Source organism: Manis javanica, chromosome 13 (assembly GCF_040802235.1).
Source record: "Manis javanica isolate MJ-LG chromosome 13, MJ_LKY, whole genome shotgun sequence".
Lineage (NCBI taxonomy): Eukaryota > Metazoa > Chordata > Mammalia > Pholidota > Manidae > Manis > Manis javanica.
Genome location: NC_133168.1, coordinates 65,118,324 through 65,406,681, shown reverse-complemented (window position 1 = coordinate 65,406,681; position 288,358 = coordinate 65,118,324). Strand labels below are relative to the sequence as shown.

The 288,358-nt window shown below is 41.5% G+C and overlaps 1 protein-coding gene and 1 long non-coding RNA gene across 8 annotated transcripts; one reads left to right on the top strand and one right to left on the bottom strand.

Annotated features, from left to right (window-relative positions):
- Nucleotides 1–9,415: 9,415 nt before the first annotated feature.
- LOC140845831 (uncharacterized) lies at nucleotides 9,416–33,290 on the top strand. The gene is made up of 4 exons (XR_012124732.1): nucleotides 9,416–10,756; nucleotides 16,300–16,499; nucleotides 31,401–31,614; nucleotides 32,681–33,290. It is a non-coding gene; the product is annotated as an uncharacterized lncRNA (long non-coding RNA).
- A 17,849-nt stretch (nucleotides 33,291–51,139) lies between these two features.
- Nucleotides 51,140–287,020, bottom strand: SASH1 (SAM and SH3 domain containing 1). Of its 7 annotated transcripts, none has more exons than XM_073219726.1 (20): nucleotides 286,874–287,020; nucleotides 186,493–186,621; nucleotides 149,170–149,220; nucleotides 148,997–149,046; nucleotides 124,840–124,880; nucleotides 122,494–122,580; nucleotides 120,124–120,236; nucleotides 115,805–115,906; nucleotides 90,950–91,082; nucleotides 85,093–85,931; nucleotides 80,410–80,484; nucleotides 79,303–79,446; nucleotides 76,552–76,687; nucleotides 75,552–75,721; nucleotides 74,606–74,815; nucleotides 73,598–73,748; nucleotides 69,055–69,168; nucleotides 56,993–58,071; nucleotides 55,712–55,843; nucleotides 51,140–54,512 (listed from the first exon to the last, which is right to left on the bottom strand). In XM_073219726.1, the coding sequence occupies exons 1-20, from the start codon at nucleotides 286,892–286,894 to the stop codon at nucleotides 54,249–54,251; spliced, it is 4,041 nt and encodes a 1,346-aa protein (XP_073075827.1). In that variant the 5' UTR covers nucleotides 286,895–287,020; the 3' UTR covers nucleotides 51,140–54,248. The 7 variants fall into 7 exon arrangements, with proteins under 7 accessions (XP_073075827.1, XP_036877901.2, XP_036877902.2 ...); XM_037022006.2 differs by lacking the exon at nucleotides 286,874–287,020 and adding an exon at nucleotides 228,430–228,828; XM_037022007.2 differs by lacking the exon at nucleotides 286,874–287,020 and adding an exon at nucleotides 228,430–228,792 and having other exon boundaries at nucleotides 85,585–85,931.
- Between the last annotated feature and the right edge of the window lie 1,338 nt (nucleotides 287,021–288,358).

Genomic DNA, 288,358 nt, shown 5'->3' with positions numbered 1-288,358 from the left:
TTATCAGTATAGAGGAAAACATGGAGTAAGAAATATAAAGAGGAAATCAGATAACAAATGGAGATTCTGAACACATACTTCAGTAGAGATTCTATGTATATATTCTGATGTTATATACCTAATTCATGAGAATTAAAGGAGATGGTTTGTTTCTTGAATTCTTCATCTACATAATATTATTCAGCACCTCAGAGCCACTGAAAGATTAATTACAAAGATAGGGAGATCCCTGAGTAGCCAGATGCTTCATTTTCTTGTGAACAAGATTAAAAATACAACCAATTTATTATAAAGCTTATACTTTAACAAAATAAGCCAGGTCACTGATCTTTCGCCCCTTTCTCCTAATCCTTGTCATTGCTATATAAATATGCTCCAGGAAAATGAGACGTGTCACCTTGGCAATGATCCCCAGCTCCTTTCCCTAATGGTCCCTGGCAGCAGAAGGGGAAGAAACTCCACTTTGTGGAGGATCCCTGGAAACCCACAGGTCACGGGGCGATAGAACTGATATCATCCAAGGAACCAGCAATACGTGGAGAGAGAGCAGGCAAACAACTCTGATAGTTTTCTTGCCACTCTCTGGAACCCAGAAGGAGCTGAATGGACACTTGATGCCACTAACTATGCCCCAGAACAGCAGACGGCAGGGTAGTGGAATCTGTCCCAATGAAAAGCAAGTAGTTCTAGACTCTTCCCCAAAGAAAGGAAGTAGACCAGGAACAACCCAAAGAGGGATGCATCGGCTCTTCTGGATCCCAGGATACAGGAGGCAATAAAGCACAAATTTTGAGGCAAACAGACTCCACTTCTGAGTCACTACTTGCTCACTAGGTGACATGACCTTGTACGAGTGGCTTTTCCATATTAATTTTCAGAATTTTTAATAAAATGGAGTTATTTATACCTTCTTCACTGGGTTGTTGTGTGATTTAAGAAAGATAATATGTATGAAACATATGGCATGCCACACTCCTGCTTCTTACAACTATATGAACTAGGCAAGTTATTAAATGGAATCTTCATCTGCTCACTGACAACATGACAATAATCATAGTACCTGCCTCCTAAGGACCTGTGAGTATTAAATGAGATAATACATGAAAGCACTCAGAATCATTCTCAGTAAAAGATATTAACTATTTTTAGTAATAACAATAAATGTTAGCTATTAATATTAGAAGTGAGAAAGCTATAATCATTATCATTATCATCATTCAGAGACTGTGTAAGTGAATTAGAGACATACTCGTCATGGAATTTTCCAAACTCACCAGATCTGCCCATTGCAGAACATAACCTGATCTTCCTTCTTCTTAACCAACTACCTTTAGTCATAATGCCTTCAAAGTGTTTATAAATAGAAATCTCCAGGTCAGGGTATGGGGTACATTTGTAAGACTTCTTAGTAAACTTATGCCAAGAAATATAAAATAGCTCCCAGAAGCTACTTGGGCCTCTGTAGCAACAAGAAGTACTTGCGGAAAGATTACATTTATACAAATGTTGACACATACATAAGCACAGGCACTTTAATCAACTTGGTCAGAGGGTTCAAATTTCCATGGCCTTTGGCAGTTTGAAGTAGCTAGATCCCAATGAAGCTGTCTACTTAGCTATTGGATGCTTGTAATAACTTTTAAAGGTCAAAGAGTTATAGGATCTTAACGATAAACCAGATTTCTTGGTAGTCATCTAATTCAGCTTCCCACTCAGTGGAAGATTCTTCAGCAGCAAGAATTCCTGGTCAGTCTCTCCCTCTGGGGAAAGTTTTCTCAGTGACTGTTCTTGGTCAACTTAAGTCATTATGAAGTTTTTTTCACATATGGAACTAAAATTAGCTTCCCAGAATCTTCTACCCAGTGATCTTATTTCTGAATGTGAAATTCTGACTATAAGATGGAGTTTGTCACTTCTTCTCCATGAAGGCTCTTCACTCTTTAGAAGCTTTAAAACACGTTCTCATGCCTCCCTTAGTTTTCTCATCTAAAACTAGTTCTCTTTGAATCATTTTTCACCCAGCCTTATCCAGAATCTTTGCACATAATATCAGGGGAATATTACCTCCAGGGTGGATATCTGCTTTATTTGTGTATTCAGTATCCATTTCCCTCTGCTTCTATTCATAAGATTCCTCTTTCATCTGGGACCCTACCTCATGTGTTTTAGATAGAAATACTCTACCTTTGGCTACTAACCCTTCCAAGTGGAGAATGGGCACACGACCTCCATATGGCTACCCCACCCTGTCCACAGTGATTGGTTAGGGATGTGACCTAAGTCAGGTGGACAAGAGCCCACCTTACAGCTCCGCTGGAACCAGGGGGAAAGGGATTTGGGTTCAGCTCAATGGTACTAGAGTGTACGTCATAATATTACGGGTCATGCTTGCCACCATTTGATGACAACCTGTCTAGAAGGTAAAACTCAAGAGACTGAGAGGTGCAGATTTCTCCCTACAGTGGGCACTTGGCTCCAACTATCCGCAAGTAGGTTTATCTCTGAAATTTGTAAATATGACATCCAATGCATTTTTGTTGTTGTTTCTGAGATTTATTTATGTCACCTTCAACTTCAAACAAAATTGATTAACACACCTCCTTACCTATGCCACCATAAGAGGGCAGACCAGGGCACAGGGTCCAATCTGCTCCCCTTATCCACTCCCTCACAGCTGCACTGTCTGTCCCCTAAGGACAGGCCCGCTGGGAAGCTGACGTGATCAGTTGTTTGGGTTTGGGATCCCTTGGTTGCCGAGAAATTGACATAACCAGCACAAAGAATGTTTACTAGGATACAGCAGTGTGATCATAAATAAGGCTTCCTCCCTTTTAAGTTGGATCTGATTTATTTGGTGCAATGACCCAACATATTGAGATGACCATAAATCTTGATTCCATCGTCATTTGAATTAGTTGTTTTTGGCAAGTGTATATTTTTTGTGTATTTTTATGAGTATGCCTTCTACTACATTATTAAATCATTAATACAAAAGCTGAAGAAGACAAGTTTTCGGAGCCCTCTGGTCCACCACTATACAGGCTAACCCAACTAATCATTAATATCCTTTGGATCTAGTCAGGCAGCCAAAAAGTGTCAAACATTTCCCTAATCCAGCTCACATCTCACCCTTTTAACCAGAGAGAAGGAGATTTTGAAAACTACATTTTTTCTTAAAAAAAAAAAGTAATAATTCATTGCACCTGGCATCCACTACCCCCTCACTACTTTCTAGTGGCAACTTCTGCTAGAGAACTTGTCATTCTAAAGTGTCACTTTTGGCTTCCCAACAAGACAGACTATCAGTTCCTTGAGTGGCCAAGCTCAGTGTCTTGGCATTCCCTGAGCCATTAGTTGTCACACTCGATTTTAAACATTTTATTTTATCATGCATCTTGATGTTGGAGGGGGAAAAAGGAAAGAAAAAATTAGAAAAAAGAGAGACATTGTGGGTAAGGGTACAGGGAGAGATGGAGACTTCTACAATGATCTAGAAGAGATTATCTTGGCTCATTTAAAGAATTTATAAACTGATAAAACAGTTTCTGTTACAGCAATACTTAGTTTTCCCCCAAATTTCCTTAGAATTATTCTTATAAGCCATGATTAGGAAATTGGATGATAATAGATTAGGTAGAAAGAGAATGAGAGAGAGAGAAATAAAGGAGATAGGCTGAGATGGAATGAAATGAATCACAGAGCATCAAAAGACAGAAAAAGCTAGAAACAACACAAAACCTGCCCTATCCTCTGTAAGTGGATAAGCCACAGGCCCAGACACAGGAAAGATTGCTTTGGCTGCTGAAGCTCTGTCCTCAGGAGAGGGAGATGCTGAGCTGTTCACTAAACAAGAGATACCACTTGCAACAGACTGAATGCTTTTATCCCCCCAAATCCACATGTTGAAACCTAATCCCCAGTGTAATGGTACTTGGAGGTAGTGCTTTGGGGAGCTTCTTACATCATGATGGTAAAGCTCTCATGAATGGTATTTAGTGCCCTTATAAACAAGGGGCCCCAGAGAGACCCTCACCCCTTCCACCAAATGAAGACACAGTGAAAACACAGCTGACTGTGATCCAGGAAGCCGGGCTCCGCGGACCCTGAGTCCCTGGCACCTTTATCTCACAGCCTCCAGGACTGTGAGAAATACATTTCTGTTGTTTATAAGTTGGTGTTCTGGTACAGCAGCCAAACTGGAGTAAGACACTATTTGGATTTCATAATTTAGAGATTTGAATATGGTTCAGATGAACTGGAATATATAGCCATACATGTGGGAACACTTCTATCAGCAGAGTATTGAGTGTTTATAAAATATGTATTTTAATTTCCATAGTAACTCTAAGAAATTATACTATCACTTTTTTTTCCCATATACACTGAGGCTGGGAGATACTTAATAATAGCCTTAGGTCGATGCCTAATGTGTAATGTCGCCAGAAAGAGATTCCAAGCCATCCTTGCCAGGGCCCCTGTGATTACCCTGGGCTCTAAGGCTTCAGGACTTGATTTACAGCTCACCAGGGACAAACAGGTGACATTTGTTTATCATTACCTCTTTTGAAAAATGACCATATTTTTTTTTAACTGTGACATTGAGCTGTATTTTATCACTCACTGTTTTTTCAATAAGAGTTTTTAATAATTTTCAAGGTTTGAATTCTGATTTTAAAGCAAGAAATCCCTTTGTAACCAGGGGGTGATATCATTCTGATGTTGGCAGGCTGTTGGCTTGCTCACATGTTAAAAGGCAGTGTGGCTGCCTGGAAGGAATCCCTGATCACAGACACGGGGAGAGATGGTAGAGGCTCTGATCCAAACAATCGGAACACCTGGCCGAAGAACTGAGATTTCCTCCTTCAGCTTTAGCCTCTCGAGTGCCATTGCTTAGCCTCTGATGATCACTTAGGATCCTGGGAAGTAAAGCCAAGTAGTTGGTCCTGCTTGTCAGTATGTCTTCTGTACTATCATCTTCCATGTGAAAGCCATCATGAAGCAAACAAACAAACAAACAAACAAATAAATAGATACGAATAAAAAGACTACTTCCCTCAGGAAGTTTGAAATTCACAGTATTTATAAAGGCAATTCATGAACTCTGTAACTGGATGTGACTTCATTTCTTTAATAAATAATCAAGTATTTAAGGAACGCATTATTACAGATAATTATTTAATGAAACCATGTAGTTCCTAAAAGCAGAGTGTAAGCTACTCAAACTGTAGCTCAAAGAAACTAGTTTACAAACAAGGTAGTCGCTAAAATAAAAATGTCCCTTTCCCAGGAGAAAAACACCACATCTCCTGCCATTTTGCCAAGGGCCATTTTTCTCTTCTTCTTTTTTAGGGTCGTACTTCCTTTTCTTTGTTTCAGCACTTCTCAAACCACTGCTACAGAAGTTGATATGAAATTTGGAGCTGCATGACAGTTTCTGATTCTGATATCAGACCTGGCCCTGGATACTTGCCATCCTGGTTACTGGGAACGAGTTGGTGGGGAGAGGATTTAAGGTTTCCCTTCATCAGACCTCAAGGCAAACCAATAAGGGGGTCCCAAATCAATAAGTGAGTCCCAAATCAATCACTTTATTTTGCTTCAGTGTGGTCTGAGCCCTACGGAATCACTGTCATCGAAGAGCCCCCAAAGGACAGGCTCCTCCTCAGACGGCAGAGGCAAGGTTAGGACTGGAGGTTCCCCAAGCCTCAGGCGGGCTTATATTCATTTGCTTAAAAGCTTCGTTCTTTGCTAGTCCTTTTTATCCTGTTTGGTTCCATGGAGACTGTGGAGTATCAGGAGCTGTGTGGCATGTGAGAGCCTATGAAGTAGAGGAAAGGGACAAGGAGCTATGGGGGAAAGTGGTTAAAAATAAAACAGGTTAACACTTGATGGCAAAGGAATGGGTTCAGTAGGTATGAGAGAAAGAACGTTGAAACTGTGAAAACCTTGTGAGCAAGAAGAAAGCCCATGAATATAAGAAATAAGGCAAACTGTAGCTATATTTGACAAGGGCAAAGTGGTCCTCCCAGGAACCCCCAAGCGAAGAGTAGGTGTGACACCAGGCTTACCTCATCCACTGTATCAGCAGCCCTGCCAGAACCGTGGTGGGAAACCAAGAGTAGACCTTCCAATCAGAGCTCACTGAACCACCAGGAAATAGAAATCCACTGAAGCTAGCAAGTGTGAAGGAGACATAGAGGGACACTGAGAAGTGTCAGAGAATTTAAGGTTGATAGACAAAATATAACCCTGCCTTCCAGGGTCTAGAAAGCCCCGAGGACTAGAATGTCTGCTGTGGTGGAATGATCCTTCCTCTCCCGGTCTCTGTGTGCCTCGTCCATCCACCTTCCTCTTCAGCTTTGCTTCCTTAGCTCACTCATTAGCTTTCACATGAACTTGAAAGTTCCACATTTTTAATACCTTCCTGTTTCAAAGTTTTCTTGACTGATAGAAGTCTCTATGCAAAATGGCTAAATTTTGAGAAAAATACCTGATTGGGATAGCTGACTGGTCCTACCCAGACAATATAGGCTGGCTGTCTGCTCAGACAATATAGGCTGCCTTTGGAGTTTATTCCTGGTTCAATTAGTGCGGTCCTGTGTGGTCTAGGGCTACTCCTAGAAGTTATGAGTGAGACAGGCCTCATGGAACAAAGCTATTACAGGGTAAAGCTAGGTGACAGTGAAATAAATGGTAGCATATAAACATGATGAAGAGATGAGATTAAAAGAAGAACAATCCTTCAATGAACATGGGCTGAGAACTTTATGTACAAGACCAGTGCTTTGTGCTTGGAATATACTGTGCAAAGAGCTTATCATCTAACTGAAGCAATAAACTTTAATATAATAGGATAATATAATATATTATCTATATTATAATGGATAAACACTCTAATAGAGGTTTGAATTGACTGCTGTGAAAATGGAGGAGAGAGAATGAATTCTTCCTGGGAGATGGGAAAATCTTCAATGGGGCTGATATTACTGGCAGGCCTGGAAAAGCCTGAAGGACTTTTAGGATAAATAAGTATGGAGAAGCATTTTTTCAAAGCATTATGTTATTTGATTCTCCTAACTGTGCTGTGAAGTATATTGAGCAGGTTATTTCTATTATATAAATGAGAAAACAAGTTAATTTAGAAAAGTTAAATTAACTGACCAAGGCCATATAGCCAGTGTGGGATTAATTCTAGTCTAGACCCTAAGTCCTCTAACTCCCAGTCCACTGCTTTTTCTATTTGTTTGTGCCTGCTCATGGTCATCAATAGCTCTAGAACCAGGAATAATATTACTATGATTTTAACTTGCCTCTAAACTCAATCTATATCACTTCCTTTGTAAAAACTCTTGTATTTAGAACATATATCTTTCCAAGTCTTGGGAAACCAATGCACACTCAAACAACTTGATTTGGGAAGAGTTTAATAAAGGGACAACTTACAGAAGTGTGGGCAGGGTATAAAGGGACCAGCAGAGGACAGTTAGAATCCCAGAGTGACAACAGCAAAAGTCCATGATCACCATTACCACCTGTAGGTCTAAAGGGCCAAATGGGAGTGGAGTCATCAGAACCCAGACAGGGAAGCATGGAGAAGCCCCCCTGGCAGAAAATGTGGTTTTAACAGGAGGACCATCAGCCTCTGCCAGCTATAACTTCACTCTCTTCTAGCTTCCAGAAGTCCCACCAGTGCCTTCCACTGGCCAAACCCACTGGGAGTCAGAAGGCATGGGGACCCCTTGATGAGATGCATACAATGTGAGTTTTCCAGGGCAAGATCCCATTAGAGAGGGTGGAAAGTGAATATAGAGAGACAAACAAGAAGCCTCCGACACAAGGAATAAAGGGGGATATTCAATGTGGGAGAGGAGATGTGGGTTCTAATCTGTTTTGTGTCACTCTCCTTTCCCACTCACACACACACACACACACCCTCCCCCTTGCTATTTATTTTTGTATTTGGACATTTGATGACTCAAGTCAGTGCCCCGTGTTTTCAGCCAGGAACCCACTCCAGTGGATTCTGATGGAGCCAAATCTACTTCATTTCAGTCTCCTGGTCATTCAAAGTCCTGAACTGAACCTGAGGATACATGCCTGTCAAGGTGAGGGATGAATTGCAAGGGAAGCACTTATATAATTCTGAAGCATGCCAAACCTGTCCTCCTCAGGACCTTCTCGGTACAGTCAGAGCGGCTGCTATGGAGTCATTTTGAGGAAAAAATCTTGGAGATCCAGGCCAAAGTTTTCCATACGCTCTGGGTGAATGCGCCAGTGACTCTGTTGTACCAGCTGTAATCAATCTGCTCTCCTCCGTACTAGGTAGAGAGAGCGGACGGGACCAACCTGGATATGACAGATGACTGCATCATGGTAGCCAAGATGCTCTGAGAGAAGCCTCACTGGAAAAATACTTTCTTATTTTATTTCATCTTTTGGCTCTTAATGTAAGCAGGGCATCTAAAAGTTTAGTTCTATGGAGAAACAATTTCTTGGTTTGTTTTGTTATTGAATGAAATTTGCCTTGATTTCCATTTTTGAAAAACAATATTATAGATACATGAATTATATTCTTACTATAATCTTATTCAGTGATATTCATCCTGTCAGAGCCTTGATTGGAAAGCCAATTTTATTATAAGGTAGACAAGTGACCGCTTAAAAGCAGTGGGGGGTGGGGGGGAGAATTTATGTTATATGATGAAGATTAATTTCACAAAATCTGATGTTTTAACTAGTAACTATGTGCCCATCACAGTAAAACAAAATCTCATATAGATGATATTGAAACTGTTTTTTCAATCAGAGGTCTCAGCTCAACAGTGAGAAGGGAGAGTGTTTCTAGAGAATCATGTGCTGTGGCTTATTGTTGGGGGTCTCCGTCCCCTCCCTCATGTGGTGGTCGGAGCCCTACCTACTGCATCCAGCCAGCCATTCCTCCAGGGTGGGGATGACCCACCCGCACTAGTCCCCATCACAAACTTTGCTTAGTCACTTCCAAATACTTTTTTTGAGTTCCCCTGCCACAGGCAACAAGGACTTCAGCTGCCCTGGGATTCTTCTATCCTGAAGATATGACAGAGGCGGGCAGGGAGGACTCCCAGGGAGTGTTAAGGTAGAAGTACAAAGGCATCCACAGTAGGGCCACATTTGCAGGAAAGGGGGATTCCAAATGAAAAAAGGAAGCTAGATTTTTGGAAACAGAATGGCTCTTTTTGTTTTTATCCTCCCCTCTGCCTTGCCTTTTAACTTGTTTTGACTTGGCTGAACTTTTAGAAAGTTTGGAGGAAGTTTTGAGTAAGGTTCTAATGTGTCAATTGGCAAAGCTGAAGGGCTTCACGAAATAGTGGCTAGGCATTAGTCCAGTGACATCTGGTGTGTGAAGGTACAATACAGGTCAGATATAGGCAAAGTCATGAAGTAAGAACTTACTTCCTCTTCCATATTCTTCTTTTTGCCCTCATTACTGTGGCTATGTCCTCAAGACACATCCTTGTAACTGTTTTTTCCAGGAACCGGTATCTCCAGGTCACAGCTTTTGCATTTTTGAAGCCATCAAAACAGCCAACCCCTTTGACTTCAATTCCTTCAGTACCTAACCTGAGGAAGCAAGCCAGTCCTTACAGATGGGAGCAGAGAACTAAGGAGTCAACAGGCAACTAATTCCAGGTTATGTATTCATTTGTATTTAAACTGGGACTTCTTGGAGACATTGTCCAAATATATAGAAATTACTCTAATGGTAAGGATTTGGAAAACTTTAGCACATGACTAGGCAATTGTATTTTGGGTGGGCAAGAGCCTTCGGAAGCTTTCAATTCTCGCCATTTTGACTCTAGTCATGCCTCCTTGGCATAGAGGTGGCCCTTACAGTTTTACTGCAGGACTGTTGGGAGCCGGGGTCAGAACCGCCAGACTTCAGTGCAAATATGGGAGAAGCTTATAGTTCCCCAGCTTTGTTTGTTTGGTCTTTCAAACACCCAAGCCAGATGGCACTCCGTAAGCTCTAAGATTAGTGGCACTGCTGCTTGGTGACTAATGCAATTAAATAAGTCTTGGTGCTGGCCCAGCCCCACAATAACAAATCCCATAGTGTCAGATGCTTTTGCCAGATGGATTGCTCAAACCTTTGGAAGCATTCTCAAGTACACATCCTTAATCACTGCAGGCCGAGTTCATGGAAAAATGACATGGTACTCATGTGGGAGGAAGGTTCCTGTCACTTCCTTTGGGCAATCAATCCCATTGTCAGCTTCTACAGCCAATATTGTCCTGATTTCCTCTCTCATGGGCTGGTAGTATTGAAGCCTTAGAAATATGACGAATATAGGAGATTTGATGATTTTTTTCCCAAATATCTTAGATTTTTCTCGAATAGGCCTAGTCTCAAATATCTTGCCCCATTGCCTTTTAAAGTACATTCTGTTCTGTTTTGTTTTTTACTTTACCAATTTTTACTTTAAAGTAGGTTACAGCATTGCCTCTATTCATTAAATTTAAGTTTATTAAAGAATGCAACTTACCTGACCAAGAGGGATGTACATACTGAAAAGTAAGATAAGCCTTGTCAAAGCCTAATCAAATCTAGTGTTTGATTCACTTATCCCCAGTAAACCAACATGGCATTCAATTTTTTTTTTCAGTCAATATTTCCCACATGCAAGGAACCTGAGACAGAGATTTGGCACGATGTGATGTCTCTCCTCATGAGTTTATAGGTCAGTTGAAGAGGCAAAACTGACACTCTTGAATGATGGTGAGCAAGAAGTATGGATAAATAAGTGATAACTGCATAGCACAGACTGTCAATATTATAGAAGTTCAGGAAGAGGGAAAGTAGAGGAAGGAACAGTCAGACAAGTCTTAGAAAGGGGGTGGCTTATGACTAGACCTCTAAGGTCTGCTTTGACTTGGGTATGTCCATGAAAGGAAAATGTGCCAGCAAAGAGACTGTTGTGGACCTATATACCAAGACTAGGCTAAAGGAGTAGGGAATGACTAGTGAGAAATGAGACACAAAATAAAAATATGTAGAGTTAGAATATGGAAAGCCTTAATGAGACAGGCAGAAGCATTCAGACTTAATGGTGTAGTCTATAGGCAAAGTTTTCAAGAAAAGCTTAATTTAGGGACCCCTAGGCTGGATTTCCATTATGATTTCAGTGGTAGTGAGGAGGCCTTAGACTAACTTGGTTTAAGGGACATGGAAAAGGAAGAAGAGAAGCAAATGATATGGAGTAAGAGCTATCAAGACTAGCTACAAGGAGTGAAGGAGACTGGGCCGCAGGTTATTTCAAACCCAGTGACTGTGACCACGGGAGTCAGTTAATAAATGTAGTTACACTGAATTGAGAGGATACTGATGCCCCTAACAGGTGGGAGGCATTAGAAGATCCTCTATTTGGGACAGGAGATGAATTGGGTTTTGAATTCATGGATGGTGAGATGATGAAGGGAAATTCAAATGAAAATCTTCTTAGGTAATCAAAGAGGTACATGGATATCAGGTGAGAGGCCATACAAATAATCACCTGCAGGAATGTGATCCTGGAGGAATATACCGGCTGACCCATTCATAGGAGGAGAGCCCGTGGCAAGCAAAGAGCTGAGGCCTAGGGCAAAGCTTTCTGCTATTCTCCCTTAAACCTGAGGAACACTTATATTCCATATGGACGGTCTGCCCTTGACCAAGAAGTCTTAGAATAACATAGCTGTGTACGTAATCCTACCGTACTTGATCAAGTGGCATTTTATTATTGAACCTCTGAGGGAAAGTCCTTTTTAAAATGTATTGACTTGGGCTAAATTAAAAAATAAGTTCTCAGAACTAATGAGATGTGTTTCAACCTCCCCGAAGCACTACATGAGCCGATGAAAAATTATGGCATAATTTTTATCTTTCATCATCTCTGTTTCTAATCTGACATAGATCATCATCAACTGCCTTTCTAACTTGCAGAGTTGTTATTATTCAAATGTGTGCTTTTTCTGCTACGTGATGAGAAGTCATGTTCAGTAGCAGTGCAGAAAAACCTCTTCCAAAAAGCTAAATGAACAAATTCCTGCAATGCTAGATCTCACGAAGAATCTTCAAAGGAAACAGACTGCTAATTCCACTCCGTTTCCTATATCCTACAGTGCATTCTCACATGCACATGCTAACACACCTTCTAGACCTCCTCCTGAAAGCCTTTTCGAGGTTAGGAATTGAATTGTAGTCCATCGCAGTTACCTAGGTGTGGGGCATATGGGCAGTAATTATGCTGCTCCAAATTCATACTTAATAAATATTAAGTGCTTCTCTACTTACAAACATTTAACTCACACCATCCGTACAGTTGAAAAAGTCTCTTTCAGAGCAAAAGCCCCCCTGTCCCTGCACTTCACCGACAGATGGCACCATGGTTGTGCATGGGTATTTCAGTCTCAACTAGAGTTTGTGAGTCTGCAGCCAAAATCAATTCAGGCAGGTAAAGTAAATGCGGGAAGTGAGGCCAGTGCAAGACAAAAGTAAGGCTCGTGACACACGGAGTAGTGTATGCCCTGAGCATATTCAGCATATACTAGGCTGCCAAATCTTAGCCTAGCTGGTTATCACTGTGAGGGATTGGGGACCCACGATTGCGAGGTATTCTGATTTTTCAAGACAGTGTTCAAATCCTGATTTTTACATGAAACTTCCTGGTTTTAAATTTTGCAGCTAATTCACATTTTATAAAGCATTGTGCAGACTAAACACCCCCACATCTGCAGGCCAGATTGTCCATGTGCTTTCTGGAATTACTTTATTAACATTATTAACTCCGTCATGTCTAAAAAGTGCAAAGCTTTGGAAGAGCGATGAAAGTGATAAGAGAGCCAAGAAAGCCCCCAAATCATGAACTCATGCCACCAGTATGCACAGTGCTCTGGGGGAAAACTAACTTTATGTGACTGGATACACAAGCTGATTCAGAAGTGATGCTCTGGACTCATGAACAAATGGACTTACAAACAGCTTTTAAGAACCTTATGTGTTCTCAGGATAGAAGCATCAATGAACATTTATATTATGACCCTGTTTATAAAGGGATTTTCCTAACATGTTTATAAAAAGAATACTGCTCGGCAACTTCAGGGAAGTTGAAAGAGATTTAAAAAAAAACAAATTACATCAAACAACAGTTTTGAAGGCAAGACTAATTGAGAAAAAACAGGTTGACAGCTAAGTAAGAGGGACTGCAGGAAAGACTTTGTGGTATGGTGAAAAAGTGATGTGAGCTTTGGAATCAGAAGACCTGGCCTTTGGTCTTAGCTCTGTTATTATTATTCGTTTTTTACTATTACTAATATTTTGAAATATTTATTACATATATTTTTTTTGCAAATTCCAAATCACAAGTATGTATGTAGTTTTGAGTCTGTTCTTTTCACATAACATTTTATAAAGTGACACAATGAGATTTTATAAGATTTCAGTAACAGCATTGTATTTCTTTCTGTTCACATGCCATTAGCTCTGTTATTAATATGTGCCTGACCTTGGGCAAGTATTACATTTGTGTAGTTCCATTTCATTTTCTACAGAGTAGGAGTTAATAATTGCTTTCATCACAAAATTGTGTTAATTATAATAATGTAATATAGTTTACAAATTGTAAAGCTTAAATACTTTTTTTTAATGTTACTATAAAATAATAATGATAATGAAGAAGTAGATGATGTGGGGAGTGGAGAGTAAACATACCAGATAAAACTTTGCATGAAGCAACAATTATTTGTACTCTGTGAAGAAAAAAAAAATTTCTCCTGGCTCTTTTTAGATTGAAAGAAAATGCAGACTTATTAGGGACCTTGCTCTAAAGGACTCTAATTACATAATAATGTGACAATGAGAGGACAGGTACACCAAGGCAGTTCAGGCAAAGCAATTTTCAAAGCAAGGACATTATAAATTTATAAGAGTTTACCCTTTGATAGTGAAATCATTTGACTTGCATTGAAATTGCAATCAAAAAGTTGCATTGGAAAAGGTTGACCAGAGAGTGGCTGTATTTAGGTGCACACATGTGCACCAGGACTTGCAATAAAGAAAGGCGCAAGAGATAAGAAGAGGCCAAGTCCCATGACCGTGAGAGAGAGTCCCGTGCTAGGATGTGGGTAGTAAGCCCGGGAGTGATAGTGAAGTGGATACTATACTGCCAAACTTCTAACATTTTACACTAAATTGACACTTGATCAACTTACATCACTTTATTACAAGCATTTGACAGTATATATGTCAAGATTTCTTGAGCCTGCTTATTAATTTTAAAAGATATTGAGGTATACTTCCATTTGTGCTATGACTGAATAACTGGGATTAGACTTACCCTCTCACTATAAACAACAAAAAATCTGTACAAAACATATTTGGGATATTAGACAACAAGCAACACAGGACTGGACCTCTCAGAGAATGGGAACATGTGAGGTGACACCCGTGGTCACCCTGGCTATCTGTTTGGAGGCTTTTCTGGACCATGAATCATAGAGCAGGAGATGCCAAGTAGAGCATAGCGATCTTATTTATTTGAGGCAAGAGACTGAAGTTGGGGAAGGTTGAAATGGCTGGAACTTGAGTGGCAGAGTACCACTCAGGGTGGGGGATAGAACATGGAGAAAGAGTTCCAGAAAACTCCATGAGGATCAATACTCAGGCTAAATGTAAATTATCTATACATGCCAATTAAATGTTAGAGATTGTCCAATTGGATAAAAAATAAAGACCCAACTATATGCTGCCTATAAGAAATTCACCTTATGTATAAAAACACAAATAGGTTAGAAGTAAAAAGGTAGAGCAAGATATATCACACTATTACTACAAAAAATTAAATAAATAAACTGAAGCTAGACTTTCTTTATGAATGTCAGGCACAATAGATTTTACCTCAAAGAATATTTCCAGAGATGAAAAGGTTATTTCATACTGATAAAGGTTAATTAATCAAGAGAACATAACAATCCTAAATGTTTATGCAACTAATAATACCTCTTCAAAATACATGGAACAAAACTGATAGAACTGTCAGGAGAAATCAACAATCTGCAATTATAATTAAAGTACCCAGCACCCCTTTCTTAACAACTGATCAAACAAGTTGACATAAATTCGGTGAGGATACAGAAACTTTAAACAACTCTCTCAGCCAAACTGACCGAATTGACATTTATGGGACACGCCACTGCAGAACAGCAGAATGGCACCCTTTCTTCTCAAGTGCACACAGATAACTTACCAAGATAGATCATATCCTGGGTGCAGAAAAGAAGTCTCAAAAACTAGAACAGAATTCAAGTCATACAAAGCATGTTCTCTGACCAAAATTAAATTAAAAGTCCGCTACAAAAAGTTATCTGGAAAAAAACTTCCAAATATTTGGAAACCAAGTCACATTCTTTTAAGTAACCCCTGGGTCAAAGAAGAAATAAAAACATAAATTAGAGAGTGTTTTGAGCTGAGTGAAAATGAAAACACAACAGTTGCCATGTGTGGTGCAACGAAAAAGGCCTACTAAGAGAAATGAAGGTACATATTCCAGAAAGACATATGCAACTATTTATAGCTGTTTTCTTCATAGTTTCTAAAACCAGAAGTTACTCAAATGTTAATCAACAGATAAATGGATAAACAAATCGTGGTATCCTCATGCAGTGACATGCTGCTTAGCAATACAAGGAAACAAATTACTGATATACACAACATGGATGAATCTCAAATATATATGGCTGAGTGAAAGAAGCCCATCTGAAAAGGCTACATACTGTATGCTTACAATTATGTGGCATTTTGGTAAAGGAAAATCGGATCAATAGTTTCAGTAGCTGAAGGTGGAGAAAGAGATGGACAGAGGAAACAAAGAAACTTTGGGGGTAACAGGAATAACCTCTACTTTCATTGTGGTGGTGGTTATAGGACCATGTAAAATTTGTCAGAACTTATTGAACTGTAGTACTGCTAAAAAGGGTCGATGTTGCCATTTGTAAATTATATCAAAATAACCTGACTTAAAAAAAGAAGACTATAGAAGGAGAATGATCAGTACATGGAGTGACGGGTGCGGTATAGGGAGCTTTGCAGGCTCATAAAGATGCATAGGATCTTGATCATGGAAACTGTTTTGGTTACCTGTCGCCTTTTATTTTGAACAAGTCTGGAAGCTATTATTAACTAAGGTCCCCATTTAAACTCAACTACAATAACTTAAATCCCACACTTGGAAATAATACCCTGAAATGTATTGTCTGCTGATACCTAGCCTTTCTCATTCATTCCAGGAAATGAAAGAGCTGCAATTCTCTGTTAAAGGGAAAACATAGAACAGAAGCGTGTTCTGTGAACATGAAACAAAACAAAACCACACTAAAGAGACACCTCTTAGGCACCTGATAGATGAGTTAAAATTTAAAAGACAAGATTCACTGGAACTAATGTGAAATGACTAATACTCATCCATTGCTGGTGAGGATGTCAAATGGTAAGAGTGGTACTGCATGGTTCGGTTCCATTTACATGGAGTTCTTTCATACGAAAATCTATTCTACAGCACAGAAAACAGTGGTCTAGGACTAGGTGTGTGGAGGGATGTCTGTCCAAAATGAGGCCCAAGGGAACTTTTTGGGGTGCTGAAGTGATCTTGAGTTTAGTGCTGGTCACATGAATATATTTGTCAAAACTCATTAAACTCTACACTTAAATGGATGTATTTTATTATATACAAATCATGTCACCTAAATGTAGTGCTTTTTTTTAAAAAAAAAAAAAGGTTTTTAGAGGCTTCTATCCCCTGCATTACAATGGACTAGATACACTTTTAAGCCCCACCAATTCAAGCAAATAAAAATATGTGTTAGTATTTAATGCTTACATTGATTATGAAATTGATGCTTACAGCTATGTCTAATTGTAGATGACCGTTGTTTTTTCTCTTCAATGCATTCAAAAATTGCTTTCCTCTACCTCTTTTGGCTCGATTTTGTGGAAATAAATGAAGACGAGCCTAAGGAGAATAAGCAAAGGCTATTTATTCAGAGCTCACAATAGCAAGAGTTAGCCACCATCACTTGCATTTTGGCAGAAACTCAAAGATAAGCACAGGAGCGGGAAAGCTTCCTGGTGGAAAAAGGGATGGCTCCAGGTGTGCCGTGATGGAGCTGCTGGCCTAGGGAAGCTGTAGGCCAGCTAACTAGAAGCTGGGGAACTATGTGATTGGCTGTGGGATCCATGTTTGGCTTTCTCTGTTTGGTCTTACATTGGAAGCAGGAACAAAAATTAAGAAGGCTGTTGTTATTAATGAAGTCCTGGCTGTTCAGGGCTGATTGTTATGTAATTATTGTTTGACTTCCTGGGCCATTGCTAAAGATAGTGATCTGACTTCCTACAAGTCTCACTTATAGATAGCAGGCTGGCTTCCTGGCCTGGTTACTGTTGTTAGCGGTGGGTTTCCTGGTTTGGTTGCTGCAGACTATGGGCCAGAGTTCTAGTTTTATAAGTGGTCTGGCCATTGCCCATTCGTATACTCAATTTTTCAGGTTCCTTACCTTACCCTTAATTTAAGCCCTAAATCATCATCAAATAGCTCAATCTCTTCTTAGGGATTCTATCGTTTTATCTTTATAATGAAAACTACTGCAAATCTTTAAGCCTGTTTGTTTGCTTACTTTTAATCAGATATAATTGTCATAGGACATTATAGAAGCTTAAGGTGTACACATGTTGTTTTGATCCATTTATACATTGCAATATGATTACCATCTTAGTGTTAGCAAAAAATCTCTGCCACATCACGTAATTATCATTTCTTTTTTGTGGTGAGAACAATTAAGATCTAGTCTATTAGCCACTTTGAAGTTTATAATACAGTATAGTTGACTATATTATATTGTTGACTATAATCACTATACTATGGATTAGATCTCCAAGACTTATTTATCTATTAGTTGCAATACCTCCCAACTCCATCATGCACTAGTGCCTGGTAACTAGCATTCTACTCTATGTTTTTACTAGTTTGGTTCTTTTATATTCCACATCGAAGTGAGATCATATGGTATGTATAGTCTAAACTTGCCGTTTAAACTTGGGCACACCTGTGATCTTGGAATTAACATTGCTTGTTCTCCTAGAAATTCCTCTTCCCTCTTTCCTGGATTACATCTCTGTGCCTACATTCTGTGCTCTCCTCTCTTTATCTCTCTCTTGGCTCATTCCCCTATTTTAGAGGCACACATTAACTTCTTGAGAAAAATTTCACACTGGTAAAATTTGGGGGACTTAGATCCAAAATTCTCTTTAGCCTTACTTCAGATGCAAATGATAGCTTGCAAAGGTATAATCTTTATTGGAAAATATTTTTCTTCAAAAAATATTCCTTCAGAATTTTCAGGAATTTCTCCACTGTCTTTTCACCTTCAAATGTTGCCATCATTCTGATTCCTCGGGCTTAAATGCAACCTATTTTGTTCCTATCTGGAAACTTATAGGATCTCTTTTAGCCCCTAATATTCTAAGAATTAACAATTACACATCTTAGTATGGAAACCTTTTGACTGATGGTGTTGGGCACACAGGGGGCCCTTTTAATCTGGAAGCTACTGGCAAATTATCTTGAATTATTTGGTTATTTAATTCCTCCCCTCTCTATTCTTGGTCCTATTTTTAGAACTTCCTGTTTTCTTTTTTCTTCCTTCTTAATTTTTTTCTTCTAATTTTTTCTTAATAACTGATTTCAGGGATTAGTTCTTTAATTTTCTTATATTTTCCTTTCCCCTTTTTTCATATCTTCTTGGTTTTTTGTTCTGTTTTCCACTAGATTTCCTCAGATCTATCTTCTGATCATTTAATTGAGTCTTTCATTTCTGCCACTCAAGCAATCACCCTGTTTTTAGCCCGATCTTCGCATCCAGATATTCCTGATATCCACACCTTGGAAACACTTTGGGGGGTTTTGCAACATAAATTGGTTTGTTTCTTGTTTTTTTCATATAGCCAGTTGAGGGATTAACCATCTCAGTCTACCAGGAGTTTGTTTCTGCTTTTAACCTGCTTTCCAGTTTCCAAAAGTTTATTACTATTGTTTTAAGCCTTAACAAAAATATTTTTGCTAGCATTTTATCAGGTTTTGGGGAGAGAATGAAAGTAAACTTATGTGTTTATTCTTCCTTCTCTTCCAAGAGGTCCTGACCAAGACAACCTTAACATTTCCCTAAAGTTGACTAAACTTTACATAGGCTTCTTCCTGACTCTAGGTCACCGACCTCCCTTTATTTAGAGCATTTACTTTAGAAAACTTGCCACCATAAATTATTTCCCTTTCCCTTAGAGATGTAAATCTTTTCTAGCCTTTGCCACATTCAGGAATGTCTTTCTCAAGGACCTGGGAGCCATTCCTCTGAAACGTAATCATCAAGAAGACAGTACCCCTGTTTCTTAGTCTTTGTGGAAACTAGGGACCTAACAGCAAACCCAGATGGCCCACTCACATTGACCTACATCTCCACCACCGTCCCCCAGTACTTGTTCACTAGCTCACCCCAGCATTTGAAAATGATCCCATTTGGTTTCAGCAGAGTTGAGCTCTCTCGCTCTCTCTCCTCTATTGCAGTAGTCTTGAACAAAGTCTCCCTTGACTGCTTAACTCTGTTTGGAACAATGTTTCTTTAACAGTGCATGTGCATTGTTATTTTTGAAAATTATTTGGATCAGTAACTGATAAAAGCAAATATTGTACCTTGAAATACATTATATTTTTGATACATTGTCCAACTCAGTAAACATTTCTTGAGCACTTTTAATTGTGCTTATATTTGTCCAGGCATTGGCATACCCCCAAAAGGCAATATATTCAGTAAAAGGCAACCATATCTAAAAACATCTATTACAGTCATTGAGTCTGATTTGTTTACTTATAATTAAGACAAAGACTAGCTTTGTGATCTCAGGCAAATTCACTCTTTTCTCTGTACCTGTCTTATTCTGGAAATAATGGTATTGGACTACATGGTTTCTGAATTTCCTATTTGGATCTTAGTTTCTGAGAAGAGTTTTAAGTAATTCAACAATTTGGCAGTAGAATTACCAAAATGATTAAAATTTTTTTACTTTAGTCAGCATTTATTTAAATATGTTAATAACTTATTTAAAAGAGTGGTAGAATTGAATAGGATTAATACAGGATTCAAGTACACATAGCTGAGTTCTCTGAGAGATACTTACACATGAAGATTTGAGCATTATTCAAAATCCTAGCAATTTTTTTCTCTTTACAGGACATAGTTTCAAGGTCCAGAAAGTACCTCTGGAGAGTATTACATTTTGGAGCTTGCTAAAAGTTCTTCTATAAATACTCCAGCAAAGGAAAGAAAACAAGCCATCAGCAATCATTTTGACAGGGCTTTATCGAGCAGCCCAGACTACTGGACTATGGTCCCAACTGCTGTCAGGGTTATAAAGCCTGCAGAGTCATCATTCAAATGGATTTAAGAGCCCATTGTGCGTAAAAGATCTTCCTCACCCCTCAGAGAAAACAAGTTAAGATGGATAACACTCAGTCTTTTAGTTTTAGAGGTGCTTGGCACAGCAAAATTCAGACACAGTAAAGATAACTTCACTCCAATTCTTGGTGGAGTTTAGCTCAATAGTAGTGGTGAGGCTGTGAAGGACCAGAAGTATCTGCAGTGGTATAGAGTTGAATTAGATTCTTGGTCCGTTCCCAGTTACTAGGTGTGGCACTCTGGGTACCAGGTTTACTTAGCCTCTTTGAGCCTCATAGAATCATAGGAAGAATTAAATGAAACAGTTTATGTGACATGCTCAGCACAGTGCCTGGCACATAAAATGTGCTTAATAAATATTAGATGAAATTATTAACAGTAAAAGCTAATATTACAGATAGCAATGGTAGTCTACCTTGTATGCATTGCAGGAGAAAAGAATGTGCCTCCCCAGAATACACCACTTCAACATAAGGATTATTTTGAGCAGAAGATACTGGAAGATATAGATGTAGGAAGGGCCCTCTGATCTCCCCCTTTCTACCTGAAAGAAGGAAATAAAATTTCCCATGAGAAATGTGCCCTCGCAGTACCAGCAAGGGCAGAATGACTTTTTATCACCAGAATCTTATCAGCCCAGAGACAGAATCTACATAACACACCTTCCTAAAACAACCCTTATATACCCTCCCTCAGTTTGCCACTTCTAAAAGCCTAAATGCTTTTTTATTTGTCTTATCACTTCTATGGATTTATTATTCTTTGTTAAAATGCTATATAAAGCCACAGATTGTAACCACCCCTTTAAGTTACTTATCACTGAGTTTCTTTCATGGGCATTGCACCGAACAAGTTAATAAAGCCTGATTTTTCTCTTGTTAATCTGACTTTTGTCGGTTTAATTTCCAGAGCCCCAGTCACAGAACCTAAGAGGGTGGGTTTTCTCCCCTACAGTATGTATATATGCATGTGTTAGGCAGAAAGACAGACATGAGCACCGTGGAGAGAGAATGAAGCCAGTAAAGCCCACCGAAAGGGACTCAAAGAGTTAACAAAATAAAACCAGAAAGCCAGAAAGTCCTCACAGAGTTCATTAGTTAATTAGTTCAAGGTTCAAAATCCAGGAATGCCTTGGAATGTCGGGATAGTGTCCAGATGAAAAACAGTTCCCCAGATAAAGAAAAGTATCAGAGCACAGCCCATGTCTTCACTGTACCAATTAGATCATGCCATCGAAAAATCAACAGCCTTCAAAAGAGGCCCAGCTTATTCTTTAACTTAATTTATATTCTGTTCTTCCTCTTCTGCCAACCCCTTAGTCAATTAAGTAACCTCGTAACCAGGACAGAAGATAGACCTCCAGAGTATAAATGAACCTATGTGGATAACGAATGCTGAGATCCAGACTCACAGTCATCTAAATAACCCTATTCTTAAGACAAAACTTCAGAAGAAGTATGAATCACCTGTATACACCATGCCTTATGCGGACTCGTAGCCTAAAAGCTCCATAAATCCCAAACCCTAAACCCTTAAGGGCGCTTCCTCTCCGAGGTTGCCCATACTCCCCTTTCTTCGAGTGTGCACCTTTTTGTCTTAAATAAAGACTTATTGCCAAACTTACTACATTTTGTCTCTTCCAGTGGGTAGTGTCTTTGTTATTTTGCTATTTCATTCTATTCTACAGACTTGAGTATAAGCCTTCACTCTGTCTCTGTCCTACTTCAGAGAAGTAGGGAGGGGCTGCTGAGAGCTCTGATTTGGGTGTGCAAATTCCCATCACCTGGGTAACTTGGACAGGACTGCAACTGTACAGTCATGCTCTTTTTTAATTTTTTTTATTTTGGTATCATTAACCTATAATTACATGAAGGACATTATGTTTACTAGGCTCCCCCCTTCACCAAGTCCCCCCCACATCCCTGTTCACAGTCACTGTCCATCAACATAGTAAGATGCTCTAAAATCACTACTTGTCTTCTCTGTGTTGCACAGCCCTCCCCATGCCCCCGCCACACTATACATGCTAATCGTTATGCCCCCTTTCTTTTTTTCTCACCTTTATCCCTCCCTTCCCACCTGTCCTCTCAAGTCCCTTTCCCTTTGGTAACTATTAGTCCATTCTTGGGTTCTGTGCTTCTGCTGCTGTTTTGTTCCTTCAGTTTTCTTTTGTTCTTATACTCCACATATGAGTGAAATCATTTGGTACTTGTCTTTCTCCGCCTGGCTTATTTCACTGAGCATAATAGCCTCCAGCTCCATCCATGTTGTTGTGAATGGTAGGATTTGTTTTTTTCTTATGGCTGAGTAATATTCAATTGTGTATATGTACCAATCTTCTTTATCCATTCATCTACTGATGGACATTTAGGTTGCTTCCATATCTTGGCTATTGTAAATAGTGTAGCAATAAAATAGGGGTGCATCTGTCTTTTTCAAACTGGAGTGCTGCATTCTTAGGGTAAATTCCTAGGAGTGGAATTCCTGGGTCAAATGGTATTTCTATTTTGAGCATTTTGAGGAACCTCCATACTGCTTTCCACAATGGTTGAACTAATTTACATTCCCACCAGCAGTGTAGGAGGGTTCCCCTTTCTCCACAACCTCGCCAACATTTGTTGTTGTTTGTCTTTTGGATGGTAGCCATCCTTACTGGTGTGAGATGATATCTCACTGTGGTTTTAATTTACATTTCTCTGATGACAAGCGATGTGGAGCATCTTTTCATGTGTCTGTTGGCCATCCAAATTTCTTCTTTAGAGAACTGTCTATTCAGTTCCTATGCCATTTTTTAATTGGATTATTTGCTATTTGTTTGTTGAGGTGTGTGAGCTCTTTATGTATTTTGGATGTCAACCCTTTATCGGATCTGTCATTTATGAATATATTCTCCCATACTGTAGGGTACCTTTTTGTTCTATTGATGGTGTCCTTTGCTGTACAGAAGCTTTTCAGCTTGATATAGTCCCATTTGTTCATTTTTGCATTTGTTTCCCTTGCCCAGGGAGATATGTTCAAGAAGAGGTCACTCATGTTTATGTCTAAGAGATTTTTGCCTATGATTTTTTCTAAGGGTTTTATGGTTTCATGACTTACATTCCAGTCTTTGATCCATTTCTAATTTACTTTTGTGTATGGGCTTAGACAGTGATCCAGTTTCATCCTCTTACATGTAGCTGTCCAGTTTTGCCAGCACCATCTGTTGAAGAGACTGTTATTTCCTCATTGTATGTCCATGGCCCCTTTATCGAATATTAGTTGACCATATATGTTTGGGTTAATGTTTGGAGTCTCTATTCTGTTCCATTGGTCTGTGGCTCTGTTCTTGTGCCAGTACCAAATTGTCTTGATTACTGTGGCTTTGTAGTAGAGCTTGAAGTTGGGGAGTGAGATCCCCCCCACCTTATTCGTCCTTCTCAGGATTGCTTTAGCTATTTGGGGTCTTTGGTGTTTCCATATGAATTTTTGAACTATTTGTTCCAGTTCATTGAAGAATGCTGTTGGTAGTTTGATAGGGATTGCATTGAATCTGTATATTGCTTTGGGCAGGATGGCCATTTTGATGATATTAATTCTTCCTAGCCAAGAGCATGGGATGAGGTTCCTTTTGTTAGTAACCTCTTTAATTTCTCTTAAGAGTGTCTTATAGTTTTCAAGGTATAGGTCTTCACTTCTTTGGTTAGGTTTATTCCTAGGTACTTTATTCTTTTTGATGCTATTGTGAATGGAATTGTCTTCCTGATTTCTCTTTCTATTAGTTTTTGTTAGTGCATAGGAAAGCCACAGATTTCTGTGTGTTAATTTTGTATCCTGCAACTTTGCTGAATTCCAATATTAGCTCTAGTAGTTTCGGACTGGAGTCTTTAGGGTTTTTTATGTACAATATCATGTGATCTACAAATAGTGATGTTTAACTTCTTCTTTACCAATCTGGATTCCTTGTATTTCTTTGTTTTGTCTAATTGCCGTGGCTAGGACCTCCAGTACTATGTTGAATAACAGTGGGGAGAGTGGGCATCCCTGTCTTGTTCCCCATCTCAGAGGAAAAGCTTTCAGCTTCTCACTGTTCAGTATGATGTTGGCTGTGGGTTTATAATATATGGCCTTTATTATGTTGAGGTACTTGCCCTCTATATCCATTTTGTTGAGAGTTTTTATCATGAATGGATGTTGAATTTTATCGAATGCTTTTTCAGCATCTATGGAGATGATCATGTGGTTTTTGTCTTTCTTTATGTTGATGTGGTAGATGATGTTGATGGATTTTTGAATGTTGTACCATCCTTGCATCCCTGGGATAAATCCCACTTGGTCATGGTGTGTGATCCTTTTGATATACTGTTGAATTCGGTTTGCTAATATTTTGTTGAGTATTTTTGCATCTATGTTCATCAGGGATATTGGTCTGTAGTTTTCTTTTTTGGTGGGGTCTTTGCCTGGTTTTGGTATTAGGGTGATCTTGGCTTCATAGAATGAGTTTGAGAGTATTCCCTCCTCTTCTATTTTTTGGAAAACTTTAAGGAGAATGGGTATTATGTCTTCTCTGTATGTCTGATAAAATTCCGAGGTAAATCCATCTGGCCTGGGGTTTTGTTCTTTGGTAGTTTTTTGATTACTGCTTCAATTTCATTGCTGGTAATTGGTCTCTTTAGATTTTCTGTTTCTTTCTCGGTCAGTCTTGGAAGGTTGTATTTTTCTAGGAAGTTGTCCATTTCTCCTAGGTTTCCCAGCTTGTTAGCGTATAGGTTTTCATAGTACTCATTAATAATTCTTTGTATTTCTGTGGAGTGCGTCATGATTTTTCCTTTCTCATTTCTGATTCTGTTGATGTGTGTTGACTCTCTTTTCCTCTTAATAAGTCTGGCTAGAAGCTTATCTATTTTGTTTATTTTCTCAAAGAACCAGCTCTTGGTTTCATAGATTTTTGCTATTGTTTTATTCTTCTCAATTTTATTTATTTCTTCTCTGATCTTTATTATGTCCCTCTGTCTGCTGACCTTAGGCCTCATTTGTTCTTCTTTTTCCAATTTCGACAATTGTGACATTAGACCATTCATTTGGCATTGTTCTTCCTTCTTTAAATATGCCTGGATTGCTATATACTTTCCTCTTAAGACTGCTTTTGCTGTGTCCCACAGTAGTTGGGGCTTAGTGTTGTTCTTGTCGTTTGTTTCCATATATTGCTGGATCTCCATTTTGATTTGGTCATTGATCCATTGATTATTTAGGAGCGTGTTGTTAAGCCTCCATGTGTTTGTGAGCCTTTTTGCTTTCTTTGTACAGTTTATTTCTAGTTTTATGCCTTTGTGGTCTGAAAAGTTGGTTGGTAGGATTTCTATCTTCTGGAATTTACTGAGGCTCTTTTTGTGGCCTAGTATGTGATCTATTCTGGAGAATGTTCCATGTGCACTTGAGAAGAATGTGTATCCTGTTGCTTTTGGATGTAGAGTTCTGTTGATGTCTATTAGGTCCATCTGTTCTCATGTGTTGTTCAGTGCCTCTGTGTCCTTACTTATTTTCTGTCTGGTGGATCTGTCCTTTGGAGTGAGTGGTGTGTTGAAGTCTCCTAGAATGAATGCATTGCATTCTATTTCCTCCTTTAGTTCTGTTAGTATTTGTTTCAGGTATGTTGGTGCTCCTGTATTGGGTGCATATATATTTATAATGGTTATATCCTCTTGTTGGACTGAGCCCTTTATCATTATGTAATGTCCTTCTTTGTCTCTTGTTACTTTCTTTATTTTGAAGCCTGTTTTGTCTGATACCAGAATTGCAACACCTGCTTTCTTCTCTCTGTTGTTTGCATGAAATATCTTTTTCCATCCCTTGACTTTAAGTCTGTGCATGTCTTTGGGTTTGAGGTGAGTCTCTTGTAAGCAGCATATGGATGGATCTTGCTTTTTTATCCATTCTATTACTCTGTGTGTTTTGATTGATGCATTCAGTCCATTTACATTTAGGGTGATTATTGAAACGTATGTACTTATTACCATTGCAGGCTTTAAGTTTGTGGTTACCAAAGGTTCAAGGTTAGCTTCTTTACTATCTTACTGTCTAACTTAACCCACTTATTGAGCTATTATAAACATGGTCTGATGATTCTTTATTTCTCTCCCTTCTTATTTCTCCTCCTCCCTTCTTCATATGTTGGGTGTTTTGTTCTGTGCTCTTTTTAGAAGTGCTCCCATCTAGAGCAGTCCCTGTAGGATGCCCTGTAGAGGTGGTTTGTGGGAGGCAAATTCCCTCAACTTTTGTTTGTCTGGGAATTGTTCAATCTCTCCTTCATATTTAAATGATAATCATGCTGGATACAGTATTCTTGGTTCAAGGCCCTTCTGTTTCATTGCATTAAGTATATCATGCCATTCTCTTCTGGCCTGTAGGGTTTCTGTTGAGAAGTCTGATGACAGCCTGATGGGTTTTCCTTTGTAGGTGACCTTTTTTTTTTCTCTCTGGCTGCCTTTAATACTTTGTCCTTGTCTTTGATCTTTGCCATTTTAATTATTATGTGTCTTGGTTTTGCCCTCCTTGGATCCCTTGTCATGGGAGTTCTGTGTACCTCTGTGGTCTGAGAGGCCATTTCCTCCCCTAGTTTGGGGAAGTTTTCAGCAATTATTTCTTCAAAGACACTTTCTATCCCTTTTTCTCTCTCTTCTTCTTCTGGTACCCCTATAATGTGGATAGTGTTCCATTTCAATTGGTCACACAGTTCTCTTAAAATTCTTTCATTCCTGGAGATCCTTTTATCTCTCTCTGCATCAGCTTCTCTGTGTTCCTGTTCTGTATTTTCTAGTCCATTAATGGTCTCTTGCATCTCTCCCATTCTGTTTTGAAGTCCTTCCAGAGATTGTTTTATTTCTGTATTCTCCCTCCTTAGTTCTTGCATATTTCTCTGCAAGTCCATCAGCATGGTTATGACTTTTGTTTTGAATTCTTTTTCAGGAAGACTGGTTAAATCTATCTCCCAGGTTCCTTCTCAGGGGAAGATGTAGAAGATGTTGAAGCTGTCTGGGTTAGTCTTGTCTGGATCAAATTTTTTTGCCTTTTTATGTTGACAGGTGCAATGGTGAGCTATTGACTCGTCTGTCAGCTGGGAGAGCCAAGACTTTCCACTTCCTCCTGGCCTTTCTTTACTGGTACAACTGCGACCCCTAGTGGCTTGTGTTGGGCAATTGTGTGTAGACTGGGTCTCTGTATCTTGCCCAGCAGGTATGGAGGAAGCTCCCTTGCTGTGGGTGTGCCCAGCCTCAGGCTACTGCTCTGCTATCACGGGGCCCCAGAGGGGTAATGGATGGGGGGCTGTTTGGCTGTTTACCTCCATGAGGGGTCTCAGAGCTGTTGCACAGGGAGTTAGTGCACCTGGAGTTCCCTGAAATTTTCAGCTGCTGGACTGTGACCCAGGATGCTTCCATCCAGCTGTGGGGTCCCTGTCCCTTTAAGAGTTTCAAAAAGCACTCACTTTTCTTTGTCACAGGGGTGCTGGCTTTGGGACCTGCTCAAAGGTCTTACTGTCTTGTTTCCCAAGTGTCCAGGACTACACGCATACACTGTGTGTGCGCTCTGGTGCGGATGGCTGGGGCTGGGTGTTCAGCAGTCCTGGGCTCCCTGTCCCTCCCCGCTTCTACTCCTCTCTTCCCGCCAGGAGCTGGGGTGAGGAGCCTTGGGTCTCGCTGGGCTGCGGCTTGTATCTTACCCCTTTCACCAGACGCTGGGTTCTCACAGGTGTGGATGCAGTCTGGCTGTTGTCCTGTGTCTTCTGGTCTCTCTTTTAGGATTAGTTGTATTTGTTGTATTTTCAAAAAAATATATATGTTTTTGGGAGGAGATTCCCACTGTCCTACTCACGCTGCCATCTTGGCTCCACCTCCAGTCATGCTCTTTAGAAGCCTAAACCTCCTTTCTTTGCCTTTGGGAAGTCCCTAAAACACAATCTCACTCCATCCAGCTCTGTGACTCCCCCAGATCCTGGGGTTGTAGAGATTGTGTTCCTGTGCTGTGCAGATTCAAGTGGACACCAGGCGGCAGGTGACCCTGGCCTTAAGAGTTGGCTGGGGATCTGCCCTGTGGCAAGCAGGAATTCAGTGAGCCTCCCTTTCCTCCCTCTGTTCTTCCTTGCTCTCTGCTCCCTGCAAGGTGGCTGCCATTCCCTGCTATTCTCCCGTTAGTGAATTCCTTCCACTCTGACTTCCCCATGTCCCTGAGCCAAATTCTTTCCCAGCAAATGTATGTATGTGATAATGTATCTATCCAGAGGACACTGATCTCATTTGTTAATAGAGGAAGAGTTTTATGAGGAAGGTAAACAGTCACAGGATTGATAGCTTATTAGAAAGGAAGGAACTGAGAAATTTGAGGGAATCCTTAAGCAAAGAAGGGTGACCATCCCCAGCTCTGTCTGACTTTGTTTTTTCTTAAACTTAAAGGACTTTTAATCAAGAAAATAGATACAGAAAGACATCTGTGGAAAAACAATAGAATGATCCCAATTCATATATAGACTCTTATCTAGAGACTACATGAAGATTTTTTTGTTTTGTTTTTTATTATTATTGTTTTTTAAAGGTATCATTGATATACAATCACATGAGCAACATTGTGGTTACTAGATTTCCCCTCATTATCAAGTCCCCACTACATACACCAATACAGTCACTGTCCATCAGCATAGTAAGATGCTATAGTCACTACTTGTCTTTTCTGTGCTATACTTCCTGACCCGTGTCCCCCACTTCATTATGTGTGCTAATCATATTGCCCCTTGATCCTCATATCTCTCCCTTCCCACCCACCCTCCCCAGTCCCTTTCCCTTTGGTAACTGTTAGTCCATTCTTGGGTTCTGTGAGTCTGCTGCTGTTTGGTTCCTTCAGTTTTTGCCTTATTGTTATACTCCATAGATGAGTGATATTATCTGATACTTGTCTTACTCTGCCTGGCTTATTTCACTGAACATAATACCCTCTAGCTCCATCCATGTTGTTGCAAATGGTAGGATTTGTTTTCTTCTTATGGCTGAATAATATTCCATTATGTATATGTACCACATCTGCTTTATCTATTCATCTACTGATGGACACTTAGGTTGCTTCCATTTCTTGGCTGTTGTAAAAAGTGCTGCAATAAACATAGGGGTGCATGTGTCTTTTTTGAATCTGGGATCTTGTATTCTTAGGGTAAATTCCTAGGAGTGGAATTCCTGGGTCAAATGGTATTTCTATTTTTAGTTTTTTGAGGAACCTCCATAATGCTTTCCACAATGTTTGAACTAGTTTACATTCCCACCAGCAGTGTAGGAGGGTTCCCCCTTCTCCGCATCCTTGCTAGCATTGTTGTTGTTTGTCTTTTGGATGTTGGCCATCTTAACTGGTGTGAGGTGATATCTCATTGTGGTTTTAATTTGCATTTCCCTGATAATTAGTGATGTGAAGCATCTTTTCATGTGCCTGTTGGCCATCTGAATTTCTTCTTTGGAGAAGTGTCTGTTCAGATCCTCTGCCCATTTTATATTCTGGTTATTTCTTTTTTTGTTGAGGCACTTGAGCTCTTTATATATCCTGGATGTCAACCCTTTATCAGATACGTCATTTATGAATATATTCTCCCATACTATAGGATGCCTTTTTGTTCTAGTGATGGTGTCCTTTGCTGTACAGAAGCTTTTTAATTTGATATAGTCCCACTTGTTCATGTTTGCTTTTGTTTCCCTTGCTGGAGAAATATGTTCATGAAAAAGTTGTTCATATTTATATTCAAGAGATTTTTGCCTATATTTTCTTCTAAGAGTTTTATGGTTTCATGACTTACTTTCAGGTCTTTGATCCATTTCGGATTTACTTTTGTGTATGGAGTTAGACAGTAATCCAGTTTCATTCAATTACATATAGCTGTCCAGTTTTGCCAACATCAGTTGTTGAAGAGGCTGCCATTTCCCCATTGTATATCCATGCCTCCTTTATCATATATTAATTGACTATATATGCTTGGGTTAATATCTGGACTCTCTAGTCTGTTCCACTGGTCTGTGGGTCTATTCTTGTGCCAGTACCAAATTGTCTTGATTACTGTGGCTTTGTAGTAGAGCTTGAAATTGGGGAGCGAGATCACCCCTGCTTTATTCTTCCTTCTTAGGATTGCTTTGGCTATTTGGGGTCTTTTGTGGTTCCACATGAATTTTAGAACTATTTGTTCCAGTTCATTGAAGAATGCTGTCAATATTTTGATAGGGATTGCATTGAATCTGTAGATTGCTTTAGGCAGGAAGCCATGTGTGTCTGACTTTCGCAAGTGGTATTTCTTATGTGAATCACTGAACACAGAAAATGACCTGAGTGCCTATTTCTCAAGTCTTTCAAGGATGTCACATACTATCATCCTAGAGCCTTAAGAAGGAATTTAACCCATCACATACAATGGATGCTTTAGGGAGACAGGGGGGCTTAATCCAGGTCTTGGACTTGATGCAGTAGTATGGAAAGTACTTCAATGACCTTTAGGCTCCAATTTAAAAAAAAGAAGCATACTGTAAAATTCTATGCAGCTATTAAAGAAGAGGAAGTAGGTTTGTATATATATATATATATATATATATATATATATGTGTGTGTGTGTGTGTGTGTGTGAAAAATATATATGATTTACTGATCAATGCAAAAGGACCATCTTGAATTATAAGCATAGAATGTCTTACTTTTATTTCCAATTTTCCCAAGCAGTCATCACTATCAATATTCCCAACTTGCAGATAAGAAAAACTAAGGCACAGAAACATTAAATAATTTGCCCCCTGCTGGTAGAGGAGGGATATAACCCTATAAAATGCTACATGCAAAATAATTTTACAGGGAGATAGGCAAATTTCCAACCTGTGCTCTCTTCAAACTCTTCCCAGGTCACAAAGAAGGAAAAAGAACGCCAGAGGTTTTATGGGCCAGAGCTGGATGTGCCAGCTTTACTTCCTCTCACATTCTGCTGGCTAAAGCCCAGACACATGACCACTAGCAACTGCAAGGGAGGCTGGGAAACACAATGTAGCTGTATGTACACGAGGAAGAAGAAAAAGACGAGTGAGCATCTAGGAAGCCCATCTACTGTAGAGAAAGACAGTAAGTGATCCAAAACATACTCAACTTCCTTGGAGAAAAAAAGCCAATTTCTGTGTTTATTTGTTTTTGAATTACACATCCAGGAGGGCTAAATGACAGTAGTTGGTGAATTTCTTCACCAAATGGCATTTTCTGAGTGGCCACGTGCCCCAGGACAGAATTCACAGAACTTACTGCCTGTGCCTGTACCACGGGTAGGTAACGTGTGAAAGCAATCAGCGTCTCCTTCCCTTCTCTCCGGGCCTGCCCTGTGTGGGACCCTGCTCCTGCCCTCTTAGCCACATTTCCTTGCCCTGCCCCCTTGCCTTTTCATTCCTGTTTTATTCCACTCTGACCCGGTTCACGTGTGACGCTGGGCAGGGTCACCGCGGGCGTAGCTGGCTCCTTGGGTGGCTCTCAAAAGAAGAAAGCTGTTTGCTGCAACTGAGAGAGAGTTTCAGAGGGTGTGGGGGGACCAGGGCCTGCGTCTCTCTACCAACACCTCCCAGTTCCTCTGACTGCGGACAGCTTTGCTGCTCTGAACCTGTTTCCCTGCTGACTATGGTGGGGTTTACACACCGAGTCTGAGAGGAGAGTCCCTGGCTTAGTCAAAGGACCATATATGGGTTGACATCGGGTATTACAGAGGACCAGGGGGCGGGAGGTGAAAGTCGGGGATACTTGGGGATAGGAGTCCACTCAGGACTGTGGCAAAAGACAGTGACAAGGATGAACAGTCATGGGGAAGAAGTGGCTGACCCTCACCACCACCCCCACACAGCCCGGTCTGAGAAGGGAGTGTCCTTCAGGGAAACCTAAGGCAAGTTGCATCTGGGGACTGTAGGGAGACCAGGCAAGTCCCTAAAGAGGCCAGGCTGGCCAGTGGGGTCTGGGCTGAACTGAGGAGCCCCAGCCCAGCCCAGCCCCACGGCTGCCCTGTAGAATTTGGGGCCATTGCTGCAAGTAATAGCTGTTTTTTAAGACATGAAAGATTGGGACTCTGTGACTCTTTTCATTCTAAATTATTGACATCTCTTTTAAACCACTGAAGAAACAGTACAAGGTAAACAAAACATGTCCTGTACAGGCCAGACTGACCTCCGGCGGACAGCCTGTGACTCGGGATGAAGTCCACAGGAGCAGCCACCTGCGAGAACTGCCTGTCAAAGCGGAGCCGCTCCGGACGCCTCCCCACGTGTTGGCCAATGTCCTCTACTTGCGGCCGGGAAGAGCGATGCCCTAGGGCTCAGTAAACGTGAGCCGACGGAGACGAAGATGAGGCGGGATGGCTTCGGGGTCGTTTCCATCTGGAGAGGGGTCCCCACTCTTCCCGAAGACTGCAGAGCGCGTGGCGGCGGCCTCGCGTCGCGAGAAGGCAGCGCTGCCTCCCCGGCCGCAGCGCCCCGGACTTGCCCCCGGAGCTGCGCGGGGCGTCCCCGGTGTCCCCGAAGCGCGGCAGCGCCCCTGTGCGGCCGGGCTGGGTCAGCTCCGCAGCAGTCCGCGGGGTCCGCGAGGCCGGGGCTTATGACGATTGGTTTGAATTAAAAGTACACTCAGAATGCTTGCTGTTTATACATATGCTGTGGGGAAACATTCTGTAAGTCAAAAATCATCTGGGAAAATGGATAAGCCTTGCCCCACTTCAATTTCCCCTCCTAATTTCCCCTATACGCTCAGAATGTGACAATCAGGGCACAGAAACCTCAAACCGGACCGTGTGGGTGAGGGGTCCCTGGTGATTCATGGATCCTACTTCAGGAGTAGGAATCCCCCTCACTGATAACCCCGTGATCATCGGGGTGGAGGGATCAGGGAGGGGTGGGGGTCCCATATGCAAGTAAAAAGAATGAGCTTTTCTAAGAAAAAAATAATTTTACTTTTAAAAGTCTTCATTATTTCAAATATTATTTAATTACTTCAAATTAAATTGTGTATAATTATTAGAATATAAATAGCCATTATATTTTCATTTATATTTAAATTTATAGTAACAAGATAAACTATCATTAAATAGATATCGTTTTACAATTATTCAAATTGTTTTTTATTTAAAACAATTAACACTAGAAAACAAACTTTATAAATATGCTAAGCAATAGATTTCAGAAATAATAATATGGGTTTGTATGGAGGAAGAATTGGAAGTGAGATGGGAAGGAAAGACAAGGCATTGTGGGGAAAAGTTAAAATATTGTTGACAGTTGGAAAACTACTCTTCCAAGCTGTTGAGACCCCTGACTAGCTCTGGAATTCTCAGCTAGCCATTAAACCTCTCCTAGTCCCAGCTTCAAACTTACAAAAATGAGAATTATACTACTGATCCCATCTTATATCTACCTTATGTGCTGCTTAAAGGCTAAAGAGGATTTTTTTGCGAAAGCATTGGAAAAATTATAAACTACATAAGACAGTAAGATAGTTATGATAATATAATTTTAATAATAGAAATGAAAAAAGCACAGAAGAGGACACAAGCAGATTGGGGAGGGGTCCCAAAGAGTGGGGGAGGTGGAGCAGTGGACTGGCCCAGGGGGTTCTGCCTGCTGCCATGTGGCCATCAGGACAAATATTCTCCTTCTTTCTCTGCCTTCTGAAACGCAAGATTTGGGGGTGGGGGGATCTCTTAATTAGCCTTTTTTCACTTCAAAGTTTACATTTTAAGTAGATGCTTGCTCTCACATGGATTTTGGAAAGTACTGAATCTGTGAAGAAATGCCAGGATTTAAATTGGCCTGACCTGTGAATTTCTGTGATATTGAAAATTCCTTATCCTCAATTTTTTATCAGAGATTGTTTTCCTCCCATCAAAAGTGTCTCAATATTATATTTGGGACCAGCATTTGTTTAATTATTGTTAAGTCATTGATTTTGCAGCCTGAGTGTAGATGGTGGTTCCCAGGAAGGACGGGGTGCTGCTCTGAGCTGACCTTCAGCAGAGACATGGTCTCCTTCGCTCTGAGCTTCTCAGATTTCTTTTTGGCACTTCTTATGATTCTCCAGTAACTTAATGAAGTCCAACCTCCTAATTGTGGCAAACCAGCCCTTGACAATCTCGTTGTAATCCCTTTTCCATCTAGTTCCCTAATAAGCCTAGGATAACACAGGATGATCTGGGGTGACAGGCTTAGAAAGCAAACAGTCCAGATTGGATGTGGAGGATGAAGGGTGCTGGGGGGGGGATTTCCAGGAAAAAAATAATAATAGAGTTATATATCATCATCTGATGTGTTTGACCATAAACCATAAAAAAAAGTGGTGGATCTATAAATAACCTAATGGAGAGAAACATGAAGTCTCAGTATATAGAAAGCAAAACAATTTGCAAAATTGAATGCACAATATAGTGGATTACTTAGGTTTGGAATGAATATTATTTACAAGACCATACTAATGGCAATATCTTAAGTGACCTAGCTAACAATGGGATATAATTAGCGGGAGGATGGCAAGAAAGGAAGTGGGAGTAGGAAATACAGGTGCACGAAATCTTCATCTAACATAACAGAAAACCAATAAATGATGCCCAAGTTTAAAAAACAAAACATTCCGTGAGCATACTATTTAGAACTACAGAAATAAATATTCCCTTCAGCATACCAATTATAGAGGTCTGTCTTCGTATTCTAGAATCTCAGTTTGAACATGTCTTGTTCTTCCAGGAAACATTTATAGCTGATAGTATCTCAAGACACAATATACATTTAGGTTAAGGTTCATTATTAAATAATAGATGTGAATCCCTTTTTTGAGTCTTTCCTTGAAATTTTTGAATTTTTTTATCAACTTCTAACAAGGTAAAATTAAATGACCATTGTTTTTTTACTTTATCATTAGAGGGTCTAAAAAGAAATCATTCTGAGAGCACATGTCCACTCTGCCACATTCTGGTTGTTGTGCTTACATTATTTAATGCTCACTTGTCTCTTTCTGTGAGGGCCATTCCAGTTAAACTCAATGATGTATCTTGAAAACTACATTAACGGTCACATAGAAACAGCAATACCTGGAAATTCTTCAGAGAACAAATGACTGAGGGCCATAGTCACACCCACCCTGAAATCACTGGGTTATGGAACTCTTTCCTCAAGGCTCCAAGTGATACAAGGCATGTGACAAAGGGACCTAATGATGATGTCAATGAGGAGTCATATATAATAGCTAATTCATTTTAATATAAAAATTAAATACAAATAGTTCTAATGTGTTTACTCTTTATGTTAATGAGTTGTCTTTGACACCCCCCTCAGGGGTCCCAGGGTATATCTTTTTAAGAGCTCCCTTCCATTCAGTCATTTCTCAGCCTCTCCAGAAAGATCCATGAGGCAGAAGGGAGAGAGTAGGGGCCATCAGCGGGCCTGTAAGGGAAGGGGAAGTTTGGCCAGTGCAGTATGCAGGGTATTTCCTTGAATCCTTTTGTTCTTTCTTAATATTTTATGTACATTTTGTCTTCCATTTAAGAACAGTATACCTCTGCATGTTTTAATCAAATGTATATGCATCAAAGTCAGGTGACTAATCTGACTTAAAGTGATAGTCCAGACAGAGGGCCACGTCTGGCTTTGTTGTTCAAGTTACATCACTTTTTAAGCATGTTAGTGGGCTACAGGAGTAACGCTGACCTGAATTTATCACTGAAGAAAGCCAGCTTTTGACCCACGTGTTCATTCACATGTTCCATAGGAGCCTCTAGCTTCCCAGAAATATTAATAAGAACTCTAATTCTTCCAGGGAATACCTTTTAACAGTCACCTTTTCATTACACAATGGCCACAAGCAGCCTCAAGCTTAGATAAGGATGGTTGGCTGCTTATAATAACTCAGCAGTTTAAAAAATGAGTGTAAAATATACAGTGAAAGGGAAGCACAGGGCATGCATGGTTCTAGGTGTTAGTCTTTGGAGGAGCAGCAAAGACCCAGCTGGGAGAAGTTTTCAGTTCGATTTTGCACTGAATTAATATTACCTTGTTGCAGAAGCCCCTTATTTTAGAAGTATATTCATAGGATAAAGGTGCTAATTGGAAATCAGATCTTTTCTTCAAGACATGGACATAAATAATGCAAAGCAGAAACTTAAAAGGTCATAAATGAAGTGTGGCTCCAATACTACAGGACTTGAGCAAACAAAAAGATTTCTTCTAACTTGGAGAGAGGAGAGGAGTTATGCAAAGGTCTTGAAAGCTTGAGGGAAAGTCCTGGACCTTGGCCTAAGAAATCCAGAAATGGGCAGAAATCAAAGAAATCATGCACATAAAGTGCTAAAGCAATAGTTTCGGAAAGGGCTGAATGTATTTATTTTCAATGGATAATTTAAATACTTATTTATTTGTATATCTCTAACCTTTTTTAGCTCCCATAACTGACTACATGTGGTATGATAAAAACATTTTTATGTTCATCACAGTGGCAGTTTACTCTACAAATATATTTGCAGCTATAAATGTAATATTAAAGCATGATACAGAAAGCTAGTTCATAGGACTTCTACTTTATACATATTGTTTGAATTAGACTTCTTTTTTTATAGGAGCAAAGAAATTGAATAGTACTAAATGGTTTATAACAAAAAACAGTTGTCTCTGCTTGACCCCTCCACCTCCTCCACCCCTGGTTCTGATGCCCAGAGGAGGTCATTTAAAATTCTTTAACTCTTTTGTTTGATATTTATTTCTAGATATCTAAATAGTATGCTTATGTAAATTTTTAAAAACTTGGAAATTATCTATTGGTTTTCTGTTACGCTAGATGAAGATCTAATGCACCTACTCCCCACCCCTGCCTCTTCTCTTACCATCTTCCCACATATCCCATTTTTTAGCTAGGTCAATAAAGGTATTGACATTAGGATATTTGTATAAATCATATTCACTGTAAAACCTAAGGAGTCTACTATTATTATGTTTTCTTTCTTGCAAAATGTTTCATTTTCCTGGACTTATAACTGCCTTGTCAATTTTCCTTTTATGGTTTTCTGTATGTGGAAGGCTTAGTTTTCCCCTCTAAAAATGTTTATATGTCAGCCAACTTTTTTTAAGCACTTAAGCATATCAGATGGTCTATTTATTACTTTTGCTTTTTGCTGGAAACCCCTCTCCCAGCTTCCTCCATGCCCCTCATCCAATCTGATCTGGTTGCGTGCCCCCCAATGTGGTTCCTTTTTGAGACTCCTACGCAGTCGTCCTGGGGCTTCTCTGTTACTTTGCTAAGCTGGAGTCTGTTTTCTGGCTGTTGTATTTTCTTTTTCCCCAGCCTATTCCTTCATTTTCCTGTCATGTTCTGTGGTTGCCAGCCTCAGATCTACACTTCCTGAGTTTTTCACCCTTATGCAGTCCCCTCCTATGCTGAATCAAGGCTGACCTGTGCAGCAAATGGAATATAATGAAGGGATGGTGTGCGACTTCTGAGACGAAGTCACCAAGGGCACCTCGGCTCCTGCAGCTCCTGCCTTGCCGTCTCGGATCACTCGCTTGCTCTGTGAGAAGTCAGCTCTGTGTCAAACAGAATACCCTGCCAAGGGGGGTCAGAACGGGGGCACAGGTTCATTTGTTCCTAGTGTCAGCTATAGGGGAGCAGGAAAGACACCAGTAAGGGAATTTTTCATTTCAATTTTGCACTGTTAATATCCTTAGATTTGTTGAACATTAAACACATGAATGCACCCTCAATTTACAGGTATTTATTCATTTCCAGGCAAGTCTAAGGAGATAGGGCACCATAATGGTGCCATTAGACACCATTTGGCCTCGCTGAGCCACCGCTGGTTATTATAATTTTTAGCTCACCCAGTGACACACTTCTTCCATTTGCATCTTTTGGGAGGGAGTGACTTCAGCTGCTAATGCCATTAAAACCAGGCTTACAAATGAACCTCCAAACCACTGTCTCACGAAATGTAAATCAAGATTTTTAGAAATGATATATATGTATATATATATATATATATATATATAATCAGAGTGCTCTCAGAAAATGGCATTTCTGATTGGTGATAGATCAGCTGCTTGTGGCACCTCTAATAAATAAAGTAAAACAATTTATTCTGTCTTCTCACACTTTTATTTATTTATTTTGTTGGAATATAGTTGATATACAACATCTCATACTTTAAAATCTGGTTTATGTTTCATAATGGGTAGAGTATATTGGTATAGTAATAAAATTCCATAATTTGTTAATATATAAATATACCTATATTTGTGTTGTCCATTCAAAACTTTGTAACTAACAGTTCAGTATAGAGAACAATGATCTATTAACAGGGGGTTAGCTACAAAGGGGGAAAAAATATCTCTAAAGAGAGCCCAAGGCTGAGAGACAGAGTGCTGAAGGAAGGAGCAGAGTTAAGAGGAGGTGTTATGGGTTAACTTGTGTCCCCCAAAATCCATAGGTTGAAATCCTAATTCTCAATACCTCAAAATATGACCTTATTTTGGAATAGGGTCATTGCATATGTAAGCAGTTGTTAGGCTAAGGCTACAGTGGAGTAGAGTGGGCCCCTAGTCAGAACGACTGGTGTCATATATGAAAAGAGGACATTTGGACACGGACACACACAGGGAGAGCCACATGAAGGTGAAGGCAGAGACCCAGGTGACGTGGCAGAAGCCAAGGAATGCCAGAGAATGCCAGTGAACCACAAGCTAGGGCAGAGCCTGGAGCTGAGCCTCTCTCCCAGCCCTTAGAGGGAACCAAACTTGTCAACACCTTCACCTTGGACTTCCAGACCCCAGAACTGTGAGACAATAAATTTCCTTTGTTCAATCCACCAGTTCATGGTACTTCATTATGGCACCCTACTAGAATTCAGGCCTCACTGGGGAAGGTGTGGCTGTAGCCCTGTGGATGATAGACTAGTTGGCTGGATTGTCCCATGTCCAGAACTGGTCCAAGACACAGGGCTGAGGCTGCCTGGAAACAGAGCCCTTCTCTTTCAAGCTGGCAGCTGAAGGCCTCCTGCAGGAGCTAGTGGACAGGAAAGGGCAATATGGAGCTCACTAAGAATTTCGGGGTGCCACTGAAGCTTGATGGGGGTGAGCACCAGTGGATGCCTGCTCCTACCCTCCACATCACTGGTAGCCATGCATAAGAGCAACAAGAAAAAACGGAACATGCTGGCTACTAGGAAGAGAAGCCCCTTCCTCCAGCAATGGACCCTCCAGCAATGGATTCCCAAGCCTCTGGGAGTCAGTCTAGTGAGGGACTCAGGCAAGCAGGCAAACAATCACAGTGCAGCATGAAAACGACAGAGGCCCCGAAGTCGGCCCTGGTGCTGTGGGAACAGGGAGGCTGGGGGCCCATTCATCCCATTAAAAAAAGTGACAGGAGTTGAAAGTTGCTAAGAGAATAGATCTTAAAAAGTTCTTGCCAGAAAAAAAATATTTGTAACTATGTGAGATGATGGATGCTAACTAAGCTCATTGTGGTGACCATTTCACCACAGATACAGATTTCAAATCACCATGTTGCACACCTAAAGCAGAGATAACATTATATGTCAATATGTCTCAATAAAACTAGAGAAAATGAATGTGTGTAAGGCAGATATATTCAAAGTAAATGCTTTCACCCACCAAAAAAAAAAAGAAAAAGAAAAAAAATGGCAAGCAAAATGCTTTACTTTAAACTATGAAAATGAAACCTTCCAAACTTCAGGTCACCTTCCATTTTTAGGGGTTTTACCTAATATTTTACCTTATAGTGTTTTATCTTCTGTTTTACAGAAATATGAGCAACACATATCAAGTCAAGAGAAGAGAATAAGGGTCAGGTTTCTTGTCATCACCCTTGAGAAGGAGCATGATTTCCACCATGTCCCACTCCAGCACACTTCTCCCCCAGGCCCACTCCCTGCCAAAGTCATAAAAATGCCAAGTAGTGAAAAAAACGAGAATACAACAGTTTATAAAATTCCATAAGGCGACTACATTTGAAAGCTAATTCTGGTTGCCAAGCCTCTGAGAGGAGTGAGCTGGGAACTCCCTGGGGGATGAATGAGGGGAAACTGTGACAGAAACGCAGTCCTATGAGGTATGAGGCACCGTCTGCCAGCACCACAGCCCAAGGGAGTCAGCAGATGCCGAGGACAATGCCAGCACTGGTGGGGTTCAGCGCTCCGCTCCTGAGGAATCTGGCAGGAGGAAATACAGGGGGAGGCCTCTGGGTGAAATGCGGGGCTGTCTCCAGCCATGCTGATGGAGAGAGAGGCGCTGAGAGCTGCCCCGAATGAGAACCCACGGCCTTCCAGGGCAGACAATGGGAGAGGGAAGCTGGGGCTGATGGCCTGGGTAGCCCTCGTGGCCCTCAAGTAATTAATACGCTTCTGGGACGGCCTGTGGTAAGGTAATGGGCACTGGCAAGTCCTCCTTTCCTTCCCCTGCCAAAAATAAAAGAGTAAATTGTCCAATGCGTACATTTTGAGAGTGTTAGGAGCAAAACCAGGATTCCCATATCAGGCACACAGTTGGCCCCACCAGGCTGTCCTAACCATGATCCTGAAGAAAAGATCTGCTTTCTTGACTTGGGGATATCATTCTTTCACTCCCCCTTTGAATAGATTCCCCAAAATGGACACTGTACATTTTCTCTAATTCTGGGGAGGAAATAATCTGCAAGGAACATGTGAGTATTTGTAACATTCTTCGTGATCCAACCAACGTGAACCCCTCATCAAACATTGTTTTGTGGGCAACCCCCTTCAACCTCAAAGCCACCGGGGGAGCAGGAATGGGAGGGCCTGGAATGGTTTGGGCACGACAGTCTCCGTCTGTCTTGACAGCGCAGGGAGGTACTCCGGTGTGCCGCCCAACAACGCCCTATTCCATACATTCCGAGCCTGGGACCAAACAGGAAGCGCCCAGGTGCCAAAGTAAATGAAACTCCTCCCCGGAGTGGTGCCAAGGCCCTGAACTGAGGCCAAAACTGGAAAACCTTTGGAACCTCCCGTAGGAAAATGGAAGAAATTCACACACTGTCCCTGTGTCCAGCAGGACGGCACTGAAACTGCTCTGCACGCAGCGGCGGGCTCTGCAGGGAGCTGCAGCTCGCGGATGTGGGGCCCTAATCTGTCCCAAGGGGGCCCCTGACAGACACTCTGGCTGCTTTGGAGGCAGTGAGCAGTTCCGAGGCAACAAACCCAGACCGGGAGAAAGGGGGCTTCTCCGAGAGGCTCAGGCCCCAGGTCTAGGGCAGCTTCTCATCTGTTCCCCCTTCTTTTCCTTCCCTTCCGCCTCACCATTACAAACTGCTCCAGACACACCCCTTTGAAATATATTTTCAACTTGGCACCAGCGATGGAAGCCGAAGAGAGGCTTCTTGGAGCTCAGCGAGAGCTGGTGTCAGCCGAAGGGACTAAAACTAACCTCAGAAGAGCCATATGAAGAGTACAAGTGGGTGGCGGGGTTCGACCTTCCAACAGGCCGTGATGGCCCGGGCGTTGCATCTACAGGCCGGTGCCTCCCAGCCATCAGTGTGGGAGAGGGGTGTGTGTGAGCAGCCTGCCTCCCAGCCATCAGTGTGGCAGAGGGGTGTGTGTGAGCAGCCTGCCTCCCGTGGCTTTCTTGGGTCCAGCCCCAGCCCCACCTGGCCTTCTGAGTCCCTGCAAGTCCCTGGATCTCAGTTTCCCTACATCGGTTGTTATCTTCGGGAGGAATGTAGGTAAATTTGAACAGGGACCCAGTTGCCACCTGAGAAAGAAAGAGGTAGCGTCTTCTAAGTCCTTCCCCTTCAAGAATGGAATGTGACCGAACGTCTTAGACTGAAGTGGGTGAGATGGGAGAGGACACCAAGGACCCCCAGCAGGAAGCCGGTTCCAGAGAAGAGTGTCTGGAAGATAACTTGGGCCCAGTCGCCCCACCAGAAGGCCTGTTTGGGAGCTGCTTTTGGCGGATTGTTGGACTAGGGCTCAAAGTGCTCCACCCAGACAAAGAGAGCCTCCTGTGGGGCTCAGGTAAACCTTCTCTGGGGCTTTCAGCCCCAAACAGACATAACTCTGGAGAGACTGGGATTGTCTTTTGTTCTCCTGCAAAATAAAACACCATTATGGCTTTTGAGTTCACTTGGAGGGGTAAAAGCAAAGACACGTTGCACAATAGGGCAACAGTTTTCAACAGTGACCCTGTAACAAGAAATGATGATGGCAGAAAGTTGGAACTTGTCCAGAATTGACTTTTCTGGCACTAATGTTGGCCTATTGTTTGGAAGCAAGAGAGGCCTCTTCGAGTGGAGGAAATCCTGAGGCACTTGGGCAGTTTCTTCAGGCACGTCTTAGGGAGAGGTACAGGATGCCTTGTAATTGGGGTAGGTGGGAACTGAAGCAATTAAAGTTAACAGAAAAAGACTATCCCAACATGGTGAAAGAGATCAGACTGGTTAGTTATTTTCAGAGACGGAACACGCTTAAAGTTGTTAGCAGTATTCTCTCTTATTTCTATGACTGGCCCTTTAGATGAATGACATATTTAAGGAAACTGAGAAGTATGTGTGAGAGACAGCAAACTGTCCTTGATCAGACCCTCCGGCAATGTGTGGCATTTTCAAAAATGGTTTTGAATTAATTTGTGAAGAATTGATTTATTAAGAGGAAATAAGGAGAGCAATGAGCCCCATTTGATCCAGCAATTCTATGTCCAGGTATGTATCAGAAGGAAACAAAATCACTTTCCTAAAGAAATATCTATACTCCTGTGTTCATTGCAGCATTATTTTCAATAGCCAAGACATGAGAGCAACTTAAGCATCCATAAACAGATGAACGAATAAAGAAAACATGGTACAAATACACACTGGAGTACCATTCATACACACTGGAATACCATTCAGCCATAAAAAGGAAATTCTGCTATTTGTGACAACATGGTTGGACCTTGTGGGCCTTATGCTAAATGAAATGAGCCAGACAGAAAAAGACAATTCCTCACATGTGGAATTTAAAAAAACTCATAGAAATAGAGATCAGATTGGTAATTCCTAGAGGCAGGGGATGCAGTGGGCAAAATGGGTGAAGGTGGTCTGAAGGTGCAAACTTTCCATATAAGACAAATAAGTTCTAGGGATGCAATATACATCATGCTGACTATAGTGAACAATAGTATTTTGTATATTTGAAAGTTGTCAAGAGTAGGTCTTAAAAATTATCACAAGGAAAAACATTTTGTAATTATGTGAAGTGATATATGTTAACTAGACTTTTTGTGCTGATCACTTTGCAATAAATAGAATATGGCAAATCATTATGTTCTATATATTAAATAAGTACGTTGTATGTCGATTGTATCTCAGTAACACTGGAAAAAATAAAAAGAAATGAGATGCATTGCAGTTTTGAGTTGGTGTTTGGACGCTGCCCTAAAGGTGTTCCTATAATTCTGAGCCCAAATGCTTTAACCAAGGACACCGTGAGAAGGGCTCTGGGTTGTCAGGAAGTGGGAAGTGGGTAGTATAGACTAGAGTTACTCGTGTCTTGTTGGAGGAGGTTGAACTTCAGATGATGGGATTCAGACAGAGAAGGACGAGGAGAGGATTCTACGTTGGGAAAGAAATTCAATCTGTGATGAACAGGAGTTATCACCATGGAACATTCCAGAGACATTGAAGAGACATGGCACATCTGACTGGGGTAGGGAATGGCTGTATTGTGGAGGACCTTAAATGCTATTTTCAGGATCGATTGTTATTTTCGGGAAGAGCCTGTACTGAAAAGAGGTTTCCAGGCACCTAGAATGAGATGGAGGACATGCTCAGGTGGCTCACTGAGTTGAGAATTGTCTGTCTCCAAATCCTACTGTCAGCCTGACAAATACCAAATCTCTGGGATGAGACAGCTGCAGAATCATTGTCTTTCCCTCCGTTGACTACTGCTAATCAGGGCAGGTGTCCTCAGCAAATATTTTATAATCACAGGTAGGAAATGGTACCCTGGCTCCAGAAGTCTAGCCTTCTAAATTTCCTCTTTGCACGTGGGCTTGTGTTCCTCGACTTGGGTCACATGGGGCTGCCATCATACTGGGCTCTCGTCCTCTCACTGCTGCATGTGGCACAGAGGGAGGGGTTTCTGTTTGTGAGAGAAGCATTACCCCAAAGGCCCTTGTCAACTTTGCTGGTGTCTCATGGGCCAGAAGTGAGTCCTCTGCCCCCTGCTGGCTGTAAAGGGAGTTGTCGAAGGAAGGGACCCAAGGAAGAGGGCTGACACTGTCAGGACTGGTTTGGGCCAATCACAGTTCATCCCGAGACTGGGAAGAAGGAAGCCAAACAAAACTGAGATTCTGACATGGCTGACGTTCTGGGATCGCTGCTGGGTAAAGGTCAGTGGGGTAAATGGAACCTTTCTCCCTATTCTTCTCCTTTCCCACATGGTGACATTGAGGCTGGGTGGAGGGGGGACCTGGCCAGGATCACAGAGCAAGCACAGAGCCAGCACATGCTCTCTGTAGGATGGGCATTGATGTGACCCCAACATGGTAAACCAAGTCCTGGTGGCTCAATCCAAACTCCAATGGCCCTTCGCTCGCTGACAGTACTCATATTTCTCAACCCTCACTATGCATCAGAATATCCTGGGGAGCTTTATAGAAAAGAAAAAGAAAGAAAATGGATGTCCATGTCTCCGCCATGAGATTCAGATTCAACTGGTTTTGGGTGGGGGCCAAGAAACCAGCTTTTCAAAATCTTTCAAGGCACAGTGGTGATTTAATGTGTCATCTTGGCTAGGCTACTATTACAGACTAAACGTTTGGGTTCCCTCTGAATTTGTATTGTGAAAATCTACTCCACATTGTGATGGTATTGGGAGGTGGGACCTTTGGGAGGTTATTAGTTTTAGAAGTGGTCATGAGTGTAGAGCGCTAATGAATGAAATGAGTGCCCTTATAAGATGTGGGAGAGCTTGCTTCTTCTCACTCTTTCCGTGAGAATACAATAAGTCAGAAGTCAGCCGTCTGCAGCCTGAAGAGGCTCTCACCAGAACATGACAATGCTGGCACTCTGATCTCAGACTCCCAGCCTCCAGAACTGTGAGAAATTTCTGTTGTTTAGCCACTCAGTTGATGGTATTCTGTTGCAGCAGCCTGAACGAAGACAGCTACGGTCCCCAAGTATTTAAGCAAACAATAACTTAGGTGTTGTGGTAAGGTATTTTGTAGCTGTGATTAAAGTTCATAATCAGTTGTCTTTAAGTAAGGGAAACTAAATCTGGGTGCACTTGATTCAATCCATTGAAAGGCCTTAGGGGCAGGACTTCGTTTCCTGATGATGAAGAAACGGTGCCTGTGGACAGCAGCTTTAGCACGCCCGAGAGTTACGGCCTGCCGTTGCTGACAGCCTGCCCTGTAGATTTCAGACTTGCCGAGATCTGTGCCATAAGCCTCTTAATACATAGCTCTACTGGCTGCACTGCTCTGGTTGAACCCAGAATGACTCACCAGGTGATTTCAATAGGCCACTCAGGCTGAGGCCAGGGAATCAGTCAGCAGTGGAGAAGCCACAGAGTATTAGGCTAAAATGGCCTAAGGCTAGATCTCACGTCTTCTCCTTGCCCTTCTGTGACTGCAGGTCCCTCAGCTGTAAAGTGAGGTTCACAGTATCCACTGCATGGGCACAGAGCATGTCCACTGCATGGGCACAGAGCATGTAGAAGTTCAGGGAGCATCTGCACTGAATGGTGGCTGCTGCTCTTACAATGTCAGACCATTCTAGGCTGTGAGCAATGTCATTCAAACACAAAAGGAATCTGGTTTCCCATTTCAGTGTTGACATCTAGTTTAGGACTTTGTCACCTAACCACTTCCTTATCCTAACTTGCTCGTGTGATGTCAGGGGGCAGCTGACACCCAACCCCAGAGACGCAGCAATCATCCTGCTCTGGGAATTAAGAGTAATGAGTAGAGAGTGAAGGCTCCACAATATTTATCAAGTTTTACCAGTTCACCCAGCAACGTTCTACAACGGTGTTTTAGTAGGTGGTTTGGTTATGAGGCTCAAGGGCTCTCAGGAAACTTGAATAATCGCGGAGATCCTGCTCTCTCTCCCACCACTGCATTTCGTTTGGAGGCTGGCAGCTCTGAGGATGGTCTCTTTCCTCCCTGGGAAGTTCCTCCGCCTTCTGCCCTCTGCCTGGCTGCGTTCGGCCTTCATTCTGTCGCATCAGTGCCCTCTAGTGGTCGCACGCTGCAGAAGCTGCTCCCTCTGCAACGGCTTGTTGGCCAGAAGTATTTCCAGCATCTTCTGGTTTGCTCTGATTTCTTTTTATTACCACAGATGTTCACATGCTCCAGTGAAGCCTTTGATAGTGTTGGGAAGAGTTTCCCTCTACCCTTCAAGCCTCCTCTGGCTGGCTTAAAAATTAAATTGGCATGAGACAGATTAACAGGGAAAATCTAATTTAATTATGGACATATGAGGAATCCACATACACGTGAGAGATTCCAAAGACAGGAGCAATCAGGTATATGTGTCATTCTGAACTAAGGACAAGGGAGTAGGGGTCTTGAACTTCCGAGAGACGGAAAGCAATTCACAGGAAGATGAAAAAGAGTAAATATTTGATAAACACATGTTCCCTGGGCCATATAGAATAGAAATAAAATAGTACACATTTTAACAAAGTTTGATAGTTCCTCCCAGTGTACTGCCTCAATTTCATATTACACTGTAGTTATCTGTGGTGACAGCTCCTTCCTGGAGCAGATCCTCCATCCAAATTCTTTCAGGCACTTTGGAAGGGTTCTTGAGTCTTTTGGGTCTTGATCGCTTTCGGCTCAGAATAATCCAAACGGCCCATCTTGGGGTGACAGATTTTGCTTCCCTATGCTAGGGAGAGAGGATTTGCCTCTTTATTGATTTGGTCTGTCATCAGCCATCTGTATGTGGCTTCAGACACCCCTGTAACTTCTCTGGGGCTCTGTTTCCTCACCTATCACCTGAGAATAAAATACATCATCTCCAGTTTTAACACTTAGGATCCAGGGCATGTGATTCAGGAACAGTCATTCCTTCAACGAATACTGTGTCAAGTGTAGAGGTTCAGGATCATCAGAGAGCAGATCTGTGCATCCCTGGACCTTCATTTGTAGCAGGAGACAGGTAATAACAATAACAAAGAAAGTTAAACGTAATAAAGAAGAAACTAAACATATGGTAGAAGCTGATCGATGCTAGAGACAAAAATGGAGCAGGTACAGCCATCAGTAGTGGTGGCAAAGATGAAGGCTAACGAGGGTGCAGTCATAGGTGACGGAGTCAGGACAGGCCCTGAGAGGCCACCTTTGAGCAGAGTCCTGTAGAGAGAGGACGGGAGGGAGTTAGTCTTACACATTTTCTGGGGAGTGACTACCAATCATTCCAGAAACAGCCTCCCCCAGCCTTACAAAGGCCAGAAGTGAGAGCCCGACGGATGGGTCTCAGGACCAGTAGAAGAGCTGTAAGGCTGAATTAGAGGTGGAAGGCAGTAACGTAGAAGGGAGACCAGATAGGAAATGGGGGACGATCACATACAACCTTGCAGGCCATTGCAAAGGAGCCGCTGGAGGGTTTTGAGCAGAGGAGTGGCATGATCTGCCTTGTTTTAACAATGTCTTTATGAATCTGCTCTGGCTGCCAAAATAAAACACTGTAGATTGAGGGGCTTAAATAACAGAAATTTAATTTCTCACAGTTCTGGAGGCTTGAAGGTCTGGCAGGACTCAGTTTCTGGTGAGAACCCCCCCTCATCCTGGCTGGTAGAGCACAGCCTTCTCACTGCATCCTCACGGGGCAGCAACAGATGACACCCTGGCAGCTCTTCTTCTTAGGACACGAAGCTCATCCTGGGGGCTCCATCCACAGAATCTCGTCTAATCCCAAGGCCCCACCTCCTACTACTACTGCAATGTGGGGAAGGGCTCAACAGATGAACTGGGGGGACACAAACAGTCCACAAGAGTCACTCAGGCTGTGTGAGCTGGATGGCAAGGGGAGGGCAAGGATGGGAGGAGGAAAGGCGGCCACAGAACAATCCAGGCAGAACTGGCATGGCTGTGGCTTGGACAGCACAGTAGCAGTGGAGACGGCGAGACGGTTGCTAACCTTCACAGGCTCTGTCAGCACCACCAACAGACAGTTCAGTTCCAGTCTCTTACGTGCCTGCCTTTCAGCTCCAGAGCCCCAATTCTGGGGAAATGGAGTCTGAATGGCTTGGCATAAGCTCTCACTGCTCAGAGGTGCAAGGGGGACACAAGTTCCACCAGGATCCCTTGAAGTGTGTGTGTGTGTGTGTGTGTGTGTACAATTCTTCAAAAGAAATGCAATGGGATTATCCAAAAAAAGGAGGATTTGGAAAGCACAACTGCCTGCTGCAGCCACATTCAAGAGAAGTGAGGGAATACATGACGGCTGGGGACCCCAGGACAGGATCCACAGCACAGGTAGAAAGATCAGACCAACAGAGGGACACCTCTTTTGTCATGGCCAGGGCAGGGAGGAAGACTAGGTGAGGATGTGGGGTGGTTTGCAAGTGGGCTGAAGGTCCAGAGATGAGGCCCAGTTGTTGGCATCCAACTGTTCTGCTAAGTGGGAGAAGAGATAGTCCTCAGGATGAGAGGCAGGTGGACCAGCAGTCTGGGGACGCCAGAAATACTCTCAATTATTTATTTTTTTCAAGACTGTGCCAAGTGTAATGCTGTTAGCACGTGGGCACAGTTACAGCCCACATGACTGCCTCTGGCATTTCCTCCCCCTGGGACGAGTCAGTTTTCCCCCTGGTTCCCACAGCCTTTCTGTACCTTTCTTACAGCAATGACCATATTCATTACCCAAGTGCTTAGGATGGATTGGGGATGCTGCTAAGTTCCATTCAGGTGAGCCTGAACTACTGTGGCTTCCACACATGCATGCTGGAGCCCTCCCATATTGGACCTAAATACGGATTGATGAGGACCTTTCCGGTGTTTTGGTCAAGAGTACGAGGGTGACTGTTAATTCCCTTTGCAGAGAATTCTTCTCTATACAGTGTTGGAGGGCCACTGGATGAGAAAGGGGATACTTCGAAGTAATGCTACATGTGGTCCCCTGCTGAGGCGTCCAGACCCACCCAAGTGAGCGTTCCCCTCTCCCCTCCCACTCACATACTTACACACGCTCCCGGGAGTACTGTGGACACAGTCTGTCCTGAGTGGGCCTCATAGCTAGGAGTAAATAAAATCATCATTCTCAGGCCTCCAAGATGAGTTGTGTGGTTAAATGATAACCAGACGTCTCTTTACTCCTCTCCCTCATCACATTTATGCTCTTTATCATGCTAAGTGAATGCAAGATCAATACCCATATATGAAGTGAGGTCAGAACAAACACCAAGAGTAAGAGTCTGTTCAAGATTTTTTAGGATCACAAGAAGTATCTTCTTTGAGTTGAATGACTGAATCTTGGGAGTCAGCTTGACAGAAATAAGATTTGAAGTTTATGGTTACATAGATATGTTATTATTCCTGTATGGAAAAATAAATATGCAGTTATATTTGTAAAGACATAGAGCATGTCTGAAATGACATGCATACACTGGTTATACTATTTACCGGCAGTGAGAGAGACAGCTGGCTGGGAGGAAAAGAGAGGGTGTTTTTTTGGCTTGTCTTAGTGCCTGTATTACCTACTCAAATTTTTATTTCAAACACATTTCCTCCTAATAAAAACATGGTTTTAACTAAACTATGTTTTCTACCTTTATCTTGCATCTACCTACCACTTCAGCATTTTATTAAAAATAATAATAATAATAAAGGGAGAAATGTGGGATTCACATATAAATCAAGTATAAAAATCAAACGAATATTCATATTTGACCTGATTGTTTATAGTTCATGAGTGATGAAAACCGAAAGTTTCTGTAATGAATGCCCTTGCACTGTTCACCATGTAAGAACTTATTCACTATGTAAGAATTTGTTCACCATGTAAGAACTTGTTCGTTATGCTTCAGAAGATTGGAGACTGATGAGAATTAGGCTGGGGGTGGATTAATGATTGTACATTGAACATTGACTCCCCTATACAGAATTTTATTGTTGTTAACAACCATTTGATCAATAAATGAGACGCCCTCTCAAAAAAAAAACAAAAAAAACAACAACATGGTTTTACATCGATTGTGGTAGACCAATGTTGAAAAAGCACTTTTGTCAAGTCAATTAATTTCTAGAATATCCCAACCTAGACTTTCGGTCTCGGTGGAGCACGTGGGTTCTGTTGCCATTTAAGTATGTATCAGGCAAATCAGCCACCCATGTGGACTGGGACTCTTCATCCAAAAATGATGGGCTGAGATGACTTCCAAAAAAATTTCTTTCTGGCCAAAGATGCTGCACTTATGGCTTGATTATACAATATCTGAAAAAAAAAACCCAACAAATTGGCAAAGAGAATTTGAGTACTTATCATATAATGAGTTTTGGTGAAGTGTCAAATAACTGCATCCAACTACAATTTTTACAATGTATTTCATTCTGTAATCACATTTAATGAATTTCCTTTCATTTCTACTTTATCTTATTTTTGAAAATACCCAAGGAACAACAAAGGAGGCATATTCAACTGAAGAAATTTATTTATTTTTTCTAGGTACATAGATGACGTAATTATAGACAAGTTTTGATACATAGGAAGACCCTTCCGTCCACCTTTCTCTTTGCTAAATGAATCATCACAATAATTTTTACAATTTTTAAAACGATACACAGCTTTCTTGGGCTGAAGCAATCGCAAGACCATATCGGTACTGGTATATTACAGCTACTTACAATGTTTAAGAACAGCAATGGAGAAAAATAAGTTATTTAAATATTGATTTCATATACAGAAAGTGCAATGTTGTTAGCTGTTATATAACTTGCTTGACAATTTGTTTTCTCTATCAATTTAAAAATCAATATAACTTGGATTCTGATGACTATATATTTTTTTTCTGAGAATAATACAGTACACACATGCAGCGCTGACTTGGTGAACTGACCTCTTTAGCTGCAGTTATGAAAGCAAATGTTGCTATGTCTGGAACTGATTTCCAATAGGCTAGGAAATTTCCAATTTCACTGGCACCAGGGTTCAGGACAGAGAAAAGGGCCACTAGGAGAAGGCCATGAAAATCAAGCTACTTCTTGGTTATCTGGGAATGTAAATAGCGGTTAGGGCTGGCTGCATTTGCTTGTAGACAGGTCCAAAGTAAAAATCACACATACTGGGTGTGTAGCTACCTGAGCTGAACTGACTTTCCAGGTTGTATTTGTGCTTTCCAAAGACAACAATTTCACCATTCCTCCACATTCTGTACCTGGATTTGGCTGATGTCTACCACCTGTCTTCTCATGTCCCCAGGTGGCCCCCAAACCACCTCAGTCAAATGTCACACACAAACATTCTGGCTTTTCTAGGATCAAATTAAAAGCTTCAAGCAAAAGAAGACCAAACAAATAACTAAAAAAGAAAAAAAAAAGGATTAAGAAAAGCACAATAAAATAAAATCCACCTCAGACCCCTACAATTAGGAAGACCTTCCCACCAAAAATTATTCATGGTCCCTGAACTTGGTTTTTCTAGGCAAAGGCAAGGATTTCCAAAGAAGAGTGATAAAAATATGGTGTGGCTTTCTCAAAAACTCATATTCAGAAAGCTCCCATTTCCAGTGCCACTTTTATGCAAATGAAATCCTACACAGAAAATGAACAGGCACTGAGAAATTCACTTCAGATCTCCTCTTCTCCTTTGTTACTGCATAATGTTTGCGTGGTCTTTTTGCTCAGCTTAAACTATGAGCAGAATCTCTTAGAATATCATATTGAGGTTATTGCAAAATCAGGACGAGGTGTGCGTTTTACAGCCCCCACCTCCACCATAGCACTTGAAATACGTTTAGTGACAGTTTAAAAGGGCTGTGCCCCATTACATTCCACATTGGGCTATGCGCACAGGAATGTCACAACCTGAGATGACAAAAATGGGCTGTTTTTTAAAGAGTTCAATACAAATTTGGCAGCTTTTGGCTTTTATTCCACATTTCCACAACTTGTTCACATGGCATCTTGAAGAAATTGAGTGTTACTAAAGAAAGATACATTACTTAAGAAATGCATACTGAAGCATGAAATAAGATTATCACCTGAGAATGTCCTTTTCCTCAGAAACTGGATCCAGGAATATAAAACAAATACTAAAGATGGCTTTGTAATTAATGAAATCATTTTTTTTTCCCTGAGGGAAATCACTTTAAAGTTTTAAGGAGCAGATGAAATACTAAAGAGCTTTTGATTGAAGCTTTGTGTTCCAAGTGTCTCCATTGGAAATGATCATATTCATGTGTCAAAACAGTGCTCGTGATAAAATGTGAAGAAAAACTATTTGGTAAGCAGTAGAAATCTTAATAGTTTAGTTGTCTAAATTTGTTTGCTAGAAAATCAGACACTAGTTTAAAAGAGGATGGCATATGCTCAAATCAGTTGGCAAACAACTGAAAATATGCACATACTTAATACATGGCTAATGTAATTTGGCTCCAAAATTAACCTTTATTTGAATTAAAAGAATTATCTAAAGAAGAAAAGGAAAACAGTATCTTAATTCTAAAACTGAGAAAAACTTTTAAAACATCTTATAACTATTTCCCTTTCGAAAAACACCTTTCTGAGATACTCAATCTTACAATGACTTTTTGCAAAGGTGATTTGTTAGCTGGTGACAGAACTTTGGAATGGATGCAGTAAGCAGTCCAAGTTAATACCACAGCACAATGACCAACATGGTAACAATAGTAATTAATTAAAATGAAGGTAGTTACTACACACATACATACACATACGCATGCATGCACACTCACACATACACACAATCTCTGAATTTCAGATAGTTTTTTTACTGGACTTGTAGTTAGTTTAAAAAACTGAAAACCAACATAAAATTTCTGCTTGATAAACACTCCTACACAATAAGCCATGTTAGAATGACAATTAGAAGAGCCCATTTTTGCCGAACACATCTCATATATGTCAGATGGCAGTCTAAGCTGAGGTCTGGAACTATGGTTATAGGGTGGTGAACACTAGTTAGGTAACTGCTTAAAAGCTTACATTAAGGCAAATAAAAGCTGATTGCTAGAAAGCAATTATTAAAATGTCTCTTGCTTATCTAAAGGAGAATAGGATTTTTTCTTCTAGTGCAACCAGATTTTCTTACTTTTGCACACATGAGCATGCTCAATAGTATGCACTAGCTCCCCAGTCTGTTACTTTGGCCTAGCAAAAGCCTGACTGGTCCCGGGGTATCCTGTAGGGTGACAGGCACACAGCAAGGGCACCATCAGAAATGGAAAGGCTGGCCCCCTTCTGCTCCCAGCCCTCGCCCAGCACACCAAGACAGACCAGAGGCACAGCTTGTGACAGGTTGGCATCGGTTCTTCTGAGTTCTAAAAATAAAAATAAGTGCTTGTCTTTTCTTTGGGGGCCAAAGAGAACCACACCAATTTCCTCAGGGAGGCTTGTTTGGAGAAGAGAGGGTCATCAGTCCTGTGCCAAGGTTTCTCACTGTTGGGCCACACACTGGGCTTTTCTTCTGGATCTGTCCTCATGTCCAGAGGTTGAGGAATTGCATCAGCATCACAAGCACAGTGAAGGGGGGCTGTTGTCCAGGGAGGTCCATTACGGGCCTGGCTACACGGCCTCAGGGCCTGGCGGTAGTTTGAAGAGTCTGGCTGCAGACACGAGCTTGCTTATGTGTCTCTCCTCTGTGATGCCGGCCTCCTGAAGGCAAGTGTGGGACAGAGAAGGCACTTGACCCAGGGTGCTGAACCCGGCTTCAGTGAGGGTGCTGGCATACATGGGCAGACCGATGGAAACCAGCCAATCGGACACGGATGAAATGCAACCAGGGGAGAGGGGCTTTCTACAGATTTCTGTGAGTCCACCGCTGGGGATCTGGATAAATAAAGAAAGCGATTTTATGAAGACCCAACATGTTCCATGAGAGGGCTCCTTCTCATAGGCCTAAAGGGGACATTACTGAAACACTATAGTATTGGACTACAGAAATGATCATTCTAAGGGACGTCAAAGACCAAGAGCAGCACCAAAAACTCTTTCTCCACTTCTGAAAGGTGAGACAAATGTTCAAGGAAGTTTTTGTGGTTCTAGAAGCTACTTGGAATTAGACCTAACCCTAAGCACATGTCCAGTTCTCCAGACTGTAAGCATTTAAATAGCCTGCTATTCTGCCTCCCGGTGAATTATGCTCTTCAGGGAGACATCCCTAAGGTGACTGACTTGGCAAACCTGTGTGATGGTGTGAAAAGTAAGACATTCGATGGGTAGTTTTCATAAAATAGATTTCCCACTGTATTTTCAGTCTACACTAACAACCAGAAAATTAAACATTTCATCAATATAGTTATGAAGAACTTAAAATACAATAGTATCAGGTGTTGACTAGGGCAGGGAAATGGACATTTATACTGGAGTTCTGGGAAAACCAATTGCTACAACTTTCAGGAAGATAATTTACTAACAGATGTGCAAATCCTTGCTTGAGATTTTGTTCAGTCTTGATGACTCGAACCCACTTGAAGGAACAGATCCTTGGAAATTAACTTTGGGGGTCTACAAAGATTTATTATCAAGACGTAATTATTACATTATTTAAAATAAAAAGTTGGAAAAAAACCCTAAATGTTTCAACAGTATGGGATTGGCCAAATTAGGACAAATTCACCTATTAGAACATGTTGAAATACTGATAATACAAAAGAATTTTTAGGGACAGATAGATTTGTGGTCTGGTAACTGAAAACAATCAGACTGTAAAACTACATGTACTACTGTATATGTGCAGATGTGACTAGATGGATTTTTAAGAACTTTTTCATAGCGCTGGGAGTAAGTGTAATTTTCCTTTTTTTCTTCCAAAACTGAATTTTCAAAACTTTCAGAATTTCAAAATCTGAATTTCAAAAATTTCAGTGTAGGCTGAAAATGTCCTTCTTTCCCCCCAGGTGCCTCCCTTCCATAGCTGTGATGGACCCTGGGCTACTTAGCGGTTGCCAGCATGCTTTTCGTCAGGCACTGTGACTGAAAGGCCCTCAGAAAGTGAGCAAGGGAGCCCCGAGGGGCCAGCTGCTCACCGCCATGCGGTGCTGCTTCCGCAGCAGCTTCACGCGGATCTGGTCCATGTTGGTGGCAACGTCCCTCTCAGGCTGACCCAGATCCTCCGCGTATCTCTGCACCAGGGCTTCAGGAATCCCACAGCGGCCGTGCTGCGTGGAGAACAGAAACGTGGCATGAGGGGCTGCAAGGATTTTTTTTTTCTCCAAGAACAGCAAACATGAGGTAGCATAAGATATCTCACTACTGGAATTTATCATCAAACGTTTTAATTTGAAGTATCTATCCTTTGTCATCAAGATGGATATTCTAGCGAGAATACTTTTTAATTTTTTTGATGACTTTAGGAAAGTTCTGGAACATAATTACAGCAGAACATAACCACCCTACATTTTTCAAGCCAATGTCCTCACCTCACGCTAGCTGGTTGTTTTGCACAGCGCTTTGTTACAGATAGCCTCCTAAACTCAGGACTGAAGGGCAAACTTGAGCTCTATAGAGCCTACTGTTTGCGCTTCATCTATTTCCTACTGCCACATCACTAGGCCAGCATTTACTGTAGAGTAGGATTCTCACAAAGGGGTTTATTCACTAAATATTATGGAAGACTACAAGGTGGAGGATTTTAATGAAAGATATTTGTGGTTTTAAGATTTTTATAACAAGGTGTCCTAGGAATGCCTTATAACCAGCACTTCCAGGGGTAATGTGCAGCTATGTCTATTATCATTTATTTGTCTTCAAAGTCATTTTTGGTATTGGTAGTTTCATTTTTTTTTCCAAATAAGAAATGAGTTTTCATTATAGATCTTAATATTTTTGACACAGTGGGATATGTTATATACTTTTCACTCTTACTCATATACGTAACTATACAACATGATTACTACATCTGAAGAGGGTTCTATAATCTTCAAGGTTTTTTTTCACATTTATTTGATTTGTTCCTAATAACACTTGTAAGAGGCTGTGATACAGCTTATTATTACTCCCATTTTATATAAAAGGAAAGGAAATGAAACCTAAAAACACGTGTTGAAGACGACGTGGGAACTCGAACTCAGGAATGTCCTGTGTGCTAAACCCTCCCCTTCAAAAACCAGTTCTAGTGCTAATAGCTCTCCCTGCAACGTAAAGCTGCCCAAATGTACAACTAAACAAGCAAAAGGGTAAAGAAACAAGCAAAAGAGTAAAGAAACAAGCCAAGGCTGGGCCGTATCTGCATGTGTGTTGAACCGGGCAACGTGCGCTCTCCCAGATGCCAGGGGCCGAGGCCTACTGCGGGCTGGACACTCGGATACCTTATCAGAATAGGGCTCCTCGGTGAGGTCGATGGCTTCGGCTCGCAGCTTGCTCTCCGTGAGCATTTCCAGGTCCACCCCGCGCACGCAGGAGCTCTTCCTTGCCAGGGCCGAGCCTGGGCGGCTGCCACGCTCCAGAGGCCCCGAGAGCCAGGGCGGCGGCCTTGCACACGGGGGGCTGCCGGGCTCCGGCCCCACGAGGGCCCGGGGGGCCTGCGGCGCTGGGCACTCGCCAGGGCTGCCCTTCTTGATGGGCAGGCGCGGCGCATCGGGCCCTACAGGGCCGTTGGCCAGGCGCTCGCGGCTCCTCTTGGCGGGAACAGGCGGAGGCTGCACTGGAGTCTTAACCTGCGTTCTTGCCTCGGGACCCCTGTGCTCGGCATCCACGCCTTCGTTGGTGCCGGCGGGATGATATGTTCCCTCACAGTCGAGTCCTTTTCTGTGACCCTCCAGGGGAGTCCTTGCTAAACTGGGTCTACCTCCGGGGGGCGGCGCGTCACAGGTTTTGGGCAAACATGGAGGGGGTGACGTGGACCGGGCAGCGGCTGGGAGTGGGCCATCCAGGTTCTTGGTCGTTTTCGGTGGCTCAGAGCATCTCTTGCTTTGGGTCAGTAGCAATGCATTGTCAACAGCAGAATCTTGTCCAGGGCTTCGAACCTTTGTGACCGAGGGGGTTGTCTTTTGTGGCACTTCTGGTACAATCTGAGGGGAGAGGCCTGTCACCTCGCCTGGCACGTCCTTCTCAGCAGCAGACTCTCCTTGAAGGTCATCCAGGGAGTGGGGGCGGGGCCAAGGCTCCACAGCCTGGGGGCCCCCCAGGGTCTCACAGCTCCGACAGATGGAAATGGGGAGGCTTCTTCGGTTTTGGGTCAAGCCAGTCCCAGACGGCTGGTCAGAGCGCTTGGCAGCGTGAGGGGCAAGACCACTACACAGCCTGCTCTCTTCTGCCTGCTTGCGACCATCCACGGACTTCGTCAAAGGCAAGGTTGGGTAGTTGCCCAGCTGATTCCTGGTGAAAGACTTCAAGCTGGACTCAGCTGATGACTTGACCGAGAGAAGGCCCGTTTTCCTAGTCTTACCTGCAAGACAAGAAAATATTTTACAATTGCATTTTTAAGAAGTGAATCAATCAAATTGATCTATGAAGGTGTGCTGACAAAAATCATAATCTCCCAACTCCTATATCCCATGTTGAATTACACTAAGAGCATAAAATCACCATTTACAACAAGTGATATAGGGTTATTATGGTCCCGTTTTTATTTTTAGAAGAATTCTTGGTCTTTATTAAAGGACTCATGGAGACTGAAATTAACTGAGTTATATGGAAAAGAAATAAGCTGTCAGGCAGTAAAATAAATCTAGGCCTAATGTCTGTGCCTAGATGCAGTCAGTATGGAGGAAAGGTTGACTATCCATACCTCATTTAGAAACCACACTGATGGCATTTCTGTTTAGTGAGTACAATTTCCTAAGGTCATGGCTGTAGAGCAGAGGTGGAACTGAATTCTGAGACAGGCTCTACACATGGTGCTGCCTAAGGTTCACTAGTGACCAGGGAATCCTCAAATTATACTTTCCAAGCCCTCCCTTCCTGGTGGTTGGTGTGTGTGAAATAAATGCATCCTAGAAACAGTCAACCAACCTTGGTACAAGTAAGAAAACAACCATGAGTATTTTTGCTTGAGACAATCTATAAAATGCTGACATAGTTCTAATTCCCAGTGAAGCAACAGCCCTGATTAAAACAAACTGTTAGACAGATAACTGAGCTATCAACCAGATACAATCTACTTATCTGAATACTGTTGATTGACATTAACTGCTACTGTGGCTTGATAAGCCTTACTGCGAATTCAGTATCAGTACGTCAGGCACTCTGCTAAATGCTTGGTTTACATCAATGCTTTTAACACACACATATTCACTATAATGAACTGTCCTTTGTTGCATTTGATTAATAGCATGTTTGGGATGTGCTCTGACACTGGGCTGAGATGCCTGAGGGGAATAACCCAGATGATAAAGACATGAGACAAGTGATTCTAGTATCTAGGCCTGTAGAAAAAAGTAAAAAATCTTAAGCCCACATCAGGTTTAGAAGGGGCAAAGAAATGGCTGGCTACTATTTCTGAAAAGCCACCATCTTGTAACTGAAGGTGCTCTTCCTGGTCTACTGTTTCAATAAGCATTTCTAATTAAATATCTTAATTAAGAATTCTGACACCTCCCCAGTAAGCAATCTCACCTTTCAATAGAAAAGCAGCAAGGAGAAGTGAGGTGGTGGACAACGGTCTGGGAGGGGAGGAGGGGATGTGGAGGGTGCCCACTCTAACAAGGAAATAGAAGACTTCCTCTGACAACATCTCTATGGGTATGTGTGTGTGTAAATGAAGGAAAAGGCACAGTTAGAAAAAGCCTGGGAGGATATACATTCTTCTCAAGTGCACATGGAACATTCTCCAGAATAGACCACATACTAGCTCACAAAAAGAGCCTCAATAAACTCCAAAATATTGAAATTCTACCAACCAACTTTTCAGACCACAAAGGTATAAAAATAGAAATAAATTCTACAAAGAAAACAAAAAGGCTCACAAACACATGAAGGTTTAACAACATGCTCCTATATAATCAATGGATCAACGAACAAATTAAAATAGAGATCAAAGAATATATGGAAACAAATGACAACAACAACACAAACCCCCAGCTTCTGTGGGATGCAGCGAAAGCAGTCTTAAGAGGAAAGTATATAGCGATCCAGGCACACTTGAAGAAGGAAGAACAATCCCAAATGAATAGTCTAACATCACAATTATCAAAACTGGAAAAAGAAGAACAAATGAGGCCTAAAGTCAGCAGAAGGAGAGACATAATAAAGATCAGAGAAGAAATAAATAAAATTGAGAAGAATAAAACAATAGCAAAAATCAATGAAACCAAGAGCTGGTTCTTCGAGAAAATAAACAAAATAGATAAGCCTCTGGCCAAACTTATTAAGAGAAAAAGAGAATCAACACAAATCAACAGAATCAGAAATGAGAATGGAAAAATCACGACAGACTCCACAGAAATACAAAGAATTATTAAAGACTACTATGAAAACCTATATGCTAACAAGCTGGAAAACCTAGAAGAAATGGACAACTTCCTAGAAAAATACAACCTTCCAAGACTGACCAAGGAGGAAACACAAAAGTTAAACAAACCAATTATGAGCAAAGAAATTGAAACGGTAATCAAAAAACAACCCAAGAACAAAACCCCCGGGCCAGACGGATTTACCTCGGAATTTTATCAGACACACAGAGAAGACATAATACCCATTCTCCTTAAAAGTTTACCAAAAAATAGAAGAGGAAGGAATACTACAAAACTCATTCTATGAAGCCAACATCACCCTAATACCAAAACCAGGCAAAGACCCCACCAAAAAAGAAAATAACAGACCAATATCCCTGATGAATGTAGATGCAAAAATATTCAATAAAATATTAGCAAACAGAATTCAACAGTACATCAAAAGGATCATACACCATGACCAAGTGGGATTCATCCCAGGGCTGCAAGGATGGTACAACATTCAAAAATCCATCAACATCATCCACCACATCAACAAAAAGAAAGACAAAAACCACATGATCATCTCCATAGATGCTGAAAAAGCATTTGACAAAATTCAACATCCATTCATGATAAAAACTCTCAGCAAAATGGGTATAGAGGGCAAGTACCTCAACATAATAAAGGCCATATATGATAAACCCACAGCCAACATCATACTGAACAGCAAGAAGCTGAAAGCTTTTCCTCTGAGATCAGGAACAAGACAGGGATGCCCACTCTCCCCACTGTTATTTAACATAGCACTAGAGGTCCTAGCCTCAGCAATAAGACAAAACAAAGAAATACAAGGAATCCAGATTGGTAAAGAAGAAGTTAAACTGTCACTATTTGCAGATGACATGATATTGTACATAAAAAACCCTAAAGACTCCACCCCATAACCGCTAGAACTGATATCGGAATACAGCAAAGTTGCAGGATACAAAATTAACACACAGAAATCTGTGGCTTTCCTATACACCAACAATGAACCAATAGAAAGAGAAATCAGGAAAACAACTCCATTCACAATTGCATCAAAAAGAATAAAATACCTAGGAATAAGCCTAACCAAAGAAGTGAAAGACCTATACCCCGAAAACTACAAGTCACTCTTCAGAGAAATGAAAGGGGACACTAACAAATGGAAACTCATCCCATGCTCATGGCTAGGAAGAATTAATATCATCAAAATGGCCATCCTGCCCAAAGCAATATACAGATTTGATGCAATCCCTATCAAACTACCAACAGCATTCTTCAATGAACTGGAACAAATAGTTCAAAAATTCATATGGAAACACCAAAGACCCTGAATAGCCAAAGCAATCCTGAGAAAGAATAAAGTAGGGGGGATCTCACTCCCCAACTTCAAGCTCTACTACAAAGCCATAGTAATCAAGACAATTTGGTACTGGCACAAGAACAGAGCCACAGACCAGTGGAACAGATTAGAGACTCCAGACATTAACCCAAACATACATGGTCAATTAATATTCGATAAAGGAGCCATGGACATACAATGGTGAAATGACAGTCTCTTCAACAGATGGTGCTGGCAAAACTGGACAGCTACATGTAGCAGAATGAAATTGGACCATTGTCTAACCCCATACACAGAAGTAAATTCAAAATGGATCAAAGACCTGAATGTAAGTCATGAAACCATAAAACCCTTAGAAAAAAACATAGGCAAAAATCTCTTAGACATAAACATGAGTGACCTCTTCTTGAACATATCTCCCCGGGCAAGGAAAACAATAGCAAAAATGAACAAGTGGGACTATATTAAGCTGAAAAGCTTCTGTACAGCAAAAAATACCATCAATAGAACAAAAAGGTACCCTACAGTATGGGAGAATATATTTGTAAATGACAGATCCGATAAAGGCTTGACGTCCAAAATATACAAAGAGCTCACTCACCTCAAGAAACAAAAACAAATAATCCAATTAAAAAATGGGCAGAGGAACTGAACAGACAGTTCTCCAAAAAAGAAATACAGATGGCCAAGAGAAACATGAAAAGATGCTCCACATCGCTTGTCATCAGAGAAATGCAAATTAAAATCACAATGAGGTATCACCTCACACCAGTAAGGATGGCTACCATCCAAAAGACAAACAACAAATGTTGGCGAGGTTGTGGAGAAAGGGAAACCCTCCTACACTGTTGGTGGGAATGTAAATTAGTTCAACCATTGTGGAAAGCAGTATGGAGGTTCCTCAAAATGCTCAAAATAGACTTACCATTTGACCCAGGAATTCCACTCCTAGGAATTTACCCTAAGAATGCAGCACTAAAGTTTGAAAAAAGACAGATGCCCCCCTATGTTTATCGCGGCACTATTTACAATAGCCAAGAATTGGAAGCAACCTAAGTGTCCATCAGTAGATGAATGGATAAAGAAGATGTGGTACATATACACAATGGAATATTATTCAGCCATAAGAAGAAAACAAATCCTACCATTTGCAACAACATGGATGGAGCTAGAGGGTATTATGCTCAGTGAAATAAGCCAAGCAGAGAAAGAGAAATATCAAATGATTTCACTCATCTGTGGAGTATAAGAACAAAGGAAAAACTGAAGGAACAAAACAGCAGCAGAATCACAGAACCCAAGAATGTACTAACAGGTACCAAAGGGAAAGGGACTGGGCAGGATGGGTGGATAGGGAGGGATAAGCGGGGGGGGGGGGGGAGAAGAAAGGGGGTATTATGATTAGCATGCATAATGGGGGGCTGGGAGAAAGGGGAGGGCTGTACAAGACAGAGAAGACAAGTAGTGATTCTACAACATTTTGCTATGCTGATGGACAGTGACTGTAAAGGGGTTTGTGGGGGGAACCTGGTATAGGGGAGAGCCTAGTAAACATAATATTCTTCATGTAACTGTAGATTAATGATAACAAAAAAAAAAAGAAAGAAAGAAAAGGGGGATTACTCCCTGACAGGATGAAACTAACTGCAAATCACCAATTAATTCATGCTTTAAATATCCTTAATTTTCATCATTTAAAGGGTGTCAGATGATCAGCTATGGAAGTACATTTTTCTGATAATATTCCTTTCTCTTAAAAAAAAAAGCAGTTCCTGTGTGATCTCCAATAAGTTCTTCACAATGGTATAAAGGGCATAACGAATTAAGATACGATATGAAGAAGAACTTCCAACATCAACATTCTCTGGAAGAGTCATTCCAGAAGATGATCATCAAAAAACAAAGATCCTGGCGCTGTTGCAGTTGTAGCTGCGTCATCCCACCGGTTCCTGGAATTGCCATTGGAATGAAGAAGGAGATATCTAAGCTGGCCTGTGCATACAGTAAAACAACAAATTTGACTGGATCTATACTGTCGGAACTTAACCAAGACTTAGGAGAAGTGTAAGTTGCAGCACTCCAAAACCCTGCGACTATAGACTATCTACTATTAAAAGAACATATGGGATGTGAACAGTTCCCAAGAATGTGTTGTTTTAATATGTCTGATTTTCCTCAAACTATTCAAATTCAGTTAGACAATATCCATCATATCATTGATAAGTTTTCACAAATGCTTAGGGTGCCTAACTGATTTTCTTGGTTTCACTGGATATGGCTGGTAATTGTAGGTCTGCTTTGGTTATGTAGCTTTATTCCTATTATGTTAATGCGTGCATGCAATTTAATTAGTAGTTTAAAACCTATACATGCTTATGTTACACTACAAGAAGATATGTAGTGTAGAAATAATCAATCTTCCCATGTTTTCTTCTGTCTGCTACTTCTTTAGCTTTTCTTCTTCCTTCCTAATTACAACCCTTAAGTAGAATTCATGCCTCATATCGAAATTACCGAGTATCATAATTCTTCCAAGTGGTAAGGATACCTCAAGATAAATGCTGGGCATAGAAGCCACAGGGCATAAATCTGCAAAGAAGTAAAAAGCTAACCTTTTCAAACAATATTGCTTCTCCCTCACTTACCAACTTTACATTTCCCTGTATGGCCCCGGAAGATGACTGGTTAGCCAGAGACGGGTAAGATTCCTCAAGGGAGGAACAACCTAAGACAGGCACAGTTGCAGGGGGGCCATCAGGTGAGAAATTGGGGATCAACAGAGGTGAGGCTTAGAACCTCAGCCCCCCTGTTTTGAGAGAAATCTTCTGCATCCGTGGATGTTTTGTTGCCCTTGTCTAGCTTGGATTAATACTTAGTCTATAGGCACAGACCTGATCATCTACATTTGCTCTCTTACAGCACTAAACTATGTTTTCTACCTTTATCTTGCATCTACCTACCACTTCAGCATTTTATTAAAAATAGTAATAATAATAATAATAATAGTAATAATAAGGAAGAAATGTGGGATTCACATATAAATCAAGTATAAAAATCAAACGAATAATCATATTTGACCTGATTATTTATAGTTCATGATGCGTGATCAAAACCGAAAGTTTCTTGCACTGTTCACCATGTAAGAACTTGTTCGTTATGCTTCAGAAGATTGGAGACTGTTGAGAATTAGGCTTGGGGTTGATTAATGATTGTGCATTGAGTCTCCTATACAGAATTTTATTGCTGTTAACAACCATATGATCAATAAATATGAGAGATGCCCTCTCAAAAAAAAAAAAGAAAGAAAAAAGAAAAAGCCTGGGGCATTGTGTCATTACAAGTGGTTTGGCCATTATCAGCAGAGAAAACCAGACTCCTTCCATGAAGCTTTCTGCCAAAGTCACTCTAATTTCAAACTCATCATATTAAATATATTATGTCAAGCAAAATTCCAGACAATAAGACTGGACTTCAAAAGAGTAGCCTGCTCAATCAGACTTTTTATTAATGGTCCCATTCATTTTGATAAGACATAAATTGACACATGAAGAATTTTATATTTAGCAAAGCAGTGACATGGTCAGACAAGTTTTGTCCTCCCTTGTGTATAATACTGTGAGGCCTCAGACCTCATTCACTCGTGTTAGCAACATGCTAAGATTTTGCTGTTACCTGGAGATTGTTAGCTCAGTGACTATTGAATATACTGACTGTGGTCCCATTTTTATTAATAGAAAAGACTTCACAGAAAAAATGCAAAATGGAAATACCTCTTCAGAAAGTGTGTAACAATAAACCTAACATGTGAAAGTCAGTTAAAATAGAAAATTCATGTCACCCTTTTCATATATGGTTGTCCATCCCTTTAATTCTCAATATAAACTGTATATACAGATTCCACTTTCACATTCTGCCTATGTTGGAAAGATCCCTGAATTCACTGGAGGAGAAAGTACAGTAAGCCGGCCTCTTTCATCTGGCTCTTTAGCAAGTGCCCTGGGACTCTTTGGAGTACATAAAAGTCAGACAGTTGTATCTGCAAACCCTTTACCAATTCAGAAAAGTTTGGAGGAGAATCAAGTTCCTGACAATGTTGGGATGTGGAAAGGTTATTCACAGAGGACCTACAAGAGGACTTCAATATTTCTGGAACAGAGGAGTCACCAACCCCGAGGAGGATCTGAATCTCATCTTGACTGAGGCTGTTGTAACATGGGGTTTTGGGGAGAACAACGATCTTCTCAAACTGATAAAACATCTCAGTGGCAGGGCTCTTGGGCTGAATTTAGCAGTCCCCAACATGATCATCAGAACTGTGATTCGGGTGAGCTGGGAAGGCACCTTGGAGCACCCTTGGCAGTGAATGCTTTGAGTCAGGCAGTACAGGCTGGTGCCTGGACCTGACACTGAGCGCCTCCTTCAAGTCTGCACCCCACCCATGTGCTTGCCTCACTAATCCTGGATTTGGTGCCCACAGTGGCTCTCAAACTATTTTTCAAAATCACGATCTGTAGTGACAAACACATCTTACACTTATCATCCAGTATGTACAGACACACACACAACTGAAACAAAGGTTACAAGTAACCTTACCTTTGGAATGCACCCTAATCTTGTCTGTCTTACAAAACTGCTTTTCGTGACCCTCTCAACTGATTTCAGTCTACAAATGTATTGCAACCTAAAGTTTAAAACGCTTTGCCTTGGTAGCTACCCAATAAATATTTTAACACACGGGCCACTGGATGGGATTCCAATGGCAGCTAAAAACTATCAATGCATTTTTCACGATGGCCTGTATGTGTTCAACGGGAAGAGAGGAGAACCCTTCACTGCTCTCTCTCGTCTTGTTGTAATGGGAGTTTTGGGGTCACAACAGGAAATAGAGCCACACTTGGTAACACTGAGTACACCTGATCCCTCTTCTGTCCGAGACAAGGAAGCTTTCTGAAATTTCCTATTGACTGCTTCCTGCCGGCTACGGCAGGGAAGCAACAGACAAGACAGGTGGTCTTCAAACTGCCCTCTCCCTCAGTAATTGCTCTTCACTCAGGCTGTGGAGGGGAAGCATTTAAGATACTGCTGTTCTTGTGACCCTGATGGATGGTCTACCTGGTAAACTGCTTTCTTTATGGACTTAATAGTTCCCAACAGATTGTTGTTTTTTATTGCAAAAAGAGAGACATAGGAGGCATGCAATTTGGGTTTTACAGCTTCAGGTATTTGAGATGGAATTTATTTACCTCACATAGCAGTCCCGAGGAACAGTGGAAGCTAACTACAGATAAGGGTGGTGAAGAGGTCAGAAAGGAAAAGATTATCGCTGAGCTCACAATGGTAATAGAATCAGTCTTTTCCAGAAAATTGTACTTTGGAAATCAGGACTTTTCAAAGCAGAAATATCCTTTCGAATGAAGCTTCATTTATAAAAACAGATCAAAGCTGAGGTGTGGGGGTGGCTCAAGGCAAAGCCCAGGCCCCACAGCACTAAGGCCCCCCAAGGGCTTCTGCGGCATGCAGGACTCTACCATTCTGGTTAAAATCCAGGGCTTCAGGCAGCAGGAGGCAAGGGCTGCATAAGAAGCACTGGCTCCTTTAAACACACGGTGCGTTTGTTTCTACATTCCTAGAGACAATGCTTTCCTAGAGAGAGCCAGAACAGAAATCACGTAGCTTGGCTTAATATTTGAATAAAGCCAAGGTGTTCTTAACTGCTGAGTGGACAAAGCAGAGAAGATGAAGGGGAAGAAAAGCCAAATCTATTTTGAAAACGTGTTACTTTTGAAGTTCTTTTAGTTTGAATTGTGGAGTTCAGCCATTTCATATCTTTGCTGTGTGCTTTTATGCTGCTTTTCAAAGTGAAATTTATGGTTGATCCCATTATTTCAAGATCTGTTTACTGAATATCTTCTATGTGCATATATAACATATGTTATATGCAGAAGATACATTACGAATAATAAGCCACTGATTCTAATTGAATTCATCATTTGTAGTAGGTATGGAACTCAATACTCCAAACTAAGGGTGAAAATGTATTCTATTCGCAAACAACTTCCAGTAACCAGACAACAGGCAGGGCTGGCCCAGTGACGTGATGTTTGGGGGCCCTAACACTGAGGCCCCAGTCAAGCTCGCTCTGGGAGAAGGAAGTACCGTATTAGATGTAGTTGTGTTCTGTCTACTGGTCTGAAGTTTTGAGATTTTTTGAAAAAATAAAAATGTAACATTTTATTCATGTACCCTTCTTTATTCAGAGATCTAGTTTCCACAAAAATGAAGCTTCCATAAAAATAAAGCCATTCTTTTCACTTTATTTTAATATGAAACTAGGTATTTTCATACCGGAATCTTTGACATCCTACTGCCAGAATCTATCTCTCCCGCTTCACTGGGCAGTGTCTGAATGTTGAGGGCTGCCCCTGTTAAGGCATGTATGTAAGAAGAAAAATTGAGGTGAGGGATGATGCTGGTTCTGAAGGAACCCAGCCTTCAAGTCCTGGCTTTGCATCATGTTCTCAAGAGGGAGCCCTCGGGTCCTCAAATTGAAATAAGACTCTCATGTATGACAGTCCCAAAACCTGGGATATTCTTGCTCCTAAGAATAAATGAGCAGATAAATAGACTAAGAGGCCTTCCATGGCATGCATTCCCTTTTTCCTTATTTAAAAACAGGACCACCTATTTTAATCTAATCCATGGTTTCTGAAGGAATTTATTCTAACAAATACCAACTAAATCCTTTCTGGCTTAAAGCTCAATGAAGCCCAGATATCACTGGCTGATGTGTGATGACACTAAGTAGTTAAAGAGTATGGACTTGAAAATATGTATGGTTTTGGAAAATAAGGTCTAAAATATTTGTCTCCCATCGACTGTAAGTCTATTATGAAGTAGAAAAGTGCCAGGTGAGAAACAGTCTCTAAAGGAAAAGAGCAAGGACTTCAGTCATTATTTAATCTCTCTGAGCTTTCAAGTCTTCATCTGTACAATACGCACCACAGGGCTTGAAGGATAAGAGGTAACTGCATATGTAAGCATGTAGCCCACTGCCCAATTCACAATGTTTAATAAATGCTGGGTATAAGTAACATATAATTATTTTGTTTAATTCTTAGAACAACCTATGAAAGATAAACTCATCTTAACAATTTCAGTGGTAAAGGGGCTCACAGGCATGAAGTAATTTATGAGCTGAACATAAATGCACTCTTCAGGGTTCAAGTTCCAGATCTCGTCACTCTGAAGCCGTGACTCTTTGCATGATCCACACAAGGGAGCTAAGACTCTAAGAGCTCCAGGACAATGGAAAGTTCAGAGTCCCTTTCTCTGACACACGTTAAGTCGTAAACTCTCTATGTGCTAAAGGGGATGGGAGAATAATAGATGAAAGGACCACTGTATTCACTTCTCAAATATATCAGCTGCCTAGGTTCTTAAGAGATGTTCACCCTACCTAAGGGTCTTAATTAAGCACCAATAACCCTGGAGTAATTCCTCCCCCCTGCCAGGATTCCCCAAAGCACGGCTCAGGCTGAGGAAGACAGACAGTTATGAGCCGAAGCAGAGATGTCAAGAAAGGACCCAAGTGACGCTAAGAGGCACTCGTGATGACCTGTGATGACCTTACCATTTTCCAGGTTCTCGCTGCTTTCGTAGCATCCTGAGTCCCGTGGAGAGCATCCACTCAGGCCCTGGCTGTCCACAAGCAGCTTCTCCTGGGATCCTGACTGGTCGCTGTTACCTGGAGAGGGTGAACACACAAGCATGCAATCGTAAGGGGAATGAAAAGCAGGGGTTGCAAAATCAACCAAATCCAGACTTTATCTTCAGTTACTGCCGTATGTTTTTAAGCCTTGGACTTTTGGAAGAGAATTATTTTAAAGTAAATGAGATAAAGATGAATGAGTGAGATCAGAATGTTTTTCTCACATAAAGTAATTCAGAGAGAGCATGGAGGTGACCTACATCAACACCTTTGAAGTTACTGGAAGATAACTCTGGCCTCAGGCTTACCAAGGAGAGAAGAAATTCAGAGCCCTGTGCCTACAGTGGGGGAAGAGCAATCACAGCCTGAGGGGTGATACTTCGAAGTAGACAGAAAGAGTGGACAAGCCCCTTTCAAAAGGAGGTGTTAGGTCATATGCTTTTTAGAGATCTGTGAAGATTTGTGTTTCAAGTTATTTGTTACCAGCTTTCCAAATTTGGAAGCTAATGTTAAAAGCAATTGTCAAATGAAATACTGAATTCTGTTACCATTCAGGAGCATTCTTAGGCTTTTATGACATGTGTGGGCTCTTGTATTACTTTGGGCCAGCATTTCTCCTCCTTGTACGCCAGTGGTAGGACAGGGTGAGCTCAGCAAGGCCTCTGACTTGGACACTAAGTAACGAATACTCCAGAGGTGGGTGACTGAACGGAATGTTCTCATTCTATGGGACCCTTCTAAAGAGAAGCATCAGCTGTTCCTGTGGAGGGCAAGTCTGCCCAGCATACATCTCCTGGGATTGAAATCCCATGGGCCTCCACCACCCCAGTGGTGCCACTGCACATTCTATGAAGAGGGGACATGTGGCCAGTCACAGGATCGAGGCGACACATTTCTGTATTACTGTGTAAAGTGCTCGGTCACATAAAACAGAAACCAAGAAAACATTTTCTGTACCAAATAACTAGCTGCGAGATGAATGGCTTTAATTTATTTTCCTTTCTCTTCACTTTCCCTGCCCCTATGACATACACACAGAAAAAGAAATCAGTAAGCCAGAAATTTTATACCTTTTCTCAATGCATTAAAAAAATGAAATTGTGGGCAGGCAGAGGGCTGCCACTCCACATCTGGGCCAGTTGTCCTGTTGTCCACTCACTACTTCCTGTCTCTGTTTCCCACATGGAAGGCATTTTATAACACACATCATGGCTAATCATGCCAGAGTGAGCCCTTAAAAAAGAACCTCAAACTAAGTGCTATTTTTAAAATGATTATGAAAAAGTAACTACTTGGAAACAAAAGAGCAAATCCTTTCCCTTCCCCTGCACAAAAACTGGAACATTCTAGAGTGACGTCCTCATCACTAAGGATGTGGAAGAGTCTGTGGATTTGGAGTGGCCTCTGTCCTAGCCTAGAATGTTGTTTTGGAAAATGGTACTTATAAAACGTGGGCTTTGAGCTAAGAGGTACAAGCCGGGAAGAGGAATCGATGCAGTCTGTCCTCGGTGAGACAGTTCAGCGACCACTTCACCAGAACAGACGCCAAAGTGCTGCCCAGTGGGAACGAAGCAGAAAACTAGTCCCCTGCTACTGCGTGAAAACACAGACTGTCTGCGTCCTTGGGGCTGTCAGCCTCACCGGACATGGCAGGGTACCTGAACTGATTATGGGGAGTGAGGGATCCCTCACATTGCCTGGAAACCAGTTCAACTTATAAAATCACCAGGTATTGTTAAGGGGCTACAGTCACTGTCTTCCTAAAAGGTCCAGTCAGCACTTATGTAGCAGGGAACCAACTATCAAGCTTAACAAAATTTCCTAACACTGACAGCCTGTGTTTCCCAAGTGACACACTGTCCTTCGTTAGGGGGAATGAAAAGGTAGGCTGCCTATTAGAGGTACTGTGGATTCAAGGCCATATCCTTTCCCTGCATTAATGCCCCAGGTAACAAAGGACAAGAAAGAAGGTGGGTGACGAGAAAGAAGGTGAGTTAGAACCATGCAAATTCTCACAAATAAGAGCAGAGGACTGGGTTGTGGGGCTGAAACCCCATTTAGGCCAAAACTCAAATGGGGATTGGGCTTGACGGGCACCTGCTTTGGCTAAAGTTCTCCCCTCCTCCTGTTCTACACGCGTACACACACAGAGGAGGAATATGCTCCTATCATGGATGAGATAGCCAGACTTCACAAGGTGCCTGTACACGAGGACACAGGCCCTCTTCTGGAGAGCAGCTGCCAGGAAGGAAGACAGAAAGGGAACGGGATGCTCGGAGAGCAGACCTATCAATGGGCTTGTCACACTCTTTTCTTTACAAAAAAAGGAGTGAGGCTAATCTAGCAAAATGTTAACTTCAGCTGGATTTAGGAAGTAGATATGTGGATTTGCTTTATTTTTCTCTATATTTTTCTGCCTATCTTAAATAGGTGCTAAATAAAATTTTTGTAAAAAATTTCTTAAAAGAGAGCTTTCATTTGGCCAAGGACAGTGGATTTGAGATGAGTGTGAGGAACTGCTATCAGCCACTGAGTCTTTCCCAGATGGAGCCTTGCATGAAGGCTGGCCTTTCCCACGCATGGATGCAATGAGAGGGGTGACTGCCATCGAGCAATGCTCGAGATGTGCTTCTTGCTCCTGCAGGAGGCTGAGCTAGAAAACTTGCAGTATCTCTAAGTTCTCAAAAGATCTCTGAATCTGTCTGGTGTATAGAAATTTAGTTTGACAAGTCTATTGTGTTCTTCTCAGTTATCATTTAATCAGAAAGATAACTTCTTAAACACAATGAATGAGTGGCAAGGAATGTAAAATCTGATAATCCTAGGATAATCTGGGCCCAGATCCTCTGCACTCATCAGTACCCCAGAGCACTTGAAGCTTTTGTTTTAGAACCAATATAAGGCAGTGCTGCTTGTGTATCAGGAATGTGCTAAACAGGGCACAACACAGATCCCAGATGAGACTTACCAAGAGGCAAAGAGCCCTCCTTAGCCTTCTGAGTGTGCATTACGATGGGCAAATATTCCCTCCTACAAAACATCCCTTGGTGCAAATCTCAGACTGTGACCGCAGGAGGGACACCAAGTCTGAGCCAATGTGGCACAACAGACACTAAGCAACAGCCTCAGGACTCAACCCCTCCTACATTCTGGTGCTAAAGGAAACATAATGAATAGGATTTATGACCCAGTTGTTCTCAGTGGCTGGGGAAGAGCACGTGAGCTATTTGATAAAGCAGATGTAGTCCAGGAACTCAGTGATTTACTACTAATGGGAATTAATAGAGCTGGTTGGCCACGCCAGGTGCTGGGCCATGCTCTTTATACACAGCCTGACCACAGACCCCCAAGAGACACCTCCAGCACAAACAAGACCTGTTTTAAAGTGACGCTAACCAAGAAACCCAATTCCCTCTACATCTCTCCCTGAAGGCACTGTGTTGACGTAAGGTTCAGACGTCTACTTGATGGTGTGTGGTCCTCTATGTTATCAGTTAATTTAGAGGCAGGACCTATTAAGCAGACGTGAATCTGACTATATGACACACTGACTGCCATGTCTCTTGGACGGGTACATTTAGTGATGCACAGTTTTTTTCCCACCATTACCCATGGCCTTGGTATGACTTTTAGTAATAGAAATGCTATTAGCTACTGAAGCAGAGCACTTGAGAGAAAATGCATTTGAATTCAATAAATGGAAGGGTACTCCCTTCGTGATGAGTAATTTCAGGAATATTTTTGATGTCAGACTGAAGAATAAAGACCAAGATAAGACTGGGTTAATGGAGCAAATACAGTGTATTCAAGTAGACTATATAAAAGCCCTGAGCTTACTGAATTCTATTCACGGGATATAAAGATGAGCTAACATTTTGGCTGAGAATCTGCAATATGGAGTTCTCTGCTCTACACAGTCACTTCAGACATTTTGCCCTTAAATGGAAGCTGGTGAATTTCACTTATTCATTAATCAATCTATTCAAAAGAAAAAAAAAAAAAACACAAAACCCCTCCTCATGTGATTTGAAAAGAAATTAACCCTTGGCTGAGCAAGACGCATCCCGTTTGTCAGCCAGCTTTGTGCTCAGGTGTCCCAGTGACCTGCTGAAAACAACATGTCCCGACAGCACTGAAGGTGCGGCATCTGCTACTTCCTAAGAAAACTACACTTCAATTCTTAGTCACTTAGACCAGCAATTGCCTCACCTGTTACCTAGAAACACACCAGGAAAGGCCCCAGGAGTGGGTTTCTTTTGTTCCCACATTAATAGGAAGGTCTATGCTGGCAATGAGTGTCTTTGTGCTCTCTGACATGATACAAAGTTGACGCTGGCCGTGGAAAGAGCAGGACCAAAGCAGTGACGCCAGGGACCCACGTCTACGCCAGCAGCTTCCGGGAGGCCTCTGGTGACCGAGGCATACGGCCTAATGGGAGGGACTAACTGTGCGGGGAGGGACTTACTGTCGTATTCCTGTAACAGCTCCACTGCTGTCAGGAGCACAGCTCTGTGTTCTGGGTCCCTGATGTTCAACTCATCCAAGTCTTCCTCCTCTAGGAGCTTGAAGGTGTCCAAATCTTCATACCCATTGAACAGGAAAGTGGGCATGTGTTCCTGTGGGGGAGAAGACAGAACTGAGTTAGCAGGCCCAGACATGACACATGACCGACAACCAGCCTCAAACCCCGGAATTCTTTCCATATTCATTTTTATGCTAATTGAAAGATTTGTAAGATTATTTGCAATCTAGTCTATACCTTCCATCCTACAGCTTAGTAGGCAGGCAGGGCATTTCATTAATCATGGGTTAAGATGATGCACACTGTAGGCTGAGATGGACTCCCCTGGCTTGTACTTTAATTGTATGCTTGCTGTGAGCTGATGTCTTTAATGCCACACAGCTTACAGTGGAGGAGACTGTTCTTTCATTTACAGAGCTGCTGATGGACTCAGAAAGCCCTGTGACTTCTTCGGGAGCACAAGGATTTTGCAAGGAGGAAACAATCTCCACAGCAGCCACCCCCCACCTGATGCTGGAACTCATGGTGGGAGGGCCGGGGGAGAGGCAAATCCTCAGGGACTCTACAGCGCTGAGCGACTGCGGCCCCAGGGGTTTGTGCTTATAGCCCATCCTGGTAGCAGCTTGCAGCTCACAGATTTTTTTTTTTTTTTTTTGGTATCATTAATGTACAATTACATGAGCAACATTATGGTTCAGCTCACAGCTTTTTGAAAGTTGCTCTTGGAGCCAGCAGCAAATTTTGATCTGGACTTGGGCTCCCACACAGAGGTCAATGGCAGCGTCCGAATACTTACTGTAACTCTTTCTAAACGATAGTGGATACTCATCAGAGCAGGGGGCCACCCTTGCTGAATGACGCAGATCACCCCCAGCCTTCCCTGAAAGGGCCCTGAGGCTTAGTTTAGGAGAAAGAGCAGGCAATGTGGGACCAGAACAGGAAGGAACTGACTTTCAGGTTGATCCTGTCAAGGAGATCCTCCACGGATTTGGGCTGGGGTGGTCTTCCTTTTCTCCTCCTCCTGGTGGGCCGCCTGGGCTTCTCCTCCTCCTCATTTAGCACATCCACGTAGATGAATTTGAATGTGCCAACCTTGTTGTTCAACAGGCCCATCCAGGTGCCCATGGGTGGTTTGCTGATTATATCGATGATATCTCCTTTCTGTGGCCCAGGAAAGAAGAACTTACTGTCATGTTCCTAAGCATGAACTGTGAATCACTCAGATGTATTGATCATGCAGGTGTGAAAAGACCGTGAGGTCAAGAGCCAGGGTTCCACAGTCATCTCACAGGACTGGCAGGTTGGCAGAGGGCCAGGTGGAGCCCTCCCGACTAGGCCGGATTTCATGCAGGCCCAGGTCTCCCATCCTCTTCCCTTGTGCTATGGGAAGAAGAGGGCCTGGCCTGCAGGGTCTCCCGGTGCTTGTGGCTGGGTGGGCGCCTGGCTCTGAATGCCCTGCCACCATTCAGAGCTCCCACTTCTCACAGACAGCACCTCCCACTAAATGCCAGCAGCAGTCCCTGTCCTAAAACCGCTTCCTTCATTTTGTGGGACTCCGCCCATCCTGTATAAAGATTACTGATCACACAGAGAAGACAGTCAGGTTTCTTCAGCTGGAGAAAGAACAGCAGGAGGGTGGAGGGCAACAGGAATTCTAGGGGGAAGCTGAGGTAGGAGGTCAGCATCGGGGTTGAAGTGGTGATGACAGAGACCTAACTCACCTGTCCCAAATGCTAGCTGGCTCTCATTTTATTTTTTGCCACAGAGGAGATCAGTTTACCAAGCAAGGCTGCCGAGACGTCGGCCCAAACGTAAGACAGCCCAGCATTCAACAGCAAGAAGAGCGAACACCTCTTAAAGTAATGAAGAGCCCGGGTCTGAGGCCAGGCAGACATACCTTGAGCTTGAGCGAGTCTGTGTCGTAGGGACTGGGCGTGAAGTCGGTGTGCACCCTGGCACGCCCACAGAAGGGGCCTCGGTAGGGGGGCTCCTCATCGTCCCCATCTTCCGACTTGACACTCTCCCTGTTGCTGGTCGAGGAATCAGTGGTACTTACTGTTTGACCACCTATACAGGAAAACAGGGAGAACAGGGTAAATGCAGATTTCCCACACAGCAAAGTTGGGAGGCACTAAACTTACTGCAGATTAGGAAACTAAGGACCAGGGGAGGGACGTCATGAGTCAACCCTCTTTCAGGACCAGAGCAGGGATGGGTTATGAGGCCAGGTGAGGGTCTCAGTTTTCTGACTGTCATTGCTACGCAGGCCCCTAACTGGACAGGGCACTCCAGCAACTGACAGGACTCAGGAATCCAGGTAATACAAAGAACCCTCCCTCCGCCCCACAGTGGAGGACACATGAGCCCACAGCCCTCATGACCTCTCATCTGTTAGGCATACTATTTCTACCCCATTTCACAGATGAGGACACTCAGTGAAGCCAGGCAACCTGCCCAAGGCCAACTGCTTTGGCAGGTGGTGGGTTTGAACTTGGTCTCCTCCGCACACCACTGGACCAACACTACCATTGGCCCTGCTGTGGCTGAACAGCATCTGTTATCAGGACGTTTGTAATTCTTCTCTCTTCCCCAAACTCTTATTGTCTTGGTCATCTTAATAAGCCTTTCCCCTTGATTTATTCCCCACCAGGCCCCCTTCAGAGGGGCTTTCCCTATCTTCTCCAATCACAATTCATCAGCCCGTCTTGTGCCACGACTGCACATTTACTACTAAATAAAAACGACTCTAGGTCCAGATATTTTGCAGGTCTGTCCTTCTAATAGCACCCTAAGGGTAGGAACTGGGTTTTATTTATCTTTAAATCCCCTGAACTTGATGCTCAGTAAGTCTGATCTTGACTCCAAAGGCAATTCATCTAAGTACAAATGCGACATACTCATGGAGCTCTGCCCACTCAGGGAGCTCCGCAGACTCTCTACAGAACCTCCGGCTTTGAGCTTGGGCTTGTCCGTGTGCTCGCTGTCAGGCTGTGAAGGTGGAGGGGGGCCAGGCATTCCATCAAGGCCCGAGTCCTGAAATGGGTTTCAAAGACATTCAGTTTCATGAGAGTGCACAGGTATCGTTTTACTATTCACAAATGTACTATTCACTAATACTATTCACTATTTACTATTACAAGTCAGCCCTCAACTAAGTCAATCAAATGCATCTTTACACCCCAATTTGATTCTATATCCATATTTTCCTCTTTTTAATCTATATCCTTGCTTCATTTTCAAGTTGTGGCTCATGAAACTGTTAATTAAGCTCTCAAAAATAATTTCTGCATGTGCAAATAGATGTTAGTGAAATCTCTTGAGCAAAGTTTATCTACCTCTTAGACAAAATATTTCATTGAAGGCTTAATTTCAGCACATTCCACAGTCCAGAAATAAAGATGGATTTCAAATGCAGGTCAAGTATAACACACTAGCAAAGTAACATGTGGAAGTCCTATCAGAGAATATTTAATCTATTTGAAGGGAAACATTTATACTTAAAAAATAAGTATAAAAACAACGGCCAGACTCTTATGTTTCTATCTACACAAATTATTGAAATTGGCTAGTGAAATACCAACTTTGGACCCAGATAATATGGCAAAATATTGTTTTTCTGTCTCTAATAAAATTTCCATGTCATGCTATGGTTTTAGCTTCTTTTACTTCTTTGATGTGTTGTTAGTTGAAAGCTATGAAGTCCCTTTCATACCTGAAGTCTGATATTAATGTCTCCACAGGCCTTTTTACATTCAGGGTTGCTATATATCATTAATTTGGCAGCCCCTCATTTGCACACGTAAGTATAGCACACTCATTTGATTAGTGGTGCTATATGGATAGACAATATCACACTTCAGTAAGTATGAGGTCAGAATAGTTTACTTGCCCAAATAGGACCCTCTCTGGCATGTTACACAGCCATGTGCGCATAGAACCATCTAAACAAAACCTGTTATTTGCATCATGCCAAATCATCAGAAGGGCTTTGACACAATTCTGCAGAACCTGCAAACATTTAAGGGCACCAGTAATAGCAGCTTCTGATCCCAAGTACATTTATGCTTTACCTTTAAGGAAAGTGAGCAAACAACCTCAAACCATCTATAAGCAGAGGTGCCACTATTGGGAAAGTCAGTGACACTGCAAAGTATGAATTCCTGAATATTTTCATCCCTCCTTTCTGAATCAAAAATAAGTCATCTTTCCAATTAAAATATTTGTAATGCTTCTGGAAACACACATTTTGAAAAACAATGACATGAAATAATAAAACTCTGATATCCTATGTTCTCAAATGCTTTTACAGATTATTCAGTCATCACCTATTTACTGATTGCCTAGAAGAACAGGTACTATTCTGGGTGCTGGGCATACAGCAGGAACGGAGTAGACAAAAATCCTGACCATGTTAGTCTGGTGTTATTTACTAAAAGGTTAAAGAAACCTGAAAACCTTGAAACATTACTTTTCTCTCTCTAAAAAGCATTATAATGATCAATTATTCTTTCTTTTTATTTATGTGAAATGACTGCTTAAAAAAACAGAATAATACAAGATTGCTATATATATATATTATGGAAAAAGGTTCACAGTTCTAATCATGACCCATTAAACAGTTGTGACTACCAGAAACGTCCCCGGTCATCGCCCTGGGGCAGGAGGTAGGGGGGCAGCCATGAGAACCACGGTAACACACTGATGGTGCTGTGCAGGCTCTGTGCGACTCGCTGTGCAGGCCGCGGGCTAGCTGGGGTCAAGTGACTGAGATAGGGATGGCTTGGTTTTTAGTCCACTATGTCCACTAGAGGGCAGCAGCTGAGCAAAAATGCCTGCTTTCCCAGTTCTCATTTAATAGCTAAAGTGGCGTTACCTCTGTATTTCAAGTAGACAAATAGCTACACGCAAGTACTTCAACAGACTACAAAATTAATACAGGTGCCAGAGGAGAGGGTTTTGAAAATATAATGGCTAAAAACCACCTGAAGGCCCAGCTCTCAAAACGTATTTTATTTCCTCCACCTTATACAATTAAGACAGAAACTGGTCGTGTTTCTACGATGAAACTACGTAACTAGAAGGGACTTACTCTGTGATCTCCTGATGGCTACACATAAGGCCAGTTAGTGAAAACACTCCCTTGCAGCAACATTAGATTGCATCAGAGTTCTATAGCCAGGAAGTACTTTCTGAGTTTTCTTCTCTCAGAGTTGCTATATGCTTATAGAACAGCTTAGGCTACATTTGAAAAGTCTGCTAAGAAATTTTGAGCATCTTTTTTTTTTAGGTTTGATTCTGGTGACATCCAGTTTGTAGCAAGTGGATACTTTAGAAAATAAAATGCTTCGTGTTGAAATGCTTAGTGTTTATTGCACCAAAGAGTAATCACTTCTTCACATGTCTTTTTTCTCACCCTTACCTACAAGGCAGGGCCTCTGTTTTGTATTCCCAGCACCAAGCATGGTGCTAGAACCACCCAAAGTGCTTGGTAATTGTCTGCTGAATCGAATGTTTGTCGACATAAACTAAGCATGGTCCTGGAGCCTGGTTAATGCCAATGAATGTATTTAGCACCATATGCAATCTCAGACTGACCATCCTTGGCTTTCCTGCTTGTCAGGAAGAACCAAGGCTCAGCAGTTCCATACCTGCTCAGACACAGAGCTACTGTATTTTTTAGACATTCTCTTCCTCATTGTCTCTTTCACTGACTTAACCTTTTTGCCAAGAGAGATGCGAGAGGCAGTAGGTGATTTGATTACTTCTTTGTACACAAAATCTCCTTCTTTACCCTGCAAAACAAAATGTTACGAGTACCTTTATTCACGGGAAACAAAGCCCAGGAACAGGTTTTATTATTCAAACCATTCATGTTCTACTTCTCAGAAAAATACTGGCATCAGTGTTGTGTTACTTATCTTTTTCGATTAAAAACTAGAAGCTACTCATGAAGTGACTTTTGTTTATTTTTGTTTCAAAGGGAATGTGAGTAACTTTTTATTTTACTTAATCTTGGTACATTCTTCTCCTAGTATACTTCCCCCACCATTTTAGAAACCCGAAGTAACTGCATTTGATCACTAAAGAGTGATTTAGATGAACCAATGTTCACATAATCCCAGCAGTGGGGAAGAAGAGGACAATACTTTGGAATCACACTAGGAAAGTGGTGAGAACAAAATGCAAACCTCAGTCATTATCTCCATCCAACATCTGAGGAATCTGGTTTGCTATGAACCCAAGGAGACTGGGTTCATTCCAGGGCACCCCAGATTAGAAAGACCTCGCCTTAGTATATAGGGTTATGTACTTGGCCTATGGTAAGACTGGTTTTTCAGAAATACTGCCATATACTCTTGGAACCCTAATCACAGGGCTCCACCCTGTTGCACTATCTGTGAGTAGCAGGCGAGTGAATTCACAACTAGTGGGAACAAGCACATGCATGCAAACGGCTAAGACCGTGGGAGCCAAGCTCGCCTGGGTTTTGACTAGAAGGAAACTGGACACAAAGGCACTACAGGAATGGCACAACTTCAAGGAGAAAGACGGAGGCCAGAGGGCAACGTTCAGTTCACGTGGAGCAGTGGAGGCTCTAAGATGGGTGAAATTGGGCTTTCTTCCAAATGTTTAGGATCTCTGAGGAAAAATTTACCTACTATCAATTCTCAAAGACACTAAAGGTGAAAGAAACTCTGTGTCAACCACATCACTCGAATCCGAAACTTTCTGCTGTCCTTCTGAGGTATACTCACCATTGGGTCAGAATTATTGCTGCCAATGTGCAGAGAACGATTTGTCAGGTCAAAGCCTCCGAAGCTGCAGGTTCTCTGTGGAAAGGAGAGGGCAGGGCAGGAAGAATCCTGTTACACTCAAGTCAGCCAGCGGCGCACCAACCCAACACACATGCCGTTTGCAGGACAGCAGTGAGTCACGACTATGTCACAGGATGGAAGTTGGAAGTAAGAAATGATGAGGAAAAAAAACACATGATTCATGTTATCAAGAAACTCCACTCATGTTGCCCTTTCACAGGCCACTGGAACTATGCCTACCTCAGAGGTCCAGAATGCCCTTAATATGCAAAAAGCAACAGGTTAAAAAGCGCAACAAACCCATCCATGTATTAAGGGCTCTGAGATTCCATGTCTCTTAGCAACAGAGCTTCTCCTTCCAGGCCCCTTAATATTGGCTGTATCCATAGTGATAATGAGGGAATATGAATTAGGGTATCCATGTGCTCAGAGTAGTCTCAGAAACCCAGGTCTGAAATCCTACAGGCTCTGCCACCGACAGACAGCAGGCTTTTCCAACAGGCTCGTTTTGTTTCATTTTAAATTGCTGAGAAGGGGGAAAAAGGTTATGTTTATAGTAGTCCAATCAGGCCAAGGGGATTACTCACTCATTGCCGCCCCGACCTAGCCAAAAATGCTGATAACTTTCCCAGCTAACTGCCTGACTTAATTAATTATGACCCCTTTTTGCAGAGTGTATGAAGACACCACATTTGCCCAGAAAGAAAAAGATTGATTCAGTCACTGTCTCTGACCACACCCCTTAACTTCAAGAGGAAAAACACTGACATAAAGAATGAAAACGTTGTCCTTTTAGCAGGTTTCAAACTTTATGGAACTGCTTATATTTCAGAACTTGCTTGGAATTCTCTGTTGTTTTTCCAGCAAAAGCTACTCAATAACCACCACCCAACCAAAAAAATCTCTTATGAAAGAGACTCAAAACACACTAATTCTTGTTACACTGATTATTTTTTTTAAGCAATCAATAAAAATTTAATAGCAGGTTTGGGCTGCAGTATTTCATATTACCTATTGCTGAGAGAACTCTAGTCAACAGTGAGTAAGTGGAAGAAATGAACAGAGAAGCACAATGTATACTATTAACATTGCTTATTTAAAATAAATATACTTCAAATATATATTAACTGAACTGAGAAGCAGAAACATCCAGGAAAATGCCTTCATTTCTGGAATCATGCAGAATATCCTGGTTCTGCCACTTGCTTGCTGTGTGACCTCAGGCAAAGTACTTAAACTTACAGAGCTTCGCTTTCCTCATCAGTAAAATGCTGTTTCTGTCATACAGTTGAGGACTTCTAGCGGGTTTTCTGGCACAAAGCCAATGCTTATAAGTGTTGGGCTTTTCCTTTTTAGGTGGGCCACCCTGAGAATCTTAACTTATCCTGACAATTGTTATACTGAAGTTCAGGCTTAGTCAAGAGTCTCAATATGCAAGTGAAAGACTGGAGCTTCACTCTGGGCCTTACATTCTGGGCTCTTCAACCATAAAACCAGAGAGTTCCAGGAATGGACCACAAGGTGAGAGACGGCAGGTGTGGCAGAACGGAGGGCAGGGAGATGCAGAAAAGCCTCTGCAAGAACACTAACCAAATCTCCCAACCTGGCAAGAAATATTATGACCACTTCCCAAGTCTAATTGTTAACATTAACTTTCCCTTCCCAGCTTATAATGCAAAATAGCTTTTTTCATTTTTGCAAAGGCAGTGATTTTATTCTAGTTCCTTTCGTGTGACTCAGGGCTTCGCAGACACAGTATGGGGCCCAGATGCCTCATCATTTTATGGCTTCTGCATTTCCCTGCTTTAAATTCCAGCACCAAATGCAGCACTGGAGCCCAGCACGTTATTTCTGATGCATATGAAATAACTAGCAAAGAATTTATGTGGAAACTCTAACTGTAATAAATTAGAGGCTTGCTGATGTCTTCATATGCCTGCTGTATACATTTAATGCTAGAATAAAAAGCTTAAAGAGTGGACTGGTTTTCTTAACTACCAACTAAATCCTCTCCCAGTGAAATGCTAATGTATCTGGAACTGATTCTTCTTTACTAACAGAGGATGGAGAAAGAACCTAATGATTCTTTTTTTAATTTATTGCTTGAACTTCGACTTTTTCAATATTATCACACAGTTCTCAATATAACACTCCTTCCACAGAGAAAACAGATTGTGAATAATAAAAGAAAGTAACCAATCTTTTGATTCTGATGGTCTAAATAAATGAAGCCTAAATGAGGTTTTTTTTAAGATCTTACATCTCCTATAGAAATAATTACAAGAACATTTTAGATAGATGCTTGTGGATGAGGAGAGCCAATCAATGGAATGGTCATGCAATTGAAAAAATGTTTTGGGGAGGGCTGAATTTTAAAAATGGACAAAATTCCAAAATGTCATGCATGCCTGTTCCTCCAAACAAAAACTGAATGACCAAATAAAAAGTAAGACAGGTGACCATTTCCAGTGAATACAAAGCATTGTCATTTCCCTGAGGTTTCATCAAGCACATATGGCATTTTTGAAAGACAAAAAGATTAAAGTTGTAAAGAGGAAAGAAAATTACACTTTTGGATTAAATGAAGGTGATATGAGAAGAATGGAAAAAACTTTTTAAGTCAACCAAGCAAGGAAATTATCTTAATCCCCTCCCAAAAAAAAAGGTTTTCTGTTGTAAAAACACTTATTTTCCCTTAATTTTCTGAATACTTGGATTATCGTATTGTTTTCCTGATTGTACTATTATATTGACAAGAGAAGATATGTGCAAATATCTAATTAGCATCGAACACATATTTTAGCATATACTAAAACTGTCCAGTGCTGCCTCAAGCTTATGGTAACTTAAAAATATCCAGCCTCAGGCTGATACTTGGGATGGAAATTACACAGTGACTCCTTTGCAGGGGGAGAAAAAAATTGGTGTTTGAAAACACGCTTGCGCCAGGTCCATACTCAATGTCAATGAGGAATTATCACTGGCCCACAAAATTAATTAGCATAAATCTTAGAAATCTAACTTTCAAACAGAAAGGACTTGATGAAGTTGTATTATTAGCCTGGCAATAAATAATACGAGGGACAGAAGAATAATTCAAGGTACTCAATATGGAAAACTTCTCAGTATTCTACGATTTAAAGTCACAGGGGTGAGTCATCCATTAACAGAAGAGGTGAACCTGTTCTATCAAGGTCACACTGCAAAGTACAAAAGCAGATGAACTGGGCAGAACACTTCGGAGGTTAAAAAATAAATGATACCAAGACTGGTTAGCCATTAATATTTTACAAAAGATCTGCGGGTCACAACTGAAAGAGAAAGAGAATTCTATTATTTTACAACAAAAACACAATCTGCCAAAATGTGTCGCCACATGTAGGAAGAACCAGAGGGAAAGTTGCTACTTGAAGTATTAACAGTGCCTCAGGACTTACATGAATGTGCAAAGATGGAAAGTAAGATCTAGCAAGGAAGTCAACAGGTGGGAAGATCTCGAAAACTTAGAGATTTAGATAGACCCAACGGCCCTTCTGGAATAGAGAGGGTCATTGTAAGGATGGCATTGACCAACCGGTCTCTAGCTCCACAAAAAGCAGAACTTGATGGAAGTAATGTAAATCACAGTAAGAACATCTTACTCAGGAATGTGAAGGAACGTTGGGAAAAGCCCCCACAGAGGTTGCAGTACAGTCTATTCCTTCAGACCGTGCAAAGGGGAGCCAGCCAGCAGTCCCAAGAGGATTAAGCCGGATGCCAGGAGGCTATCACTCTTTCTCACTCTGTGCCATTTCACATGGGCAATCCGGCAAGCAAGGAGTTGGGTGGGAATCGCAGAAGAAAAATGCCTGTCTCCTCAAGTTTAACATAAGCCGTGCCCTGAAGTAAATTTTACTAGGTCTCTAATAATTCAATCATAAAACTGAAAACCATTTTTTGAAAGTAAGTACTTTATGCCTTGCTGTATATGGATGAATCTATGGGGCAGTGGCAGACATTTCTTCATGTTGATCCTATCTGTTTAAAAAGGTAAGAACATCAAATGGATTTAAGAAAATAAAAGAGATTTAATTTTTTTTTCCTTTAGACTTAAGAACTTGCTATTTGCCTCTACTAATAAAAGAACTGTATTTTACAAAGTTTTCAAATCACCAAATTGGTGATCGTGACAATGGCAATCTTTCCGTGAGCTGGTTTCTATTGTTTTAATTAACTGAAAGAATAAGCATCTCTTTTAAGGGCAAAATGTCCTTCTGTTTTAAATCAGCTTCTTTGAGGTCAAGTGACATGATGGCTGAGAATCAAGACAGCCACCCCTAGAAGCAGGCCAAACCCCACCCCTGGCCTCGGAAAGTCATGCTCTGGATCAGCTTCCACGCTTAGTTTTAACTAACAAAATTGAACAGTTTCAACTGGCAAGAGGACCCCCAGAAAAAGAGGTGAAGCCTTTCCTGCACGGAGGTAGGGCTGGCTGCTCAGTGGTGGTGATGGAATGGACCCTGGAGTGATCAAGTTATGAGCAGGAAAGTGGGGAGACCCAGCTCCCCACGAGGAAGGCCATAATGCTTGACTGCACATCACAGAAATGACAAGGCCATCCTCGGGCCCATCCTTGTGACTCACAGACTTCTGGTGGATTCTCAAGAGAACCCTTTTAGTACAGCGGTCGACTGTGGCGGCCCACTTCCTCCTGGCCTCCTCACCCTCCTCCAGCAAGCACCGCCTCAGGTCCTGCTTCTCGGCCTTGCTCAGGGTCCTGTCTGAGGCAGGCCGCACTAGCTGGGTCAGGTTCAGGTGGCTGTACAGGCTCCGCTCCACCACGTACGTGATATTGAGCTCGCTGACCGAGGGGCGCGCGCGCGCCCTCCTGCCGGGGCCGCCGCAGCAGCTCCCGCCCCCTCTGGGCTTCTGCCGGGGCAGCTGCAGGTCCCAGGGCGTGCTGTTAGCTCCTTTTCTGGGGGGGCGCTGGCAGAGAAAAGCTCTGGAACATGAATAATTAGTATCCATTTTCTTCAAGCGGATTTGCTTCCGAACACTCTGAACCTCCTCCAGGGACACTAGAAGGTGGTGCCTGCGACGGTGATTGTCATAGAAGCAAACGCCATCCGTACTTACCCCGTGGCTCAGGGACCCGAGGCCCTTCTTCATCTCCCCCTCTGTCAGGGAGCGGGAAACCTTCTGGGCCTTCTCTTCCTCTGGGTAGGAGAAAAACGTCCCCATCTTCTTGGGGGGCTTAATCAGGCCCCGACTCTCTCCTTTGCTGAAGGATTTGACCAACTTGCGGCCAGCTCCCCAGGTGTCCAGGCTGCTAGACGATGGAGAAGTGGTGAGAGAGTCTGAATCCTCTTCCGGGGTTTTTTCTGGGGAACCATCAAAGAAAAGGGGCTTCTTGTGCACTCCAGAGTAAAGGGCAGACCGTTCATCCAGAACTGGGCAGTTCTCAAACACATGCTCCTCCCCACCTGGAGGGGAATCAACACAGGGATGTTCATGGTCTCCCTCAACCTACCCTTGTATTCTCTCACTTATTTCTTTGCATCCCAACCCTGCAAAAAACAAGCTAATACATACAGAAAATATGGTGGTCCCCCATCCTACCCCATTATCACCCTCTTCATAAACCCAGTTCCCAGTTCAATAAATGCATATGAAAAAGGAAATAAACTGTACAAATGCATGGTTTCACACACTTAATGTTAAAAGGTTTCAAACATGTTTTCTTCTCCTCCTTTATATATCTCTATAGACAAAATACCTTAACCAGGCCTGTTAAAAATGTCATTTGGAGAAACCTAAGCCAGTCATTATCAATGATATTCCTTAGTATTTAAAGATAATTACACTTTCCTTCCCCCCCACCCCAACCCCCAAACCCAAGTTTACCTTCCCCAGTTTTTAAGTACAATACTCAGAAGCTAAGAATGAGAATCTGTCCCCCTTCTGAAAAGCTCTCCTGTTGAGTCTAGTGGGCTTCTTAGAGCTGGAGTGTGATGAATGCCATGTGGCTGACAGCGATTTTTTTTTTATTGGTACATATTGCACTTAAGTAATTAAATCACCAAGGGAGTTTGGGTGTGGAGTAGCTTGCAAATGCAAATGACAAATGGTCCCCAGTTGACAAGCCAAACTCAAAAAGTTAGGGAACTCGATGATCCCAGCCAGACATTCCCTTCGACTCAGGCCCTGAGAGGAAGCAGCGAAGGCACTTAACGGCCTGGACATGCAAGCGGCCCCGTCGAGTGTTCCGCTCTGTCTCAAGCATTCCAGCTCCCGAAGCCTTCACCGCTTTGTCTCAAGGATTCCAGCTCCCCAGGTCTCCACTGGAGCCAGGTATCGAGCCAAGCCCTCTGGAGTCCAGTGGAAAGGTTTGGACTTGCTGGCAGAAAAAGTGAGTTCTTTTCTCAGTGTGTTATGTGAACAGATGTGAGAAGTAAGTAGGTCAAACTGTGGGTGTAGTGCTCCTAACTGGCTGTGTCCCTTTAATTATAAGGAAACTTCTGAGCACTGCATCTTTCCACCAGCTGAACTGTGAAAAGGAAAAAATAAAAAGTTCCTTGGAACAGAGGGATGGCATTAAATAGACCAGCTGGGATGAGGGCACCAATGTGTGGTTAAATGTCAGAGAGAAGGGGAAAGCACTGCTCACTTCAGACACAGGAAAGACACAAGCGCTGGTAGCAGGCCTTTAAAATTCTTAAAGTTTCTTACTTTTCCAACTGATGGGAATTATAGGTACAAAAAATTAAAAAGAACTGCTATTAAATACAACCCAAGATCAGTCAGATGTCAAGGAGATGGTGGTGGGGAGGGAGATTCAAAACTATGTCCAGTCCAAAATTCTCCATAATCCACAGCACAAATACATTCACTTAAGAATTATTCTCAGAGTTTTCAGAGAGTTTAAAAGCAACGTCTAGACAAGTAATGACTTTATAGGATCTTACTCTGCTGATAGACAGTGACTGTAATAGAGGGGTGGGGACTTGATAATACGGGTGAATGTTGAAACCATGGTGTTGATTGTACATCAATGATACTTTTTAAAAAGAAAAAATAAGCAGGATCTAGGGCTCTGACAGGAATTTGCCAGATCAGAGGCAGTATGGAATAATCATGAAAGCTTCCCGTTCCTTCCTCAGGACACCTGACTAGTAAGGTATGGAGACCAAGGGTCCTTATGTTGTTAAAAGTAAAAATGGCAACCTCCTCTGGATACAGTCTACCCTCCACTTTCAGGAAGACCCAGACAAGAGGCACAGCTTGGTGGCAGAGACAGCCCAGCAGAGGACATCTCTGTAAAAGAGGGCAGGTCACAGATCATAGCTTTACAGTTAGCCCAGGTGCCTACGGAAGTGTACAAAGGCCCTTATCTACCTACAGTCCAAAGGGGTTCCAGGGAAGTCAGGTGGGTCTACCAGATATCTTAGGACCTATCACTCAACAGTGGTCTGAACATTTCCTGTACTCTCTTTAGGGTTGTCATCAGAGATTCCAATACTTCTGTGTCACATCTTGAGTTAGGAACTAGATGGTGCACACATGTCCATGACATATGCAGCTTTACTTCCTTGTTTTGGAAAGTTAGCATTTGGTAAGGAGTTTGGAGGAAAATATGGTAAATGCTTCCAAAGAGGCCGCATTAACCTGTGCAGAGGCAGGCCTGAAGTAGCTTAGGCTCCTGTGCGCACCTGACCCGAGGCCTAAAATCCCGCCCTTGACTTGGTTCTTTGGGTTTATGACATTACTTCTTCCTCTCTCCTCTGACCTGAAAGTACAACTGTTCAATTGGGAGAATGACAGTCAAGGTGGACTTAGTATTATCTACTACAAACATATTAAGGGGACAAAATTAAAGGAGAAGAGATATGTGAAGGTACTTTATAAGCTGCAAAGCACTGTACAAAAGCTAATGATCCATTATCAGGTTACCAATGAGGTGGAGCAATGGGGAGAGGGGAGGTGGTGTCAGCTCTGGGGAACAGACAGAAATGGGCAGAAGGGTACGGACCTGGCCTACTATTTAATGCTGTCTGGGGCCGCCCACGCCCTGGATAGGACTTGGAACAAGTCACCAGGGTGAGACTGGGGGAAGCACTCTGCCTCTCCTGACTCCCTCAGGCCTCCAGAGCTGAGGGCCAAGGGAAGGGGTGGGAGCAGAGTACACACTCAGGTGCCCCGCCTTAACTGGGGGTCTTCTGGACAGCCAGCTAGGTGACCTTGAATGAATCACATTCTCTTGGTGTCTTAGTGTCCTCATTTGTGAAATGAGGATGGTATTAGCACGTGCCTCTGGTGGTCATTCTGAGGACGGCATATTAAAAAGAACATAAAACCTAAAAATTTGGGAAAGTGGCTGGCACACATAATGCTCTCAGTAAATATTAACTATTATTAAGACAACTTAGTATCAACACAGATATGCAGGGAGTCAAAGGATCAACTCTTTGAAAGTCTGTGGGGTGGAGGGGGCGGTTATTGGGAGGCAAGGGCCAGGAACCAGTTCTTTTGCTAAAAAGGAGCCTCAGGGAATTCTATAAAGCAGGGCTTGGAGAGAGATCTGGTGAGCAGGTGCTGGGGGGCACCCCAAACTGAACACCCTGCTCTGCGCACACACCTGGGACCTCTCCTGGTAATACCAACAAGCCCAGTCAATGGCGCCCAGCAACCCCACTCATCAGACCCCAGAGATATAACTTGGGATTCAAAATCACTGATCCATCTTCCATCTGTGATGCATAATACATACCCACTGAATTAAAGTTCTGACCCAGAAGTCCATTCAATTATTACCCTAAAACTACCTCTTTTGGTATATTTTTACTTTCTTTCAACTATGTCTTTCAGAGATAGCTGAACTGATTTACTCTGATGTAAATAAGCAAATTGGACATTTTTGTGTTGCGACAGTGTTATTCTAGTGGGAGGCCTTCTCCAACACACATGACTTTCATGAAGGGCCCCTGGGTGGTAGGTTCAGTACCAGGCATTTCACTCATTTTTATCTCACATATGGATAAGACCATCCATCTATTCATTATATTTGAGATTTTGGCAAGTGGGCGTGAGGTGTTTTAAAATGTGGTGCCTCCAAGGTCAAATGATGGCAATTCCACATGGTTCTATTTAATATTACCAACTGACAGTGTGTGTACGATTGCAGCAGGAGCTGCCAGAGGCAGGAAATCCAACTGCATTCTATACTGTGAAAACCATGACTGACAGGCAGGTATTAAAATATGCAAATGTAAAGTCAGCACCGCACCCAAACGTAAACAGAATCGCCATGCAAAAAACACCCAAGTGAAATCCTGGAAATAAACACAATTAAGTTTATGTAATTGGCCATAAAGGGAACCATTCTCTCTCTCTCTCACTCTTCCCTTTTCTTTTCCCCTTCCCTTTTAACCTCTACGCTCTCTCACTCTTCCCTTTTCTTTTCCCCTTCCCTTTTAACCTCTACACTCCCATACTCAGCCCTTCACCTTCAATATCCCTTATGGGGTCAAAGAATGATAAAAAACAAAAATTTTAAAACAACAATAAAAACAACAGGAAACCCTCATCTATGTAAATAAGGGGAAATTCCATTCCCTCCACAGCTTGGTTTTATCTATGTACAATAAATAAGGCCTCGCAATGATCACTTTTGAATTTACCTGTTAAAATTTTGAAATCCTTCTCTATGTAGGTGTGACATTTTAACAAGGAATGTGCTTTTTAAAAATAGGACATATTCTTTCCAGTATTTTTTTCCAGTTCATTGAACATTTTCCAAACAGGAGATCTTATTCTTTGGTTTTATCTTTTTGGGAGAATTTTACAAGATGCTGCAAATGCACATTAACTAACAGTAGGAGAAATGGATATGGCTGAGATTTAGACTGTCATAATTATACTTTAAAGGTTAACGATTCATTATAATAAATCCAAGGTCATACCCCTTTTGACATTACTGCTTCATCTGACAAGTGGCTTAGCCAGCAATATAGCTCTTCAGAAGCACTTAAAATGGAAGGTCCTTAGGCCCCATTTAAACTGAGTCTTGAGACTATTTACAGGAAAAACAAATCATCTCTCAGAAGCCCGAAAGGATAGTAAGTGCCTCAATAGTTAAGTGTTTGAGACAGATGTATTTCAATTTGGACTGAATTCACTGAGCAAGAACCATCACCTTTTGGGAGGCAGAGGCTACTACTAAGAAGCTATTATAAAATAAAGTTTACATAAAATGGGTAAGCTCAAAATTAAAGCTGCACCACACCTTGAGAAGACTTATCTGTCATATACTAGCCATTTCCCATCTTTGTAATATTTAAATTATTAAGCCCCAGAAATGCTAGATGCCAGGATACATAACGTGCTGAACCCAAATCCTTCTCTGCCAGCCTCAGCCAGAATGCAATCCATTTCCAATTGAAATCATATTCTTTTTCTACTGAAAAACGGACCCCAAATGATTTAATTTGGAATAGTCAGGTACCTTCAGTGCTGGGCTTTTTCATTTCTTCTACCCTGATTAGTTTCTTTCTCACTCTGCGAGTGGAGTTTACCAGCTTGTGTAACCTCTTAAACTTCACCGACTCCTCGGTCTCATCATCCGATTGTTCTCTTGACTGGCAAAGAAACAAAGGAAACATTAATCAGATAATTGCTCCAGAGCCCTACCCTCGCAGCCGGGTGCAGCCCAGCATCAGAGCTAGTCTGAACATCGGCAGTTCTGCAGCTCAACTTTGGGCACCGGCGGATTTGCCTGACAGATTCAACGAAGCTCCACATACCATCTTAAGGTCTAATTCAGTGGAGAATTAGGTCCTAGGTACCACAACACACACATATACCATTGCCCTTGGCCCGCATGCGGTGCATCTGTCTGAATTAATTCCCAGTCTTCTTTTAGGAGAACTCTGGCAGGACTCTCTCCACAGGGCTGGCCCAGTAATTCCAGTTACACTGCTGTGGTTTGGGCCAGACTCTCATCTGTCTGGCCCATCAGTACTTGCTGTTTAACGTGGTCACCAACTACTTCTCCAAACCAAAATACTGTTGACTCGATCCAGTCCTCCCCCCAAATTAAAACCATCAGGGCAGGAAAGAGAAGAGATGCAAAAAGCCGCCTTACATCACATTTGTTAGGACCACTGGCCTCATCTCAGCCATCCCTTCCGCCTCTCCCAGCCCCTTCCAAGAGCTCACAGGCACACATGAGGACAGACCCTGCCACTCCTCCATGAGGGACAAGGGAAAGAGCTGACCTTTTCAGCCATACAGTACAGTCCATATTCCCCAGCATCCCATTTCGTTTTGCAGTGATTCAAGTATGCTCAGTCCAGCTGTTTTCCCTCAAGTATCAAACATTACAGAGAGAAAAAAAATCTCTCCGCAGCAGTGACCCAAGCGAAAAACAATCCTTTCCTTGTGAACAAAATGAGGGTTTCGTTTCCAAGTCAGCTCCAGCATTCCATATGCAGCTTCCTCTGTTTTATCTGTTCAAAATGTGGAAAAGCAAAGACGGCTGCAGCTAACTGGGCAGGCTGCACGCCAATGGCCAGGCGTTCCTGGAGCGCAGAGCCCAGCCTAGGCAGCCTCTGAGCTGCTCCACCTAATCCTACATGCGCGTCCTGGCAGCCACCTTCTCTCCATTTCCTCAAACCCAGTTCACAGAAATAGTGGGGAGGGGAACAAAACAAAACAAATCAAAAACAAACTACATCTCTGAACACGAGTCTGAGATGGTGACTTTCCCCTCAAGACATGATCTCAATAAATCCAACTTCTTAGGCAGTAAATAGGCAAGCAAGAGTTAGCAGTGAACAGTTCAAGGGGAAACAAGGTAGAGATTATATTAATTAATCAGGCATAAAAATGGTACATGCCGTGAGACCATTAGTATTTCTGTAGCACTAAGGCACTATGCGAGGAATAAACACACCCCATTTCCTGGCCTCTGTCCTCACCCCAGAGTTCCCAGCATGGAACCATTGTACTTTCGCCCAGCATGACAATAAGCAAACCATTCACCCACTAAAGAATAATTATTATAACCCATAAATGGCAAGTCATAAGGACGGTAGTATTTCTCAGCCCTGTCTTCTATGAAGTGCATTAATATTTATGCTGTTTCTCTAAATTCCTAGATAAAATGTTATGTACACATTTCAGAATTCCTACTGATTACCTGATAATGAAGAACAGAAACTGGACTCCAGGTAATGGGGGAAGAACGGGTACATTGCATGCTTGCAATCAGGCTTAATGTGTTTGTTTGGTTTAAAAATTAAAATGTATAAAGTTAAAATGAAACATATAATAAATATAGCTTCTCCTACACAATGGTATTGTCTGGTTTGAATTTCATTTTTACTTGGCTGGATTGCTGATGTGTAATGAAATGGGTTGGAGTGGTCAACCAGAGGAATGAGGACTTGGTTAACCCTCATTCTGGGTAATCAGCACCTGTACAAAACCACAGTGCATGGAATTACACTTAAACATATAAAAACATTCTGCCTTCTTGGTGTATCTCCAAAGCTAAGCAATTCTAATAGAATGACCAACATTAGATTACAGAAAGTCTCTGTACAAACCATTGGGACAAACCTAGAATGTCTATAACCTTCACACTAAAAAATTCTGAAGTCAAGTGAAAATGAAAAAAGCACAGATTGTTTCTAATCAAAATAGCTACGTTACAGAATGAAAACCACTGAAATATGTATACCTCATATCTAGCTTGGGAAGAGGTGGTGGTGGTGGTGGTGGTGGTGTTTGCGCACACGCGCATGTGTTTGTGTGTGTGTGTGTGTGTGAGATGGGGGGATGGGAGGAGGAGTCAAAAGACAAATGGGACACAGAAGGAAGTACTTCAGTCCACAAAGACAAATCTTATGCTGGACACATGCCATTCAAGGAAACTTTTCAGGCAGAAACCAGAATAGTCAAACCAGGTCAACTACTTAAAGGTAATCACCACCCCCTCCCCCAAGTCCTATTTTGTTCTGCCCAGATTCACTGTGTTGAAAAATAACATATTCCAGGTACTTATTTAATTGCTTTCACATGTTCTGTGTGTTTTTGAGAAACAGGAACTCTTCAGAACTTTGAACTAATGCTATTTTTATTTTTCTATTAAAGAAAAATCAGGATTTTGGAGGTGTTTGCCACTGAAAAGTTACAAATCACAGCAACCAATAACTGCATTATCATAGTCTGGACACTAGACAAATAGATACAGCACAATTTATATGAAGAAAATGTAAGATAAAACCAAAGTCAATCAAGATCTATATCTGTATCTATATGTGTATCTACATATTTTTTAATAGAAACTCTCCTCTTAAGTCAGCCTAGAAGTTACTGGAGTTGGCCAGTGTGTCCCAAGGATGCTTTTTATTGATGGAGAGGTGCTGACTTTTCACTTCCTTCTGGGTCCAGAGGAAAAAGAGTTGTGAAATATTTGCCTTTTAAAAATTCTCTCCAGCTGTTTTAACATAAAGACCCTGTAAGAAGCATGCGTTTCTTTTAAACTGAGGAATGAAACTGAAATTCTCATTTCATGTTCTCCTTTTAAATAAGCATGTGCCACTTCCCAAATGCTGAAAATAACATACGGTGTTTATTCGGGAAAAGCACCCTCACAGATAGGGGTGTGTGTGTACAGAATTTTTTTAAATTAAGAAATATATGTGTATTTATATTTAAAAGAAATCTTCCACTAGGAGGAACTTTGTAGAAGATGAGAGAAATCTGCATTGAATACAAAATGAATGAGTGACTCCATGAAACAGAACTACCATCAAATACGTTTTAAATAAACTAAAGTGAAAAACAGCAGTATATGTGTATACACTTTCAAACATAAGATGCTGTCTCCTTCCCTACCTGGCCTGCCCCAGGTCTGAGCACATAATAAACTGAATTTGATTACCTTCTAAATAAGAAGGTGATTGCATCTCGGGATTACCACCCTTCACCCCCAAACCTTTGGTAGAAAAAGGCAATTAATTTGTCACACCAAAGAATGTGGAAAAGTGGATTTACAATTTTGTAATAGAAAACATTTGATTTCCAGCCTCTCTACTGCAGATTTTTCCACCAGAAAGCCCATATGGCTCAACTTTTAATTACTTTGGCTAATGCTATATAGTAGTGATTCTGTGGTGAATGCTTAAGTGTTTCATTTCTGGTTTCCATGGTAACATTACATCAGATTGCAGACAGCTGGCTCCACAGTTTTAAACCATAACAAATTGACCAAGCCAAGGCACAGAACTATAGCTGCTTTAAAGAGACAGCACACCATTCGCCTGCCAGGGTGCTGGATGAGAACCTATGGGGCCTGTCTGGCACACGAAGGAGGGTGGAGCCTCTTCTCTGCTTCTTTTGGAACGTGTGTGTCCTTGACGCATCTGCAATGTTCTAATAGGAAAGACATGGAGCCAGCATGGAGGACTTTTTATAACACAGCTACATTAAGGATGATCAGAAAAAGGGAACACAATGAATAGCATCTGTAGATAACAAAAATTTGTGTGTGTAGCAAACTGTTCGACTTAAGCCTGCCACCTCAGGTGGGTAACAGATTCTTCTATGATGAGTAAAACAAATGCGTTCCAAAAGCCGCGTGGCATGGCACGCACGCACTGCCGGAGTAATGTGCTGTGATAAAGGTTAAAATGAACTTGCACAGAGAGACTAAAACCCTTTGGGGAACCGAGGGAGACCGTGCTGAGCACAGGACTCCAAATGTGCCTTTGCAGAAGCACACTCATTCAGCTTGCTCCCCCAGCTCCAACTGATGCTGTCCCAGGTAACAGCTGGATGATTCCTCTCTCCCAGAGCCACACAGAGCACAATGAGTTACTTACGCATTTCTGAAAAGTAGTCTGAAATTGGAAATGTGTTCGCTTTTGTAAATTAACACAATGGTTCCTGGTTAACCCAAAGGCATAATCAGACATACACTCTTCAGCTTTCTAGGTCTGCTTTGTCAATGGCTTTGAAGGTGAGAGAAGGGAGCCAACCAGGCAGGGGTTAAGGAAAAGCTCTGTGCAAGGCTGAAGTCAAGCCCTTCCACGGCAAGCCTCCCCATTGACAGCTGAGCTCCAGCCCACGAACATGCCACCTCCCGTATTCTTGCTTTATTCTCAGAATCATCTCTACCATTCTCCTCCACCAGCTGTGCCTTAACTGGGTGAACGTGCTAGGAAAGAATGCTTAGGGTTAGGTGGTAGGAAGCAAACAGGCCAGAAGGACAAACAAATCTCAAGGAAAGTGAATAGGAAAGAGGGAAGCATCATAGCCAGAAGCAATGAAAAAGCGTTTCCTTGAAGTGACAGAAAGCACGTTTTCCCTTTCACATTAAACATACCCAGCGAACTTACCGGCTTCGGCATTTAGCAGGCCTAGGGGAAGACTGAGCGAATCCGTCCGGGAACCCCCGCCCCCTGCCCACTCTGAGAGCGTCTTCACTCCCGTTCAGTCCGCTCTGCAGTCTCAGAGTGAGGACCCGGCACTCCTCAAACCTGCTCCTTCGGAGTTACATGATCAGGCAGGCTCCACCAGTGCAGCTCAGTATCCGAGGGGGAGAAACGTGAAGACACTGGATTCAATTAGCTGCTTTCTGCTTGCTGCCTGATTCCCCAGTTACTTGGGGAACTGCATAACTTGTAAGAGAGGCATAAGTCATCAGCTCTAAGCAAATCTCCTATTCACCACAAGGAAAAAAGGGAGTGTTGTACGTGGCAAACAATCCCTGTTTTCACTGACGAAGGCTCCCTGACCTCCCGCTGGCCTCCAGTTCCTTAATTACTGTCTATGGAATTCCAAAGAAAGAAAGAAAGAACGCGAGAGGCTGAGCAAATCCGGGACAAGGACTGAAACCCTTACAAGTGATGAACTTAAAAAAGATCTCTTGCAGATATTCTTCTAAACACCCCCTGAAGGGAGTAGCTGCGATTGAAAATAGACACCTTCCAATGGCTATTTCTGAAATTACTGAATTAAAACATGATTTTGGTTTTCTCCTAGAGCTGTCACTTTCTGTCTCTCTCTCCACTCCTTTTTCTATTTTAACCACTAGAGTAAATGTAGGATATTTCCCCTTCATTGACGCTTCTAAAAACGTCCTACCAAATTGTTTCAATGACCGTTTCCGAGCAGCAGAGTTCTCTTGTATTCTAGAAATGTGAGCTTGGGGGCTGTGTCACAAGATGATCATTTAATATTCTCAGGGGTGTCTGGAGAACAGCAGGCACATGCTGTTACTTAAACACATCATCTAAACAAAACAGGACTGAAACCTGTATGAGCCTCTAAGGCACAGGCTGCAAGTCAGGTCTGTACTTCCAGGGCATGCATTTCCCCCGTGTGGCGCGAGGCACTGGTGCCTAGGTGTCCCTCTCATTGTGTGGGTCTTTATCTATGGACTGTGCAAGGGGGCACCTCTCGAGAGGATGTCACACAGTACCATACACTGTTTTACCACACGGATCTCCCAGGCTGCGCCACAGATACCCAGAGCCCCATCCCCTTTTCTGGGCAGCCACCTGCCCTGCTCTTGTTGATGCACTGCTTTAGCATTTCTCACTCTTCAGCAAGAACTGCATAAATGCCACTCTCCCCAGTTTTCTGCCCCAAAGTGTTTCCTCCTGCCCCTAACAGAATTTCCTATTTTCCCCCTTTCCCCCACCAAGGTCCACCACACCTTCTGCACTTCACCAACACCTTCATTTTAACCCACACTCCCTTCCCCATTGCTACTTGAAGGCCCACATGAGCCACAAACAGGCAGGTGCTTTTCCAACGTACTTCCAACAGCCACATCTATCAAATGCTCCTAATTCCCAGGCACTGTGAGAAGTGTTTACACATACAGTCTCTTTGCACAGATAGTAAACGGCAGAGGCAGAGGCTGACACTTCACGGCTTTCCTCCTGCATCGCCTCTACCTATGCATATTTCCTCACCCAAGACACAGAACCACACTGCACGCAACAGAAGGCTCAGTCTTCCTAAAAACTGTCAGCAGAAGTCCTTGGTTCAATTTCCTTGTTACTTGATAAAAACCAAGAAAATGTATACGCCCCAGTGAGGGGAGTAAGGGGAAGAGCAAAGCCTAAGCCTTTGGAGCTAGAACAACCTGAGTCTCATTTCCAAGACCTTTAGACAATCACTTTACTTCTATGGGTCTTTGTATTCCTCCCGGGTAATTTGGTCTACTAACATTTATCTTAAAGCGTTGCTTTAAAAATTGTGCATGTACAATCAATACTTCCAGAACAGCAACTGCTTATGGCATCTGAGTTTTTTTGTTACTGACTGGAATTCAAACAAGACCTACTTTAATTCTTACAAATTGCTGTTTTAGGTGCTGTGTAAACAGCAAAGGCAAAGGAAGAAAAGCTAGTGATATGGCCAGCATGTGCGGTTGGGGTCTGAATGGGTGGGCTGAATGCAGAGGCGTCTAAGCAGAATTTGGTGCCGAATCTGGAATCAGCAGAGGTAGGCTCAGGTCCCCTTTGTGCCACTTGCCAACAGCATGCCACCCTGAGCATATTTCTTACTTCTCTTGTTTATAAAACAGGCACTAAGGAGCCTCCTAGGGCTCTAGAGCGGGTGAAAGCAGACCTTCAAAGTGAGGTGTAGCGCCTGGCAGGTGGCAAAGCCTCTATTGGTGTGAGATCCATGAGCCACTGGGCACTCACTGTGCCAGGCCCTGGGAGAAGGGTGGAGGAAAGGACACATCTCCTACTTGTATTTCTGGTGGCCTATTCCAGATGTACAGGAGGTACATTTTTCCTGTCACTGCCCCCTATCGTAGAGGACAGTTCATTACAGAGAGACCCAAGGCTGGTCACTGCGCAGGCACCTGATGCAGGCTCATCTTTCAGTAGCGTGAAGGTCCACAGGGACAGCGACCATGTCTGCCCCCCCTCTTTGTATTCCCAGTGCCCAGCACAGGGCCTGCCCACAGTGTATGATCAGGAAATGTGTGATCAGTGTAGAATGAAGACGTTTAGACTCTCCAGCACCGTTGCTCCTGGCCCTTGCTGTGCATCATGGTAAACCAAAGATATTTGAAAGCCTAGGATGGGCCAGGCCACTCTGTAAGCTTTCTTGGTGGAGAAAAGGTGGGAACAGGGGATAGACTTCATGGGGGTAAGGCGTTGCTGGTCTTGTTCATTGGGCAGTGCACTTGAACTTACCCAGCACATAGTAGGCATGTAAATTTGCTAAGGGTGGATTCAACATTTGACTCGCAGTCTAAGGAATTGTTCATTAGGTCCTTGGAGCAAAGTCCAAAGGCCTTACTGTGGAAAGTGTGACTTGGCATGGTTAGAGCCCTACTCTTATGTCCAGTTTGGGTATGCTATGCTCCACTATTCAGATACTGTGTGGAAGTACCTGGCTACCATCCTCCCACTTCCCCATAGCATCTCAAATACTCCATCTCTCATGTGCTCACACACCTTTGTACTTATGGATTCCCTTCTGGGAATACCTCTGCCCACCCCATCTATTTCCTCAGCTCCCAGTCATACTTCAAAATTCAGTTCACACGTCACCTCCTCTAGAAAGCCTTCCTGGCCTTCATCCTCATCTTCCTTAGGGTGTAGTTGCAGAGCAACATAACCAGACTTTATAACAGGCCTTAGCCCAATATATTGTTGTGGGGAAAATAGAACTTTCTGATCAGGATTCCCATCTGGCCTTAACAGTGCCCATTGTGTATATAATAAGAGCTATTTGCACATTTATGGGATGTTTACCAGTGACAGAGCCACTAGTACCATGGGAGTACCTGCTCAGGAGAGGGGTAGAGAGGAAACACCCATTCTCTCCTCTGCCTGTATTCCTGGCATGTAGTTGGTCAGGTGTCCACCTGCCACAAGGGACCAGCCCACAGTTGCTCCTGGAGTGTGGGAGCAGGGAGCTGGGCCACCAGGAGAGTGGAGAGGGAGCCCTGGAGCCCCGGTGCTCCTGGGGAATTGAGCTCATGTTTGGGAGCAGAACCTGCAGCCAGCCTGGGAAGCGCATTCGAACCAGCCATGTGTACCGAGCTGCCTGTAACTGCGTGAGAATAAACGTGGTAACCCCTTTTTACCCCCAACCTTTTTCCCTTGCCTTTATTTGTTCTCACAGAATTCATAGCAAACTTGCCCTGGGTGGGGAACCCCTTCCTCCTGGAGCTATAACTGCAGTCACTGTATTACTCAGCCCTTCACTAAACTTCATGAGGACAATGAGCATGGTCATATTCATTTCTGTATCTCTATTTTAGTAACATTTATTGTTCATTTCTGATTCTACATGACATATATATATATATATTTTACATGATATATTTTTAATTAGAAATTTTGGAAAATGCAGACACAAAAAAAAAAAAAAAGAGCGAAATCACCTATATCCCCAGGTGAGATAGAAAAGTTAGCAATATTGTGGCTTACATGCTCCCGCTCTCCCCCTCCACACACACACCCTTAATGTTGCTATATTCTTTTGTTTTTACAAAAAAGGATGACCTCGTGATCTTTAGCTGCTCCATCTCCCACAGTTGCTATCAGGCTCCCCAAAGCCTTCCTTACATGAACACACAGTGTAAGTAGGAATGAGTGCCTGCTTATATTATGACTCTTTGAGCCACACAGCTGCCTCCAAAGGTTTCCTTTAGTGAAACCCTTGAGTCCTCAATGGATACTGGTCTTGAATCCTCAGTGGATGCTGGTCAAACTGTTTCATAACTTGCTTTGTAAAATTCATATGTTCTGCACATTTCCCCACATCAACAAACATTCAACAAATAAAATACAACAGTGTATTAATCATTCACTATTACTCAGTCATAGAAGCATACCATAATTTCCTTAAGTAATACCCCCAATAATTGGACATCTTGTTTCCAGTTTTTCAATAAACAATACTCTGATGAACACTGTCATACAATTTCCAACACATCTAACATCCTTTTTTTTATAATAAATGATTAGTTTGTAGAATTGTTGGGTCAGAGAATGGGCTTATCTTTAAGGCTTTTGATACATATCAACAATTTGTCAGAAGAAACACTGCATTGTTTTGATATTTCAAAAGTAGTACAAAAAAAAAGTGCCTACTTCCTCACACAACTGCCAACACTGAACATGACAATGCTCTTTTCCACTTACACAATTAAAAATAGTATCTATGTTTGTGATAAATATATATTTCCTGATTGAATTCAGTGGGTGAATGCACAGATTGAAGGCATTAGGAAGAGCAATGAATCAAAATGTCAATCAGCTGGCTTTACCTGGACTTAGAAAGGTTGTAATCTAGAAGGTCTGGGGATATAGGGGGCCCCAGGAGAGGTTCAGAAATATGATTAATGTAAGTCAGCTGTAAAAAAGGCATGGGAGGAACAAACAGATACAGGGATTCCCTAGTGAGAGAAGTCACCTTTGGCTACAAAATTGCAACATGCTTCCATGAGGGACAAGTACTTGCCACGGCTTTGGGGGCACTTCCATGTTCCTGTATGAGCCCACAAGGCCAGTACTTAGATTGCCCTGAGGCTCACTCCTTTCTCTCCGCTGACCTTAGATGCCTGCCTATCTGGAGAGTCAAAGAAGAGTTCGGCTGATTCGGTTGCCTTTCTAAACAGCATGTGACAACAATCAACAACAGCTTTCCAGCCCTCTGCCTCTCCAAGCCTGATTTCATCATCTCTCCAATACGCCTGACCTCTCCTCACTGGTCCAAGGAGAGATGCATTCAAGGTCACTCCCTACCTTGGGGGCAGAGGACTGGCTCTGGCTGGGTATGTTCAAGATCAGTACGACTACCCATCGTCAGTGTCTGGCCACTGCAGGGACTGTCCAGTCATGGCCATCAGGTTAAGGCGTTTTTCTTTGTGTTTATAAAAAATTAGTCCCACTCTTTAAAGAAGCCAGAATTACTTTGTAAAGTGTTTATGAGTTGTCACAGTAACTATATAAAATACGAAACACATTGTGGGCTTTTTTTCTTTCACAAAGGAGTCAGTGAAGGACTCATCTGGTTAGTACGAAATATTTTGCTTATTAGCTGGTGACATCATTGCCCTCTGAAATTAGGAGATTTTTGTCAGCATATGGAAAAAAAGATGAGATTCCATTCTTCTCCCAGAGGTACAGTAAACACTGAAATAATGTCTCTGGCAGTTCCAAAATTAACTAGTTGTCACCAGATTTTGAAGGAGGAGGAGGAGGAGGAAGGGAAGATAATTACATGACACTTTTCTTTGTATAAAGTATGTGAGAATTTGAGGTAACAGTACTATCCTCTAGAGGCAAAGCTTGTCAGCACTTAATTCACTTAAGAAACTGTTTAAAACCTAACTATAAAAACAAAGAAGCAGCAAATGTATGCGACATTCCACAATAAACCCTACTCTTTTTCTTAAACTCATGAACTTTGAATTGCTTTTGATCACCCACATATCATGTTGCTACTTTCCCCATACAAGAGGAGGCAGAAAATATCAGGTCTCAAGAGTCCCACAGCCAAGTCTAGGCAGACGTGCATCACAAGGAAGCCCACCCATCTCAATTCTGCGAGCTGCCTTGGAGCAAAGAAAATGCCTTTCCTTTTCTGGAGAAGAGGGAGGAAGGGGGAAGGAGGGTAAGTAAAGGAAGAAGAACCAACTTCCCCTTTACTCTGTAAATCTTAGCAAGACTTTTCTGCTGGGGATCCCCACACCCTGCCCGGTCAGAGAACCCTGCTTTTCATTTAAACTGGGTTAAGGTAACAAAGAAGTGACAGGAAGGCAGTTAACAGCTGTACAGGTCCCTCTATGAAGAGTAGGGTTGTGTCACCAAAGAAAATGGATGGGGGTCAGGCCCACTGAGGACTGAAGCAAAACACCAAACCCACTCATTCCCAAGTGCATTTGATTCTCACATAGCCTGTGCCATGGAAAAAGGATGAGTCAGAACAGGACTGCCAAGTAGGGCAATTACAAATGTGTTTGGGGCTCTAGTTCTGGAGCTGATGGAAGTTTTCATCCCGAAGCGGTAAGTCTCCTAAGGGACTGGGTGGTGTTTGCAAAGTCACATTACTTTTATGGCATCTCAGACTGACTGATTCATGAATCAGGCACGATGACTTCTTGGACAGAGCTGCCGAACAACCTTGTCAAGGCACATGATGGTGCAGAAATACAGAGAACTGATGGAGCCTACACGGCAATAGGGGGAAGGCGCAGGCACCAAGTTCTTCCCTCCAGTTCACAGCCTGAAGGTCAGCACAGTCATCTGTTGAAGGTGGAGGCAGGTGGGCCAGTGTCGCCTCCTAGAGTTATGATCTGTAACTTTAGCTCATAATTCTCCTTATGTTTGTAGAAGAAATAAAAAACAAATTTACTTTCAAACTGAAGAAATCTAGGCTGAATCCGCAGAAGAGGAAACAGAGCTAGAAAGTTGTTTGTGGTCATCCAGTTGGCAAAACTAACAGGTTCTTCAAGACTTCTGAACACTGAACCACAAAATATCCTTTCCACAACAACAAAATAAACAAGTTTCTCCAAAAACAAAATTACTAAAAATTAGCAAAAATATTCCAAGAGCTACCAAACAAGAGAAGGTACAGAATCTAATTATTAAACTTTGAAATTCCATGATCAAGGTAAGAAACAAATTTCCAAAGACCACAGGAAAAGGCCCTCGCTTCTCTAAAAGCCAGAATGGTGGGAACCTTTGCGAATTGTTTTATATAGGTTCAAGTCTGGAGGGAAGTAACCTGAATGGTCTTCTTTCTCTTTTTCTGATTGAGGAGCACTAGAAATTGCTTCAGGAGATTAATGAAGGTAAAGATGGAAAGTCCACAGTAAGGCTGGATACTAACAGAAATAAAGCCTCTAGAAATTCACCAGGAATTAGAAAAATGAATTAAAGGCAGGCTGGCTAACCAAGCAGCGTGAACCACATGAGGCAGCTTTTAACACAATGCTGAGAGAAAAGGCAGAGCCCAGGTGTGCACTGAAGTTCTCCCACCTCAGTTAGGCTTCCCCTTTCCTTGGCTATTCGGTTAGGTTAGAGCAACAGCAGACACGAATGGGTCACAAGATGAAGCCCTCAGCTGTGGCTTGGAAGGACAGAAAATAATCTTTCGTCAGACAGCACGGCAAACAGGTCAGAAAAGTAATTCTCATTATATAACCGTAAATAGAAAAATCGGACCTGAGCTACCCAAGCATGAGACAAGGTGAAAAGAAATCCATGGCAACTACTCAGACAAACGACAGTGAGGAGAGAGCGAGCAACAGAGAGAGAGAGAGAGAGAGAGCGAGCAACAGAGAGAGAGAGAGAGAGAGAGGGAGCGAACAGAGAGGCAGCAGAAGACGCAGAGATCCCCTCCTTGGAGCCCTTTTCTGTCATAAGAAAACGTTACTCAAGGGCATGAAGAAATTCCTAACAGTTTCTTCACATTACAAAATAATTAACTAAGAACATAAATTCAATTTTAAATGAGCCCTCCAAGACAAGATGAAAAACACTGATATAAATTTTTTAATTATAATCGTAAGTAAACAGAGGACCAGAACAGCCTATCAGAGGACTGATGTGTAACTAAGAATGATGGAAGAACAGAATCTACACCCTAGAAGTCAAAATATTGGTTAAGAGAGAAAAGTTATGTAATTTAAATCCATTTTCTCTCTGACCCAAGTTTTAAGACTTACCCAGCTCTTCACTTAAGCCTTTGATCTTGCTCTCCCTATACCTGACACATTTTTCTTCCTTCTTCTGGTGAACCCTTTCTCAGTTTCAGCCACCTTCTCTTCAGCCACCCTCACCTCACTGAGGCTTAATGGACTTTCTTTATGTACCTAACACACTAGGTAGAGATATTTCAATTATGTCCCCAACCATGCTATCCACTTGTCTGTCTGTTCCCAAATACAAGCTGCTGTGTACAGGGACTGGCATGCAGTAGGTCCTCAATTATGTTTGCACAACGAATGAGTAAAAGAATGTTCAAGATGGCATTTTTTCACCTATACTCTGGGTCAAAAATGCAGGGCAAGATATGTCCTTTTAGGAACTAAATTATGCAATGCTATTAGCATGATACTAGTAATAGTACAATCAACAAGGGATGACAAAGAGGGGAAGGAACAGGGACAGAGCAAAGAATAAAGGGGTATTTCTACAGAAATTATCCAGTGAATAATTAAAATTTGAATTAGAAAAGAGTTGTGTTACAATATTGCTTTCCAAATGAGTATCATTGTCTGATGAGTGACTACAGTTCTAAGAGTTTTGACACAATGAGTGACTGTTGTGACTTGAAATTCAAATGGACCCTACACAAGAGATGGGCAGCCTATGACTTCAGTAAGTCAGCTTAGACTGGAGGTGGCCCCTCAGTCGGAATTCTATTCATGAACCACAATACCTGGGTATCTCTCTGATCCATCTCACCAACCCATCTATTATATTAGATTTGGCACATGGGAATGATTTAATGGAGAATGAACATGTGATTAATAGATATCATTAAACAAGTGATGGAAATCCTCTATAATCCCAACCTCCCCAAGGTTACCCCACAAAAGCAAAATAAAAAAATTGGCATTGCAAATCTAAATGCCAATCCTTAACCCAAATTATATGACAAATATCTGCACTTAGATCTAATCAGTTAGCAGGGGAAATGTGGTATATCTTGTTTGGAAATCATGTACTAGGCTGGACAAATAAAACTGCCATTTTTATAGGTCAAAAGCTAGTACCTCCAGTTTCACATGAGTCAACCTAACGTAAGAAGTAATAGACCAGAATATATCCAAAAGCTATCCTAAATTTTAAAAATAGGTACTCTCAGATTCTGTAGTACCTGGATATCCTGTCGGTATTTATCTTTGTTCATGTGGCCCTTCGTATGTTGAGGAAGGTCTGCAGGCAGCACGCTCAGTTTCTTGCAACTGTACAAACCGGTCAGTACCTGGAGATGTACCTGGGTAGTTTGCCAGGTGCAAAGAGCTGTATTTCCAGTTACTTCTGGGCCTACCATGAGAGCGCCCTACACAGTAGCAGGTGGGGAAGCACACACCCACTTGCTCAGTGAAACCTCCTCAATGCTATGGTCCTCAATAATTTCAGTGCAGTTAATTCCTATTCTCCCCAAACTATAATCCTAAATCCAAACCTGTTGACTGAAATCATACTAGACCCATCCCTAAACCCACTTACATAACACCTTCTGAAACAGAAAAAACAAAATACTTTCCGAAACAGAAAATAACTGATTATGTGGTTGGCAAAAAGCATAACCAAGTAAACACGCACCATTTACACGAAGCTTGTTCTGGATTCTAGCCCACCTGCTCTAACACATCAGCACAAGCACTGCCACCACGTTTATGGAAGGACAAAAACAGCACTTTTACAGGAACTCAAGTATTTTCAGAGTAACAGTTACTGGAAAGGTAGAATATCTTTACATAAAGTAAAAGAAGCTGGCATTTGCTGGGTATTTACTGTGTGCCTGTGTCATTTAATCCTTGCCACACCCATATGGGATAGACATGCTTGTCCCCATTTTCCAGATGAGAAACTGAGGTACAGAGAGAAGAAACAGCCTGCCCACAGGTGCAGAGCTGGTGGGTGGCAGATCTGCGATCTGAACCCAGCATTGGAATTAAGCTATGAGCTTAAGCTGCCCCTCACCTACCTGCTGGGCAACTGCTGGTTTTGGCTTTCCCAAGGCCAGACCCTCCTTCCTGTCAAACTCTGTGCAAAGATGATGATCTTAAGGGGCTCACAGCAAATACACGCCTCAAACTTTGGCCCCTGTCCCAGGGAGAAGGCTGGTGTGGAAGAGATGACAAGTCATCCAAGCGATGGTTCTGGGTCAGTTTATATCCAGTAAGAAAAAAGTTATTCTTTCTCAAGGAGACTTAGCTATGCTCACTGTCCCACTGGACTGATTTTGTCTCTTAGTCTCACCATAAGCTTCAGGTCAAAAGAATCATTGTTTTTACATAGAGAATTTTAGTATGTCCCTAGTTTATTATCATTTTAGTTTCAAGATCAGCTTTATTAAAATTGAGTAATACTTCTTTCTGCACAATCCAGCCAAAGAAAAAAAGAAACTTGCAAAAAGTATCCATAAAAGTCTGATTAGTCATCAATAGGCTTTAAGAACACATTAAATGACCAAAATCAACAAAAGTTATTTTTAACATGGCTACATTTAGGAATATTTAGGCAAGTGTTAACTATTCTGGCACAATGTAACACAGCACAGTACATAAAGAACTGCTGGTGTCTGTCTGGAGGATAGAAGGTATAAATGTCCTTTGATAAATTATTGGTAGGCTGTAGTTCTCCTTCTTTCTCCTGGTCTTATGACAAGTTAGATGAGCAAAGCTCTTTCTTTCAAGAAATAAAGAGCTAAAGCACACATCTAACCATTCTGTGTTCAAGCCTAACTAATACAGCCGTCTAAAGCTTCAGCAAGCAGAACCATTTTCGAGCCACAATCAAAACTTACCCTGCCAATCAGAATCCTTTTAAGCTGAAGCCCATATATTAAGAGTTATGAAAAAAGAATTCTCCAGTAAGAGAGACACAAAGAAAAAAAGTTAAATACTACTAAACACAATCAGTTTCTTCCAAATGTAACTCATTTTTATGCTTGACCCTCTCTTAAATTTCCTTACAAAACACAGTAAGAGAAGAAACAGTACAAAGGTCAACCATTTTCATAGACATGACTTCACTGTATACAGAATGCCAACTCTAGTCATGTGGTATATGGTAGATTATCATAGGACTAACACATCCAATAAATATTTGCTCAAAGTCAACAAAAATGTGAAAATAATACATTTTTTAAGTTGCTGGGAATATCTGGAGGTGGGAGAAAATTTTATAAGTTCATCATGTGTTATCATTAAAAAAAGTCTTCTTTTGAGGTTAGATTTCCCCAAATGAAGGGGCCTAATGGCACTGATTTATATTTTCTGTCAATACCTTTTTAAGTATTAAAAAAAAAATGATGAATTTTAACTTACTGGATGTTCACCCTAATAAGAGAAACATATTCAAAGTAAATACATTACGAGTAGCAAATTTTAAAAAAATCTGGTTCAACCTGTAATACCAGACTCTAAAAAAAGCACCGTGGATATAATGACGTCCCATCAGACAAGCAGACGGGCCTGCCACTCGGCTTCTGAAGGGAATGCCCCATGAGTTCTGTTCTCCCAACACACTCTGTATTAATTAATTAAATTGTTAGCCTTTTCTTTAGCTGTAATAGATATTAAGTCATTCACCACAAAACCACTAAAAAAGTAACTTTGTGGAAGGCTCTGCTGGCTTTCAGCCCATTATTGTCTAGAAAGTTCTAGTTTAGACTAAGGCTGTGGCATCCTCTCCTCTCAGAACACCAGACCTGAATACTCTGTGTTGAAGACAACAGCTGTAATTAGACTAGGTGACACGATTCTGAAAAGCCTAAGTAAAACCCGTCTGCTCGCAAGGGACAAATTTATTGTTTACGATTTTAGGAAGCCTCCATAAGATTTAACATTTCTGGCATCATGCTACCCAAGACATTTCGTAATATGGGGATATTTTGGCTGAGACCTTGACAGTCCTCAATCAAGCAAACACTTGAAATAGTATTTTTTAAAAAGCAGAAGTGACACTTGATATCAGGTCTCTATTACCCCAAATTCTGGACACAGTTCAGCCACACGGCTCCCCTACACTTCAAACCAGGTTTGTGTCAAAAATATTCAGAGTTAGCCTGAACGGCTATGAAGAGATGCATACATGCAAGGTACTATTATAACACTGTGGTTATAAACATTATAGCATTCTTTGCACAAATATTTCCCAAATCTAAATTTCCTCAAATGTAAAAGTGATGAATTATGAAATGATGAGTTGTTTTATGAAATACCTCATTCCACAAACCATTTCCCCATACTGCTTCACCCTAGTAAGGCAACTCCAAGTAAGGCAAACATTAATTCCCAACTTTTTCTGGACCACATTTTGTATGAAGTGAAACAAGTAAATGGGACCAAAACAGATATTTGTAATGGACTCCAAGAGCTCTGGTGCCTTACTGTCTGTCCTTGCTGTCGCTTCAATTTTTCTTTACACATTATAGATTTCAAAACATAAATAAGCATCATAATCAAATAACTTAGTTTTTCGAAAAATGTTTCACTGCAAGCATTTTCTTTAATATTTAATTAAACACCAAGTACAGACCACTAACCCTTACTACCGATTTTGTAAAAACATAAAAACTATGATTCACTGACATTTATGCCTCGAGTAAAAAAACTAAAAATCCCCAAAAGATAAAAAGCATAATTTATTTAAACATTTTCTTAACCAAAAGGTAAACTAAACAGCTAGGCACAAAGTTGAAAGCTTAAAATGAGAACTCTTGCAACCTTCCCCCTGCAGAAGGCCAAAGAAAACAAAATTTAGTAAAATAAAATGAAAAGCGTTAAAACAAATGGTCAGTTACTTCACAGGATTCAAGTGAAATAACCAGAAATTCTTCTTAGAAACTGTAACACTCACAACAGAAGTTTGTTATTAATGAAAAACAGCAGAGAACAGATTTTCCTCTGGCAAAGAGAAAGCTATTTTTCACTTCCCCTGGTAACTATCTTTAGTACTTTCATTCTTGGAAACCAGGAATGTGAATATGGATTTACTGTGGAGCAACACGCAATCATCTAATGTCAGTTATGGGGGTGGGAACCCTGTGAAATCAGTGCAAATGAAATCCTAAAGCATGACATGCATCAATGTAAGCATTGAGGTCTGGTGACAAAGGCCTTATGATCCCTAGAACTTTCACGGCCTGGGCATTCCTGACTGCAGCCAGCGGACTATTTACATCCCAGGATAGAAAAGATGTAATAAAAAAGTGAAAGGCCCTGGCCCTCACACAAAAGATATCACAGTGCCTGACCCATGGCGGCTGCGGTAGGCCACAGTGGGAATGATCAAAAATGAATTACTCTGCTATCAGGCAAATTAGCATAACTGAAAAGGAATATGTTAGATGGAGGTTCTTGCTGAGTCCTCACAAAACAGACTAAAATCAGGGAAAGAGGAGAGAATGCCACGTACACTGGGATAACAATCAAGTTGAAGCAAACTTGAGCGCCAGCGGCAATTGGCTGTCGTAATGAACAGCGTGACTGGAAGTGGGCATGGGTGGCTTGCACAGTCAGCTAGCAAAATACACAGGATGAATCATAGTGCCTCAGAACCTCTCTCCCTTGCTGAATATGAAAAGTCTGTCCTCATTTATCTCAGTGAAAAGAGAAGTCATTCTACAGCTTCTGGAAGCTTTGGAGGTGGAGGGAGCCTATGGACTCTGGCCTTTCATCCATCCAGTCAGCTCAGGCTGAATTTATTTTGACCTACCTATGAAGAAACAATTTGCTAAGAAGCTAACAACGTGTGTATATATGGCATCTCGGGGCTGCGTGAGCATGTATGGGGGCGATTTTCACCTCTGCACTGCAGGGTAAACTCTTTCAGGGCAGGGTCTGGCTCTCTGTCACCTTCAGAACCCAAATTATCTAGCACAAAACCTGGTACACAGAAAGTACTCCATACATGTCTCCTCTGTGAACCAAGAAATGCTAAAGAGAATGAAGGTCCAACTTTTAAGAAGCACCCACTTCATTCTGTCTGTTTATACTGAGGGATGGTTCTGATTTACCCTCTGAAGGGAGTCCAACAAACCAATCCTTAATAATGCTTTCTTAGAAGTGCATTCAAAATGCCTATAGTGCTCAATTTGTATTAACTTTTTCCTAAGTGAGACAAGCCTCTCTCCCTGCCACCTAAGTGTGTGAGGCTTAATACAGACCTGTTTCCCCAAATGGATAGAGTCTTATAACCTCTCTTTTGACTCAGATGCTATTAATCAGGACAGTATACAGTGAATGTGATACTAATGGGCCCATTATGGACAACTAGGTCTTTGTGCTCTCCCTCGAGTTGGGTTTGAATCACATCAGTCCTGATTTACTGTACTTAGGCTTCATGAATCTTTAGGTTCATGATTTACATCAGTCTTTAGGACTAGGGGATAAGAGACCTAAAAACGCAGTGAAAACCATGGACATGATTCTTTTGATTTCCTCATGGCCCCAGGACATGATGCTGTCTAGCATATGACACATTTATTGTTGTAAATTGTAATATCTCAGTCTCTGTCACACAAAAGCAAACCAGGTAGGGCTTTCAAATTAAAAATCCTTTGGGTTTTTTTTTTAAGCTGCAATGTAAATCTGGTGCTTGATTCAGGAAATCAGGGACATGAAGGTATGGGAAGGTTATATTTACTTCTGAAGAGCCATCATTTGTTGCTTAAATGAAAACAAAAGTGTAGAGACTGAGTCTGGAGTTGCAAGACATAAAACATGCTCCTACAGCAGCCAGGAAGGATGACCATTCAGATAAAGTTGGATCATTAAGTATTTCTCAAACATGCTATATGACTGGACATGGAGGCAGGCTGGAGACACAGGATGACACAAGCATGCCTTTCTTGCTCAAGAAGTTCATGATTTCCAAGGGGACTGAAATACGTGCAATTAATCCTGATAATCTAGAATGACTGTTAGCTTTCATGTAAAAAAGCTAATTTAACAAAGCATAGAATAGGAAGCAATAAAATACCCTTGTGGAGGCTCAAGAAAGTTTCATTGAAGGATCCATAGATTATTGCCTGGAAAAATTTGCAAAAAGACACTTTAGGTAGAGGACATTGCCTAAATGAACTAAAGCAGAGAGTGTGTGGTGTGTGTTCAGGAATGCATGCAAGGTCCAATGTGGATGGAATGGAGGCTGTACAGAGAACAGTGAAGAAACTGATTAAAAACAGATCACATAGGGTCTTGAGCTGCTCCAGAGAGTTTGGAATTTATATTATAGAACTGGAAAACCAACAGGCTTTTTTGAAACACAGGATTGCATTCAGTTCCATTTTTATATACTAGGAATAAATAACTCGAAAAGAAAATTAAGAAAACAACTTCATTTATAATAGCATTCAAAAAAATACTTAGAAATGAACTTAATCCAGGAGGCCGAAGTGTGGAGGCACACCTCATTTCACTGTGCTTCGCTTTACTGCACCTTTGCAGATAGAGCGTTTTTTTTTTGTGACAACCCCTGCGCTGAGCAGCCTATAGGTACCATTTTTCCAACAGCATTTGCTCACTTTGTGTCTCTGTGTCACATATTGGTAATTCTCGTAATATTTCAAACTTTTTCATTATTATACTATTTGCTATGGTGATCTGGGATCAGTCATCTTTGACATCATGATTGTAACTGTTTTTGCGTGCAACACACCATACCCATATTAGATGGGGAGACTGATCGATAAATGTGTGTGTTCTGACTGTTCTACTAGCCAGCCACTTCCCCATGTCTCTCTCCCTCGCCTAGCATCTCTCTATTCTCTCAGATACAACATTGAAGTTAGGCCAATTCCTAACTCTATAATGGTCTCTAAGTGTTCAAGTGAAAGTATGAATCACAGTCTCTCACTAGAAATGATAAAGCTTAGTGAGGAAGGCATGTTGAAGGCTGAGATAGGCTGAAAGCTAGGCCTGTTGCACTGAACAATTAGACAAGTTGTTAACCAAAGGAAAAGCCCCTGAAGGAAATTAAAAGTGCTACACCAGGGAACACACAGATGATAAGAAAGCAAAAAAACCTTATTGCTGATATGGAGAAAGTTCTAGTGGCCTAGATAAAAGATCAAAGCAGCCACAACATTTTAGGCTTTAACCAAAGCCTAATCCACAATAAGACCCTAAAAAACTCTCTTTAACTCTATGAGGGATGAGAGAGGTGAGGAGGCTGCACAAGAGAAGTTGGAAGCTAACAGCAATTGGCTCATGAGGTTCCAGGAAAGAAGCCATCTCCACAACACAACAGTGCAAAGTGCTGATGGAGAAGCTGCATCATGTTATCCAGACAATCTAGCTAAGATCATTCACGAAGGTGGCTGCACTAAACAACAGATTTTCAATGCAGATGAATCAGCCCTCTACTGGAAGAAGTTGCCATCTAGGACTCATGGCTAGAGAGAGGTCAATGCCTGGCTTCAAAGCTTCAAAGGACAGGCTGACTCTCCTGTTAAGGGCTAATGCAGCTGGTGACTTGAGGTGGAAGCCAGTGCTCACTGACCATTCTGAAAACCCTAGGGCCCTTAAGAATTATGCTAAATCTACTCTGTGTTCTAAAAATGGAAGAACAAAACCTGGGTGACAGCACATCAGTTTATAACATGGTTTCTTACTTTAGACTTACCTGCTCAGAAAAAAAGATTCCTTTCAAAATATTACTGCTCATGGACAATGTACCTGGTCACCTAAGAGCTCTGATGGAGATGTACAATGAGATGAAGGTTTTTATGCCTGCTAACACAACATCCATTCTGCAGCCCATGCACCAAGGACTAATTTCAACTTGCAAGTGTTGATATTTAAGAAATACATCTTGTAAGGCTACAGCTGCCATAGAGAGATTCCTCTGATGGACGTGGGCAAAGTAAATTGAAAATGGTCTGGAAAGGATCCCCATTGTAGATGCCATTTAGAACGTTCATAATTCAGGGGAAGATGTCATATCCACATTAACAGTTGTTTGTTAGAAGTTGATTCCAACCCTCATGGATGACTTTGAGGGGCTCAGGAAGTAGCTGCAGATGTGGTGGAAAGAGCAAGAAAACTAGAATTAGAAGTGGAGCCTGAAGACTGTGACTGAATTGCTACATCTCATAATCAAAATTGAAAGATGGGGAATTACTTATTATGGATGAACAAAGAAGTGGTTTCTTGAGATGGAAACTACTTGTGGTGAAGATGCTGTGAAGACTGTTCGCAATGACAAGGAAGGATTTTGAATATGACATAAACTTAGTTGATAGAGCAGGGGCGGGTTCTGAGAGGACTGACTCCAATTTGAAAGAAGTTCACTTGTGGGTATAATGCTATCAAACAGCACTGCATGCTACGGGGAAACTGTGAAGGGCAGAGTCCATTGATGGAGCAAACTCCACTGTCTTATTTTAAGAAATTGCCACAGCCACCCCGACCTTGAGCAACCTTCACCCTGTCAGTCAGCAGCCATCAACATGAAGGCAAGACCCTCTGCCAGTGAAAAGATTATGACTCATTGAAAGCTCAGATAATGGCTACCATTTTTTGGCAATAAAGTATTTTAATTAAGGTATATATTATTTTTTATACATAATGTTACTGCACACTTAATAGACTATACTATGGTGTTAACATAAATTTTATATGGACTTGGAAATGAAAAGATTCATCTGACTCGTTTTATTGTTATACTCACTTTATTGAAGTGGCCTGGAACCAAATCCACAATATATCCAAGGCATGCTATACATTGAAAACTACAAAACATGGCTGAAAGAACTAAAGAAGACATAAATAAATGGAAAGATATCCTGTGATCATAGATTGGAAGACTACTTATTGTTAAGATGACAATACTAGCCAAATTATCTACAGATCCAATGTAATCCTTATCAAAATCTCACAGCACTTTTTGCAGAAATAGAAAAGCCCATCCTAAAAGCATATGGAATCTCCAAGGATCTGAATAGCTAAACCAATCTGAAAAAGAAGAATCAAATTGGAGGGCTCACACTTCCCCTGTTCCAAAACTTACTTGCCAAGCTATATTAATCAAAACAGTATGATACCCACAAAGGACAGACATATAAACCAATGGAATAAAAGAAAAGAACCAAGAAATAAGTCCTCACATGTATTATTAGTTAACTTTCAAAAAGGGTGCCAGGACCATTCAATGAGCAAAGGACTGTCTTTTCAACAAATGATTCTATGAAAACTGGGTATCCACTTGAAAAAAAATGAAGTTGGACCCACATGCTATGTCATATGCAAACCTTAACTTAAAATGGTTCAAAGACCTAAACTTAATAGCTAAACCTATAAAACTCTTAAAAGAAAACATAGGAGAAAATCTTCATACTGTATTTGGCAATGATTTCTTGGCTATGACACCAAAAGCAGAGGCAATAAAAGCAAATGTAAAAATTAAAAACAAAAAACAAAAAACTTTTATGCATCAAAGGACAAAGAATGAAAAGGCAACCCACAGAATGGGAGAAAATATTTACCAACCATGTATTTGATAAGGTACTAATACCCAAAATATATAAAGAATTCCTACAACTAAACAATCAACAGCAAAACAAGCCAATTTAAAAGTAGGCAAAGAATTTGGATAGATATTTCTCTACGGAATATATACAAACAGCTAGGTATATAAAATATGCTTAACATCATTACTCATCAGAGAAATGCAAACCAAACCAAAAAGAGATACCACTTTATACACATTAGGATGGCTATTAATCAAAAAGGGGGAAAATTACAACTGTTGGTTAAGGACATAAGAGAAACTGGGCCCTTTATGCACTGCCATCAGGAATGTAAGATGGTGTAGCCACTGTGGAAAACAGTACAGCAACCTCTCAAAAAGTTAAACAGAGAATTACCATAATATCCACAAATTCTACTCTTAGGTATGTACCCCAAAGAACTGACAGCAGGGAGTTCAACAGACATTGTTTACCAATGTTCATAGCAGCATTGTTCATAGTAGCCAAAAGGTAGAAAAACCCAAGTATCTATCAATAGTTGAATGGGCAAACAAAACATGGCATATACATAGAGTAAAATATTATTCATCCATAAAAAGGAATGGATTTCTAACGTATGCTGCTATGTGGATGAACCTTGAAATTACTGTGTTAAGTAAAATAAACCAGACACAGAAGGACAAATATTGTATGATTCCACTTACATAAAAATAGCCAAATTCATAGAGACAGAAAGTAGTAGTGGTGTGGTGGCTGCCAGGAATTGGGGAAAGGGAGAATGGTGAGTTACTGCTTAATGGTTAGGAAACTTCTGGTTTGGATGAGAATGTTCTGGAAGTGGATTGTGGTGATGGTTGCACAGCAATGTGAATATCTTAATGTCATTGAATTGAATAGTTAAAAATATTTATAATGGTAAATTTTAAGTTATGTATATTTTACCACAGTTTAAATATAGCATGAACAGTACAATTCTAACTACAGATGAGTCAGTCTATCAGGTAAAGAAAACTGACTAACATGTTAGAAGAGACACCTCTTTTCAGATCCAGGTGGGAGCTGGAAGTTGTGAAAGTCCAAAGGCTGAAATTGCACAAGCTGTCCCTTTTTATTAGAAGTGATCAAAATGCTAAAGAGACCGAAAACTTACATTGCAGTTTGATGAGCCATCAAATGTTGGGTAAGAGCCATCTGGCCAGTCAGCAGGGTCCAAGGCAGCAGACTGCCGGTGCTGGGCCTCGTACTCCTTGAGCTGCAATAAGAGAAAATGGGAGGCTGAAATGGAAAGGGCGGCCACCGCTGTCCACAAGCAGCAGAGATGATGCTTCGGACACATTCTCCGCTGCTGTTGGGGATTAAGTGCCAGCCAAAGACTAGGTTCCTAAAACTAAAAGGAAGATGTGTGCCTTGCCCTACAGGTTTTCACCCAAATCAAATCCATAGACACAACGGACTCTGTGTAATCTGTGTTCCAGAGAACCTTGAGTTTTCCCTCCAACATTCTCCAACATCAAAACTCATCTTTCTCAGTTCCACTGTATGTTCAAAGACACAAAGTGTAGTTTGGCCTCTGAATTACTTCCTTTTGTAGAAGATACAACAGGGTGGACTATGGACATTTTAGTACAGCAGAGGTGGATGCCTGAAACTGATTTTTAAAAATCGCTTGCCCTTTTTTGTTCTCGACTGCTTCAAGTTATCAGTTCAATGTTAACACCTAACAAATGTTATGGGATTTATTGGGGACCCCTATGGGTGAGAGGTAAGCAACAAGGTATCTAGGATATAGGATATAGGAACATAGGATATGTTCAGAGACATTTAAAGTTCGGGTTTAGAAACTGGCTTTGCACTTTTTAAAAAACAAGAAAGACAGTGGAAAATTATAGAACATTAACAAATTCAACCTAGCAGAATTCGATGAGGTATTTCAGAATGGTGAATGTGAGAAGTCCAAGAGTTTTTTTCATAAAACACATAGAAATTTAACTCTGCTACATAATACAGTTAAATTATCAATACAGGAAAATTCTATTATAGTTTTTAGATATGAATTTTAAGACATTCATCATTCTATGAATCAAGCCACCAAAAATCTGAAATGATTTAACCTGACAGGACAGGAAATGGTGTCAGGACAGTCCTCAAACATGGAAGCTGTTTGGATGAGGCAAAGCCACCACACTGACAATATCCCTCTAGGAAAAAACAACTTTCTAAAACGTGAAATACTTTTCTGTGCAAAAGTGTGATAGGAGATGGACCATGGAGAGGCAGACAGTACTGATTAATGAGTAAGAGCTTGGCTGTAGAACCAATTATCATCTGGGAACCCTGGGGCAAATTACTTAACCCCTCTGTGCCCTAGTTCCTCCACCTGGAAAACAGGAGTGACAATAAAAGTTAGGTATTGGGATGCTCTTTCCTTCCATATATTTTGGTTTAGGAAATGCCTCATTTTCCTTGATTGGAATAGCTGCCAGCTGAAAAATGGGGTCATCATTTGTTTTCTCCAGGTCTCCACATTACTGTCATACTTTAGTCCCAACTCCTCGGAGCCATTAAACCTTCATCTTTAATAAAATCAAAATAAAACCAGTCCCTAACTAGTTAATCATAAACAGATGTAATATTTTTCTCTGCTACTTGTCAATATCCATTGTTTTCTTTGGGGCTAAGAGTACAAGTGCTGCTTCTGACATAGATTCACATTTGTGCTTTATCCAAATTTACCTTGTTTTTTAATTTTCTAATTTCAAAATGTTATGCTTTAAAGTTACAAAACAGGATTCCTAAAGCATTTTTAAAGTGCATTTTACAGGGAAGGAAAAAAAAACCAACCTAGTTATTATGCATAAAATTATATTTTTATATTCCACTCTGCTCCCAAAAAGTTCTGACTTATGTATAATTTCATGAAAGACAACTAATACTCATGATTTTATTTGTGAACATGAGATATTTTAAAGCAAATTCATAGAGTTCCGATTTAATTCCAGAGGTTTAAAAATGATGATATTTAATGTGTGTGTGTGTGTCTGTCTGTCTCAGGAGGAAATACTCAGTTCACATCCTGTTTTCCCTAGCCTTAGTTTTCTCACACTTGAAGTCTATAATACGATTCTTAAAGGGATGGCCATCTTTGGTAGGTTAATGCTTATTCTATTTTGAAGACCTTTAAGGAGAGCAATTCTAAAATGTTCCCACTTCTACTACTGCAAATTTACATTGAATCTAATCTAAATCCCCTCCAGCTGCAATATTAAGTCACTTCCTTTTATTCTGTCCTCAGTAGATTAAAACAAAACACTCCTCAGTACATCCTGAAGATGTACTGTTTAATAATCCTTCATATACTTGAAGACAGTGATTAAGTTCTCTGCTTCTTCTCTGAGATAAATCCTTTCCAATTTTAACCCATGGGACCTATTACAAAAACTCTCAATCACTCTGTTGCTCTCCTGTGGACTCTTTCCATGAGACTCTCTAGTTGTCCAAATCTCTGTGATTGATGTACAACGGCTGCTACAAGGAAATAATTCAGTCATATATTTCCCAGTTCATAATCTTGTGCTCTGGTATACCAGATGCCCAGACTCCCTTTATAAAACTGTTCACCAGTTCTTCAGTTATTGTAGATACAGGCCCACCCCTGCACCCTGCTCTGGGGAACTATCATGACTAACATGTGAGTTGTCTCACCAGAGATATTACAAGACTGCTCCCTGCTCCCAATCAGCTCAGATTCTTTTTTCTCTGCGAGGACAAACACCTGCCAGAGCTCTTCACTCCCTATCGTATCAGGCTGAGGATGAGGCTGGACTTCTGAAATCACACCACCATCCAGCTTCTTCCTCTGACCTTCCTGCTTCTCTCCCTCACTTTGAGGTTTTTCCAGAAAGCTTTTCTTCAATAAATTGTGTGCACAATAATCCCCTTTACAGGCTCTGCTTACAGGGAACCTGATGGCAAGACGACTGGCGTAAGACAAGTTCACAATGTTAAAACATCAGTTAAGTCAGTGACAAACATCAAGTACTTTTTTTTAATCCCTGAAGGACTTTATTTTGAACTTTCACACAGATACGACTTTGTGGAACCAGACATATACTCATCAGATGGATAAACACATATTATTTAGTGACTAGATCAAGTTACATGCGCAGTCTACAGTATTGATAATTACATTACTTTTTAGAAAATATGATTATTAAATCATTAACAGATCTCTCTCAATTTCCTACAGACAGTGCTGGCTTCCAATTAAAAAGTCAAAGGACATATTTTTCTACTACTTTTTTTTTTTTAACTATTGAGGTTTACCGTTGGTGCTAAACTAAATTGACGATGTCTGTCACTGTTTCAAGGTTTCAGATCGTCAAGATTCTACTTAATGGTGAAGTCATAACTCATTCAATGGTTCCTTCATAACTTGAAAGTTTTCATTAGTTTTTAAACCTGCCCATTTATGATTTATCTGTACCAAACCAACTGTTAAAAGAGAAAAATCAGTTTGCTGGGCAATAACAAAGCAGGAAACCTTAATAATTGCAATCTCACTATCATAAGTGCAACTCCAGTGTCCTAAAAGTTAATTAGGCTTCTTTTAGTGTCTAATTTAACTAGGTACAAATGGCCTAACACAATACACTGTGATCAATATCTGCTTAGACATGAAAGTAAGCAAAATTTTAAGGTATACTTAACTTTTAGATTATTCAGAGTTTAGTTTTATAACAGCTGTAATATACTTGTTCTTTGGTTTTTATTGAATGATTTATTATTGATACATTCTTACACAACCTTTTTACAAGTCTTGTGAATTTTGCAGTGGTGTTCAAAGAGCCATTGTCCTTATGAAAGCAGTCCATAGCTAAAAAATATTTGCTGTTTATCTATCTGTATATTCACTGAATATGGAAATTTCACCCCACAATACAGAATGTTTATATTAAATAAACATAACGGGATCAATGATTTACTTGATAACATGGGTACGTGATGACCACTTAATTCTCATCAAAATACCACTTTAAATAACATATTCCTTTATGCTTTGCCCCTCTCTACTCTGTTTGAGCTGCTGTAACAGATTACCATAGACGGGATGGCTAATAAACAACAGAAATTTCTCACAGTTCTGGGGGCTGGGAAGTCCAATGTCTAAGTGCTGGCAGATTGTAGTGTCTGGTGAGGACTGCTTCCTGGTGCACAGACATCTGTCTTTCTGCTGTGTATTCTCTCACATGTGGAAGGGCTGAGGGAGCTCTCTGGGGCCTCTCCACCCTCATGACCTCATGACCTAATCACCTCCCCAAGGCCCCACCTCCAAATAACATCACATCAAGCATTAGGATTTCATCCATGGACCTGGGGGGACACAAACATTCAGTCTATGGCAACCCCCAAACATTTTTAATGTGAGGAGGTCAATAGCCCCAGATGCAAACAAAACATCTGCACCCCTACCCTGGCAAGGGCTTCCTCAATGGTGATCATCTTTTCCTTGACCATCATCATCAGCTGAATCCGTTCCTCATCGCTCATTGTGATCTCACTTGCCACGTAACCCACGTCTTCTCCTAGAGATTGAAGACAAAGAACAACGCCAGTGAAAACAAGGAAGATGGCACAGATGCGAACCTTGACAACTCACTGCCTGGGGCAGAAGGCGTTACCCCAGGGGCGCCATCTCGCATGGCACGGTACTGATGGGGCAGCAGAGCAGCCACAGAAGCCAATGAGCCCGTCTCCTTGGGAAACAGGCTCTGAGAACATAAAGAATAAAACAAATCCTTCAAAATGACCAGAGCTTTTGTGACGGGAGGGCCCAGTGGAGGGGTTCTGGATGAAAGCTGCCAGAGAATTTGGAGGGACGGGTGGGCAGAGACCTAAAGACCCAGCTGGAGCAGACAGGCACTCCAAGCTCCTTCGGCTGAGGGTTTTCTGTGTCCTTCCATTTAAAACGGGGACAAGAAGAAAATATTTTCACAGAGCAGAGAGGGAACCCTCTTATCTGACAGAGAACTTCAAGGGCACAGAGCGGCAGAACAAAACCGCAGCCTGGCGGAACTCAAGATTCCTACTAAGCTATTTGCCTGTTCTTCTCAGAGGATAAGCACAAATAAATAAAATCACAGTGTGGAACATTCTGACTTCATGGGAAGGAAGGTACTACAGAAGGATGTATCTGAAAGGGTCCTTGTCGAAAATATGTTTCCCAACTGTGAGGGGTGTTCAACTTCTAACTCAAAACTGAAGGCAGCCAGAACTGCGAAGGAAAAGGATTCCTTGGAAGTGTTTTCCTGCAGAACAAACAGACTGCCTCTGACATCCACGAACCCTGTTACCTGTGTGCCTTGGGTCAGCATGTGGCGAAGGGATGTCAGTGAACATGTCTGCGACGCACTGACTGCAAATAAGCCCACATTCAAGTCTCTTGTCTTTCTCCTTTTGAGCTTTCTCTTACATACTTCACGAGCTTCCGTGTCATTAGGATGCTCGGCTATGGCTAAATTCGCCCTTGCTGGAGACGGACCGGGCCAAAGAGTCTGGCTGTGCACTTGCAGGAACCCATTCAGCCAGTGCCTCTCTTGGTGTTTATGTTTCCATGTTTTCCTATCTCATTTCCATTCTGTAATCAATCAGTCCAGAAATACCACTCACATTCCCTTCACCACTCATCTACTTGTCCTGGAAGAATAATAGTGTGTTCAGGGTAGGGAGAAAAGCCTGCTGGTTTCATTCATTTTACTATCTGTGTCACCTCCATTAGTGGACGGAGGGATGGGAATTGGCTGGGTTTTTAAAAAAATCATGTCAGCCAGTAAACTGTTGGCTTCTTCCCTCCACCCCTGCCTGTCTCTCTCTCTCTCTTCTTCTTCTTCTTTCTTTCTAAATGAGACCTTGAGAGATTCCAAGGTTTACTTTGAATCCCAAGTACCTCTGGGTGTGTACCAAAAGGAAAAACTGGGAATGTTTAAGAATAACTCCTTTCCAGCAGCATAACTTATATAACCTCACTGAATGTTGCCAAGGAGCCCAGGTGTGCTACTGGCACACATGCTACGTGTGTCCACTCTTCTCGTTTCCATGTGTATGACTAACTGGAGAAGCATTCTGAATAGGGTAGGACAGTACGATTTTCTAAAAGAAATCCAGTGGTATTACTGGTGAGCAGTAATGATAACCTTATTTGTTTGGACTGGAATCTGGAAATAGCTTTGTTCCCGTTCCCTCTCTGAATGCTGGGGAAACATAAATTATGTAACTGGGCCTCAAAGGGATGGCATATTTACTTACTACATAAACAACAACAAAGACACAGCCAAGAGGAGGGCAGGACTCCCTGAATAAAACAGCCAGGGCCAATTGCCATGGTGTCAGGCATTAGACAGAGTATCCAGGGACAAGCACCCCGTAACTGTCTCTGCCACAAAACAGCATTCAAGGTCAGGAGATCACAACAGCCCAAGTGGCAGGGCTGGGGGAGAATTCAAAACTAGCAAACCTATCACCCTCCACCTACTTTTCAGTTAGATCGTGGCGAGCAAAGACCTTCCCAAGGTTGGTTTGACTGAGAAAACGGAAGGTGTGCTCTTTGCTGGAAGATCTATGAAAAGAAAGGCATGCCAACTCTTCCTGTTTAGTATTCTTTGATTTAAAAAACAAACAAAACACTGGGATGAAGTTTACAGTAATGTCAGGAAAGTCAGAGAAGCTGAACTTTTCTCGGGCACATGCATGAGCTCTTACAGGATCCACGCAGATCAGCCACAAGGCTGCTCAACACATTCGGGAGCTAAAAGGACCTACTGTCCGCCAGCTGCATCACGGTACCTTTTGAAGTCTGTCTCATTATTCCTTTCTGGTTCTTTCGGAAGTTCTGCCAGAAATACTTATTTTTCTTCTTCCAATCTCCTTTTCCTTTACAAAAGAAAAAAAAAAAGATGAAAAGGCACAAGCAATAAATTCATTAATAACAAAAGTAGCCTCTTCCTTCTCATTCAAAGCATGCAAGAATACTTTGATTTCACAAAGAGACAGTTTTTCTCTGTCAGTTTGTGAAAGACTTAGAGATGCCTATAAAGTTGTTTAAAAGAAATGCAAATTTCCTAGTAGCGAGAAATGGTGCAGTGGGGTTAAGATGAGAAATAAAGAAACATCAAAAAGGCAAGGGAAACATTCATTCTACACTCACTTTGATGTTTGTCTAACTAGTATGTCTAATTCTGCCTTGTCTTGTCTTGTGGTATATTTTCTCCCTTTGGTCTCAGCCACAATTATTTCAAGTAAACCACAAATAGGATACTTTAAGAAGTTAACTTTGTTTTACTGTTATCCCTGTTGTTGATCTACCCTTGATTTATTTCTGTTATCCCAGATTTAATGAAGAGAACAGACTGGCTGGCATGCCCTGGGCATACCAGTCCACAGGGAGGGCCCCAAGGCCTGTGGGGCTCACCCACCACTGCTTCTCTACGGTCTGTGGTTTGCCTGGCACGGGGGAGCATGAGCCCATCTCCCTCTACCCGGTGAGCTACCTGCAGCCTACGTAGGGCATGACAAGAAAGGCGGACAGCTCTCCTGCTGCGACATCTCCCACCTGTTCCTCCTCCTACCTCTCATTCTTCCCAGACTATTCCGGGAACAGTTTCACTGGTTTTCAAGAGAAAACAAATTCACTGCATAGCTAGACATTTGTAATATTTGATAGGATCAAATATTTGTACTATGATTGATGATAACTGATTAATACTATGCAGCAAGTTAGCAAAGGGCAAGGGAAAGAGTAAGTAAAATGGAAAAAGAGAGTAGCCTTTTATTCTTTAAAAATGACATGAAGCAGCAGCTTCATCACTGTCACCATTTAGTGTCTGCTCTGCGTCCACCGGAAACGGGGACCAGCTGGGTGATGCGCTGTTTGTTTCCAGTCTAGACTGGTGGTGCCAGGCAATGCTGCATGAAACAGACATGTATGTGGAAACCCCAGCCACAGTGCTTCCAGGCTAGCAAAGGCATCATTTGTCAAAACGGGATGCCCTCATTTAAGTCTGACAACCTCCAGAGCTACAGGGTTGAAACCAGAACCAGCTAGCCCGAGCCTTCCTGTGTACACAGAGTGGTGCAGGCAAGCTGGGTGGTGCCTGCTGCCTTTGGGCTAAAACTGTAGCCAGTATCAACCAGGAAAGGTCAAAGCAGAAGTAGCATTATTACTAATTCAACCTTTCTATCGAACAACTGGGGATTATACTGTATTTCTTTTACTGGAAGTTATACACCTCCTTCTTCTATTTTAATGTTTCTGACATGGAGGTGGAGCTTAAAAAAATAAGTAATAGCTAACATTTATTGAGCTTGTACCATATCTGGGTACTTTTCATTCTAATGGTTTAACTCACTTAATATTCATAATGAACATATGATATAATGTTGTTCCCATTCACTGGATGAAGAAACTGAGGCTTAGAGAGGGCAAAGGATTTGCCCAAGGTCATAACTACTAAGTTGATAAAGTCATGACTCAAATCCAAAGGGGGCACCCACCCAAAAAAAAAAAAACGAATTAAAGCCTGATTTGTGCACTTACATCATGATTACCTTGCCAGGCTCCTCGTGACCCAAACAGAAAAGATGTTACTAAACCAAAAGTGGATTTTATTATAATCAAGGAAATATAAAATAAATTTAATACCTTAATTGTGCATAATCTTTCATTCAAAAGTTCCAAATCAAAGGATTTTATCTAAGGACATGATCAGGAATAGGCTCAAAGATTTAGCCATACATGAGAGTTGCACATCTCTGTGATAGAGGAAAAATTGGAAAACAAATGTTCATCAAAGAAGAGACTAGTTGATCAAATTATGGCCAACCTGTTATGATGAAATATTATACAGATTTAAAATTTTTCCTGTAAAGAATATTCAATCATGTGGGCAAATGCTCAGGATATATTCAACTGAAAATAATTATAAAAAAATATAAAGTATGATCCCAATTATGTTAAAACACACACACAAAAATCAAAAGAAAGAAAGTTGAATATAACAATCTTAACAGAGTTTCTTTCTGGGTGGACGATTCTTTGACAGGTTTTGTGTTTTCACATATTTATGTGTTCTCTTAGTCATTAAAAGAAAATAATTCATTTTAAGTTGTTAAACCAAGAAAAGTCATACTGACCTATAGAGCCGTCTTCTGAGTGTGACTTATGAAGAGGATTCCTAGAAAAGAAAAACAAGTCTTATGACCAGGGAGACCTGCCTTTGAGTAAAAGCTGAAAACCCTCCTACCTAGTCCAACTTAGCAGATTGACACCACTTAGCAGAGCCAGGACAATGTTCACAGGATATTTACCACTGGCCTTATCTAGACAGCTGCTGCCTTTCTAGAAACACACTCATGAGCCACCTGCCAACATTTATTAAAGCCTCAGTCCAGGGTAAGACTTGTATTAAATGAAGGGAATGGACTTCACTAGGTGGCCATTGAACTGCCTTCCTTTTTTGTGGACTATTAGCTCCACGTTAAGTTACCGCCATTGAGAGTCTCTTCTGTAAGCGGGAAAGAGAAAGTAACAATGAAAACACAGTCCCTGCACCACAGATGTCACTTGGGCCAGCAGAGGAGTAAAGTGGTCAGCTGTAGGAGAACTTGGAGGGGGCTCGGGGGATCGGGGGGAGTGGGAACAAGCAGCAGGTGATGGGATGCGCCAAAGAGACGGATCCAGTATGCAGCTCCTCTATTTGGTTGGTGGCTGCCAACTGGCAAGGGCAATATCCATCTTGCTAGATCCTCCAATATGCAGAGGTGCCAGAAATCTGCTTTACTTCGTAAACGAGAGCTCCACATTAAGTGATGGCAAATTATTCAAAGTTTTTAAAAATGTGTCCAAGTCGATCAGTACGTGTCTGGGCACCAGGTTTGGCCCCACCCTACCCTGCCCTGCCCTGGCTGCCCGTTTGTGACTGCTGGTACAGAATAGCCTAACACATGAACACAGCCCAAAATGAGTTCATTAAGCATTTTGCCAGAAAATACATAGACAGATATCAACTTAAAGTAAGAAGGCAGGGAAACCAAAGAACTGTAAAATGGACCCTTTCAAAAAGGAAAAAGTGGAGGTGGAGCATAACTTTTCATTACGTGAGTCCAAAGCCCAGGGGCAAGTTCAGTGTCCATGAGAGGCTGCCCAGGACAGCTAGGAAGCAGCCACGTGCATCAGAACAGAAATACAGAGACTCAGGGGCTTTGCACATGAAGCTTCACCACCGGCATATCTGCCACAGGAGGCTGCAGGAGGCGTCTGGCAAGTTACATTGAGAAAATCAGAGGAGAAAGCAGAACATCCACTCACCTACCATGTCTGCTACCTTGCAAGTAAAAGGGACCTCTAAAAAGGAGCAGAGAAAGTGGGAGGGGGCTCTCTCACGCAGAGCCACCTCTCTTTAGTACACTGGCACTGACGATACCTTGCTGCTGGCTGCCATCTGAACACAGAAGGCCCAGGCCCTGCCAAGTACCTTCAGACCCCTAATCGGGGAGAAAAGATCTATTTTGAAGAAGCACACAAACCTCACAGATCTCTACTCTAAATGAGGGAAGAGTAGGAGCTAAGAATAGAGACATCGCAGTTGCCAAGGACAAGAGAGATTTGAAGTCCAGTTATTCCCCTTACTGCAATGCTGTGAACACATCAAATGCAAGGGTAATTTACCAGGCCATCAAATTTTGCAAAAGACTGAGCTCCAAAGATCTATTCACTTCCCTCCCGTCCACACAAAATGCCTAAGCACATACTCATTGAAAGTCTTCTAAGAAATAGCCATTTCAAAGTTTCATTCATTCTGCAACAATGTTGTTAATGCGGTTATGGGTAAGGTACCCCGAAGGTCACCAAGAAATGGGACTCACAATGCAGGGAGGGGAACAAACATGAACAAAGTGTGGAGGAGGAGGAGCAACTGCAGGAGGGAGAAGCAGGAGGGGGCGAAGGGGGAGGAGAAAGAGCAGCGGCCGCAGGAGCAAAGGGCTCAGGGCAGCAGAAGTAGGGCAACGCACGAAACCCTTCGGAAGGGAAGACTATTTAAGCTAAGGTTTTGGTTCTTAACTGTTGTTTTTAATTTTACTCTGTTGCGCTTTGAGCTGAAAGTCATATGCATCAGTCCGACCCTCTTCAACGGGCCACGATCCACCAGCAGGATCACCACGCCTTCATTTACTGCTTACAGCAAATGAAGAGCAGTGTTTGTTTATTTTTAAACTCACTCTAAGGACGAGGAAAGTCTTGACTAATTAGCTAGGGACCATATGCAGCAAATATGCCTAGCTCTTGATAAACTGCTTAACCAGGTGATAGCTAAAACTAGGTATGTGAACTTTAACTTTTTCTAAAAGAAGAATTTTCATGGAAAAAATGGTTTAGAGAAACATTCCTTTTCTTTAGTCCTTTGCTCATTTAGAGCAATACACCTAATCAAGGTGTAGGGAATTTTACCCATCAGTTAATCCAACCTCAATTTTACAAGTTACACAAGTGGCTCAAGGTCTCCCCGGCTGCTCAGAAGCCAACGAGGGGCAAAGCCCAAGTACAGCTAGGCCAGCCTTCTTTCTGATAGACACCTGACTCTCCCTACAGGGACAAAATGTGTATGAAATTGTCTCAGTCTTATTCCTGAAGGCTAACTTCTAGTTTTCCAACCCATTTTTCATTCTTGCTGCCAAATGAGAACATCTAAAACCATAAAAATACTCCAGAACTCACCCAGCAGATAAAGCAAAGTTACTCACTATTACATAGTTATCACAAAATATAAATGTATCTTCCTCTACAGATTGCTGACTTAAAATTTTTTTCATTGTTTTTATTTGGTTTCTTCAAGTTGTCATACATTTTCAATAATTTATCCTCAGGATTGCACTCTTGATCTTGTTATGTAAGAGGGGCTTCCACTAGTCATCGTTTGTATTTTCCTAGGAGGCCAGCAGATGGCACTGTGGCTCCTTCATTCATCTTGCTGTGGCAAGTGGGTACTTTACGTTTAAAATTTCCCAAGTTCACAATGCAGATACTGGCCAAAACAGCAAGCCAGTGTGTGATAAGCATGAGGCTTCCCAACTCATTAAATTGGCAAAGGGGGAAAATGACACCATATGAAGTTTAATTTGGACCTAGCAAATTCTCCCTGCAAACAGGCTGGCAGGGCAGCAATGTGAAATGCCATCTCCTTTCTCCTTGAGACTGATTGTAAAATTCATCCAGCAGGAGCAAAAAAAACCAATGATGTAACCAAATTTGGATGGCAGCAGGTGGAAGGGGTCATTTACTCATCTCCTGGTGGAAGAAATTAATGCTCAGAAGTCAGTTCCAAAGAGGCCTCCTCAGAATACATCCTTTCTTCCAGCCAGAAGCTGCAGGCCTGTAAAAGGGCAGCAATAGAAGCAGGCAGTCAGCCCCTTTCTATCCATCACTTTCACTGTCAACTGGGTAAAGAGGATGGGGACTGGAGTCCAGGTCGCCGTGACCAGGAAGCAGTAAGTAGCACTGGGTTGCACTCTGAAACATCTAAGCATTTAATCATCATCAGTTTTACATTTAAAGTCTCTGAACTCAATCTCAGAAGTACCTTTGCATCAAAACTACTATCAGACCCCAAAACTGCTCAAGTAGGAACACTTTCTCTCAAGATCCCTAAACTACTTTACTCTCCCTGAACACCAAAGTCACTGAAGAAAGTTCATACGGAATTTATATGAATGAGATCAAAGGACCGACTGAAGGGGACAAGATCCCAGAACTTAACCGAATCCTTTCACCCTACCTCAGTCTTTAGCAAATTCTTTGTTAAACTGCCTTGTTCCTTTATTTTTGCTCATTCATTCTTTCTTTCATTCAATAACTATTTAATTCAGTTCCCAGTATGAGTCTAACATCCTTTAAGACACAGAGAACATAGCAGTAGACCTGAGAGCTAAGATCCCTGCTCTCTCGGAGCTAAGGACAGGGGAGAGAAGCAGGAGGGTGGGGGTGGGGTCAGATCAGGTGAGGACAATTTTAGACGGATGCACAGAGAAGGCCTCCCTGAAGAGATGACAGTGGGCAGCCCGAAGGGCTGAGCTGGCATGGCAGGCACTCCCCCAAACAGGGAAGGCCAGGGAGGAAAGAACAGAGGAGGAAAACAAGCGGCCTCCTCTGGACGCAGAGAGTTGGAAATGCTCACTGAACATCCCCGGGGGATACTGAGGAAGCTGCTGGGTGTGCCCACCTAGAGTTCTGAGGAATTGCTGGGGGCTGCAGAGAACTTGGAAGCCCATGCATACTTAAAGCTAGGAAACTGTGCACAATGAGGAGAAAGGATATAAAGACCAGGTTCAAGGGCATTGCCATTTTGAGGGTCAGGAAAAGAAGGTGAGGCAGGCAATGGGCCTTGGGAGGGGTGATGGGAGGGGAGAAGGAAAACCAGGCGGGGATGCTTTTACCTTTCTGACTAAAATCATATTAAAATTGATTTTATGCAAATTACACTACTGCCTTAAACACTACACAGGGTAAATTACTGGAATGACATTCAGAAGAACTTGTGAAGATGGAGCGTGTTTGCAACACCAAATCTGAACATGGCCTTTAGTTTTATTAGTTGATTAAAACTAAGTAGTTCAAGAATATTTTTCAAGATTTTGTTGAGTTGCTCCTGTGTGATCCTCCTGCCTGCCCATTGAAGAAATGGAGGCCAAATAATTTGGCTCAAATTCCTTTTCCTTCTTATGTCTATTTATATACAAATAGTCAAAGGTGCCTCCAGGCAAAGATAACTCTATCTCATTGCTACACACTTAGTCTGGAACACCAGAAAGTCTAACAAAAGCCCGAGCATAAAGGGATTCCTAAAATAGACCTCATGTTTTTGTTTTGATGCACTGTCCAGAAACTTCGTTATAACCAAACAAAAAAAAAAAGAGAGAGAGAGAGAAAGAAAAACTATTATAACCTAACTTCTAAGAAAAGAACATGTGTTATATGTTACTGGTAAATCTATACTTAAGAGATTTTTAAGGTTCCTTTATCTTGCATCTCCAGAAATGAACTTCTCCATTAGTTTCTTTCCTGCTGAATTCTGAATTGGGGCTTTGCCGTGTGTGAGTCCTTCCCTGCATCACCGCAGACCTGCCGTGGCAGTGCCAAAGCCAGGAGCATTTCCTCAGGCTGCAGGAAAAGGATAGAGACATCTGGGCACTGGACTGGGTGTGTACAGGGGAGGGAGAAACAGGTGAAAGGGCCAAGGGGCTTTTTAGTAGGTATTACGCTCTTTTTTGTTATACCTTCCTTAAATATGACTACTTAACATTCATACTTTGCTTATTTACTGACAAGTCACTTTCTATAAAATAGGTAATTCCTTAATTTGGTACTTCTTACATTTTTCATCATAGGAACATAACTCCTCTATTTAATAAAAATAAATATGAAACAAAATTCCACATATACTATCTACTGTCTGCTGTAAAAATTCAAGGGTCACCCCTTCCCCAGCCACGGAGCCAGGACTAGATGAGGCAAGAGACACGGGGGGTCCACGGTGCTGCATGGATCCACGCTCAGGGCTGGGCAGGCGCAGGCACGGCCTTAAACCCTGAGCCTATGTGCTTCTCCAGCTGTCACCAGAGCTGGCCCTGCGCAGGCACTGGATGCTGCATTCCATGCACGAGAGGATTTTCCCTGGCGGAAACACTCCCTATATGGCACTTTTCTTTCATTTCACTGTCTATCCCCAGCCTATACTTTCTGGCTTTTTGTTACAAGCTCACCTTCATAAATGATCAAGGCCGGTGTCTCAAGTACCAACTCCAGGCCAAGGCCGGTGTCTCAAGTACCAACTCCAGGCCCGTGCGTTGCGGGACACAGTACAGGCGAAGTGCTCACACTCACAAGTCCGGCACCCCTGTGACAGCATGCTGCAAATCTAAGCCAGGCTTTCATTTCTTTGGTGAAATAGCAATGATAAAAACAGTACCTACCTTAACGGGTTGTTGGGAGAACTGTGTAGAATGACAACTGTACAGAGCTTAGCACAGTGCCTGGCACTTGGTCACCATACCCAATAAATACAACCTCTTAGGACATCCACAGGGGCAGCACCACAGGGACAGAGAGCCTTGGCTTCTGCACGCTGACCCCGCCGTCCTTGCTCCCCAAGCATTGCCCCTGTGTGCCCCCTAGACCCCAGCAGTTTTTAAATCTCAGGGTTCCTCCTTTTTTTTAACGTTAACTTCCCCCAAATAATTTGAGTGAACCTATTAATTCCTTTTCCTCTTCTCAATCACAGTTCATATAAGCAATTCCTCTTTCTCTCAGAATTAAAAAAAAATACACACACAACGGTGATTGAACATGATGTCAACAGCTCTTTATCAATTTTTTTAGTGTAACACTATTCCTGTTTACTTATGTCCTATTGTCTTCCTTAAAGAGTAAGAAAACTGCACCAGTTCAGCTTACTGCATAGAGCCCAGTGTACACTAAATAATTTTTTGTTGACGTAAGCAGCTTTGCGATGTGGGTACACTCTTGGGAAGTGCTTTGGGCCCACCAATCATGTAATATTCTCTCTCCAAATGGAAGGGCAGGCAGGGTTATGAAGAGTGGCTATGGTCTCAGAACAAGAATATCATCTAATCATTAATTCTGACTTGAAGACAACTTGATTATTTGCAATCAAATTCTCACCCACAGAAAGTACTTTAAGGACATTTTAAAAGTTCTAAATTTCTCTCCGTAAGTTTTGACACTTTCAACTCCTGCCCCTCTTTATAGTATCTCTGGTTTCAAATTGCTATCAGAAATACTGTGGGTAATTCTGAGCCTATTCCTTCTATATAAGATGTTGTGAAAGGAGTATCTTATTCAGAAAAATACAGACAAAAAGACAGCCAATCCAGGCATGCGACTTTACTTCCAGTGACAATCAGTTTTTTTATCCTTCCATCTGCTAATTATATTAGGTATATGGAAGTTCTAAATATCTCTAAACATGATCATTTCTGCTGCAAATCAAGCCTAAATCCTTTTTTTCTTTTTAAGAAAAACATTAACTCCCCTCAAATCTCCAGGATGGAGATAGTGACCCCCATTTCACTTCTCAAGTGTACTTTATAAAAGCAATCCATGTTGCCCTTAGAATTAAAGAAACACACTCTGGTGACTGGACATGATGCCAATGTAGAATAGTATGGGCAGCTGACTGGAGTCTGGGAATGATGTTATCCTAAGGCCCACTACCCAGGAAGCCACCCAGCACAGTGGCTCACAATGTTGGTTCTGGAGTCCAACCACCAGTGTTCAAAATCCAGTTCTACCATTTACCAACTAGGAAGTCTGGACAAATTACTTGGCCGCCATGAATCCCAGTTTCCTATTATACAAGATGGAGACACTATTACCTATCACATAGGTTTTCTGGAGGTTTCAGTGATCTATGGCTCTTGTATAGTAGTTAGAACATCCTGTATACACTAAGCACCACCAGGAAAAAGTGAGTGATTCCAAATGCTAGCCTGTTCTCTCAGCCAGCTCTCCGTATAGAGTCAATTCTCAGTCCTCAGAACAAACTTCAGTTTCTCAACATTAAAGGGGTTGGTTCCCTGGCACCCTGAGGGTGGCCAACATGTTCTCCAGGACAAGAACAGGCTCCACCCCTATTGAATCTGAAAAATCCTTCACAAAGGTACATTGAAGGAGATGTGTGTCCTTTCATTCACCAACTGGTCATTTGTACTGAAAGTTAATGATGCAGGACACTGGCAGAAGTTTAAGAGTTTCATGCCTGAAAAGCAGCCAAAGGCCATCTCTCCACAATGGAGGCCCAGGGCCTAGCTGTGCTGGGCTCAGACCATACAAAGTACAGAAGTACAGAGCTGGACATGTCCACAGATGTGGGCTCAGGACAGGGGGAATCAAATCTGGGACAGAAAGCTGCTATTCCCCAGGACTTCCCAAAACCTCTCCATAGGTCTTCCCTTCCCCATCTGGGAAGTATTCTCTTCATTTGTGGCCTTGTGAGTCTGACCTAAGAAGTTGATCAAAACTTAAAGCATGGATGCACCTTTGATGTTGCGGCACTTAATGCAAGTCACAGCACCTATCTTGGCACTGAGAAGCCATAAATGCCTTCCCGATTCTTCTAAACTTAGTAGCTAACCTTCAGAACATCCCCATGACATACTAGAAGGCATGTAATATTTATTTAAGTACATAGAAAAAGGTATCAGAAACCGATCATTTTCAAGTAAGAGCAACCAAGGGTAAATTTCTTACTTGGTTATTGTTTGGTATAGAAAATGAGGCCCTGTGCAGCTTGATGGGGGAATTGTATACAGCACAGTCCATGTCTTCCAGGAGATTACAGTATAATTAGGTAAATTATATGGATATGTTGCAAGAGTGAATGGTTGAGTGAGTGTTACAGGAGGTGAAGCCAGTTGCCTCCATTTCAAAATCCACTCTTTCGGTCTTTCTAAAAAACCCTGATTTTGCTTGCGTGGCAATGTACCCCATTAAAATACTTCCTCACACTGTCTTGCAGCCAGGTGTTAGCATCTGGCTGAGAAGCCCTAACTGCAACTTGATAATGGGTGTTTGTTTCTGTGAAAGTTAGTGTTTTCCTAATGAAAAGGACTGACTCAGTTTTCATGCATTCCCTGCCCTTTGTTTTGCCCTTCCCCTCGGTCCTGCCTGAAACACGGCACACGGCCTGGTCATCATTTTATCATAAGGCAGTCAGTCATATATGGATGTGGAGGAAAGGAGATAATGCCCTGAGCAGCTGTACCAACCTCGAAATACCTACCACCAGACTCCTTGTTCTGTGAAAATATTACGCCCCCATTTGCCTCAGCACCAAAGTCAGGTTTCAGTTTCATGCAACTGAATATAATCCTAACAGATTCAGTGGTTAAGAAGTAGTGGATAAAAACTGAAACATTTTCAGAATATCTCGCCTGGCTTTAGTATATCTGCATATCAATAGGCGTTCAGAGGTGAAAAGAAGTATGGCTTTAGTGCATTTGCTTCTTTCCTCAGAGGTGGAGAAGTTCATCTCCATATCAATGGGTAATTACCTGGGCAACTGAGGGCTTATCTGCACCTGAGAGGTGAGGGGGAGGTCCGGTGTGTGGCTGCTGGAGCAGAGAAGAAAGATGGCCTGGGACTGCAGTTTGTGAGCAATAAACGGGTTTTAAACTTTATTTCTCCCTTTGACTGACTTTAGTTTTTAGAGGTATTTTGCCCCGGGATTTCCTTTACCCGGACTCACAGAAGTCAAAACGACCAACTTCTACAGAGCATTGGTCTGGGATTATCAAGCATGTTCATATATATCTCATCCTATTTCAGACTCACACAGACCCTAATAAGAACTAATTATACAGATGAAGAGACTGAGGCCCACAGTATTTATGGAAGTGATGTGTCTGATTGTGAGCCTCAGAGCTGAGGCTTAAAGTCAGTTCTTCTGGCTGCAATTCAATGATTCCCAGGGCCAAGTACAGCACTGTGAGCCTGAAGCCAGAACAGTGTGCACTTTCTCTAGTTACCATCCTGGGAAGTGCAATTTTACATTGTGACTTAGCCACTGGAGTCTGCAGCCCCAGGTCAAGCTCTGACTTACCATGTTTCCTCAGAAGGCATACAAATTAAAGTGTTAAAAAAAGAGAAAGGTCTTGAACTTCCTCCTTCTGTTCATTCCAGTTTTAGCATAACCAGTAAAAGCGAATGCCTTTTATGGCCCTCAATGTGAATTTTAAATTTTATTTAGGCCTTTATATCCTAAGAATTACTAATCAGTGTCAAAAGCAAAATAAAACAAAAGAGGATTTTAGCATATTGTTTTTACCCCAAAACTTGAAGATGAGAAGACCATTGTAAGTAGCCTTGCTTACACTTTTTAATGATGGCTACTTATTCTGACAATGAAGCAGAATTATCCCCCATCTCTTTCCCCTTTAAAATTTACTGAGAATGTGTAACATGTGATCCAAGAAAGGCTTTTCTGCAAGGATGTGTAGTGAAATCTGAGGCCACCCGGGTCAACAGGGAAGCACCTGTGTGTTCCTACGGAAGGCCGTGTGCTTAACAGGATGCGTGATGCAGGCCCCAGTCTAAGAACGGGCATGAACGTGTACTGCTGCTGACTGGCCCAGAGTGCATACGGGGTAATTTACCCCCAGTGGGGGTGGCAGAGTAAAGAGCGGCATTAGCAGATTGGCATGAACCTATAGGGAAACCAGCCTGCGAAGTGCTGGGCCCTACCAGCCTCGGCCTCGTGGTGTAAAGAGTGGGGAGAAGGGAGGAAAAGAGGCTCCATTCAACTGTCTCCAGGGTCTGTTTCCATGGCAATGGCTCCGGAAGCGGGTCAGAACATTCTCGGTGGAAACAGTGGCTCCCATTCACCATCACCCAAGCCACACTGGCCACGCTGGCCGCTATGCCGTCTGGACAGTGGATCCCGGGGAGGGACGTGGGGGTTGGGGCTGCCAGCCTTTCTTCTGTCAGCTGCTCCGAGGGGAGCAAGGGAGTCAGTGGAGCCGCCTCTGAAGGCCAAAGGCAGAGGAGCTGCGGGCATGGAGGGCCCTTCCTCACCCCGCTGGTCACTCGCTGGAGGCCCAGGGGCCGGCTACCCTCCGGGACATGACTGTGGGAGCCGCCTGCCTGCCTCACCTCTCCTGGCAAGCAGCACCGAGGACTGGGGCCTTTCCACAGCGACCTCTGCCATAACTAGGCTTGCCTTTCTATCTTTTTAATTTTTTCCATACTTTTAATTCCTTTTGACACAGCTGATGGAAAATTTTTGTATTGTAAATACTATGAAAATGACAATGGGAACTCAAGCTTCCCTGTCTTCTTGGATCTTTTTTATTGAAGTGTGATTGAAATATTGTATTAGTTTGAGATGTACAACACAACGATTCAACATTTGTATATGTTGTGAAATGATCAACACAATAAGTCTAGTTAGCATCCGTCACCATTCAGATCTCATTTTTAAATTTCCACACATTTCCTTTGCCACCTTCACACGCCCTCCACATGGCAAGGGCCTCCCCGAGCATCCGCGGGTGGATCTCACTTCGCTCCCAGCTTGCGTCACATCCTCCCCATTCTGGCCCTGAAGCGACGCACCGGCACCTGCTGGAGATGATTCGGACACCGGGATCCGACGGACAAGAAACAGGTCTTGGCAATGATTCATAAACCCAAGCTGCTCCTTAAGCACCTCCTGGAAAACCTGTTAAAGGCTCCAGAGTTCCACATCTGGAGATTTCAGTTCATTGGGCCTGGGTGCTGCCTGAGGGTCTGTCTTTTCAGCAAGCTCTCTGGCTGACTGATGAATAGATGTGCTTGGGACCACTGGCCTCGGCCCAGTAGGACTGGGAAAATCATCCCACCTGCTCCTTCCTTCTCCATCCCCTCCTTGTATCCTTCTACTCCAACACCTCCAAAATCTAATAAGCAGGATTTTGTGCAAATAGTGCAATTTTCAGAAGAGAATTCAGACTACAAGAATACAGTCTGATGAAACAAGCAACCAGTATTCTGCACATGTTTTCATGACTGCAAGGTTTTATTTGGTCAAAGCAGTTAGACAAGAGGTTGGGGACCAGGCTTAGTCTTGACGATCATGTATCCATCCCCCGTGCCTGACCCACAGTAAAACACTCCTAAGAATCAGATGAAGGAGTTTAGCCAGTGGATGAGAGGATTTTAAAATGGAAGCACAATTAAGGAAGGTTCTGGGAAGTCTCAAACCTTCATGATCTCTCCCCTCTACCACAGTCTCCCTGCCTCCAGGAAACACCCAGTCCCACCTCCTCACTCTGACAATGGTCCTTCTAACACACTAAACCCACCACTGTACAGCTCCTGAGCTGCCCTGAAGACCCCCCAGGAGCTGGCCCTCAGGCTGCATGGACAGCAAACCACTTGCCCACCCCTAAAGGTGCTGTGCTCCATTTGGCCTAAGAACCCCCGCCATCCCTCCAGCGTGCCTCCTTTACAACCTGGGTGGATTTGTACTTGGTCGATTTGGCTCAGAATTCCCTTCCCTGCACAGTTCCGGGTCAACATGGGTCACAGGAGATTTTCCATGTGAGATGCAGAAAGCAGAAGTAGAAGCTGGCTATTTTCTTTCTATGCTTCAAGGTCAGTGCAGGGCATGAGGCCCTGTCTTAGCTGACACATGTCATCGTGTGTCCCCTGGGTGACTGGGTGGCCTGGGGCAGCAGCTGGGCCTGCAGGGCTGGAATTCCTGCCCAGTCTGGGCCCAAGGCTTGTTTAGCTGCTGAGGAAGGAGGCCAGCTCCTCCTGCGGACTCCCTGAACTGCCCAGGTTGGAGGCTTGCTTGGAAGTGGCAAGAGATGATGTGGGTTTCTGCCCATCTTTGTGGGTGGCAGTTTATCACCTCTCCCCACTTTACCTGTACCTTTTTGGCCCCTGTTGCCTTAGGCCACAACATCAGACACAGGGAACGGCCTCAGCTGTACTGTGAAGCCAGCCCCACAAACATGCAAGGTCCAGACCCTATAACAACAGTATCTTCACATCTGCTTCTCCAACAGAACCCTGCCTGACCCTGAATTTATGTGGTCCACGGCCTGCACTGGTCTCCCAGGGACTGGCTGTCCCTCCTCCCACAGCTCCTCTGCATTGTACTCATAGCATTAAGACCATTTTGTCATGTCTTCTTCAAGTTGTAAGAGGACAGCTACCACCCTATTCTATTCATCTTTCCAGTGCCTAGCATATTCACCTATTGGGCAGAAATTTGAAAAAACCTCTACTCAGTTAAACTTCATTAGCTGCCTAGCCCCTCACCAGCCTTTCCTAAGTGCATCAGTCCCTGCAGGTCCTTGCACGGGAGTCTGTGATGAGGGGCCTGTCCTTCATCCGACAGACAATTGGATCTGGATGGAACTCCACCTCTACCTCGCCCAAGTTTTGTGATGGGGACCTTGGTAAGTCATTCAGCCTTTAAAGCTCAGTTTCCTTAGCTGTTGACTACCATCCATATTATAGGAGTGTTAGGAGGATTTATACGCAGAAGGTTTAGGTATGGGTCTTCCCTTATTCTTGCCAGGAATGGACTGTTACTTGTTTACAGATCGCCACCCTCTCTCCGGCCCAACGCTCTGTTCACCAATCCTGCAGAAGACAGAGCCCAGCCGGCTGTGCATACTGAATTCTCCTGGCAGTAGGGCCTGTCTCCAGGCTCCGCACCCACCATGCCTCTGCGAGGGCTGCCGCAGGGGCACGTGAGCTCAAGCTGGGGCTGGGTCAGCTGGAGGCTGGCTCACAGAGTTAGGGAAACAGAGTTTTCAGTGGGGAACAGCTGAGGTAGAGAATTCTGGCACAGCTGCTCCTTTCCCGGGCTGCTTCTGGAATGTTGAGCCCCTCAAACATGTTGTGGCTGGAGCACACGTGTGCAGACACAGATCCACCCGCACGAACACATATTTCAGCGCATTTGCAACTGCACGGGCTTTATGAAAATAGTGGCTCCCAGACTCCACTGTTTGGGGATCGGAAGGAAAGCTCACGTGGCAACGACATTTTAAGTGCCTGTGGCCCTCAATGGGCTCTGTATATGCACCTTCTAATGAGATTGAGGAGGAACACTGCAGACATGCCACCATGCTCATGGGCAGCACCACCGGCTACCGAAGGGGAGAGACCAAGTGGAGCGTGAGCCCGTCGTGCCAGCCATCCCTCGAAAAAGCTTTTACTGTGCACATTTATTGATTAGGAGCCTGAGGCTGAGAAAATTCACGTAAATTCTTCCTAACCCCGCAACTGGCAGAGCTGAAGTTGAGGCTCAGGTTCTGTCTGACTCCACAACCAACACCCGTGAGAGCCTATGTGGACAGTCCACACAAAACTGGTCGGCAGGGGATGTGCTTTGGACTGGGTTAGACAATGAAAGGTGGCCAGGGCGAGAAGGAACCCAGGAGACCACCTGACTCAAACTCACCAGTGTGTAAGTGAACTGGAGCCCTGAGGGTAACGTGGTAAGTACGGTCCACCCAGGCAGGGAGCACACTGTGAGCTCCAGCCCCCAGGACAGCGACCTCACCTTCACTCCCACAGCCTTGGAGGATGGCTATCGGCAAACTGATTAAAGTAATTCATAACACAGATATGAATGTCTGGCTCTTGGTGCAGCCCATTTATTTTCTGAAACCTAGGCCTGCTGTCCTGCATACACTTCCCACCAAAGTGAGCCCAGACAATGGTGGTCTCGGTCGCCTCTGGTTCACCCTGTAGTATTGCTCTAACATGCCATGAGCACCCACCTCCCCTGCCGAGGAGGACAGGCCTCCACATGGCTTCCTCACCCCTGTGCACATGTGCGTGGTCCCCGTGGGAAAAAATCTGGTGTTCCCCTCCCTACCCCACAGCCCTGCCACAAACAGGATGTGGAAACAGGATGCATTCATCTCAGCTCCAGGGCACATGGCTTGACCTGGATTTCCTAGCAAACTCACAGACCTCACCAGCAATTCTCACTGATCTGGTCTGATGTGAAGGAGAATTAATCCCACTGCTTGCTGGTTTCTAGTGCTCATGTCTACCAACGAGAACGAGCAGAGAGAGCCCAGCCTTGGCACGTGGGAGGGGAGACCGCAGGACCACAGGCCGCAGATCCTGCCCTCAGGATGCCCCTCCTCAAGCCCAGACCCCAGGAACGAGCTTGTTGAGGAAGAGAGAGGAGGTCCCAGGGAGGAAACAACTTACTAAGAGGACACGAATGTCTTACACATTCTGAGGTGGCTGGATACAAAAAGTTCTGCACCTAATATAGCTAAAACAAACTAATTTTCTTCCAAAAATGCACTTTCCCTCTATTCATATGAAATGTCCAGAATAGGCAAATCTACAAAGACAGAGAGAGGATTAGTGATTGCTTAGGGAAGGGGGGTCATCAGGGATGGAGGAATCTGTTCATAGGGTTTCTTTTTAAGGCGATGAAAATGTTCTAAAATTTCCTCTGGTGATGTTGGCACGACTCTGTGACTGACTGAACGCCTTTGGGCTGCTCACCATCGGTGACTGACTTGTATAGCAGGCACCCTGTTATTTCAAAGCTGACTTTAACAACTGACAGAAATACTCTAAAATTGATTGTGGAGACAAGTGCAAAACTGTGAATATATTAAAAACCCCTGAGTTGTGTACTTTTAATAGGTAAGTGAATTACATCTCAACAAAGCTGTTACCAAAAATAAATGAACCCTCCCAACAAAATGGCAGGTTTTAAAAGCTTAAGGCTTTTTAAAATAACTATGTATTTTGTGTGTGTTTCTCAATATTGTACTTTTACCTGGAGATATTTTGTGTTCTGTTATTTCTATTTAACAGAGGAGGAAAAATCTGAGGAGACGCGAACAAGAACGGGCTGGAACTGGGTGGGGAGCGAGAGGCAGCCCTCAGAAAATGTTTTAACAGGTGTCTGTTTAATGCTAATACTCACAAGCAGAAAGCACTTACTTCTTATTACACTGCAATTGTCATAAGGGGATGCTGGCACATGCTGGATAACAGGTGAGACCAAGGGAGGCCTCCTCTAATTCCAGTCCTCGGGACAATCCAGTTTTAGCCCTATTTCAAAGAACTGGGGGCATTTAATGAATTCAGTACAAGTATGATGAGCACTTGCTTTGTGCAAGCTACTGTTCTGTTCTGGACACTGAAGAAAATCCAAAGAGGGAGAGAGTGAGCTCTGAGCCTCAGGACCGTGCTGGGCCAGGTAGGATTAGAAAAATACACAAGTGGCTAGAGCCACAGGGTAGGGCGTGAACTCGGGCCAGCCAAGACAGATAAAGACGACAGGATTATTGAGAACTTCTGTGGTATTACATAGCTTATTTAGTGAGATAAGTACTGAAATGATCACTCTCATTTTATCGTAGTGGAAGACTGTAGACACAGGGTTAAGTAGCTCACCACAAGTGGCAGAGCTGAGAAAGAGCCTGGATTTGAACCCAGAGAGTGTGGTATCAGATAGGGCATCTTAACTCCAAGGCTACAACGGCACCCAGACTGAATTAGGGGTTCTGTCTCCAGCTCTGGGACTTCAGGCAAACTAATTACTCTTAAAAATACCACATACCTCAGTGAGTTCACAAAAAACTAAACGATGAAATTCAGAAAAAGTTATTAGCACTGTGTCCAATACAGAGAAATAACCTGAATAAGTGATGTTACAGTGATGACACCTGTTACAGTACATTAAGAGACATCAGATCCGTAAAAATGCTACCGGATTTCAAAAGATGGGGAAAATATAGCCAGAAAGCACCCAAGGAGAGGTAGTCCTTGAAACAGAACTTCAAGAAAAGAAATGCTTTCAAGGCAAGAACTCTAGACAGCCAGGGAGGGATTTGGGAATAAGGCCCTGGTGGGTGTGTGGGGTGGGGAGGCTGGGCTGGGGCTGGATTGGGGGGATGATTGCCACACTGCAAAGAGTAGAGGTCCTGATTTCTAGATGCCACTGAGGGATCTCGGCATCCCCTCGAGGTGGTGTGGCCTAATTCTACTTTAGCGAGACAAATCTGGGAGTACTCTCCTTAATGCTTTTTTCTGGTTCATGAAAAGAGCATTAAAGATACTGCTTGGAGTCATAAAGATAAAAAAGAGGGAAACAAAGGAAAAGTTACAGAAGCAGCAGCAACAGAATTGGCATCCATGGTTCTGGAATCACAGAAGAAAAGCAGGAGATAATGACCAAAGGCTGGGTGAAGGGCAGGAAAGCGGCCCCTGGGATGGAGAGGAGGACGTAGTAAGGGTGCTGTGTCAGGGCGGGAAGGAAGAGGATGAAGGGGGGCTGAGGCGCTCGCTGTGACTGTGTGGCTGGGGTGGCGGTGGTGGTCATGAGCAGGCAGCAGGCAAGAGGCTGCAGCACGCGGGTCCCCGGACTGGGAAAGGGGGCCAAGGAAGCAACGCTGATGGGAGGCGGCAGCCTAAGACGTGGGTACTTATGCTGGGAGCGTTTGTAGGATGAGGCTGGATTAATAAAACAACCCGTGGGGAAAAGCTAACAGTACGGTGTAGGCAGAAAAAAGGGAACTGCACAGACCGGGCACAAAGTGGGGAGAAGAACCCAGAGGCAGAGAGGACAGAGAGGGAAGCGTGACTGAAGGGCAGTTGGCAATGCCAAGTGCGACGAGGACCTGCAAGGGGGAAAGGCCTCCAGGCTGGTGGCTGTTGAGCCTCTGACCTCGAAAAGGGCATTTCAGCAGGGAAGGGAGAGGGGCTGGGCTTTAGGGGGAAGTTCAGTAAGTAGGTGGGGAGAGAAACAGAAGTACGAAGTCAGAAAAGATTTTCATGGGGTGGAAAAAACTCATGGGGTTTGTGTACACTCTACTCATTCATTTATCGAACATCATTTGAGGTCCTCTATGCCAAGATCTAGGGTTCAGAGTGGGAGGTGACCACACACACACACACACACACACACACACGCAGGTCCCTAACTGCAGTCCTCTGCCTCAGCAGCAGGAGAGCGGGGGTGGGGGTGGGGTGGGGGGCTACAGAGCCCAGCAGCAGGACGCTTCACCGCAAGTCCATGGACCAGGGAAGACTTCTGGGAGGAGCCAAGACCAGAGCTGAATTCTTAAGATTGAAGGGAACTTGCCCTGATCAGAGGGGTGGGGAGAACGGTGAGGGAGTGGGGAGCAGGGCACCCCGCCAGGAGGAGCAGCAATTGCCAAGGTCAGCATGCCTAAAGGAGCAGGGCCTGTGTGGGACGCTGCCTCTTCACCCCACCTGAAGGCAGGTCCAAGGATGAGGAAGGCGGACAGAGGGCAGAGCAGGGGTACAGCAGGAAGAGAAAGGCGCCAGCAGAGATGGGAGCGCCCCAGAGCAGCCAAGCGATGAGGCAGGAAAACCAGAACACGAGCAAGAGCTTCTTCCCTGCAGGCAAAGAGGAAGGACAGGAGACAAGAGATTCTTGAGGGGAGAAAAGGAAAGTTGCCACCGTCAAGAGTGATGAGCTTGCCAGATGAAGACTTGCCCTCTAAGACTGACAATGTCCAAATGGACTAACTGCTCACAGAGGACACTTAGAAACTACATACATGCCACCTGGGAAATTTGGCCACAGAACACTGCTCTATTGGCTTTCCCCCCTTTTATTTACCTTTCTCTTCCATCACGCTATGTATTTTTGGACTTTTTCACCATGAAATAGTTCAAGTGTAGTCATGGTTATTGAAAGTAAGTGAAACTAAATCAGGGAATTTTCAACTCTGGTGAAAGACTTACTAGAAAGAGCTTATAAATATTGGCTAAGGTGAAGTTTTGAGATTTATTTGGGACCTTTGTGTTTGTAAGTAAACAACTGAGACCCAGCCTGAATCAGAATGGGAATAAAACACTCCTACTTCCCAGAGAACCAGTGGAGTGTAGGATTTAACTGATGCTGTTTTTACAACATTAAGGAGCTCAATCTGCATCTCACCTCTCTATCTACATAAGCAATGCACACCCAAGTATTTTGGAATTACACCTTAGTGGTTAGGAGCATTGGTTCTCAACTGGGATAAAATCTGGGCCCTGCCACTAATTAGCTGTGTAGCCTTGGGCAACTTACTAACCTCTCTGTGCCTCTATAAATGGGAATATTATCCTACCGACCTGCATCGAGCTATTAGATGAGTCAATGTTAAGGGTTTAAACCAGTTCCTGCCCGTAATAAACACTCAATAAACATAACCTGTTTCCTGCTTTCTCCTTTCCTGTTTTCTGTCCACAGGAAACCAACCCCATAAAGACTACTTCCACCTAGATACCCACCTAGAAATAACCAAATGGGTTCCCCTACAGTGGCTTCTTTGGAAGTGATGAATATAAATAATCCTGACACATAACTTATTTGTTATATACCCAGCTAATTTCAGGTTACACTGTTTTGTATGTATAGACATGCAAATGAAAGATGAACTTATTGTGGGAAATGCTTCTAGGTTCCTACCAGTGTCTCCTTTCTCTCCTTAAGAAAAGCCCATTCTGTGGAGTAACAGTTACCAAAGGGAAAGGGACTGGGGAGGATGGGTGGAGGGGAGGAATAAGGGCAGGGAAAAAGAAAGAGGGCATTACGATTAGCATGTATAGTGCGTGGGGGCACGGGGAGGGCTGTGCAACACAGAGAAGACAAGTAGTGATTTTACAGCATCTTACTACACAGATGGACAGTGACTGTGAAGGGTTATGTGGGGGCACTTGGTGAAGGGGGGAGCCTAGTAAACATAATGTTCTTCATGTAATTGTAGATTAATGATAACAAAATAAAAAAAAAGAAAAGCCCATTCTGTTCCGGACAGCAATGTGCTTACCTAAAAATATTCACTTCTCCAAACTCAATACCTATAGTGGCCAAGTGCCCCAATTCTGGGACTCCTTTCTTTGCTGTATTTTTCTCCATGACACCATTTATAATTCTTTTGTTACCCCTCCCTCCATGCAGCTCGTGTCAATTGATCATCACAACATTCTAGCCAACAGAACAATGCCCTGCATGCAGTGCCAGTGATGATAAGCAGTGGTGCATGAAGAAATGAGTGGGATGAGGGGGAATGTGCTGGATGAGGTTCCTAGGAACACCTTCTGAAGGATGTGCCTGTGGCCTTTTGCTCTTCTACCTTCTTCCCTTCACCTTGTTTTCCCTTCCCACCTGGAAGATGCAGCAGTCACTTTAAAACCAGGACAAGCAAAAAGCAAAAACAAAACAAAACACCAAATGTAGCCTGGGTTTCTGAAGTCTTACCTGAGCCTCCCCATGGAACAAGGGTATATCTGATGACCCCTATACTTGTTTATGCCACTCCTTATTGCATTTTCTGTTACTTGCAGCTAAATTCATTCCTAATAGATACAGTTGTAGAGATATTTCCCAGCAAAAAAAAAAAAACTGGCTTTCTAGATATTCCTGAGACAACCAATGAGTAACAAGAAATTTAACTAATGATCACCTTTTCAGCCAGCTGACACAAATCCCAGGTGGGTGTAAAAAAGTAGACAGCCTCCTCAGTAGGCAAGACAAATAGATAAAAATAGAAGATGCTCAAATGAAAGCTGACTTGGCCTTGTTTATTACATTCCAGTGAAAGTATCTAGAGGGACCAGTCAGATCGTAAGAAAATAAGGATGAACGGGCCCTTTGTCAAAGGCACAGGGGCGGGTCTGTTCTGTCTCTGTCTGTCTGTCTGTCTGTCTATCCATCTGTCTTGCCAATGGGTTTCAGCCCAGACAAGTTCACTATGGATTCAATGTGACCAAAGAAATGATAGTAGGACATTCTTGGGGTGGAAGGGTTATACCCAACTTTATTTCCACAGTGGCAGGTCAATCATTAGAATCCTGTCCACTCAGAGCGAGTCTGCATGCAGCAGGCCAGTCTCTGCCTCTGGGCCTCTCCACCCCCGCAGCCACCTCAGTCCCTGTCCTTGGCGCTGCCACCACTCCAGTCTTGTCCCTGCTCTCCTGCAGCCTTGCAGCCATACCACTGTGCTGCCCAGAGCATTGGGCAGAGCTCCTTATATAGAGTCAATAACAACGTATTGCCCACACATGTGTAGTGAGCTAGGTGACCAGGGCCAGGTGAGAATCCTGGCGATAGGAACCTTCACTTTATCCACACCATCTATCCTGCAGGTTATTTCTACAGGCCAAGCAGAGCCCCAGCACCCCACATGGCAGAGCATCCAGGGCAGCGATGGCAAGCATACTAGACTTTTCCTGCTGTCTATCCTGGAAGATCAGGATTGTAAACTTTGCTAAATGCTGAATACCACTGGAAAAGGTGATGTATATTTTAGGAATCAGACATTTGCATAATTAGTGCCTGATACCTTCCTTAGAATGGATTTTAACAACAGAATAAGGGAGGGAGGAAGATGTCCTAGGGTCCCCAAATCAACTGGGCAGGAATGGGGGGACTGTGGACGGAGAAGGCAGCTCCTACACAACTGATCACCATCTGTGCCTCTCCTTCCAAGGGCAGGCGGCTGGAGGACTTGTCCATTTTTGTTCACTCTGTTCTCTTGCCTTCTGAAGGAGACTCCTGCCCGGAACACAACACTGCTGACTCAGAATGATATTCTGATTCGTAGATACTTTGCAGGCAGACACTAACCAGATACAAGCAGCTGCTTTGCCAGGTCATCTTCCAGGGCTTGCAAAGCTACCAGCACCTATTTTGATCTGAATAACGGCAGGATTTCACATTTCAAAGTACTTGCATTTTCAAGTACTAAAATACAAATGTTATGATATAAACACTGCATCAAACCTACTCAGAATATAATCTGATCTAGAGCATCCAAATGATACCTCACTCATTTATTTTAAAAATCCTTTCTGGAGATTTAATCCAATGTCATTATCAATTAGTAATAAGTATCAACCACTTTGGAACCCTCACAGGGAAAAATTGATTGTGGAAAGAATCCTTAAAGAGATCTAAAACAACCAGTAAAAGTTTGATGATGAACAAGATATATACACAGTCTTGGATTATCTCCCCACAGAATATTTATTAAATGCAAAGGGAACATTGTAACTTCTCAGAAGAAACCTGGCAGATATCACCTTAATCAAATGAGCAAATTAACATCACCAATGTTAATGAGACAAACTGACATCAAGATGTAACGTATGGAGGAGAACGTAATGTCAAAACGCAACGTCAAAACGCATCACCTAGATCTTAAAAGAAACCTACACTCATGACTATTTCACAAGACAACTAGCTTATGCTTTTAGACAAAGAAAGGCCAAGAAATCTTTTGGAATTAAATATGACAAGAGGCATGAAATGTAAATGCTCTGATTTTTTTTTTTTAATTTCAAAGACAGCACTTTAATAAAATACGTCAAAAGATGTTGACAAGAAACTTGCCAAAGAGTAAGGACAACAATTTAAAAATAATGACATCCACTGGAATTTTTAAACTGAAAAAGGAGTTGGAGACTCTGAAACTTTCTGTATTGTAGACCTCATCACATTGCAAAGATACTCAATTTTTATATATCATCTCACCATCTGGTCTGGAAAATCTTTGGAAATTATTCACATTTAGCAACAGAAACACTTCGAAGAGAACATTTTAAGGACTATTTTGGAAAGCTAGTGCATACAGTACTTTTAGCAATTCTGAATGAAGCATGATTAATATATCCTAGTTAATTTAAATAAATCTATCTGAGAAGGAAAGCCGAGCACTAGAATAATGTATGCTGTCTATAGTCATTAAATTCGAACTTTTGGCATCACAGAAAATAAAACAATAATGCTTAGTAATGCTCTGATTTTTTTAAGTGTGGGATTAAAAGAAAATACTATAGGAAACATTATTGGTCCAGTTAGAGAAACCTGAATATGAACTGTAGATCATGAAAATCACTTACTCTCAAATAGTTTAGCAATAACAAGAACAATTAGTGATATTATGTAAGTGTGTGTGTGTGTGTGTGTGTGTGTGTGTGTGTGTAAAAGAGAGAAAGCAGTAACAAGCAAATTGGTGAGTCTAAGTTATATGGGAAGGCACTGTATAAGTCTTGCAACTTTACTGTAAGTTTAAAGTTTTTCAAGTATTTTTTTTAAATAAGAGGGTAAACAAAAAAAAGAGTGCCATAGGTTTTGAAAAACATGAATAGGGAAATGAAGGACTAAATGAATTAAAACTTTCAAATTATTTAGTCACTCCTTAATTTAAGTAAACCATTTACAAAATAGAGGCAAAATGGCAGTATTACAGATGAAAGGTTTGGGCTTGTCAACAGCAGTGTGAGTGCATGTGTTCAAAATTTTTCATTAACCTCAGAGGAGGCTGCCAGTCTCTCTTGGCCACAACAGTAATGCCACATTATATACTAAGTGAAGGATATAAACATGGAAGGAATGACTACCTTCAATTGAGGGGAAGAAGAGATACCCAGCCTAAGATTAGTATCAACTTGGTGAGTTACTTCCTTCAGGAGGACAGGCAAACATTTCTTGTTCCCTGAAGGATTCAGAAACTCTGAGAACACCTGAGTTCCCAGGCTGAATCATGCCAGAGGTAGCAAACTAGGTCAGAAGAACCTACAGCCCATTCACTCAATGGTCCTGCCCCCACTTGGCTCGACGTGACCATGGTACCTCCAATTTCAAAGTCAATGTCAACTCAAATCCGTTATGTATTTCAGCCTCCACACTACTAAGCTGCTGAGACAAAGAAGATTCATGTTCATGGCACATCTACCCTCTAACCTTGAGTGGGCAATGACCTTGATTTTCTTTTGCTCATCACCCCCTGGTGTTCCTCATTCCTGAACCCAATCTGCTTAGCCACTTAAATTAAGAACCAAAGCTTTGGCAGCCTTCCCTCCCTGAAGCTGTGTCTGGGCCAGCAGCACACACACGTGGACGGATTAGGCAGAGCTGTGCTGTGAAGTACACACACACTCTCCCAACGTGTGCTTTTCATTCCAGAAATACTTTATTCCTCAGCCACTTCAGTGCCTCTCCTGGCATGAAACAGTGTAAGTGGCACTGTGCCAAAGGAAGTGTCTGTTTAAAGATGTGGACTTGCTTAAAATTTCTTGACCTCAAACAATCATAAATAGAAGTGTCTAGTGTAATTATGATGGACAAAGTTAAAAAAGGGAAAGGGTATGGGAAAAACAACATTTGTTTCATTTTTTAAAGTTGCCTAAAAGAAATACTGGAAATACACGATAAAACATAGAATTATCTTCCGTGAGAGTAAAATTACAGGGTCCAAGTTAGGAGGACAAGTAAACAAAAATATTACCTTTGACAGAAAAGGTTCTAAGCATTTGCCATCTTCTGACACAAGCATTTATTCTTATTTTAAGGTCACCCACCAAAGCAAGAGGCAGAGGAACGTTTCTAATGATTGCTTTACTTTGGAATGCATTTTTTTAACTTTGCTTTTTTATATCTTTCATCCCTTATCAAAAACTGATGTGAAAGAAGAAAACCTATTCTGGTTGACTTAACTGTCCTTTCCCTTTCTCTGTGGCTCACTTCCAAATATTTATTTAGGGTTCACTCAAACAAGCAATATTCAATAAGTCACTTTTGCTGAATCCTTACAAATCAACAACTGAATTACAAAACATACTCTTGTCCACCTCCATATATATGCACACGCACACAACATGTAAGGAATATGACATCAAGCTCCATAGGACATATGCAACACCATCACCCACTTGACTTCCATCAGCATGGACCTAAAAGACACCTTCACAGAAATTCTGACCCTGGGCAGAGGGAGGAACACTTACTTTCTTTCCACTTCTGGTGTTGAAACAGCACTACAGAAGCCAAGTGACTCCTAGAAGAGAAGATTCAGAGCGTCAGTGCAGGCAGAGCAGCAGGCTTCATCTGATTTGTACAGAATATCACTTTTTTAAAAATGGCAGAAGCAAAAATAGAAGATTAAAGTCATTGTGCTTACTTCGAGCTGGGACCGCAGCTGAAGTGACGTGGAGCTGGCATCGGGTTTCTCCTAAAACAGAACAGATGCTGGTTTAATGAGACTTCCAAATGTGGCATACACCAGAAAGATAAATAGATATGTAAGAAGAGATGGAGGATTTGGGAAACGCTAGGGTACTGTGGGAGGAGATGGCAGGGATAAACAGATATTCAGGAAAAACTAAAGTTTTTTTAAAAATTAAGAGCTCTAGCTTCTTAAAATTGAGTTGTTTTCCAAACTTCATTCCTTGACATTGCTGACAATTTATTGCAGAAGAAAGAAACACAGTCCAACTGAAGGGTACTGACAGTCAATGGTGAAATGATTCTCTGAATGTGATGAAGCCATTACTGGGACACAGTACTTACTGAGACCTATTTGCATTCAGGTTTTCAGTAACAGCAGAGTTCCAGTCTGATTTAAAAGTTCCAAGTGTATTCAGACTAGTTAGTAATGTAGGGCTAGTTGTGTCTTTAGGAAGGTAGAAATCTAACTTGGTATTATCTCACAGCCCTAAAAATCACCAAGCTCCTATAATAGAAATGAACTGGCCTCGCTGAAAATTTTAAAGCAAGATTCCTCAGCATCTAATTAATCGATGAAACATGCATCATACTATGAAAACACTGAAAATTCATCAGATCATCAAGCAGCAAACAAATCAAATAATTTTAGCCGTAAGACTGCATCGTATGACACTTCATTTTACAATTAAGAAAACCATAGCCCCTTTGAAAGAAAAAAGTGAGAGATAAGCCAGTTACTCAGGTTGAAAATAATACAACGAAACCAGCTTTGGGAGCAAGATAGGAAAATTATGGGAAAACAAGAGTTACACGGGTGATCAGAGCACAGAGCAAGACACTGATCCTCTTTGTAAGCTGAGAATAATTCTAAGCCTAAATAGGTGCTGATGTGGAGGTCCTCATCAAAGCGTGATCCACAGTCCAGAGTGGACCCCAGCTGATCATCGAATCACAAGCAGGATGATGAGCGGTTTTAGTATTGCTAACATGTAAGTTTTATATATCATACTCATTATGAGTCTTCCAATAATCCTACTGTGTTCTCTGTAATTGTTATATTCTTCAGAACTGCACATGCACTATGAGAAGACTGATGAGTCTCAGCTAACATTCAGGAAATGGGAACAGGTAATCTCAAATTACTAATTTTCACTTGCATTTAATTGTTCAATTTATTAAAGTAGCTTATTTCATCACTAGCATGATTATAAAACTAGACCAGTATTTAAAAAATTTAGAATGAAATACTAAAAAATAAGTATGACTCAGTAAATTCATACATGTAAACAGGTAACAGGAATTCAGTAGAAATAATAGACTTATAAAATGAACATGCTAGGGTGAGTTAATCTGGAAACAACATGCTTTTGGACAAGCAGATGGAAAGAGAAGTGTTTTCATGGACTGGCAACCCACTCACCCCTGGGATGAGTGGGTTTGTCATGAAAAGACACCAGAGTGGCATGAAGCCCCACAGAACTTCTCCCTGGTTAACACTGTCCTGGTTTTTACTGCCCTCTTTGTTCATAACAGACAAACGTGCATTTCTGTCCCAAACTTGATACACCATTTTTACAAAACAATGTATGGAAATGTTTGAGTTACATTTCAAATCCAAATGGTATGACATCAGACTTGGGTGTAATCCACAAGGGGCTATGAATTCAGAGGTTCTCGGTGCTTAGAGGAACCAATGTCCTGACACCTAACCTCTTGGCATCACGTAGAGAAATTTACAGACTTAACTGCAGGAGGTAAGCAATGGTTTGGTTCCAATTTTTTTCATGCTAAATCCTCCTGTTCAGGTGTCAATATGGAAGCCTCAGAATGATGATAAAATTTTTAGCTCCACTGAAATTTTCTCTGATAACTGCCCTTTTAACACCCAGCCCATGTCATTCCATAACCATCAAGAAAAAATAACTGATTCACCTCCTTCCCTTCTTCCCTTCCTCCCTTTTCTTCAAACCTTAAGTCTCTGCCTCACTAGGTAAGCATCCATGATAGGAAATTACCTGCTTTTATTGCATAGTTTTATCTGCATTTTCCTAACAAATTTTATTTATCGAGTGCATCATCTATCACTCTGTACCATAAACATTAACATTTATAGTCTATTATGCAAAATGAACCTGCTCCTGCATACAAAGCAGGTGCTTGTTAACAATGATACTAACTGTTTGGTGAGCAGGAAGTAACATTCTCAATTCATCTTCACATGTTAGGTTGTTACTTATAAGACATTTGACTGTGTTTTAGCAAATTTTTGGGAAACTGGTTGCGGTTACAGTTTGATGTCTAATGTATTAAAACTGTTCCTTTAAAATAATGGACCCAGTTAGTATTTTCATACAGAACATCCTTTCAGCAGAAAAAGATGTTAAACAGGAGATCCTATACAGTGATGTTAGTGGTTTTTTCCTTCAAACATGCCATAAAAATGTTTTTCAGAGTAAATCTTACTAATTTCAACTCTCAAGGAAAGACTACCATCATCATTAAGAGGCATTTCTTAGAGCAAAAATATCCTAAACTAGAAATATTACACAATTGAGGAGAAACTTGTAAAGTTATTTATTGAGTTAAAGACTTATATGATGCTTAGAGAGAAAATGAAATGGACTACTGGTAAGATTCCATTATCATGACACTGATGGATGTCATGTGGTTTCAGTGACAAAAGTGAAGAGGAGTAATTATTAATTACTATCATGTATGTGTGATTATAAAATATTTAAGACATACAAAAGTATATAATAAAAATATATAGCAAGCCCACCATCTAGCCGGAGAAATGCAACATTACAAATACAGTCAAGCTATCAAGTGGCTGATAAACATGTGGGCAAAACACCTGTACCCAGAGTATGAAACTAGTCTTGATAGATTGGTATCAGACACCTAAAGGAAGAAGATGTGCCGGACAACTCTTAATTCTACATACATATTACTGAAAAATAATTTTTTTGTTCACAGCACAATGTGAAGCGAAAAGTGTGACGGAATCAGACAGAAGGTCCACCAGCTGTATGTACAGCAATAAAGGACGTTCCTTATAAAATAAAGCAGCAGGGATTCAGGACAGAATGGGAGGAGAAAGGTATTTCCTTTCCTGTCCAGTCTACAGATTAGGACACCCCTTTTCTGGTCCCATTCAATTAGTGTATTGGAGGGGAGTGGGGATAGGAAGCAATGGTTCTGGAGTTCCAGCAGGGAAGGATGGTCTTAATGAAGGCAGAAGGTGGACTAAGCAAAATTAAAGAGATTATCTGATTGCCCATCTACAAACTATTTAACTCAGGGAAGAAATGATGGTTCCACAGAACTCCTGACTTGGAAGTCATCAGGTTGATGGAAACAGTACAAATTCTAATACCATCAAAACACAGTCAGTCACTGAGTATATATATATCTCTTTTGGGCATGTTAAGGAAACAGATTATCACTGAAAAGTAAGATTCTTTTCTCAATCAATGACATAGGCTGACTGTTCAAGTTACTACTGCTGTTTAACAAATCATCCTAAACTTAAGTCACATAAACCAAGGAGCATTTTATTACACTCACAGATCCTGTGGATAAGAATCAGAAAGGGGACAGAAAGAAGAGCTTATCTCTGCTCCATGATGCCTGGGGCTTCAACTGGTACAGTTAAAATGGTGGGAGTGATTTGATGTTTGGAGCTACAATTATTAGCAAGCTTGCATGCTCACATGTCTGGAGGCTGATGCTGGCTAATGGCTGGGACCTGCACAGCCAAACACCTATACCTGGGTGTTCCATGCATTTCCTTGTCTTACTCACACAGGATGTTGGGTTTCAAGAGAAAGCATACCAAGAGACCCAGGCAGAAGCTGTTCTACCTTTTGTAAGACAGCCTCATCTGCTGGAGTCACAAGCTCTCCCAGATGGTTCTCAGCAAGAGGAGAGGAATGTCAAAGTCACATGGTAGAAAGGGCACTGGGATGGAAGATACATTATGACCCACTTTGGAAACTACAGTGGGCCACACAGACTGCCAAAGACATGGGAGCTCACATAGATATTCAAAGGAGGAGTCGGATGAGACTATTCATGACAACACTCATCCATAGGATTCTTTGGTGATTTCTGTAGAGTTTATTCAAGTAGCTTATCTTGGCAACACATTTTACCCTGAACCTATCACATAAAGATTGAAATAATCATGTTTTAGGCTACAATTATCACCTTTCTTTTCTTTCAAACTTATTACTATAGAAAATCTCAAACACATCAAATTAAAGCATATGATGAGCTCACAAATTCCTGTTACCCAGCTTCAACAACTATCCACTCAAGGGCAAGTTTGTTTTACCTAAACCTTCACATGTGCTTTAGCTCCACCCCATTTTAATTTGACAAAAATCCCAGATATCATGAAATATCACAATTTTTAATGTTAAGGTTTAGCTATTGGGATTCCTTAAGCCCTAACTGCAGCTCAATCATGAGTAAATGGCTCAATCACCAAGAATTTGACTGTTGCAAAAGAATATGAAGAAATGCATTCAAAATTGAATTTAACCAAAGAGTTCACTAGAAAAGTACTACTGTTTCCCAAGTATAAATGTATCATCCTAACACATTTTGAGTACAATATGCTCATTGACTTTGCATGTGACAGTATTCTAAGCAGTATTTGAGTAATGACTCCGTAATTCAGTCCTTGTTACATATGGGTATCCAGAGAGCCACACAACACTGGTGGCTGAACCTGAACCTAAAATGCTACGGTAAGGTATTGTAATTTAGTTAACATTTAAAATTAAATTAAACAACAAAGTGAATGCATGGAATTTGATCTATGGATTAAACAGTTCATCATTAAGCCTCCTATGAATATCTTTGTTAAGAATGACAAATATCATTAATATTACAACTCTTAGTGAGTTTGTAAATTACAAATGCCTAAGAAAACCTCCCTAACTTAATGAAGTAAAACAGTACAAGCTAAATCAACATGCAAATATAGCCCAACATATGTACATGTAAGTATGTGTGCATGCATACTGAAGAATCTGAGAGGATATAGATATCAAATGGTAAATTTCCTAATGCTTACATTCTCTTTGCACTTCTTTACAAATATGTAGTCTTGCATTATACCTTTGTAATTTTTTCTAATGTAAGATCAGCTTAAAAATACAATCTCCAGATCCCATTTACTTTTAAATTATCCACATGTATGTTTGTAAACGTGTGAGAAAATATCTGAAAGGATTCTTACTCACCAATGATTACTTTGCAAAGTCCACTAGATATCTCAGTTTTGACACATTTTTTCAAGCCTGTACTACTTCTGTGTTTTTTGAAAAACATAATGAAGTTCCAAAAATTAATTCTGATAAATGCTAGTTTTATCCCAACAATTAATTTTAAAAACTTTAAAAAATTTTAAGACTTAATTTCTCATATTAGATCATGCTCTAAATTAAACTACTTTCTTAAGGTATTAAAATTTTTAGTAACCAGTGTCAAAGAAAGCTATGCATACATTTCATGATTAATAGTGAAGGTCCAAGATGATTTTAGAGATGACCTCATATTCATATTTTGACTGAATGAAACTATGGTACTGCATAGTTTTTTAGAAAAGGAATCAGAAAACAAAAAAATTACCTGGGAAGTGGGAGTGGCTCAAATCCATAGTTTGTCAACTTGGACAATATCTGGAAACAATAATTGCCTAAATGTTTATTATGTGAAACATAGAAGGGAAAAGAGGAAGACATTTTCCAGAAGAAATCAGTGGTTTGCCAAAATCAAAACTAAAACCAAAATGTGTGGACACATGTGCTTCCAACTGCTTGTGCATGTGCAACTGTGCCTACAGACACACTAACAGGGCATAGGCCAATTATAAAACCAAGACTCTGACCCTGACTGACTCCATTTTCACTCTGAAGTGTTCCAACTCTCCGAGCAATACACCAGAGTCAAAAACTCAGGGCAGAAGGTCCTGGAAAACAATTATCATGCCTTTATCCCCACTCTGACTGTTCCCACTTTCTTGTGGAAATCCACGTCTCCCTCCTTTAATGCTGCCAGTGCTCAAAGCCAAATGAACTTTACAGCTGGAAAAGCAGGAAGGATAAACCCCTCTCTTTTTCCAAAAGCAAAGAGGAAAAACACCAGGCACCTATCAACTCAGCCAAGCGCCAAGTCCTCCTCCTCCTCCTCCTCAGGGGTACAGGAAGGAGGAGGTGGACCAGCCAAGAGGACTGCATGCTTAGCAGTATCAGCCTGCAAGCACAGTGCCACATGCTACCACTGGTGTGCCTCGGTAACGGCAGGGACCATGCTCTGAACTGTCACTGCCGGTGGCCCATTTTACAACTCACATGGCATCGAGCACACTGTCCAAGAAGACTGGGAAGTTGTGGTTATCTCACAGTTGGCAATTACACTCTCCACTTGTCTGACTTCTCCATGCTCAGCCAAGCAATGGGGCATGTGTTCACTTTACCAGGATTTAAACCTCAACATTTTCTCGGGAGTTTTCTCACTTCCCATCAAATCAGCGACCAAGAGCTGTTGCTTCTGCCTTCGGAGGGTTTCTTGCATCCAACCAGCCCATCCCATTCCCACAGCCATCGGCTTCTTTGCCCTCCTCTGCCTCTCAGGCACCTGGACACATGCAGAGTGCAGAGGGGAGCCATTCCAGTGCTGCTCCCACTAGTGAGACCTTTGGACTTTGGTTTGGTTTTATTTTGTTTGGTCTTCCAATGGCAAAAGAAACAGACCATTTGATTATCTTTAGGTTCCCTTTTGACTCTAACACCCTATGGTGAAGCAATGTCAGCCCATCCAGTTCCTACCGTCAAATAAATCTTCTTGAAAGAGCACTCTACGTCCTTGCTATGTCAAGTGTCATCCATGTATGCTGAGTATTACAATCACCTGCAGGCTTGTTAGAAAGGCACTCTTGGGCCCCACTCCCAAACCCCTTGAACTGCAACCTGCAGTTTGCCAGCATCCCCAAGTCATCTGTGTGCTCATTTCTTCTGAGCTGCACACTGCTTGCTTTGCACTTTGTATCCTTTCTGTTACAAAATCTTTCTAAACTGTGGAAACACAATATTGACAGGAGAAAATTCACATTTCTGAAGGAGAGGCCCTTCCACTACTGACTTGATCTAAACCCTCTCCTTAGAGAACCACCCACTGCCCCCAGAGAACATGCTGCCCTGCTGTTTGTTTTACTTTTGCTTATACTCCCAGGAATGTCCTTCTTCCTGTCCCTCTAGCCCTAGTCACCCTTTACATCGAACTCCAAAACTACCTCCTATTAAACCTTTCCTGCCCAACTGTGATTTAAAAGACACACCAAGTTCATTTACAACAATAACTAACTACACCACCTATTAAATGTCCCTGTGTGCAACCACTCTTCCACTCACTTATTCGTATCTTATTCCTTCAACTAGACTAGAAATGCCCTCTTAAAAGGGATTCATTGTATCCTCTTAACACACACACACACACACACACACACAGACACACACACATGTTCTCTGCACAAGAGAAGTACTTGCTGGAGATCTACTGGTTTGATTTGTTTAAATTGGATTATTTTGCCAGTAACTCTGACTCTTCTATTAATTTTGTTTGCAATTTCACTGACTGGACACGTATTTTCATGCTTTTAAGACTTACTTTTGGGTTACAGAGTTACACTGGTAAGTAATTCAGCAAACATTGAATAAGATCTACAACTTAGATTTAGAAGAACTTAAGAAGAAAATGCTGTAGTGTTGAAATCACATTTAGGGTAAAATCTGCAGTGGCTTGTGTGTCTAACTCCAACCCTCCACCTTTCACCTTTTCATGTCCTACTTCACCCAAACTGTCACAGGTGAGACAGGAGATGGGAGTCATTTTCAGGCTCCTCTAAGCTCATGGCCTGGCATATGAAGTATTTTTCTAACAAGCAAAAGTAAATGGAAAACCACTCTCATTCCCACGTCAAAGAAGAAAGGTTTCAAAGGGAAAAGTTATGTTCACAGTTGAATGCTATTCTACTAGCTGCAACCTTAAAACCTATCATAATTAATAGATGGGTGAATTTCTAGAAACCATGGTAAGAAAAAAAACCAAAAAACGAAAGTGGCAACTCCCAACTGGCCATTAATACTTTGTAGTAAAATAATTAAGTTTTCTTGCACATTACTCTATATTCTGCACATATTCTTGACATATTTATTTAGACCTCATCATGTTCCAAAAAATGATTTAAGATGGCATACAAAACTTCAGTTCAAGGCTACAAGAAAAAGCCTGATGTAAGTGATACAAAGGGGGGAAATCAAGACTGTATGGTAAACTTGGCCTAGGAGTTAGGTGCAAAGAAGGAAAAGCAATCAGTTGCAAGATTAACGGTATACATGCTTTTATATTTCAAGGTATTTACAACATACGCTGCTCTGGCAAGTGAGACCTTCTCCTCTGGCTTCTGGCAGGAAGGACACTACATTACAGTGACCAGCAGCACGGGCATGTCCCTGTAGAACTTACTTTGCCCTGTAAGTGCTTTAACCTTGCAACGCTGGAGGCAGGCCTGAGATCCTGTAGGGAAAACCAAGGGGGCTTTCCAGGGGACACCCCTCAAGTGCACACCCACCTACCTATCAGAAGTTGTCATGGGGATACCCAGGGCAGAGGCTGACCTCTGACGTTGTGAAGCGTGGCTGTGATAAAACACACAGGAATCAGTAAAAGGTAGGTGAACTGGTTAAATTCAGGGATAATTTGAATCTAAGAGTGTCAGGCTTGATGCTCTCATGTCTCATGTCTTTACAACAAGGTGGTATGGGTCTTTAATTTCTACACTGTCTTAGGAAATAACATACTACATTTTTAGCCTACAATTTTAATAATGTTGGATGCATATCACTTACCAAGCATCTTGCACAGAGGTAAGAGTAAGATCCAGACCATGATGTGACAGCAGATCATTTTGATATGACAAGTCATTTAGAAGAAGGTACCTTTTACTAAGAACCAAACTAACACGAGTATCATGTCATAGAAATATAAATATTAAAAAGCACAGTGTCAGTGAAGATATTTCAAACAAGCTGTATAACTCGATCTTTCATTTTACTAGTAGGACTTGGCTCACTGACACCGACATACAAATGGCCCCTGCATTTCCTAGTGGCAGGCATCATGTCACCTGGCCACTCTAGATGGTGTCACCATCCATCAAGTCCATCCATCACACTGTTGTAAGGACAGCATGGAGTGATCCACACCCACGAGACGATGTTCTGAGTACATATGGTTGCTGATTGGAGCTGACTAACCCAGAACGAAAGGGACCACAAGCAAGTCACTGGGCCCAGTTACTTTGACTTTGTTTCTCCCCATCTCCTCTTTGATCGAATCATTCCTTAATTTTAAACCTCTTCACTGAGCACATGCCATATGCTAAGCACTGCTCTAGTCAAGAAGGATAGAACAAGGAAAAAGGTAGTCATTACTTCACAGAGATTACAGTCTCGTGATTTCTAAAGTCCCGCATTTGCACTCAGTGTCTAAACCACAGGCCCAGTAATGCTCCTCCTGTTCTGGCACCAGGTAGGTGTGATGTCTGGGTAGCCGTGCTCAGCTCCAGATGCCACATTTTCCAGAGGATAATGAAAGCCAGGAGAACCTTCACAGGCATGGTGTCTGGAAAGGGGATGACATCAACAAGGTCAACTGGAGAAACTGAGGCTGTTTACTCAGAGGAAGAAAGGAAAATACAAGCATGTGAAGGGCTTCCAGACACTGAGGGCAGAGAGCTGCCTGGCACAGTTTCCCAAGGTGGCACACGGACAATGGTAGCACCCTGCACCTTGGGGGATGCTGGGGAGGATGTGAGGTGGAAAACATTTATTACATTTTTAAATAATATATAAGGATTATAAAGAAAATTCAGAGTATTACTGAAAGTAATTAAATACTGTGTTGCTATAAAACTTTCAAATAAAATCTTCTTAATTTTAAAAAACAGAACCTTGAGCTTACTTACTTGAAATTAACTTTTTACAAAATTAGGTTATATGTTTGAAATGACTATAAACTACTCTAGGTCAAAACTTTTAATGATGAGCTCTTAATGTTCTCGCTGGTCACTACTGACAAGGAATTTTACTCACATAACTAAGTGATAAAAATCATCTTAGCCATTTTTATAACCACTGAAATAGGCAATTTACATTCAAGGATCTAACAGTACCTTATTTGATTAATGTCAAAGTGAAATTTCTTATGAAATGTAACATTTCAAATCCAATTGAAATTTTTCTTATTAGGTATTATAAAATACTGACAAGGTTCTAATGTGCAGCCTTGTACATCCAAAGTCCATGCTGAAGTTATCTTGGCCACACCAAACCAGAGAGTCTCTGTGCCCCATCACACATCTGACCACTGCACCTTGGACTACATACCTGAACCTTGAACCAAACTCTTCCAAAAGCTCCTGGGTCCCTTGACCATGATACACAGTGGTAGAGAGCTGGGCAGGTAGCTGCTGAAGTGCACACCCCACTGCGCTTGCTGTCCAGAATAATCACATATTAAGATCCCAGCCCGGGACCCTGCTTCGATAAGCCCTAGAAATGTGGTTCTACACTGAGTACCTTGCAATCACTTGGAGGGCTTGTCCTATACAAACAAACTGCTGGATCCCTCCCCATAGTTTGAATTGAGTCTGTGTGGGATGGGCTACTGATTTACATTTCATTTAGTTTCTTTTGCTGCTGGCTGGGAAGCCACACTTTAGAGAACTGCTGCCCCAAACAAGGTTGCTCAAAGCGGCCTCTCATCTGGGATTCAGTGGTCTGGAGGTTGAAGGGATCAATGCATCCTGAGTCACACCCAGACTGCAGCCTGGTCTTAAGTGCTCTATCAAGACTATTGACTTTAATTATCTTGATACAGAAAAAGCATTTCACAAAATTCAACATCCATCCGTAACAAAACTCGCCAAAAAGTGGGTATAGAGGGAACATACCTCAACATAATCAAGGCCATAGACGACAAACTCACTGCTAACATTGCAGCACACACATCCTGGGAGCTCATTCGTGATGACTACAGTGGGGCAGGGGGCAAGGTAGTGCACCATCTCACCAGTCAAGAGTTCACTCCCCAGGCTACATGCCTAACCTGTATCCCGCATGGCACTAAAGGCAGCCCTGTCTGAAGAACGGATGTACTTCCTAGGCATCACCACCTACAAGTGCTGCTGCCACAGCAAGTGAACCATTGCTGCTGTAGCCAGGAAAGGAGATTCTGATTGAAAACCCAGCATCTCACACAAGGAGGGGCCTCCTCCTCATTTCCCATCTCATGATTTGTTTAGTGAAGAAGTTGGGAAAAATGCATATTTTCCACCTAGAGAAACATTTGCCACATACATGATAATGGACTGAATGGCTCCATATACAATGAGTATTAATAAATAAATAAGGGAAATTACATTAGACAGAAAAATGGGCAAATGACTTTAAAAGATGAGCCACAAGAATATATAAAAATAGGTGTGTTCTTAGAAATAATCAAAGCAATGTAATTTAGAACACTGTGTGATCTACTTTTCACCAACTGCACTGGCAGTTTTCTTTTTCTTGATGACAAAATACTGGGCAGTATGCAATAAAAAAGGGAGCACAGATACACTGCTAGCAGAAATGCAAATTACACAATATTTACAGATAGCAATTTAACAGAGCTTCCGGAGTCTTAAAATGTTCCTTCTTTTCAACTTGCTAAGCTCACAGCTAATAATCTACCCTAAAAACATAGTAAGTTATAAAGCTGAATATGTACATTTAAAGATGTTTATGGTCACTTATTTTTATAATAAAAAATAACTGGAAAATGCCCAAATAGCTCGAACTGGAAGATACATAAATTATGAAAGAGTCACAAGGTAAAAGGTATGTATCCACTAAAAATAACAATGTGAGGGATATTTAATAAGGGAAAAGTGCTCCTTAGAGAAGGTAAAGGAATATAAGCAAGCACACTGTATGTGCAATTTCATCACAATATTTGGGCACATGGGTATACATGTATAGAAGGTAAATTGAACTGAGGCAGGAAATTTTGTGTATTTTATTTACTGATGTATCCCCAGAACCCAGCACAGTATCTGGTGCTTAGCAGGTACTTGATATCTAATGAATGAATGAATGAATGAATGCACACACACACACACACACACATATGAACAGACAAAAGTTTGAGAAGAAAGAAGTCAAAATGTGGTTATATCTGAGGTAGGGACTGGGTTGGAGGGCTTAAGCATAATACTCTTTAAGGATTTTCTCTATTTTCTAATTTTTCTATAATGTGTATATACTACTTTTATAATCAGAAAGCAAAAAAAAGTTTCTATTTAAGATGTATTCTTCCCAGTGTTATTCCACCTATGGTCCTAAACTCAGATTTGTTCCAAACATTTATACATAAACATTTCTAAACCATCAAGATTCCATACCATAATGAGGAAAGAATATCCATGGCACAGATCTCTGTTCATTTTTAAAACCTCGTATGATGACCAATTGCTTCTCTATATATAGATGTTTGTAGAGCCTTTGTCATTTAAAAATGCATTATTCAACACACACATACAACACACTACCTTATTTTTAAATTGAATTATATTATTAAAGATTCTGAAACATCAAAAATTTAGAATTTTCCTCCTAGAAATTTGACTTTACTTTCCCTTTTTCTTAAACTTCCCTGGTCAAACTCTTCTTTCCTGTAGCATGCGAAGAACTGGAAATATTTGCTTGTCATTTCTTTAACTACTTTCAATCCTGTAAATATCACCAGGGTGCTAATTAAAAAATTGTTATTTTATATAAGATTATGCATATTATATGCACAGAAAATGTGCATGTATACAAATAGTAAGCCAATTTCTCCCTACCAGACAGCAATTTTTTGTCAGGGAAAGCAAACAAAAACCTCAGGAGAGTACAAACAGGAAACTAGGACCTGGTCTCCCAGAGCAGAAAACAGCTGACTGGCCCTTTCCTAGCATCTACAGTAGGACAGAAAAAAAGCAGTGAGCCCAGATATTATGAACAATGTGCCTGGAAGTCTGGAAAGAAGGGCTAACTGTGGTCCTGAATTCTACCTGTCCCTCTGAAAAGTCTTAAATGAACCTAGACATATGGACTGTTACTCAGAGAACTAACAGAGTTTTGCATAATACGGTGCGATCTGTTAATAAAGGACATAGTAACTATAGTGATATATCACTTCTAAGTTACCCAAGTTTTCCCTACCAACCCCTAAGCCAACCTATGCAAGTTCAAAGCATTAACAGTTGAATTTTTCATTAATTCCATAAACTTCAATATGAAAAGTACTGAAGGATCAGAGCGCTCCTCACCAACACTCAAGCTACCACACGAACCTGTGAGCATCCACTGTCAATTTCAAATGTTATCCATATACATTTTGGAGGTTACTACGAAGTCTTTGAATATTCAAATCTTAATCACTAAACACATGACCTTAATGAATCATGAAAATGCTCATTTATACTGAAGAGAAAATGATCTTTGGAAAAGGAGTTCTTTGCCATAAAGTAAGTCACAGAGCAGCGGGTAATCCCCCCAAATTTCACCAAAAATGTTATAATGCTGGGGTGAGCAATGCAACACATGAGAGAATGACTAGAATGGCAGGGGATAAGTGCCAGACAAGATTCGATGTTGGGGAAAGACTGGTTACAAGGAAACTGTAGAGGGCTTTAAATGTCTGACAGTTAATGAATATTTTTCACAGAACTTTGGAAAAACTAAAGATGTCACCTGCCCCATGGGCCTTCCTTGATCCCCTAAGACTGTGAGGGGCTCCCACGGAACTGTCAACCACACTACAGTGTCATGGTCTCTATCCGTCTACATGGACTTCACTGCAGGTTTCTGGGAGTGAAGGCTCATTAACATGCCAAGTGCCTGGCACGGATTAAGCACCTAAATAATAAATACTTGTTGAGCAAATATATGCACAAGAAGTCAGGTAGAGGACACCGGCCATAGAGAGACCATGGCACAGAAAGCCTGGTGCCCTGCACATAGTAGGAAATGAATAAACATTTATCAACTGATTTAGAATTTCTACTATGTTTTAATCCCTGGGTATTGGCATTGTATAATTTGATCTACAAAGCATGAACGTGATAGTATACTGAGCAGTAAAGCAAAACAATGACAGAAGCATGTTCAAAGAAGGAAAAGAAACCATGTTTAGCTCTTTGTGTATCTTCAGCCTCGTGTGTCAAGGGTTTGTTAAGGATCCCACTATCAGTTGTCCTTGTTTACCTTGAGTAATCAGCCAAGGAAAAAACTGAACAGACTGGTTTGGGAATACATAAGAATAAAAAACAAGTAGTCATTTTCTTTAAAATCCTCCCTTAAATAATTATATTCAAATGGTACACATTTTAAAAACTCAACTGCCAGACTGATTTGGTTATCCTACCAAGGTGTTATCAAGTAAGTATAAAAAAGGCAGCACAAACGCCCTGGGGATACCTGGTCAATCAATATAGCCCATAAACACCAAACACTTACCAAGTGCTCATCAAGACCACCAGGCTAGTTCTCAGGCTTCCCCCCACTTCCCTACCTGCTGGCAGTTGCTGGACCCCCACCTATACACTGAGTACATGTCCCCAGACCAATTCTGTCTTGAGGAGCAGGCCCTTCAGCAGTACTTTCTGATGCATCTTCACCATCATTGTCTTCCCTTCAGTGCCATCAATGTTTACAAAGTGCAACATACCATTCTAGGAACTTCACATGTATCACATCATTTACTCTTCTCAAAAACCTTAGGGGGTAGGACATTTTGTGATTTCCATTTTACTAATGCAGAGACTGAGGCACATAGAGATGAAGTATCTTGCTCAAGGTCACACTGTCTGTTGGTTTCCAGGGTGCACAGTCTTCAGTACCAAGCTAACATCTACTGGCCCTTTCCACTCAGCCCAGGGCTGACAACCAGACTACCTTTAGCCCCCTGAGTCCCCATTTTGTCATTTTCTTCCTCCTAAGGCCTTGTTCTGATCACTTCATGATAACCCTTGTCTTCTCCCAGTTAGGGTTGCCGCCCCAGCCATGCTCAGCCTGGTGACTGAGTTCATTCCACCTGCTCACAGACCTAACCACGGACAGACATCCAAACACAGGCAGCTTCATTTTTAGAGTGCTGTCCCTACCCTCTACCATCTTCAGTACCCCCATCCCCTGCTGCCTGGCCAGACCGGAACTTCCTCCTGAAGGCCTGAGCCCCTCTAGTCAACCCTGCCAAGGGGCAACCCATAGGGGAGAACTCTATCCAAGTACTGGTCTCCCCAACACATTCCTGATCCCACTCTCAAAAACTGGCCTTGCCCAGCAAAAGTCTGAAGTTACGAAGGACAGTAATGAATCTTGCTTAAATAACTGCCTATGTCCCAAGGAAAATCTTGGGTTATATGACCATTTCAACTGCAATCCAAGGGAGACTCAGTCTTTCTTGAGGGAGCACAACCCCAAGACACAAAGGCCCTGCTCAGAGCTGCCAGTATGTGTGACTCCCTTTTCCTGCAAACCACTGAGGAGCCTGCCACCTGTCAGATGTTGTGCAGTTTAACTAGATAACACTTGTGAAGGGTTTTGCGACACACAGCACACATGTCCTGGGAGCTCACACATGGCATTCCACACGGCAAAATTCAAGAGCTATTTTTAAAACATATCAACCAGTTGAGCAATACCTAGAGTGTGTCCTTTTGCAGACTGCTGTAACCCATTACTCTTTCATCAAGAATACTTCAACAAGAGCGTACAACGAGTGGGGGTTGTTGAATAGGATACAAAGGGCATTTTAAAAAGAAAAAACTTGTTGCCAATTTTTTTCAAAAAGAATAGATGGAACAAGGCAAGCAAGTTTTGAGGTTTCCCTGAAAACTTGGCATTGACTAACATACCTATGGGGACTCCAGAGACCTGAGATTCCTGGCCTGCCTCAAACCTCAGGGAAACCTCAGGGAAACCTCAAAACTTGCTTGCCTTGTTCCATCTATTCTTTTTGAAAAAAAAAAACAAGTCTAAGGGAGAAAGGAGGGAAGTATTGCATCTCGTCTGTCCCAACGTCGTTTTCAGGTATGCGAGTGAGTCACAGCACTGGTGAGCCAGCAGTGGGCACACTTATGAGGCCTCTGGGATGCCCCATGTATGGGCCAAGGTCAGGCTGCCCCAAGAAGTGCCACTTTGGCATGCAGATTATGACTGACTGGACACAGCCAGGGCCCAAAAGACTCAGACAGCAGCTTGGACCTTCCCCACCCAACTGCACAGAAAGAATTCGATGAAGGAGCTGCTCCAGGAAGAGGCTGTCACCACAGCTAAAGACATTATAGTATGACCAACTAGGTGTGGTAGACAGAGAGGGATGTGGCACAGTCTGTTAAAATTCCTATGTCCCATTGTTTTTGTGGCCCGGCAAACACTTGTTTACTAAACACTTACTCTTTCATATTTCCGTGAATTGCTTCCCTTTCATTTTGATGTCCAGGCCAGTACCCTCTCTGGATGACATCTATACCTCATTGCCCCTGACTGTCTTCGGAATCTCAGGTCTCTGGAGTCCCCATAGGTATGTTAGTGTTTTTTCTCTCCTGTTAACCTGTCTCCTGTCAATTTGATTCTTAGACCAGCTAGAAGAACCCTGAAGGGGAGAGGAAAATTCTCCCTCCCTAACGCCCAGAACCTGTAAGCACCAAGGCCAGCACCTCTGAAGCCCTGGCTAGACTTGCCTGGTCAGTTACTACAAGTGCCTTGGCAGGTGCAGGCTTAAGTGTGGGCTCACCTGTACCTCTCCATACCATAAGTACATGAAGCTTTTATTTTTAATGAATGAGGGCAGGTCCTTCATTCTCACTTTAATAAGAGTGCCTCCTTTTGCCAAAGGGAATCCTATGACTGAGCAGGTAGCTTTCATGGACTGCCTCTGGCTCTGAGGGTTGTGGCTAGTTCCCCAAATAGTTGTGTTTCTGCAATTACAGAGCGACTGAAGCTGACCTCCTTCCTGCCTGGGCTTCCCCTTCTGTAATTAATACCCCATGATGATGGCTCTGTCTGTGGCAACCTGCGTCCTGCTGGCCCTCAGGTGACTGCCATCAATTTTTCAGTTCATGAAGTTTGCAGGGGCAGGTGCTGGCATTTTCTCAAATCCATTATTTATCTTTCCACTATCTATGCTCTGAGACAACAATGCTGGTCATGCCAAATGACTCAGTCAAACCAGAAGAGTGATCCTTCTTAGATTTAAATTGTTTTCTTTTCTTGTTTGTTTGTTTTTAAAGAAAACTACCCTGTAGTGTATTTCCTACAAAATTAATACTTTTGGTGAAGTATTGCTTTATTAAACTTGTTTTCTCCCCTAGATGTGTGGCATTAACAAGGGAGCCCTTCAGAGAAAAGCCTGGGTCAAAGCTATCAAATCTCAGAAAAGTGACATCCTTCCTCTATGTTTACTATTTATTTAACAGGTGGAAGCAGCACAATATTTGAAAATCAGTAGAGGCCCCTTTACAGTGGGCAGAATTTCCAGGGCACACAAATGATTATCACCGATTAATATGTAAATTGTTCAACTGACATGCAAACACCACTAAGATTAAATGATTTCCTCTCCCAAATGAAAAATATTCACCAATTTCTAAATTCATTTGCCAGTGGAAGCCCTACCATTTGTTGTCATAAAAATAAGAGAACATTCTGCTCTCTATGATGTAGTGAACTTGGCTCACATTAAGCATGGAAAAGCAGTATGCTCAGCTCTTTACAAATATTACCTCTTGAGAAATGCGTTAATTTCTCCAGGACCCTGTAGAACCAAAGTTCCCTGAAGGCAGACACTTCACCCACTCTCTTCACTGGTGCAGCCCTAGTGCCTGGCACAAGCAGGTGCTCAATAAGTGCTTACTAATAAATTTCTAAAAACTATTCCCCGAAGTTCTCACTGCAGCCTCCAAAGGTAGAAACTGTTTCTCTCTTTACAGAAGAAGAAAGTGAGGCATGTAGATATTAAGCAATTTGCTACTGGTCACATCTATTCCCATCTGCTGGCTTCTTAAACTCACCCTGAACCCCTCTGTTCTACTGCCTAGGAGTCTCCGATATTCAACTACCCATGATAAGGAAAAATTCTGAAATGTCATAAAATTAAGTGACATAAGGGCCAGAGAATGAGGGAGAGAGAGACAAGGAAAGGCAATCTGCCAACAGCCATTGCCATAGCTAACCAGAAATTTCACAGTCCTGGGTGAAGTCATTTCAACAATGACCTGGAAGATCCCTCGAAACCACTGCAATCCCCTTGCATGTGACCAGTGTCAGACCATTATCAACAACCAATCCATGAGCCTTCTCTATGGACTAGCCACATATTTCCAGATTTTCCCTGCTTCGTGTTACCCCACCTTCCTGATGTGTAGCCAATGTGAATTTAAACAACTTTCTTCCCTTGAGACCCCTTATAAATGTCCCCTGCTTCTTGAGCCTGACAGGCAAGCTGCTTCTGCTAATTGGCTTTGTTGCTGTTGAAGTGGAACTTCCTATCCCAGGATTGAGTCTTTTATCTGGCTAGCATCTGTAAAGTCGCAATAAACCTTTTATTTCAGAGATCTCAGTCCCTAAAGTTTTTGATTTGTCACCTACTAAAACCATTTGCACCTAACAAAATGTCCACATGAATATGGAAGCAGGAACATTCTAGTAATTCTTCCCACTGTTTGCATTCTTACTATGTCTTATGACCTAATGTTTAGCATGTCTGGGATCTGAAACCTAATTATCTGAGTGCTTCTATTTCCTTACATAATTACCTTTCATTTCAGCAAATACCACTACACTGACAAAATTAGGAAAACGAACCTTGTGGGATGACTTTTGCCTGCTGTAAATACTAATGATGTTCCCCTGGCAAAAGACAGATCAGAAAAGCCACCCAACCTTTAAGTACTTTTCATTGTCCAAAGACGGAAGGTCATACTTCTTCAAAAGTTTTTACACAGATTTCATAAAGAGAGGCAATGTGCCATATATTTATTCTTCCTCTTTTTCATTCCTCGTTGTCATTCTTTTCTTCTCTTCCCTTTGGCATACAAACATGTTCAACTCTCCCCAGAGAAAGAAAAGAGGAGAAGGAAGGAAGGAAGGGAGGAAAAGGGAAGGAGAAAGGAGGGAGAAAGGTAGGTAGGTTGGTCAATTCTCTACTCATTCATTGCCCCTGTTCCTTCAGAGCCAAGGATCAAACTGCTTGCATTTCCTACACCCACTGCTTCCATTCACCTCCCTCTGACCATTAAAGGCCACACATCGAGTGAGGTGCTGAGAAGACAACGATGAGTAAGTCTCAGACTGTATCTCTCTCACTCCAGCGCTTCTCTAAATCCGAGGCCACCATTCTCAAGTTCCTGGCTGCACAGCTCAGCAAGAATGTCCGCACAGGACCTCAGTCTCTACACATTGCAGAGGGAGCCTCTGCTCTTTCGCATGTCCAGCCTCTTCAGCCAGTCGCCTGCTAAGAGCCACGCCAACCTCCCAGCTCTGTTGCTTATCCCCGATCCCTTCCGGATTCAACGAAGCTCTAAATTCCTCCAGCAAAATGTTTCTTGCATCTGCTTCTCGTTTCCATTCCTACATCTAGTATCTCTGCTGCAGCAACAGCCTAACCTCTCTTCCTCCTTCCACATAAGCGAATGCACTATTGATATATCAAACTTCCCAAGAACCTAATTCTTATGTCATTCTCCCAAGCAAAACCTTTCAAACATCCCTCTTAACAAGTTGGGTGCGACCCACTCTGCAAGTTACTAATTTAACTGAAACTGAACTGCGCTAAGCTCCCTTGAACATCCAAGCATGACATAAACTACATACTAAAGTACCTCAAACTACTAAATTTGGTAAGAAATCGTTTCACACACCAGGTTCACACAGTTTCTGAAATGGTAAATCTGTCCCTATAGAGTTGCATCATTAAAACCTCAGTATTAATCAGAATCACTGAGTTGCTTTAAGAGATGACTCTTTTTTTCAAGAACAGTGATTTGCCTGTGATTCTTCCCTATATACTTCATGATGCAGGATTCTAGCTTTTGGGGTCTCTGGGAACTGAACCAACTAGGGTACAAATCACAAGTTTAAAAACCAAACAAAAAATACTTCACTGTATCATTTTACATAATTCTCTAGCAGCTTTTTTTCCCTTGCATTTGTGGATGCTTTAAAGTATACTGTAACTTGTGAAACAATCTTCAGCACCTAAGTGGAAACCAGCTACTACCTACTACCGCCAGGAGAGAGTGAGATACACATCAAAGTTTATGTGAAAAATAAACACTGGATGCTTGTTAATTGTTTCTTCAGGGAACCGTGATTTCTCTCAATCCTTACATCAAAATCTAGCCAAATGATTCCTCTAACTAGCAAAAAAGTTAACCCTCCTACTAAACATCTTGAAATATGATACATCAGATACATCTGCTTCTTTACCACCTCAACTACAAGTCATAGTAAGTCTTAAGTATCCACATCCAGTCTAGCTTCAGACCGTGGAGAGGTTATTTAACATGAATTATACCAAAATGTAGATCAAAGATTTAAAAAAACTAGTGGAAAATCCATCAAGAGGCTAGCCTGCATAGAGGCTTTGGCAAATATTCCCATATGGTCTTGGGAATAAATGTTCAAACAACTGAGAATTTTAAGGGGATTTCATGCTTTATATTAATTTCACCAAATCCTACATAGAAAATCGCTAAAACCCCAAATGACTTTTTTGCTGTTGTTCTATACAGTTTTAGATACAGCCTTGCACATGGTGAGGACCCATTAAATGCTGACAGTGGAACTGTGTAGTGCTCAGTTACATAAAATCTTGTCTTCTACTATTTCATGTGTGTTTGTTTAGTGGCAAAAAAATTTTCTGTGGCATTTCTCTTGGGCCCCCGGTCACCTAGTAAATGTTCAGTCAATACTGAGTGACTGATTAAGTTGCAGAATTATATATTTAACTAAAATCCATGAAATCGCTTAAATAAAAATACAAATCTTGGAGGCAGTTTTTATGTCTGTGTCACAGATGTGTGGGGAAGACTTTACATGACAGCACTGGGTAGCCTGTGACACTACAGTGTGTTACGTTAGGTTATAATGAGGTCCTCTTCAGGCAGCCCATCGTACAGCGCTTACTAGTTCTTGCAACATGGTTGTTTATTCATGTCATGAGGTTTCCATTTACTATGGAATATGACTTTATGTGCAACTTATAAGTAAGATTGTCCTAGAGAGAAAACTTAATACTGGTAATTTGGCTCATCAGTATATATAGGAAGATATGGCTCTTGGCCTAGAAGAATTGGTTGAGAACTTTAAGAATTTCTAAGATTAAAAAAAAAAAAAGATCGAATCCAGATTGTAAGTAATCCCCTTTGTGATTTGGATATGCAACAATTAAATGTATAACCATGAGCACTGCTTTGCACAGCATTGCCTTTTTTCTTGTAACAAAAACACACTCACCTCACTATTTCAGCGGTTTCTCATGGTGAGTACTCTTCAGATCGTTCTACAAAACGTTCTCTAAACTCACTGCTACTCTACCGTACATGGTTCACAACCTCCAACTGACACACGCCAAGAGGTCGTCCATAGGAAACTTCTTGATGGAAGAAGCCCAAGTTTTTGTGTCAAGCTAAGAGTGTGTCCCGTTATCATCTGTGGTGAGAGTGACTCTCAAAGTGACCAGGCTAGTCATCTGATACATGCTTCGTGACAGCCTCCAGCAGTTCAACTTTATTAAAAGCACGAGGAATTTCCTTCCTCTGTTGTCTGCCTTATACAGAGATTGAAGCTTTTAAGGACAAATTTGAAGTCACTTAGGCATAAATTTCTTCTGTAGCCCCAAGGTAATATTGGTATAAAAATGCTTCCCCACCTTCTCTTATTCTTTTCTAATTCTTATTATAATGTTGATGACAGTTTGATAGCATTTCAGACACTTGAGAACAAAACTGAACTTGAGAATTCATTTAAAGCAAAAATGGAAACATCAGAATATTTAAATTCAGTATTGTTATTCACATTACACTATCTACTTAATAATTCTTTATAAATGGATATTCTGTTAATAATCATTGGCCTCTTACAAGGGATAACTCACAGTGAGGCACGGGGTACAGGATGCAATTAACGTCAGCCACCTTGGTGCTTATAATCTAGTAGAAGGGATGGCGCAAGTATATGAATAATAATGCCAGTAGAAAGGAACAGACATCATATGAGAAGTATGATTAAACTACAATGGGGATTCAGAAGGACAGGTGTCACCGCCTTTAGGGAACCAAGGAAGAGACTGCAGAGGAGGTGACTTTAGAGCAGGACTCAAGAACAAACTGAGATGAATGAGAGTCTAGAGGCAAGAAACGGCATAAGGGAGGCAGAAACTGTTTTTCTTCACAACAACCTCTTGAAATTATGCAATAATGCATGAACTGCATGATAATAAAAGCCAAGAGAGTATCTTACACCATATACAAAAAATAACTCAAAATGGATCAAAGACCTAAATCCAATAGCTGAAACACTAAAACTCTTACAAGAGAACAGAGGGGGAAAAACTTCAGGACACTGTCTTTGGCAATTTCTTGGATATGACATGAAAAGCACAGACAATAAAAGAAAAATTAGAATAACTGAACTTTATTAAAATTATAAAACTTCCGTTCATCAAAGGACACTACTAACAGAATTAAAAGGCAATCGAGGGAGTGGAAGAAAATATTTGCAAATCATTTATTTGATAAGGGTTAATATCCAAACATATAAAAAGCTCCTACAACTCAACAACAACAAAAATGACCCAAATGAAAAATGGGAAAGGTGCCATCTCCAGAGAAGATACACAGATGGCCAAAAAAACACATGAAAACATGCTGAACATCTCTCATCATTAAGAAGATGCAAATCAAAACCACAATAAGGTACCACTTTACATTCTTTACAATGGCTATTGCTGCAAAAAAAGACAAGAAAAGAACAAGTGTTGGCAAGGATGAGGAAAAACTGGAACATTTGGGCACTGTTGGTGGGAGTGTAAAATGGTGCAACTGCTCTGGAAAACAGTGTGGAGCTTCCTCAAAATCTGAAAAACAGAATTATCGTATGTTCCAGGAATTACACTTCTGGACATACCCGCAAGCAACTAAAAGCAGAGGCCCAAAGAGAGATTTGCACACCCTTGTCCCTAACAGCCTTATTCTCAACAGCCAAATGGTAGAAGCAACCCAACTGTCCGCTGATGAATGGATAGATAAACAAAGTGTCATATATACATACAATAGAATGTTTCCCTTCTTTAAAAAGAAGGGAATTCTGACACATGCTACAACATGGATGAATCTTAAGTACATCTATACTAAGTGAAATAAGACAGTCACAAAACAACAAATACTGTATAATTCCACCTATATGAAGTACTTAGAATGGTCAAATCCACAGAGAAACAAAGTAGAATGGAGGTTGCCAGGGGCTGGGGGAGGAGGAAATAGGGAGTCAGTGTTTAAGAGACCTGGGGTTCCAGTTTTGCAGGATGAAAAGAGGTCTGTAGATGGACAGTGGTGTTAACAGAACCACAATGAGAACATACCTAACGCCACTGGTCTATACGAATAGTTAAGGTGTTAACTTTATGTTATGTGTATTTTACTACAATCTTTTAAAAAATTAATTTTTCCTTTAAAAAAATAAAAGCTAAACTAAAAACTTTCAGCCCTCCTCAGTCTCCCATCATGAACAGTGCCCTCCCAGCCCTAACACAGGCCTGTCCTCCTGGCTGACTCTCCCAGCTCCCCTCCGCTCTCTTTGCCATTCCTAAATGTGGCATCCTGTCTGGCCAATCCCCTAGGGCCAGATCCTTCCTTGACTACCTAGATTCCTAAGTCCAGCCTCTCCACAATTATTAGCAAGTTGTCCTAGGAGGTGGCTTGGCTGCTACAGGCTGATGGATAGGATACTGAGCACTGAATTAAGGAATCTGTGTACAAATAGTAACATTATTTAACATAACACAACAAATTAAAATAACATATGCCAACTGAGTTTACTTTAACTTGTGTTTTAATTTCTTGCAGTTCAGAAAGAGATTTCACTCAGGCCAGGCCAGGTGCCCAGCACCCAGCAATGAGAAACATGACTTTCTGGCCTCCTCTCCAGCACTGCCCTATCCTCTGTCCTGCCCTCCAATCTGTGTGATGTCGGCACAAACATATTTCCACCTGGAGAAAATGTCTCCAAGTTCTCCATTATCATGGAGGCCACTGCCCAGCACAAGATGGGTTGGGGTCTAAAGATTACCTTATCATTTGATTTTTTTTCCAAGTAACACTGAACTTTATGTTTGCAATAGTGGACACATTCCCAAGTCAAACTACACATCATAATATGCTGGGATACAGAACGCAGAGACTACCTGCCACATGTAACAGGCTCCCACGGAAAAATGGAACTGAAGTTCACTTTGAGATTCCAAGATGAACTTGCCCCAGGGGAATGAGAGAGGGTGCACGGCCTTCAGGTATTTACTGGTGGCCATCGTCACATGGCAGTGGAAGAGGTGAAGGCTCGGAAGTGAGGATGGGCTCCAGGAAGACAGAGGACCAGGAGGTGAAAGCAGGAGGAGGTGAGTGAGGAAGGGGGAAAGCTGAGGGACCGATGGGGAGGGAGAGGGTGGCAGGTGGGCAGGACAGTTTGTTGGCATCTGCATTCTCAGCCCTACTGTGAACTCAGGCAGAACCTGCTGTTCTCTGTGCCTCAAACCAAATACCACCAAAATCAGGAAAGGGCTATGACAAGATGTGGGCAGAAGGTGCATTTTCTCTGGCCTTCCTCCTGCCTGCCTGTCCCCTCTCCTTTATGATTATTTTCTACAACCCTATCCACCATTATTTGCTGATATCCTTGCTCCCTGCACCTCTCTCTCTCTCTCTCTCTCACACACTCACCCACACATGCACACAGAAGTGATCACACAGAGGAGATGAGAACTAGGCGGCCAGGGCTGGAGGGACAGTAGGTCTGTGGGAGGGGAATGGAACCACCCTGTGTGCAGTGCAAAGAGGAAAAGGGAGCAAGGGGGAGAGGGAGGGGGCAGCAGGAGAGTCCCCAGGTGTGAGCGCCTGCTCTTTCACAGGAAGATCTGGAAACTAGGGACTTTCAGTCCAGCCACATTCGCGGCAGAATTAACCACCTCTCCTTAGCCTAGGAAAAGTGAGTGTTGGTTCCTTCCAGGACCGCACTCAACCCCCAACACTTGCATTATTACTTTTCCCCTCTCTACTATTCTGCATTTTCAGTCAACTACGATTGGCTCAGCTGGGTCAAACAAAAAAAGGGAGAAATTTGCTGCCTGGAATTTGAGTGGAAAAAGCAACAGGGGAGACAACAAGCAACCATGTAATAGGGAGGAGGGGGCGTGGCCAAGTCAGTTTGGAAGGACTGGGGTACCAAGTGCATTTTTCTATTGCACTCCACCTTTTATGAAGATCGTCCTTACTGGATCCTGTATTTTTACAGTTGGATACCCATTTTAAGACAGCAGCTTATCCCTTAGCGCCATACTTGAAATTAGGTTTATAAAAGCAAACTTGAAACCATGAAAGAAATTGTTATAAACTTTCCTTGGGAGCCTTTTCTCTTCTAATTATAAGTCTGAACCTCCTAACATGTTTTAAGTGGATTCACTCTGTGATAAAGGCACTTTATTTCCCAGAATTATACTTCCCAAAATTTTCTTGCTTAAAAAGTTTCTTACTCATGATTATTTTAAAAACAAGAGGGTATGGACTATTACTCAGCCATAAGAAAAAAACAGATCCTACCATTCCCAACAACATGGATGGAGCTAGAGGATATTATGCTCAGTGAAATAAGCCAGGCGGAGAAAGACAAGTACCAAATGATTTCACTCATATGTGGAGTATAAGAACAAAGGAAAACTGAAGGAACAAAACAGCAGCAGAATCACAGAACCCAAGGATGGACTAACAGTTACCAAAGGGAAAGGGACTGGGCAGGATGGGTGGGAAGGGAGGGATAAGGGTGGGGAAAAACAAAGGGGGCATTACAATTAGCATGTATAGTGTGGGGGGGCATGGGGAGGGCTGTGCAACACAGAGAAGACAAGTAGTGATTTTACAGCATCTTACTACGCTGATGAACAGTGACTGTGAAGGGGTATGTGGAGGGGACTTGGTGAAGGGGGGAGCCTAGTAAACATAAAGTTCTTCATGTAATTGTAGATTAATGATACCAAAATTAAGAAAAAAAACAAGAGGGTAATAAGAAAGCCTCACTTTTTGAGGACAGGAATCCAAATATGCCCCAAAAGCCTAGTTATTACCATTCATTCATTCCACAGATACTTATTATCAGCTACTGAGCATCAGAAACTGTTCTAGCCAGAAAGAGAGTAATGAAAATGTATTATACATTCACTATAGAGAGGTGAAAAACACTCACTACAGAAAGGTGCAAAACACCACCAGTCTGGAATTAGACTGTGAAGACTGCACCACCCTATGAATACACTAAAGCCAGTGAGCTGTATACTTAAAAGAGTGAATTTTATGGTATGTGAATTTATATCTCAATAAAAAGCTTATTTTTAAAAAGAGAGACAATATGTAGTATGTACTTTCACATGACAGGTATTCAATACATGTTTTATAAAGAACACATCACCTATAGTTTAATTTAAAAAAGATACTTACTTGGAAAAAAAACAATATACATAAAACCTTGGCTATTGCTATATATAGTTGTCTCTATCATTCTAACTGTAAGTGCCCCTTAAAAAGTCAGCCCTATTAAACTCACCTAAACCTTAGCTGTTTACTCCTGTTGGCCCAGCAGATGGTACAGGATAAGCAGAGCAACTGCACAAGTTCTTGCCTCAATTACTCAGAAACCAGCCTTGCATGATTTTAGCTGCAGAGGCCTGACACTAGCCCATAGGACCTGCTCTTCCAGACAAGTTCAGCCTACCTTTCCAAACAACGAGCATCACCAACCTTTCCCTCTCCTATTGCCTAATGCCTAATGCATCACCATGTGAACCAATGGAAAACTAGAACAGCTGGAAGCAGATCTCTATCACCGCTTAGGAATATGACTAATATAATCTTATACTTGGCTGTCTTGTTCTATTGCAACATGCTTCCTGAAATGAGGCTCTTATTTTTTGTCTCCAAACACTTCCCCATGGCACTCAGTTACTGAAAAACACATGAAAACCAGTAAATGTTGTTTTTCCTGGCTGATTATATCAGTTTCCTGCATTCCCTTTCAGAAAGAATACATTTAGCCATCTCTAAAATTCTTATTACATAACACATCAGAACTACAATAGTATAAACCCCTCCAATATTGGGTCATTCTGTTAAACTCAGTTTTTAAGAAAAAGCTACACATAAAACAGTACAATATCTTCATGTCATTTTGCTTCTTGAATAGAATTTTTCTAATGTTTATTGTCCTCTGTGTCCTATAACAATGTAGGGAATATAATTGAAGAAATTCTTCTTAATTCAGGATTGTCCACAAAATCTGCACAGATGTTTACCCCTGTTCTAAACAGGCCAGGATGCCAGGCTTTTTGAGTTCTACTTTTTAAATTTTGTCTCTTGATTTCCTACCATTTCTTACCACTTTCAATCAGATGACTGTCTCAAGCAACCAGTAAACCCTCTTTTAATTTACAGCTTCTAATCTGCCATAGATAATTCATCATATACGTCTGTATTTCTGAATATGCAAAGAAAGAAGAAAATGAAGATGTGAAGGGAGAATGAATACAAAATAACAATAACTCAAGAAAGCTATTTAAACCCCAACTATTGAGAATTGCTATCCTTGGTAAGTGACTATTAGGAGACTAAACTTCTACTTTAAGGAATTTGGGAGGGGGTCCAATTTTTTTTCACAGTTAATGTATCTTTATAACTTGCACAATAAAAATTATTTCTATTACATTATGCTTTGTAATAATACACTTTTCTGTAAACTAATAAACTAATCTGTAAATCAAGATTTACTTTCTTTGGGGAAGAATTCTTAGAGTAAAAAACATTAGTGAGTGGCCTGGGGGCATTCAGATTTGGCACTGACCTTGTTTCAAATCCTTTTTCTGATACTTACTAGCTGTTTGGCTTCTCAACAAGTCCTATTTTTATGATTATTAATCTTGCCAATAATGAATATTTCTATTATAAATAACAATTACAATATTGACCATAAACATGATTGGATTTCTAACTTGTTCCCATGAACTCTGCCGAATGCTCTACAAACATCTTAGTCTTGACAGAAGCCCGAGGAAGCAGTCATGGTGATGCCCACGGGCAACACCCAAACTGGGGTTGCAGGCAATGAACACCCAGGTGAATGGGTGAGGTTGTCCAGGTCTGCCTCAACCAGGTAGTACAGCCTCCCTTTGGGAGCATTAGCCTCAGCCGCTGCCCAAGTGAAATAATGAAATTATTAATGTCCGCCTCAAAGGGTTCTCAAAAGAACTAAATCAGGTAGATGTAGATGCCTCATAAACTCCAATGTGCTTTTAAAAATGTTATTATTATGATAACTATCAGCATAATTATCACTATGGCTTTCTCATATTTTATGCTCACTTCCAGTTATTGGCAGTACATCAGGAGGTGAGGCAGATAAAGTACCCTGAGTCTTACATATGGTAAGTTATACTGGTGATCAGTGATACAGAATAGTTTAATTGATCATTATCACAATATCCCCAGCATCTAAAAGATTCATCCAAAATATCAAATAGTAAGTTTCCCTTAAGTTAAAATTTTCACTTAGGAAGAAAGGTTCATCTTAATAGTCAAGTGATAACTGAAATAAAGAATTCAGATTAAAACACCAAAACAGATTCCAAAAGGTCAAAGATATCACAGGAATATCCCGGAGAAGTGGATATTCCTTAAACACACCTTAAGTGGACCACACCTTAAGCAGAGAGGACATGCATATACAAAAAAATACATACCCTTTGAAATCAAGTTGGAAATCTGTCTTCCTCTAGGCATCTTTATTAAGAAGCCATGTCTCTGCTATCGCACACATTAAAAAAATAACATACACCCCCACAAACACATCCAGATGTTCACGAATATTCATGATGTGCTTCCAATCTGGTTTGAACGTGCCCTTGATTTATTTTTGATTAAGTTCCATCAGCTTCTGCTGGGGCCCACGAGATGGATGGTGTCACTGTAGCACAAATTTAGAACATCTTCGTATTCTAATTTGCAGAAAGTCTCTCGTACTATCCCTTATAAATAAATGATTTGTGTACAAACCTCAGAATAGCCAGAGCCCGAGAAACTGGCTTACTCCTGAAGTCAGACTCTGCCACTATTGCTGTAGTTAATAAATGAAGCCTCGATTTTTAATACATAGGTTGACATGGCAGGAGGAAGGGAAAAAAAGGTCAGAATCTGATTTCTTTTTTGAGTAATACAGGGAGGCACTGAAGGAAAGGCAATGGCTGGGCTCTGGGAGGACTGAGATATACTTTCCAAAATCACCAAATTAGTCTGCATCCTTCCAGATACCAAATGGCTGAAAAGCCAGAATAAGACATGAAGCAACTACATCAAACAAATCAGCTCAACATTCTGCCATCTTGCTTTCTTCTATTCAAAGTAAGATTCTCTAAACTTACAAACTGAACGAAAAGGCAGCTCCCAATCAGAAACTGCTGCTGAAATGGGTGGCATGACCTTTTAGAAAGAGGTAGCCAGAGAAAACTCCAATCAATATTCTAGGTGCTCCAGGACCCAATTCCTTCTGTCCTTAGTCATTTCAGTGCACAGAAGTTATGGTGAGAGATTAGCCTAAAATATGGACCTACAGGTCAGGCGGCTGATATCAGGCAAGAGCAGCCACACCAGCAAAGGCTCACAGTCCCGCCCCGGGTGACTTCCTGCTCTATCAGCCTGATCCCACTCCAGAAGCTCAACCTTCACCTTTCCCCAAAAGAGCCTTTTCACATGTTTAAATAGCTTATAACCAGCTTGTGATAAGCATAGTAAATTGACACTGTAATCTTCCACATTAAAATCATTTTATTGTTAAATATAAACATTTAGATCAAACAATGGTTTTGGTGCCCTGGTTGTAATATTCCAGGGCAACAAAAAAGCACCTGGCCTGGGCATCACTCAACTTGAAAGGGTCCTGATGCCAAAAACAGAGATGTTCCTTCCCCTCCCAAGCCCAGATTCTGCCATCAAAGTGGCCTTTTACTCTAATTCCTTGGCTTCTCTCCCCGATTACCGTCAGTCGGATTAACATTTAGGAATTCTCTCTGTTGTAAGTAAATGAAAACAACTACAAAGCTCAGAGATTCTTCCCTTTCTAGCAAAGCATTGGTATTTTGAGTAGGATGCTATTTTGGTTTTTAATGCCCCAGGCATATTATTTTTTATAAATGCAAACAAACAAAAATGAGTCATTTCTAAATGCTGAGCAAAAACAGAAAATGAAGGTGAACTTGTTGGTCCATATTTGAAAAATCTGATGAAGTCCTCTCGGCTTGCAGACTATCATATCACATATAACATCTATCCATTTCCACAACTATCTGAGCAGTCTACAAAGGATCTCCCGGCACAGGAGGATGGAAGTGCACCTGAATGACGAGAGGTATGGGATGCCAAGATCAAATGTGGGAGCCAAGAGATCTATTTTTGTCTGTGTTAACATGGTGCAAGGTACAAAAAGTGCTGACTAAATTGGGACTAGGCATTTGACTACAAATGTGACGTTGTGCGAGAGGAGCCAGAGCAGAGAACTGTATTACCATCTGGTTTAAGACGTAATGCCTCAGTGTACTGTGACATCAATCGTGTGAATCCCACAGCAGAATGTAGTTCAGACTCACCGTCAATGCACACTGACAGTGATCTGCAAATCAACAGCAGCCCGAAGCTGGCAAACAGTGTCAGTTAAGACAAAATGAAACAAAAATAAAACAAATGCTCTTCAGAGCAAGAACTTAGGGAGCACACTTGTGACCTGGGCTTCTGCGCTCCTGTGGCCAGGCAATATTCCGTTCAACCCTGGTGACTCATGCAAGGGGCCACCTGGCTCTCCTGATCATTTTCTTGGCTATTTAGATAGCTCAAAGGTATACCTTTGAGTACCTGTTTTCCATAAGCTTTGCTGTCTCTAGCAAATAACAAAAGAAGAGTAGTCAATAAAACAAAACACCACCCCCAGCCCCCAGAGACTGGCTGTGTCTGCATATTTGTGTGAAGCCACAAGTTCAGCGCGGCCCAGCCAGGCAACTATTGCGAAATGGCAGTTGTTTCTGCTTTGTCTTATGAATGGCGGTGAATCAAAGCGAACATCCCATCGTTTTTTTGTATCATTAATAATCCAAGGACCTGTGAGAGAACAGCATGTTTCCTTTTTGTTACATGTATAATTCTAGGATTCAGCCACAGCACATTTCCTGCCTTTAAAATGGCCTTTAAAAGTCTCATTTTATCTCTCAATTTCAGACCTTTGCAGAAACTGTGACCTCTGCCTGAAGTTATTCTGCGTGGTCCACACCCAGACCCCACGCCCATCAGGTTCATCTTATGTGTTTATGACTGGGCCTGGATATCACCTCCTCCAGGAAGCCTGCTTTGACTTTCCTGAATTGAATCAGAGGCTATTTTCTGTTCTCCTGCATAGCATTTTGACACTCCATTTACTTGTCTAATGCCCCCACTAAGTTGTGACTTGTGGATGGGGAAAACAACTTTTACCTGTGTTTCTGGAAGGGCAAAATTTTAGATACAAGCTTGGTGCTCATTAAATGTTTTTGAAGACATAGATAAATGAAGTCAACCAATGCTTACTGTGCGATTATGCCCATGCACTGTTCTCTATACTGGAAGACAGAAGTGATGAAAACAGACAACAAAAATTCCTGCCCTCAAACCAGGATTTTCCGGGAAGGGATATGAGGGAACTTTGCGGGATGACGGCTATGTTCTGCATCATGCTGGAGTGTGGATGACAGGGATATATCCATTGGACACAACCATATAGTATAGTTAAGATTTGTACATTTCAATATGTAAATGTTACCTCACAAACAAAGAGCTTTTGAAAAATAACAAGTCGGGGTGGGGAATAAAGATTAAATGAGAATGTCAAAATGCCACTAACTGTGGAAGCAGGTAAGAGTCAGGGAAGTTTGTTATATTATGCTGTTTATATATGTTTGAAATTTCCCCAAAACAAAAAGCTAAGAAAAATGTCTGCCCTCATGGGAATAAATATTAATGAAGTATGAAAAACGAATGTTCTTCAGTGTTACTACAGGAGTTTGTGAACTAGGAACAGAAGGGAAGGAAAATAAATGAATGGCTATAAGTCACTTAAGATGATGTGCCAGGTACTTTATGGCAGTTTTCTTATTTAATCCTCCCAATACCTTTCTGAGATATTTTTACCCCCATTTTATAGATGGGGAAACTGAGGATTGGAGTGGTTAGACAACTTGCCAGTTAAGTACAACAGCCAGAACTGGTCCCCAAGTCTGTCCACCTTCCCCTGCCTCTTCACATAAGTGTTTCTACACAAAGCCAGGGGGTAGGATGCTGCCTTAGGCTTGAGGTGGTACAGTCTGAAGGCAGCCCAAGAATCACTCACTAGTCACTCTGAAAACCTCTTAGTCCAGAATTATATCTAAGAAGACTAAATTATTAAAAAGCAAGGAACAATAATTATACCCCACTAATGATACCTACACCAATGTTAATGGTTCTGATATCCCATTTCTCTGTTATAATGGGCAATATTTTTATCTACAGGCCCAGGCCTCAGAGACCTGGGTGAGTCTGTCCCCGGACTTTGGCCGGTGCCACCAACAGGGTCCTGCTGGAGGCAGAGACTCTCTGTCAGGACTGTGCTGCACCTGCAGGCATACCCACTGGTTTTCTGCCAACACCCCAGCAGGCTCAACCTCGAAGATGCCAAGGAAGCTGATAAGGCCAATAGGAAGAGCCCTTTCCTGGACGCACAGCATCACTCTGACAGATGTCAGACTTAACATCACTAGAGATGGGCACATTATGGACTTAGAAACCTGCGTGATTTCCAAATGCAGCTTTTCCCAGCCAAAAGCACACAGGGCTCAGGGATGTGGCTAATGTGTGGAAATGTGGGTACCTCCCTGCTGTGCACAAGCACTAATGTCCCCATCCCCAGCAGAGGCAAAGGCTATGGTCCAAACACACTGTTCCTCTAGGGCCCATTTGGTGCTAAACAAAAACTCTTTCCACAGTTATAAATTTTTTACCCATCTGTACTCTCTGTTGCCTTCATCTAAACTATCTCCCCTGTGCCTCCCCCCAAAAAAGTAAGTGCTTTATTCCAGTCAGGAGCCAGGTGATTAGGTCCTTGAGAAGTAGATTGATATCCACTCCAGAAAGTTAATTACTAACACAATTATCAAAACTTTTTCTTCTGCAGGGGTAAGTCAAGCATCTCTGTGGGCAAAGTCTCTTTTTGGTTTGTTTATTCTCCAGCTCACATGTAACTAGCTCTTAAGAACAATGTGGTGTCTTTTCTTTTTTTTTACTTTTAAAGCTAACCAAATATCTTAATTATCTATTCTAGCTATAGAATATTCCTTCTATTGCCAAAATTCACTCAGATGATTTGAGATGAAACAAAGTCATAAACTGATTCAACCCATCACCTGAAACTCTCCATGGTGAGCTACCTCTAATGACTTTTTCTATAGCAGACAACAAACTTCATGCTTCTTTTATCCCTATGAAATGTTTTAGGCTCCTAATATATTGCTCTTACTGCATTAAGTGGATTTTTTTTCTCCAAATCAGTTTTGATGGGGCTGCTTACTGGCACAGCAGTGAAGTAAGTATGAAGCTGTAGGTTCTCAGACCAAAAGCTGTTCCAACAGCTGAGTAGGGAAGAGGTTTGTCTACTTGCCTGAAAGCAGAATTCAAATTCTAGAAACACAGGTAAAATTGAAAGCAATAAAAGGCAGTGTTAGGGACTGAAAGTTGCAGCTCTTCAAGAAAACGAGTTCCCATCAGGCCTCTATCTGTGAGGCGCTAACCACATGAGAGGTAACTTCCAGTAAATGGCGAGTGTTGCAACCAAGGCCTGAATGATGGACGACCTTAAAACACATCTAGAATGACTTCTAGACTCCTGGGCCAAGTGAACAGAGTGGAACACAGGGCATCTAAGCTGGCCTTTGGCAATTAGAGAGCTTCCCACTACCACTGCCACTTGCCCGGAATTTCACGGTAAGAGAACCCTGAATATGCCAATTTGGGATCCTACTTTTCTCACTAACTACAATTTAAAGGATGAACAGTTTCCAGCCTGACTCAAATTAGCTCCCATCAATTTTACCGACCACCACGTTCTTGCACCTTGGATGAGAACTAATTAAGCTCATGCAGTGTTTTTCTTCCCCAGACCATCTTTTGCAGCTCTGGAACACAGCACACCAAATTAGGCCCATCTGTCCAAATGGGAAGAAGTTATTTACCTATTTATCCACCGCCAGACAGGCTTCCTTTTCTACCTAGAGGCTGCCTTCTGAGGTTTCCAAACACTATGGGATGATTATGGTAACCTCAACTCTTAACCACCTAGAATTCTGAGATGAGCAGTTGACTATTATATCAGAGATCGTCTACCAGCTCACAGTGATCATTTCCTTGTGTGGTAAAATGTCCAAGGGGGCCACAAAGTATGACATCAGACTGTCACACAAGGTCAAAACTGCAACATCTAGAACTCAGTGTAGTATTTAGGTTGTTGCTTGGCTGCAATCTTGCCAAAAAGGAAGTCTTATTTTATTCACTATGCCCCAACAGGAGAGCCTGATTAACTTTACAGAGTCTTGCCACCTGATGCTACTTTCCTAAGAGGAAGGAAACAACCCCACCATTCACACGTCAGGGGACAAAGTTATAGGACAGCCCTTGGCAATGATGACACACCCACGTGCCTACCTGGGTCGTGTCAGGCTCCCTGGATGATGGCTTTTGGCCCCCCTACTGATGCTTCTCAGCCTCAACTGACTCAATTGTACCAACTCCCACCCCTGGCAACTGCTAAATCAGTGAACAAAAAGGGAAGAGAATTGATAATTACTTGACAGTTACAATATAACGTTACTCCAGACCAAAGGAATCCTTACTTAGGTTAAGGAAAGAAATTAAAGTATATAGAACACCAGTCTTAATTATGGCGAAATTGGGTGGTGTCCAACTTAGAGAATAACAGTGGTACCCAAACTACTTGTTGGGTCCCTTATATAACAGGTCCTTTATAACATAAAAGGAATTATTAATAAAAGAATTAACTGTTCCTGGGTTCTTGATTAGTATTTTTTCCCCTACCCTAAGCAGATTTACGGGAAAAATCAGAGTAAGGATTTGTCTGAATTAGCAGATTTTCAGTTTTTTTAAAGGCAGAAGGACTCTGTTATTCAAACTAGATCCATGCAGCTCCCCTCTCCCTCCCCACCAGTGTATTAAAAATGGTCAAAAGGAGCTGGGCTGGGTGAGGAAACACGGAAGACTGAGCCTTTTCTTGGCCTTCGTTCCTGAAATGGTTCTGACATCACCACAGTGCAATTAAATAATCTGAAAAGCACTGAATCGCAACAAATTCATGTATAATATATGATAAACATTTAAATTAATAAATGCAGAAGTTCCAGTAAGACATTTTGTAGCAAATTACAACATGGAAATACTAGCACATGGGTAGTACAGAAAACACCTAAGCTCTTTACTATTTACCATGTCCAAGTTCAAATGTTCTGCTAATCACACACACAGAAGTCTTTACAAAACAGCCAGATGAACGTGAATATGATGTAGTAAGAAAATATAACCATGAAAAATGGTCACTATAAAGAGGTCTTAATGACATGGAAAAACTATAATAAAATATGAAGTAAAAAACCAAGAATTAAGCCAGAGATGGGTAAGATTCCTCAAGGGAGGAACAACCTAAGACAGGCACAGTTGCAGGGGAGCCATCAGGTGAGAAATTGGGGATCAACAGAGGTGAGGCTCAGAACCTCATCCCCCCTGCCCTGCTTTGAGAGAAATCTTCTGCATCCGTGGATGTTTTGCTGCCCTTGTCTAGCTTGGATTAATTAATACTTAGTCCATAGGCACACACCTGATCATCTACATTTGCCCTCTTAAAGCACTAAATTATGTTTTCTACCTTTATCTTGCATCTACCTACCACTTCAGCATTTTATTAAAAATAATAATAATAATAATAATAAGGGAGAAATGTGGGATTCACATATAAATCAAGTATAAAAATCAAACAAATAATCATATCTGACTTGATTGTTTATAGTTCATGAGGCGTGATCAAAACCGAAAGTTTCTGTGATGACTGCCCTTGCACTGTTCACCATGTAAGAACTTGTTATGCTTCAGAAAATTGGAGACTGTTGAGAATTAGGCTTGGGGTTGATTAATGATTGTGCATTGAGTCCCCTGTACAGAATTTTGTTAACAACCATTTGATCAATAAATATGAGAGATGCCCTCTCAAAAAAATAAAAAAAAAACCAAGAATCGTATTGCTGATATAAAAATGCCCAGGAAAAACAGTGAACAGAGATCTACTAAAACACCAACATTGTTATTACCAGGTGAGAGATTAGGGTGGTTTCTTGCTTCTTTTAAGTTTTATTTTCTTTTTCAAATAAAAAAAAAGGCAAGGAGGAAGGAGGAAGGGAGGGGGAACTAGCCTAGGCATTCTCTGGGCCTGGAGTCAGTAAAAATGCAGTATGCACTGGCCAACAGTAAAAACAGCCTTTTCCCTTAAGTTAAAACACAAATAATATCTAGTCTTTTCATTAATAGAAATATTTGGTCAAACTGCCCTAGTCAATACCCATTCAGTTTAATACAGCAGCACTGGGTTAGTCCTTTAGGGATTTGAATGTTTGGTTTCCCAAACTAGTGTAGCAGCCTGCAGATGCTCCAGGCACAGCCAGGACTGTTAGAAGGCCAAGGGGGGCGTGCTGGGCCAGCAGCAGAAGCAGGGGCACCCTGCTGGGCAGAAGCGTATTCCCAGTGCCACTCACTCACCACCTCCAGGTCCTGGGAAACCCGCCGTTTCCGCAGCTCCTCCATCCTCTCACACACGTCAGAGAAACACGTGTTGTAATAATCTGCATATTGCTGCGCCAGGTCATCGATGTTTCCCAGGGAGCCGTCCTGAGGGTGAGGAGAGCAGGAGGAAGAAACAAGAAGAGAACAAAGGCAGTCAGTCCACCTGCAAGCCTCTCGTCCCCAGTGCTTATGCTCCCAGTGGCTGACATCATTAAGTGGTGAATATCCATCAGGGTAGTTTACACATGACATCTCCTAATCCTTAGGAAGCACTAGGACACAGGACCTATTTTTCTTCACTGTAGAGATGGACAAACAGTAGCTCAAAGAGGCTGAGTGACAGCCTAGGGATCGTAGGGCTAACAAGCAAGGAAGCCAGGCCTCTGAATGGGCCTGTCTGGTGCCAAAGTCCCCCACACCTCCACCTACCCAGCAGGGCTACGAAGCGTCCAGGAAGTACTGTGAGCAATGGCAGTCAGTAAGAGGCTCTCCAAAGCCCAGTCGCTTGGTGAGACCCTCCTGGGAAGCTTGTGAGAAAGCTGGATGCCAAGACCCCACTCCCAGAAGATCTGACTGGAACCTGAGAATCCAGGAGCCCATGGGCAATGCTACATCTGGCACATACCTGAGCCATACCCTCCCAGGAGACCCTTAAAAAGTGGAGCATCTTATTTCTTGAGTCAGTACAGATGCAAAAGCATACACTACAAATTCACATTAATAAATAAATAAACACTTGTGTTTTTTCACTGAGCTAAGTGCCAGGGTAGCTGCTCTGGGGTCCACACTCCTGAGTTCACACCCAGCTCTGCTGTCACTTGCTGTGCAAGGGCCTTAGACATGGTTCCTAATCTCTGGTAATACTGATTAGTAATAGTACCCACTCCACAGTAAGAGGCAATGAAGTAACATATGAATTTCTTAGTACTTAGTCCCCATCCCCCACAGTCTGCCTGGTACATAGTAAGTCCTCAAAATTTACTTAGCTACTAATATCCACTACAAGATAGTTTTTGACTCTAGTCTTCCTTTAGAGGAGTTGATTACTAAACACATGCCTCTACACATACAGAAGGAAAGAAATGCTGTATACATTTGTTAACTTATGCCATTTCCTGTGTTCATTCATTCATTCAGAAAAACATCTCCCTGCCCCTTTACACTTCCCAACATGTCCTTTCTTTGCTATGAATAAATGACCCACCCTATGAAGACAACCAAGGAAAATGCTAACTTTCAGAGAGCCCTAAAGGTACCTATACACTCTCCATTTTACAGGACACTGGCCAGCCCTGTCACATACTTAAAGTTAGCACGTCATACAAAGCAACATGTCTAATCCTGCAAAGCACGGTTAGATGCAAGCAGGGTTTGGGATGAAGAGTCCCCAGAGGGCTTTCTGCTTAAGACCCCATCGGTAGGCCTGGATCCGAGCACATGATCTTGTCTAGCCCACTTCTGCATTCACTGATTTTACAGAACTGGAAGAGAAGAGAAACAGAAATTGAAAGACATTTTTTAGAAAAGACACTTCCTTTCCCACCAGCAACATGTTCTACATTTGAGGGAACAACCTCAATGTGTCCATTAGGGAGAACAAGAAGGATTCTTGTAAGACCAGTAAGATGTTTGAACATTTGAACATGTCTGGGCAAAAGCACTTCCTTCATACAGTCTGTCTGCGACTGCAGGCTGGACTGACCGAGGAGAGGAGGCGGAGCCTACCCTCCTCTTCAGAATGTCTATTGCATTTCCAGTAGAGAAATAACATCAGTCAAGATGGAAAGCTCTTGCTGAGCCTCTGAGGAGAGGCCTGGAGTCCACCAGCCTTTGTGGCCTTAGCTTTCTCGCCTTCAGTAAAGGAAACTGCTTGAGAACAGAATCAGTCTTAGGAGTGAGGGTGCCAGAGCGGAAGATCTTAAAGTGGTTCCTGAAACATAGCACACGAGGTATCAAATTCTGATCAAGATTTGCCCTGACTCACCTCAACTCAGCAGGGTCAACTCAACCACACAGGCCCCAGGGGGCTCAACACAAAAACCTACACCATCCACCTGGTTTCTCCGTCTCCTTCCCCGCTTCGCCTCACCTGCCATTGACCCAGCCAACAAAGTGACCTTCTAAACAGACATGTGACTGGCTCTCCCGCCCCTACAAATCATCCATGCCATCCAACACCCACCCTACAAAATAAACCCCAAGCTTACAGCCTGCCTTTCCGGATCCTTCAGCTCCGCCCCCACAGTCCCAACCCGGTCCAGAAAGGAGCTGAGGCCTGCAGACTGGGAGGCCTAGGGGAGCCAGCGGACTCTGCCCTCAGAGTAGGCCTCTTCCACCCCACTCACCTCAGTTCCAAGATCAGAAGAACTGGGGGAAAGTTCTGGAGAAAGTTTTAGGAATGAGCAGCTCCCATGGGAAACCTGCTCTGACTGACCACTTGCTGCTGTCAGCCAGGACTGTAACAGCAAAGTGGCTGGACTCTGGTAAACTGCTACCTTCACCCTTCCAGGAGAGGAAACATACCTGCCACCCTGGACCATGTCCAACATCCCCATCTTCTAATACCTGAGTGAGCTTGCTGAAGCTAATGTTAAAGGCAGCCCAATTCCCTTTGGCCTGGGACCTACGACTTGCTGTTCTTAAGTGGAAATTAATTTCTCTCTCTCTCTCTGGCACTCCAATGTGGAATTCTGCCTTCTCAAAAATTCCCAGCTTTCATGCTTATGAACTGTAGAACTTACCACAACCAACTGTTTTCTTGGACAATCAAAGCGACTCTAAACATTTTTAGTCCATTATTTATGCAGTTTTGTTCAATTACTTTTTTCCCCATGTCTCCTTCTCTCTCATATATGCAAGCAATACCTTCAAAGCCAACTGTTCAGTGTGAAATTTCTCAGCTGTGGGTCAAACTTTTTCCCCAAGTAGAGAAAATGTTTAAGTTCCTACCCCTCACTCCCAGTCATTCAAGACTCCCCAATAATTTGGGGGCTTGGAAAATATATCGGTTGCTCATGAGGAAGAACCAGATGTTCAGCTCCACTCAGGCCAAAGACAGCAAACATTTCACACCCTGCAATATGCTGCAATGTCCACTCCTCGCCTGGTGCTCAGCAGGTAATAATTTAGAACAGGGCGGCACAGCTGCCTCTCTGTTCCCAAATCACTTTCCAGATGTGCAGCAAGTCCCCATAATTGCCACTTTCATCAGTGCTGATGACTGAAATGCCAAGAAAGGCAAAAGAATAAAATGTTTTTAAAAACTAGGTCTTGTCCTGCCATTCCCAGAACAGAATCCTGTCCATTCCAATCAGATGGAACCAATGAACCACATGATGTCTTTCTCTTGATCCACTCAAAATCCATGCTTTTTCAGAACTATCTGGAAACCGCTGCAATGTTTCTATCCAACTTGTTCTTGAGACAGTACAAACCTACTCAGTGAAAATATTTACTTCTACTAAAAATATCTGCACAATTAGACTATAAGGAATGTAAATAATGCAGCCAATGCTTCAACAGCACCACACCTAGTACCTCTTTCTTCTGGGATGTGAAGTTCATGTCTAACTCAGTACCCCACAATGTTAATGTCAAGAGGCACTGATGTTACAGAACAAACTTCTAACAGCAACTGATTCCTTTTTAAACATTTTTCTTTCAAGGTGTCCATCCTTTCTGCTACAAAGTTTATTACTTGTCTAATTTGTTTCCCTTCTTATGTTTCCCCTTAGGTTCTCATGCATTAGGCTGAAGCAATATTTGTTCAACTTTAGGAACAGAGGAAACATTATTTCCTCTAACAATTTTTTTTAGTAAATTATGAAATTTTGTGTCACATTACTTTTTTATGAGAATTTTCCCACCCGTCTTCAAAAACAAACAAATACATGAAGATTCAAGTTATCTTTCCTTTCCTTATTACAAAACCAGGCCACAGCATCTGTCCATATGACCATCTGTTTCACTTGGTATGAACATCAAATTAAATCTGTGGTCCCAGTACCAGAGGCCTCTCAAAAGAAGACAACCTTATGGAATCTTCCATGGAGCCACAGGGCACACTTATACCAAACACACACTCACATTTTATATAACTAACATAACACTATAGAGACAAGGGGCATTGCACCAAACGAGTCAGGTGGGGTGGACTGTTGCAGATATTAAGAAGAAAAGTAACAGCACTGTTCTCTCAACAACTGACTTAACAGTATTTCTGTTATTTATCCCAACGTATTTCTGTCCCTGTAAAATGGGAAAATTAAAAGAACTATGAAAACAGAAGGCATCTATGTCATTACTTTTGCTCTCTTCTTCCTCAGGTGCCATTTATGGTTTAGAATATCTTAACAGGTTTAAGGGGGGAAAACAAGAAAAATGTCTGAAAAACAGGAGGAGACACACTATAATCTGTACTTCTGTATGCAGATCACATGCAGATGAATGCAAATAAACTTGTGGTCCTACTATTTTATGTATCTCTAAGATAGAGTCCCAAGGGAAAACTCAGTGTGTTGCTCTGAATCCCCAAAGTTGAAGGGAAGAAAGAGAATAGAATTCTGCCATTTATTTAGTGTGTCTCTACCTTTCCTGTTCATAAGTACATATGTGACATATTTTATGAAATAGAAATTATATGCTATGCTTACAATGCTCCCTGGTGTTTTGGAGAGGGATGCAGATACACATCAGTACATTTGCACCCTTCAAGCCGAATCCACTGAAGAAATCAATGAAGCCTCACTGATTTCTTGTCTGAATTCACAATGTGTTTTCACTCTTAATTAGCTTGTTTAAAGATTCTGAGGTGATAAACACCTGCAGCAACCTTTCAGATGAAACTGCTACCACTATAAAAAAAGAGTTTAATTCTGGTTTCCCTGCTCAGCTTCACTGAATCCATAAGATGTCCCTGTTTACACCAACTCCATCATCCTATCCTACCACATCATTCCCGAGAAATTCATTGACTGTATAAGAATTGACCTCAAATTATTTTTCTCTGAAGTTCCACACCCAGCATTGCTGCAGATGGTTTGAGCTGTAAAGTTTTCTCAGAAAGAAGTTTTTTTACACATAACAACCAAAAACATACACTAAAGGAATAACATGAGATCATTCTGGTTGGTGGTGACGGAGGGCCCTGGGGATACACACCCACATGGCAGGTGGCCGGAGGGCTGATTTCACATCCTCCACTCTCCTCGCTCCGAAAACAACCAGAACTTGCCAGAGCCTATGTCTATCCCTGCTTTGGCAAATATGATCTTGGTGCCATGGCCCCCGCTACCATGCATCAGCAGTTAACATAAATGCCCTCCACAAGAACGCACGGCCTCATGGCAGGCATGAGTGGCCACTCCCTCCTTTCCAGCACTCTCTCACCAACTGCTTCTAAGGCAGTAGATAGACTTTGAAAGTCGGGAAAAATTAAAAGATAATAAAAAAAAGGGCATGAGCCTCCTTTGCATCACATAATTATAAATACATATCTACATACAACTATAAGCACTTACTAATATAAATTATATCTATTTACAAATCAAGAAACATTCACATTTATTATTACTAGACAGAAACGTCAAGTATGGTCTTTATTTTAGTGCAACTAGAAGCATTTACATTGGAAATGCATAAAAAACAGGCATTTTAAATGAGATTAAAATCAAGTACAAATAAAAAGTTCTAAGTTCTTTCCTGTTCCTGAATGGATAAGCAACTGCAGTGGCATTCACCCTGTAGACCGTGACCTGCCAGGGCTGTGCACACGAGCTGGGGAAACGGCCAGTACAGGACCTGGTATAGACCCTGAAGTCACTGTGGTCGGCCAGGCTGGCAGTTATGAAGGAAGCTGGGCGTGAAAGTTCAACGTCAAAACAGAGACCATGAGAACACTGGAACCGCAGAGACAACCAGAGGCCACGCCTGCCTCTCATCCAATCCAGCACTGATGCCACGGGTGACCTACAAAGAGAAGCGGGAGTTCTTCTTGATGGACCTACACACATGCGCAGCTGCAGACTCCCAGAAGATATAAGAGAGCTGGCAGGACCTGAACTGGCCACAGACCCCCAGCTCCACTTACACCACAAGGTAAGGAGGCCGATCAGGGACACCACACGGGAGCTGCCTGATGCCTGTCAACCACGGCCAATCTGCAGAGTCTACAAACTGTGGTTGCTGCTGATCAACTTCTGGCTTCTGGGTTGATACAGTCCTAAGCCACCGCAGAGTCCTAAGATAAATGTGGACATTTGAGACCAGCATTTGTTTAAATAACACTGCAGAACACAGACCAGCACAGAACAGAAGAGAACGAGAGAACGTGTTGGCAAACATCCATGAAGAAAGGGTACTGTTTCCTGCAATATTTGTTTCAGTTATTATGTGTAACTGAACTTGGTCACAATGTACAAAGCATCTTCCAGTGAATCTGTGACAAAAATTATGAGTATCACTGATGGAATGGGCCTCCCGGGGGGTACCGTGGGGGTCCTCTAGAGCCTAAGTCCACGGGCTTCCTCCAGACTCTCAACCCCTCTTCCTCGGCTCACCCCTCAACACAGATGCTTCTCCAACGCTCTCCTGGGTATTTCTCTTCTGTGCTCCCTGCTCTCTTAGGGAACTGTCATCAGTGGTTGGATAGCTTTAAAGCCACAGCAGAAGAATTTTTCCCTTCTCATTTTCCTGCCTCAGACCCAATGCAGTCTGCTTGACGGTAAGACAGAAAAGGTTTGAGATCTTCACCAAAAATGTTATTACCAAAATGGTACGCACAAACTAGTAATCCCTGATGATCTGCTGGGCAGGAATTTGAAAACCTTGGTCTGAATATGGAAACTCAGATTCCTGGCTACGAGGTAAGTAGTTACAATAAAATGGATGAAAAAGGTGTCCTCCGCATCTTTCATGGAGAGAGTGTGCACAGGTATAATAAAGATAGTGATCAGAGCTACAAATTGACATCAAACTGATTGTCAGGTACGACAAAGAAAGTGATCAGAGCTACAAAATTATGCTCTTCCATCAACAACACCTAACAGGTTATTTCATTAATGCAAATAATCTTTATTGAACACCTATGACATTACAGATGCTGTGCTAGACGCTAAGTATACAATACAAAAATCAAGAAACAATAATGTTTATTACTACTAGACAGAAGAGCCAAGTATGGTCTTTATTTTAATCCAATGATATGGTTAGGTCATGGAAACTTGTTGAAAAGATTTACTAAACTGTGTGCTTAATGTAAGGCCTTTTGGGAATTAAAGGCACTGAAAGATCCAATTTGCTGGTCTATCAATGGCTCAACAGACTATTTCACAGGAGCTGTCAGAACTTGAAAATGCAGGGAGAAGACTGGAACATAGATAATTTGTTCTAAGTTCAAGTACAGATTCATACTCAAAATGGACATGTCGAGGAGGGGGCGGTGCCAGGATGGCGGCGTGAGTAGAGCAGTGGAAATCTCCTCCCAAAAACACATAGAGCTATGAAAATATAACAAAGAAAACTCTTCCTAAAATAGAGACCAGAGGACACAGGACAACATTCAGACCACATCCACACCTGCAAGAACGCAGTGCCTTGCAAAGGGGGTAAGATACAAGCCCCGGCCCGGCAGGACCTGAGCGCCCTTCCCCCCCCAGGCTCCCGGCAGGTGGAAAGAAACCGGAGCGCCTTTTTTTTTTTTTTTTTGGTGAGTGCTTTTTGTAAGCCTTAAAGGGACAGGGACCCCGGTGCTAGGGAGGCAGAGCATCAGGGCCGGTGAGCGGGTGCCTGGGACCGGCGCCTGAGGTCAAAGAATATCGCAAGTTTTTCCCTGCAGGACCGGTGGGCAGGTGCCTGAGACCGGCGCCTGAGGACGGAGGAAATCGCACATTTTTCCCCTTTTTTTTTTCTCTTTCTGGAGAGTGCTTTTTGGAAGCCTTAAAGGGACAGGGACCCCGGTGCTAGGGAGGCAGAGCAGCAGGACCAGTGAGCGGGTGCCTGGGACCGGCGCCTGAGGACAAAGAATATCGCGCATTTTTCCCTGCGGGACCGGTGGGCAGGTGCCTGAGACTAGCGCCTGAGGACGGAGGAAATCGTGCGTTTTTTTCCCCTTTTTTTTTCTCTTTTTGGCGAGTGTTTTTGGAAGCCTTAAAGGGACAGGGACCCCGGTGCTAGGGAGGCAGAGCAGCAGGACCGGTGAGCGGGTGCCTGGGACCGGCGCCTGAGGACAAAGAATATCGCGCATTTTTCCCTGCGGGACTGGTGGGCGGGTGCTTTTTGGAAGCCCTGAAGGGACAGGGACCCGGGTGCTAGGGAGGCAGGGCAGCAGGACCAGTGAGCGGATGCCTGGGACCGGCGCTGGAGGACAAAAAAAATCGCGTGTTTTTTCCTTTTTCCTTTTTTTTTTTTCTTTTTCTGTTCCCTCTCTCATTGTTGCTGTTGTTTAGGTTTGGAGAGTGCTTTTTGGAAGTCTTTAGCCTCCAAGCCGCTCCCCCTCCAACAGGGCTCCACCACTTTGGAGGAGCAGCCCCAGCCAGGCCACGCCCACAGCTACAGCGGAGATAAACTCCATAGCAAACGGGCAGGTAACAGAAGCCCTGTTTGCGCACAGCTGACAAGCATAAGCCACTAGAGGTCGCTATTCTCCCAGGAGAGGAAGGCCACAAACCAACAAGAAGGGAAGCTCTTCCAGCTGTCACTCGTACCAGCTATGCAAACTATCTCTATCACCATGAAAAGGCAAAACTACAGGCAGACAAAGATCACAGAGACAACACCTGAGAAGGAGACAGACCTAACCAGTCCTCATGAAAAAGAATTCAAAATAAAAATCATGAACATGCTGACAAGAGATGCAGAGAAAAATGCAAGAGCAATGGGATGAGATGCAGAGAAAAACGCAAGAGCAATGGGATGAAGTCCGGAGGGAGATCACAGATGTCAGGAAGGAGATCACAGAAGTGAAACAATCCCTGGAAGGATTTATAAGCAGAATGGATAAGATGCAAGAGGCCATTGAAGGAATAGAAGCCAGAGAACAGGAACGTATAGAAGCTGACATAGAGAGAGATAAAGGGATCTCCAGGAATGAAACAACACTAAGAGAACTATGTGACCAAGCCAAAAGGAATAGTATTCGTATTATAGGGGTACCAGAAGAAGAAGAAAGAGGAAAAGGGAAAGTATCTTTGAAGAAATAATTGCTGAAAACTTCCCCAAACTGGGGGAGGAAATAATTGAACAGACCATGGAACTACACAGAACCCCCAACAGAAAGGATCCAAGGAGGACAACACCAAGACACATAGTAATTAAAATGGCAAGGATCAAGGACAAGGAAAGAGTTTTAAAGGCAGCTAGAGAGAAAAAGGTCGCCTATAAAGGAAAACCCATCAGGCTAACATCAGACTTCTCGACAGAAACCCTACAGGCCAGAAGAGAATGGCATGATATACTTAATGCAATGAAACAGAAGGGCCTTGAACCAAGGATACTGTATCCAACACGACTATCATTTAAATATGATGGCGGGATTAAACAATTCCCAGACAAGCAAAAGCTGAGGGAATTTGCTTCCCACAAACCACATCTACAGGGCATCCTACAGGGACTGCTCAAGATGGGAGCACTCCTAAAAAGAGCACAGAACAAAACACACAACATATGAAGAATGGAGGAGGAGGAATAAGAAGGGAGAGAAGAAAAGAATCTCCAGACAGTGTATATAACAGCTCAATAAGCGAGCTAAGTTAGGCAGTAAGATACTAAAGAATCTAACCTTGAACCTTTGGTAACCACAAATCTAAAGCCTGCAATGGCAATAAGTACATATCTCTCAATAGTCACCCTAAATGTAAATGGACTTAATGCACCAATCAAAAGACACAGAGTAATAGAATGGAAAAAAAAGCAAGACCCATCTATATGCTGCTTACAAGAAACTCACCTTAAACCCAAAGACAGGCATACACTAAAAGTCAAGGGATGGAAAAACATATTTCAGACAAACAACAGTGAGAAGAAAGCAGGGGTTGCAGTACTAATATCAGACAAAATAGACTTCAAAACAAAGAAAGTAACAAGAGATAAAGAAGGCCACTACATAATGATAAAGGGCTCAGTCCAACAAGAGGATACAACCATTCTACATATATATGCACCCAATACAGGAGCACCAGCATATGTGAAGCAAATACTAACAGAACTAAAGAGGGAAATAGACTGCAATGCATTCATTTTAGGAGACTTCAACACACCACTCACCCCAAAGGATAGATCCACCAGGCAGAAAATAAGTAAGGACACACAGGCACTGAACAACACACTAGAACAGATGGACCTAATAGACATCAATAGAACTCTACATCCAAAAGCAACAGGATATACATTCTTCTCAAGTGCACATGGAACATTCCCCAGAGTAGACCACATACTAGCTCACAAAAAGAGCCTCAGTAAACTCCAAAATATTGAAATTCTACTGACCAATTTTTCAGACCACAAAGGTATAAAAGTAGAAATAAATTCTACAAAGAAAACAAAAAGGCTCACAAACACATGGAGGCTTAACAACATGCTACTAAATAATCGATGGATCAATGAACAAATCAAGATAGAGATCAAGGAATATACAGAAACAAATGACAACAACAACACAAAGCCCCAACTTCTCTGGGATGCAGCGAAAGCAGTCTTAAGAGGAAAGTATATAGCAATCCAGGCACACTTCAAGAAGGAAGAACAATCCCAAATGAATAGTCTAACATCACAATTATCAAAACTGGAAAAAGAACAAATGAGGCCTAAAGTCAGCAGAAGGAGCGACATAATAAAGATCAGAGAAGAAATAAACAAAATTGAGAAGAATAAAACAATAGCAAAAATCAACGAAACCAAGAGCTGGTTCTTTGAGAAAATAAACAAAATAGATAAGCCTCTGGCCAAACTTATTAAGAGAAAAAGAGAATCAACACAAATCAACATAATCAGAAATGAGAATGGAACAATCACGACAGACTCCATAGAAATACAAAGAATTATTAAAGACTACTATGAAAACCTATATGCCAACAAGCTGGAAAACCTAGAAGAAATGGACCACTTCCTAGAAAAATACAACCTTCCAAGACTGACCAAGGAAGAAACACAAAAGTTAAACAAACCAATTACGAGCAAGAAACTGAAACGGTAATCAAAAAACTACTCAAGAACAAAACCCCGGGGCCGGACGGATTTACCTCGGAATTTTATCAGACACACAGAGAAGACATAATATCCATTCTCCTTAAAGTGTTCCAAAAAATAGAACAGGAGGGAATACTCCCAAACTCATTCTATGAAGCCAACATCACCCTAATACCAAAACCAGGCAAAGACCCCACCAAAAAAGAAAATTACAGACCAATATCCCTGATGAATGTAGATGCAAAAAATACTCAATAAAATATTAGCAAACAGAATTCAACAGTATATCAAAAGGATCATACACCATGACCAAGTGGGATTCATCCCAGGTATGCAAGGATGGTACAACATTCAAAAATCCATCAACATCATCCACCACATCAACAAAAAGAAAGACAAAAACCACATGATCAACTCTATAGATGCTGAAAAAGCATTTGACAAAATTCAACATCCATTCATGATAAAAACTCTCAGCAAAATGGGAATAGAGGGCAAGTACCTCAACATAATAAAGGCCACATATGATAAACCCACAGCCAGCATTATACTGAACAGCGAGAAGCTGAAAGCATTTCCTCTGAGATCGGGAACCAGACAGGGATGCCCACTCTCCCCACTGTTATTTAACATAGTACTGGAGGTCCTTGCCACGGCAATCAGACAAAACAAAGAAATACAAGGAATCCAGATTGGTAAAGAAGTTAAACTGTCACTATTTGCAGATGATATGATACTGTACATAAAAAACCCTAAAGACTCCACTCCAAAACAACTAGAACTGATATCAGAATACAGCAAAGTTGCAGGATACAAAATTAACACACAGAAATCTGTAGCTTTCCTATCACTAACAATGAATCAATAGAAAGAGAAATCAGGAAAACAATTCCATTCACCACTGCATCAAAAAGAATAAAATACCTAGGAATAAACCTAACCAAGGAAATGAAAGACTTATACACTGAAAACTACAAGTCATTCTTAAGAGAAATTAAAGGGGACACCAATAAATGGAAACTCATCCCATGCTCATGGCTAGGAAGAATTAATATCGTCAAAATGGCCATCCTGCCCAAAGCAATATACAGATTTGATGTAATCCCTCTCTAATTACCAGCAACATTCTTCAATGAATTGGAACAAATAGTTCAAAAATTCATACGGAAACACCAAAGACCCCGAATAGCCAAAGCAATCCTGAAAAAGAAGAATAAAGTAGGGGGGATCTCACTCCCCAACTTCAAGCTCTACTACAAAGCCATAGTAATCAAGACAATTTGGTACTGGCACAAGAACAGAGCCACAGACCAGTGGAACAGATTAGAGACTCCAGAAATTAACCCAAACATATATGGTCAATTAATATTTGATAAAGGAGCCATGGACATACAATGGCAAAATGACAGTCTCTGCAACAGATGGTGCTGGCAAAACTGGACAGCTACATGTAGGAGAATGAAACTGGACCATTGTCTAACCCCATATACAAAGGTAAACTCAAAATGAATCAAAGACCTGAATGTAAGTCATGAAACCATTAAACTCTTGGAAAAAAACATAGGCAAAAACCTCTTAGACATAAACATGAGTGACCTCTTCTTGAACATATCTCCCCGGGCAAGGAAAACAACAGCAAAAATGAGCAAGTGGGACTACATTAAGCTGAAAAGCTTCTGTACAGTGAAAGACACCATCAATAGAACAAAAAGGAACCCTACAGTATGGGAGAATATATTTGAAAATGACAGATCCGATAAAGGCTTGACGTCCAGAATATATAAAGAGCTCACACACCTCAACAAACAAAAAACAAATAACCCAATTAAAAAATGGGCAGAGGAACTGAACAGACAGTTCTCTAAAAAAGAAATACAGATGGCCAAGAGACACATGAAAAGATGCTCCACATCGCTAATTATCAGAGAAATGTAAATTAAAACTACAATGAGGTATCACCTCACAGCACTAAGGATAGCTGCCATCCAAAAGACAAACAACAACAAATGTTGGCGAGGCTGTGGAGAAAGGGGAACCCTCCTACACTGCTGGTGGGAATGTAAATTAGTTCAACCATTGTGGAAAGCAGTATGGAGGTGCATCAAAATGCTCAAAACAGACCTACCATTTGACCCAGGAATTCCACTCCTAGGAATTTACCCTAAGAACGCAGCAATCAAGTTTGAGAAAGACAGATGCACCCCTATGTTTATCACAGCACTATTTACAATAGCCAAGAATTGGAAGCAACCTAAATGTCCATCGGTAGATGAATGCATAAAGAAGATGTGGTACATATACACAATGGAATACTACTCAGCTATAAGAAGTGGAAAAATCCAACCATTTGCAGCAACATGGATGGAGCTGGAGAGTATTATGCTCAGTGACATAAGCCAAGCGGAGAAAGAGAAATACCAAATGATTTCACTCATCTGAGGAGTATAAGAACAAAGGAAAAACTGAAGGAACAAAACAGCAGCAGAATTACAGAACCCAAAAATGGACTAACAGGTACCAAAGGGAAAGGAACTGGGGAAGATGGGTGGGCAGGGAGGGATAAAGGGGGGGAAGAAGAAGGTGGGTATTAAGATTAGCATGCATGTGGGGGAAGGGAGAAAGGGGAGGGTGGGCTGCACAACACAGAGAGGACAAGTAGTGATTCTACAACATTTTGCTAAGCTGATGGACAGTAACCGTAATGTGGTTGTTAGGGGGGACCTGATATAGGGGAGAGCATAGTAAACATAGTATTCTTCATGTAAGTGTAGATTAAAGATTAAAAAAAAAGAAAAGAAAAGAAAGAAAGAAAGAAAAGGGGGATTACTCCTTGACAGGATAAAACTATTGGTAAATCAAAGATCAACGCATGCTTTAAATATCCTTAATGTTGATCACTTAAAGGGTGTCAGATGATCAGCTATGGAGGTACTTTTCTGATAATATTCCTTTCTCTTAAAAAAAAAAAAAAAGCAGTTTCAGTGTGCTGACCTTCAATGAGTTCTGCACAGTGGTATAGAGGGCATGTCAAAGTGTGGGCAAGGGGTCTGTTTGTTTCTATGCAGAAGATCAAGGCCTAGCTTGGATACCCAGAAAATGAACTAAGATACGATATGAGGAGGAGCTTCCGGCATCAGCACTCTCTGGAGGACTTGTGCCAGGGGGATGATCATCAAAAAGCCTCCACAGGGATCAGGGCAATGCTGCGGTTGTGGCTGCATCCACCCCACCGTTTCCTGATGAGGAGGGAGATGTCTAGGCTGGCATGTGCATACAGTGAGACAACGAATTTGACCTGATCTGTACTGTTGGAACTCAACCAGGAGTTGGGAGGGGTGCAAGTTGTAGCACTCCAAAATCTTATGACTATAGAGTATCTATGGTTAAATGAACATATGGGATGTGAACAGATCCCAGAAATGGGCTGCTTTAATTGGTCTGATTTCTCTCAGACTGTTCAAGTACAGTTGGACAATATCCATCATATCATGGACAAATTTTCACAAATGCCTAGGGTGCCTAAATGGTTTTCTTGGCTTCACTGGAGATGGATGGTAATTATAGATTTGCTTTGTTTATGTCACCGTATTCCTATTATGTTAATATGTGTGTGCAAATTAGTTAGTAGTTTAAAACCTATACATACTTAAGGTACTCTACAAGAAGATATGTCAAAGAAATAATCAATCCTCCCACGTTTTCATCCATATGCTACCTCTATAGCTTTTCTTCTTCCTTCCTAATTACAACCCTTAAATAGAATTCGTGCCTCATATCGAATTTACCGAGTATCATAATTCCTCCAGGTGGTAAAGATACCTCGAGACAAGTGCTGGGCATAGAAGCCACAGGGCATAAATCTGCAAAGAAGTAAAAAGCTAACCTTTTCAAACAATATGGCTTCTCTCTCACTTACCAACTTTACATTTCCCTGTATGGCCCCGGAAGATGACTGGTTAGCCAGAGACGGGTAAGATTCCTCAAGGGAGGAACAACCTAAGACAGGCACAGTCGCAGGGGGGCCATCAGGTGAGAAATTGGGGATCAACAGTGGTGAAGCTTAGAACCTCACCCCCCGCTGCTTTGAGAGAAATCTTCTGCATCCGTGGATGTTTTGCTGCCCTTGTCTAGCTCGGATTAGCACATAGTCCACAGGCACACAGGTGATCATCTACATTTGCCCTCTTACAGCACTAAACTATGTTTTCTACCTTTATCTTGCATCTACCTACCACTTCAGCATTTTATTAGAAATAAAAATAATAATAATAATAATAATAATAAAGGGCGAAATGTGGGATCAACATATAAATCAAGTACAAAAATCAAACGAATATTCATATTTGACCTGATTGTTTATAGTTCATAATGCGTGATCAAAACCGAAAGTTTCTGTGATGAATGCCCCTGTACTGTTCACCATGTAAGAATTTATTCACTATGTAAGAATTCGTTCACCATGTAAGAACTTGTTCGTTATGCTTCAGAAGATTGGAGACTGACGAGAATTAGGCTTGAGATGGATTAATGATTGTGCATTGAGCATTGACACCCCTATTCAGAATTTTATTGTTGTTAACAACCATTTGATCAATAAATATGAGAGATGCCCTCTCAAAAAAAAAAATAAAATAAAAATAAAAATTAAACAAAAAAAAATGGACATGTGGATTTAGCAGATGGCAATTTTAGACTGAACTCATTTCTCATTTCTAAACTGGCCTCAGCTTAAAAGAATCCTAGATTGGAAAGAAGAGCAAAAGCAAGCTAGTTGGGTGGGAATGAAGTCACAATTTCAAACCAGATTCACAGATTTTGATTAATATGAATCACTTCATGCTTTCTCTGGCTGCCTCTGGCACATAATCATGAGGATATGGGCATTCTTAATCATTTGGCCCATCAAGATCTGATTGATTGGAGGAAAAAAAATTTATGATATTCTTAGAAATTTGGAAGTTAATTAATTCATGTTCAGTGAGAACAATCCTGCACTTTTCTGATTATGTTGTTAATCCCTGTACAATATTTGAGTTTGTATGTTTTATTAAAATTACAGCCTCCCATAGCTTACAGAGTCAGGGAAGTGCGTGTGGTAAGACATGGAGTCAGACCTGAACTTGCCTCTGGCTCATTTCCTCGGACCTCTCCTAAGGGCAGTACAACTGTTAAGTGAGATTTAGAAATCCTGGTGACCTAGTCAGAACTAACAAAAGGCCTCATGCTTATAACCACTCACAGGTACAGAACTGGTGTTGATTTAAACTCTTGGGATGTTACTGAAATTTACCTAAACAGTGCTATCAGTAAAAATCTACATGGCTTGCAACCTGAAGATTCTGATCAGATATTCCAGTACTGAAAAACGTAGATGCCCCTAACCTATGCTTGATAACTATCAAAACTCTTTCTCTACCTCCTTAGCAGCAGACAAATGTCTATGCCTACTCTTCCTAGGTTTTCAGTATGAACTCTCCAACCCCACCAAACTTTCATTCTGGATTCCAGGATATCATTAGCATCAACCACTTTAGCCATACCAGACTCCCAGGAATCATTCACTGAATCCCAAAGATGTCACTAAACCAAATATGACTTACTATAGAGTGTCACAAATCAGTCAGTGTTAATACAACATTTCTTCCCCAATATCTCTCAGCATCTTAAATATCTCAAAACATCTCTCCATCATCCTTGAGCAGTTTTTCAAGCCACTGACCAAGCTTCCCAGCTATTTACCCTCTCTCCAATCTCATCTCATTTACAGCCCACTCTGGGACTCTGTACCCCATGCCCTCCATAACTTTAAAAATATAAATCTTGAGAACTATAGATGTCTGCCAGTGAGGCTTTGATAAACTCAGTCTGTTGTATACAACAGAACAGGCTTTTTATCTGGACCCTGTCTGCCTTTCTAGACTGGCTTCCGTGGCTCTACCTCCCCATCCATGCATGCATTTTGGCAGATCACACTAGTGCACGCAGCACTACATCATCCCTGCTCTCTGCTGCTGCTGTGCCTGGAGCACCCTTCCTTCACACGACTGACCCTGCAGACAGCAGCCCATCCTTCACAAAGGACTCTGTATGGCACCGAACTTCCCACCGCATCAGTGTAAACTGTACATTCTCCAAACAGATGGAATGACCTGATGTCTGCTATCTTCTTCAAAGTCATGGGGGGAAAGAAGGGGAGTGGGTGCAGGTAGAGATGAAGCAAGATCGGCCATGCATGAGTGGTAACTACGTACTGGAATATGGGGGTTCTTCACAATATTTTCTCTACTTTTGTATATATTTGAAATTTTCCAATTTAGGGTTATTTAAAAAATTACTTTTACTTATTTGGTGGTTGTCCCCAGGAGACTTTAATGTCCTTAAAAGCTAGAGCTAGGTCTTAATGATTTTTGCAGCCTCAGCACCTAACACCATCACAATGCCTGGAGCTTAGCAATTACCTAAGAACTATCTACCACATGCAGGAATGAAGGAAGGAAAGAGTGGTAGCCAGCAGAGCTCATCTCCCCTCTTCCCAGCCATAACATTCAGTGCCTGTCTGATGACCTACTGTCCACTAAGCCAGCACTTTATACATAACAGTGAGCATTTATGGTCTCAGTCCCAGTCCCCACCAACCTTACATCAAATTCAGGCTAGGTCAGTGAGACATTCAAACATGAAATGTATCATTAGAAACAACAAATGAAGAACTGGTTGAAGAGGTGGAGAGTATGTTTCCAGGCAGAAAGGACAGCAAATATAATTCCTCTGAGTCAGAAGACAGCCTAACCAATTACAAGGGGAAAAGCTACTGCAGTGGCTAAAGGTGACGTCAGGGCAGAGATGTGGCGGGTCAAGAGGCGAGAGACAAAGAAGGCAACCCAGGTTGGATGATTTTTCACGTACAGGAGTTACTGATGTCTGATTATTTCCACTTATTGTTGATAATTCTTAACACGCTGAGTGTCATACATCTTGCTGGGATCCAATGGAAGTTTCTTACACCAAAAAGTTTAAAAGTAAAGTTTCTTGTTGCAATGACCTTAAGGTCCCTCAAGTCTTACATTCTTCTTGCATCCTGAGAGAAAAAGCAATGAAGTGTTTTGAAACAAAGGCAGATTATATAAAAAGGCACTAATAAACCAGGAACTTAACCTGGTTGATTCCTCCACATTCAATTCCCAGTAGGGAGACCAGTGGGAAAACACACCTGGAATGCAACTGGTTTGGGTGTTGTCAGAGCAAATACTGGAGCAATCGATAGCCACACAAACATGCATTTCCCTTTATGGGAACACGCTATGATGAGCTAAGAGAAACCTGTTTCTTCTATTTACTGGAGACTATTTTAGGACTCTTCATTCATGTGACCCCAACTAGGTGGTTTCTTTACAAAATCAGGGAGAAACCAGTTCACCCAATGTCCTAGAAAAACTCCAAGTGATCCCCAAATAACTATTCATTACATTCCTAGCCCTCTTCAAGCACATTTCATGACCTAGCTTCTGACATTTGCTCTTCAGACAAACTCCTTGATCTCTAGGACACTCACACAAAAACAATCAGTGGACAGGACTTCATTCAGGGACTCAAGAGCCCGCTTGGGTATGTGGGGGGAACAGGAAATATCAGTTGGCTTCATCCTATACTACATTCTGACCTATAGCCTATGAGAAAAATCAGATTTAGAGAACATCAGCCCCACAAAATTTCTCGTTCAAGGCACATACATATTATCTGTATCTCTATGTATCTGCCCATTTATAGATATAAACATATAAAACATTACATAACATACTTTTATTTCAATTTCTTTAGGAAGAAAGTTCTTTCCAAACTACATCATTTCCCCTCAAGATGAGCTCAATTTTCACCATGGAAGACTTTCATGTTTGTCAAGAATTTAACGTGAAAGCGTTCTGTAAAAGTGCCTTGAGCACGCAAATCTGTTCTTAAGTCCTAGATGCGTTACATGTTATACATGGTTACACTGTAACTTGACAGGCATCTTTATGCCTAAAAGAACAACAATAACAAAATCTAAGATGAATTCACATCATTCTACTAAGCCAATTATCATAAGAATGAAAATATTCATTTTCTAATTTGCCCATAAACAGAATTTACTAACATCACCACTGGCTTTTCCATGACATCTAATGCTTAAATACCTGACATACACTTTTAGAAAGGGCAATTCACTTACCTGAGAATTAACATTTTTATCTACTTCCAGCCAAATCTTGTTCAACAGCTTTACAGGTCAGTGTTTGTTCATACATAGTCCCCTCCTTCCTGCCCAAGCTCTTGAATTTACAAAGACACAATCTCATTAAAGGAAAGAAATGAACATGTCTACCACTTACCCAAACTTTTTTATGCTTTGCAATTGTTCTAACAGAAAAGGGCAATTTCACTTTTATTCTGTGCTGTGTGGATAGAACAAGTTTTTATTTCAGCTGTTTGCCACACTGGAGGGTGGGGGAAGCCTACCAAGAAAAATAAATGTACTACAGAGTCTCTTAAAGGATCACCTAGTTTTTTAAAAAAATACTAATTTTGTCAGAATGGGCCATGTTTTAACATTTGCAAAGTACAGCAATTTGACAGCTCTATTTCGTACTAGAACATTAAATACTGGGCTGCCTCCTTTCACCCTGTGCACCCTCTCAACAGTCAGAGAGCTCCTGCTAGAACCTAAGTCAGATCCTGTCCCTCTAATCACAGCCTTACCTCAGCTCCCCTCTCCTGCAGAGTAAAGCCAAAGTCCACTGCACCCCTCCCCCGCCATCCCACACCCACCGTCAACTGAAAGGCCCATCACATCTGTGTATTCCCCCTTCTCTCCTGCCTCGCCTCACTGGGAGCCTCTCCCTGGCTCACTGCCCTGCCACCCTGGCTACTGTTACCTCTACGACACTCCAAACCCACCAGCCTTGTCCTGCCTTTGAACTTGCTCATCCTTCTGTCTATGCCGCTCTTCGCACAGTTACGCGCCCTCAACTCCTGCAGAGGTTACGCAAATACACTCTTGGCAAGAGAGGTCCTATCTAAAACAGCAACTCTCCTGTAATCAAAATCTCCAACCCCATTCACTGCCTCATTTTTCTCCTTACCAATTTTCACATATAAACTATTTCACATATTACTCATGTCTTTTTAAATTTCCCTCCCACAGGTAAAGTATAAAGTCCATAATGGCACAGGTAAGTTTGGTTCACTGATCCAGGCTTAGGACAATGCCTAAAAGACTCAATGTAAATGCACTGAATAAATGAAGTACTGGAATAAAATAAAATTTTCAGTCAATAAGCACTATGCCAGGCACTGTGCTCAGGCCTTTGGGGAGATGAATATAAACAATTTATGTATTGCTTAATGCCTGAACTTATTTTTCTCTAAGATAACAGATTTACTCGTCAGTCCTCAGACTTAAAAGTAACTGCCAAGTTCTAACTTCTAAAACACCCATGACTTCATCATAATTTAAAAAGCCAATATTAACTCTGCTGGGGCCTTTTGTATGTGTATCATCCTGTTCTCTCTGTATGGTTTCAAAAGAAACAAATGAATATGTAGTTGAAGGTGTTAATTACATAAGCTTATTAAAAACAAACTTCTAAGAGGTGTGGGTTCTGACACTTAGCACTTTTATGTTTATGTAGTTTATTAGTTTTATAAATGTGAGAAAGTCAAATGTAGTAAGCGTAATATTGCAAAACAGCCACTACCAAAGGAAAATTATTTCACTTATACAGACAAGCCTTTTAAAGAACTGGCTCTGGTCTGCAAGTCTGAAATTGAAAGAACCTGGCAGAGGAAAACAGGCTTTTACATGATAGTGTTTCTGAAATCATGGTAGGGTGAGATGGCATTTCCTTATGCAATTTACAATTTAAACAATTTCATGTAATCAGAAAAGGAGTATTTGTAGTGTTTCATTTTATAAAAATGAGTGAAGACAATTTCAAGGTATTCTGCATATCTAGGTCATAAATGATCTAGTTTCTCAACTCCACATAGTTTTTTATATTACATTTGCAGAGAAAGTTCTGTGACTAACTAGTGGGGAATATTGGCTGTGTTAATGAATATCCCACAAAAAGGCCTTTGACCTCCAACAGCAAACCAGGGCGTAAGTGCAGGAAATAAAGATTCGCAAAAGGCCACGAGAGCTGACCATTCTCCAGCCACAGGTGCTTCACCATCCTCCTGGGCCGCAGAAGCCAGGTATGCGGGGAAGGCGGGTAGCAGATGGCTGCCTGACCCCATCACTGCCCTTCCCTACTTGCCAGCACCACAAACCCATAGGGCATCCTGTTTTGTGCCTAAGCCGAGGTCAACTCACAGGCAGATATGCAGAAAAATCCAACTTAATTTTCCAAAGAAATACTTCAGAAAATGCCTACAAAGTTATGAGCTGATGAATTTCAACCTCACTTCACATTTTCCCGAGCATTAGCCCAGTGACATGAGACCCATCGCTAGCACCCCGCCCTGTGGCATCAAAACCACTCACAGGTATACAAAACACGGAGGGAGGGTCAGCCATTCCTGACGGTCCAGGTCCACGTAGCTGGCATTCTGATGGCAACACTCCAGGAGACGACCAAGGGAAGGTACTAAGCATGAAGCACTTGGCAATATACTTCACCAACTGTTTTTTCACCCCTGTTTGTCACAGAAAACCGTGTTTCAGTCCCCTTTTGAGAATCCCTTATTAGGCTGGAATGCATTTCTGAATATACAAGAGACCCTGAACAACTCCAAAGCAGAGGGAACAGAATAGGAGGAAAACCAGGAGAGCACTATTAATAGAAAGACAAGGTAAGGAAAAGCTTGAGATGAATTCAATGCACTACGTTCACATGTGGAAAACATGGAAAACACCAGGACTAGAGCACTGGGACTCACAGTCCAATTTTCCACAAACCACTGTGGGAATCTCCTCCTGAGTCCAATTCTTGGCAACTATTGTTAAATCTCTGATAGTTAATCACCCACTTGTTTCTTAGAATTGCCTTGGATTCTGTCCATATTCCACAGTTTGTTTTTTAATAAAAGATGCCCAGACAGACCACACAATACTTTGTCTAAAAAGGGACATTTGAGAGATCACTTCACTATCCTACACCCTTTCCTCACCACCACCTTCCATTTACAAAAGAGAAAAATGCTGTTTGTTATTAATAAATTATTGTATCTCCTTTTGTGGAGGTTTTTATCGGTCTTGTTTTGGGTTTCTTTCCCCTGTTTGTCAAAGACAAGGAAGACCCAGTCTGGTGCAGTGGTTAAGATCCCAGGCACAGACCTCTGAAAAGCAAGTCATTAAATTTCCTTGTGCCTTGGAGAGGGAAGGACCCGCCTCTCAGGACAGTGCTGCCAAATAAATGAGGTAATCCATGTAGAACACTCAGAACAGCACCCAGCACCCAGAACTCACTAAATGACTGCTCGTATCATTGACAATTACCACCACTGCTTACAATGTTACAGAGAATCACGACCAACCTTAGAGTGACTAGCTTCAAAAACTTTACTGCATCATAATGTTATCACCTTTGTCCAGGTAGAATGTGTGCAGCAGATGTGACTACAGATAGAAAACAATACGTAGATGCCTAGAGGACCACGATAAACCCAGCTTCCAAACCGACCGTTTCCTCTTTTGTGGTGGGGCAGGGAGGGCTGGTGGTATCTAAAAGTACATCTTCCTACGCTCTGTTTTCCCTTCACAGCCACGTAGTTGCTCTACCCGCCTGTTTATTCCTCATTGTCTCACACATGCATGTTCAGTTACTATCCCAACACGTATTAGGTCTGCCAGGACAGTGCACGTGTCTTCTCACAATGCAATGCATCTGTAATCCTCTGCACAGGTAGCCCAGGTAGGCATTTCATCAAAGCTCAACAATTGAACGCATCTTTATCTTCCAGACTAAGAAAGAGCGCACAGCTTCATACATCATATGGATGCCTTTACAAATGCCTTTGCAATGATTTGCTTTTGTTCCATTTAATCAGGTTTGTAGAATAAGCTGACAACAGAATGTGGCATGTGTGTGTGTTCAGGGGATCTGAAGGACGAAGGGAGAAATCAGCATTTACTGAACTTCTATGTACCTGCATTTTGTGTCAGGTAGTCCTGCATGCTGTTTCACTTAAAATGTGCAAGACTTAATGTAGGTATTACTAACTGTACGATACAATGAGGACACAGACTCTCAGGGGGGTGACAGACATGCCCTCTGTCCATGGCCAATAAAGAGCAGACCCAGGCTTCAAACATGTCTGTCTACTCTAACACCTGACTTCACCACCCCAGAAGTACAGGCTTCCATCCAGTGGGTATGTAGCAAACAGCAGCTAACCTTATGGCTTCTTTAAATGATAAAGCCATCTACTTGAGGCTTTAGAGAAGGGATACCCCCTCCCATCATATTTCTAAATAAAAATGAGTGTTAGCACTCCTGAGCTACACAGGCAGATGAACAATTCACTCAACCATACATGAGGAACACATGCCTGGGTGCTCAGCCTGGCCAGACAAATCAGCACCTCATCTGGGCCATCATCTCTTCCCAAGGCTGGGGCATTGCTGACCCAGCAGCCCGAGTGAGCAGCCCATGGCCCTGTGGGAAAAGCAGGGGTTCAGAAACACTGACACTGCTCTGGGGGCCTGTAAGGGATGCCCCTTCCCAAGCTCTTTATTCCAGTACAGCATGCAAGAGCATGAAATGGAAAAAAGGAGCTGGGTGCAAGGCGGACATAAACCCATCTATTCCCACCAACCTCCTAGCCCATCTGGGGCAGGACAACTGGCCTCGAAACCTGCAGACTGGAAAGGGTGGGCCCAGATACGGATCTCGGCTTGACCTCAGTGCAACTCCCCAAAGGCAGAGGGGCTGTGTGTCACCACATCCTGGCTGACCCAGGCCCTACCTCCACCAGGACAGCTTCCTGTGGAAACCCTGATGGGTACAGAGAAATGAGAGGCTCAGCCAGAGGATGTAAACAGGAGCAGCATGTTTTGTTCTGTGTCCCTGTACACCCAACTGGAGCCTCTGCTGAACAGTTTTTTGGCAGCAGTACAACTAGGAAGCCAGGCTGAGTAATGGCTTTTGATTGGCTAGGCTGTGTGGGTCAAGAATGTGCATGGTTTGACTCAACAGAGGACTCTGGTAAGGACGGGGGTGTTCTCTCCTGAGCTTTTAGCTTAAGAAAAAACAATTACAATAAATAACAAAAAAGGCATACAGTACTCAAGGGGCATGCCCTAGCCAAAGGTCAAATGGCTTACAGCCCAGAGCTAGTCCACACAGGTGCATACCCACCTGGCTGAGATTAACTTCCACAGGCAGGGCCAGGCTCCCTGGCATCTCCTCTGGACCTCTCAAACCACGTAGCAAATGTTTAATGAATGAAGAGTCTTTCTCTCTAAAGAAAATCCCTCCCAGATGGCTATGCACCCACACGTAAGTGTAAGCATGCCTACCAAGAGCACTGTGCTAAACACTAGGAAAGAAAAAACAAGGAAAATAAAGCAAATGAGTAGAACGAATGCTGTCCTTCCCCACACCCATCCCCTCCGCTCACATCAACTCCATCCATCAGATCTCCTATGTTCGTGCTTATCCTCAGAAACCTTTGAGGGCCAAGAGTCCCATGGCCACTGGGCACACAGCCCCTTCTACAGTGAAACGGTTCCTTCCTTTCTTACAACTCAAAAAAATGTTGAACAAGGACTTTGATCCATATTTCTCCTAAATTGTCTACATAAATTCAAGCTTCAAGGAGCCTGATGGAATTTTTTTTCACTATATGCCAATGGAGAAAACTGTCCCCTTTTCTCCACCCTGCCCATTTTCTCATCCCACCAGGCACAGCCAGACAGAAGGACGGATGCTGCCAGACCGGACAGCAAGCCAGCACCTGGCCATCATGCACACTGCCACCTCTCTGGGGCAGCCACAGCTCAAGCCCTTCTTAGGAAAGAAGAATACAATAACATAATAAAGATTCATGTACACACTGGACCGCAGTGGAAACTAACATGGGCTGTGAAGCCAGAACTGGTGGGTTTATGTCCCAGTTGCAACACTGTGACCTTGGAGAAACAATTAACCTCACTCAGCCTAATCTGCAAAATGGGGCACTGACAGTCCCTACATCTCACCTCATAGGACTGTATGGCAATTAGGAGAAATAACCCATGGACAGCATTTAGCACAGGACCTGCTGCACAGTTAACACTCAATAAATTTTAGCTAGTATTACTAATTACCAAAATTCAAGAATTAGTTGTCTAAATAAAGCCCTAAAATGCCTCTATCTGGAATGTATTTTATTTTTAGGAACAGTAACAGAGGTATTTGAGGCATTTAAGTAAGTCTGACACAATTATCCTCCCAGTAAGCTTTTCAAACACAAAGCTTCATATAAATATTATTCAGAATCATATTTTTAGGTTCCAGAAACTGCATGTGTGTTATTGTTTATACCCCTAGTTATCAACACAGGAAAAAAGCCCTTTCATTTGTCATCACCAATCCTTTGGACTGTGGGATTTGCTTCCCTCCTTCACACAGCAGATTCCACCATCACCAAGGGGCTGAAGTTGGGACTGGTTTTCTTAAACAGCTGGAAAAGCCCTGTCTGCCCAGTGGGACTCCAGCCGAATGGCTGCATCTTGCCGGTGACTGTGCAGCTTTCAGTCCCTGAGCTTCCTGAGAGGATACCACCGTGTGCTCATGCCCCAAAGACTGGGTCAGGGAAACACCAAAGGCCTTCTCTACCTGACCAAACACCTCGGGAATTTAAAGGAAACTGAGCAGACTGATCTGGGCTGTATATTTAGAAAGTGGGCTGAAGAATGCCCCCCTCACAAAGGCCACTCATCTTTTTCACTTCCCGTGACCACCTACCCATCATCCCTTTCATCAGACAGCTCTGGCTCAGGCACTGAAATGCAAGTGTGATGCCATTCCCCTCCCCCCATCCCACCCCATCCCATCCCATCCACTGTGAATCAGCTGCCCAACATCATTGTTTCTCCTGGACACACCCCTCCAATCCTCTCCCCCATTACCTGAATTCTGTTCTAATCTTCCCAGTCATCCCAGCAGGGAAACCTGTGTCTCTGAACTGAGATGGCTCTGTCCGGCGCCCCTGTTCTGCCTCCTGCCGACAGGGCTAACCAGGAGTGACCGGGAGGATTCTGGCCCACTCAAGAGGCTTAGGTGGTAGAGGAGAGGGAGGGCAGCATGGCCAAGACTGCCCAACGCTGGGCCCTTCCAGACCTAATAACATTTCCCAAGTGGCCTTCTTGCAGGAAGGAGAATGTCTATCCAGATAGTCCAGCCTGCTTGGCAGTTTCAAACTGTATTGGGTTTATCTTGATTCCCCACCCTTACCCCTCATAACCCAAAGTAATCTACCCAGATGATCAGGCAAAGTATCAAAGTGCCATGTTCAATTCCACTCTGCCCTGCTAACTACCAGCCCACATTCTGAGGCTCTACCTCTGAATCTATTTCAGTCCAACTCCAGGACTGCAACCTGGTCCAAACCACCAGCACCTCATTATAATCCATGTTCCATAACACTATCAGTGAGCTTTTTAAAAGATAATTTAAATGTCCCAATGGCTTCCAATCATGCTTAAAATGAAACCCTGTGGCCAATATCATCTGGCCTATCTCTTTGACCCTTTCTCAGATCTCTGACACTCACTAAAACAGTAATCATTTTGGCCTTGTTTTGTTCCTAGGATTCACCAAGTTCATTCCCACCTTGGGGGCCTTTGGAGTTGATGTCCACTCTGCTTCAAAAAGCACTCTCCACCACAGTACTCATTTGTCTGGCTCATTTTCAGCTACTTCCTTGACCCCCTCCCACCCTCCACCCCTCCTTAAATGTAGCCCCTCAGGAAACTGGATTACTTATTCAGTCTTCCAGAAGTTGACAGTTTTGTACAGAAGAGACTGCAGAAATATAAATAACATAACATGTATGTATGCCCTGCCTTGTTTCACAATGAATTTGAGGTGACAATTCAAAGTGATAAGTGATGGATATTTTTTAAAGAGGTACAAGTAAAGAAGGGGGCTGTCCTTTGTCCCTCTTCCATGGTCTAGTACAGAATTCAATTCCATCTCCCCAAAGGACACACAGTTCTGTATGCTATAGGATCTTCTCTCGGAGAATTCACAATAAAACGGAGAGACACATACGAGGATAAGACAGTGTAGAAATCCTAAGCACCCAGAATTCGGATTAAGAGCTACCTACTAATTTCAAAATCTCTCAGAACCCATGATATACAGATGATGAGAAGAAAGGACAAAAACTCACTTGGAAAGGAGTACCCTATGTGGAAGCCTTATTTTCTTCCATTTTAAGAAATGACAAAGTTCAGGCCCAAACCTATACCAGGCAAGCTTATATACAATCTTGCAAATGTCTCACAAGATTTTAATTAAAATGTCCAGTAACATTTCAGGTCAGACACTTAGAAACCTGCCATCACATCACCAAGCCCAGACAAAACTTACAAGTAAATGGAGTTCTTGTTCCATCGTGTGTTTCAATCCTTTCAAGTATCCATCAATTTCTTGTGTGTATACTTTAACTTCCTGGGCAGAGCCTCTTCCTTTCTTAAATGTCCCCTCCTCAAAAATTACATCTCTCTTCCTAGCCCCATCACTCCTTCCATCACAGCTTCCTTTAACTGGGTCGCATCAGTAACGGACAGCAAGACTTCAAAGGTACTTAAGGAAAGTACCTTTCCTTAACAGGTAGCATTTGAATTCCTAATGAGAAATGCAGGCATGGGGTAGAGGGTCAGGGCCAGACCCGGGGTTGCCTCCTTCCTCATAGTTGAGAGCAGGAGAACCAAAGCCTCTTGGGAGGAAGTGCTGTCCCCCACCATAGGTCTCAGTAAAAACAATAAAAAGACAGAAGGGTTCAAACCAACAAAAAATAAAATGGCAAACAGACTACCAGAAGACTGTAAAATGAATTTCAAATGAATAATACAAATAGTGTTAAAGGGTGCTCAAGTATATGTAGAAAAAAGAGAAATGCTGATTTTGCCATGTCAACATACCTACTATAAAAAAGTCCAGAATGGTAAAATCATATGGCAGTGAGGCACGACAGCCAGAATGTGCCTGGTCAAAATGGAACATAGTAATATACCTGAAGAAAAGGATTCTGCTGGTCATATAATATCATTATTTGTAAATATTGATACCCTTGACTTTGTGTTTCATTTTTGCTATTTTGCAATGGTTCCTGCTGTCAGACTCTTGGGAACGATGTTCACTCTCCCCTTGTGTTTTCCCCAGCTCCCATGTCAGCAGACCTGCCTATCTTAGGCAGAGCCACCAGCCAGGATTTACTCTCACCTTGACCTTCCATCAAGAGAAATCTTCCTGCCGGTCTGGAGTCATTTCCTGCCTCAACCACAGCAATTTTTCGTTTTATAGTCTTCTTAAACACTGAATTATAAATTCTGCATGTGCTCAAGACAGCCAACTTCTGCATGTTTAGCTCCCACACTGCATGAATGAGGTGTCTACACCTTTTTTTATCCACTGCCAAACTTGATTCCAAATTACTGATTCCTCTGCCATCCTTTTAAGGCACTGCACTCGCTGGTCCATACACACTCCACTGACTTTCTATGGCCACTTGGTGAGTACGTTTCCTCAGGAAGGAGTGGCAGCGGGACCACCTCTGAGAATTTCTGGGGCCCTTTTCCTTTGCGACCATGAGTTACATTCCTTTTCAATCTCAATTTTAAAACTTTCCTTTTCCTCTGCAAATTAGAAGTTTTTTAAAAGGATGTCTGCTGGGCTGTGTAATAGTCTCCAAAGGGAAGTGATGAGGTTTTGGCTTGAATCACTGAACTAGAGTAATCTACAGTAATGTGCTATAGGGAGTGGTCCTTTACAGGATGGGCTACGTACAGATGATCTAGGAAATTTTATTTTTCTAATTACCCATTTTTATTTCACTTTACAAAGACATTTCACTGAAAGCATTTATTCTGAACAAACGGTGGGAATTAAAATTAATCTATTCAGGGATCTGAACCTTTCAAAATGAATGTCTCTCAAGATTTTAATTAAAATATCCAGTAAGAAATCCACAGAAAATATAACACACTAAAAATTATTTCCATTTTCTCCATATCATCTCTTACCTTCCATTCCTAACCCTCAGCAATTCAGTAAGGAGTGATTTCTGACTCCCCAAATCTTATATCATTGCTAAGATACCTGTGGGCATGCTACACAGCCTCATCAACTAGCAGATAAAGTGGTACCAGGAGGCGTCTCAAGCAGAGGTTAATATTTTCACACAGAAACCTCTTATCACTCTTTCTGCAGCATAGTCCTTACAGAATAAGGACATTTCTCCCCACTTACGATGGAGTTCTGTCCCAATAAATAAGTTGAAATGATCTTAAGTCAAAAATGCATTTAATAAACCTAATCTACCTAAAATCACAACTTAGCCCAGCATATATAAATGTAAATGAGCTCAGCACACTTATATTATTAGCCTATTTGGTAAAATCATCTAACACAAAGTTTCTTTTATATTAATAGTGTTGAATATCTCATATAATTTATTGAATACAGCACTGAAAAGGAAAAATAGAATGGTGGTATGGGCCCCCTTCCCTCTGTGTATGTCTGTCTATATCCAAATTTCCCCATGCTAGATTAGAGTGCACTCTGGCAACCTCATCTTGACTAAACCTAAAAAGGTCCTATTTCCACATAAGGTCACATTCTGAGATACCAGGGATTTAGACTTTAGTATATTGTTTCTGGGGGGACATAATTTAACCCACATCACCCCCTCCCACAGTTCTCAGGACAATGAACTGAGATAATGTGTGGGAAGAGTTTAGTACAGCATTTGGCACATAGTACATGATCAGTAAGTATCAGCTGCTAATATTAATATTATTGTTATTATTGCTAGGTCATCCAGGCTTTCTGTCCCATAGTCCTTGCTAAAAAGGCTTTGCAAACAAGTCTTTATATAAAGGCAGTCAAGTTTCAAAGACTATTCCAACGACCACACAAAAATATAACCTCCCAACTCCTTGGGAGAAGAAGTAATAACTACGCTGGTCGACTGGGTAGTAAACAGTAAAACATTCTTTGTTCTAACCAGAGCTCCGAAGCATCAGGGAAGCATGGAATGCAGAGCTGTGTGGAAACAGTAAAGTAAGTCCTCCAAAGAATCTGCTGATAATTGAATTTCCAAGTTCCTTTGATTTGCAGGGGAAAAAAAAAATTGATTCTACCCTGCATGGTCTCCGCACATTGCCACAAAGAACATAGGCTTGTATTTTTTCAAATCCAAGTCCATAGAGGACAAAAGACACATTAGAAAACCAGAAGCCAAAGAACCAATGAACTGACTGCTAATTTTAAGAAGCAGGGACTGAACTTTAAAGATAAGAAAAGTGACTGCCCTTACCTACAAAAGCTATTGCAGAGTTTGCCTACATCCCCATCGTACGTGACTGTCAGTCCCACAAGGCGTGGCTGCACGGCTGCAACATCAGCGTGCTCTTCTCTGCACTAAAATAAAGCTTGTTTTGGTTTGGACCTCCATGGGACACTGGAAGGTAGGTGTCACACCCCCACTCCATGTTCATTCTGCTAGGGCATTTTTCTACCAAAACACCAGAGCCTCAATACTCCTCACTGTCAGATATGCTGCATAATTCAGTGCTTACTTATCTTTACCTGACTAGCAAACTCAGGATTCAAACCAATCTTGCTTTGGCTTGTTTTCTTGGTCTCCGGCTGATCCTCTGGAACCGTCTGGAACCTAGTGCCCTTGAGCAACTCTCGCCCTGCATTTTCTCCTTTATATGTAAGGACTTGAAACAGAACACCCTCCAACTTGTCTGAAAGTTAGGTCCACAGGTATACATACAGACAATACATTTCTGTGTCTTTTAAAAAAATCTTTTTTTTTAAAGGAAATTAAAACCTAATATTCTAAAACCAAACGCTTTTGCAGCTTGCAAAACTATGGCTGACAACAGGAGAGTCTGCCTTTCCCAGTGTTGTATAAGTGGGCCTTCCTGTTTTCCACAATAGAAGAAGAAACTAGAAATCATTAAAACTAAAGCTGTGCTCTTCTAGAATTTGAGGCAGCTGGTAACAAGGAGACACCAGACATTTGTGCTTCTCTCTGCCTCCTGGAAAGAGGTGAGCCTGCAAAGTCTTGGGTGTACGCCACACTGACCCACGCTATGGCATCCGAGACCTGAGGCAGCCTGGGTAGGATGGGAAAACCCAGACTGCAGGTCACTTCTGGCTTTACCCTCAAACTCTGGCTCAAAGAACAGCAGAGCCTACATCCATCTGGGTCTAGCCTACTTCAGTGGGCATTTACATACTTGCAAAGACACAACTTCAGTGTTTCACCTCTGTTTCACAGATAAAAGAGATGAACTCGAAGCCTAAAATTTGCAGGAACCAAAACCAACCAGTTGTTGAATTATTCGTACAAAAATATGAACAATGAAATGTCAGTGTGTTTGAGAAGGAAAACAGGAATCCTATCTTACTCACATGGCTAAAAACAGTGGCTGCTAACAAGACTGGGTTTCTGGTGGCTATGAGAGCATTAAACAAGTCAGTGTATGTAAAGACACACTATGAAGTGCAATGAATTATAGCAAAGTAAATATTATAATCTAATCTCTAGAGCAGCACCTCTTTGAGTAAGTGATGTGACCTGCTAAAAATCTCGTGATGTTTTAAGAACACACTCGTCCTATTTGCCTCCCCTCGCAGTTTCTATGGAAGCTGGTCTGCTGTGGAAGGCCTACCTTTTAAAGACAAAGCTCTGGAATGTGGAGCCCTTCAGTGACTGACAAGCTGAAGAGCACTGATACGTGGGAGTTACTTTCTGACATCCTGTTCTGTTGAAACAGCGCATAGTTCCTTGGTAATGCTGAAGTTACATCACATGGATTTTACTGTATCTTTCATGTATCATTTATGAATCGTTTGACACCTATTTCTTCAACACTCATCATGTAGCCTCAATTTCCTAATCAAGGCCAATCACTACCAGGATTCAGTGTTATGAGCGGCTTTCATTAAGTTGCCACCTGGACACCACATGTTACCTAAGTAACAACAAGCTGCAGAAGACCTAATAACCTTTCCCCAGTACACTAAGCCCCAACACTCCATTTTTGTGGGAAGTTTTCAATAAAACTGCAATTCATGATAAAATCTGCTTTTAAAATGACATGTTTTATCTTTCCAGTGTAAAATGCCTATAATCTTTTCAGACTTTACATGGTCTTCCTAAAATTCCAATTCCTTCAGGTTTTCTTCGGGTGCAAAATGAACTTACCCCAAAATAAAAATATAAGTGGCAAATTTATTCACTACAAGTTTACAATTCTTTCTCAAACCACAGTCAATCCCACTTTCTACCGTATTTGCTCTGAAATGGGTTTGCAGGTTGCTCTGGGCTCTGGTAGGGACATTACCATGTGATTCTTTTATCAGTTCTTAACTGGAGACTGAAGACGCCTATCAAAGATGCCAAGATACAGAATGAATGATTAGTAACCGTGATATAAACAACGGCTAACTTAATTAAACCCTGAGAAAATATTTTTTTTTAAAGTTCAAGGTAATAAAAATAGATTTAGTTACAATCACATACATCCAGCACTCAAAAAAATAAGATTATCAGTTAGGTGAATGCTTTCAATGTTTTACATGTTTCTAATAAGTCAACTATTAAAAAAGATCTCATATTATTGTGCTACTTAGTCACAAGAGAATTGAAAATAACAATCTGGACACCATTTAAACAAAAAATGTTTTCATTACAAATATCTTCTTGCCTATTCACAAGTTTTATACATTTTTCCCTCTTGATAATAAAGAATTTTTTAACACCCATTTCCTAACATGTAACCTGAAGATTGATACTTTGAAGCAATGTGAGCATCTATTTTTAATTACTTCCATTGGGCTGTTCCTGAGTTATATCTCCTTATAATAAACTGCTAATCAGTAAGTAAACTGGTTAATCTAGTAAATAAATTGGTTTCCTGAGTTCTGTGAGCAGCTCTAGCAAATAAACTGAACCAGAGATGTGGGTCACAGGAACCTCCAAGCACAGCTAACAACCTGGACTTGCAATTGACATCTGATGATTGCAATGGCCTTCTTTGAGATGACCTGTGGGATCTGACCCTAAATAATGTCGAGACCTAAGTTAAATCTGTGGGATACGCAGTCGCATCTAGTGAGAACTGGAAAACTGCTTAGCGGTATTGAAAAAAAAAATTGTACCCTCCCAGAGTAGTCCATTTGTTAACAACCAATGAACCTACAGTGACACATCATCACCCTAAATCCAGAGCTTATGTTACCGCTCACTCTTGGTATTGTTCATTCTATGGGTTTGGACAAATTTATAATGGCATGTTATCCACTACTATACAAATCGTGTGCTCCACCTGTTCATCCTCCCTCCTCCTTAACCCCTGGCCACTACTGATCTTCTCCCTGTCTCCAGTTTTGACTTTTCCAAAATGTCCTAAAATCAAAAATCAGAAACCTTTCCAGGATGATTTCTTCACTTTAATGTGCATCAAAGGTTTCTTCACATCTCTTGGCAGGCACACGGGTGGCACAGCCAGGCAGAGGGGTAGGTAGACTCCCTGGACCTTTCTCACTCACTGCTGGTTGTAAAACCAAACAAAGGATGCTAGATAACTCATTTCTTTTTAGCACTGAATAATATTCCATTGTCCAAATGTGCCACACTTTACGTATTCACCCACTTGATGGGCGTCTCGGTCATTTCCAAGTTTTGGCAATTATGAATAAAGCTGCTATAAACATTCTATGTGCAGGTTTTTGTGCGAACATTACATTTTCAACTCCTCGGAGTAAACACCAAGAAGCATGATTGCTAGATCAGATGGTAAAAGTGATGTTTGGTTTTGTAAGAAATTGCGAAATCATCTTCCAAAATGTCTGTACCATTTTTCATTCCCACCAGCAACAAACAAGAATTCCTGTTGCTCCACATCCTCTTCAGCATTCAGTGGTTGTCAGTGTTCCCAATTTCGGCCAGTGTTATATGTGTACAGGGGATCTTGTTGTTTCTGTTAAAAAATTTTTTTAACCCTGGGCATTTCAAAACAAGGACGTTTGTAAAATTGTTAATGGTTTATTTAAGGGAGGTCTTTAAAATCCTCTGAAAATGGATGTAAGCCTATAGCATAGATAGTTATTCTTAAGCTAGAATATTCCTTTCTTATGCGAAGTGAAATAAACCAGGCAGAGAAGGACAAACACCGTATGATTACACTTAGAAGTGGAATCTAAAAAAATGAAACAGAAATAGACTCATGGACACAGAGGAGAGGCTAGAGGCTGCCATGGAGAAGAGAGTTAACAGAAGTGGTGAAATAGGTAAAGGGATAAAGACTCATAAAATCCCAATTATGGTATAAATTAGCCACAGAATTGAAAATACAGCATAGGAAAAATAGTCAATAATACTGCAATATCATTATATGTTGATAGATAGTTAACAATATTTATTGGGGTGAGCACCAAATAATGGGGATAACTGCCAAATCACTATGTTGTATACCTGAAACCAATGTAATATTATATATCAACCATACTTCAAAAAAAGAAAAAAATTCCTTTCTTCTACAAATAACATAATACACTCCATTTTTAAAAGTGCCCCAAAAAAAGGATATAAACTTTTTTTTAGTTCTGGTGAAAAACTGTTGGTTGATAGCAAGTCTTAGGCAAAAGCATCAAAGACCACAGAAGTAACTAGGATAAGTTTTTTAAGTAACTGGGGCTCAGGATACACACCGAGGTTTTTAAATGTTCCTCAAAAATCACTTCTACTTAAAATTACAATTATATGCATGTATTTTTCTTTTACTCTTAATTCCACTGTTACCTGCAAGCCAGAAAGAAGAACTGAAGCCACAGCCAGGCAGAGGGGTGGGTAGACTCCCTGGATCTTTCTCACTCACTGCTGGTTGTAAAACCAAACATAGGATGATTAAGGCACCAAAGTCAACTAGGAGTCAAATCTGCATTACAGACACCAAGGAGAGAACTGCAAGTTATCTCTATGGACACATGGAACAGTCTACAGGGCATTCGTTAGCAATATAGGCAGATTCAGATTTCACCAGTCCTCTTAGAAAGGTGAAAGACAATAGGAGATCCCTTCAGAAAAGAAAGAATACTGACTACAGAGAGAAAAGAATCTCATTATCAAGCATTTGTCTTCTGAGTCTCAGAGATACAATGATGCCTGGGTACCTGGAGTCATCTCTATTACATGACTTGACATGCAAGAACAAAAAAAAGCCAGGTAACCTCTTATAAAGTGTCTCGTCTCATAAAGAATTAATGTTACTCAGTGAAACATATTATGGAACAAAAGATGGGACACTAGACAGCTGGCTAGGAGCAAAGCTAATGAGGAACAGATCCACCGTTTTCTGATCTTATTACCAAAAATAAATTAATAAATGAGCCTACCCTCTGAAATAATGACAAATCCAAGTGGTCACAAGACATATTCTGTCTCAAAATTAGTCTGAAGGTTTGGTTAATTCTTATAGTCGTAGTCTATACTCATGGGTATGATTAAATGGTATAGTTAATTTAGAGTCTTAGCCTATGTTTAAATGAACTATTTCGCAATCGATTTAATTTTTACTGTATGATAATGTGTGTAAAGCATGGGTAAGCACATATATCACAGTGGAATTATGATGGTTAAGTCTAAAGCAGAAAGAACTCTTAAAAATACATAAAACTAGTAGTTACAGGTTTCCCTTTTATGTCTTTTATAAAACTGACTTACAGATTTGCATATGAATCATTCACACAGCTGAATATTTCCTCTACTTCACCCTCTAAAATTAGGTTTTAGAAGGTGGAATTAAAGCCTATTGAGCTACAGTACTATGTTCATATTGTTATAAATAATAATTCCCCTCTTCAAGGAACCACATCATTCATTCCAGTATAGAGAGACAGGTAAATATATATGTAAATATATATGTGTCTAGATAGATAACTTTTCTTTACAATGAGAAAAAAATAATTACAAGACTACAGCATCTTCTGAGCTTCAAAGAATTATCAAAAGAACGTTACCATGGAGCAATCACTGATTACTCGCAGATATTTAGTAAAAGATGAGGACTAAGGGAAGTCAGATGATAGATAACTGACATATTTCATAAACCTTTAGCCCAGGCTCTCATCTCCTCTTGCCTGGATTGTTATGGTGGTCGCCCTTCAAATTCACCACCAACTCATAGCCCAGAAAAGCTACTTCCTTAAAACACAGAACTGATCATGTCACAGGTCAGTGTAAAAATCTGGCTCCTCACCAGAGCCTACAGAAGGATTCCAACTACCTGAGCGCTCAAGCTCTAGCGCCGCCGCCCCCCCCGCCATGGGTGCTCTCCCATCCTCATTCCCCGTGGCTCTGCCTGGTAGGCCCTTCCGCCATTCCTCCTTACCCTTCACTGAAGAGCGCATCTCAGGAAAACCTATTTACTGCCAACGCCCAAATCAAAGAACATTTCTGGACACTGAACCACCCTGTGCACTACCGCTGCACCCCTCCAACTCTGTGCTCTGCTCCTGCCGCCTGGGGGCGCTCTGCCCACCGCACTGTGGGTCCAGGTATTTACAGGAGGGATGGTGGAACTGCTGTTATTTCTCCTACAAAGGATCTTTCTCCTGGATCTTTCTTTAAGCCAGGGGCATGTGTCACTAGTACTCAGCTCAGTAGCAAAGACTGACAGCCAATAAATGTTTCAATAGGTGTGTGAAAGAATGAACTATAAATGCAATTGCAACCAGGAGGTAATTCCAGGAAATAACAGATTATCCAAATCCCAGCTCCTCTGTTTACTATCTGTGTGATTTGAGACACACGTGTTTACCCGCCCCCTGTAAAATGGAGACAGTAATGCTCACTGGTCACAATGAGAGGCTCAAGTAAATCCGGGAAGAGCCCCAGGTACAGCACCAGGAAGCAGGGCCTGTAAGTGCTGCCTCCCCGTCCCCCATGGAGCTGCGTTCTACCAGAAGGCAGAGTGAACGATGAAAAAGGAGGTTGACAGCAGTAAATCAGGTGGAAGAGGGCAGGATTACAAGGTAGGGAATGGTAAATGGAGGCAGAAAGGGGAAGCAGGGGACCAAGAACAGTCCTTTAGTGCCGAAGTCTCTTCTGACAGCAAAAGATTTAGGCAACCCCAGCCACAATTATAAAAGATTTAACTTTTGTCCTTGGCTAAGAGGTCTAGTTCCTACTCTGCTATCTTGAGCCATTCCATTTCTCATCTCTAAATCAGGGAGTTGAGGGCTCATTTCCAAGGTCTCTTCAGTTCCTCCGCTAAAAAACACCCCGCAACTTCGCCACTTATAAAAGGCCTAAGGCTGTCAGCTGGCTACGGGAACATAAAACAAAGTCAGAATATTTGAAACCAGGGCTGACTCTCAAATTCTAAGACCTAAAATTAAGTCATTAGCTGATGGGCTTAACGTATGATACCACCCAAGGAATATGTAAACTACTGCTTTCAAAGGGGTTTGCATGTTAAAAGAGTCCTAGGCATCTCACCAACACATTACCTCCCCCAAACTTTGCCCAAAACTAAAAAGCAAAGAAGGGTCTTTAAAAAAAATTTTTTTTTAATAAATAGGAAGCTGGGATAAGCCTAACAGCTTCGTGGACTAAAGGCTTTTTGGTAGCTAGCATAGGAATCAGAGTGAGGCAGAGGCCAGAGCATTGCTATATACAAAGGATACAAAGGATATTCTCTAAGTACTACTAGGAAATGGGTGTAAATTGCAGGAACAGCGCAGGCAACAGAGGAAATAAGAGGTTTGGGGGAGGTGCGTTTTACAGGATCTTGCAAACAATAGGCACTTACTAAATCCCTTTTCCTCCCTTCCCAGTTAGTAAGCAGCTTAAAAGCCTGGCCTAGCTTTAAGAGGTCCCCAAATTCTGTAGGAAAAACTTATGAACCACCAGAATTTACCAAATGGATAATCAGTGATCAAAACAATGATTACTGTATCTAATAACTTAAGCAAAATTACTCTTAAAAACAATTACCGTCCCCCACACACAGAAAAAGGGAATGTTGTGTCTGCAACCATGGGGTAGAGATAAAAGTAAAATCCCACAGGATTCTAACTCGTTTGCACTTCTTGGAAGAAAACTAAACATGTTACTATGAAAGGTGACATGCTTTGAAGACCCAGGCAGACCACATGTTGCAGTTAGAGAACAAGATAGCACATTTCACAAGGAAGACGTGGTTTAATTGCTCAGGGTTTACAAACATTTCGTAATTTGCCTTTACTGTTCCCAGTTGAAGTGCCAGGATTTTAGTTTGCATGATGAAACTGCCTAAATGGTAGCTTCAGCATGAGCAGAATTTATTGAAGTCTTCATAAATGTACCCCATTAGAGCAGGCACATGAGTTTTTATGTAAGTAAGACTCACATTGTTAAGTGTCATTTTTTCAGATAGTAGGCTCATTTATTAATTTACTTTTGGTAATGAGACCTGAAAATGGTGGATCTGTTCCTCATTAGCTTTGCTCCTAGCCAGCTGTCTAGGACTGTATTTTTATGTGCCTCCTGTATTAAGATATACTTCTCTCCTTTTTCATTCAGTTAAACCATGTTCTCAGGGCCCAGTTAAATCCCAGGCCCTGGAGATAGAAAAATAAGTAAAATACTGACCCTGCTCTCTAGGCACTCACAGTCACTTAGTGTTGGTAAGCTCATTTCCTCTTAATTCTCTATTTACTTCACTTACTGGCATTTATTCATTCTAGCATGGCTCAAACTTTTTTCATGCCATAAATGTTACAATTTCTTCTCTGAATAAGCATTTCATTAATAATTATCTAAAAGCAACTAGTGGGTGTGGAACTGTGCAGAACTGAACTAATTTAAATGCGAAATGTGTCCTAATAAACTCAACCATTCAGTATTTACTGAGATCACTGCCTCTGGGGCAACACCCTTCCCAGGGGCAGAACCAACCAAGTCCCCAGGAGATGCCCAGATGCCTCCCAGTGGCTGTGCACCACCCAAAAAGGGGGACTGTGCTCATTCATGCACCTAAAAAAGTTGTAGCCTTTAACAGACGTCAAGCTTTGATTTTTACTCTTGTAAGAACCTAAAAAAGTAGCAACTGTGCCTGAAATCATTTAAATATGTTTGGATGCAAATCTTCCCACCATCTCTACTCCCCTCTACAAGTTCAGTATTGAAAAAGAATCTTTCAGATAGCATTTTCTGAAAATACTGGACATAATTACATTTCTACTATGTTGATCTGGGATCATTAACCAGGGAGTAGCATGGCATTAGGCTCCTGGCTAGTAAAGGTCAGAGAAGTCGGGTGCAGCCTGACACTGTCACTAGCAAGCTGTGCCACAACATGGTCAAGTCACTTCACCTGTCTAGGCAGAGACTGCAAAATCCCTTGCTTTAAATACAAAAGGTGTCTCTTAGCTCAGTTAAGTACTGAGAAAGTCAACTGTCAGTTTTAGGGCTTGATATAATCCCTCCAAAAATACAGTTTTGTATACTCTTGGATAACAGCTCTCAAAGCAGGATGACGATCTTCCCTTTTAACCTGGTGACTTCCTACAGGAATGTACAAAGGAGAAATAAACCATGTCTTCGTCTGAACTTTATTAAGGAACAATCCTCATGCTCAAGTTTACAGAAAAGGAAGTAAGATTGTATGAAAGACAAGAAAAGGCATGAGTGAACACAACATGTTTGGGACAATCTTTATGTTCTTTCCTGCCTCACACTGGTTTGCTTTTAGAAGTAAGTACTACTTTCTTTTCTCCTGCATCTTCCCTTTGAACAGGTTGGAGCTTCTAGAGCTCCAGCCCACCTTTTCACACAGCCAAAGAACACTCTACTACAGCTGACCCAACAGCGCTGGAATCTCCCAGGGAAGGGAAAGCAAATCTTCGGAAAAGTGCCACCTGCCAACAACCCCCACCTTCCTAAGCAACCCTGAACCCACACTTCCATTTAAGTGAGCGACTCCAACTCTCCATGCCCCCCGACCCCACCTCCCCAGCCCACACCCTAGGAAGAAATGCAGTGTGATGTTATCAAACCAACTTTTTTAGTCACTGAAAATTTAGAGCGGAGGCTAATAAGCAAGAAATAACAAGATAAGCTTCCTGCTTGACAAACTTAAAAAACAATCACCACAACTTTAAAATGTTTACTGGGTTTTCCGGAATTTCACTAAAGGCCCATATTCACCAGTAATGTTCAGGAAATACAAAAACTAGAGGCTTAAAATTTTTTAAAATATGCATTTAAAAAATATCCAAAAGTGAGAGGAGCAGATAGAAATCGTTGGCCAACCGTTCCTGGTTGTCTGTACAGGAATAATCATAAATACCAATGAACACCTGAAAATGGAATACTTGGGACTCTAAGATGTCTGGAAAGATGAGGCACAAGACTATAAGAGAATTAACAAGGTTACCCTTTACTGAGCACCTACTAAATGCCAGTATGCTGAGTACTAGATACACATCAACTTACCTAACTCTCAGAAAACCTAAGGAGCAAATCTTCACCTCACTTTTCAGGAAGTAAAACTGGAAATCAGTAGGGTACTTTAATACCCTGGCCGTGGTCATGCAGTAAAGTCAAGCTGGGATTTGGCCCAAGCTAACTCACTTCAAAGTCCAACAGCTTAATTACTGTACTAAAGATGGTGCACTGTTCATCATTCCCAAAGAGCTGCTTTGTAAAAACTACACCTCCTTCTATTAGAAACATAAAAGATCTCAAAGTAAACCTCCAGCCTTTTCCCATCATTTACAAGACTGCGCATTCGAAATCTTTAAACTGCAATTGACAATATGTGTGGATTAAGATGTCTGACGGTAATAACCCCCACCACTCATGTAATTCCAGTCTACCTGCCTACCTACAGCCCCACCAGAGCAAGCCTACGAATTCCCCAAGGCACTGAACTCCGAGCAAGTTACACCTTCATCCTCCAGGCATAAGAACTATTTTTCAGAAATTATGCCAGATCCATGGGCGGTTTTAGTTACTGGACATTTCAAAATACATGACAATACAGATTTAGCAAAATAAGTCCTATTGTTTTTAGTTCCCAAACATGAAACAACAAATATCAAGTAATTCTACAAGTAGAAAAACAGCAAAGTAAACTCTTTGGTGGTTGAGTAAAGAGATGGTTGTTTTCCTCTGGGGGGCAGACAACAAATGGTGAAGAGATAAACATCAGTAACCTCGGCCTCTTCCCAGATCCAACTGTGGATGCAGATCAGCCAAATACCAGTTATTTACTTCTACGCATTGAAGGACCCGTTCTAGCCTCTTCCACACCGACTTCTCAGCAGGTGTCCCAGATGAAACTGCTGAAGAGCCTCCCGATCGTTCAAAAAAAAAGTATCTTTGATGTGGTCTGTGGTTGGTTATTTTTTAATTAGGGCTTGAAATCCTATACCTTGTGTATTTAACCCTCTAGAGCAAGGGAAGGAGACTTGAGGAGTGGGCTTGCCAGGTCTGCGAGCGCGACCGGTCCGCCCTGCGCCCGCCCTGCTCCAGGTAACTCACCAGGATGCCCATCACGTCGGTCCAGAGCCGGGAGAACGCCTCCGACATGCCGGCGGCCGCCTCGGGCTCGGGTTCGGGCGCGGGGTCGGGCCCCGGGCCGGCGGCCCCCGCGTCCTCCATGGCCGCGTTCCGCGCGCGGGTCGTGCGTCCGGGTGCCCGGGGCGCGCTCGCCGGCACCAGCGCTCTGCCGGCCCCCCTCCCGCCGCGTCACCGAGCCGCGCCCCCGCGCCGCATGCCCCGGCGACCTGGCGACCCCGCGGGGCCCCGCACCGGCGCCCGCACCGCGGCTCCCGGCGGCGGTGGGCTGCGCGACTGACAACTACGGCCCCTCGGCCGGGCCCGGTGACCGGGCGGCAGCAGGCGAAGTCCGCACCACCGGGTTTTACGGCGGGGAGTCCTGGCAGGCCAGCGGCGATCACACGCGCTGCCGAGGCGTTCCTTCCTGTGACGGGGACCGGCGCCCTAAGGCACGCGACTCACCCCTTCCAGCAAGGGTGGGCAGGACCCGCGGGGCTGCCCGCGGAGCCGCTGGCACTGGGCAGGAACTCCCCGGGACCCCTCTCTTCAAAATGAGCTCTTCCAGCTCCACATGACTCTCTCCCCTCCACGCTAAAGAAAGCGTTTAGCAACAAAAGGTGCTCTGATGTCAGGCTCTTTGCATGGAAATGAGCCACGGACAGGAGAACAAATCGCCTGTTGAAAGCGGCCGCGCTGCGGTCTCCCGCCTGCGCGAGTTTCCAATCGCGCCATTCACTGAAACATTTTTGGTTACGGAAACTCGAGAAAGTTAATCTTTAAAGCTCCTCCTGTCGAAAGAGTCTTCAAATAGCCAGTGTCGTTACAATCCACACCTCGCCCCTCCTGGAGTCGAGCGACCTAAGGAATTACAGCTTTGCCTATGTCAGCCGAGGCTTGGAAAAACAAGTGTGAAAGCTTGGGCACGCGCCATTGTTTGTACCTACTTTATTATTTGTGGGGACATTCTGGTTCCTGCGCGCCCACAATGCCAGGCATTGCTAGGGGTTTCGGCTCTTGAGGGGAAATGCGCTTTGGGTTTTAATGGTTTGAACAGTAAGGACGTAGGGAAGGGCCACTTTAAAAACGAAATGTGATGGTTAAAGCCATTTAGCCAATACACACTTGGGGCCCTGTGTGTGTTTTTTCAAGGACAAGATCCATGACGGATTTATTTTGTGAGGGTAACAGCCCTGTAGAGGTAGTTCTCCTTTTGCGATTTTTTCTTTAAAAGTCACTCAAGAGAATTCTCCCTGGGAAATGATAACCCATGTCACATTTGATTTGGTGACTGATCACTTTCTGAGACTGTTAAGAAACTGCAAGGAACCTGCCCCTCTGTTAAAGTACTGAGTGGTACAAAAACGTAGGTGAGGTGCCCCAGGAGAGATCTCGTACTTGTTTTAGAGGCCTCTTCTGTCGCTGTGGGAATAAGAGCGTGTCTGTGCAGTCCCATTATTGAAGCATTCATTGCTGGGGGCATCTATCAGTGCAAATAGAGAATAGCCCTTACAGGAAAGTTCCACATTGAAAAACCTTGCGCACAATTCCTGATGACAACATTTTTGAAAGGAAAGAAAAAGAATGAGAACATGCTCCCTTGATAGTTAAGGAGGCATTGAAGTGTAAAGTGGACACTGAGTCATTAAGACCAGACCTGCTGTTTTCCTGGACCAATGCCGGACTTAGGTAAGATGGGTGCTCTCAGATGCTGGGCATCCAAATAAATTCAGTTAAAGCTGGGGTGGGCTTATTATTATTACTACCATTCCATCTATAAAGATACAAAAATAAGTAAATGGTGAGAAAAGGTAAAATAACCTTTTACAGTTGATTTTATTTGTATATTTAGAATTTCAATGCATTTGTTTTGTGATACCTTATTAAGTCCCAGAAAATACTATGAACAGTGCTGCATCTTGGGGGCAGGGAGGAGAGCTTGTTCGTATAAATACTTTCTGGCAATTGACTGAGCAAGTTGTCAAGCAAACTGTAAAGGGCGGGCTGACTCTGCACCACCAATCATGAGTCTTCTTGACTCATCAGCTACCTGCAGGCAAAGCATTTAACCTTTCTGTGCTACTGTTTCCCAGCCTAGATGAGGCAAGGCCACACTAATTATGGACCATCGAAAGATCATCTAAAGATAGGTAATTTTTAGCAACAACACGCACACACACACGCACATAATTAAATCTTAGCCAGCATTTCGGCATTTATTGAGATCAAACTACCTTAGATATTTAAGTTATTTTTCCTGGTGCTCCCTAATTAATGGTCAGGAATATGAAACAAGTAGTATTTAGCCCCGGGGGGGTGGGAGGGCCAGTGAGGGAGGAATGTTTGTTCCTGCAATTTTGCCATCTGAACATAAACATGAAATTTTGAGGAGTCCCTTTTCTACTTCTAGAACATGAATCACTTTGTTGACCATTTTAAAATGAAGCTGAACCTCTCTTTGCTCACCAGCTTCATGTGTCTATTCAAAATGAATCTGATTACTTCTCCTTTTTCTTTTTATGGCATTTCCTAATGTCATTTTTTATTTCCAAAAATTCCTTTAGGGGCTTTAGGAATAATCACCAATATCATGATCATCATGATAGGATTTCTGAGTCCCATAGAGTACTGTTCACAAAGAGCTTTTTAATGATAGGATTATATAACCCATGAGGATGCGAAAGCATCTTGGAGGTGATCAGGATCAAATCCGTCATTTTATAGATGAAGAAATGGACTCCAGAGTACTTGAATTATCAGTCCAGGTGAACACAGCTACATGGAGCAGATTCAAAGTCACAGGATTTGATACCTTCAAAAGTTCTTTCATTCTGTATTATAATTTATTTGATTCTTACAAAGCTCTGCAAGGTACGCAAGTGTAGATGATCTCAAAATGCACTGGAATCCTACTCTCCTCTTTCCCCTTCCACAGGGCTCTCTCTCATACAGCTCATTGGAATTGTTGATATTGGTGAGTAAATTCCAGGAAGAGAAAGAAGAGTTTCCAGACACCTAATAGAGACTCAAAAGTTGATTGTGAAATAAATTCTGTGGGTTCTGATAAACGTCTATGGCAGTGAATAAAAAAAGAGAGCATCAGAATGCATTCACTGAGAGTAAATATTGATAACACCTATCTCAATAAGTGTCATTTCTTGAAAATTAGTCTTTCATATTGTTGCACACACACACATACACACAACGGGTATGGGTATGCAAATACATACATTTAAAAGTTTAAAGAAAATTCACCCAAGTAAATCTGAAGATCTAATAGGCTTTATTAAGCAATTCATGAATTGGGCAGCATCCCCCCTAGCAAGTAGAGAGAAGCTCCAAGGAACTGTACAAAATGAAAGGTTTTTACAGACGGGTGTGTAGGGGAAGTCGTTACCCAAAAAAAGAAGGGACTGATTCAGGCCAGGTCATTTTCTCTTAGGAGGAAGAGCAGGGGGTGTTATAATGCAGATCACCTCATCTTCTTTTAGGGAAGATGGAAGAGGCTCCTGTGACAGATTATCATATCAATGATGCTGACCACAAGCTTCCTGACTATGTTTCTTGGGTTGTAATTGGGTTTAAGTATTAACCCCTTGGCCTAGCAAAAGTGACACCATGTTGGGCCTGTGCCTTTCTTTTTAACAAATGTAAATACTGGCTTGCTTTACAAAAAGTGGTTCTTCCTATGAGGATTGCAAAAGTTTAAAATCCACTAGTCTTAAAGTTCCAGGGTGTGGCCTTCAGCCTATTTAGGTCATCATTCCGACATAAGAAAGATAACCAGTCTATTTCTTGGCAGTAAAGGTAGTCTGGTAGTAGGAAGTACAGATATAATGTGGTCAGGACAAAGCTGGGTTTAAATTCCCATACAAATTTCTGTAAAACATCAGGCAAGTAATTTATCTCCTCTGTAAAATGGGATAATTCTGCCTATTTAATATGGATGTTGTTAGGTTATTTGTGATAATGCAGGCAATAATTCTCTATGAATTAGAACCTTTTCCCCCTTTACCCTCCTTTGCTTTTCTTCCCTTGCCCATACCATGAGGTGAGAGCTATGAGCAGGAAATGTCCTTGTTCAGGCCTCAATCTCTTGGATTAGGTCGAGGAGCCTCCTAGCCTTGCAGTGTGGTTGCTGAGTAAAGGACTTGGGAGGTTATCTCTGGCAGGGTCAGTTGACGGTTTTGATAGTAAAGGTAGTAATAATGGCAATAACAATTATCTGTCATTTCGCAAAGTCTACTCTATATCAAAAATTGCGCTTGTCATTTTTTTTAATGCTGTAAACATTAAATGGCACTTCTAATTTCTCACCATGAGCCAGCCCTCCCACCCTGCTCATTTCTCCTTTCAGTACCACTGTTACATCCATCCATTGTTCAGGCGTACTAACCTCAGAGATAGGCTTCCTCTCCGTTCCTTTCCCTCACTGCAACTCCCATCTAAACCACGGATAAACCCTGTTGGCTCTACTTGCTAAATAAGCACCAGATTCATCCTCTTCTCTTCATCTCCAATGCCTTAGTCAATATTACCACCATCTCGTACAATTTATCTAGATCAGTGCTTCTCAAAGTATGAACTTAAGAACAAAAGCATTAGTATCATCAAGGAACTTGTTGGAAAGGCACATTTTCGGGCCCCACCCCAAGCCTATGAGTCAGACTTCAGGGACCAGGCCAGTGATCTGCATTTGAACAAGCCAAGCCCCAGGCAACTGTGACACCTGCTCAAACTGAAAAGCCATTTGAAACTATGGGAATGTCAGAGTAGAAAAAGGAACACATTGCTGAGCAAATGTGAAGTTTTACAATAAACTGAAAAACTATACCACAAGATTGCTTTTTCAAATTAATTGGAAAAAGAAATTGTCATGAGATAAGTAAATGGAGATCCCCAAATAAAATGTTCAGAGATATTTGGGTTTAAAGGGTGTATCTCTGGGGGCGGTGGGGGGGATTGGTATTCCCGGCCCCACGTAAATAAACTGGTGTGTCAGAAATCAGTCTAAGAAAAGGTTAGATTGCCAGAAACCCATTTATTGCTCACGATGAGGCCCAGCTCCGCCCCTCCGGTCACTGCTCTTGCTCCCCGCCTCTCACATCCCCGCAGGTGCACCCACTTCTCTTTTAGGAGAAACTCCCGGGTGGATCCCCAGCAACTGACAGGCACCAGACCAAATAAGCAACAGAGGGGAGGAGAAAACAGCCTCTCTCCACCCCTTGTCCCAGAGGCTGTGGGAAGAAACACCTAGTGATATGTAAATGGTAAGGCCAGATGAGAGATTCTGGAAATATTGCAATTTTACCCACAAAGAACAATTACAAATGGAATTTAAATGTATTAACTATAAGAATAGTATATGCTTCAGGAACACAGCTTCATTTAAATACTTGTTATTTTTTAAAGACAACACAATTTCTGCAGAGAAAATATGAGATTAAGCAAAAATTAAATTTGAAGGATTATAATACCGGGGCACCTCGTTTTGTTGTTCTTTGCTTTATTGCACTTTGAAGATACTGTGTTGTTTTTTTTTTACAAATTGAAAGTTTGTGACAAGTCTGCATCGAGCAAGTCTATCAACACCATTTTTCCGACAGTATTTGCTCACTTTCTGTTTATGTATAATATTTTGGTAATTCTCACAATATTTCAAGCTTTTACATTGTTATATTTGTTATGGTGATCTCTGATCAGTGATCTTTGATGTTGCTATGGTAATTGTTTCGGGATACCATGAACCACACCCATGTAAGACTTCAGAACTTAGTAACTGTTGTGTGTATTCTGACTACCTCTCTCCTATCTCCCTCCCTCTCGGGCCTCTCTATTACCTGAGTCACAGTAATATTGGAATCAGACCAATCAATAACCCTATAATGGCCCCTAAATGTTCAAGGAGAACATTTAGAAAGGAGCGTTGCACATCTCTCATTTTAAACTAGAAATGATCATGCTTAGAGAGGAAGGCATGTCAAAAGCTGAGACAGACCAAAAGCTAGGCCTGGTGCACCAAACAGCCAAGTTGTGAAGCAAAGTAAAAGTTCTTGAAGGAAATTATAAGTGCTATTCCAGGGAACACATGAATGATAAGAAAACAAAAATGCCTTATTGCTGGCACGGAAAAAGTTCAGGGGTCTGAATAGAAGACCAAACCAGTCATAACATTCCCTTAACCAAAGCCTAGTCCAGAGCAAGGCCCTCACCCTCTTTAAATCTATGAAGCCTAAGATAGGTGAGGTGGCTGCAGCAGAAAAGTTGGAAGCTAACAGCAGTTAGTTCATGAGGTTTAAGGAAAGAACAGTTTCTGTAACAGAGTAGTGCAAAGTGAAGCAGCAACAGCTGATGTAAAAGCTGTCGCAAATTATCCAGACAATCCAGCTAAGAACATTCATGAAGGTGGCTATACTAAACAACAGATTTTCAGTGTAGATGAAACAGCCTTCTACTGGAAGAAGATGCCTCCTAGGACTTTCATGGCTAGAGAAGAAGAGTCAATGTCTGGCTTCAAAGCTTCGAAGGACAGGCTGACTGTCTTGGTAGGGACTAATGCAGCTGGTGATGTGAAGTGGAAGCCAGTGCTTAGCAGGCAGTTTTGAAAATCTTAGGGCCCTTAAGAATTACACTAAATCTACTCTCCCTGTGCTCTAAAAATGGAAGAACAAAGCCTGAACAACAGCACATCTGTTTACAACATGGTTTACTAAATATTTTAAGGCCACTGTTGAGACCTATTGCTTAGAAAAAAAAGATTCCTTTCAATATATGACTGCTCATGGACAATGCACCTGCTCTTTCAAGAGCTCTGATGGAGATAAGAGATTAAAGTTATTTTCATGACTGCTAACACAACATCCATGTTACAGCCCATGGTTCAAGGAGTAATTTTGACTTGCAAGGGTTATTATTTGTAAGGCTACACAGACTTAGATAGTGGTTCCTCTGATGGATCTAGGCAAAATAAATTGAAAACATTCTGGAAAGGATTTCCCATTCTAGATGCCATTAAGAGCATTCATGACTCATGGGAAGAGGTCAAAAATATCAACATTAACATGTATTTGGAAGAAGCGGATTCCAGACCCCATGGATTACTTGAAGGGCTCAAGACTTCAGTGGAGCAAGTAACTGCAGATGTGGTGGAAATTGCAAGAGAACTAGACTTAGAAGTAGAGCCTGAAGATGGGACTGAATTGCTGCAACCTTATGATAAAAGTTTAACAGATGAAGAGTTGCTTCTTAAGGGTGAGTGAAGAAAGCAGTTTCTTGAGATAAGAATGATCTCGGGTGAAAATGCTGTGAAGATGGTTGAAATGACAACAAAGGATTTAGAATATTTAGAATAAACTTAATTGATAAAGCAGCATCAGGATTTGTAAGGATACACTCCAGTTTTGAAAGAAGGTCTCTTGTGGGTAAGATGCTACCAAACAGCACTGCATGCTACAGTGATATTGTTCATGAAAGTAAGAGTCAATCAATGTGGCAAACTTCACTGTTGTCTTATTTTAAGAAATTGCCACAGCCACCCCAACTTTCAGTAACCACCACCCTGATCAGTCAACAGCCATCAACATGGAGGCAAGACCCTCTACCAGCAAAAAGATTATGACTCACCAAATGCTCAGGTGTTGGTTAGCATTTTTTAGCAATCACTGTATGTACATTGGTTTTTTTTTTTTAGAAATAATGCTATTGCAACTTAATAGACTACAATATAGTATAAACATAACTTGTGCATACCCTGGGAAACCCAAAAATTCATTTGACTCACTTTATTGCAGATGTTTCCTCTACTGTGTGGTCTGGAACTAAACCTGCAATATCTTTGAGGTATGCCTACAGTGCAACTCATGTTTTACCATACTGCCTTCTGAAACTGAACAATTAAAATAGGTAAGCACATTTAATTTTTGCATTCTGTCCACAACCCTCCTTGGCACTCCAACAAGGGGCATTCCACAGTGCCTTGGGGGAGCAACGTCAAGGTAAGACTGAAATGCTGAAACATTTGTTTCCCTTGACAATGGCAAATGAACTTTTTCACAAATGCCTTAAAGGTGAGCCAAGCCCATGCTAAATAAAGCATTACCTGTTTAAAGCATTACCTATTCATCTTGGAGTATTTGGTAAGAGCGATGAGAAAAAGGCCAAGAGCAAACTGAAATGAAATTAAAACAAAGTGAAGACAGCCAGAATAGGCCAGGGAGAATCAGGGAAATGAGCAAAATGATGTTATCTTTCAGAGACAAGATAAATACTTGTCTCTGAAATCTCTTCTTCCACTCTTATAAGCAATGTTCCCAGCCCAGCCAGTTAGGTTTTCACTGTGTTGATGCTATGTAAACACCCAGGTTCTGCCTGAGAATTGTTCCAACAGCTGTAACAGTACCATGGACTGAGGTTTCATTTTATATAGTAGGGTCAGATAACTAATTTCTCAAGCCTTGTATAATTCCAAAATATGAGGATTCTGAGCTATTGAGTGACACACCTATAGACAAGAAGCAAAAATTTTTGGGTGGATTGCCCACACTGAATTCACAATGTTTAAGGCAAAGAACTGAAAGACTTCAACTCACCAAAAAACTACCTCTGAATCAAATTGAGAACAATCTGTCCTGTGGAGATGCTCCTGGTCATGTGAGAGCAACCTGACACTTAGGAAGAAGGAAGCATGGAAGCCAAAGGTCTTGGGAATCGTGCTCCTTGCTATTTATTATTTAGGTTAGGAGAATGGAAGGGGGGGAAATACAAAAGGAATGTGCTCAGAATAGACCAGAGATTATGTTAAACATTTCCAATTATGCAGAAGAGGCTTAAAAACACAGCTGGGAAGTATCACCCAACCAACCAATTGCTTCATCAGCCTCATCTATTTTATAAACTTCGCCCTATGAGAATGCCTAGTTGGCTGTCTCTATTGTCTAAACATATTTGTGCAAAATGATTTCTTTCCATGAAATTTAAAATGTCCTGTTATCACTGTTGCTCTGTTTCTTTGAAGTGCCATTGTTATGTACATAGGACAAAAAGTTCTCAGGTAATTAATTCCAGTAACCATAGAAGATTATTACAGTCTTAGCCAGAATTGCAGTATTATCCAGAATATTTGTTGAACAATAGCAAAATATTTCTAATAAATGACATTTGTGTATGACTGTAAAAAGGAGAGGAGGCACTGAGCTGAATATAACATTCTGGGAAAATTATGGGTTGACTCATTAACATAAAGGAAAGTATGGTGTCCTTTTCACTAATCATTATTTTTAAAGAGTCACATATTTAGTATATAAATTACTTGAAGAAGAGCCATGAGTCTTAGATGCACTGCCCAGCCTAATGTTAACTCTACATATGGATCTGCTTTATTCTATTCTATGCCTTTTACAGAGGAGCCAGCATTTTGGATCATACGGGGCACGAGCTTAGTGAAATTTGTCTGCTGCTATTAAAAAGAGACACTCCCATTCCCGTTCTTGAGGAAAAGGAAAAAACCCTCAACTTTCCCTTCAGCTATAAAATTCTATCATTTTAGAATCACAGAAACATATCTTCCTTCTCACGCAATCTAGCTCCCCGTCTTTCCATATATAGTAAGTCTTATGGTCTCCCCCCAGTCATTCAGGGCCATTTTCCTCTCTTGGGTACTTTTCTTTCAAATTGCATTTCCTGTGACACACAGGGGCATGGGTGGGTGTGCACGTGCATGTGCACACACACATGCACACACACACACACACACATACACACACACATACACAAAGGCTCGGTTATCTCTGTTTCTGAGCCGCCTTATACAATTGAAGATATAAATAAATGAACTTCGTAGAGAACCCATCAAAAGATGTGGCGCCCTGGGAAAGTCTCAATGAGCTTCTCACATACGGAGACAGAAGCTGGAATGACAGGACACTGGGGTCAGGCTACTTTAAATAGTGGCTTGGTCAAGCTTAGTGAAACAATCCCCTGCTTAGGGAAGCATATAACCTGCTGTGCTCTTGTGGTTACTGCTGGTCTGAATGGGGCTTCAAATCTAAAAGAAATACAAATATGGAGAAGCAGGCACCAGATTTTCTGCATCATTTCTCTCTTAATGAACACAAATATTTTTAAAGGAACAAAAAACAGATTGTCTAGGCATCATTTTTTCCTATGCCTTATAAATGAGACAACTAGGTGCTAGCTACTCTTTATCTAATGAATGTTCTCAAAAATCAGATGATGTTGATTCCAATAGCAAAGAGACACTTAACAAAGGGTGCTTGTTCTAGAAATGAGGTCATTTGGACAGTCTATCCGTTAAGAAAAAGCTTATTTTGCTTTCAGAGGTCACCTCTTGGGGCAGGAAATCCATCTTTCAACCAGTGGACTAACATCTGGCCTAAGTCTTCTGGGCTGAAATGTCAATTTCCTGATCTAAATGGAACACACTTGAAAGAAAAAAAAGATGCAAAGTACAAATCTTCATTTGCTGAAGAATTCTTTAACAGTGGCATTGATGATACAATTCTCCAGAAAAGGGCTATTCTCTAGTGATCAAAACAAACAAAAACAGTAAAATTCCTGCACAAAAATTGTTGTTTTCTGTAATAACTACTGAAAGGCAAAATTAAGAGGCTAAAGCTAAATGAGAGCAAAGGGACAAATCAATCATTCACTGGTAAATCCATAAATAAATCTACTCTACTCTAAAACAACTAATCACAATTCATGATGATTCATCCTAAACTGGGCCAGATTTGCTTTTGTACTGGGCAGAGGTGGATGGGGGTGTATGTGGGGGGCAATGGGGAGAAATGTCCTAAGTAAATTAACAGGATAAACCTTAAGGAAGAGAAATAGGAAGATGTTTAACCAAAAAAAGAAAATAGTCTTTTAAAGCTAATTTTAAAAGTGTCATGAAGAGTTCATGTATAGTTCTTCTAAATAAGCTACTCAATTCTTGCTACTTTTTGAGAATATTCTGTAATTTTGACTGTACTTTTTCCTACTGGCTGAAATTAGAGAGATTTTGGTCCATCAGTCATTCATTCATCAGGAAACAATCACTGAGTGTCAAACATGTCTGATATCATGTTAGGTATCAACAAAGATAGCCCTAGTATTGAGAAGCATCAAATCGGAGTAGCTAACCTTTATTTCTTCATTTTGTGAAAATAAAGTGTTAAATTATCTGATTTAGGTTCGTTTTATAATGGCAATTCAGAGCCTAGAAGAGGGTGAAATTTGAGACAGGGTAACTTTTATGTCATGCTACTAATCTAAGCAAGAGATTACAAAGATTAATAATGAGGGCATTCTAGCCCATGCACATTGGTTCCTGCCTGACCCACACTGCTTTTCCAGCTTGCTTCTCTGTTATGGCTCAACATAGAGTTGGTATGGGAGGCTCTTATCTACTTTTCCCCACATTCTCTGTATTTCCTATTTTCTGCTCTCAGTTTTGTTCAGTCTATTTTTACTGAAATACTCTGCCCCCCACTACTCCCCCACCCCCCATGGGTTTTATTGAGATGTGATTGACATACAACATTGTAAGTGTAAGGTGTACAACATGTTGATTTGATGCCTTTATATATTGTAAAATGTCACCACCCTGACATTAGCTAACAGCATCATCATGTCACATGATTATCATTTATTTTTTGGGTGAGAACATTTAAGATCTACCCTCTTAGCAACTTTCAAATATGTACTTATTATTAACCATAATCTGCATGCTTTGACCAATTTCCCCATTTCTCCCACCACTTAGCCACTAGCAACCACTGTTCTACTCCCTATGAGCTTAGCTTTTTTAGATTCCACATTTAATTAAGATCATATAGTATTTGTCTTTCTCTGTCTGATTTATTTCACTTAAGGCCCTCTAGTTCCATTCATGTTGTTCCAAACAGTAGGATTTCCTTCTTTCTCATGGCTGGATAATCTTCCATTGTGTCTATACACCACATCTTCTATATCCATTCTTCTGTTGACAGATACCTAGGTTGTTTCCATGTCTTGGCTATTGTGAAAAATGCTACAGTGCACATGGAGGTACAGTATCTCTTTGAGATGCTTTTTATCTTTTTTTCCTTTTCTTTGGTTATATACTCTGAAGGAGGATTGCTGAATCATATTGTAGTTCTATTTTTAATTTTTGGAGGAACCTCCATACTGTTTTCCATGGTGGCTATACCAATTTACATTCCTACCATGAGTTCACAAGGGTTCCCTTTTGGCAGGTATCTTTATTTTTTGGGAGAGCCACACATAATTATTACTGGGTAGTAGGAAATGAAATCCATTGATGTAAATGAGAATGAAAAACTGAGAAAGACAAAACTTGGAAAACAGCAGCATTCAAGAGAACAACATAGGGAAATGACACAATGAGTGGGAGTGGTCTCAGAAGTAGGAGGTGAATCATGATGGCACAATGCCAAGTTAAGTGAAAAATAGGAAGGAGGGAGGTTCAGCAGTGTCCGACATTATGTGAAAGTCAACAGGAGAAGTATTAACTTGCGGGGGTCAATGGTAACCTTGTTTAGCCAATGCAATTTTAGTATCAAGGGAAGGAGAATAAGAATGCAGGGGACTCAAGAATGATGGAGAAAAGTGGGTGAAGAAAGATAATAGAGGAGACCGTAAGACTGGAAGAAGGGTTTTTAAGGATGTGAGAAATTTGAACAAATTCATAAGTTGAACAGAAAAGAAGTAGTAGAGAAGGTGAGACTAAAAATTTAAGAGAGTACCACTAGAGTAACTTTCAGAGATAATGGTGATGATGATAATAATTCATAATTTTGAAAAGTATTGCTGTGGGGGTTCTCTTGTATAGAGACCCAATAGACTACCCCTTTCTTGTTAACATATTTATCCTCCCCAATAGTATAACAAAATTGGTCAGATTTGAGGATTTTAAATAATAATTACATTCTAGTCACATTTTCCTGAAGTTATACCCAGACCAATTTTAATGGGTTTTAGGCTTTTCACAAAATCCTTATTCAGCCATTTCAGATATTTCAATTCAATAAATATTTATTGAACATCTACACTGTACTAAGCATTAGGAATATAAAAATTAGTCACAGATCCTGATCTTCACGTGCTTAGTCTACTGAGGAAGGCAGACCCAGAAACAGAAATTCTCAACCCAGTGTGGTTAAAGAATGCATGCACTCTTTGGGAGACTGTGAAGCTGAGGAGATTCCAGCCAGGCCAAGGACACAGGATCTCATTGTCCTCCCAGCCCTTCAGCACTCCCCCGAGCCCCTTAATAAAATGGTTTGACCTCCACCACCAACCCCACCAAAAAAGGAACACAGCCACAGGTCCTTTAGGAACTGAGAGACTAGATGGTCCTTGCAGCCTAGAGGCATCACTGAACACTGCCTGCAAAAGTTTCATCCGAGTTAACGTGTTGAAGAGTCAAAATTAAGCTAGCCGTGTGGGGGCTAAGCTGGTTTCAGGCTATGAGAACAAAAGGAGCAAAGGCACAAAGATATAAAATGACATTAGGTGTTGGAGGAACTGGAGGCTCTCTGTTTTAAGAAATGCCGGTGAGGGAATGGCTGGATCCAGAGCTCAAGGTAAGCTCTGGTCCATCACCCTGCCCCTTGTATTCTGTCAGCTAGGGGTCTTAATGCTCTGAAAGAGCTCATCCTTTGTATTTTGATGCTTCTTGGCTTCTGGAATGGTAACCTCCATTTTACTTTCCAAGTGTACCATGTATGTGGATGGTCTCTGGGCTGAGCAGGTAATTCCACAGCTTCCAGTAACAGTACACGCGAAGAGCTGGGAGCTCATTAGGGAGGGAGTACAATCTGGAACACTTCAATAATAAAGGCCATGCTGACTTTTTCTTTTCCTTTCCAGTATTAGTATATGGGCCACCCCCCTTGGTATTTCCTAGCAGCCGTTACAATCAGCTTTATGCAGAGGATCTCATCCCAGATCTCCCCTCTAACACTGTGATCTGAAGTAATTCACAACTTTCCTGCTTTCTGTGTCCTTGACTCTAAAGTGAATGGGGTAAAGGAGATATTTGCGGTCTGTCTCATTTGTAACATTCTGTAATGCTACAAGTGTGTGCTTAGGTTCAGGAATTAGCTTAAGGAATAAGAAATAAGGAAGGAAGGAGGAACTAAGAGTCTGGGAAGCAGGAAAATGTCTTTCCCATTTAGTGTAAGTCATTTATATAACAGATGGGTTAAGCCATCTGGAAGATAACTCATATAAGAAATGGTTTATGCATTCTTTATGGATGAGACTGGAGTGTTCCTCAATTCTCCATCTAGAAATCAAGCAGTATCGTCACAAAGGGGGCAATGGAATGTGACTGATGTAAAGAAAATTATAATTGTAAATTGGTACAAGATTCAGAAATTTGGCAGGCTGTATCAAAATCCATCACAATGTTCAAATCCTCTAACCCAGAATTTAGATTCCTGGGAATTTATCCTGGTAAATTACTGGAAAGACAACAGAAGCTCTGTGCTTAGGGGCTTATTACTGCACTTTTTATAATACTGAAAATTTGGAAAGAAACTTCATATTCCACAAGAGAGGAATGATCATATAAATGGTAATATTGAAAGAATAATATCTACTGGTTAAAATGTTACTATAAACAACAAATAACAGCATGGGAAAATAGCCTCTGTATGAAAAACTTAATTCTGAGAAATTAGGAGTGCCTATACACAGTGGTGAGCAGAGAACTTGCAAATAGTCTATGCCAGTGTTTACAATACAGTAGGAGCTCAATAAATACTTTTCAAACAAACACAACTGAATGTAAAATGAAAACTGGTGATGCATTAGGGAGGTGGGATTTTGAATTAAATTATCAATGAAAAATTTTCTATGCAGTTACCATGTTTGATAATGAACAGTTAATATTAATAGCTAACATTTACTGCTTACTATGTATAGACATTATCCTATATATTATATATTTTATGATGCTACTGATTCATCACCTTCTAAAACATGCCTGCTACTTTTCTACCTCCAGATTCAAGCCTTCATGGAGCCAAATTCATTGCCAGCCAGATGTAGCAATGCTCTAAGACTTAGTTGCATGAATGAATGAATGAATGAATGAAAAAATGAATGACAGTGGCAGAGACTGAAGCCCATGATACTAGTGCCTTAAACATAAGGTCTCTGGTGTGATGCATCCGCAGGAGTTCTCAATACTTAGTCTAGACTTCTAGATTCTCTATATATAATGGCGAAACTTGGAAGGATTGAGTTCCTGAAGCTGAGAGACCAAGAATTCTTTTCAAAACCCACTCCCAGAAAGTAGAACCTTGTACATTACTTAAGATAATTTTTGAATGCCTCTCTGTTAAACAATGGAATGTGCTGAGAAAGGTTTACATATGGTAGCGTTTCCAAAAAAACGAACAGGAATGCTCTATGACAAGTTTTCAAGGAATGGATTCAGCATTCAGGGAAAGCAAGCAGAAACTATTGGGAGTCACATTTAAAAGGGTTTTCTTAATATTTCCTCAAACCTTCTTATTAATAACAAATATTCAGGAGCCACCTTAATAATAACAAAGATTCAGGAACCACCTCCTGAATATTTGATCCACCCATAGTGCTTAACTCTCCTAGTTTTGCAAGTTTGATGATAAACATGGTGTCACAGATTAACAAGAGCTCTTTATTGGACTGAATTTTATCATTGGCTTATGCAAACCAAGGTTCTTTGGAGGACACTGGAATTGCTCATCTGTATCCAAGAGAAGTATTTAGCCTTTGGTCAGCAACACCAGCAATTTCACTCTTGATTTTTCTTGGATACAGAGGCTACCTTCTTTACTATTCGTCTCAGCTTTTTCTCTGAGAGACACTATTTTTGAAGTTACTCTGTGCCGCTGGCTATTTCTCCTGATTCCCCATTCCGAGGTGACTCAGAAGGAGTTCAGTCAGCCAGGTGCCATGTCTTATCACAATTATGCTCCTTAAGGGCAAATAGCAGTATTTTTAAACACAGCAATCTCAGGGGTTATATTTCAGTTGCTCATGTAACATAAAGAATGTCATTTTGATCCTTCACACATACATATACTCAAGATACACACCTCTTCCCATAATTCTCTAACCCCCAAATGTGCTAAACTCTGGGTGCCTCAGAAAAACAATAATAAATGTTACCTGAATCATCCTAACATACAGTGGCTAGTTTCTCCCAGAAATATTTACAATCTGTGAAAGAAAACCAGCAAAACATTTCATAAACCAGCAGTGTCAAATGCCACTCACTCTCTTGGTTATAAAATAAAATGTCTAACTCTCAATGCCTGTGAAAAGAAAAATCGAGAGTCTAAATGCACACTGCTCAGCACTTCCTGAGAATTTTCTTCTGATCACAGATGCATTCTGGGCAAGCCAATTAATCTGGGCACTGTGCCCTGAAGTGGGCCGTGTGCTGCGTGATGTAACAGCATGACATATATCTATGCCTGGTACCTACTTAATTTGTCCCTGGCTGGAATACATGAACTTTTATTTGTGCTGTTATCATCATATCCTGTCTAGACTGAAAACAGCTACAGAGCGGCTCCCTTCATATTCAGTGAATAAAAAATAAAGAGGCCAGTCTGCCCCACATGGCCTCCACTGGGGGCTCTGGTGGGTTCCCACTCATCCTCTTCTATCTAAAACAGGAGAAGAGAGGGAAACCTGTGGAAGCTGTTTCCAATTGGAAAAACACAGATAAGAGTAAAATTTGACATTCAATAGTATACATGGTGATTTGACTCCAGTGATATTATATTTTAAGTAAATCTCTTGGAAAAATAATGAAAGTTTGAAATTAAGCTAGGCAAGAGTAAAGTTTGGAATCTGTTTTGATTCTGATTTTGGTTTGAAAACACTGGTGTGCCAGGAAATCAGTCAACAAAAGGATTAGTGTATCCTCTGAGTTGTGGGTGGGAGGAGCTACTGGTCCATAGACAAGGATTCGGGGAGACAGAAATGTTCAGGGGTGTGGCAGGCCAAGATAACTCAACAACCAAGGTAAGAAATTCCTTTAAATTTAAAATAGTTTGAATTTATATAAAACGGATCAGTTGGTGGGGTTAGTTTCATCAGAAGAGAACAAAACTGTCCCTTTAAGGATTCATCAAAGGATTTAAGGTAATGGTTGATCACATAGGTTTTGGCTTCAGACATACCAAGTTCAACTTTCAGCAAAGATTCTATTTTCTTCACTTATACAATGGGGTTAATGACAGTGTCTTTGACATACAGTTTATAAAAGGAATCAGTGAAATGGAATGCAAAGAGCTTGACACTATGAGTGGCACATAATAAATCATCAATAAAAATATATTAACTACTTTTTATTATTATGTAGAAAATCACTTAATATGTTATCTCCCTGACATAAAGGGAGCACTGAATAAATGATAACAGTGGTAATTACAATTGCCACATCAATTCTGTTTAAATACTAATGGTAAATAGTAGCCTACTTCATCCCTTGTATGTTTGCCAATCATTAACTACTTTTGAAAAAATCATCTATACTATTTTTCATTAATAGACTTGGGGCTCAGGAGAGAATAAGGTATTCTAACGTCATCTTCTCTTTCTTGTCCCTCCTCTTCAGCTAAAAACACAGTAATATGTTGGGTGGAGAAGAAAGAAGGAAAATGGACATCTATTTCCAAGATTTGTTTGAGGGCCTAAAATGAAAACATACACCATTGATTAGAAGGAAATGACCATGAATGTCTTAGCAATAACCCCTAGACACTGGCACAAAATAATGCACTCAGCAGGCTCAGTAAATTCCTCATTATCATATAAATTGTTTTCAAGCCTGATCTAATAGAATATGAGTAATAATTGGAATTTGTTTTCTTCCAAGAAGCTGAATGACTGAAGGGACCCCAGTACAATGTAAAAGACCATTCCTAAACTGATCAAGTGTTTTCTACTTTGTTTTATAAAAACAAAAGTATTCTAATTAGTATGTAGGGTCCTCAGAGAGGCTAGTGAGGAGGTGTGTGGCCCTAGTCTTGGCACTGCATGCGTTCAATGCAGGAAATGGGGCCCCTACTCACCATATGGCTTATAAAATGAAGACTGCAACAATTATGCCTGCTCAGGGACAGGACTTCTGACTCTGTGCTGTTTATACTCTGATTAGAATACCTGGTTGGCTCCAAGAACTGCTTGAGCTACTTCCCAGCCCCTTCCACTTCCTCTTTGGACCATTTCTGAAAAGCACAAGTTCATTTCTGGTGTAAATTTAATGCCACCTGAATTGCTTCTGAAAATATGGACAGGAAAACAGTGAGCTTATGCTAAAGGTAATTTTCAGAGGAACAAGGTTTCCTTGTTCAAGTTGCCCAAAATTCAGAGCTATGCAAGGGAATGGGAAGAACTGGCAAGTTAAGGGAAATAAAACCAGCAAAATAGGGCCTTTCATTAGGAGTTAACACAGTGTGCTCTAGCCAGTTAACACAATTACAGCTCTCGCTTCTCTGCCAGAAGTAGCAGGTAGCAGTTTCCAGTTCCATTGCTTACTCTGAACCAGGCATGCAGCTGCACGGGCACAGCACCCAAGGCCCTTGTCAATTATGAACAACAATAAAATGACATCCCATCTGCTCAACAAATGTCAATGAGCTCATGCCACCTGTTGAGGGGTTGTATGGACAGTAGAAAGGTAAAGAGTCTAAACACAGGTTTGTATATTTATATAAAGAGCTGCTTCATTCAATGTTCTCTCTCTACTTCCAATCTCTGTCCCCTTTCTTTGCCAGAAATCTTTTGAATAGTTTTGCAGTGGTATTTTTGCACCCAGAAAAGTGCTAGTTGTACTTAAATACCATGCCCCAAGAAGCACAGGACTTGAAAAAATGTGCTATGCCTCAAATAGTGGAAAAAATAAGAGCTTTAAGTGATTCTTAAACCACTGTCCACATGCATTCACAAATAAGAAAGCTTTTAAATTTGAGCTAAAGATGAATTTTATCAGGGTGAATCTAAGATACTGGAATGGGTAGATGACATTATGAAAGCTCTTTTCTAAAGATCTGGACTTTAGGATATGTCAAAGTCAGGATGTCACATCAGCTTACGTGAGCTTCCATTCAGCCTCTGCTAATTAATTTCGCCTCCTGTAATATCTAAGTCCAGCTTTTAGATTTGGCTCAGATAATATCTCCTTGCTCTGTCACTGACTCCCATGACTTGCTCTTTGGGGGAGGTGAAGGGTGTTTTTTTTCTGATTATCATTTGAGTGCCTCTCTCCTCAATCACTCCACACCTTGCTGGCTTTCTGCTGATGACCCTTAACCTGTCCTTCAAGGCACAATGAGATGCTACCTCTCCTGGGAAGGCTTTTTGGTGGTACTGCCCTCTCCCCCAACAAGAGCCTTCTTCTCTCCCATGATCCCAGAGATGTATCCTGCAAACTCCACTCTCCTGGCACTAAACAGTCTGCATTTAAATAGTCGGTTTGCCTCATTGTCGCTTCTATTTAACTGAAGGCTGAACTCCATGGGCTTTTCTCCTTGTTTTTTTTAGTGCCTAGCACAGTGACTGGACACAAAAGATTCTCAATAAAGGGTAACAACAATAGTCAACATTTATGGAATACTTCCTGTACATTAGGCACTGTTCTTAGCATGTGGATAATAGAAAATCTCTCCTAAGGTTCTTAAAATAGATTTAGATAATTAATATAAAGTCACACCCAAAACCTGGTACAGAGCAAATGGTCAGTAAATTAGCTAATCTTTCTTCATGCCTTTTGTCATTCAATTCTCAGAACATATTTCTTATGGATGCTACTACTTTTTTTCCTCACTTAAAAAATGAGGAAATGGATATTTATAAAAGTTAAGAAACTTTCCTAAGGTCACTCACTCAGCTTGAAGTGCCAGAGCAGAGTTTTTTTCTATTTTAATATCACTGTCATTTTTTGAAAACTAATTGTCTATAACAGTTACTTCTTTTTCTCCCCAGTCACATTTATGGAAGTGCAATTTACACACAGTGAATGTCATGTTTTTTACTTTACAGTCTATAACTTTTACAGTCACGTAACTACAACCACAATCAAGATATAGGACAGCTTTGTCATCGCAAAGAATTCCTTCATTGCTCTGAAGCAGTCAACTCCTTTCCCCACTCCCAGGCTCTGGAAAACACTGATCTGATCTTTGTCCTCACTGTTTTGCTTTTTGCAAAATGCCACATAAATGGAATCATAATATGTAGCCTTTTGAGTTTGGACCCTCCCAGTTAGCATTTGAAGTATATGAAGCAGTGATTAATCCATGTTGTTGTGCATATCAGAACTGTTCTTTTTTATTGCTGAGTGGTATTCCATTGTATGGATGTACCACAGTGTACTCATTAAGCAAATGAATCATGCTTGGGTATTTCCCAGTGTTTGCTGATTATGAACAAAACCATTTATATACATTCATAGGCAGTTGGTATATGAACACAGGTTTCCATTTAATGGGTAAATACCTAGGAGTGGAATTGCTGTATCATAAGGTATGTGTATATTTAATTTTATAAGAAATTGACAAATTGTTTATCTGAAGTGGCTATACCACACTGCATTCCAATAAGTAATGAGTAAGAGGTCCCTTTGCTCCACAGCTGTGTCAGCCCTTGTTATTACTAGTATTTTGGTGTTTTGTTTTGTTTTTTTAGACATCCTAATAGGTATCTAGAGGTATCTTGTTGTGTTTATCATTTGTATTTCTCTAATGAATAATGATATTAAGTACCTTTTCATGTGTTCTATTTAATCTCTTGTTCATTGTAAAAATTGGGCTTTTTTCTTACTATTAAATTTTTGAGTTATTTGAATATACATTCTGGTTACAAGTCCTTTATCAGATAGATGCTTTGCAAATATTTTCTCTCAGTCTGTGGTTATCTTTCCATTTTCTAATACCTTTCAAGGAGAACTTTTACTTTTAATCAAGTCTAACATACCCAGTTTTTAAAATGAATCATATTTTGTTGTTTTATCTAAGGAATCTTTATCTAGCATGGTCAAAAAAATTTTCTTTGATGTTTTCCTCTAGAAAATTTTCTATTTTAGGTTTTACATTTAGGTCTGCGAGTTAACCTTTGTGTAACGTATGATGTATGGCTCAAGGCACATTCTTTTTCACTTGCGGATTTCCAATTGTTACAGCAATATTTATCACAAAGACAGAGCAGGAATTTGAATTCAGTTTCCTCTGACTGTAGAAGTCAACTTCTTACCTTGCACTTCCTTATACTATGTTTATATATATTTTTGATCCTCTGCTGGATCCTAAACTCTTTGGGAGAATTCTCTACATCCTCCAGAGCACAGTGCCTTGAACATGCTATGTCCTCACTAAACACCCCTGAACTGACTGTTAAAATGGACAGTGGAATTATCATCACTCAAAACTGGCCAATCCTCTTGTGAACAGTTCCCAGAAATGGGTTGCTTTAATTTGTCTGATTTCTCTCAGACTGTTCAAGTACAGTTGGACAATATCCATCATATCATAGACAAATTTTCACAAATGCCTAGGGTACCTAACTGGTTTTCTTGGCTTCACTGGAGATGGCTGGTAATTATAGATCTGCTTTGTTTATGTAACTGTATTCCTATTATGTTAATATGTGTACGCAATTTAGTTAGTAGTTTAAAACCTATACATGCTTAAGTTACTCTACAAGAAGATATGTCAAAGAAATAATCAATCCTCCCATGTTTTCTTCCATCTGCTACCTCTATAGCATTTCTTCTTCCTTCCTAATTACAACCCTTAAATAGAATTTGTGCCTCATATCGAATTTACCAAGTATCATAATTTCTCCAAGTGGTAAAGATACCTCAAGACAAATGCTGGGCATAGAAGCCACAGGGCATAAATCTGCAAAGAAGTAAAAAGCTAACCTTTTCAAACAATATGGCTTCTCTCTCACTTACCAACTTTACATCTCCCTGTATGGCCCCGGAAGATGACTGGTTAGCCAGAGACGGGTAAGATTCCTCAAGGGAGGAACAACCTAAGACAGGCACAGTTGCAGGGGGGCCATCAGGTGAGAAATTGGGGAACAACGGTGGTGAAGCTTAGAACCTCACCCCCCCTATTTGGAGAGAAATCTTCTGCATCCGTGGATGTTTTGTTGCCCTTGTCTAGCTCAGATTAACACGTAGTCTACAGGCACACACCTGATCATCTACAATTGCTCTCTTACAACACTAAACTATGTTTACTACTTTATCTTGCATCTACCTACCACTTCAGCATTTTATTAAAAATAAAAATAATAATAATAATAATAATAATGGGAGAAATGGGGGATCCACATATAAATCAAGTATAAAAATCAAACGAATATTCATATTTGACCTGATTGTTTATAGTTCATAATGCGTGATCAAAACCGAAAGTTTCTGTGATGAATGCCCTTGTACTGTTCACCATGTAAGAACTTATTCACTATGTAAGAATTCGTTCACCATGTAAGAACTTGTTCGTTATGCTTCAGAAGATTGGAGACTGATGAGAATTAGGCTTGAGATGGATTAATGATTGTGCATTGAGCATTGACTCCCCTATACAGAATTTTTTGTTCTTAACAACCATTTGATCAATAAATATGAGAGATGCCCTCTCAAAAAACAAAACAAAACAAAACAAAAAACTGGCCAATCCTCATCCTCTCTTGCACAAGAAAAAAATGGTATCCTTGCATACAGTGCCCATGTATTTAGAGCTCTGACCCACCCAGTAGGCAGCAAAGGATGCCGGGCCAATATTTACAGTTGAATGCCATACCCTAGGAATTTTAATGCAAGCATAGAGGGACAAATCTTTTCCTTACAGCAACATGAGACCCAATCTACCAATGGCATCAGGACAATTGCATTTCTTTGGACAGCATTCCAGTCTGATGTACAAGCTCCGATTCTCCTGCAGAATGATAATTTGTCAGTCTGTCCTAGTTAGTGGGTAGGGTCAGTTCAGGAGCAATCTGGGACCTGAACAAGTAGGTGGATATGAGCAGAGGTGGGAGAGATGCAACACTAACATAACTGAGATTAACTGAGTTCTTGCTTTTGATGCTTAGGCATATAAGCTACTGTGAACAAGCTCTTTGCATGACCTTCGGCTCTATAGATTTATAGGCAAAAATCTTTCTGTGACTTACAGAGGGCAAGGCCACCAGACCATTGCTTGGCCTTTGCCGCTGAAAAAACAAGAAGGTCTTGCAAAGTCCACTTTAGAGGATTTTTCACTTTTACTCCATCACTTATTTTTTATTAGAATGACCTTCAGTTCTCATCCAATATACCACATTCTCTCTTTCCCAAGTTAGCGTAACTTCACGCACTAAACGACTTCTGATTGGGCCATATAGAGGAAGAGAACCTTACAGACTGAAAAGGAACAATTTCATTTTCTGGATAGGAGAATGTGGAAAGCAAGAAAGAACAGCAGAAAATTCTTGTAAAAGCTACCAAGTTTTTGGTGAAGTACTGATACAATATAACAGAGGTTTTTTGCGCAGTGCCCATTACAGAGTAAGTTTTCAGAAATGCCATGATGTTAGCCATTATTATACAGTTTTGCTTTATGCATATGTGCATACAAGATCATGCATCATTCATATGTGCCCACAAGATCACACACGGGACACTATAGGGATAGAGAAATATAGAGGGACATAGAGATTATGAACCCAGAGAAAAAGATAGTTTCAGATCTATCTATCATCTATCTATCTATCTATCTATCTATCTATCTATCTATCTATCTATCATATATATATATATATATATAGCAAAGAAAGAGATAAAAGATGATGAAATGCTGTGGTTGGTTGTACATCTTTGCTTATCCCCATGCTAAGTCTCTGAGCCTTCAGACTGTTTCTCATCTGTGTTTTCTAGCCTCGTATTAGCACAGAAATTCTGAGATCATGGCTCCTCTTCAGTGCTTTGCAAAACTTGAATATTCAGAGTCAGCTGGGTTATTTTAGGGAAAATTAAATAAGATGTATTTGTTGAATAAACATTAATGGAAACATCATCATAACCTGAGCCAAGTAACCAATTAAACAAAATCCTGCTAGCCAAATGATCTGCTTTCCACCAATCCAAAATAAAATAAAGCCAAGTTAAGTCAACTAAGAGGCTGAGTAAAAAATGTAAATCAAATTCAGAAGGCGGCTGCCCATTCACAGCATGTGGGAGATGACAAGTCATTCTGGTAGGGCTGGATTCTCAGGACAAATCAGAAACCATCCTGTGAAGCCTGAGATTAGCAAGGGGTGGAAGAGAGTAAATATCATAGGATGTGTGAAGCACTGGGGCCGCCATGGAACCTGGCTCATAAATACCCTCTTCCCGGAGGGTGCCATTACTTAATGGGCTTGTCTGCTCCTTACACTCTAAATTCTTCCAGAGCAGGACTCCCAGCTTCCTCTCCAGTCGTCTCTGAGACTTGTACTGAGGATGTGGCAAGTGGCCAGTTCTCTGGGGCACTCAAGGACAACTAAGAGGCACTGTCATCACGTGTATTTAAAAATACCAACGTCTGGTCATCTGGCCCGTTTCTACTTGAGCACATTGCACAAAGTGAGTCCCTAGAGGTACTGTCCAAGTCCTGTGTCCAGGGTGAAGTTCTCTCAATCCTTGGGTGCAGATGGTTTCTGAGACTCAGTGCTCTGATGTGACTGCCTGTGGTGCCATTCAATGAACTCAGATCAGCCCCAACCCCCATGCCTTCTTCTCGGCCAGTAGAACAAAGGCAACAAGGCACAGGTATGGTAATCATTATGCAAAGGCTACTTTCAATAGTGATGTCCATTATTTAGGCACCTTAGAGAACCCAGACTAAAACACACCTCTTGTCCTACCTTTGTGTATTGGACATGTGGTTCTTAAACTGCAACCTACATCAAAGTCTTCTGGAAGGCTCCCAGAGAGACTGATTCAGGAGGTCTGGGCTGAGCCCGAGAATATGCATTTCTATTGAGTTCCTTATAGCTGATGCTATAGGCTCAGGAAGCATAGTTTGAGAACCACTGCCCCACCATTTGCTTGGATAATATTTCTTACTTCTATTTCTTTAAGCTTGGCATGTGATGAAAGCTTCAGAATTCAGTAACCACCAGATGATTCTATGGTGTAAGAAAACAGTCACAGTGAAAGCAACAACATTTTGCTTTTTGCTGGGGTCAGACTTTGGGCAACCTCAACCATCTGGAACATAGTTACAAACTCAGAAGTAAGATAAATAAGGCTTTAAGTTGTTAAAATAGGGCTATGAAAAAGCTGTGGTACTCTGTAGGGGGCAACAGTGTAGAGAACCTTTTAGGGTTGAGTGTGAAATAAGCCAATACACATGAAACAGGTAAGATGCATTGGTTATAAGGTAATGGCAAAGAAATATGAAGGCTATATTGTCCTGTGTGACCTGGTAGTAGCCCCTGCAGTCATGACCACATTTTAAATAAAACACAATAATTGCTTTTCAAAATATTAAGCTTCCTCCCACTACTGCTCTGGTGTCACATGAACAAACTATAAAATGACCAATAACGAATTCTCCCTGGATGTGGGGGTATAAAAAGACGAACAGCTCAGCTTGGCACCCACGATAATTGTCAGCTGGAAGTAGAGGTTCTGAGGGGACTGCCAGGTGACATGCTCTATAGCCTTGCTCTCAGGGGGAATGGCAGGATAGAGAAGAGGTTCTGACTCAGCCCTAGAGGGACCTCTCTGTGTTCCTAGGAGAGGAGGCTGTGAAAATAGAAGGAAAAGACAACTTTTGTAAACCAAACAAAGGGCTGTAAATGCTAGTGGGAAGGGACACCTCTCCTATGTCAGCAAGATCAGAGGCTCCCTGGAGAAACCTAGTAGGGCTGAAATAACAGCTGCTTTTGAAAGGGCCACAGAGTTTTGTAAGCAGAAACACCACCAACCGAAGAGTGGCAGCAATGATATTCCTTGACGAGGAGAGGCTTCCTGGGACCCGACCAGAGACGGGAACCCTGGGGCTTAGAGGCCCATGACTCTGGTGAGTCAAGGCTTAGGCTGTTGCATCTCTATCTTCCCCTCTAGAGCCATCTCTGCCTCCCTTGCCATCTGTCCCCCAGGGGGCTGATGTCTATAGTTGGGGGCCTTACTCGTTGCTTCTCTGGCTTCTTTTGGGTTGGTCAACGGTGGAGGATAAGACAGTGGATGGAGGAAGAGGTAGTGTAGGATACTCATGTCTGTCCCTACCTGGGTCTTAACTCCTGCCAGGGTTTTGGCAGTTGCTATGTTCCTCTAAGCCTGTGGCTCAGTAGAGGTGACCCCATTCCCAGTGTTAGGGTTCTTAATTTAACAACTGTCTTTTCCAATTTTCCATTCAGGCTTAGAGGTGGTAAAAGCTTCCTGCTGTTGCTAGTGTCTGGTATTTACCATTCCTTTTTTGTTCTTTAATCCGGCCTACACCTCTGTGAAATAGTGACCTTATTCAATTCTTGTCAAACCCTTTAACCCCTGCTGTTTACTGCCAGGACCCTGACCAAAACAGAGATCAAGGTCAAAGCTTCCACCCACTGAGCCCAAGCTCCAGATTGTAAACCCAGAAAAAATATAGAATCACCAACTTTCCTCAGGAACCATGCAACAGTAGGTGATGCGGATAAAATAAGCTTCAGCTCAGGAATGTCGCTGAGACAATTACCAGGCTATATAAACTGGTGTTAGACGGCTGACATATTTGGAAGAAATGCCTGTTCAGAAACTAATTAGGATAGAACACAGGAGTTATTTTAAGAATGTTTTCCTGAAGTTGTGAATTTTTAAAGCTTGGTCTTAAAAGAAGGGTAATCAAATTATGGAAAATATTTGAGGGATAATGTAAGTACTGGTAGATTAGGAAGGAATAGAGTAGGATGCCATGTCCCTTTTTTAAAAACAGCTTTTTTGAGATATAATTCACATAAAATAGAATTCACCCATTTAAAGTGTACAACTTAATGGATGTGAGTACATTCACAGAGTTGTAAAACCATCACCACAGCCTGATTTTAGGTATTTCCATGCCCCTGAAAAGAAACATTGTCCCCCTCAGTATTCAGTCCCCATTCTCTCCCTCCATGCCTCCCCTCAAGCCCTAAGCACCACTAATCTCCTTTATGCCTCCATAAATATACCTGTTGAGGATATTTCATATAAATGGAATCATATAATATTTGGTGTTCTGTGACTGACTTCTTTCACTTAGCAAAATGTTTTCAAGGGTCATCCCTTGATACATGCAGCATGTGTCAGTACTTCATTTCTTTTTATTGCTAAATAATATTTCACTGTATGGATATATACACACTATCAATTCATCAGTCGATGGACATTTGGGTTGCTTATACTTTTTGGCTATTATCAATAATGCTGCTATGAATATTCATATACAAGTTTTTATGTGGACATATGTTTTCATTTCTCTTGGGTATATCCCTGAGAGTGGAATTGATGAGTCATATGGTAGTTCTCTTCAACTTTGAGTAACTGACAAACTGTTTTTCTAATGGAGCTACACCATCTTAAATCCTCACTGGCAGTAATGAGGGTTCCAATTTTTTCTACATCCTTGTTAACACTTATTATTGTCTCTCTTTTTGATTAGAGCCATCCTAGTGGGTGTGAAGTGATATCTCATTGTGGTTTTGATTTGTATTTCCTTAAGGAAAATAATATTGACCATGTTTTCATGTGTTTATTGGCCATTTAGATATCTTATTTGGAGTATTATTTAGTCAAACCTTTTATTTACCTTTTAATTGAGTTGTCTTTTTATTATTGAATTGCAGTTGTTTTTTATATATTCTGGATAAGTCCCTTTTCAGATACATGGTTTGCAAATATTTTATCCCATTCTGTGGGATATCTTTTCACTTTCTGATGGTATTATTTCTACCACAAAATTTTTAAATTTTGCTGTAGTTTAATTTATCTATATTTTCTTTTGTCACTTGCACTTTTGGTATTATATCTAAGAAGCTGTTCCTTAACCCAAGGTCACAAAGGCTTACACCTATTTTTTTCTTCTAAGAGTTCTATATCTAGCACTTGCATTTAGGATTATGACCCATTTTGAGTTAATTTTTATGTATGCTCTGAGGAAGACATCCAACTTTATTCTTTTGCCTATGGGTATGCAGCTGTGCCTATTCTTTCTCCCACTGAACTGTCTTAGCACCCTCATCCAAAAATCAACTGACTATAATATTAGGTTTTAATCCTGGACTCTCAATTCTATTCCATTGATCTATATATCTATCTTTCTACCAGAACCACACTGTCTCAATTACTGTAACTTTGCAGTAAGTTTTGAAATTGGGCATTGTGGGTCTATCAACAGTGTTCTTTTTTTCAGGATTGTTTAGGTTATTCTAGTTTCCTTGGTTGGCATTGTGTTGAATCTGTAGATCAACTTGGGGAGTACTATCTTCTTACAAATATTAAGTCTTCTGATCCATGAACATAGGCTCTTTTTCCTTTTAACAAGATATTTTGAATTTCTTTCAATAATGTTTTATAGTGTTCAGCTGCACTTTTTTAGTTAATTTGATACCTAAGTATTTTATTCTTTTTGATGCTATTATAAATAGTATTGTTTTCTTAATTTCATTTTGAGAATGTTTATTATAAGTGTATAGAAATATATTGACCTTGTATTCTACAACCTTGCCTAATTAATCTATTTAAAAGTTTTTTTTGTAGTAGATTTCTTTAGATCTTCCATGTACAAAATCATGTTTTCTGCAAATAGAGGTAGTTTTACTTTTTCCTTTTCAATGTGGATGCCTTGTATTTCATTTTCTTGCATAACTACCCTTGCTGGAGCCCTCAGTAAAATATTAAATAGAAGTGGTAGAATGTTTATCTTTATCTTGTTCCTGACCTAAGGGGAAAAGCATTCAGTCTTTCACCATTAAGTGTGGTGCATTTTTTGGTACATACCTTTTATCAGGTTGAAGAAGTTCTCATCTATTCCTAGAATGTTGAGCAATTTTTTAAAAATCATAGAACGGTAGGTGTTAAACTTTGTCAAATGTGTTTTCTGTGTCTATTGAGATGATTATATGGTTTTTGTCTTTTATGCTATTAATATGGTATGTTAATTGATTGTGAATGATAAATTAACCTTGTAATTCCTGAGATAAATCCCAGTTGATCATGACATATAAATATTTTTATGTATTGCTAGATTCAGTTTGCTAGAATTTTGTTGAGTATTTTTTATTCAATCATATAAGATATGAATATAAGGTATGTGTCTATATCCATCTATGATATGACTGTAAGGGATATTGGTCTGAAGGTGTGTTTTCTTGCAATGTTTTTGTCTTGTTTTGATATCAGGGTAATACTGGCTTTATTGAATGAGTTTAGAATGAGTTGGGAAGTACTCTTCCTCTTCTTTTTTGAAAGAGTTTGTATAATTTTTCTTTGATTGTTTTGTGGAATTCACCAATGAAGACATCTGGTCTTGGTCTTTTCTTTGTGCAAAGTTTTTAAGTTACTATTTTAATATCTTGTTTTAGGTCTATTCAGGTTTTCCATTTCTTCTTGAGTCCTTTTTAGTAACTTGCATCTTTCTAGGAACTTGTCATTTAAGTTATGTAATTTTTGGTTTATAGTTGTTCATAATATTCCTTTATAATTCTTTCTATTTCTGTAAGGTTGGTAGTAATGTCCTCTCTTTCATTCCTAATTTTAATTATTTGACTCTTCTCTCTCCTTATTTTCTTGGTCAGGCTCACTAAGTTTGGCAATTCTATTGATTTTATCAAACAACCAACTATTAGTTTCATTTTCTTTATTGCCTTTCTGTTCTTTTTCATTGATTTCTGCTCTAGTCTTTAAATTTTGTCTTTTCTGATTGCTTTGAGTTTGATTTGCTTTTCTTTTTCTAGCTTCTTCAGATAGAAGATTTGGTTGTCAATTTGAGATTTTTCTTTTATTAAGTGTAGACATAGATATCTATAAATTGCCTGTCAAGCACTTCTTTAGCTACACCCCCCATGTTTTGGTATATTGTAGTCTTGTTTTATTTCATCTCAAAACATTTCCTAATTTTCCTTGTGATTCCTTCTTTGATGCACTGGTTTTTTAGAAGTGTACTGTTTAATTTTCTCCTATTTGTGAATTTCATGAATTTCCTTCTGTAACTGATTTCTAATTTAATTCTACCATGGTCAGAAAACATACTTTGTATGATTCATTTATTTTTATATTGAGTCTTGTTTTATGGCTTAGCATATGGTCCGTCCAAAAGAATGTTGCATGTATGCTAAAGATAAATAAGTGTTCTGTTGCTGTTGGATGGAGCTAATGTTTTTAGTTTTTCATCAAGTTTAAAGTACAAAAGTGCTTGGAATCAAACACATTTTCATCTTTTTCAACTTATCCATGGTCAAAGTGAGAGAAGGATAGTTGCAATTATTTGTTACTATATATCTATATAGATACATGTAGATAGAGAATATTCATGTAGCATGGAGACATATGAGTTTAAGAATATAGCAGAATGAAGGAATAGAAACACCATGGATATAAGATTTCCAACTCCAACTTTCTGACACAAGTATTAAGACAAATCCTAAAAAATTAGGAGTAGATTCTATGATTCCAGAGATCCCCTCTAATGTTAAAATGGTAGGCAAATTATTTAACTTCTCTGCCTTTCCTTTTGATTATTTCTACTAACAAAGATCATAATTAATAGTACTAACTTCTTCAGGGTCTTGTGAAAATTAAATGCCAGTTTTTTTAATTAAACAAGAAATGACATGAAAATGACAGCACAGTGTTGGCACACAATAACCATTATGTTAGTTGTTTTACATATAGATATTATTCATTTATTCATTCAGAATATAGTTGATATAATATTATATTGGTTTCAGATGTGCAACATAGTGATTAGATAATTATATACATTACTAAATGCTCACCACAGTAAATGCAATTACTCTTGTTACTATAGCAAGAATTACTATATTATTGATTATATTTTCTATTCTGTACTTCCATTCCTGTGACTAATTTATTTTATAATTTGAAGTTTGTACCTTTTTATCCCCTTTACTTATTTCACCCATTCCACCCCCCCCATGGTAACCTACAGTCCCTTCTTCCTTCCTTCCTTCCTTCCTTGCTTTCTCTCTCTCTCTCTCTCTCTCTCTCTTTCTTTCTTTTCTTTAGAGTCCAAATAAAAGTGAAATCATATGATATTTGTCTCTCTCTGACTCATTTCACTTAGCATGATACCCTTTATGTCCATCCACACTGTTGAAAATGGCAAGATTTCCTTCTTTTTTTATAGCTAATATTCCATTGTGTACATCTTCTTTAGCCATTTATCTGTCCATGAACACTCAGGTTGCTTCCATGTAAATGATTCTGCAATAAACATAGGTGTGCATATATCTTTTTCCAATCAATGATTTCTTTGGTAAATTCCCAGAAGTGGAATTTCTGGGTTGCATGGTAGTTCTGTTTTTTTGTTTTTGAGAAACTTCCATACTGCTTTCCATAGTGGCTGCAATTTACATTCCCACCAACAGTATATGTTGGGAATATACTTTTTCTCCACATCCTTGCCAATACCTCTCATTTCTTGTCTTCTTGATATTAACCATTCTGACTGGTGTAAGGTGATATCTCATTGTGGTTCGATTTGCATTCCCCTGATAATTAGTGACGTTTAGCATCTTTTCATGTGTCCATTGGCCATCTGTATGTATTCTTTGGAAAAAATATCTGTTCAGGCCTTCTGCCCATCTTTTAGTTGGATTATTTTTCTGGTATTGAGTTGTATGAGTTATTAATATATTTAGGATATTAGCACCTCATCAGAGATACTTGTAAATGTATTCTCCCATACATAGGATGTCTTTTCATTTTGTTGATAGTTAATTAGTGATGTTGATCTTTAAGAGTTTACTGCCAATGTTTTCTTGTAGGAATTTTATGGTTTCAGGTCTTATATTTGGGTCTTTAATCCATTTTGAGTTTATTTTTGTATATGGTGTAAGATGATGATCCAGTTTTATTTTTTTACATGTAGTTGTCCAATTTTTCCGACACTATTTTTGAAGAAACTCTCTTTTCTCCATTGTATATATCCTTGCCTCCTGGTCATAGATTAGTTGACCATATACATATATTAGTTTGTTTCTGGGCTTTCTATTCTGTTCCATTGATCCATGTGTGTTTTTGTGCCAGTACCATACCGTTTTGACTATTATAATTTTATAGTGTCATTTGAAATTAGGGAGGATATAGATGTAATGTAGATATAGAATGTTGGTTTTAGATACAGAATTACTATTTTCACTAATAGAGAAAGGCTTTACCAGTATCTTTTCTTCCCTCAAGCAAAAGATTCAGGGAATGCTTCTTTATAGTGCTTTAAGGGGTTTTAAAACTCTGGCCTGATCTTGTTTCCTTGCTCTAAATGAAAGAAACAGAATATCTTACTTCTGAGAGGCAAAGATTTTTTTTTTAACATCCCCTGAAACTTATTCCAGGGCACCTAAAATCTTGGACCATTTGGTGAGGGAAATAAATATCTGATGGATTAAGGAAGGTCAAACTGGGTAATCTTTGATATTTTTACAACCTTGAGTTGCTGAGATAGACAATAGAGGTCATCAAAATGAGTATTAGCATAATATCATCTTGTGAATCTGATTATACTAATGAGAAAGGACACATTAATCTATTTATTTCTTGGAACTGTATTAAGGTTTTTAGCCTTTCATATTCAGTTTACTAAATCACTTCTGACAGCATGTTATGGTAATGTAGTCATAGGAAAGAGTTAATTCATTTCTACCCAAAAGCAATTTACTACCTCTCAAGTTCAGAATTAAGAACTGCAATGTGTTGCTGAAGTGATATTCATGCATCAGTAGCAACAGATCCTAGGAACTTAAAGTTTCATTTCCTCCTGGACATCTTAAAACATTCTCTGCTCCTAGAAACCTCCTTCCAAATGTGGGGAGCCGAGAAGACAGGCTACCTTGTAAATTTATTCTGATTTAAGAACTGAGGCTTTGTAACTAAAGATAGCAATCTGAATTAACATTTGCTTCTTCTGTACTACCAATTCAATTTGATCTTTTACCCCAAAGTCTTCTTAGATTTATATAATTTTCAGGCATAAAACCCCAGAGAACTTCTCAAAGGACTTCAACAATATTAGGATGTATAATTCTCATAGCACCAATAAATGCTGAAAAGTAAATATCCATCTCTAAAGTCTAAATTATGAAAAAGAAATCTTTATAATGTCAGATTGCCCCCACAAAATATGACTAAGCCTCCTGGACTTGGCTATAGTTTAAATTCATACAGCCTCATCTTAGAACCTCAACCCCCCTGTTTTGAGAGAAATCTCCTGCATCCGTGGATGTTTTGTTGCCCTTGTCTAGCTTGGATTAATATTTAGTCTATAGGCACAGACCTGATCATCTACATTTGCCCTCTTAGAGCACTAAATTGTTTTCTACCTTTATCTTGCATCTACCTACCACTTCAGCATTTCATTAAAAAAAAAAAATAAGGGAGAAATGTGGGATTCACATATAAATCAAGTATAAAAATCAAATGAATAATCATATCTGACTTGATTGTTCATAGTTCATGATGCGTGATCAAAACCGAAAGTTTCTGTGATATGACTACCCTTACACTGTTCACCATGTAAGAACTTATTCACTATGTAAGAACTTGTTCACCATGTAAGAACTTGTTCGTTATGCTTCAGAAGATTGGAGACTGTTGAGAATTAGGCTTGGGGTTGATTAATGATTGTGAATTGAATCCCCTATACAGAATTTTACTGTTGTTAACAACCATTTGATCAATAAATATGAGAGATGCCCTCTCAAAAAAAAAAAAAATTCATACAGCCTCATAAAACCATTTTCTAGGATGTAAGGCCCAAGAAGACAGGGAAATTCATTTTCTGCCTTGATGTTCCCAGACCCCTTCAACACAGTCTAGCATAGAGTGAGTACTTAATGGCTATTTGTTAAATGAATTTTCTCTTTTAAAACATAAACATATATACAGTTATAAAGTATTTTAAATGCTGACTAAAGCAAAATTTCTGTATGTTTTATTTATGAATTAGTGATATTTCTACTCAAGAGAAAATATGATTATCTATTGAGTACCTGCTAGCAAATTTATAGACTTATTTAAAGTTGGAAATTTCCAAATAAGATATTATGGTAAAACTTGTTTCAATTCATTGTATTTTCTTTTAATAAATTTTATTTTCCTTAAGATTTTTAAATTATAACCATGTACTGATTTTTACTGAAGGCCGTGATGCTGTCTTACACTGATGTTTCAATAGGGTTACCGATAAAATATGAATAATTTTTCAGTATATATATATATATATATATCCCAAATATTGCATGGGATATTTGTACACTGAAAAATTATTCATTGTCTAACTGAAATACAAAGTTACCTGGACATCCTGTATTTTTTCTTTTAAATTTGATAACCCTAGTTTCAAAGTATGTATTATTACTCTTAAAGTGTTGTCACAAGTGAAAGTTGCTTAATACATAAAACCCGTAATTGATTGTCTTCAAACACAACATTTTTAATTTAAGCTATTTACCATCATCTTTCCTCAGGAAAATAAACTAAGGAAGAAAACGGCTTCCAGAGTGAGGACAGTGGTGTGACTCTCCGCGGGGCCTCCCCTTGTAGTTCTGTAAGGACAGCAGCCTCCTGGGGCAGTGCTATGTCGCGGCCCAGAGTCCTACTCTCTGTGCTGGATGGACCCTATTTCATATTACGGTATACTCTTCCAGAAGCTTCTTCCCACTTCTGGAAGTAGAGTGCTGGCCATGTGAAAATGCTAGAAATTTTAAGAACGCAGCAACAAAGAAATTCTCTTCCTCCAGACCTTTCTTCCCGCAGGTTAATGCCACACAGAGGTGACATCCTCTACAGCTGCAGACTCCTGACTCTTTGACCTTTGTTTTCACAAGTATGGAAGTGTGTGCCTTTAATAGTTGGCTAAATTCTCCAAATCCTTTAAACAACAGGTAAAGTCAGAGCTTCCATGCAGTGACTCCTGTTCTCAGCACACTTCCTTCTCCTGCCCTTGCTCACTTCTCCAAAGTGCCACCAGATGGACATTGAACACTGCATTTGCAGAGCCCTGAATAAACAGACTCAGGGAAGCTCTAGGTCCCAGCGTGCCGTCTTTTCAGCCTCACAGAGCAGCATTCAAAGCTAAAGATCCTTGGGTCAACAGTTCAACCCCACTGAACCTGTTTTCCCATCTATAAAATAGGGCTACGAATACCATGTAGCCCATAGGGTCACGTGAGCTACTGATGTAAAGCCCCGAGGGACATTACAGGGAGTTGCAGGAACGGCAGTGTTCTGGTTTCCATTGCACTTAGTGTAGAGGACCCAACGCAGCATGTCAGAATGTCAGAAAGTAGTGATTTCATGGAGGGCAAGGTGTGGGCCTCCAGCAGTATGCTCCCCCTGCGCCCCCACCAGGTGAAGGGCCGCTGTCATCATGCAGCCCCTGCCTGTGCAGGCGGCTGAGGGAGACAGGCATGCTGGGAGCAGTCGTGTACTATTCGGCAGGCAACTGAACTCATGTCGGGGAAAGCGCATTTCCGCCTGTCTCGTCATGGTGCTGACTATCAGCTTGATCACAACATAGCACACGCCCCTGAGAAAATGCCTTCTCCTCCCTGTGGGATTGCTGCCCAGTCGATCAGTCCTCAAAAAGAAGTTGGAAGAGTTCTTGTTAGTAATATTGTTTGTTTAAGTTTTCCTCCATTTCTCCCTCTTTCCAAAGGAGAAGAAGCTGTGTTAAGAACAGAAATCAGAATCTGGAATCTGCTCACCCGAAGAATAATGGATCTATTCTCTCAGAAAATGCCTTGATTGTTGATTTGTTTACTTCAGCTCCTTCTCTGAAGGAACGTATCAGAATTTTGGGGACAAAGCAAAATCGGGAGCAAGGAGAGAGAGAGGGAGAGGAAGTGTGCCCGGGTGTAGGCAAACAGAGAGCTCCTTTCTCTAAAGGGCTCCGAACGCCCCTGTAATGAGCCTGTCCACTCCACTGACGCATCAAAACTGGGGTTACTTCCCCCAAAGCTAAAATGGATAGCTAGGAATGTTGGGACCCATTTCCTTCATCATCCCTGGCCTTGGTTTGCTTATCTGTAAAATGAAGACATCGGCTGAAATACAAGCTCTGATTATTCCAGAGCTAAAATGTTCTTTCTTACTATGTTATTGAAACAGGGGCAGTGGACTAGAATTCACCATAAGCATCGCAAAGTCAACAGAACATTGTGTGTGTGAAAATGTCTAATTAGCACAAAGGACTTACTAGGCATTTGTGAGGTTTTTTCTTTTTCTTGTTTCAAAAGTAGGAACCAAAGTCTATGCATTTTAGCAGGAAGGCTGTACTTGTGGGTTTTAACCTCCACTTACTGGAAAAGGTAAATGTCAGTATGTAGCACAGAGGCAAGCCTAGAGGCTACAGTAGCCTACCTGACTGAGTCATTGATCCACTTTAGAAAGAAATGTAGAAAGAAAAGTAATTTAAAATTTCAAGCCAATTTCCTCTTTCCATTATGAATAAGGGCTTTGGATTTAGTCAGACAAACAGGTTCACAGCTCTGCACTGCCATTTATCAGATGGCTATTTAAAAGGTGGAGCATTAGCAATTCCATGCCTCATGCAGTCCTCTCCATGCAAAGTAAGAATATAAATAATAGCAGCAGCCATGCACCAAGGATTTAGTTATGTTCTAGGAAGAGTTCTAAGTCAGTGTTTTACCAGTTGTTACTTGGTCTTCCTACATCCTGGTGAGAAAGGACCTCTCACTATTGTCCCTGTTTGAACATCATCCCAGTGAGAAAGGATCTACCCCCATCCCAACAGAGGATTTGTCCAGGGGCCCAGAGCGAGTAAGGGAAAAATCCAGGATTTGTACGATTCTGTCCCTGAACTCCATGCTCCCAAACATTCCTGGATTCTGCCACTGGTCTTCATTCGATCACAAATCCTGCAACAGTGCTCTGGCTGTGTGGCCTCATTTGTATTTTGTCTGCCTTTTTGGGTGGCTAACAACACATCTGCAAAGGAATTTGTGGCCACAGAAATGAATTTCTCTGTGCAAAATTTGAGCATACCACTTCAGACACATAGATAAGAGCATCTCATGAGCATCTTTGAGGGACCAGCACAGGTGTGGCAGACAGACATGTTGTGCTTCTCACAGAATAGATTCCCCTTGGCCTCCTCAGAATTGGGCCAAGGATCCAACTGGAATTCATAGGATTTTCCATGAAACATTCAGCCATACAAATTAGGCCAATGATTATTTCTCTTTCTCCCTGATGAATCTTAATGCTCTCCTCTAAGTATAAGAACAGCAGATATTTCCTAAATTCTGATAAAGAACAGAGCCTTCCCTTTTCCTCCTCTTGGGATAACTGCCATGCTGTACTAAGGTAAAGACTGTGACAGCACAGTTGGTAGAAACCTGGAAGCAGTGTTTTCTGAGCAGCGGGGAGCCTCCAGCTGATGGCTTCCTCCAGGATTTTACTTCACTGTGACTCTTGGGCAGGAAACATGGTGCAGGCATGCAGATTCAAGAAAATTTAGATCGTAGCATTGTGGTATGAGATTTCTCAGAGTCTCCTCCCCTCCAGTACTAGGTGGCTCCCGGGCTCGTGTCTGCCCGTGCTCCCTGGGGGAGGGCAGCTGTACAGAAGGGCAGGGGTGCCAGGCGTGGCAGAAAGCACCCCCTCACAGCGCTGCCCTGTGCTCAGGCCAAACAAGTGCAATCCCAAGATTGCTGAAGCCCTTGTGAGACAGTCACTGCACTTCCATTGTGAAGGGAAGAAAAGCAAACAGTTGGAGCCTGCTGATTTCTAGCTGTACACAAGGGGCCATACCTATGGGTACAAAGGGCAGCTTCTTTTTTCACCACTAGTCCAGGGGTGATCAGGTTCTGAAAAATGTCTGAAGGTCATTCCCAGCACTACTGACCACCACTTTGGATCATCCTGGTTTTGCAAGGTGCTGTGCGGCTACTCTTTGGGGACCTATCTTCAGGTTCACTGAGCCTTTCCAGGTTATTGTCGATCATGGTAGACCTCATCCACCAATTTGGGATGCTGTTGATTTAAGTAGACCTTTTACACACTGGTACAGGGCCTGTGACTGAACACACATACCTTTGGCCTCCGTTGCTGTGCCCTGATGCTAACCTGCTGGAGAAAGAAGCGCGCTTTGGCTCACTCAGCTTTGGCTCCAGCTGTACCCTCAGAGGCTGAGTACCTGTGACACTCAACGTTTGAAGAGAATGCCCTTCACAGTCCCATCCAGGTGCAGAGCCTTCTAGAGGCTATTTTTGAGTTGCAGAGCCCAAGGCCAAGGCATTCAGCAGTGATGTAAGATTGAGTGTTGCTAATATCTCTAATAATGTCCATACACCAAAGAAAATCCCATTTTATGGAATGCTCTTAGACTTTATTCTGGGATGAGGCAGGGGGCAAGCCTGGCGTAGATGGGTGCCACCCTCTGCCTGTGGGGGATGACAGGCGAGCTCAGAGCTCAGAGCAGAGCATGGTTTAAGACCTCAAAAAAAAGAAAAAAGAAATGAATTGGATAACCATTCAGATTGGATGGCTTAGTTATATAGGTCCCTGAGGCAGGAAATAAGACTGAACTCTCTCTTCCAGCTGCATAATTCTATGAAAAGATCATCAGAGAAGACAGCTCTGTCTACCTTCTAATCTCAAGTAACACTTAAACACACTTCATTAAGTACATTTTACAAAGGGGGTTTCTTCCTGTTCCAGGTTCAGTGTTATTTTTTCTTTTTGTCTGTTTCTGTTACCAGTGGTAAAGATGCTAGACGCTCTTTTATTCAGGAGGAATTTAAAATAGCCAGCTTCTTTTAAATACTAATTACCTATTTTGCTCGGTTCTAAACTTTTCTTCCCCACATCTGGATTTTTCAGTTCTTTTCCTTTTACTTATCCAACAGTCCCCTGGGAAACCAGCCGCCAAGCCTAACAATTACAATAGCTTATGCCCAGGCTGCGGCTTTCTTATTTTTAGCCCTAATTTTTGGCTTTCATTTGATTTTAAAGAACATTTCGATACTCACTAGATCTGTCACATCTTGCCTCTCCCTCCATCTGTCTTGATTTTTTCTCAAGAGACTATTTTGTGTAGCATTCCTGGGGTCAGCTTATCCTGCCTCAGAGATGGTATGAATGGCTCTTACAATGAGGAGGGACTGAGGATGGACAGATGTGAGGAGGTAACTTGCACTGCTCACACTGGCTTGAACCATGTGAAGTTGCTGATAATTGCACCATTTTTGACCTATAAAAATAGCTTCATGCAGTTCAGCCAATATGTGGGAGTCTGAGGCTCATATTCATACAGGGAACCATGACTCTTTTGTAAACACCATTCAAGTAGAGAGAATAAGATTATCTTTTCCCATTCATACATACAGGCTGAATCCCACATTTTTCTAAAGATGATAATAGCTAACATTTATTACACAATCCTGCATCTTCTGTGATCCACAATTTCGTGAGGTAGGAGTTATGATTCCATTATTACATATCTGAACATCGAGGCTCAGAGAAGCTGAGTGAAGGCAGATCTGTCGCCCCCGCCCCCGGGCACTTTCTCCTCTCCTGTACAGTCTCCTCTTGGCATGAACCTCTGCCCTTTTTAAGGTTCCTCCTGATACTCCTTTTCAACTGTTTTTGCCTGAAACCACCTGATCTCCACTGGGCCCTAACTGTCCAAGATATGACAGGGAGGCCTCCCTGTTGATAAGGAAAATGTAGAGCAGTGCCATTTATTTATCAATTTATGGTTCCTCATTTCATCAAGTATAAATGCTTCATCAATATTATACATTTTTTAAGAGTTGCAGGCAGATGACCAATTTGTATATGTTAGTAACAAATGCAGAAGCCAGAGCACAAATGTATTCATGTTCACAGATGCCGTCAAATAAAATCTAAGAAATTAAATTAATCTGAAACATACTTAATGAACTACATAATCATTATGTCTCATGGTAATTAGACATAAATGGGATGCGTTCCATGTAACTGACTGTAATTGGTTTAACTGTGCACATTTTTAGGTTTCTTTTTCTGATCACATTTGGTGCTGTAAGCTCCATAAAGGGCGTCAGTGTGGACAGTAGTCCCTGATTCCATGTGTTGTCGTCATCACTGTCACCATCATTACCACCCTCCCTCGCACTAACCCGCACATGTGTGGGGTCCTGCCACCCTTCCCTCATCCCTGAGGGTGCCGTTGTCCTCCCCTTCTCTTAACTCTAGCCTAGGAGAGCTGCTTCTTAGGTTGTGTCCATGCCTCTTGCACCTCCTAGCTTCCCAGGCTTCTCCTGGACTCATGCTCTGAAGCAGCTACTGAAGCTGGGCTCTACTTCCACCTTGAAGGTCCTCGATGCTGAAGGCTTGAAGTGATCAATCCCTGGGCTCCATGTGATGTTGTGGACAGGAGAGGTGCTGGGGTTAATGTTTCGGACAATGCAACACAGCTGCAGAAAGGGCAAGGCAAGGCTCAGGCCTGGGCTGCTGGCCGAGTGTGGATTTCTGTGGTACAAATGACCCTAAACATACTGGTTTAAACCAAAGGGAATTTATTGGCACCTATAACTAACATCTTACGGGTGGATCTAGGTGCTTAGGGACGTCTTCAGGGATCTCTGTGTCTCTGTGCCTAAGCTCTGCTTTTCTCTATGCTGATTTAATTGTGGGCAGGCATGTCTGCATGGTGGGAAGATGGCCATGGGCAGCTCCAGGGTGAAATCAACCATCTTAGAAACTATAGAAGAAAGTACCTCTTCTTTAGTAGTTCCAGCAAAATATCTGAGGTCATTTCTGATTTGCCTGGCCCTTTCCTGAACTAAGCAGAGAGGCCATGGGAATGTGATGGTCTCATGAATTGTGGGGCCTCCGGTTCAGGATACTTCTTGGAGCTGGCGGTGGTCTAGTCCCACTAGATCGTGTAGGCTGGTAGTGGGCAGAGTGGGGGCAAAGGAAAACTAGATGCTATTACCAGAATAAAGAGAATAGAGCTGGGCAGTAGGAATGACAGATGTCTACACTAGTTAGTGAACCAGAAGGCAGAGGGAGCACAGGTAAATGGCCCCAGAGCCCCCATTTCTGGGAGACTTGGCTCAAGGAAGGGGGAATGTTAAGAGTAGGGTAAATAGAAGAAATGGGAGTACATGTGGCCTCTATAGTGACCCATTCTACCTAGTGAGTGGGTCTTTCAAGACCTTAAACTGAGCAACTGCTTTACTTCTTTTTTCCTTAAAGCATCTCAACTGCATGCTGTTATTTGGAATTTCTTTAATTACAGACAATCCTTTAGTCTAGAAATGGAGAAAATGGATTTCAGTGCAAATGTACTGGGAAAGGCAAGACAGGGATAGGAGTAAGTTGCAGCCAAAGTAGAAATGAAAATATCACATCATTTCCTATTTTAATAAGGAAAAATAATGAAAAAAGAAGCGGGGAAGAGGATGCCATTTAAAGAGGAAAGAAAGAAATCTAAATGATTGAGGACAGAAGATAAAGTAAAAACTGACTCTCCACATTTGTCAATCTTAACCCACAGATAGTGGCCCCAAGACTCACTTTCGTGGAAATTTTATTATATAGCATATTTTTACTATCGATTTTTTTACTTTGCTTTTAAAGCTTATTAATTTACTGAAAGAGAATCAAACTTTCCATACTAATATATTCTCTTGGTTGACAAGTCTCAGTAGCCTGGACAATCTTGGCTCACAGAGGTCATAATTCAAGCTAGAGAGAAGAATGCAAGACAAAACATGCCACAGGAGAAGTTACTTGGCTTTCAGCCATATTAAGAGCCATGGCATTTCTTAATAAAGTTAAACACTTTTCCTCCCTTTTTCTGATGTAATCTGCGTTTTGCTAAATAGGACTTCAACTGTCCTGAACTTTATTATAGAAAAATAAAATAGTCCAAGCTCTGGCATCTCTCTAAGGCTCTTCAATTGCAGAAATTCAGGTTTATTCAACATTTAAAAGACACTGAAAAATGGCACATTGTGCCCCCCTCAGTATGAGACCATCTTAATTGTACTTTCCGTGAATGAATGAGTGTTTGGGAGGTTGACCCTCCTGGTGACCTGGCTCCAGACCTGACCACAAGGCCCAGAACACTGACTTAAAGATATTCTGAAGGTTTTCCCATGGGGGGCAGTAATGTGAGGGCCACAGAAGTGACATTCCATTCACAAGTTTTTATGATACTCACTCTTTGACATGAGAAATATGTTAAAGAACATAGTGTGGATTAGACAATATTCCAAAAACACCTATCAAGAGAACCAACACCAGAAAAGTTAACTGCCCTGTGCTTCTATAGGAAGTGGTGATATTATGGTCATTTCTGGACCACTTGGCAGTAACATCACAAGTAGAATGACAGGACAATGTCAGGAATGGTAGAGATGGGATAATGTAAAGAAAAAGCCAAGACACCTGCTCATCTCTTTCAAAAAACATACTGAAATCTGTAAAAATAACTTTTTATTTAATTCCCAGTTCTTAACTGGGGGACAAAAGGGAAGTTCTTATTGTATATCTGGGAATCAGAGACTAACAGCTACGGGTGCTGGTTGTAATCACAGATAAAAACTGAACACTGCATTCAACTTGGGCTTTCCTCACCGAATTCATGGCTTTAATTTTCGTTCCCAGTTGCTATATAACAAGTGAGCACAGGCAGGATAGAAATCAAATCACTCTCTGGTGATACATTAAGGGAAGTCGAATCTCCAGCCCCATGGCTTAACACACAATTGCCCTTGTTTTTAGCTTCCTATTTTTCAGATACTCTCCAAATCCTGCAGCCTTATCAGTAACAATTATCTGTGTCTCTGAAGCTAAGTAAGGCTTAAAACGGAAAAGGCTCCTCTTTAAGCTGATTCTGGACAATAGCAAAGGCTGCAGCTGGCTGCACTGGCTCCACGGGGCCCCACCCAGGTTCAGTCCACTGGATGCAAAGACTCTTGCTGGGTGGGCCCCTTTCTTGAACCACTTCACTGCCTTTTGCCTCCAAGGAAAAACAGTGAGAAGAATGAGGTTAGAGGCTCTAGGCTTGAGACTGTGAAGTGTTTGACATCAGGTGGGGCTGGGCAGGACCACACCTTCCCACATGAATGGGCCAAGGGCCATGTTTGCACAAGCTTAGCCATTCTTCCCCTCCCAGTATCACCACTGGCAGTTCCCGCCATCCTCTGCTAATAAATCGAAGCATAAAACGCTTCTCTAGTCATGGATTATGTCAGGTGACCTGGAGTGGGAATTAACCCAGACAATTCCTTAAACTGACCTGCTATTCTGGTTTTTTTTACACAATAAAATAGAAAACTTGCACACTATGTGTGATTCCACCGCCTTCAGTTAACTGCCTCTCCGATAGCTGGAATGCTGGAAGGTGAAATCTCCCTGGCTCATGTTGCATTGGGAGCCAGTGCTTTGAGCTAAGTGATTTGGGCAACAGGCTGTGTTCACATTTAGATGCACAGACCAGGCCAGATGCTGAGAACCAGGTGAGAAATCTTAATGCAATTGCCACCAGGCCATTTTTTTGATGGCTCCAAACTAGGGTGTGTGTGTGTGTGTGTGTGTGTGAATTCTGTGATGCCTGTGCCAGCTCTGGAGCTGGCATAGAATTTGCTGAGAGGTAGGAAATTTTAGGACTAAAATATCATTCCTGCAGTCAGGGAAAGGTGAGGGAGAAACACACGTATGTTAGATAGGAAATAAAGCAGTGGGAGGATTTTTCTAACCTGGGAGATGGCGCCTGTTTTATGTATATATGAATATATAGTTTAGTCACTTCTCTTGATTTAGTTTTTATAACTTTAATTGTACTGACTTGTAAATAATTGATTCTGGAGACATCTGTGTGCAGTTTCTTTTTACGTCTGTAACAGGAGACAGACTGTGTTTCTGAAACTGTGACGGGGTTGAGTGTGACTCCCGTGACCCCCTACTACAGGGGACCACAGTAACGGGGGCTCATCTCATAGGCAAATCCCAGGGCTGCTCCGCTACCTACTCTGCTTTCTCTAAGTGATTGAAAAGCACACTTGACACACTCACCCTCTTCAGAGATCAAGTTCCAATTAAATCCAGGAAAACTCTTTGGCAGCTGGCGCCCGCAGGTTTTGAGTTTGGTATTTGCTCCTGCGAAAGAATGTGTCAATAGCTTAACACATTGCTGCCACATGCATGACCAGTTAGGGGCACCACAGAACGTTTGTTCTGTCTACAGTGTATTTTGCTCGGTGAAAATGAAAGCCTGTGTAAAGTGGACTGGCACTGAATACGGATTTGAGCATTTTCTTACAAAACAGAAGCCCTCCTTTTTCTAGACAGGACTAAAGGTTAGTTTGATATTGTGCCGACAAATGAGAAACCATAACTAACTAGTTAAGGATAGGTAAACACCACAAATGGCTTGGGAGGAAGGGAGAGGTCTGCTGGGATGCCAGTGTGGAGCCCAGATTTAACATCTTCATCAAAGGGAATGTGTTAAGTGCTCATTAACTAAATTTACAAATGATCCCCAACTGGGAGGTGCTGCAAACAACAGAGGAATAAACACACACACACTAATTACATGCATGCATGCACATAAAGCAGGAAACGGAGTGACATTCTGCCTGGAAAACAGACCCAAGATAAAATCAATTTAAATACAGACATTCAAAGAAAGCGTGAACATAGATTTAATAGAGAATTAAGGCAACAATTCAGAACAGCAAGTGGTCACCCCTGAGGAATGTCACAGGGGCGCTGCAGGAAGCAGGTGCGCAGCCTGTGCCCACAGTGGCAGGGGATGTACACATCCACAAAGATCCTGGAAAAGATTGGAAACATGCCCAGATGGGAAGAGAGCACTGGCAGAGATGTGACTGAGGGCACTCGACGGCAACAAGCCCCTAGATTGTAAATATTTGTTCCTAAAACCCCTTTTCTTGCAGGACTTCAGAAGCCACTGACCACACCACACCATGGATCTTGGTGGCGGAGGAAGGATCACATGGCCCACGTGGCACCCCACAGTCACCTCACTGATCTGTAAGAAGCCCTGAGGGACAGACTTAAGGTATTGTTTTGGGTATTGCAAAGACATGTTGGTGGAAAAGGAGTACATTCTGGATCTGTACCCTGTCCTGCCAGCATCAGAAGGCACCTGCGAGCAGGTCCCATCCCTGACCATCAGGCCCTCAGGACTTCCTCGGCGGCCTCTCTGGACAGCATGCTGCCACCCAAGAGCACATGGAGGGAAGGCAGGGTGGCACAGCAAACTGCGCCATAGGACCCCTGGGTTGTAGTTCTGCCTCTGCTGTTAAGTATTTGTGTGACTGTGAGCAAGTCCCTGCCTTTCTCAGAGTCTCAGCTCCCTAACAAGATCAGAATTTCTTACTGCAGAATCCATGAAGTGACTTCAGGGAGGTCTCAAATCCCTTGATGTTTGTAAATATTTTACATGTATGTGTGGAGGTACATTTTTTTAAGGAAAGGACGTGTTCTTTAAGAAAGAACCACATTTTTAAAGTTGTTCCTGATGCAAGGAAGTTAACAACCATTGATTATCACTAGATAAATGCTAAATTTCCTTCTAGAGCTGAACTTTAATCCTTAACCCATATATCCCTTCAATCTCAAACCTATATAAGCAACCAGAGATTCTGGTGATAGAGAGATTGAGACACCTGACCATCATAAGTCACCAAGCTGGTAACCCAGTCATCTGACCGCCTTGATTAGATGTGTTTGGACTGAAAACCATTGGAGCCTCTTTGCTCAGTTGGTTAGAGCGTAGGGGAAGTAAGTTCATGCTTTTACCAGTTTGATAAATGTTTAGACCATTTCACTTTTTACTTGAAAAGGAAAGGGGAAAAGCTTCTCCTGGAATTGTGTGCGTGAGACCCTACTCAGACATCTTGGAACCCAAGGAAAACTGTGGAAAAGAGAAAAATACCTAGCCTCTTACTGCTTTTTGAAAACTAACCAGTGTAATGTCAATACCACGACCCCAGCAAAACCTTGTAAAGAGCTCTCTGGCCACCACTCTGGGAAATGGCTTTCCCGGGGCCCCCAAACACCCAGCAGGCACACCATCAAGTAATAGTATACATCCAGCAGGGGGCTAGGGGCTTACCTTAGGTAACCCAGGCTACCACTGTAGCGTGTTGATGGTATTAGTTTCATCCTCATTTTCCGGGGGAAGAAACAAGAGTTCAGAAATGGTTAGGCAACTTTTCTAAGGCCACAGATGGCAAGATTGGAATTGGATTCAAGTGCAGTAGCCCTACTTAAGGCTGTGCTATGTGGCGCAACAATTGAGTCTGATTCTAATGAGGAAGACGTGAGGAAAAAAGGTTGGAGGTGGGGAGAAGGAGGACATCACGTAATCAGCATGAATGAAAATTCTCTCTCCCATGGGCATCCCATAACCACGGAGTGGACTGGATACAAAGCTGCTTGAATTTTACCTCCTAAATATTTCCTCAGAAAATTACTCCAGGGTAATATGGTTCAAGACCAAATCTCTCTCTTTCTCATTCCCTTCTTCTCTGCGCCCACCCCCCTGCACCCACAGATTTCACCTGTCAATCTGTCAATTGCCCTCTTGCTCTCCCTCCATCAACCTCTTGTTCTCTCTTATTCTCCAACACAAAAACCTGATATTGTTGAAGTTCAGCTCTTCAAAAAATCTGTGAGAATATGAAATCAGAATAATGGCTACGTTTGGAGGTGAGGGAAGGGGATGGGACAGAGGAGAGGCACAGAGTGGCATTAGTCTGTGATAACATGCTTTCTAAAACTGGACCATGCACATGCACTTGTTGGTTAATGTATTTCTCCCTGACAAAGTATGAAATATTATTCAATATTACACTTTTTCACAACATGTCTAGAGAAAGATCTATTTAGCCTTAAAAATGTTCAGACCAATTGACTAAGGAGCTGTATTTCTGGGAATCTATTCTGAAAAAATTACCTGAAACGAGGACAAAGATTTGTATGTCAGAAGTTCATCATGACATTATCTCTAATTTGGAAACCTTGAAATAATTATAAAAGCCTAACAAAGAGGAATGATTGGGCAAATTATGCTACATTCGTCAGCTGGAATATTACACAGACTTCAAAAAAAGATACAGAGAGTAATGATATGAAGAAATGCATTTGATGAAATTTTAAGTGAAAAAGCAGGTTATGAAATTATGCATAAAATATAATTTCAAAGCTCTGTAAAAGACTTTGAAAAAAAAGACTGAAAGAAAACAAGGCAACTAGTTGGTGCCTGTGGGTTGTGCAATTATGGGCTTCTTGTTCCCAAGTTTAGATTTTATATAACTGAGCATGTATTACTTTTGTATCATGGAAAACAATAATGAAAAAATAGTCTGCCTAATGGTTCTTGTCATCTAAAAATCTTCAGGTAGGTCCCTAGATTAGCAATTCAGATGACTTTGGTGCCTTGGCCTGAAGTAGATAACGTATTACCATGGGCTCTGGCGAACCCACTGGCTGTGGGCTGGCACTTTGGAGTTCATGGTCTGTCCTGGTACCCGTTGTTTGCTTCACTTTTCTTTAAATTATAGATAACGAGTCCCTGTACAAATAATTCAGTGCTTCCTTTGTAGTCTCATCTATTCCAAGACTAGATGCAGATAAGAAAAGCCCAGTATGAGGCCTAGAGAGATACACCTGCTTCTGACCAAAGAGGGAAGAACTCTGCTCACGGAGGTGATGAAATGTACACATGTGCTCATACGCACACATGCACTCATGCACACACACACACACACACACATGCACGCGTATCTCCCCACAGCATCCCTGCCTACATTCCACCTAGCCTGAGCTCACGGAAGGAAGGAATGTGGCACAAGTTCAGGGGGCTCTGTGGCAGCTGTCTCTGGGCCCAGGTGGCAGAAGAACAGAATTCACAGCTGCATGGGGCTGTGGGGCCAAGAAGGAGGGAGGAGCTCCTCTGTAACCACCCCGCCCTCCTTCACGTCCCCCTCCTCAGTGAAGTCAGGTATCCAGGAGGCAAAGTACCGGACCACTTTGACTAGCTGCTGCTGTCTCAGAACGAGGAAGAAGGGGATCTGGGCTTGGCTTCAGGCACATAATAAGCCTTCTGGAGCACGGTCTTCAGATAAAGTCAGTTTGGAGCTCTTTGGGGCCTTCTGGGGACACCTGGGGGTCTTTTCTGCCTCCTGGTGCTCTCCGGATACACCTCCAAGTGTGCTCTCTCTGCAGAAATGCTTAGAAGCAGAGGCTGCAGCCAGGTCCTGAGGACCAGGAGGAGATCGCAAGGCAGAGGGCCCACAGGGAAACAGCAGCGTGTCTGCCTCCTCGCCACAGTCTTGATCAAACATGTTTAAATGTATGGGTTACATATTTAAATATGTATCTAAAACACATAAAATATTTACAAATATAAACTTAAAGATGTTTTATTATATGTGTTTGATGTATGTTTTCAGTTATATTTTAAATACATATATTTAAAGCTGTTTTGGTATTATGTATATAGGTCAATGTTTGATATATGTATATAGATCTAGGTATGATATATGTGCTAAAAGGCACACTACATGCTTTTAATCATCCTAATATTAGGCTGAACTTAATAAGCTAAATTTATTAAAGAAGTCAAATAGTACTCAAGGCATTATTCCCTCCCTCCCCCGCACCTTCACCCCTCCTTTCCTGACACCACCCCATTTAGCTCTTGAGTTATTTTCTTTGTGTGTGTGTGTATGTTTCTGGCATTCCTTCCTCAATTTCTAAATCAAGTGCTCATCCTGCTATTTCTTGTTTTGGCTTTTCCCTATTGTAGACATATAGACATAATCTATTGACTTTCTAAAATGAAAGCTAGTGATTTGACCTTCCTTCCATGCTGCCCCCTCCCCCCTCCCATTCCTCCTATTTTCTAGCCTCCCGATATGGTGGTGGTGAGAGTTTGGGTCCTTTGAGAAGCAGAAATCCAGGCAGCATTAGCAATGCACAAGATCTACGGGGCGGGAGGTCCAGGAAGGGCTGGCTCCGGGGCTCATGGGGCCCTGTGAAGGGGAGGGGCGTGGAGGGAGGGCTGGGGAGGAAGAGCCTGAGACTGAGGGCAGTTCTGAGAACTTCGAGGCCAGGCAGATGAAGAGACCCAGAGTAAATGCTTCCCGTCAAAGTCCTGCACCGGGCGGCGCCGGCCCCATCTAGCCCCCTGCCCTGCTCAGCCCTTGGCTGGGTGCCTGGGGGTGTGAGCCCTTCCTGTGAAGACAGTGGCAGGTCCTGAAGGGGCTCTACGCTCCCCCCACACGCTGTCCTTTGAAGGGAGGTCTGAGCTGTGTGTCTCCGGGGCCATATTAATACTCTAATTTATGGTTCCATTAATGTTCAGTGCTTGCCTTATAGTGACTATGTAAATACTGTTCACAGCTGAGTGATGTATACGGCAATCATATTTCTTCTCTCATAATTATTTTTCCTTCGTTGGAGTTTTTCCTTTTTTAATTTGCTTACTTTCCTGCTCCAAACTTTCTGACAGAATATAAAACACCCAGCAATATGGTAGCATCCATCCGTCTACCTGTCAGCTCTACTTCCTTCTGTATTAGAGACGTTTCAGCCGGGGCCTCACCTGGGTGGGTTGAGCTTTGCCTGTTCGCTCCTTTTGGTGGACCTCTTCCTCCGGGAGCTTGCTGAGAAGGGGTGTGAGGGATACGATGTCGGGATCCCTTATACACTTTTAGTCCACCCCACCCCCACACTTGCCGGTTTCAAAGTCAGAAATCATTTGCATCTCACAATTTAGAAATTATTGTTTCCTGGCTTCTCGTGTTCCTATTGAGAAGTCAGTGCCATTCAGATTCCTTATGATTTATGTGACCTTCTTTTTTTTCTTTCCTCTTGGCAGCATTTCAGATCTCATATTTATTTCTAGCGTTGTGAATTTCACAATGATGTGCCCTGTTCTCTGTGCCTGGTGCCAGGTGGGCCTTTCTAATCAGGAAACTCATGTCTTTCACTTTTGGAAAACTTTTGTATTATTTCATGGATTTATTTCATTTTCTTTTTTCAGCTCTTTCTTTCATTATTTGGATATTTGACCTTTTAGATGGATCACCTAATTCCCTTACACATTTGGTCCCATTTCCTATCTGATTCTGACAGATTTCCCAAACTTTATGTTCTAAGCCTCCTGTCAATTCTTTTTGTTATCAGAATGTACCTCCTTTATTGTATCTACTTGTGGGTATGTTTCCCTTATCTTGCTGAAGATACTCACAGTATATTTTGGATGCAATTCCTACTCCACACTGATGGTACTTCTCAGTTCATTTTCCCTGCACATGGGTTTAGGTGTCTGTTATTCACATCCAGAGCTTTTTCTCCTTTCATCGGATGACCACTTGTTCTTACTTAAGGCTGAAGCACCAGAAATCAGATAGTAAGCCCTGCATTGTGGTGCACTTTGTGGTAGCTTCACTGTAAGTGATCTGGTACAGGGCTCAGACTCTTGTAGGGGACCCCCAAATTGTCAGTCTACATTGTAAATCTTCACTGCTGGGCAGCTCTTTTCCAACACAGAGGAATCCTCCTCTCTTCTCTTGTGGTGGTGGTTGGGGTGATTGGGGTGAGGAGAGGCTGTATAAAACCCTGGCTGCTGGCACTTTGGGGACTGAGTTTGGGAAGGTGACTGGGAAGTTAGTAGGCAGATTCGCACGTAGTTCCTTGTGTTTAGGTTAGCACCTGTCCCCCCTCTTAGCTGTTTCTGAAACCAGGGCATTTCTGGTTCAGCTTCTTCAGTCTCCTGCTGATGGGGAAGGAATGGGCTCAGCTTCTTGGCTGCCCAGCCAGGCCTGGGGTAAGGGAAACCTGGGGTTCTGATGACTCCCTCTACTTTGTAGGCGGCCCTTCCTTGCCTCCTGGCCTTGTTGGGGGTAGGCTATCCTGCCTCCCTTCCCAGAACCTTCCTAGGGAGAGTAAGTTGTTACTGTTTCCTTCCGTCTATGTTCAGTCTTCCCAACCTTTGTTGGCACTCCTCATTGTCATCCATCCCTCCCCCAACCATTGCTGTCTTGTGGTTTTATTTTTTTTCCCATATTTCCATTTACCAAGGTTTGAGGATAGACTGGGGAAAAGGAGAATGTGTTTAATCTGCTATATATTACAAGACATGATGCTTCTCCTGTTCTTACTATTATACTTTCAACACCCTCCCAGTCAAGAGTCTGTTCCCAAAATGGTTGACAAGTGACCTCTTTTGTAGAATGTGCTCACAGGAAGCAATTGCTCGTCTCCTGTTCTCACCCTTGTTCCTTTGACATTGTCTTCATTATTTCCTCATTAAGGTGATAAAGGGTTACCATTTATTGCCAGGTACCATTTATGTGCTGGGTACTGGACACTCGGTATGCCTCATTTCATCTTCACAGTATCTCTGCAAGGAATGTATGTATTATTATACCCATTGAACAACAAGGACTGTGGCTCAGAAATTGCTCCCAGGAAACTCGACTGGCAAGACCTGGCGGCTAGATGCAAATGGGCATCAGTCTAACTTACCAAGCTGACTGCTCTTTCCAGGGCACTCTGCTGCCCATCTGAGCAGGTATTCAGTGCTAGGTGACTACAGTACTTGCATGCCAAGTATTTTCTGGGAAAATATAAGTTCCAGGGAGCCAGAGACCCCATCTGCCTTATTCACCTCCATATCCCAAGCACAAGAATAATACTTGCTGTACTGAGAATACATAATCGATATTTTTAAAAGAATGAATGAATGGATGCATGAGTGAATATGATCTCATTAATTCTCAGAAGAACTCAGTCATAACTGTTATTACCTTTTTGGAAAAGATAAGGAAACAGGTCCCAGAATTTTGGGATTTTTGTTTTCTGGGGGATCGCTCTTTCATGACACCACGGTACAGTGTCAGCTAGGGCCAAAGGAGAAAGCAGAGTGGGCTTTGCCTGAGATAGACCAGAATTATTCAGCACTCATTCAACAATATGTTAGTAAGCGTCCACTATGTGCTATTTCTAATCCCATCTTCACAAGAGCCCTGCCAGGGAGCTAGCAGGCCTAAAACCAGCTTCCTAAATATCCATTGGCCCAATGAAGAGTTTGCTTAAAATTCAACCTCTGTTTGAGAATCTGGACTTCATTTTCATGTCCTATATTTTCTTGGCATTTGGAATAGTTTAATGATGAAAAAAATCAGTTCCTTTAAGGGCACATCTAACTTAATTTTGTATTTCTATTAGGTATTTATTAAACTTTCAGGGTTTTTTTTAAATGGTGGGATTGTTGTGGATACTTGAAAGTGTCTTTTTCTATTTGACCTACTTTTGGGAAGTTAAGCTCTTTTTAGTCAGTTTATATAAAGCCTTTTATTCAGAATCTAAATTAAATTAAGATTTAATTTAATTTAATTTTTATTTTTAGGACACCTGAATAGCTGCAAAAATGCTTCAAAACAGGTTGAATTTTACACGAACAGGTTTTTTCTTTTATTTAAGGATAGTTGATACACAATATTATATTGGTTTCAAGTATATGGCATAATGATTCGACAGTTACCTACATTATTAAATGTTCACCCCAACTAGTGTAGTCACTATCTGTCAACACAGAAAGATGTTACAGAATTATTGACTATATTCTCTATGCTGTACTTGCATCCCCATGACTAATTTATATTATGATTGAGATTTTGTGCCTCTTTATCCCCTTCATCTATTTTACCCACCCACCCAAGCCCTCCCCCATGGTAACCACCAGTCACTTCTCAGCGTCTCTGAGTCTACTACTGTTTTGGACATGATCAGGTTTTTGGGTAAGAAGTTCTCCATCTGGGCTGTGATGAGAAAAAAAAAATGGAGACAAGACCTAGGCAACCCACTTATTACCCTTCCTTCTTTCTTCTTCTCCATCTTCTTCCCCCAACTGCCTTCAAGGAGGAGACGGGCTCTTCCTGGGTCCTGATTTTAATGACTCTGGGTGTCAAATGCTATTTTTCCTGTTCTCTTGAGTCAAAGGCATGGACAAAGGTGGGTTACTGAGTGGATGCGAAGACTCCTGGCAACCTCTCCAACTAGCCTACCTACCTATTCATGTAACAATCCATGCCCTCAAATATCAGTAGGGCATGTGAACAGATTCAAGTAGGAATAACTAAAGTAGCCAGAGAGTTATATAACTTTGTAGCACCTGCATAGTGATTGTATTAATTATAGAAGTGCTTATAATAATTCAAACAGATAGAAAAGGGGAGAGCTGACATTCTTTCTGCCTGCCTAATATGTCCTTGAATCAGAATTTGTGAAATTTGTTACAGGTCTGAACTATTGAACAAGTCTCCATTTTTGATAGGAGAAAATGGAATTTGAGGGAGAGGTTAGGGCTCAGGGTTAGGTGTAAGAGTATTAGAATTATTTTAGAATATGGATCTGTCAAACCCAATCTAACAAACACAAAGTGCTCAAAGACTGTATATTCTGTGGCTTTTTTAAAAAGATAAAACATAGATGATTCTTTGGAAAAACAGGAAGGTATAATTATCTTCATTTTCATATTTGGAAAACTACCAGAGTATCAACATAGTAACATCTACATACTTTTAGGAAGAAGTTTTTTGGAATTCCCTGGACATTATCTGGAATGAAGATGATGTCCTACCACTGCAGTGCTGTGTGAGCAGCTAAGATCATCTGACCCCTGCCCCATGTCCATCCCCAGAGACTCTGACCAGAGACCCTGAAGCTGGCTTGCCCTGGAAATTCTCAGCACAATCAGCTGGCTGGTCCAGGCATCATGAACCAAGTGTCCTTTCAAGCTGTAAAATGCTACATTTCTAACTTTTCAGATGTTAACATTGTATTTTGAAAAACATATCCACCAAAGTGAAGTTGTCAGTGTGTTAACCGCAGTGCTGACTCTGCCATCCAGCCCATGCCAGGAGGCACGTCAGTAGTGGGTACATCCAGGGTGGAAGTGTGCAGACCCAGGCCATACTGTACGGCCCAAACACTGGCTCCTACATGCCCTGGGCATGTGACTAGCCATGGGCCCTCTTCTCAGTAAAATAAGGATTTTACGTACTTACCTCACAGGGTTGTTGTGAGGATGCATGAGTTAATATGTGTCAAGACCTTAGAACACAGCCTGGCATCTGGTAAGTGTTGTAGTTAAGCATTAGTCAGGGACGTATTACTTTCATAATTATTTATGTGAAGTATGTGAAATTACAGAAGGCACTTTTTGGGGTTACAAATGCATAGGAGTGTACTTGCAAGTGTGTATTTATATTTTATGTTATATTGATTATATACATAACAGTTTATATTATAAATATTTGTGTTGCATTATATATTATACATATCATACATTATATAAATATTCAGATATAACATATCAAATATATTATACATATTTATGCATATATATTTAAATTAACAATCGATCCTTTTTTTAATCCTGGAAGTGCAACTTCTCAAAAAATGCAAGTTCTCTTCCTTTCCCTTTGTGACTACAGACCACCACTTTCTTGTCTTCCCTGACCTTTACCCTTTGCCTGTACAATGTTTCTCTTCCTCCATCACACCTTACTTAATTCTACTTCAGGAAATATCCTTCTTATACTTAGTTACGAATCCCCTGAACATTCTTCTTCCTTTCTCTCACACTCCCATGTTTATTTTATTTGTACTCACTCAGGTGGTTTGGGAAGTGGCTGAGGAAAGGTAAAGCCATGCTCTTGATGTACCACATCAAAATGAAGGGGGTGAGTTGCAAAAGAAGACTGTCCATGGCTGGATACAGGGGCCCAGGTTCCTTCTGGTTTCAAGGTTTTAGGTCTGCTGTTTTGGATTTTGGTTCATATTTTACCCATATTTTACCACCATTTATCTTCAACCTTGTGTGGGTTAAGCACTAGACTAGAGCTTGTAGATGGATTATCCCTTAATCCTTACAACAATTCGTCAAAGACAGGTATTGCTCCCACCTTACAGATAAATAAAATAAAGAAAGGCAAATAACTTGTTCAAGGCCACATAACTAGAAAGTAGAGGGCTACAGTTAGAACCCATATATTCTTACTCTGAGCTCTGTCCTCTTCCCACTACTTGTAAGCCTTCCCTCACAAAACAGTAGAAGTAATCATAATGGTTAGATTCCACCAATAATATCATGCCCTTGAAATTGTGTACATGTCCCATTCAGAATTCCATAGAAACTTCTACATAGCTCCAACTAAGCCAGCTTTTTCCCCAGTACTCATTCCATCCATCTATCCATCCATCCATCCATTTAACTATTTATCCAATCACATATTCATCCACCCAATCACCCATCCATCCATCCCTCCCTCTATCCATTTATCTATTCATCCAAACACACATTCATCCATCCATCCACCCACCAATCCGTCCATCCATTTATCTATTTATCCAATCACACATCCATCCATCCATCCATCCATCCATCCATCCATCCATCCATCCATCCATCCATCCATCCATCCACCAATCCTCCATCCCCCATTCATTTATTAATTATTTGCTCTGTTTTAGGCATTGTAACACATTCCCATGAAATCCCTATCTTTCAGGAGTTCTCAGTCCAGGGTAGGGGATAATATGTAAACAAAAAACTACAGCATAATGTGGTAAATGTTAATACCAGCAGTACATACAAAGTATTATAGAAATGCAGGAGCAGTGTAGAGGGAATTTCTAATTTTCCTTAGGGGAGAAATTTTAAACTGTCGTCCTTGGCACCTTAGAAGGTCAGTGGAGGAAGCACTTAAAGTTGTGTATAAAATTTTTTCAGGGGGCGTTTATAGCCAAGGGAGCAGAGAGGTGGGAGTTTGGCTAAGGCATAGTAGGGGAGTTTTAACTGTTATTATTTGTGCTGATCAAGAGTTTGCCAAGAATCAGAAGGGGAGGAAGACATTCCAGGCAAAAGAAACCACAAGTGGAAAAGTACATGCAAATGATTTGCTAGGATTCCAACTCAGAGTACCATCTGAGGGAGTAGCAGGAAACAAAACACCTCAGATCGGTGGTTAGGGTTCAGATAAAGAAAGGAATGGCGCGCAAGGCCAAGAATTAATTCTCAAAGATATAAAAAATGATCTCCAAAGCAGTACTACATTTCACTGTAGAATTTATTCTCCAGTGCCATTAAGCAAAAATGATAGAAGTCCTTGCTGTCCATTTCGAGAAACTTGTAACAAATGCTCTATATTTTGGGGGTAAATTTGCATTCTGGAATTGAGCTGGGAGCCTAACCTTGTTTCTTGGGAATAATGTGCTTTGAATTCCAAACAATGGCTTATAAAACTTTTGGGGAGAAATAAGGCTGTGAATTGGCATGGTGCCACGGCCCCTTTGTGACATGCCTGATGTTGAAACATGGGCCAGGGAAAGAGGAGATGACCCCAAATTAAGACTTGTTTGTTTTGTTACTCCAAAAGTGGCAGAGAGCTTTTTGGAGGTAGATTTTACTTGAAGTAATTGTAGCTAAATTTGTGATATAGGATTCACCCTGTAACTCTATACAACACTGCTTTTATTTTCTTCCCAAATGTTTGGGGTTGAGATTAAGTAGGTTAGTTACATTAAGATATATACATGATCGTCTCCCAAAGAGGAAGCCGGTCTGAGCTGGAACCATTTCTAGAGATGTCAATGCCCATTTGCCAATCTCCTTAAATAGGACAGAGCGATGTTTCTAAGCGTAATAATTCCCCTTTCTGTCTGAGCTGATCAATACATCTTTTTGCATCCTCCAGCACAAAAACCCAAATGTGCCTCCTTTTCTAAAAGGAAGTCTCTGTTTTGCTGGGATTAAGAGGGCATAGTCCCATGACACAGTTTGCAGTCAATTTTTGGCATCCAAAAACCTTCCCTCTTTCAAGAACTGTGGGCAACCAGTCAAAAGGGAATAGTATTTTGGCATTTGGACTGAAAATCTTACCTGCCAACTGGGCTGCTCTTAATGTATTGTTTCTGAAAGCAAGGGAGGCACATGGAACAAGAGCAGGCTTTGTACTGTTGAAAGAGTTTTGAGGAGCACATCTGCACTGAGCTGAAGGCAGAGCTGGCCAGCTGTGTTTGTGCCCCTTCTCCCAGACCAGCTCCTGAGCGTTGTTGTAGGGCATGATTATTGCCTTCCAAGACTTATATTTCAGATTTCTTTACTTTATTAATACCAAACCATGGAATTATGCATTTTACACACTGTAGCTCTAACTGGCAGTCTAGCACTTTTCTTTCAATTACCCACTACCCTCTATTTTATATTTTGCTGTTGACTTTACCAAGAAAATGAGTGGAAGTTTACCCAAACAAAATGTTCAAACTGAAATTTCTTCCAGGGTTCTGTTGGATAATTTTGTTTTTATTTAACAAGAATTTTTTGGGGTACTAACTGTACCAGGCACTATCCCCTGCTTCTTAGAGAAGAGATGGTGAACAGAATAGGCTTCTGGAAGAAACCCGAGAGGCCTCCATTCACCAAAGCCCGGTCCAGAATCAGAGAAGGAGCCACACAGGCCTCCAGATGCTGGGCCCTCAGACCCTTGTTCATCATTAACCGCTGCACCTTGCTGTTCCCTTGAATCATTTTTAACAGACAAATCTAATTTCCCTTTTAATTAGAAAGGAAAAGAACTCCACACTCCATAATATACTGCTTCAACAGACAAGACGGAAACAAAGTTGGAAAGAAAACTTCCCTAGGATATTAAATGCTAAGTAGTTAATCAGATGGCCCCATCCCCTGAGGCTTGGAATATGAAGTGCATAGTTACATATCCCTCATTCTTAGCATGCGTGGAAATATTTTAAAATAATTTCATAGATAAGCAGAGGGTGGAAAATCTCTGACTTACAACAGTAAAAACTTCTCTTGGCTTACAAAACCGTTTTACAGTGTTGTGGGGAGACTTTTACATAAATATCTACATAATTACAGGAATATATCTTTTATAAATGAAAAGCCACAAAAACAGCAAAACAGGACAGAGGAATTTTGATGTAGCAAAGGCTTCCTAGGCTTTCAGAATTCTGATCAGCCCATCATCGGTGGCACTGAAAATCCCAGACGGACAGTTACTTTATACCTTTTTAGCCACAACTGTCCCCTCCCAGATATTCCTACCCAAAGGCAACAAGGACCTTTCCTTACAGAAAACAGTCTGAAAATTTGAAAATGGACAGCCTACATACCCTGCAGTCTTGATCCTCCATGAAGGGAGCTGCTGGGCTGCTATCAGGCCATACGTTCGAATGTTCTCCGACTTCCTTTCTGACTCAGATCGAATGAATCCCGCTGCACTGATGTAAGGCTTCTTAATGGGAATCTGTTTTCAATTCAGGGCAGATGTGGGACATTCTTGTAGCCCTAGGGATTATCAACTTTAAAACAAATCGCCTTTAGGATGATAAGTCGAGAGAGGCAGTAACTGCTTCCTGAGGCCTCCTTGGGGTTCCTTCCAAATGCTTAACTTATAACACAATAACTATGGCACAAAAGCAGGTTTTTGCTCTTGAGGTTCCCAGCCTTTAAAACGAAGCTTGCAAATACTCCTCAGAAACAAAGCTTGTAAAATACATCTACAAGAGTTTGCATAGAAATTCAGATATTTTAGTCACATACAAAAGTGATCAAAATGTCCCTGTCTTCCCTCCAACAAAACTATCTTGGCACTGCCTTTGGTTTGTTGAGTATAGTTTTCCCACAAATTGAAAATGAATTGTTCTGCTTCAGAGTTTTCTTGGCTCAAGGAAAGGAAGGGAAGGACTGTTCCAAGACTTCCACAGAGAAACATCCAGAAATCAATTTAACACGATAAGTTTAATGTTCTAGAATTATCGTTCATGCGGTACAAACTGCCTACATCTTGAGCACCCTCTGCTCTGAGACCACTCTGTAGGGTTGGCTCATTCGCCAGGATTTTAGACTCATACAAACATAGCTGGGGTTTAATAAAGTTTAGCCCAATTCAATAATCCTGAAAAGAGGTTAAAAAAAAAACAATAAAACACTAACTTGTAAGAAATTGAAAGGAAAAGTTTTAAGATCTTAAAATAAAACCTTCTTTTAATTAAGCTTTACGTAGAACTGTAACACATTAAAAGTTAATGTACATGGCATTTCCCCATAAAGCTCACACAGATAAGTTTAGGTGTAGGTAACAGTTAAGAATTGGAAAATAGTCATGTTCAATGGTATATTTACACAACACAGTCTATTCTTTAAAATTAATATTATGAGTATGACATGGAGCTGCAAGGTACAGCGTTAAGTCACGAGGGTGAACACTAGGGCTCCTGTTTCTCTTATCTTCATGGGGAAAGATAAATTAAATACCCAGTAGCTTACACATATGCTAAATGACCGTTAAGCAGCATTATAAGTGTGTTACAAGCTCTGGATGGAACATAAAGGGACCTGTCCCCAGATGTCTTCAGCTGAGTGGCTCTGGGCAAGCCACTGCCCAGTCCACAGTTTATTTGTAAAGTGGATGAGTTAGGTAGGTGGCTTCTAAAATACAAACTTCCAATATCAGTTATGATACATTAACCAAAACCTGATAGAACAGAGGAGAAAGCCTTTTCTTCTGTTTTCAAGAGTCATCACTAATTGCCGCTAGCCAGGCATCTCAGACAAATTTTTTTTCAACCTTGAAGCTTATGTTCGTAATTATGGCT

Bases quoted from the DNA above. Each gene is read 5' to 3' on its own strand.
- SASH1 (XM_037022006.2), bottom strand. From the start codon at position 228,549: ATGGAGGACGCGGGGGCCGCCGGCCCGGGGCCCGACCCCGCGCCCGAA. The intron at 76,688-79,302 runs GTATGGAACTGC...AACCCATTTCAG, and splicing joins GTAGCTCTGTGTCTGAGCAG to GACTCGGGCCTTGATGGAAT. The intron at 69,169-73,597 runs GTAAGTCCCTCC...CACCCTCTCCAG, and splicing joins GCTGTTACAGGAATACGACA to GTAACAGCGACCAGTCAGGA.